Source organism: Pan troglodytes, chromosome 5 (assembly GCF_028858775.2).
Source record: "Pan troglodytes isolate AG18354 chromosome 5, NHGRI_mPanTro3-v2.0_pri, whole genome shotgun sequence".
Taxonomy (NCBI): Eukaryota; Metazoa; Chordata; class Mammalia; order Primates; family Hominidae; genus Pan; species Pan troglodytes.
In genome coordinates this window covers 133,598,728-133,857,500 of record NC_072403.2, presented here as the reverse complement: position 1 = coordinate 133,857,500, position 258,773 = coordinate 133,598,728, and the positions used below count along the sequence as shown (strand labels likewise).

The window sequence follows — 258,773 nt, the reverse complement described above, 5'->3', positions numbered from 1 at the left end:
ACTGTGGCCAGAGCCCCTCTTCAGGCCTGACCCTGACCCATCACTCCTCACTGGGCAAGGCCTCCTTGCAGTAGCTCCAACAACTCCTGCCAGGAGCTCAGAGACAGAACTCTGATCTCCCTGAGCCTGAGCCTCTAGCAGGAGGGGTAGCCATAGTCTCCACGGACCAGCAGACTTATTCTGTCCTCTTGCTAGTTCTGAGGAATCTGGGCAGCTCAAGCAAGTGGGTTTTCCCCCAGCGAAGCACACCTCCTCCACCAAGGGACAGTCAAAGTGCTTTGTTAAATGGGTCCTGCTCCCTGTGCCACCCAACTGGGTGAGACACTCCGAAAGGGGTTGTCAGACACCCTATTCAGGAGCATACCTACTGGCACCAGGTCAGTGCCCCTCAGGGTCAGAGATCCCAGAGGAAGGAGTAGGCACCAATCTTTGCTGTTCTCCAGCCTCTTTGAGTGACATCTCCAGATGCTGGAGTGAACCAGATGAATAAGGCCTGAAGTGAACCCACAGCAATCCGCTGCAGCCGTATAGAAGAGGGACCTGATAACTGAAAGAAAAACAAACAGAAAGCAACAAAAATAGCATCAACAACAACAACAACAAGCCTCCATAAAAACCCCATCCAAGGCTCAGCAGCCTCAAAGATCAAAACTAGACAAACTCATGAAGAAGAGAAAGAATCAATGAAAAAAAACATTGAAAACCCAAAAGGCCAGAGTGCCTCTTTTCCTCCAAATGTCTGCAACGCCTTTCCTGCAAGCGTGCAGAACTGGAGAGGATGAGATGGGCGAATTGACAGAAGTAGGCTTCAGAAGGTGGATAATAACAAACTCCGCTGAGTTAAAGGAGCATATTCTAACCCAATGAAAAGAAGCGAAGAATCTTGATAAAAGGTTATAGGAGCTGCTAACTAGAATAGCCATTTTAAAGAGGAACATAAATGACCTCATGGAATTGAAAAACACAGCACAAGAACATCATGAAGCATACACAAGTATCAATAGCCGAATTGACCAAGGAGAAGAAAGGGTATCAGAGTTTGAAGAGCATCCTGCTGAAATAAAGCATACAGACAAAATTAGAGAAAAAAAGAACAAAAAGGAATGAAAAAAACCTCCAAGAAATATGGGGCTATGTAAAAAGACTGAACCTATGATTGATTGGAGTACTGGAAAGAGACAGGAGAATGAAACCAAGTTGGAAAACACACTTCAGGATATTATTCAGGAGAACTTCCCCAACCTAGCAAGACAGGCCAACATTCAAATTTAGGAAATACAGAGAACACTGCTAAGATACTCCAAGAGAAGATCAACCCCAAGACACATAATCATCAGATTCTCCAAGGTCAAAATAAAGGAAAAAATGTTAAGGGTAGCCAAAGAGAAAGGCCAAGTCACCTACAAAGGGAAGCCTATTGGACTAACAGCAGACCTCTCAGCAGAAACCCTAGAAGCCTGGGGGGGGGGGGGGGCGGTGGGGGGAGGCAATATTCGACATTCTTAAAGAAAAAGAATTTTCAACCTAGAATTTCATATCCAGCCAACTAAGCTTTATAAGCAAAGGAGAAATAAAATCCTTTCCAGACAAGCAAATGCTGAGGGATTTTGTCACCACGAGGCCTGCCTTGCAAGAGCTCCTAAAGGAAGCACTAAATGTGGAAAGGAAAAACCAGTACCAGCCACTGCAAAAACACACCAAAATATAAAGACCAGTGACACTATGAAGAACTTGTATCAACTAGTATGCAAAATAACCAGATAGCATCATGATGACAGTATGAAATTCAAACATAACTATGTTAACCTTCAGTGTAAATGGGCTAAATGCCCCCAATTAAAAGACACAGACTGGCAAATTGTATAAAGAGTCAAGACCCATTGTTGTGCTATATTCAGCAGACCCATCTCACATGCAAAGACGCACAAAAGCTCAAAATAAAGGGATAGAGGAAAATTTACCAAGAAAATGGAAAGAAAAAAAAAAAGCAGGGTTTGCAATCCTAGTCTCTGACAAAAGAGTCTTTAAACCAATAAAGATCAAACAAGACAAAGAAAGGCAATACATAATGGTAAAGAAGAGCTAACTATCCTAAATATATATGCACCCAAAACAGGAGGACCCAGATTCAAAAAACAAGTTCTTAGAGACCTACAAAGAAACTTAGACTCCCACACAATAATAGTGGGAGACTTTAACACCCCATTGTCAGTATTAGACAGATCATTGAGACAGAAAATTAACAAGAATATTCAGGACTTGAATTCAGCCCTGGATCAAATGGTCCTAAATAGACATCTACAGAACTCTTCATCCCAAATCAACAGAATATACATTTTTCTCAGTGCCACGTGGCATTTATTCTAAAATTGACCACATAATTGGAAGTAAAACACTCCTTAGCAAATGCGAAAGAGCTGAAATCGTAACAAACAATCTCTCAGAACACAGTGCAATCAAATTGGAACTCAGGATTAAGAAACTAACTCAAAACCACACAACTACATGGAAACTGAACAACCTGCTTCTGAATGACTTCTGAGTAAATAATGAAATTAAGAAGAAATCAAGAAGTTCTTTGAAACCAATGAGAGCAAAGAGACAACATACCAGAATCTCTGGGATGCAGCTAAAGCAGTGTTAAGAGGGAAATTTATGGCAGTAAATGGCCACATCAGAAAGCTAGAAAGTTCTAAAATCGACACCTTAACATCGCAATTAAAGGAGCTAGAGAAGCAAGAGCAAACAAATTCAAAAGCTCGCAGAAGACAAGAAATAACTAAGATCCAAGCAGAACTGAAAGAGAGAGACACAAAAAACCCTTCAAAAAATTAACAAATTCAGGAGCTGTTTTTTTCAGAAAAATTAACAAAATACATAGACTGCTAGCTAGACTAATAGAAAAGGAAATAGAGAAGAATTAAATAGACAAAATAAAAAATGATGAAAGGGATATCACCACTGACGCCACAAAATTGCAAACTACCATCAAGGAATACTATAAACACCTCTAGGCAAATAAACTAGAAAACCTGGAAAAAAATGGATAAATTTCTGGACACATACACCCTCCCAAGACTTAATCAGAAAGAAGTTGAATCCCTGAATAGATCAATAACAAGTTCTCATATTGAGGTAGTAATTGATAGCCTACCAACTATAAACAGCCCAGGACCAGATGGATTAACAGCCGAATTCTACCAGAGGTATCCAAAGGTACAAAGAGGAGCTGGTACCATTCCTTCTGAAACTACTCCAAACAATTGAAAAGGAGGGACTTCTCCCTCTCATTTTATAAGGCCAGCATCATCCTGATACCAAATCCTGGCAGAGACACAACCATAAAAGAAACTTCAGGCCAATATCTCTGATGAACATCCATGTGAAAATCCTCAATAAAATACTGGCAAACCTAATTCAGCAGCACATTCAAAAACTTATTCACCACAATCAAGTCAGTTTCATCCCTGGGATGCAAGGCTGGTTCAACATACACAATCAATAAATGTAATCCATCACATAAACAGAATCAATGACAAAAAACCATAATTATCTCTATAGATGCAGAAAAGACCTTTGATAAAATTCAACATCTCTTCATGTTAAAAACTCTCAATAAACTACATACTGATGGAACATATCTCAAAATAATAAGAGCTATTTATGAAAAACTCACAGCCAATATCATACTAAATGGGCAAAAGCTGGAAGAATTTCCTTTGAAAATCAGCACAAGACAAGGGTGCCCTCTCTCACAACTCATGTTCAACATATTATTGGAAGTTCTGGCCAGGGCAATCAGGCAAAAGAAAGAAATAAAAGGTATTCATATAGGAAGAGAAGAAATAAAATTGTTTCTGTTTGCAGACGACATGAGTCTATATTTAGAAAACCCCATTGTCTCAGCCCCCAAACTCCTTAAACTGATAAGCAACTTTAGCAAAATCTCAGGATACAAAATCAATGTGCAAAAATCACAAGCATTCTTATACACCAACAATAGACAAACAGAGAACCAAATCATGAATGAACTCCCATCCATAATTGCTGCAAAGAGAATGAAATACCTAGGAATACAACTTCCAAGGGACATGAAGAACCGCTTCAAGGAGAACTACAAACCACTGCTTAAGAAAATAAGAGAGGACACAAACAAATGAAAAAACATTCCAACCTCATGGATCGGAAGAATCAATGTCATGAAAATGGACATACTGCCCAAAGTAATTAATGGATTCAATGTTATTCCCCTCAAACCACCATTGACATTCTTTACAGAATTAGAAAAAAACTACTTTAAATTTCATATGGCACCAAAAAAGATCCCATATAGCCAAGACAATCCTAAGCAAAAAGAACAAAGCTGGAGGCAACATGCTACCTGACTTCAAACTATACTACAAGGATACAGTAACCAAAACAGCATAGTACTGGTACCAAAACAGACACACAGACCAATGGAACTGAACAGAGACCTCAGAAATAACACCACACATCTACAACCATCTGATCTTTGACAAACCTGACAAAAACAAGCAATGGGGAAACGATTCCTTAATTGATAAATGGTGCTGGGAAAACTGGCTAGCCATATGCAGAAAACTGAAACTGGATTCCTTCCTTACAGCTTATACAAAATTAACTCAAGATGGATTAAAGACTTATATGCAAAACCCAAAACCATAAAAACCGTAGAAGAAAAACTAGGCAATACCATTCAGGACATAGGCATGGGCAAATACTTCATGATGAAAACGCCAAAAGCAACAAAAGCTAAAATTGACAAATGGTATCTGATTAAACTAAACAGCTTCTGCACAGCAAAAGAAACTATCATCAGAGTGAACAGGCAGCCCACAGAAATGGGAAAAAAATTTTGCAATCTACCTTTCTGACAAAGGTCTAATATCCATAATCTACAAGAAACTTAAACAAATTTACAAGAAAAAAAACCATCAAAAAGCAGGCAAAGTATATGAACAGACACGTCTCAAAAGAAGACATTTATGTGACCAACAAACATGAAAAAAGCTCAACATCACTGATCATTAGAGAAGTGAAAATCAAAACCCAATGATATACCATCTCACACCAGTCAGAATGGTGATTATTAAAGAGTCAAGAAACAATAGATCCTGGTAAGGCTGTGGAGAAATAGAAACACTTTTACACTGTTGGTGGAAATGTAAATTAATTCAACTATCATGGAAGACAGTGTGGTTATTCCTCAAGGATCTAGAACCAGAAATACCATTTGATCCAGCAATCCCATTACTGGGTGAATACCCAAAGGAATATAAATCATACTACTATAAAGACACATGCACACATATGTTTATTGCAACACTGTTTATAAGAGCAAAGGCATGGAACCAACCCAAATGCCTATCAATGATAGATTGGATAATGAAAATGTGATACATATACACCGTGGAATACTATGCAGCCACAAAAATGAATGAGATCGTGTCCTTTGCAGGGACATGGATGAAGCTAGAAGCCATCATCCTCAGCAAACTAACACAGTAACAGAAAACCAAACACCATATGTTCTCACTCAAGTGAGAGTTGAACAATGAGAACACATGGACACAGGGAGGGGAACGACACATACTGGGGCCAGTCAGCGGGTAGGGGGCAAGGGAAAGGAGAGCCTTAGGACAAATAGCTAATGCGTGTGGGACTTAAAACCTAGATAACAGGTTGATAGGTGCAGCAAACCACGACACATGTATACCTATGTAACAAACCTGTATGTTCTGCACTTGTATCCCAGAACTTAAAGTAAAATTAAAAAAAAAAAAAAGAATACTAAAGAGGACGTCCTTGTGTCATGAATATATTGCTAAGATGGTTAAATGTAATTAAATGGTGGAAAAGTCTGGGAGCCTTGTTTTCAGAAAAGTACTCAGGATTATTTTTTTTTCTTAAAAAACCACAAATAAATTTATGTACTTTCTGTAAGCTGTTTTGCTATATTACTATAAACATCTTTCTAGTCAATGCACACACACCCCTGACACACAAAACTAACAGTATTTTAAATTGGTACTTATATGCCCTAGGTTGGGTGAAGCATAATTAATTTAGTTTAATAAATTTTAGAAAATTTATGTTTTTCAATTTTTTATATTTCCAATTTGTTAAATTATGAATTATACTGTAATTAATATGCTTAGAATGAAATATTTTCTTCAATTCATGATGATTTTAGGGCAAATTACTGGAGTTTGGGTTATGTACACTTTAATTAACAAGGCATTTAAACATATTTTTGCTAAACAAGATAATTATACTGTAACCAACAAAGTACATTAAACTTCAGTGAGAGAGAGACAGACAATGAAATCTTTCTATCTTTTCTTTATAATTTCTGTTCCCATTTTTTTTTTTTTTTTGAGACAGGGTCTCATTCATTGCAACCTTAAGCTTCTGGGCTCAAGCTTCCCAGACAGCCTCTGGCCTCAGCCTCCCAACTAGTTGGAACTACAGGTGTGTGCCAAGTGCCTGGCTCATTTTTGTTAACTTTTTTTTTGTAGAGATAGAGTCTTTTTATGTTGTCCAGGCTGGTCTCAAATTCTTGACTTCAAGGGATCCTCCCTCCCTATTCTCTTAAAGCTCTGGGATTACAGGCATAAGTCACTGCACCTGGCCATAATTTCGGTTTTTAATAGTATGCTTAAAGAGGTTTTTCTCACTACAATATGCATATTCACTGTGCTAGTTAATTTTAGGTGTCAACTTGACTGGATTACAGGGTAGAACAAAAAGGGTAGGGTAGGGTAGGGTAGAACAAAAAGCAGAGGAAAGACGAATTTGTTCTCTCTCTCTTCTGGAGCTGGGACACATTTTTTCTCCTGCCCTCAGACATTAAAAATCCAGGTTTTCCATCCTTTGGACTCTGGAACCTGCACCAGTGACACCACTCCACCACCACCCACTCCCTTCTCCTGACTCTCAGGCCCTGGGGCTGGGAGTTACAACATCAGTTTCCCTGGTTCTGAGGCTTTCAAACTTGGACAGCCATGCTACTGATTTCCCCGGTTCTTCAACTTGCACCTGATCTATCATGGGGCTTCTCAACCTCCATAATCACATGAACCAGTTCCTCTAATAAAAAATCTCTCATATATCATTATCTATTTACCTTATTCATTCTGTAACTCTGGAGAATCCTAACACAGTCACTTAAATTTTACTCTAATACTTATATGATATTATTTCTGAAAAATCACATTTAAGAACATTGTGTGTATATATATCTTCATGTGCTAAATTTTTTTGGCTCTCAGTGAGGATTTGTATATAGGTAACACTTTCTTGGTGAGTATATTATATTGTTGTTTATGTTTTTATTGCTATTACTAATAGATTATTTTTATTATAGTTTCTTAACTATTTCTGGCATTTAAGAAATCCATAGATCTTTTTGTATATTTTTCTTTTTCTCCATTGACTATTACAAAATGTTTTCATGGTTTTAACAGTTTCTTAGTTGATTTTCTTGGGATTCTCTTGGATTTCCTCATTGAAGAATCATGATTGCATTAGACACATAGGTCTAACCTGATGTATAAAATACCTGCTAGATGCTGTGCACCATTTTAAGTGACCAAAATACAGTAAATGCAGTCATTGTCCACAGCATAAGAACACTAAGTATCACTCAGCAGGAAACAATCAAATCCCATTTTCAAAGCAGCAAATTAATAGACATACACCCACATAGTATATGAGGCAATGGAGTTCAAAAGTACTGAGAGAAATAAGGTAAGCTATCACCGGCAGGCACAGGTCAGATGAGATAATTACGGTATGTTTATAAAAGAAGATCAAGTTTGGGTAAGAGTCATAGACTAACAAGAACATTAAGACCAGAGAGACTCTGGCAAGATGGCAGCAGCAAATTTGTAATCCTTCTGAATCCTTATATAAAAATAGAACAACTGAATACAAATTGAAAACCTGTGGATAACATGAACAGCAACACTAATTTACATGACAGCCCTACAGACCACAAAATACAAACTGCAGAGGATAAATTCTACAGCTAAAAGACCAGGATTTTATCAGCATCTATATAAAAAGAAACATAAAGAGGTAACAGAACATTCAATGAACATGAATTTAAGAAACTCCAAATAGCCAATAGTATTCATTTTAGAGGAAAACGAGCCAACTTGAGAACAGCAGCTTAAATAAGTATCTGAATACAAGAGCTCTACAGAGTTTTCTATTGCTGCTATAATTTATCACAAACTTAGTGGCTTAAAAAAACACAAATTTATTACCTCACAGTCCTGTAGGCAAGAAGTCCTATAAGCTTGGAAGCTTTCTCTGCTCCAGGGCCCACAAGGCTGAAATCAAGGTGTCAGCTGGGCTGAATTCCTTTCTAGAGGCTCTGAGGATGGATTTATTTATAATCTCATTCAGTTTGTCAACAGAATTTCATGTGGTTGTTAAAATGAGGTCCCCATTTCCTCATTGACTACTGGCCCATAATCATTCTCAGCTTCTAGAAGCTGCTGACATCCTTGACTTGTGTCTCTCTTCCTCCATCTTCAAAGACAGCAGTGTTAGGTCAAGTCCCTCTTATAATTCAAATATATCTGAATTTCTTTCTGTGGCATCTTTTGGCTCAACTTTGAGACATTTCCTTTTTTTTCAGGGCTTATGTGTTTAGATTTTGGCTTACTTTGATAATCCAGGACCATCTCCTGATTTTAAGGTCAGCTGATTAGTAACCTTAATGACACCTGTAAAGTTCCTTCACGAGAGTACTTAGATTAGTGTCTGATTGAATAACCAGGCAACAGAAATCTTGTGAGTAATCTTTAGAATTCTGCCCACCACAGAATAGTCAGTAATTTCTTAAAGGGTTGGACCAGTGGGGACCACATAAACTTTGAAAACCAACCGGCTAAATTTCTTTTACAGGAAAGCCCCACACTGAGGAGAAACTGCTGGGATGGAAGCAAAGTTGAGTAGAATATAAGCAAAATAGATGAATAAAAGATAAATTATAGATAAAACGAAGGATAAAGAGACAGTAAATATTAGAAAGCAAGTCACCATATGTTTGTGCATTTCACAAAAACAATAGAAGAGGGGCTGGGCGCAGTGGCTCACACCTGTAATCTCAACACTTTGGGAAGCCGAGGCGGGTGGATCATGAGGTCAGGAGATGGAGACCATCCTGGCTATCATGGTGAAACCCTGTCTCTACTAACAATACAAAAAATTAGCCTGGCATGGTGGCATGCGCCTGTAGTCCCAGCTACTCGGGAGGCTGAGGCAGGAGAATCCCTTGAACCCAGAAGGCAGAGGTTACAGTGAGCCAAGATCACCCTATTGCACTCCAGCCTGGGCGACATGGCAAGACTCCATCTCAAAAAAAAAAAAAAACAACCAAAAAACAATAGAAGAGTTATGTTAAATATGTATCTCCTAGCAAAATAATCAGCAACAGAAAGGTGTTGAGATTAAATAGCACACCGATTGCTAAAAGAAAAAAGATGATAAGAAGTAAAGTAATATCCCTACCGGCAAAGGAATTATGGCAGAAAGATATGGCCACAAAACAACCTGTACATAAGTTTAACTATACACATAAGGAATGGTTATAAGACATAAAAAAACATAAATTGGAATAACTAGAAATGAGGTAAAAGAGTTTAGAAATGAATTAGAAATAAAAAAAAGAAATGAATAAAAAATTAGAGAAAATGCAAAAGAAAACCATAACAGATAATGTTTTAAGAGAAATAGAAAGTGAAAGCAAATACTTTTTTAAACATTGGAAATAAATGAAGAGATAAAAAGGTATTTAAGACAATGATAAATTATGGAGATTGATAAAAAAAGATCCAACAAAAGGATAAAAGGGAAGTTGGGGAAGGAGAAACAAGGGAACAGAACAAATGCACAACAAAATGTAATCCCTGAAAAAAATATGACTACAAATTGAAAGATCCACATTGTTTCATACGTCTGAGATTATCTGAGAATACTGACCCAGAATAATCAATATCAATGCATATTCTAGTAAAGTATTGGACTTTAAAGGAAAGAAAAAAAATAGCTGATGGTTTATAAAGAAAAAATAGATTTTCATCAGACTTTTGACAGCAACACTTTATGCACTAAAGAAATAGAATAATATATTTAATGATAATGAAAGAAAGAAAATGTACCTTTGAATAAATATTTACCTGGAGAACTAAAATTAAATGAGAGTTTAATTTAAAAGGGAGAGTATTTTAATAGCTACATGTTCTGCCAATGTAAATATAGTACAACTATTCTAAATAACATAGAAGATGACTGGAGAAACAATATGGAAAACTGTGACCTATTCCAGTAATCATAAGGAGAATTGTTATTCTGAGAATGTTGTGTGTATAATGTGAAATAAAACTATCTGGTTTTATAAAGTATTTTAATTGTACCATCCTCTGTGTCTTTGAGAAACAAGGACACTTGTGAAAGAATGAAGAAATAGGCACACTTCAGATGAAGTTAAATAAAGACTCTGTCCTGAAGTTGAATTGTATCAGAATAAAGTAATGAGACATTTTTATATACATACGTTTAAAAATAACAGCCCCGTACACTGAAAAGGCCTAGAAAGAAAATCGCAAGTTCTTAGCATGAAGAGGGTGAATCTAGAATTATCAAAGAACACTAAGGTCATGTGAAAAAGATTTAGAAATTTCCATGGAATAAGTTGAGTTTCAAAAGGATAAAATAATAATTCATTATTTTAAAACCGGGGGAAATAAAAGGAAAACAATCAATTAATTATCTTGACTTACCTATATAAACAATATCACTGAGTGAACAAACAGTATATGAGGATGACTATCTCTACCAAATTCTTTCCATTAATACGTGAAAAAGAAATGACAGAATTTTAAAAGTACTGTTTTGCAGTCTCTTATAAATTAATAGATTTAGGCATTGAGCATCAACAGCCAATAACACCCAGAAAGAGAGAACACCAGACACTGATGAATAAACCCAAAACTAACCATAGTCTTGTCAAAATGATAAACATTCTGATCAAGCATCTGGATTCAGCCAACAATTTGCAAGGAACACAGAGGACAGAGGAACTATGCTGACTTCACTATGAAACATCAATCAATAAAATTCAGATTGTGGAAGACTTCCAATGTGAATTATTGGTATTTTTTAAGAGAAGTGGAAGACAAAATGGAATAGAGAAGGGAACTGGTAGATTAATAGCAACTTAGAAGACATTGCCTTAAAAAAAAAGGATAAGACCCAACTATTGTTCCTAGGGATGCCTACTTGGGTGATAAAACTATAAAGAAATGCAAGGAAATAATTGCTATAAAAATTAGAGTAGTGGCTACTTTGGAGAGACCAAAAGGGGCTTATGATTGAATGGTGCACATACAGAAGCTTCTCGGTGGCTGGCAAAGTTCTATTTATTGATCTGGATGGTGTTCACCAGGATGTTGATTTTACAACAATGCATTAAATTATACATTTATTTCATGAGGTTTTCTTTGTGCTTTATTTTATAATTTCAAAAAGAAAGCAAATGGTAGAGCATTGAAGGCATTTTCTTTCTGAGTGCAGATATACAAAGCTTGTATAACAGTGCTTTATGTTTTATGATACTTTGCAGTTTAATTATCACTTTAATTATCTCGAGATTTTCATACTAATCCAGTGACATTTAGAGATAAATTGTTATTGTCCTCTTTCAAATATGAGGAAACAAAAATTAAGGGTCTAGATCACAGAAGTGGTCTAGACCACTGTGTGGGCCTGAGGTTTAAACCCAAGCCTAGAAGCAATTCACCTCCACACCTGCATCTACATACAACCACATCACACACATAAATGTTCACACATACAAGTGGTATTAATATTTATAGGCAGAGAGAAGATTCAGCAACCATACCCACTCCACCACCCACCCCAGAGGTTGTATTGATAGTAAAAGCAATGGCATTTGTTTGTTTTTCTTCTACATTAAAGACATTACAAGTTAACCTGTATACATTGGTCACTGTTTCTAAAGGACATTTTCACAGGATCTCTCATGACACAAGTTATGTGCTTCATTGTTATGCATTTCATTGTACTTCCTCTAATCCTTGTTGCTCAGACTTTTACAAGTTAGCTTCATTTTAAATGGTCTGAGGTAAAGATACTTAATACTCATTTAGCCTCTGTTCTCAGCTGTATTTTATACATGAGGAAAGTGTGGCTATGACAGCTTAAGAAATTTGTCCTCACAGCAAAATATTTCAGAACTAGAATTTTAATCTGGAATTTTATGATGACAAATCCTCAGTTTTCATCCTGCTGACCCCTCTGGGGCCTTTAATACTTGACAAATAATAGAGAAGAAAATGTAGTGCCGAGAATGTGAGAATGCTATTACTATCTTTCTAGAGTATTGCATAAAGTTGACGGTCAAAAAATATAATTCCAGGAAGAAAGAAACATTCAAAGAATTAATGTGAGTAATTTTCCAGGAATTCCAAATGTAGGTCTTATATGAACCTTGACAACAAAAGTTGTTTAGTAGGTACAAGCTGTGGGAGGAAGCACAGAACTCTTGGGAGTCATGCAATAGTCCTTGAGTAGCTGATTTCAGCAGCTCACCTTACATGACATATCTCCAATGGCATTGCAAAACCAAGCAGTGAGGAACACCTGCACATGTAAGCTTCTATGATAAGATAAAATACCAGAAGAAGCAGGGCCACTGCAAAGGCTACTTTGTAATTAATAATAAATTAATAAATAAACATAAATAAGCAGACATAAGATCTAAGCAAAGATTTATTATCATATATATTGGAAACCACTTTTATAGACAGTTGTCAAATGAGTTACAAACCACAATCTCTTTAAGGTACCGTGTATGTTAAGGAAGTCTTTTTTTTCTTCTAGACAACAATCTCTGACACAATCCTTTCAAAGAAAATGTCTCATTTAAATCAAACACTACTTGGCTGATTTTTAATTTACAGAAAATTTGAACTTAGAAACTTAAATTATGTACCATCTTACATGTAACATCATTGATCCTCTAAAATTCTACATATAAACAAAGTAAAGCAAAGACATCAGGAATTTTACAAGACTACCTGGTATTATTGCTGGAGATGCAAATCTTGATATTCTCTCAGTAAAACTGTATTTACAGGAGGTAAGTGTTTTTCAACCACACTTTATTATTTGGCCCCAAATATCTTTCATACACCCCTTTGAGACTTGTCTTGGCAAACAAGGAGGTAAAACAAGTAGGCCAAATGGCACATCACGAAACTCTCAAAAGTAAAACATACTTGGAATTATAAAGGACAATGCTTATGATATTTGGTATTTCATCTTGACAGCAATAAATTTAGAAGGGAACCCTTATTTTCTATTATTGCCTGAGTTTTTAAGCCCCAAATTAAACATAATTTATCTTAGTTGAAAAATTGATGATAATCTTATATTTTAAAACTTATATGATTGTATATAAGTAGGCTTAAATACACATACCATCACACATAGAATCACAAATAATTATAAAAGAAAGTGAACTCATTCTTTCTGAAACAATTCCTATGTGCAGATTTTCTTTACTGTCTACATATATTTAAAATTATAAATCAAATCTTAATAGCACTAATTTACCACTGATACATAAAATCTTTACTAGAATTAAAATTATTACAAGCCCATTGACTCATTAAAAAGAAAAGCCAAATGGTTACAGGTAGAATTAACAATACCAAATTTGCTCTAAAAGAATAAAGGACACTGTGTCACATAATCTCCTTATTTCCTTTGATTATTGGTCTGTAATCTTGCTGAAAATTACAGAGAAACAATAAAAAATTAGTTTTGACATTCAAAGTCAGATTTGAGTGTGCCAGCAAAGAGCATATACTATGATTCAATAAATTTGAGAAGCATTATTTTTGAATAATGATTTTGAAAATTCCCATGAATCCAAAAAAGTAAAATGCTCTTTTTCTATTTTGAAATTCTGTTAAAATATAACTCCCTATATTTTCAATACATTGCTTGTGACAGTTAAAAAAAAAAAACAAACAGAATCTCAAAAACTATTTAAAGAAACCAATACAATAATACTGGTGTTATCTATAGTACTCCTAATGTTCTGAAGAAGTCTAGTAAAAACATTTGGGAATATTAGTTCTGCATTTTTAGTCCATAACTCGAGAAAAGAATGAGCTGGAAAAGCATAGTAAAAGTTGTGTCATATAGACTTAACAGGATGCCAGACAAGACTTAGACCAAGCCAATGTCATGTGAGACACAAGAAAAAATGTCTGCTTACACTCAGCCACTCACACTGAATACGGCATCTGACTGGATTACCAGAAGTGATGTTCCTTACCATGTTAACTAGGCTAGGAAGGCAGAGATCATTGATGGTAGGAAATTTCATTTCTAGAACTTGTCATAGTCTGAACCATTAAATTGTGAAATGACTGCTTATTTACATTTCTCATTTCTATTGAAATCTAAGAATGTCATCATAGGCAACAAACAAAAAAAAGGGTTATGTTTATTAATAATATTGGTTTTGCCAAGAGAACGTCCTAGCATTTTTTTTTGAGACAGAGTTTCACTCTTGTTGCCCAGGCTAGAGTGCAAGGGCATAATCTCGGCTCACTGCAACCTCCACCTTCCGGGTTCACACGATTCTCCTGCCTCAGCCTCCCAAGAAGCTGGGACTACAGGCATGTATCACCACGTCCGGCTAACTTTTTGTATTTTAGTAGGGATGGGGCTTCACCATGTTGGTCAGACTGGTCTTGAACTCCTGACCTCAGGTGATCTACCCACCTCAGCCTCCCAAAGTGCCGGGATTACAGACGTGAGCCACTGCACCCGGCCTCCTAGCTTTTATTAAAATAGCTGTGCATATTTCCATTCTGCCCCTAATGATACATGTTTAATGTGACTTAGAAAGAAAAGACTGGAAACTGCTGTGGACTTCAATGAACTATAACATAATCTGCAAACCTTAACTCAAAATAAGATCAAATGTGTGAAGAAATTTACCACTTATCAGAAAAGTTACTGATTTGGTAAAGTAGAAACCAAGTCTGTTTAGATAGACTAGCACTTCATTATGGCTACACATAGCCTCTCGTGACTCCCACCATCAAATGTTTGTTACAACATACTTTATAAAACATTGGACAATAGTGTAACAATGCAAAATCAGGATGTAGTATAACAAAGCTAGATACTAACTCTCTCCTTGCTTTCCTTTTTAAAAGTAAAAAAAATCCCCCATCCTATGTAAACGGAAGTTAAAATATGGTGCATATAGTAGAGTCCTTCTAAAAATTCTATATTTCCTTGGACATAGAGAGGTATGGAAGGCTTGTCATAATTCGCCTAACCATCCAAGCTCTGCTCTTCTAACATTTTGTGTGCCATATTTTACTTGGTGGAAAATAATGTCCTTCCTGTATTACTCTCCCAGCTGCTGAATGGTACACAAATTTATAAACTTAAAATATAACATTTGAAAAAGAAAAAAGATTAGTATAACATAGAATAAATGTCCGATTGAGGAATCAGTTTAAGTAGGACCATTTAAAGTTAATCCAGTTTAAGTAGTAAATAGGAATAGTAATAAGAAAAACAACCTTATTTTTGCATAATATTGACAATTTTTCATAGTGTCTCGATGAGAAAAAAATTGCCACTGGGTACTATTTTTAATACTTTGAAATAATATACAGAAAAGTTTAATTCAATTGACATTTGTACTCTTTCAGGAAAAGCAAACCAAAACCAAAACCAAAACCAAAACCCAGAAAACAACAAGCAGTTTTTGATAAATAGTACAGAAGTAATCTTAAAATATTCTTTGAAATCTATGAATTATTCTCCAAACATTTTTTTGGAAAAATTTCCTATGCCACTAACAGCATTATGAAAATTTAGTTTCTAAATTCTCATGACTAACAGGTAAGTGCTGAAAAATAGTTTAAATGTTTGTTCATGTTACCTGTTTTCTTAATAAAATTTAAAATATATAAATACAGAAAAATAAAGTAACAAATGGCAGGACTTCAATTTTTACAAATGCATATGTAATAAAAGATTGGATCAGAAAAAAATGCAGAGGGCTGATTGACAAATCAGTCAGTAAAGAGTTCAGGGTATCTGAACTTAATGTTTTGATGGCATTACTGATTCCTGAAAGCATATCAATGTCTCAGTCAGAAATGGAATCTTTGTCTGTGGAGCACAGATCTCAGCATTGAAATCACTGTGCTTTGTTCTTTACCATTTTTATTTTATTAAGTGAGATTCAAAACACTTTTATTTCATGAAATAAACCTAGCTTTATTTATTTTTAAAATTTTCAAACATAGAAATTTCTGCCTGCACTCTGGGTGGTATATTCAGACATACCTCATCTAGTGGCAGACATAACAGCAAAAACTAAAGTTCAGCAAAAACTAAAGTTTAGCATTAGCTCTCATAGGAAAAGCAATTTTCAGTAATTTGCCTATTATCCTGTTACATGTGTCATTTAACATATTCTAATCATTTTTGGAGCCTTCTTATAATTTATATAAGTAATACCTCTATATAGGCTACCCATTTTATTGAATTTTAGTAGATACGCTAGTATATGCCAAATAGAATAATTTTGGATTAACCCTAACCCCAAATTAACTGATCTTGAAAGATGCCCAGATATACTTCCACATATTTACACAACCCAACTCAAATGTAAACTGACAATGAAAGACCTTTCCAAATTATCTTCCATAAAGATTTAGAGAAAACTATTAAACCAGTTAATATGAGATGAAGGATATTAGTTTATGTTCACTGACACTTTTCTAAATGATTTTTTGCAACAATGGTAATTAGGCTAAATGTCACATATGCCTTGTTGACTCTTTTCAGAGTCAGAAGTAAACAGGAAATTTCAGATTTTGACATTTTCGTTCATTTTGGAATTGTCTGATAGTGACAGAGATCCAACACTAGAGGTAATCATCCTGTTTACACAGACTGTGCAAAATGAGTGTACCAGCTAATAACTCTCAGATATTTCACTTAATAAAACTTTTAAATGATTCTTCTTAGACTGATAGCATTGATACAACAGGAACATAGAGAGTAAAACAAGAAAATCTTTATTATGCTTTTTCATGAAAGAGGTAGTAGAAAATTAAATGTCCAGATTTCCTGGGTTTTTTGAGTGTCAATAAGGACAAAGCTTTTTAAGTCTGTACATGATGCTTTAAAGCTTATCCAATTTAAGTAGTAAATAGGAATAGTCCTAATAAAAACAACCTTCTTTTTGCATAATATTGGCAATTTTTCACAGTGTCTTGATGAACAAAAAATTGCCACTGGGTACTATTTTTAATACTTTGAAAAAATATACAGAAAAGTTTAATTCAATTGATATTTGTACTCTTTCAGGAAAAGCAAAAACAATAAAAAAAAAACAGAAAATAATAAGCAGTTTTTGATAAACAGTACAAAAGTAATCTTAAAATATTCCTTGAAATCTATGAATTATTCTCCAAACATTTTTTGGAACAATTTATGCCACTAACAGCAATATGAGGATTTAGCTTCTAAATTCTCATGACCAATAGATAAGTGCTGAAAAATAATTTAACTTTTTGTTCATGTTACCTGTTTTCTTAATAAAGTTACATGCTATCAATAAATAGTTAAAATCCTTTCAAAAGACATCATTGCTTTTTTATATTGGATATTGCTTTTGGTGTTAATCAGTCCTAACATTATGAAATGTAGCCATTGAGAAAACAATAGGTGAATAATAGTTATTTAAATCAAGTTTGTATTTTTTTTTTTTACTATGGTGAAAACCTCTGAAAACATTTTGGATATCTTAATTTTTATCAAAACTGATTCATCTGTTTTATTCATTTCAAAAATATTATTATGCTGTTGAAAGAAGAGTTTGTTAATGACAAATAGTCATGATTCCAATTTACGTTTTGAAAAAGAAGCATGAAGTTGGAGGACCTGTGCAATTTCAAATTTTAATACAAAGTTACAGTAATCAATGCAGTATGACATCAGTATAATAATAGATATGTAGATCAATAAAACTGGATGAAGAACCCAGTAAAAAACCCACACATTTACAGTAAATTGATTTTTAACAAAGATGCCTAGGCAATTCAAGAGGAAAACAATAATCTTTACCACAAGTGGTGTTAGAACAAATGGATTGCTATATGCAAAACAAAAACCAAACCAAACCAAAACAAAAAATCTCAGATGATTACTTTACATCATATACAAATTTAAATAAACATGGATCTGAGACATAAGTAGAAAAATTAAAACTATCCACATTTTAGAAGAAGACATCTGATAAACAATGTGTGTCCTTAGGCAAGAATTTCTTAGACATGATTCTGAAAGCCTGATTCACAAAATAAAAATTGGCGAATTTGACTTCATCGAAATTGAAAACTGATGGTATTCGAAAGATCCCATTTCAAAAATGGAAAGACAAACCACAAAGTGAGAAATATATTTGCAAATCATACATATAATAAACACTTGTATCCAGAATATAGTTGTCATCTATTGCTGAATTACTCTTAATACTTAGCATCTCAAAACAACAAGCCATACAGTTTTGAGGGGCAGGAATCTGGAAGTGGCTTAGCTGAGTGGTGCTGGCTCAGGGTGTCTCAAGACAAGCTGTTGGCCAAAGCCACAGTCATCTGGAGCTAGACAATTCCGTGCTCACTCATACGGTTGTTGGCAGGCCTCGGTTCCTTGTTGGCTGTTGGAAAAATACCTCAGTTCCTTGTCCCAGGGGCCCTTTACAGGCCATCTGATTGTCCTCAAGACACGGCAGCTGGATTCTCCAGAATGAATGATGCAAAGGGGTTTGGCAGGGGAGAGAAAGAAGCTGAGATGGAAAACACAGTCTCTTATAACCTAACCTTGGAAGTGATATACCACCATTTCTGCCATATGTTGTCTGGTTCTGTTGGTCAGACCAATCCTGGAGCAATGAGGAAGGCACTACTCAAGGGTGTGAATGCTAGAAGGTGAGGTCATCTGGCTATTGAACAGAATACATAAAGAACTTTTGAAGCTCAGTAATAAGGTGACAAATAACTCAACAAGAAAATGGGAAAAATATTTCAATAGGCATTTCACTAAAGAAGATATATGTATGGCTAAAAATAATAATAAAAACACCAAATGAAGACATGCTCAACATCATCAGTCATTAGGATAATGCAAATTAAAATTACAATGAGATATCATTATATACCCACTAGAATGACTAGAATCAAAAAGACTGACCATACCAAGTGTTGGCAAATATTTCGAGAAACTGGAACCTTTATACATTATTGGTGGGGATGTAAAATGGCACGACCATTTTGAAGAACAGTTTGGGAGGTTTTAAAAGTTAAGTATCCCTTTACCATATGACTCAGCAATTCTAATCTTAGGTATTTATCCAAGAGAAACAAAATCATATATTTAGATATCCACAAAAAGATTTGTACGTAAATGTTTATAAAATCATCACTTACAATAGCCAAAAACTGGAAACGACCCAAATGCCCACCAATAGGTGACTGGAAAAACAAAGTTTGGTGTCAATACAATAGAATGATACTCAGCAATAAAATAGAATGATCCATGCAACAAAATGAATGCATCTCAAAATAATACAAAATGAAAGAAGTCATTTCTATAAGTTTTATATTGCTACCATAATAATTCCTACAAACTTAATGACATAAAACAATACAAATGTATTATCTTATCATTTTGGAGGCCATAAGCCTGACATGGGTCTCACTAAGCTAAATTGACAGGGCCGTGTCTCTTTCTGGAGGCTCTAGAGGGTAATCTATTTCTCTGACTGTTCCCTTCTAGAGGTCCCCTCCATTTCTTGACTCATGGCTCCCTTCCTCTAACTTCAAAGCCATCAATGGCAGACTGAGTCTTTCTTGCATTGCATCTCTCTGACTCTTCTTCCATTATTGTATCTCTCTGACCCAGCTGAGAAAGGTTCTGTGCTTTTAAGGGCTGAATTGATTACATTGGGCCCATCCAGATAGTCCTGGATAATCTCCGCATTTGTACGCAATTTACGTTGGTGAAGTCCCCTTTCCAATGTGATATAACATTCACAAGTGCAGGGGATTTTATTTTGCAAACCACACTTTTTATATGAAATTTCTAGGAAAAGCAAAAATAAGTAGATGAAAATTATATCAGTGTTTGCTGGGACTGGGGGTGGGAGCAGATTTCACTAAAAATGGACATTAAAGATCTTTTTAGAATGACAGAAATTATCTAAAATGGAATCTATCACATTTGCACAATTCTAAATTTTACTAAAAATCATCAAGTTGCATATTTTCAATGGGCGAATTTTATATGTAAAATATAGTTCAATAAAACCATTAAATATTTTTAAGTGAATAGAAAAAAGCAAAGAAAAATAATTTGTTGAAGTAGTTAATACTATTAAAATAAGCCTTGAAAACACGGACCTCTTATTTGGGATTTTGACTCCTGGTGAGTTTCTGTTTTCTTCCAATCAATTAAGTTAGTGTTTTGGCTTTCATCGTGAGCACATTATGTTTACATTCAATATATCATCTGCTGATCTTAAACACATTCCTATTACATCACTTGATAGAAGTGCGTAAGTGTGAGACTTCTGAACTCAAATAAGGCCTCCCAAAAAGCTTTTCTTTTAATACTTCCATTGGATAAATTATAAACACATAGATAGAAATGCTAGAATCAAATCTCAAATGCTTCATCCTACTATATGTGTAAAACTATGATTCATTATTATTAAGAATCACAACAAAGCCCATTCACCAATTAATTTTTTTCACATAAATATGTGGTGAAACATTTATTTACAGTTTCCTTTGCCTGGCAAGTGGTAAACCAGAATACTGAAAATTTGTGTCTTTTCTGAGTACATAGACTTAGTGACAAAAAACCAAGCACTTCATACACATTTGCTCCAGAAGTACTCAGAAGGGTCATGTTACCCTACTGAAGAATAAAGGTACACACTCTGCATCTTTATTAGTGATGAATCATTAATTTATTCTGATTAGCCTTAAAGTTATGAACGAGTCAGCTAGCTGAACTGTGTGAAATGGTGGGTGGAACAGCAAGAAGTTTGATGCTGACTTATTTAACTATAGATGTTAATGCCTTGCTATGTATATTCCCATGATGAAATTCATTCTGCTTTTGCTTTGTGCCTTGAGGGCTCCTGTAATTAAAGGTGTAATGTCTACAGATTGCTTTGAAATGAAGAGTTATCCAAAGAGAAGATATTACCATATTACAGAGCCATCTGCTTAAAGCTTGCCAAAACAATATGGACAAGAGTGAGGGCCCTAATAGTGCATGCCAACATGATCTCATCTTGAAGTATGAGAACATAAGAATCAGCACATACTTCTAAATACTTCCTTCAAATAAATAAAGAGAGCCTAATTGTTTAGCTAATTTATTTTATTTTATTTCTTCACTATAATTTTTCCTACTCTATTTTTACTACTGTGGACTTTTCAAAATCCCTTAAAATTGATGGCCATATATTAGCATGTAATTTAAAAAGCTTCAGTTTCTTTTCCCATGTATTGATGATTTTAACAAAAGAATCAGGAGTTAAATAGATATATCCCTGGGAAATGCAATTTTAGAGACATTTATTAATGCCTATATTTCATTAATTATTTAAAAGTAGGGTTTTGAGGCAGCAACAATTTTTCTATTATATCTGTAACCATAAAAGATTAAAAAGATGCATTCATTTTTTTTCAATCTTTATTTTAAGTTCCAGAGGATATATTCATTTTTAGTTAAGTGGAAGTAATGCTTGAACCATGAATAAAGACACAGATTCATTTGAGTAGGCTTTGTTGGTCTGATTCATTAATAGTTTTTTAAACGTTAACATTCTTACCAAGCAATTTTTATTTCTTAAAAAAATCCTGAGTTTAATAACAGGTTAGAGTAGTTTCTGTTACCAAAATGACTTCGAAATTCCACATAATTAGAATCAGATAAAATGTATGTTCTGCAACCAATTTCAAGGGTGCTATTTAAAAAAAACCATGACAACACCAGGATTTAATTTCTGACCTATTTCTCAGATCTTTTTATTTAATCCACAATCCAGCATTTAAAAAAAAAGAATCCCACAAGGAAGCAATGGACTTCAGGTAAATAATTTTTTTTCTTCAGAAGTGACTGGGATCAAGAGAGACTAAGAGATCCTTTGTTTCTTGTCAGGAAACCTGGATTTCCATTCAATTACCACAGAAACATATTGTGCAATCTAGAAATATTCTATGTCCTTAGCATAAATGAATGGAATTGACTATATAAACTTTTATGAAAGTAAGTTCTAAAACCCTATTCTAGAACTCAAAAGGTTAATACCGAGTCTAAAAACAAATGGGTTGAAAAGTCACCTTTGAAGTTTAGAAGCTGGATCTCAAATTCTAGGCCTGTTCATGAAACCACAGGTTTACTGGAGCAGATAAAATAAGGAAAACCTTGTAAAAATTTCTCAGAAGTTAAACCCACCAGAAATGTGCATAGTTTTTGCATTTTCCACATCTAAGCTTCTGGTCAATTAGAAAGACTATGGTCAAAAGGTGCACACTGCTTAGATGCTGGCATTGATTTAATTAAAGGGAAAATGGAAGAAATGAATTCTAAGAATGGGGCAAATCTTAATGTCTTAATTTGTTTTGTGCTGTGAGTCTGGGCAATTTATAAAGAACAGAGATTTATTTCTTACCATCCTGGAGTAATACACAGCAATTTAGGCTTTTTCTAGCCTGCTCCTCTAAATTCTTCCATACTCTACCCCTTACCAAGTTCCAGAGTGGCTTCCATTTTTAGGTATTTGTTATAACAATGGTACTACTCCTTCATACCAATTTTCTATCATAGTCCATTTTGTGCTGCTATAGCAGGATACCTGAGACTGGGTAATTTATAAAGAACAGGGATTTATTTCTTACAGTTCTGGAGGCTGAGAAGTCCAACATTAAGGTGCTGGTATCTGGTGACGGCTTTTCTGTTGCATCATCCTATGGCAGAAGGTGGAAGGGTAAGAAAGCATGAGAAGGCAAGACAGAGTTGAAATCACCTTTATCAGGAACCTGTTCCCATGATAATTAACCCATTCCTGTGATAACAGCATTAATCCAGGGCAGAGCCCTCACGATCTAATTACCTCCTAGAGATCCCAACTCTCAATACTGTTGCATTGAGAATTAAATTTCCAATACCTGAACTTTGGGGGACACATTCAAACCACAGCAGTTAAGTAACTCTCATTTTCCCCTTATTCCCATACCTATATTCAAGCTACATGAAAATTTTTTTTCCAATTAGAAGTACATAGTTGTAGCTACTTCAGTTTAGTAAATGTCACTGAATAGCATTTCATGAGACAAATTCAGTAGATAAACCTAAAGGTCCTTGCTGACATTTTTCTCATGTCAGTCTTAATAGTTTCTTAATCTCACTTTAATTATCTTAGTTTAAAAGCCAGATTCTAAATGGGTTACATAGAATGACCAGTGGACAAAAACTAAAGGAGTCATTTTAGGCTGGAGGCTTTTTTTTTTTTTTTGAAACAGTCTTGCTCTGTCGCCCAGGCTGGAGTGCAGTGGCACAATCTCGGCTCACTGCAACCTCCGCCTCCTGGGTTCAAGCGATTCTCTTGTCTCAGCCTCCCGAATACCTGGGATTACAGGCACGCACCACCGCGCCCAGCTAACTTTTGTAATTTTAGTAGAGATGGAGTTTTGCCATGTTGGCTGGAGGGTTTTAAATGAGCATTTGTTCCTATTAGAGGTTGCCTTGGTAGTCATTGCCAGATCTGGTGCCTTGTACAGTGCCTGGTACATGGGAGAGAATTATTAAATGTTGGATTAATGAACAGACATACCTCAACCAGGCTTTATTGGGTTAGCCTATCTCAAGAGAGGGGTCACTTGTGTGTAAGACGAAAAGGGGTTATGGGAAGAGTTTATTTTACCTGTTATCGTATCTCTCTCGCCAAACTTCGTACCAGCTCTCATGAATATGTTGCTTTCTGTACCTTCCCTGACCACATATTTCCAGAAATGCCACATCATAAATATTACACAGGAAATAAAGCATCTAAAATTATAAACCCTCTGACCAGAATGTCTTTCATCTGACCCACAACTTGTGCTAAATAATCAATCCCCAAACCCCATGGAATTTTAAAATGTGGGGTTTCTGGTGCTGAATATTTTGTGATTTGTCTTCTCTTGAGGCTTAAAATTTTCTATGTGCTGGTACAAGTAAATATAGAGGTAAAAAATAAATAGGCTTTTATTGGACAAGCGACTTTGAGTGCAGACTATAACGTGTTTGAGGAGAGATTTATAATAAAATTTAGTTGGTCCAACAAAGCCTAAATGTTTATGTAGCTCATTCAAACTTGTCTGTGTCCTCAAATTGACACTGTTTTACTTCATGCCATATCAGATAAAGTTTAATGTGTTTATCTGTAGGAGAAAGAGCTTCTTGTCAAACATGAAAATAAGAGAGAAACAGGTGGAGTTTCCTCACTGAAATTAGTCAGCAACACGCCATGTCCATTACGAACCCTCACATTCAATAAAGTGGAGAATGCCAGGATACTGCAGCAAATGGAGTTTTGCTGAAGATCAAAGCAATGTAAGCTGCTATAACACACTTTATGTTCTGCCTTTTCATTTCCTGTAGGTGGTGAGCTCCTGAATTGTGGTAATTACCAGTCCTTGATTGAAGGCAATTCATTTCCTTCCTGACACTGAAAATATCAAAAAGCAAGCTGCCTCTCGATGGCCCTAACTTTATAGCTCATTTGTAATTATTCTAATCAGTTGTAAGGAGCAGGTAAGAATGAGAATATGTTTTGTTTAAGACAGTCTGAAGTTCCTTGCTGGAGCTTATTTCTAAATACCCTCGGTAGTTTGTTTTATATTCATAAACTAATTTGATCACTTCAAATTCTTACCGATTTTTAATTAGTCTGTTAATAAAAAAAACCTTATCCAATTATATTCTTACAAAAAATTGTATCTTATAATTCTATGATCTAATTAAATTGCAAAGTTAAAATTGTGCACACTTTTTAGGTTGAAAAGTTTAAAAAGAACAAAAAGCAGGTATAAAAATACACTTTAGTTTTCATTTTCAGATAGAGTAATTATATATATCATATATAAAATTTATATATAAAATTTTTATATATCATATATAAAATTTATATATATGAAAGAATATATATTTTTCATATATTTATATATAAAAGAAATCATATATATATATATATAATTTTTACCTTAGCTATCTCCAAAGATAAAATTCTTAAGATTGATAGGGAGCTGAGAAGAAATTTTAAATAGTGGATATAACTTGTAATCATTTAAGATTTAATTAAGTCACATTTCCAGCAGATGTTCTAATAAATACGATAGTAGTAATTAGTATTATTATTAGGATAGTGCCTGAAATAAAAGGTGTAAACATTACATAAAGCTTGGATAGAGAGCTGTAGGCTCAGAATAAAAAAACTTCAGACTGGAAACATACCTGAAAGAATCTTAGTCAATTCCTGAGTTTTACAGTTAAAATTCAGTTTAGAAAAATAAACCGTCTCAAGTTAAATTGTCACTTAGTGGCTTAGTTGAGGCAATAATTTGTGTCTTCTACTTCTAATTCATTTACTCTGGTTTTTTTTTTTTTTTAGATATACTAACTGACAAACATTACTATATGTATTCAACTATTCCTATAATTATTAATTTAAATAGTCTGAAGTTAAACTTTTACATACAGAATAATACTTGAACATATTTTATACAGTGCTATACATTTTGTAGATCACATTGAATTTTTTATTGCTTACTCTATATTTATTTCTTTTGTACCCGCATAATTATGGCAGTAGAAGAAAGTTAAAAAGAAAGAGCAAATACACACAATTTTCACTATCATGTATGATTTTTGGTTTTTACTTCTAGAATTTATCCATGCTTACATATTTTCTGAAGTTGTAATGATGAGGAAATGCAATCTTTGTTCTGTTTTATTTAAGTAACATTATATTATGACATTGTCATGTTCATAATTACTACTTTAGCAACTAATATTTCATTGACTTAATTTGATAATTATCCAGTCATTTCCCTCTTGTGAGTGATTAGGTCATTTCTAGTATTACTATAAAAAATACTGTTGTGAATTTCTTTGTGTACATTGCTTTTCTATATTGTTTGTCTTCTGATTTTTTTGTGTGCAGATAAATCATATTATGCTTATGTGCATAAATTATGTCACATAGGCTCGTGTGATTAAACAGCACAGTCCCTCGTTTACCTGAAGTGGAACGTGAAAACAGCAGAGAAGCTACAGGCAGAACTTGCCTTATGCGCAGAAGGGTACCCAGAAGTCTGCAAAGATAATTTATAGGAAAACTCCCCAAATCACCCCCAGTAGTCTTTCCTAAAATTTCCAACAATGCAATTTCTCAGTACTTTTTTAAGAGGTAGGTATTTAATAAAGTTAAGGCATTTCTAGACTAAACAAAGGTAAAGCATTAGCTAACACATACGCAGGGTCTAGTTTATATGATTAATTCCCATTACCAATCATAAATTCTTAGGCAGCATAGACTCAGTTCTTCAAATAAGTATTAAAAAGAACAATATTGAGAGCATGACACTATGATGTCTCTTGAGTGAAAGAAAATAAGAGAATTGAACTTCAATCTCTCATACATTATAAACATGTTTCCTACACAAAACACATACCAGTCAATGAAAAGGTCATGGTTTTTCACAAGTTCTTTAGGACTCGGGCCCAGAATTCACAAGACTGTTGTGATTTAGTCACTCATTATTGTTCAGCATTTATTTTCCTGGCATATACAGCTATACAGCTACCATGTATTGCAAAGCTACAATGTCTCAGCCACTTTTTTTCATGATCTCATTTCATCCTTATAATAACTCTATATAGTATCCATTATTTCTCTCATTTTACATATGTGGACATCAAGGCTGAGAATGTTGAAGTATTTTGCATAAAATCACAAGTTCTGAGCTATGAAGTGGCATAGCCAAAATTCACCTTTCTCTGAATGATTATTCTGTAAGTACTCCTTAGTGAGCAGGGATTTCTACCATAATATGTCAACAGCTTTTTGGGGCTATCTGAATTCTCTTGTGATTTTTCTATTCATAAAACTTGAAAAACCTCTTAGTTAATTCTTTTTCCCAGAATGTCAGTCGTGCTGGACATTTACTCTGCTGTTAAACATGTAACTAGAGAAATACAAGTGGGAACCACATTTGTGACCCAAAATGAACTTTTCAAAATTTTTTTGAAATCTTATATTTTGCACTCAATCTTCATGACTAAAGTGTACTAAAGTCACAACAGATATTCCAAATCAGCAGTTGTGTTGCCAATGGAATGTCAACAATATTAATTCAGATTTAACAACCACTCGGATTCATCTCTTTAGATTCAAGTCCCATAAAAACACAGAATGAAGTCTCATGACTTTTATTAAAATGTCTCTAAATATAAGCCCTAAAAAGCAATTAACTCTGATATGGTGTTTGGATCTGAAAAATTTTGGAGAAGAAAAAGAATGTAAGAATGTACCTGCACCATAAGCATAGCAACTTCAGATTTAACTAATTTTTTTGTTAAATTTTGTTCAGTAACTAAGCTGATCTCTCAGAAAATCATTTAAAATTACTCACAAGACTGTAATTATGTAGTGTTGGAATGATCTTGGTACAGAATCGAAAAAAAATCCTTTCTTTAACTGCTTCAAAAACTTCACCCAAAAAAAGGATTGAATTCTAAGTTTTTAAAGTTTAAGAATTCTACCACAAATTTAACTTCAAGGAGAAAATACTTTAAGTTATAATTAATGTATTATTGGTAAATGTTTAGGATAAAAAGTCTCATACTAGAAATCCACACACACACAAAAAAAAAAACAGTTTTGAATCCATAATAGGTAGAAAGATAGTGTGTGATATGGTTCGGCTCCTTGTCCCCACCCAAATCTCATTTTGAATTGTACTCCCATAATTCCCAAGTGTTGTAGGAGGAACCCAGTGGAAGATAATTTGAATCATGGGGCGGTTTCCCTCATACTGTTCTCATGGTAGTGAATAAGTCTCATGAGATCTGATGGTTTTGTCAGGGGTTTCTCTTTTTGCATATTCCTCATTTTCTCTTGCTACCGCCATATAAGAAGTACCTTTCACCTGCCACCATGATTCTGAGTTATCCCCAGCCACGTCAAACTGTAAGTCCAATTAAACCTCTTTTTCTTCCCAATCTCGGGTATGTCTTTATCAGCAGCATGAAAATGGACTAATACAGTAAATTGGTATCAGTAGAGTGGGGTATTGCTGAAAAGATACCCAAACATGTGGAAGTGACTTTGGAACTGAGTAACAGGCAGAGGCTGGAACAGTGTGGAGGGCTCAGAAGAAGACAGGAAAATGTGGGAAAGTTTGGAACTTCCCTGTGACTTGTTGAATGGCTTTGACCTAAAGCCTGATAGTGATATGAATAATAAGGTCCTGGCTGAGGTGGTCTCAGTTGAAGATGAGGAATTTATTGGGAACTGGAGCAAAGGTGACTCTTACTATGTTTTAGCCAAGAGATGGGCAGCATTTTGCCCCTGTCCTAGAGATTTGTGGAACTTTGAACTTGAGAGAGATAATTTAGGGTATCTGGCAGAATAAATTTCTAAGCAACAAACCATTAAAGATGTGACTTGGGGCCAGTCACGGTGACTCATGCCTGTAATCCCAGCACTTTGGGAGGCTGAGGTGGGTGGATCACTTGAGTCAGGAGTTCAGGACCAGCCTGGCCAACATGGTGAAACCCATCTCTACTAAAAATACAAAAATTAGCTGGGCATGGTGGTATATGCCTGTAGTCCCACCTACTCAGGAGGCTGAGGCAGAAGAATTGCTTGTACCAGGAGGTGGAGGTTACAATGAGCTGAGATCACACAACTGCACTCTAGCCTGGATGACAAAGACTTTGTCTGAAAAAAAAAAAAAAAGTGACTTGGGTGCTGTTAAAAGCATTCCATTTTAAAAGGGAAACAAAGCATAAAAGTTCAGAAAATTTGCAGCTTGATGATGCAGTAGAAAAGAAAAACCCATTTTTTGAGGAGAAATTCAAGTTGGCTGCAGAAATTTGCATAAGTAACAAGGAGCCCAATGTTAATCCCCAAGACAATGGGAAAAATGTCTCCAGAGCATGTCATAGGACTTCATGGCAGCCCCTCCCTTCACAGACCCAGAAGGCTAGGAGGAAAAAATGGTTTTGTGGGCCAGTCCTAGGGTCCCCATGCTGTGTGTGCAGCCTAGGGACTTGGTGCCCTGCATCCCAGCTGCTCCAGCCACTGCTAAAAGGGGCCAAGATACAGCTTGGCTTATGGCTTCAGAGGGTGCAAGCCCCAAATCGTGGCAGCTTCCACGTGGTGTTGAGCTGGCAGGTGCACAGAAGTCAAGAATTGAGGTTTGGGAACCTCCACCTAGATTTCAGAAGATGTATGGAAATGCCTGGATGCCCAGGCAAAAGTTTTCTGCAGGGCAGGGCCCTCATGGAGAACCTCTGCTAGGGCAGTGTGGTAGGGAAATGTGGGTTTGGAGCCCCCACACAGAGCTCCTACTAAGGCACTGCCTAGTGGAGCTGTGAGAAGATGGCCATCGTCCTCCAGACCCCAGAATGGTATATTTACCAACGGCTTGCACCATGCACCTGGGAAAGCTACAGACACTCAACACCAGCCTGTGAAAGCAGCCAGGAGGGAGGTATGCCCTGCAAAGACACAGGGGTGGAGTTGCCCAAGACTTTGGGAACCTATCTTTTGCATCGGTGTGACCTGGATGTGAGACATGGAATCAAAGGAGATCATTTTGGAGCTTTAAATTTTGACTGCCCCACTGGATTTCAGACTTGCATAGTCCCTGTAACCACTTTGTTTTGTCCAATTTTTCCCATTTGGAATGGCTGTATTTACCCAATACCTGTATTCTCATTGTGTCTAGGAAGTAACTAGCTTGCTTTTGATTTTACAGGCTCATAGGCAGAAGGGACTTGATTTATCTCAGATGAGACTTTGGACTGTGGAGTTTTGGGCTAATGCTGAAATGAGTTAAGACTTTGGGAGACTGTTGGGAATGCATAATTGGTTTTGAAATGAGAGGACATGAGATTTGGAGGGGTCATGGGTGGAATGATATGGTTTTGCTCTGTGTACTCACCCAAATCTCAACTTGAATTATACTCCCATAATTCCCATGCATTGTGGGAGTGACTCAATGGGAGATAATTTGAATTATGGGGGTAGTTTCGCTCATATTGTTCTCATGGTACTGAATAAGTCTCACAAGATCTGATGGTTTTATCGAGGGTTTCTGCTTTTGCATCTTCCTCACTTTCTCTTGCCACCACCATGTACGAAGTGCCTTTTGGCCAGGCACGGTGGCTCACGCCTGTAATCCCAGCACTTAGGGAGGCTGAGGCAGATGGATCACGAGGTCAGGAGATCGAGACCATCCTGGCTAACATGGTGAAACCCCATCTCTACTAAAATCACAAAAAAATTAGACGGGCGTGGTGGCGGGCGCCTGTAGTCCCAGCTACTCAGGAGGCCGAGGCAGGAGAATGGTGTGAACCCGGGAGGCGAAGCTTGCAGTGACCCGAAATCGTGCCACTGCACTCCAGCCTGGGTGACAGAGCAAGACTCTGTAAAAACAAAAACAAAAACAAAAACAAAAACAAAAACAAAAAGAAGTGCCTTTCACCTCCCTCCATGATTCTGAGGCCTCCCCAGCCATATGAAACTGTAAGTCCAATTTAACCTCTTTTTCTTCCCAGTGTTGGTTATTGTCTTTATCGGCAGCATGAAAATGGACTAATACAGTGGCCATAAATAGATATTGAACTTTTAACTGTGAAGATGAAATTTTGCTACATATTCAGCCTAACTTTACATAGTTAGCTAAGCTCTATATCATTACACAATTACGAATATAGTTATATGACGAGTTAAGTCCTATGAAAAGGAAAGAACATGATTCTATGTAGGTGCACACAGTTCTCAAAATTTGCTTGTAAAGGGTAAAACATATTTTCTGATAGAAAATATTTTAAATTAGAGCCTCTCCCCACCTGAAACCTATTGAATGTGTAATTAAGTTGAATTGTGCTTATTATGCTTGAGACAGAACTCTGAGTTCAGGAAGGAAGGAGGCAGAGAACAAATATTTACTTCTTTCTGGCTACAGGGTTGGCTGTGAATAAAATTTGGCATAGGCAATATACATGGGAATTTTTTTACTTCTTTATATTTATTCCTCTCTCACTTCAATATTGCTGTTATTTGGGTATACTATGCTCATTTCCTAATTTAAACTATGCTTATTAGCACACTTCCCAGCACCAGCCTACCCCTCAAACTACTCTGTGCCTCAAAATTATCTCCTCCATTTTTGTTCCTACTACAGTGCCTTGCACATAGAAGGCACACAATAATTATTCATTAAAAGAATGAATGAAATAAGAAACATAGAAAGTGTTAGAGAAGGCACCAACCTAACAGAAAGAAAAGATGTGGCTTTAACTATCCTTTGCCTGTTTACTTCCTCTACATTTACATTCTCAGCTATTCAAGTTTTATACTGTTGTTGTTCTGTACAATGATTTCTTAAAGGCAAAAGCTTGAGCTCCAACAAGGTTAGGGGGCATCAGTGCAGATGTTTTATGGACATTTTTAGAATTGGTGTTGATAGAAGTCTCATTTTAAAATGATGTAAAAACTGAGGCTGTATAGCCTGATTCATAATGCTTAAAAGACCATTACGAATCATTATGAAACAAAGCAAACACATAGTTGTCATATAATATAGCAGTTCTAGGCTTGCTTCATGTGTTTCAAACAGTGATGGTTCCTTAAGAAGTCACATCTCTGTGCTATCTAACACATAAACAGGCACGATAAAACAGTACAGCTACTGTGCTGTAATGTAGTTCATGGCCAACACTGCTCAGTGCTGAGTGTGGCACCCGTGGTAATTCGTGAGCGAGGTGCCTCCTTAGGCCTTTCCTGTGTTGCATACCTATCTCATTGCTAAACTGCATCTGGTTAGAAAGCCCATCCACATGCTCTTGTATGGTCAAAAAGGAGAGACTTCTTCTATACAGAACTCACTCAATGCCCGGCATGGGCACATGGCAGGCTGACAGCCAAAATGTGCCCACTAAGCCCCTAACAAATGAATCATGAATCTGGGTGACTGGAGAGACAAATGTTTACCATGGAATGGTAACAAAAAAGTCTGGGCTTTTTGCCATTTAGGAAAAAAAAAAAAAAAAAGAAGTATGTGAACCTTCTTATCCTTTCCCAGATAGAGCTCTGAGAAGGTGTAGTACAATCAACTCAGTCTTTGGAGGGGCATATTGACAACAAAATGATACTTCGTATAATTTCACAATTTTATGTGTGTGTGTGTGTGTGTGTGTGTGTGGTGATTTTCTCTCTTGTGGTGACTGATTTGCTTTACCATAAAATGAAGTAGGATGATACTATTATAATTTATCCTTTCCTATCACATCGTGTTTTAGTTTAAGATTATAGAGCAAATAGACTGTGTTATTACTCATTGAACACCAAGAATAAAGAAAGAATAATATAAGATTTTTGAGCATGGTTCTTTTCTCTGCTCAGTATCAATTCTAGCTCTGCCACTATCTGGCTGTGGGATGTTTGGCAAGTTACTTTACATCTTCTTCTATAATGTGGTCATTGAGACTAGACAATATGTGTATATGTATTAAGTGCCTGGAACAGATTAATAATAAATGCCAGTTGAAAATTATTTATTTGCGGAGGATGATGGTGGATAGGAGGCAGGACTAGCTTGCAGTTCCTGTCCAGATGGACAGAGCAGCGTGTGGAGACTCACATAGTGAACTTTTGCTCCAAGAACTATCACAGGAACATAGCAGGAAAGCTGAGAGAATCCACAGACCCTTTGAAGGAACGGAATCACTGCTGCAGGCTCTCCAAGATGCCAAAAAAACTGTGAGTTGAGTTGCTTTCTCAGGAGGGAGGCTGGTAGTCTGGGACATGTTGTCTGCCTGTCACCAGCTGCCTGGAAATAGACTCAGTGCTGCTGAGGGGATATGGTGGGAGTGAGACCAGCCTTTAGGACTGCAGGCTGTGTGGGAGCAGGGTGAGGCCTGTGACTGCCGGCTTTCCCCTATTTCCCTGGTGACCTATATGATGCAGCAGAGGCAGCTATAATCCCCCTGGGAATATAATTTCATTAGACCGAGAACCACACCCCCATCCCATACAGTAGCCACAACAAGCCCCACACAAGGAGAGGCTGGGCTCAGACACACCTATCCCTGCCCCAACCTGGTAGTCTTTCTGTATTCACCATGGTAGCTGAAGACAATAGTCATAATGTTTTGGGGGCTCTATGGCCCTGCCCACCTTCTGAGAAACCCAAATACTTAACCAGGTATCCCTAGGGCAAATTTGCATATTCCCTATAGGACCACAACTGATGCGCTCTTGAAAGCATCACCTCCTGGCTAGAGGTGCACTTCCAACCAACACAAAACCAGTGCACTAAACAAAAACACAACCAAAAGCCCTCATAGAGTCCATTTCACTCCCCTGCTACCTCCACCAGGACAGGTGCTGGTATCCATAGCTGCAAGACCTAAAGACGGACCATATCACAGTACTCTTTGCAGACACTCTTTAGTATCAGCCTGGAGCCCAGTAGCTCTGCTGGGTGGCTAGACACAGAGGAGCAAAAACAATCACTACAGTTTGGTCTCAGGGAGCCTCATTCTTAGGGGAAGGGGGAGAACACCACATCAAGGGAACACCCTTGAGATGAAAGAATCTGAAAAGCAGCCCCGGAGTCTCAGATTTTCCCTCTGACATAGTCTACCCAAATGAGGGGGACCAGAAAAACAATTCTGATAATATGATAAAACAAACTTCTTTAGGACTCCCAAAAGATCATACCAGCTACCAGCAATGGATCCAAACCCAAACAAAATCTCTGAATTGCCAGAAAAAGAATTCAGAAGGCTGATTATTAAGCTAATCAAGGAGTCACCAGAGAAAGGTGAAGTCCAACTTAGATAAATCAAAAACATGATACAGGATATGAAAGGAAAACTCTTCAGTGAAATAGAAAGAATAGATAAAGAACAATCACAGCTTCTGGAAATCAAGGACACACTTAGAGAAATTCAAAATGCACTAGAAAGTCTCAGCAGAAGAATCAAACAAGCAGAAGAAAGAAGTTCAGAGCATCAAGACAAGGCTTTCAAATTAACCCAATTTATTAAAAAAGAAAAAAAGAAAAAATAATTTTTAAAAATGAACAAAGCCTCCAAGAAGTTGGGCACCATCTTAAACATCCAAACCTAAGAATAATTGGTATTCCCAAGGAAGAAGAGAATTCTAAAAGTTTGGAAAACATATTTGGGAGAATATTCTAGACATTCAAATGCAAGAAGCTCAAAGAACACCTGGAAAATTCATTGCAAAAACATCATTGCCTAGGCAAATAGTCATCAGGTTATCTGAAGTCTAGATGAAAGAAAGAATCTTTAGAGCTGTGAGGCAAAAGCATCAGGTGACCTGTAAAGAAAAACCTATCAGATTAACAACAGATTTCTCAGCAGAAACCCTACAAGCTAGAAGGGATTGGGGTCCTATTTTTTAACCTCCTTAAACAAAACAATTATTAGTCAAGAATTTTGTATCCAGCAAAACTAAACTTCATAAATGAAGGAAAGATACAATCTTTTCCAGACAAACAAATGGTGTGAGAATTCGCCACTACCAAGCCAGCACTACAAGAACTGCTAAAAGGAGCTCTAAATCTTGAAACAAATCCTCAAAATACACCAAAATAGAACCTCCTTAAAGCGTAAATCTTATAGGATCTATAAAACAATAACACAAAGAAAAACCAACAACAAGGTATTCAGACAACAAATAGCAAAATGAATGAAATAATACCTCATATCTCAATACTAACATTGAATATAAATGGCCTAAATGCTCCATTTAAAAGATACAGAATGGCAGAATGGATACACATTCACCAACCAAGTTTCTGCTGTCTTCAGGAGACTCACCTAACACATAAGGACTCATATAAATTAAGGTAAAGGGGTAGAAAAAGATATTTTATGCAAATGGACACCAAAAGTGAGCAGAAGTAGCTATTCTTATATCACACAAAACAAACTTTAAATCAACAGCAGTTTAAAAAGACAAAAACGGACATTATATAATGATAAAAGAACTAGTCCAACAGGAAAATACCACAATTCTAAATATATATGCACCTAACACTGGAGCTCCCAAATTTATAAAACAATTACTTCTAGACCTAAGAAATGAGACAGACAGCAACACAATAATCGTGGGGAATTTTAATACTCCACTGACAGCACTAGACAGGTCATCAAGACAGAAAGTCAAGAAAGAAACAATGGACTTAAGCTATACCCCAGAACAAATGAACTTAACAGATATTTATAGAACATTCTACCCAAAAACTGCAGAATATACATTCTATTCATCAGCACATGGAACATTCTCCAAGATAGACCACATGATAGGCCACAAAACAAGTCTCAGTAAATTTAAGAAAATCGAAATTATATCAAGTACTCTCTCAGAACACAAAGGAATAAAATTGGAAATCACTTCCAAAGGGAACCCTCAAAACCATGCAAATATATGGAAATTAAATAACCTGCCCCTGAATGCTCATTGGGCAAACAGTGAAATCAAGATGGAAATTAAAAAATTCTTCGAACTGAATGATAATTGTGATACAACCTACCAAAATGTCTGGGATACAGCAATAGCAGTATCCCAGAAAGTCCATAGCACTAAATGCCTATATCAAAAAGCCTGAAAGAGCACAAATAGACAATCTAAGGTCACATCTCACAGAACTGGAGAAAAAAGAACAATCCAAACCCAAACCCAAACCCAGCAGAACAAAAGAAATAACCAAAATCAGAGCAGAACTAAATGATATTCAAACAAAAAAGTACAGAAGAAAAATGAAACAAAAAGCTGGTTTTTTGAAAAGGTAAATAAAATAGATCATTTGCAAGATTAACCAAGTAAAGAAGTAAGAAGATCCAAGTAAGCCCAATTAAAAATGAAATGGGAGATATTACAACTGATACCACAGAAATACAAAAGATTATTCAAGGCTGCTATGAACACCTTTATCCACATAAACTAGAAAACCTAGAGAGATGGATACATTCTTGGAAATATACAACCTTTCTAGATTAAACCAGGAAGATATAGAATCTCTGAACAGACCAATAACAAGCAGCAAGATTGAAATAAAATTTTTAAAAATTGCCAACAAAAAAAGTCCAGTACCAGATGGCTTCACAGCTGAATTCTATCACACATTCAAAGAAGAATTGATACCAATCTTATTGACACTATTACAAAAGATAGAGGAAAAGAGAATCTCCCTAAATCATTCTGTGAAGCCAGTATCACCCTAATAGCAAACCTAGGGAAGGACATAACAAAAATAAAGTCACAGACCAGTATCCCTGATGAACATAGATGCAAAAGTCCTCAACAAAATCATAGAGAACCGAATCCAACAGCATATCAAAAAGATAATCCACCATGATCAAGTGGGTTTCATACCAGGGATGCAGGGATGGTTTAACATATGTAAGTCAATAAATGTGATACACCACTTAAACAGAATTAAAAACAAAAATCACATGATCATCTCAATAGACACTGAAAAAATTCAGCATCCCTTTATGATTAAAACCCTCAGCAAAATCAGCATAGAAGAGACATACCTTAAGGTAATAAAAGCTGTCTACAACAAATCCATAGCCAACATTATACTGAATGGGGAAAAGTTGAAAGCATTCCCCCTAAGAAGTAGAACAAGACAAGGATGCCCACTTTTACCACTTCTATTCAACATAGTATGGGAAGTCCTAGCCAGAGCAATCAGATGAGAGAAAGAAATAAATGGCATCCAAATCAGCAAAGAGGAAGTCAAACTGTCATTGTTTGTTGATTGTAAAATTGTATACCCAGAAAACCCTAAAGACTCATCCAAAAGCTCCTAGAACTGGTAAATGAAAAAGTTTCAGGATACAAAATTAATGTACACAAATTAGTCGCTCTGTTCTACACCAACAGCAAACAAGTTGAGGATTAAATCAAGAACTCAACCCCTTTCACAATAACTGAATTAAAAAAAAAAAAAACACTTAGGAATATACCTAACCAAGGAGGTGAAAGACTTCTACAAGGAAAACTACAAAACACTGCTGAAAGAAATAGAAGACACAAACAAATAGAAACACATCCCAAGCTCATGGATGGGTAGGATCAATATTGTGAAAGTGACCATACTGCCAAAAGTAATCTACAAATTCAATGTAATTCCCATCAAAATACCATCAACATTCTTCACAGAACTAGAAAAAAAATCTTAAAATTCATATGGAACCAAAAAAGAGCCCACATAGCCAAAGCAAGACTAAGCAAAAAGAACAAGTCTGGAGGCATCATATTACCTGACTTCAAACAATATTATAAGGCCATAGTCACCAAAATAGCATGGTAAAGGTATAAAAATAAGCACATAGTACAATGAAATAGAATAAAGAACCCAGAAATAAAGCCAAACACTTATAGCCAACTTGTCTTTGACAAAGCAAACAAACCATAAAGTGGAGAAAGGACAATCTATTCAACAAATGGTGCTGGGATAATTGGGGAGCTACATGTAGAAGAATGAAACTTGTTCCTCATCTCTCACCTTACACAAAAATCAACTCAAGATGAATCAAAGGCTTAAATCTAAGATCTTAAACCTAAAGATTCTAGAAGACAATGTCAGAAAAACTATTCTAGATATTGGCTTTGGCAGAGACTTCATGACCAAGACTTCATGACGAAGAACACAAAAGCAAACACAACAAAAACAAAGATAAATAGATGGGACTTAATTAAATTAAAAAGCTTCTGCACAATAAGAGAAATAATCAGCAGAGTTAACAGACTACCCACAGAGTGGGAGAAAATCTTCACAATGTATACATTCAACAAAGGACTAATATCCAGAATCTACAAAGAACTCAAATCAGGAAGAGAAAAAACAAACAGTCCTATCAAAAAGTGGGCTAAGGACATGAATAGACAATTCTCAAAAGAAGATATACAAATGGCCAACAAGTATGGGGAAAAATGCTCAACATCACTAACTATAAGGAAAATGAAAATTAAAACCACAATGTGGTACCACCTCACTCCTGCAAGAATGGCCATAATCAAAAAGTAATAGATGTTGTTGTGGACATGATGAAAAGGTAACACTTTTACACTGTTGGTGGGAATGTCAACTAGTACAACCACTATGGAAAACAGTGTGGAGGATCCTCAAAGAACTAAAAGTAGATGTACTGTTTGATCCAGCATTCCCACTACTAGCTATCTACCCAGAGGAAAATAAGTCATTATACATAAAAGATACTTGCACATGCATATTTATAGCAGCAGAGTTTGCAATTGCAAAAATATATAACCAGCCCAAATGCCCATCAAATCGACCAGTGGATAAAGGAAATGTGGTATATACACCATGAAGTACTACTCATTCATAAAAAGGAATGAAATAATGGCATTCACAGAAAACTGGATGGAATTGGAGACTCATTCTAAGTGAAGTAACTCAGGAATAGAAAACCAACATCTTATGAAGAACGTGAATGAAGAACATTGTATGTTCTTACTCAGATGTGGGAGCTAAACTATGAGGAGGCATAAACTATAAAGGCATAAGAATGATACATCGGGAAAAAAAGTGAGGGGTGGCAATGGATAAAAGACTACACACTGAGTACAATGTACACTGCTCAGGTGATGGGTTCACCAAAATCTCAGAAATCACCACTAAAGAACTTATTCATATAACCAATTACCACCTGTTCCCCAAAAACATATTGAAGTAAAGAAATGAAAATTTGAAGAAAAAGAAAATAATTTATTTGCTTATATTGTTTCTAAAATTAATATTAGGATAAAATTTATCAGTAGCATTATAGCTAGAGACCAAAATATCTACCAATAACATGTGGCTTGCTAGACTAGATTTTTTTTTAATCTAAAGAAAGCTATTTGGGAAATAATATTTTCAAATTAATTATTGTCAACCTTTTCTTGACTTAAGATTTTATTTATACTCTGTTTTATCTGCCCCTCTCACTGTACCTAGTAATAAAATAATATAACTTATTTTAGAAAATGTAAGTGGCAAATGAGAGCTCCAAAACAATGAAAATCTAATATAGTAATGTATTCTATTCTAGAGGAAAAATAATAAAAAAGAAGCTTACAGAATATTTATGAATAGCTTAATATTGGTGTATATGCATATGTACAAACAGTATAGAATATAAATATTAAGCTATTCATATACATTCATATGCCTATACATATATACATGTATACATATATATGTATCAGCTGTCCATAGATACCTATGTGTGTGTAGGTATATTTGTGTATATAGATGTGTGTGTGAATTTTTACATATATGAACCCAGTTTTTGAGAAATAGAATGTATGAGGCAGTTGTACTCATCTTTCCTTTTGGCCAGAAGAATGCTTTTTCTTCAACTGTGGTTTCCTTCTCTTTGGCTTTTTGGCACTCTGACCAACTGTGTGACAATCCTGTGTTGAGTATGCAGACTTTGATGGTTCTCTAATATCTTTATTCAAATAGTCAAGGAGAAGCTGAGAATAACAAACTATTTTTAATTATGCTGGAAACACACCACGAAGTTTCCTACTGTGTAGTGGAGTGGAAGTGATTTATTACATGAGAAAATGAATCATTGGTCAATGGAAAGTTGACAGCTAATAAAAATTTTGCAGTTGGGGCTCATCACTTCATGACGAAGATATTTGAAAACAGTAGGAAAATTGAGGTGATTTGAACTACTTATTACATAAAGTTCTGACACTTTTTTTTATAAGGCTACTAAAAAATATGATTTTCCAACTTCAAGACTGAGTGATGAAGAAAAGACTGAGTGATGAAATTTTAGAAACTTACTTCCCAAGAGACTTATTTTGGATGCTCTAAAAATATCAGTAAGACTTATTTTAAAATTTCCTTGTAAGGTCCCTTTTCCTTAGAAATTTGCTTTGCAATCCAAACCCCAAGTTCAACTACAGTGTAAGTTGGAAAAGAGAGGTAGAAAAGGAAGGATGGAACTTTGCTCTATCAAAAATACCGTTTTGTAACCTGTGTGTTCTAATAACTATTTGATACTTTAGAGAAATTTGTTCTTATTTATACAATTAATTATGCTTTGAGGGAGGACATCAGCAAGATGCCAAAATAGAAGACTCCATTACCTCCTTCCCCAGTGGAGACACTGATTCAATAACAATACACAGACAAATTATCTTTGTTAGAAATCCAGAGAGCAGTTAAGAGGTTCATGCATCCCAAGTGAGTGTGAAATCAACTGCATTGAAACCGGTAGGGAAGTTTGTGACACTCACTTGTCAGAGCAAGAGAACCTGACAAAATCTCTCTAATGGGAAATGCATATGCACAAGTTTAGAGAAGATATATTCACAGAAAAGGTTTGAGAAGCCCACAGAATCTCCAATTGGGCTAATTAGTGAATGTCTTTCTCAGTATAAAGCTAGTTTATAAAGACTGGGAGAGGTAACTGTTTTTTCAAATGCATGGATCCCAACACAAAGTAACAAGGCACAGAAAGAAATAGTTAAAGTTGGTCAAACCAAAGGAACAAAATAAATCTCCAGAAACCAACACTAAAGAAACAGAGGTATGTGAATTATCTGACAAGGAATTTAAAATAAGCATCATAAAACTGCTCATTGAAATCAAGGAAAATGTAAGAATAAAATGCAAATATTAATAAAGAGATAGAAAATATGCAAAAGAACCAAATAGAAATTTTGTAGCTGAAGAATATAATTGAATTTTACAGTTCACTAAATGGGTTCAATATCATCTATGATCAAACAGAAGAAAGAATCAGTGAACTCAAATACAGGTCATTTGAAAGTATTCAGTTAGAGAGGAATTAAAAAAAAAAAGGATGAAGAGAGAAGAAGCCTAATGAATTCATTAGAAAGAAGAAGCCTAATGAGTTAATTTGGTCCACCAAGTGGACCAAAATACACATTATGACAGTCCCAGAAATAGAAGAGGAAGAAAAAGAAAGAAAGGGGAAAAAAGCTTATTTAAAGAACTAATGACCAAAATCTTTCCACTATTTTGAAGGAAATGAACATCCAGATTCAAGAAGCCAAATGAATTCCAGATAAGATAAACCCAAGGAAGAAAACACTGAGACACATTATAATCAAATTGTCAAAATCCAAAAAAGAATTTTGAAGGCATCAAGAGAAAAGTGAATTGTCACATACAAGAGAGTCTACACAGAGAGAGAAGACTATCAGCTGATGTCTTAGCCGAAAATTTGCAGAAGGAAGCGGGTTAATATATTGAAAAATCTAAAAGAAAAAAAAAAACTTGCCAACCAAAAACACAATATCTAGCAAAACTATCCTTCAAAAATGAAGGTGAAATAAAGACTTTTCCAGACAAAGGAAAGCTAAAGAGTTTTATCACCACTAGATTTGACTTATAAGAAATGCTGAAGGGAATCTTTCAAGTTAAAGTGAAAGGACACTGAACAGCAACATGAAAGCATACAAAAGTAGAAGACTTGCTGGTAAAGGTAACCATATAGATAAGTACAGAATATTGTAATACTATAATGGCAGTACATAAATCAATGCCAATTCTTGGATGGATGTTAAAAGACAAAAGTATTAAAATAACTATATAATGTGTTAATGAATACACAAAATAAAAAGATGTAATTTGTGGCATCAACATAAATTCTGTGTGGGACAACAAAAGCGTAGAGCTTTTTCTACATAGTTGAAGTTAAGTCATCATTAGTTCAAAATATACTGTTATATATATTAGATGTTTTATGTAAGCCCTATGGCAAACAGAAATAAAACACCTATAGAAGATATACAAAAAAAAAAAAAAAAAAATGAGAAAGAAATCAAAGCATGTCATTACCAAAAAAAAAAAAAAAAAAAAATCAATGAAACACAAAAGAAGACAGAGAGGAAAAGACGTGCAAAAAATTATGAGAGAAGACAATTTGCAAGATAATAATGGTAATACCTCCCCTATCAGTAGTTACTTTAAATGTAAAGAGATTGAACTCTCAAATCAAGAGAAACAGAGTGTCTATAATGAGATACCATTTCATACCAGTTAGAATGGCTATTATCAAGAAGTCCAAAAATAATACATGCTGGCAAGTTTGCAGAGAAAATGGAACACTCATAAACTGCTGGTAGAAATGTAAATTAATTCAGCCATTGTGGAAAGCAGTTTCACAATTTCTCAAAGAACTCAAAGCAAAATTACCATTCAACCCAGCAATGCCATTATTGGGTATATACACAAAGGAATATAAATTATTCTACCACAAAGACATATGCATGTGTATATTTATTGCAGCCCTATTCATAATAGAAAAGACACAGAATCAACCTAAATGCCCATCAATGGTAGACTGGGTAAAGAATGTGGTACATATATACCATGGAATACTACACAGCCATAAAAAAGGACAAAAGCATGCCCTTTGTGGCAATATAGATAAAGCTGGAGACCATTATCCTAAGCAAACTAACACAAGAACAGAAAACCAAATATGCATGTATTCAGATATAACTGAGACCTAAACATTGAGTACATATGGATACAAAGAAGGGAACAACAGACACCAGAATCTACCTGAAGGTGCAGGGGGGCAGGTGACTGAGGATTTAAAAACTATGTATCAGATACAATGCCTATTATTTGGGGTGTTGAAATAATCTGTACACCAAACTCCCATGACATGCAATTTACCTACATAATGAACCTGCACATGTACCCCTGAACCTACAATAAAAGTTAAACAAAAACTAGAAAGAGTATCTAAATGGATACAAAACAGGATCCAACTATATGCTATCTTCAAGGGACACACTTTAGACCTAAAGCTTATAGGCTGAAAGTGAAAGGATGGAGAAACACAGTCCAGGCAAATAATAATAAAAGAAAGCCAGGGATATTTACACTTGTATCAGACAAAGTGGACTTTAAGTCAAAAACTATCACAAGAACCAAAGAAAATCATTATAAAATAATTAAAAAGGTCAACTAATCAGGAAAATAAAACAACTATAAATATATGCACCCAACATCAGAACATCTAAGTACATAAACTATTGACAGAACAGAATGAAGGAACAGACAGTGATGCAATAATATCAGAAGATTTCAACACTCACTTTCAATAATAAATAGAATAACTAGACAAAAAATTAACAAGGAAACAGAGGACTTGACCAACACTGTATACCAAATAGACCTGAAAAACATAAACAGAACATAATCTCAACAAGAGCAGAATACACATTCTGCTCAAGCACACAGATGATTTTCTCTGGGATAGAACATGTGTTAAGTAACACATAAGTTCCTAATGGATATAAGAAGACTTTTCCAACCACAATGGAATCAAACTGAAATCAATAACAGGAGAAATTTTGGAAAATTCAGAAATATATGGAAAATAAAAATAAAAAACATACTTACAAAAACAAATGGGTCAAAGAAGAAATTAAAAGGGAAATTCAAAAATATCTTGAGACAAAGAAAAATGAAAATACAAAACACTACAACTTAAGGGTAGCAACAAAAGTAGTATTAAGAGAGAAAATTGTAGTGGTAAATGTCTAGATTTAATAAGAAGATCGATCTTAAGTAAACAACCTAATTTTACACCTCAAGAAGATAGAAAAAATAAAACTAAGCCAAAAGTTAGCAGAAGGAAACGAATGATAAAGATCAGAGCAGAGATAAATGAAATAAAGAATAGGAATAAAAAATAAAAAAGATCAACAAAATTGACAAACCCTTAGCTGGACTAAGAATAAAAGGGAGAAGACTCAAATAAATAAAATAAAAAACTGAAAGAGGAGACATTATAACTGATGCCACAGAAATAAAAATTGTTATAAGAGACTACTATAACCATTATATGCCAAAAATTTGGATAAACTAGAAGAAATGGATAAACTCTCAAAAATATACAACCTATGAAGACTGAGTCATGAAGAAACAGAAAATCTAAACAAATCTATAACTAGTAAGGGGACTAACAACATAATCAAAAACCTCTTGACAAAGAAAAACCCAGGACTAGATGGCTTCATTGAAGAATTCTACCAAACATTTGAAGAAAAATTAATGCCAATTATTCTCAATCTCTTCCAGAACTTTAAAGAGGTGGAACACTTCCAAATTCATTTATGAGACCAGCATTATCCTAATAACAAAGCCAAACACTACAAGAAATTGAATTGTAGGCCAATATTCCTGATGAATATAGATGCAAAAATCTTCAACAAAAGTCTTATAGACCAAACTCAACAGCACATTAAAAAGATCATACACCATGACCAAGTGGCTATTATCCCTAAAACACTAGGATGGCTCAGAATATGAAAATTAATCAATATGATATACCACAGTAACAGAACAAGGATAAAAATTACACAGTCATCTCAATCAACGCAGAAAAAGCATTTGACAAAATTCAACACATTTTCATGATAAAATCACTCAGCAAACCAAGACTAGAAGGATTTTACCTCAACAGATAAAGGCCATATGTGAAAAATCCACAGCTAACATTATACTCAGTAGTGAAAAACTACCATCTTTTCTAAGATCAGGAACAAGGCAAGGATGCCCACTCTCACCACTTCTATGCAATAACAAAAAACAATCTGAAAAGGAAATTAACAAAATAATACCACTTTCAATAATCCTACTTTCAATAATCCCAAAAATAAAATTCTTAGGAATAAATTTAACCAAGAAAGTGAAAGCCTTGTATGTTGAAAACTACAAAACATTGAATAAAGAAATTAAAGAAGACACAAATAAGTGGAAAGACATCTGTGTTCATGGATTGGAAGACTTAATATTGTTAAAATTCTCATACTACCCAAAGCAAGATACAGATTTAATGTAATCCCTATCAAAATCCTAAAAGTATTTCTTGCAGAAATTAAAAAAAAATATCCTAAAAGTCATATGGAACCACTTAGGACGCAGAATAGCCAAAACAATTTTAAGAAGGAATATCGAAGCTGGAGGCCTCATACTTCCTTTCTTCAAAACACACTACAAAGCTATAGTAATTAAAATAATATGGTATTGACATAAAGACAAACATATAGACCAATAGAATTGAATAGGGCGCTTAAAAATTAACCCAAACATATACAAATGATCTTTGACAAGCGTGCCCAGATCACAAAATGGGGAAAGGTGCAAAAAAAAAAAAAAAAAAAAAAAAAAAAGGTGCAAAAAAATGGTGCCAAAAAAAAAAGTAGATGGCCACATTCAAAAGAATGAAATTGGACCCTTGTTTTACACCATACACAAAAATCAACATAAAATGGATGAAAGACTTAGACATAATACCTGAAAACTATAAAATTTTCTAGAAAAGAACATAAGAGAAAAGCTTTATAATATTGGTCTTGGCAATGATTTCCTATATATGACACCAAAAGCACAAACCACAGAAGCAAAAATAGACAAATGAGACAACATCAAAGTAAAAAGTTTCTGCACAGCAAAGGAAACAATCAATAGATTGGAATGGCAACTAATGAAATGGGAGAAAATCTTGGAATAACCAGATATCTGTAAAGGGGTTAATATCTAAAACTATTAAGAACTCCTACTAGTCAATAATATCAACAACAACAAACCATTTTTTTTTAATGAGCAAAAGACTTGAATAGACATTTCTCCAAGGAAGACATACAAATGGCCAACAAGTATATGTAAAGATGCTGAACAAAAGATATTCTCTTAATCATCAGGGAAGTACAAATCAAAATAACAATGAGACATCACCTCACATTTGTTAGCATAGCAATTATGTTAGAAACAAACAAATAAATAATAATAATAAAAAAACACCAAAAACCCAAACCTGAAAAATAACAAGTAACAAGTATTGGTGAGAAAATTGGAACCCTTGTCATTGACAGTGGGAACGTAAAATGGTGCAGTTGCTGTGGGAAACAGTGTGAAGTTTCCTCAAAAAATTAAAAAATAGAATTACTATGGGATCTAGCAATCCAACTTCTTCGTATTTATCTGAAAGAACTGGAAACAAGATCTCAAAAAGGTATTTGCACTGCCATGTTCATTGCAGCATTATTATTATAGCTAAGAGGTGAAAGCAACCTAAGTGTCCAGCAATGGATGAATTAAGAAAATGTGGTATTCAACCAAAAAAAGCTCAGGATCAGACAGATTCACAGCTGAATTATATTAAAGGTACAAAGAGGAGCTGGTACCATTCCTTCTGAAACTATTCCAATCAATAGAAAAAGAGGAACACCACCTAACTCATTTTATGAGGCCAGCATCATCCTGATACCAAAACCTTGGCAGAGACACACACAAAGAAGAAAATTTCAGGCCATATGCCTGATGAACATTGATGCAAAAATCCTCAATAAAATACTGGCAAACTGAATCCAGCAGGACATCAAAAAGCTTATCCGCCACAATCAAGTTGGCTCCATCTCTGGGACGCAAGGCTGGTTTAATATACGCAAATCAATTAACATAACCCATCACATAAACAGAACCAATGACAAACACCACATGATTATATCAATAGATGCAGAAAAGGCCTTCAACAAAATTCAACAGCCCTTCATGCTAAAAACTCTCAATAAACTAGGTATTGATGGAACATATCTCAAAATAATAAGAGCTATTTATGACAAACCCACAGCCAATATCATACTGAATGGGCAAAAGCTGGAAGCATTCCCTTTGAAAACTGGCACAAGACAAGGATGCCCTCTCTCTCCACTCCTATTCAACATAGTATTGGAAGTTCTGGCCAGGGCAATCAGGCAAGAGAAAGAAATAAAGAGGATTCAAATAGGAAGAGAGGAAGTCAAGTTGTCTGTTTGCAGATGACATAATTGTATATTTAGAAACCCCCATCATCTCAGCCCAAAATCTCCTTAAGCTGATAAGCAACTTCAGCACAGTCTCAGCATACAAAATGAAGGTGCAAAAATCACAAGCATTCTGGCCGAGCGCGGTGGCTCACGTCTGTAATCCCAGCACTTTGGGAGGTCGAGGTGGGCGGATCATGAGGTCAGGAGATAGAGACCATCCTGGCAACCACGGTGAAACTCTGTCTCTACTAAAAATGCAAAAAAAAATTAGCTGGGCGTGGTGGCGGGCACCTGTAGTCCCAGCTACTAGGAAGGCTGAGGCAGGAGAATGGCCTGAACCCGGAAGGCGGAGCTTGCAGTGAGCTGAGATCGCGCCACTGCACTCCAGCCTGGGCGACAGAGCGAGACTCCGTCTCAAAAAAAGAAAAAAAAAAAATCACAAGCATTTCTACACACCAATAATAGACAAACAGAGCGCCAAATCATAAGTGAACTCCCATCACAATTGCTACAAAGAGAATAAAATACCGAGAAATACAACTTACAAGGTCTGTGAAGGACCTCTTCAAGGAGAACTACAAACCACTTCTCAAGGAAATAAGAGAGGGCACAAATAGAAAAACATTCCATGCTCATGGATGGGCAGAATCAATATCATGAAAATGGCCATACTGCCCAAAGTAATTTATAGATTCAATGTTATTCCCATCAAGCTACCATTGACTTTCTTCACAGAATTAGGAAAAACTACTTTAAATTTCATATGGAACCAAAAAAGAGCCTGTATAGCCAAGACAATCTGAAGCAAAAAGAACAAAGCTGGAGGCATCACTACTGTATATAGTATATCACTACTGATATAGTATATATACTACAAGGCAACAGTAACCAAAACAGCATGGTACTGGTACCAAAACAGATATATAGACCAGTGGAACAGAATAGAGGCCTCAGAAATAATGCCACACATCTACAACCATCTGATCTTTGACAAACCTGACAAAAACAAGCAATGGGGAAATGATTCCCTATTTCATAAATGGTGGTGGGAAAACTGGCTATCGATATGCAGAAAACCGAAAATGGACCCTTTCTTTACACCTTATAGAAAAAATAACTCAAGATGGATTAAAGACTTAAACATAAGACCTAAAACCATAAAAACCCTAGAAGAAAACCTAGGTAATACCATTCAGGACATGGGCATGGGCAAAGACTTCATGACTAAAACACAAAACGCAATGGCAATAAAGGCTGAAGTTGACAAATGGGATCTAATTAAACTAAAGAGCTTCTGCACAGCAAAAGAAACTATCATTACAGTGAACAGGCAACCTACAGAATGAGAGAAAAATTTTGGAATCTATGCATCTGACAAAGGTCTAATATCCAGAATCTACACGGAACTTAAACAAATTTACAAGAAAAAAACAAACCACTCTATCAAAAAGTGGGCAAAGGATATGAACAGACACTTCTCAAAAGAAGACATTTATGTGGCCAACAAACATGAAAACAAGCTCATCATCACTGGTTATTAGAGAAATGCAAATCAAAACCACAATGAGATACAATCTCATGCCAGTTAGAATGGCAATCATTCAAAAGTCAGGAAACAACAGATGCTGGAGAGGATGTGCCGAAATAGGAATGCTTTTACACTGTTGGTGGGAGTGTAAATTAGTTCGACCATTGTGGAAGACAGTGTGGCAATTCCTCAAGGATCTTGAACTAGAAATACCATTTGACCCAGCAATCCCATTACTGGGTATATGCCCAAAGGATTATAAATCATTCTACTATAAAGACTCATGCACATATAAGTTTATTGTGGCACTGTTCACTATAGCAAAGACTTGGAACCAACCAAATGCCTATCAATGATAGATTAGATAAAGAAAATATGGCACATATACACCATGGAATACTATGCAGCCACAAAAAAGGGTGAGTTCATGTCCTTTGCAGGGACATGGATGAAGCTGAAAACCATCATTCTCAGCAAACTAACACAGGAATGGAAAACCTAACACCGCATGCTCTCCCTCATAAGTGGGAGTTGAACAATGAGAACAAATGGACACAGGGAGGAGAAAATCACACAACACACCAGGGCCTGTCGGGGGGTGGGGGGCTAGGGGAGGGATAGCATTAGGGAGAAATGCCTAATGTAGATGATGGGTTGATGGGTGCAGCAAACTATGAAGGCACGTGTATACCTACGTAACAAACCTGCACGTTCTGCACCTGTATCCCAGAACTTAAAGTATAATAATAATAATAATAATAATAATAATAATAAAAAGCTTTCAAATGGAAAAGAAAGAGTGTATAGCCTATTTGTGACCATGTGTATAGCCTATTTGTGACCATGTGTATCGTTGATTAAGACTGTATATATGTTTCAGGCACCACATGGAAATAGCTGAGGCTGGAAATTTCACAGGAAATTCTCAGATTAAGGGCTTTGTAAGCCATGCTAATGTGGACTTAATTCTGATTGTTATGGTAAGGGACTGTAGCATTTTAAGCAAGAATTTGAAGACTTCTTTCCACTCAGACTTCAAAGCTTGCAGTTTTAAGACTTTTTCCTCCTCCCAGCTGGGCATTAATAGCCTATCTCCCAGCCCGGCATTAATAGCCTATCTCCCAGCCCTTAAATTCGATATCTGTATCCATAGCTCCTGTGGTTTACATGGTCTCAGCTGCCCCCACAGCCTGATCTGGTTTGAGTTCTCTTTTTTTGTATTTGCCAACTTAGAATTTTCCTTTCACTTGAAACCAGTTTATATATTTTTTAAATTTTATTACATATTATCCTGAACTTTTAGCTATCTGTAGTGGCAGAGCAGAGCCTTTTTAAAAATAGCTTGATTGCCATATTATCATAAAGTTCAATAAAATACAGATATTACTCCGACATCTGTTGTCTTATTCTAAAAAATTAAAAATGGAATTATGTGATATTTAATTTCTTCAATAGACCATAGTACAATGTGACTAATAATACTGTATAGTATTTAAACAACATCATCCTTTCCCCAATATTAAAGGGTTCAGAGAACTACAGAAGAAAGTGAGGGAACTCCTTGCTTAATAAATGAGCAAGGAGAAATCTTTACAGTGTTGTTCAAATACTGCAAAATAAGAGAATAAATCCGTACAAAGGAGAGAGAATCTAGAAAACAGTAGATCCACTCAAGAGGGAAGCAAATGGAATTCTCAGTATAATGGCCAAGGGAAAGACCATGATGATGGCTTTGAGAGAAACTAGTCCAGATTACAGCAGATCAAAAACACTCTAGAGGACTATGTACATGTATGATATATCAATTTAAAGACAAAGAAGTTAGCGTGCAAGAAAGGCTTCAGAAGAAATCTAGCCACAAGAAAGAACTGATAAAACACTTGATGTTTAAACATTTAAAAAGGAGATACAGATAACTTGTGAGAGTTTAAAAATGAATTCATGATAAATATATAGAAAACTAAATGAACAGAAAAAAACGAGAAAAATTTATAATTCTAGGAAAATAAAACGCTATATAAATGGTGAAGAATAATCATTTTATCCTATATAGCTCATCGGTAAATAGCATTACACATATATATGCTATTTTTAATAATGTGAATACTTATCACCTATTTAACCAAAATTACAATATAATTATATTGAGAGGCTAGGGAAACAAAAAATGAATGAGAAAGAGGTGGAGTGACGAAAGTTAAATGTTAATTTTTCATAGTAGAAAGTCAATATGTATTGCTTAAAATTAAAAAACCAAAACTAACACTAAGCATATTATTTAAAGGAACAGAGGTAAGTAATAAAGGAAATAGCTAAAAGAGAATAAAGTAGTTGCTTCCAGGAAAGAAAACTGGGGTTGGGAGAGGTAGGCACTTTACTGCTATTCCATAAAAATAATACAAACCTATTGAACTATTTGCCCATTTTACTTTGATGTAGAAAAAAGAAAAATAAATTGTAGTAAAAATAACAGGGCACTCATAATATTGAAAAAAATGAATTTGATTAATAGGTATTTTCCATCCTAATTTGATAAAATATTTGTGGACAGCAGTGTCAAGCTTTGGTCCACTTGAAAAAATAAAATAAAATAAATTAATTAATTAAATAAGATGGAACTTCCTAAAAAAGAAAATAAAGATAAGTGTTTCTTTATCTTCTACTAGAGCAGTGGTTTGTTTGGATTTTTTTCTTTTTTTAAGAAACACAGCTTTACTGGCCGAGGACTGCTTTCCTGTGGAAGGAAAAGTTATGCTAAGCTGAGTGCTAAAGTCAAAGAGCTGCAGAGCCACTCCTGCTGTTTTCAATTAGCATGCCAGTCCCAATGGCATGTCCGGCAGACGGTGTTTTATTAAGGGTGGGTCATCTCCTCCTCCAAGCCACGTGAACAGCCTGCGGTTCTACATGCTTCCCTTGACCTTCCAGTCCCTCTGGAGTTGTGTGACCGCTGGAAGCTGAAGCCACAGCTGTCTGCCACTTGACTCCCAAAGCGCAGTGTGATCTGCAATCTTCCCTTGGGACAGAAAAGGAAAGCAAGTTGATGGAAAGAAATGTCTCCTTCTGAAATAAAATAGTTTCTTTTCCTTGAGCATGTTTGAGAACTTAAATGAAGGTAACGAGCATACAGAGATGTGGAAGGTTGGTCATGTAATAATGCTCAGCAGGAATCAGGTGGGAAGTTCTGGTCCTCTAAGCTAAGGGACTGGTTCTGGGCTAAAGGAGAGTGGCTCTTTACGAATTAGGATGGCAATCATACTGAAAAGCTCGGCATATATGACTCTGGAGAAGAGTGAGCTGACCTGGAATTTAGCCTAAAGAAGAGAAGGTTGAGGGTGATTTAAAGAGGAACTCTGGAGCAGGAAATGTCATTATATTAGGAATGAGGACCAGATGTTCTCAATCTTGTCAGAGCACAAAGTCGAGACAAAGAATGACTTTATAGAATAAGGCAGAACTCCATCACCGTTGTTAAACACTGGAATGGGGTGTTCATGGAGACTGTGGAATTCTCCATAAAAATAATTCCTTTGTCTCATATGAGCATTTGTGTGTAGGTTTGCCTTAAGCATTAAAGATTAATGAAACAATCTCTAGGGGGTCCCTTCGTGAGTGTTATTTGTATCACAACAGTCTTTCAGATAAATAAGAAAAAAGGGCCTTTGGAAGTTCTACTGAGAGTAATCCCTGGATCCCACAGCTATAGGGGCCTGAATGAACAGTACAAACAAATTTTCTTGTTTTTTCCTTCTATTCTCTTTCCAGTTTCCTGTACTGTTTATAAACATATTGATTACACTGATCAGAGTAATAGAGGGACAACAATCCCTCAATTGCACCCTTTCACCAATGGCTTTGTTCATTATTGTGTTGGAGATAGAAAAGTTTATTACTTAAGACAAATATATCTTAATGTCTTAGTCCTTCTTTGCAATGAAATGAAGTTTTGTTTCAAAACTTTTAAGATGCTCAGTGAGATGACAGGAGTAATTTACAGGTTTGAATAAAAACATTCCTTTTATTTTTCTTAAATGGTATGACAGGAACATATAAATATATGGTTAATTCTTCCATTTGATCTAGCACTTACTTGATATGAAATTTTACTTTAAGTCTTGCAAAATATCCATTCACCTTTAAGGTAGAACTATCCACATAACCCACAAGACTTGGATATGTCATCTCACAGAAATTTTAACAAACAAACCAATAACGTATTGGTGACTGTAATTCACTGTAATCTGTAGTTAGAATAAGTAGTTTTCAATTTATATTTCCTATGCTTCAAATCAAAGCTAACATTTTAATTAGTAAAATGACCATAAAAAAGTGGCTGATGGCTAATTACTACTGATTACTACACTGTTAGCTGATTAATGAGTTCAGTTAGTAAGATAGCTATGAATTTTGATTAAACTCATCTGTGTATCTTTCAATGAACTAAATTACAATTCTGTTTATTAACCTGCTGTAATTTTTGTGAAGTTTTTATATTATTTAACAAAGAAATGGTATTCAAAGGAAAAACTACAAATATATAAACTAAATTGATATATATAAATAATATAGAGCTATCTTTGCATAATGACTAAAGTTAATACGATGACATTTTTCTTGCACTCATCAACACAGAATCACTGCACTTACTTATCAAATAATTTTTTAAGAAATAAATAAGCAAAATTTCTAGGAATGAAAGGGTCTTGAAATCTATACTTTATCCATCCCTCTGCTTCTAGTCAAGGTTGAATTTAAAGCTGTCTCATAAGATGGCTGGCTCTTAAATCAGCTAGCAAGCAGGAAAAGGAATGAGAAGTTATAGGAAGGAGTGTGAACAGCCAATATCACCATATTTGTGTCACAGTACCACCAGGGTTAAAGAATCTTAGGTGCCAATAACTTGTTACTCAGAGTATCAGAAACTGTGCTGCCCCCAAAGTACATAAGCAGTCCCAGAAGCCAGAACAAGTGACAGCACCTTGAGAGTTCCTTTAAGGAATACAAAAGTAAGTGTTTGCTGTAGAAGGGGTTCAAATATTTTATGTATATTAATTGATAATTTTATACCCCTAAATCTAAAAGAAATATATAGTGTTCTATTTTTATTAGGCTGCTAATAATCCATACTTGGGATTGTTATTTTGGCACCAGGTAGTTATGTCTACCTTCAAACTTTATCAACCTAAAGAGTAATGAGACCAAACTTTCTGTAACTCAATTACTACAGTAACCCAGAATTATCTCTATTCTATTGGAATTAATATTTGTACTATAAACTGTCTTTTTGTGCATCCCACTGTAGAAGATATGGTGTAACAGAGTACTATGTCATAGGGGAAAAAACTTTACTACAAAAAACCTTGGTAGTTTGATGACAAATTAGGTGTTGTGAGAAGAACAGATGTAAGGGAAGAAAGATGGAGGAAAAAGTATAACTGCAAAGTTCCTGGCTTGAGAGGCAGTAGACACAGTGCCCCAGCTGCTGCTCAACATTAGAATGGAAAGGCAGTCTGAGGGAGAAGAAATGAGTTTTGTTTAAAACTGTTGTATTTTAGTTACTTACATAGCTTCTTCAAAAAAAAAAAAAGTTCTAGGAAGTATAAAATTAGGATTGAACCACAAGCGAGAGGAGAACACCTAGGTCAAAAATGTAGTGTGTGGAAAGCATTGGATTGGAGTAGAAGCTTTCTGAGGCAATGCACACTGGGAGGTTGGACAAACAGTCATAAGCAGATTGTTGGAAAAACAAGAGGTGAAAGAAATCAAAAAGATAAGGAAGCATAGCAATGTAGAAGCTTTATTTCTGTAACATTCTCTGTATTTTTATATTTATGTGATTCTCCATAAAACCTTTCTTTAAAATTATTTTGTAAAGGAAGATTGCACAAAATTATATGCTGTTTGATAATATAATACTACAAGTTTATAAGGACATATAAAATCTTAAGAGGTTATTATGCCCTCTTTATGAAAATATCATAGAAAAAGAGTTCAAGGAAGAGGTGGTCTAAACTATTAAGAAATATCTGTTTGTAATTAACCCAAATGAAATCAGAACTATTTCATAGTAGATGAACTCAAAAAGTAGCTACATGATTTTTTATATTTTTTCCATAAGAAATATAGCTAAAAATAGAGACAGAATTACTCATAAATTTGTATCAAATATGTGATTTTTATTAAAAGTTTCCACTGACTTGGCTTTAATTCAAGAAGAAAACAATTCTATGGCAAACTTAATTCTCTAAATATAATATTTAGGCCTGGGTTATTTGCTTTTTTGTTTTGTTTTGTTTTCCTCTTTTAAACCTTTCCTATTCGGTTTCTAAGTTTCCCAGACAGGTACAACTTTGCAATCCTTTAAATATATTTACATAATTTCATTTGTTTGACAACTTTCAATCGTTCGTCAGTATTTGAAATATGCTTTAGCTGCTTTAAAATAAATGGAAACAGAAAAAATTTGTTTATAAAAAAGGAAATAGGATAAAACTTTTCTTGAGTATAATTTAATAATATTGACCATGTTCTCAGTGGCTTTTAAACCATTTGACAGTTCAAAGGTGAATTTTTGGCTGAACAGACTCAGTTATATTCTGATGGGAACCATGTGCTGCTTGGTAGTTTCTAAGACTGTTTACCCTAAAATCAGTTAAAGTTGGATCTTTGTGGGGTTCTGTTTTTCTTGGGACTAAAATACAAATTCATGTTTACATTTTTGTTTTTGTTTTTGAGACAGATGCTCACTCTGTCACCCAGGTTAGAGTGCAGTGGTGCTATCTCCTCTCACTGTAGCCTTGAATTCCTGGGCTCAAGGATCCTTTCACCTCGACTCAGGAGTAGCTGGGACTACAGGCACACACCGCCAAACCCAGCTATTTTATTATTATTATTACTTTTTGGACAGAGAAGTTCTCACTAGGTCACCCAGTCTTGGTCTTGAACTCCTGGGCTCAAGCAATCCTCCTGTTTTGGATTCCCAAGGTGCTGGGATTACAGGCGTGAGCTACTGCACTTGGCCCTATTTGACTGTTTTGAAGATTTTCCTGGGCATGTTTTGTGGTATTAAAATACTATTATGTACAGAATTAACAAAAAAGCTTCCTATAGTCTATCATATTTCACAAATCCCCAAACAGTTTTAAAACACTTAAAGTTAGCATTGAATTTTTCACATGATTCATGTGTAATTCTATTAGTGGCCTCATTTGGTAACACCTCCATAATGGTGGGCACAGAATTTGTCTCCATGTTTAAGGGACAATTTTGGAAGTTGGAGTCAATTTCATTATCTGGGGGCTGATTAATGCTAATTGTGGAGACAAACAGTGAGACAACACATTTGGGAACTTTCAAGATTTTTCCTAATTACCCAAAAGTCGACCAAAAAAAGATATAGAGATTTAATGCCTGAAACTAAAAGTAACCAGAGGACACTACTTTGTATAACAAAGTGCCCCTGCTCTCACCTATTGACTCTGTAACAGTCCTCCCTATTGGGAGGTGAGGGGATGGCTCTTCAGCATTCTTTTTTCTTTTTTTTTTTTTTTTTGAGACGGAGTCTCGCTCTGTCACCCGGGCTGGAGTGCAGGGGTGCGATCTCAGACTGCAAGCCCTGCCTCCCAGGTTCACGCCATTCTCCTGCCTCAGCCTCCCGAGTAGCTGGGACTACAGGCGCCCGCCACCAGGCCCGGCTAATTTCTTTTTGTATTTTTAGTAGAGACGGGGTTTCACCGTGTTAGTCAGGATGGTCTCGATCTGCTGACCTGGTGATCCGCCCAGCCTTGGCCTCCCAAAGTGCTGGGATTACAGGCGTGAGCCACCGCACCCGGCCGACTCTTTAGCATTTTTAATGTTGCCTTCTATGTGGAGGAATCCCACCAGTGTGATGCTCTTAGCCTCTCTCTACTCTTTCATTTGCTTCTCTTCAAAAAGACACAATATTCAATCTGATGGGTAAATCTGAAAAAAACTAGATACATATAAACTAGTTTCTTTCTATCCCCATTTCTTTTTGGGAGAAGGCATCTGGTAGTCCAGTACTTTTTGTACCTGGGTAGGTAAGTTTATCTAGTTCTGAGGATCAGTATTTGGAAGTTCACTTGCCCGCACATTTAAACCATATTCTATTTTATTAGCTTCATTGGGAATTATTTTGTTTTCCATCTGACTTACTCTTTTGTCCTACTTCTCAGTTAGTTCATAAGTCAAACAGAATAGAGAGGTGTTGAGAACTGAGCCCCTTAAACATCAACACTCCTCTCCTGGCTAACAGTCTCTTATTCACGTTTTCATACAACAAATATTGATGAAGCCTTTGCTACATATTGGATGCTGCACTTGGTGCTGTAGGTGGTGAGAAGGTGAATTCAGTCCCAGCTCTAACTTAACCCTGGCTTAGGTCTATCTTCTGAGAGTGAATTATAGGGTCAGCCCTAAACCCAGACAAAGCCACTATGTTGGCTGTGAAACTGGAGGAATTAAGTGAGGAAAGGAAGGGAGCATGGGCTTTAATTTTGCCTTGCACAGCTCCTACTCCAATAATTGACAAAAGATAAATTTATTAAATGTAAACAGGTCAGACTAACAGAAAATTTTTTGTTCATGATTTATGAAAGTTTATTTGAAATTTAAGGTCTTTGTGAACTAAAATTATATTATTTTTACACTTTTGAATGATGCCTACAGAATCGTACTTTTGTTCCCAAATGTTGAATATTGCCTAAATAAATGTTTTGAACAAATCCATTTGACTATTTTTGCTTTAATTGTGATTTGGGTTGTCTACGAACTCCTTCTTGTTCCATCTTGTTTCCTTTATCCCAGTGATAGAAAGTAGAAACAAGTTTTCTACTTGTTTCTTAGTCTACTCACTATGTAATTAATAACTGACTAGATTATGAATCCATATCTCCTTTATGACTCTGTCTCCTAAATGTGTTGTTTCTGCCTCTTCACTGGGCTTTCTGAAACAGCCTTACAAAATTTAGGGGAAAAAAATAAAGGGAAAATGGATGGATCTTGGGACTCTCTTAACAGTAGGCCTAGAATAGTACAGAAATAACATCTTTGCAGAATGTGTTGTTAAACAGCTGGGAAAAAGGGATGGAGGCTTTCCCAAAACCCAAACAATGTTTCTTCCACCTGGAACCCATACCTGAGAGACCAACCTGTTCCAAATTCCCCTTTCATTCCAATCTACTGCCAGGCCAAGGTCTACCCAAACCTGTCTGTCACCCGTAATGAGCTGGATAATGTCAGTGGACTGGGATGAATTTCTGTTTTCTCAAAGATACTCTGTTCCAAGAAATATAAGGTCTTTTTCTTAACTATGTGAACAGTAAATGTACGTATTGTTTATGGAGCATGCCAAAATAGTTTAAAAATGATACTATGGAAAATTATTAACGAAGCACTTTGCAACTTTTCAAGATAGAATTTAAATGCAGTTTCAAGCACTCTCATTTAAATCATTTTTTATCTGTTTCTGATGGTGACTGATTTTGACTCTGCTAGGAAAATCTCAGGATGGAAATTTCCTGAGCTGACAGTAGGTCATGCTGAATTAGAGACATCACTCATGTTGGGGGAGGGGGTAGCAGTTAAAGAATGTAACTGAATTTATTTCTCATTAGTTATATATTCATAAAAGCATTGAAGAGTAATTTTCTAATTTTCCAGTTTTAAAAATAATGGATCAGTTTTTCCATTCAGCTTCTCCTAATATGATGGGAGCAAAGAGATACTCAAAGGAAGCTTCAACTCACGTCATGTTTCAGAACTTTTATTCTTAAGAATGTTGTCTTTTTCTTTTCTTTTCTTTTCTTCCCCAAGTCCCTATTATTTTTTCCATGACATATGATTGGGATATCAAAAGCAGATATACTGTACTCTATAAATGGACCTCTAACATTTAAACCTAATTGAGAGGCACACAGAATTTCACTGGAAATTGTGACTCAGGCAGGCTGAAATACACAGCCCGTCTGTGCCTACCCTGCATCTCCCAGTGTATTCCTATTTAAGAAAATTAGACTATTCCTTTGCTACTAGATATTTTTATTCACTACTCACTCTAGTGGGCACCCTAAAAACTGAAATTTTAATATGGGGATAACAATTAATTTAATCCAGTGTTTGAGAGCAGGCCAGGAATTGAAGGCAAATGGAACTTTGTTTCTTTTTAATAACTTTCATTTCTCTCTTAGCTTTTAAAAAGAGAAGTTCTCTCTTGTGCTCCTTTCCTGACATCATCTTTAACTTTGTTTGCTCTTATCCTTTCTTTTGAAAATTTCCCTCAATTCAATGTAACTGTATTAATCAGCTCTAGCTACTATGATACTACATAACAAACTACTCAAAAGTTCAGTGCACTGGAACCACAAGTGTTTATTTCCTGTCCTACAGGTCTGTGGTTTGTTTGGGATGGTTCTGCTGTAGGCTGAGTTGACTGTGCTGCATCCCAGGCTTCAGGTTAACTACGAGTGGGCTTTGTATGTCTCCACATACCCCTAGAACCAGGAGCTATCCAAGTCATGTTCTCTTCACAGTGGCTCACAGAAGGCCAAGGAGGCAAGCAAACACCTAGGATGTCTCTTAAGATCTTGACTCAGAATTCTATATTCATTGGCCAAAAACTTCATGTGGCCAAACCGAACATCAGGGGAATAGAGAAATCTCCACTCATAGTCATGCACTGCCAGACGCATGGCAGGAAGGAGAATTGAGAAAAATTACTGAACCTATAGTGACCAATGGGAGGTAAAATATTACATTGTTTCTGGACTCCACCTCAGGCTGCACATTAAATGTGATGTGACTTGCCACTGGTGTTATATTATACAATAAGTTCCATTAAAAATCAATGTTGCATTTAAGACAATGTTGTATGTTAGAAAATGATTTGTACACATTTTATCAACCTCATGTAATAATGCCAATTACAAATGAACACACAGGATTTCATAGCCATTTATACAGATAGGCAAGCATTCTCAGAAACATTTGTCTGTCTCTTGTGTTTATCAAACATAATTATACTTCCCAAACCCCAGTACATCCTTGGTTATTGCAGTGATTTTCCTTTATTTTCTCTACCTCTGATTCCATGGTTTAGGTTAAAGCACGGAATAAGGAAAGTTATACAAAAAGTTAACTAAAAAAATAAGAAATTAGAAAAGGAAAATGTAACAAAATGTGAGTGCTAGGTAAATGGGATGAAACAGCTCTGGTAATACTCATTGTGAGTCTATGCAGATCAAATAGACTAGAATCTGAGGTCTCTATTCAGTGCCAAGTGAGCCTTAAAAAACATTACAAGGAAATGAATGAATGAATCACAATGAATTCCTACTATCATCCTAAACCTGGAATTTAACATATGTCACCAAAACTGGTAATGATAAAGTCTCACTAACTAGTCAGGAGCCAACTCTAGTGACTGAAACAGTAATCTGATATGTATTATGTGCCTGGAAAATAAGTAAACACTCATAAATGTTTACCATTATTATTCCTTTTATTATTGTATATGAGCTACTGTGCTACATGTTACAGATAAAGTGGTGGGCAAAACACATATGGGTGCACTTCTGCAAATTGTCCAGTGGCTAAACTCAAAATTTGGTCTTAAGACTATCAGGTGGACCTATACACAATGAATTTTGTTTAAGAGTAGTTTTTGTGAAAATTACTTGATGCTTTTAGTTCACTGCATACTCGATTTGAATTAACAACAGAGTATGGCTATAATGGAAAATTGTTTTTACTGATAGGTTAATTGAGATGTAGTTCCCAAATAGGTTAATTAACAGAGATATATTTCCCAAAAAAAGGAAGGCAATCACTCCACTTTGCTCTTGATAAGTCAGTAAACATATGAAGAACTATATTGTTTATGTTACCAAGTATTAACATTTTCAGAAAATTAATGAAAAATTGAACTATGCACAGAAGAGGGTACCCAAAAGGGTAATTTATCTGGAAATGTTTGTGTAAGGAAAAAATGAAAGGACAAGTGACTTTTATCTTAAATAAGAGAAATAATTTTTATATAACTGTTTCTTAATAAGTGTTTAAAAGGTTACTGTGGTCAATATATTATTTTGTTATCATAGAGGTCAAAACTTGGTGTAAAGACAGAACTGATTGCCTTTAGCATAGGTGTAACTACAATTGTTGTATTTAAACAAGAAAATAGATACCTATATAACTTGGTATTTTTTTTCCTGGAAATATTCAGGAAATGCTTGATGGTATGAATAATTATTTAAAAATTTATTATTTCAGGCTACAGTTCTATGTTACTAGTTTTCCAAAGGAACATGCATATATCCTGACCCACTAATTTATTCATTTGTTTAGTTTTTAATTCAACAAATATTCTTTGAAAATTTACTAAATTTTGTGCAATGATCTTGTCACCAGGAATATAGCAATAAAGAAGAAAAACAAAATCATTGTCCTCATGAGCCCTACATTCAGGTAAGTAAAAAACTTGTAAATAAATCTTCTCATATTATTATAAATTCTATTAAGAACATGTATTTAAAATTGTTTCAAGAATGTCAAAAACACATGTTTTGTGTGTGCCCACTCCCCTTCCCAACTCTATCACTTTCAATCTCTTTTCATTTTCATGCTCAGATCTAAATGTTTAAGTCATGATATGGTGTGGCAGAGGAAGGACTGTAATATGCACTAGACAGATCTGGTTTCATCCTTGGCATGGCTATTTACTAGCTATGTGAGCTACTTACTTGGCCACTTTGACCCTCACTTTCCTTATTTATAAAATGCAGGGAAATGGTGATAGCATTTGTACAACGATAAAATGAGATGACATGTGAGATAGTTACCTTTTTTGATAGTTCTTTATTGGCAGCTCCCACCATCACCACTCTTCTCCACAGATCTATGTATTCTCTTCCTCTGCCTTACTTGAGGCCAGGAGGCTGAACTTCAAGGAATGCATCTCTTGGTTTCCCTTGTTGATTTGTTTCCAGTTCAGTTCAGCGATTGGAAGCACTGGCAGGAGACTGGAGAATACAAAAAAGAGAGGTAAGAGTACTTCTTCCCTGATGTTTCCATGTGTTGGCAGGTATATTTAGCACTAGCTGCATCCCTCCAAGACCAATGCTTCAACCAAGTGACCCATATTTTTAATAATCCTAGCTCCCTCTGTGTTTGAGTAACTTCATTTCCTCCCCGACCTTTTTGTCCTGGGAGTAATATGTTTTCTTACTGATGTTAGTCCATGGATGGCTCACTATCCCTTCACCCCCCAGTAGTCCTTCATTAAAGTCTCTGCATTTGAACCATCTGGGGAGAATCGTTTCCTGTAGGGATTCTGAATAATACAGTATTTACTACCAGGAATAGCCACATAAAGTAGCTCCTCAATAGGGTATTCAGAAGCTGGTTTGTTAAGTGTTGGATGAAGGCATTATCTTCCTGAAGGAAGATAGGAGATAGGTAATGGCTTGCTGTGGCATCATCATTACTCAGATTATTGCCAGTGTTGGCATAGGATGGAGGATCCAATAATGGTAATTATAAAAAGTATGGGCTGGCTAGCTACTTATGACTATGCAGGGAGCTAACCAAAAAAAAAAAAAAAAAAAAAAGAAAAGAAAAATGCACAGCAACTTAAATTTCAAACACAAAGCACTAGTGGAAAACTAGACAGCTCCTATAATGAACCTTAAAAGAATCCCTTATATCTAGTAACTACAGGGCAGACCTGCCTGAAGACTGGGCCCCAATGTATAATTGCGTAGGTAGCAGAATTGCTGCATTTTATAAATGCACATCATTACCAAAGCACTTATGATAAGGTTAGGGCATTGGTTGAAAAGTTACACTGTGAGACTGGGGATGAGGATATTTGGATAGGATAGACCCATTTGAACGTGTAAACTTTGATTTTCCAAATCACTTGAAGATTATTTTGCAAAAAGGAGCCTTTCTTTCCCGGTGTTAGAAAAATAAACTTTCTGTGCAGAAAGACCTTTCAATGACCTAATCTGCACTTTTGACTTACAAAGGGATGCCAGTTCTTCTGAAAAGCCACCCCCCACTATCTCTCATTGCCTCTGTACCCATAACTAGAGCTATATCTCAGCAGCCCTCAGGTATAGAATTAATAACCCTATTTCAAAAAGAGACAGTATATATCATAAGACTTAAAAGATCTTTTAAAACTGGATCATCAGGAACCTTATAACCTGTGTAGGGATGGTTTCTAAGAGTGTTATATTGAGGAAGACAAAATATAAGGGTGAATTGAGGCAATTCATCAATAGATAATAGATGCACTTCCCAGTATTTTGAATTAGTGTGCCAGCCAAGGCAACTTTAAGCACCTCTAGTAGTTTCCTTTGTTGGCTTCTGAAGCCTGGATTCAATGAAAAACAACATTTCATGATATTAATCTGCCAGAACCTTCTTGCTCTAATTTGAAGAAAAAAAAACAAAAAACAAGACTTTGAGAATTAAGGTCTTGAGGCAGATTTATTATATGCAATATACACTCCTTCCTTCTCTGTCCATCAAGAGATGCCAGAGAACACTGTACCTTTTTCTGTGAAGGCATTAAAAAATTAGTACTCTTTCCATCAAGGCAAGTAAGAAAATTCACCATGAAGAGAATAGCATCTTCAGAAAGTTTTGAAGTGGCTCTTTGGCAAACTGAAAATAAAAGTGGGGGATGCGGCCATTGTATTAGGATCTCTCATTTCTTGGAATCTCTCATTTCAATGAGAATAATGGAATCCTGGGGTAGGAAAGGCCATGTGGTAGTGCTTAACCTTCAGAGAAAAGGTGGTTGCAATTACCATAATCGGCCACAGAGATGGGGTGGCAATCAGTGTTTTGACCTGCAGGAATCTGTGGCGGTGGCTAATGACAATGTTCCCTGTAATAAAGTGGACGGGCAGTTGATGAGGTATTACTTGATCTATATAATTGGAAAAAGTGTATGTCTTTTAAACAGAAATCTGGCTTGAGTTGCCAAAGGGCGGGGGGGTATTCACGACCTCTTATAGCCTCTCATTCAGTTTCTAGACCTGGGAAGTTTTTGAGGACACTGCAAATCAGCCCCAAGGAAGAAGGTTAGATGGTCCTTGGAGAATGGCTGTGAATTATCAACAATTTTATCTGATTTTAGCTGTTATACTAAAAGTGATATCTAGACTGGTGAAAATTAACATAGCTCCTGCTTAATAGAATAGCAACTATTCACCTGGCAAACATTTTTTTTTCTCATCCCTGGGGATACTATATGAAGCCTCCGGGACATACAGGGCATATACATAGAATTTTGGAGCAAAGGAACAATTCATCCATTTGAGAAGCAGCTGTCAGGGGCATCACTTCCACTGTAAAAAGTTGCTAAAATCTAGTGTTTGGGGTTTTGAATGCATAAATGTCTAGCTAGAAACCACATCTCAACCTCCCTTGTAGCTAGGTATCCCCTTCCCACAGGTTGCATAGATATGCAGCAACCCAGCTTCTACCATACAGAAGAGGATCATATCCTAGGGGTAGCAAATGCTATAAACCTGAGTTTCTGAATAATCACCTGCAGCAGAGCTGCCCCATCAGCCCACACTGGCCAGACATTTCATAAGAGAGAGAGAGAGAAACTTACATATTATTTAGCCCACTGTATTTTGAGGTCTTTCTATTTCACCAGCTAAGCTTTTGCCTTATCTAATATTCTTTGAATGTTGCTGTTGCCTTCATTTCCTTCTTCCTCCTGCTGTTACTAGAATGAATTCTCCACTGACCTTTCAACTTAACCAATAAACAATAATAAACTTAAAGAATAGCAGATGTCATTTTTTACCTATTAATTTGGGAAATAATATTTAATAACATTCACTATGAGAGATGATGCATAAAATAGAATTCTCACAGTTGGTAGAATGACAAATTGATACAAACTCTTTGGAGGATAATTTGGCATAATCAATCAAAATTTTGAAAGTATGTAGTCTTTGATTCAGCAATGCCATCTAAGAAGCTGTTGTATATGTACACCAAGTTATGTTTATAAGAACATTGATTACAGCATTGATTGAAGGAGCAAAAATGCTGGTAACAGCTTAAAGTTATCAATGGGACGAATATTAAACTGAACTAGTGTCTCTATTCTGAAATCCCATACCACTATCAAGTGAATGATATAGGTCTACACATCTTGATATAGAATAAACATAGAAAAATCTCCACAGTGCTGCATGAAAAAAGCAAGGTACAAATTATTTGCAAATAAAAACACATAAATATATTTACTACACAGATAAGCATACACACACACACTCACACACACACACAGATATAGAGAGATTAAATGATAGACAACATACAAATTCTAGAAGGAACATCTATCCCCTTAATGGACTTTGGGGAAATTTCATTTTTAGCTGTTTATGTGTAAAACGGTCTTGAATTTTATATAATAACTTAATAATTAGAAACAACAAAAAGAAACTATTAGGCTTAAAGAACTTAAAGGGGTTGGAGGAATTCCAGGTTCTGCTTTGGGGAAAGTTATTCTAAATCTAGTAATTCCTTTCCCTTTTTAAAGAGCAAACTTATGCCCCCAGAAATCTTTCACACCTGTTAGGATAAACATTATCATTGTTGGCTAACTTGCCCATGAATTTCCAGAGGTAACTAATTTTTTTTCTCAAAGTAAGGTGTTAATTCATCTTTAAAAAATCCAAGATTTAAAAATCTGAGAGGAAATCTTATAAATACATAATTCATAATTGATGTGGTAAGTCATTCTGGATAAATGTCTCGTTTATTTTTAGTTCAATTAACATCAGGGATAGAATGAAAAACCATCCACAAGCTTACTGAGGTTCACAATAAGTATTCTAAAAGTCACTTAGTAACAGTGGCAATTTACAAGCTCACTAACAACCCCAAACTATTCCCTGGATAAACTTTGTCAAGTAAACCTAATTTTATTCCTAAAGGCACTATTTCCATCCAAAGAATTACATTACATTTCTACATTTGCTTCTCTTTGATTATTTCTTTAGTCTTAATGCTTGAGGAAAGTAAGAATGTCACGGAATACTTCTTTTCTTCCTGTTTTACGTAAAAGATTACAACTCAACCTGGAGTACTTCATCTCAACAGACTCATCAAGAGAATGGTTATGAAATGTTTTTAAATGGGTACCTGTCAGATATTTTCCCTCCTCCTACGGTTCACAAGATGAATCCTTATCTAGTGTTACATTTAAGAACAATGCTTACACATCTTACGAGTCAATGTTGCCCTTGTTTCAGAGAGTGATTAAGACTTTTCTTTTTGCACACTTCTACTGTTCTCAGCTTGGATGTGGGGCATTTTCCAGGGAGTGCCCTTTGCTTTGAAGTTGTCTTTCCAATCCTGTTTCCTGTTTCTTCTGGGAGGATTGAGAAGTCCTGCTTTTCCAGTTTGATTTATTCAAAGAAGAAAAATATTTCCTTTGAATTTATTACAGCTTTTTGGTTTTTGTCACTTAGTACTGGCATGAACTTTTTTGTTTGGGTTTTGGTTTTGGTTTTCTTGCACAGAAGCAATTGCATTAAGATAGTGGTTTTCAAATTGTGGTCCCTGACCAGCAGCATCTGTATAACTTGGGAACTTATGAAAGCACAAATTCTCAGCTTCATCTCAGATTTACTGAATCTAAAACTCCACCCAGCATCCAGACTGGACTCAGCAATCTTCATTTAAACAAGCTTTCCAGCTGATTCTGGTGCATGCCTAAGTGTGAAACCCCACCACCACCACCCCTACCACCACATGAAATAATATGAAAGGGGCTTAGCATTTTAACATATTGCAAGTATACCTGAGCAATTTACACTTGGAAAATGGGACATTATGTTGGGCTGGATTCTGGACACAGTATGGGGTCATCAGAAAAGGTGTTCTGAATTTGAGTGCTATTGGCCACTGGCATGGAGGGGTAGACATGGGGACTGAAGTGTCCATTTCTTTATTCTTTTGTTTAAGTACTCCTTTAGCAGGAAGTACCTGAACCTTGGTACTTCGAGTATGTTCTGAGGACCAGAATCATCAGCTTTTCAGAAATTCGTCCAAGAATGTGCATTTTAAGTAGTTCACCTGATGATTCATACTTACATAAAAATGAGAAGAGTCATTGACCCAGTGAGTACCTGGTGGCCTTCAGTTCAATGTCAAGGTGCCTCTTCTTGCACTTGGTTTTGATTCATGCTCTTCTGATACTTGAACTGCTTTACTGGATTTCTGGCATGTTGCACTTATTTTCTTTTCTTACCTAAGTTAAATAAATGTGGAATTGTTGGGTCAAAGACTATGTGTCTTTTAAACATTGATAGACACTACATAATTGTTCTCTACAGAATGGACCCCTTTATCTTTTCATTAACAATTTGTAAGGGTTCCAGTTTTTTCCAACCTGCCATACTGCATAATTTTAAAATATTTAATTTTTTCCAAAACTAAAGGTGAAGAGTCTTATTTTTGTTCTAATTTTTATTATATGTTGGAAATGTTGCTTCTTTTCTGATGTTTCTGTTTAACTTTATGCCATCATTGATTATCTATTATGTGCCATCAACTTGCAAATTATTTTAAATATATAATAGGTAACACAATAATCCTGCAAGGTATGCTTTATAGTTTATAATTTAGACCTAAGGATATTCAGGCTCAGAGCAATTAAATCATTGGTCCACTAAGATACACATACGTTACACATAAATTAAAATGTTATGCAAAAATTAAAAATCAAGTTCAATTCAAACATGCATGTATTTTCTATGAAATTGTGCTATCTCCCTTTTCAGAAAAATCTCCCTGTTCATAAGAAAAGTGAGGAATACCAAACTTGGATTCAAGAAACTATAAGCAAGACTGAAGAGCTGAAACTAACTCTCATGGGTAAAAAATGTCAAAAAAAATTATGAGCTAAATGCTAGTGTGTCATGTAATAAATAAAAAAGAAAATGTTACATTCAGATTATGTTTTCCCATTATCATAACTGGTTGAATGTGAAATAAAAAGAATCAATGAGTTCACAGTTTCACTTGTGCAATATTAAAATATTTTTATATAACTAACTTTAAAACTTATTTTCTTCAATAAAGTAACTTTGCTGCTTTGGTGAAATAATACTACTATTAACAATTATGATATTTATTAATTTACTACTATGTGACAGCCACAATTGATGGTCCTTTAGGTATATTAACTAATTTAATCCTCTTATCAGCCCTATGAGGCAGATATTATTGTTAGAGTAGGTAGATAGGCAGATATAAAGGGGGCAGGATGGGGCCCCAAAAACTATCAGGAAATTTTCAGGCATTTGGTAACAGAGAGGGATTAAATCCAGAATATAATCCCTTGACGTAACCCTCCCAGCTATTTTTTTTTTCTTTTTTTGAGACGGAGTCTTGCTCTGTCACCCAGGCTGGAGTGCAGTGGCACAATCTCGGCTCACTGCAACCTCCCCATCCCGGGTTCAAGTGGTTTTCCTATTTACTCAGGAGGCCAAGGCAGGAGAATTCTTTAAGCCCGGGGGTTTGAGGCAGCAGTGAACTATGATCACACCAGTGCACTCCAGCCTGGGAAACAGAGTGAGATGCCATCTCTAAAAAAATAAATTATTTAAAAGGAATGAAATAATAAAATAATTTAAAAAACAGATGCGCCTACATATACACTTAAAAATCTAGAAAGGCCAGAGCAATTAAGCAAGAGAAAGAAATAAAAGGCATACAGGCTGGGTGCAGTGGCTCACACTTTTAATCCCAGCACTTTGGGACGCTGAAACACTTGAGGTCAGGACCATCCTGGCCAACATGGTGAAAACCCTGTCTCTAACAAAAAAATACAAAAATTAGCCAGGTATGTGGTGGCGGGTGCCTGTAGTCTCAGCAGATAGGGAGGCAGAGGTGGGAGAATCACTTGAACCCAGGAGGCAGAGGTTGCACTGAGATCCCACCACTGAAGTCCAGCCTGGATGACAGAGCAAGACCCTGCCTCAAAAAAAAAAAAAAAAAAAAAAGAAAGAAAGAAAGACAGGGAAGCCAAAATGGAAAGGAAGAAGCAAATTAGCTGTATTCACAGATGACATGATCTTATATTTAGAAAAACCTAAACACTCCACCAAAAAAATTGTTAAAACTGATAAATAAATTCAGTAAAGTTGCAGGACACAAAATCAACATACAAAAAATAGTAAATTTATATGCATCAACAGTGAACAATCTGAAAAAGAAATCAAGAAAGCAATTCCATTTATAACAACTACAAAAAATTAAAATACCTAGGAATCAATCTAACAAAAGAAGTAAAACATCTATAAAGGAAAACTACAAAACTCTGATGAAAGAAATAGAAGATGAAACACATGAAAAATGGAAAGATACTCCATGCTCATGGATTGGAAGAGTTAATATTGTTAAAATGGCAATACTACCCAAAGCAATTTACAGATTCAATACAATCCTTATCAAAATACCAATGATATTCTTCACAGAAACAGAAAATAATCCTAAAATTTCTATAGAGCCACAAAAGACCCTGAATAGCTAAAGCAATCTTCATCAAAAAGAACAAAGCTGGAGGCATCATACCAACTTACTTCAAAATATTACAAAGCTATAGTCACCAAAACATTATGGTACTGGCATAGAAACAGACACATGGACCAGTGGAATGAAATACAGAAAGCAGATTCATGCATATACAACCAACTCATTGTTGATAAAGACTCTGAAAACTTCCAATCAGAAAAGGACAGTTTTTTTAAATAAAGGATGCTAGGAAAACTGGGTAACTATATGCAGAAGCATACAACTAGACTCCTACCTTTCACCATACACAAACATCAAATCAAAATGTATTAAAGACTTGAATCTAAGACCTGAAACTATAAAATTACAAGAAGAAAACATTGGGAAACACTCCAGTACATTGATCTGGGCAAAGATTTCTTGTGTAAAATTTCAAAATCATAGGCAACTAAAGCAAAAATAGACAAATAGGATTATGTCCAAATAAAAAGCTCCTTCATAGCAAAGGAAACAAGAAAGTGAACAGATAACCCACAGAAAATATTTGCAAACTATCCATCTGACAAGGGATTAGTAATTAGAGTATATGAGGAGCTCAAACAACTCAATAGTAAAAGAAATAAATAATACAATTTAAAAATGGGCAAAAGATCTGAACAGACATTTCTCAAAGGAAGACATATAAATGGTTAACAAATATATATAAAAAAAGTTCAACATCACTAATAATCAGAGAAATGCAAACCAAAATCACAATGTGGTATAATCTCACCCCAGTTAAAATGGCTTATATCAAAACGACAAACAATAACTGCTGCTAGTGAAGATGCAGAGAAAGGTGGACCTCCATACACTGTTGGTGGGAATGTAAGTTAGTACAGCCACTATGAAGAACAGTATGGAGGTTCCTCAAAAAGCTAAAAAGAGAACTTGCATTTGATCCAGCAATTTCACTACCGGATGTATATCCAAAAGAAAAGAAGTCAATATGTCAAAAAATATCTGCACTCTCATGTCTGTTGTAGCACTATTCACAACAGCCAAAATGTGAAATCAACCTAAGTATCTATCAATGAATAGATGGATAAAGAAAGTGTGGCATATATATATATACAATGGAATATTATTCAGCCATAAAAAAGAATGAAATCTTGTCATTTGCAGCAAAAAGGATGAAACAGGAGGCCATTTTCTTACGTGAATAATCCAAGGACAGACAGACAAACATTGCACGTTCTCACTCATATATGGGAGCTAAAAAATAATGGATCTCATTAAGATTGGTGGGCGGAGGGATATAGGGGGGAAAAAGAATATAAATGTATTTATTTCCACTGAACTGTACACTTAAAAATAGTAAGGATGGCAAAGTTTATATGTATATTTTACTTCAATAAAAAAATTTTTAAAAAACGTCTTGAAACAAACCCACCTTATATAATTTTCTCACATGTTTACAAAGTGGGGCAATATTTTTAACAGAAATACCTAATAAAATTTCTTGATATATAAGTATTGCTGATTTGCCTTTCTAAACTATAAATTGCTTGAGAAAAAGGACCTGTACAATCTATCTTTGAAAAAATACCTCCTGAGGGCATAAATTAGTTAATATATGTCAGGAAATTGATATAGGCAAATATTGAAATATTTTAAAAGGTTTCTCTGGCTGAAGAGTTTTGTTTTTATTTCAACTGCAAACTATTGGCAAATGCAGTTATTTTTACCTAAGATTGGGTATATGATTCTTCAGTGATAGGCACATGAAAATTTTTTTAATGATGCAAGCAACATTTAACAGTGTCTTAAAAATGACTGTGGATTTGGGCTTTGATGGCTCCTTGTTTTATTATTTTTCTAAGCTAGATTTCTTACCATTAAATATGTGCATTGAACCCAAGTGTCATGAATGGGCATGCCATCTTAGGAAAGCAAATAAATTTCATAAGCTGAACATTTTAAATGTTTTCTTAATTTCATTATTGAGTGCTTTGAGATCAAGTATAAGAAGCAAGTTATAAAAGTCGTGCCAATCATAATTCTTTGGTGGTGAGTCATCTTCTCATCTATTTCATCAATCATTCTTCTTTGTTGTGTTTTGAGGTTAGCTTCTTATCCTTGCAAATTCAAATCCACTTATTGCCCTGATAATAAATTGTATTAATGATGATACCACCTCTGCCATGTAACTTTGGGCAAAAGACTCAATCTCTTTCCATGTCATTGTTTGCCACCCATATGAGTGCAATTTTAATATTTTAATTAAATCTGAAACTGTTGATCTAGTCACAGGGTTTTAGTCAATGTAACAACATAGAAAGAGGCCAGCAGATAATTTTCTTTAAATTAGAGTCATTTATCTTGCAAAAAATGTATTGTCACTCACCAAAAGGAAATATTTACAACTGGCTCAACTATTTTCATTATCAACCCAAAGGTATAAAAAGTACTTACCCATAGGGAATTTAAAGTACTAAAATTTGATCACAAACCCTGCTCTCTGGTGTTAAGAAAGTAAATAGGAAGGAGTGACATCAGCAAGATGGCCAGCTGGAATTACTTGGTGCTTGTCCCTCCAAAAAAAAAAGCACCAAAACAATAAATAAACTACTATATTCCAAGTGGATTGACTGAAGAAGTAAGCTGGAGAGCACCCAGGTAGTGGTGAAATTCTTATGCAGCACAGAAACTCAACACAGCATCATAGAGAGGTGAGCAAATCACCTACATCTGCTACATTGTCTTCCCCACCAGAATTGGTTCAGACCCAGAAGGAACTTCTTATGAGGAAAAAGATAGCTGGAAACCTGTAGCAGTCCCCATTACCACCACAAACACCTGCAGTCCTTGCTGCAGAATACTCCTACAAGCCCCACATCCAGTTTTGAGAGTCGCCTGAAGAACACACAACTACATTGCAAAGTAGGAGCCTACATTGTTTACTACTCCCCTGTGTCCTAGGCTGCTACAGCACAGCACCACCCTGACTCCAGACCCACTACTAGAGTGCTTCCTGCCCTGGGGCTCAGTAGCCACTGCCTGTCTCCATCCTTTATGCTCTGCCATTATTCTACCATATTCACATGAGTGGCTACATTACCATGACCCTGGCTCCCTAGACTGTAGGCCCAGCAAAGCAGCTGAGACCCCAGTGTTTGAAATCATGCAGCATTCAATTACCCTGAGAATAAGCCAAACTTCACAGAGAGGAAGCTAACACAGAGCCAGCTGGCCTGCTGCACTTGTGCATGCCTGCATCTGGCTCTATAGCCAGTACAGCAGTGGTCCTACCACCTGGAGAGCCTGCCACACAGCCAGCCAGACCACTGTACCTGTACCAGCACATGCTTAACCCAATAGCCAGTATGCAGGTGGCCCTGCCCCCCTATACAGCCACTGCACCATCCTGCTGGTCTGCTATGCCCATGTGCACATGGCCTTACAGACAGGATAGTGGTAGCCTTGCTTCCTGGACAGCATGTAGCACAGCTGGCCAGCCTTCCACTCCCACATGCACCTAGTCTGATAGCCAGCCCAGTGACACCATCCCCAGAAAAACTGCACCACTGCTGTCACAAACTTCACAGCCTAGGCCACCGAAGCAATGGGAAACATCAATGATGAAAATTACAACTGAAGAAACTGCACAAACACCTTGCTTCTGAGTCCACTGAGAACCAAAGCCAATATACTACACCCAACTGACACCCTAGGACCCATCTACAGAAAAATGTCTCTCCCTATGAAACACTGCTTTATAAAATTGAAAAAGGTGACTGTTTCATTACATGTGCAGATACCAATGTAAGGACACAGGAAACATGAAAAAGCAAGAAGAAATATGACACCCGCAAAGGGGCACAGTAATTCTCCAGTAACAGACCCAAAAGGAAAGGAAATGTATGAAGTGCCAGAAAAGAAATTCAAAATGATGATCTTAAGGAAATTCAGTGAGCTATAAGAGAACACAGACAAATAATCTAACATAATTAGGAAAACAATTGATGATCTAGATTAGAAATTTAACAAAGAAATAGATATCATAAAAGAGAGCCAAACTGAAATCTTGGAGCTAAGTAGTTCAATGGATAAATTTAAAAATACAATTGAGAACTTCAACAACAAACTATATCAAGCAAAAGAAAGATTTCCTGAACTTGAAGACAGATCTTTTGAAATGATCCAATCAGAAGGGGTAAAAAGAAATAAGAATAAAAAAGGGAAAAAAGAAATAAGAAGTAAAAATAATAAAAAGAATAAAAAAGAGAATATGGGATATCATTAAGCAAGCAAATATTCACATTATTGAAATGTTAGAGAGAGAAGAGATGGAGAACTTCACAGAAGAACTATTTAATAAAATAATAGCTGAAAACTTTCCAAGTCTTGGAAGAAATATACACATCCAGATTCAGGAAGCTCAAAGCTTCCCCATTCAACCCCAAAATGTCTTTTTGTGTGTGTGGCACATTACACCTAAACTGTCAAAACAGAATTTTTAAATGATCAAGAGAAAAACTTCAATTTACATATAAAGAAATTCCAATAGGCCAAATAGACCTAGCAGTAATTTACAGAACACTCTATTTTACAGCTACAGAATCACATTCTTCTCAACTGCACTTGGGACATTTTCCAGAATAGATCATGTTAGGATACAAAACAAGTCTTAACAAATCTAAGAGAGAGAGAGCATATAAAGTATATATTCTAACCATAATGGTATAAAATTAGAAATAAAAAACAAATAAAAAATTTACAAATACATGGAAATTAAACAACATGCTCCCAAATAACCATTGGGTCAATGAAGAAATTAAAAGGTAAATTTATTGAGTCAAATGAGAATAGAAACATCATACCAAAACCTAAGGGACACAACAAAAAACAGTTGTGAGAGGGAAGTGAATAGCAATATCCTCCTATATCACAAAAGAAGAAAGATTTCTAATAAACAATCTGACAAGGAAAGTGAAAAACAAGAAGAAACTAAATCCAAGATTGATATAAGGAGAAAATAAAATAATAAGGCCCAGAGAAGAAATAAATAAAATAGAGATTGCAAAAACAATTCAAAAGATCAATGAGTGAAAAGCTGCTTTCTTGGAAAGAAAAACAAATCTAACAAACCATTATCTATAAAAATTTTAAAAAATGAAAAAAGACTCAAAATCAGAAATGAAAAAGGAGACATAAAACTGACACAACAGAAATACAAAAAATAGGACTATTATAGACAACTATATAGCAACAGATTTGTTAACCTAGAAAAAAATAAATTATAAAGAAATAGAAAATCTGAACAAATTATGAGTGAGGAAGTTGAATCAGTAATAATAATCTTCCATTGGAGAAAAGCCTAGGACCTGATGGCTTTACAGATGAATTTGAAGAAGAACTATTGCCAATTTTTCTCAATCTGTTTCAGAAAATTAAAGAGGCAGGAACACTTCCAAATTCACTTTATAAATACAGCATTACTCTAATACAAAAACCAGATCAGGATACACACAAATAATAAAATTGCATACCAATACCCCTGATGAACATAGATGCAAAAATTCACAATGAAATACTAGCAAACCAAATTCAACAGCACAATAAGATTATTCACAGTTCTCAAAAGAAGACATTTATGAAGCCAACAGACACATGAAAAAATGCTCATCACTGGCCGTCAGAGAAATGCAAATCAAAACCACAATGAGAATTCTAACACCAGTTACAATGGCAATCATTAAAAAGTCAGGAAACAACAGGTGCTGGAGAGGATGTGGAGAAATAGGAACACTTTTACACTATTGGTGGGACTGTAAACTAGTTCAACCACTGTGGAAGACAGTGTGGTGATTCCTCAAGGATCTAGAACTAGAGACACCTTTTGACCCAGCCATCCCATTACTGGGTATATACCCAAAGGATTATAAATCATGCTGCTATGAAGACACATGCACACGTATGTTTATTGCGGCACTATTCACAATAGCAAAGACTTGGAACCAACCCAAATGTCCATCAATGATAGACTGGATTAAGAAATTGTGGCACATATACACCATGGAATATTATGCAGCCATAAAAAAGGATTAGTTCATTTCCTTTGTAGGGACGTGGATGAAGCTGGAAACTATCATTCTGAGCAAACTATCACAAGGACAGAAAACCAAACACCATATGTTCTCATTCATAGGTGGGAATTGAACAATGAGAACACTTGGACACAGGAAGGGGAACATCACACACCGGGCCTGTCATGGGGTGGGGGGAGGGGGGAAGGATAGCATTAGGAGATATACCTAATGTAAATGACGAATTAATGGGTGCAGCACACCAACATGGCACATGTATACATATGTAACAAACCTGCACATTGTGCACATGTACCCTAGAACTTAAAGTATAATACTGAAAAAAGTCTATTCACTACGATTAAGTGTGATTAATCCAAGGCATGCAAGGATGGTTCAACATAATGCAAATCAATAAATGTGATATAATTCATTAACAGAAAGAAAGCTTAAAACCATATTTTTATTTCAATAGATGCATAAAAAGCATTTATTAAAATTCAAAAATCCTTCACGATACAAACGCTCAACAAATTAAATATAGAAGGTTTGTACCTCAACACTGTAAAGGCTACAAATAACAAATCCACAGGTAACATATGAGTAGGCAAAGGCTAAAAAGTTCTTCCTCTAAAATCAGAAAGAAAACAAGGGTCCTCCCTTGTACCACTTCTGTTCAACATAGTACTAGAAGTCCTAGCCAGAGCAATTAAGCAAGAGGAAAAAATAAAAGGCATCCAAATAGAAAAGGAGAAAGTCAAGGTGTTGTTGTCTGCAGATGACATGATACTACATACAGAAAACCTTAAAGACTATACCAAATAACTATTAAAACTAATAAACAGATTCAATAAAGTTCCAGGATATATAATCAACACAAAATTACAAATATTTCTGTATGTTAATAGTAAACTATCTGAAAAAGAAATTAAAAATCTATAATAGCTACAAAAAAGATACCTAGGAATAAACTTAACCAGGAGATAAAAAATCTGTCACCTGAAAACTACAAAACGCTGATGAAAGAAATTGAAGAGGACACACACACAAATGGAAAGATAAACTGTTTATGAATTGAAAAAAAAATTGTTAAAATGCTTATGCTACCCAAAGTGATCTATAGATTGAATGTATCCCTGTCAAAATACCTATGACATTCTTCACAGAAATAGAAAATCTTCTAAAATCCATATGGAAATCCAAAAGACCCCCAATAGCCAAAGCAATCTTGAGCAAAAGGAATAAATCTGGAGGCATCTCACTATCTTATTTCAAAATATTTTACAAAGCTGTGGTAACCAAAACAGCATGGTAGTGGCATAAAAATAGATGCATAGGCCAAAGGAACAGAATAGAAAACCATAAATTCATGCAGCTACAGCCAACTGATTTTTTACAAAGGTACAAAAACACAAATTGGAGAAAAGATAGTTGTTTCAATAAACAGTGCTAGGAAAATTGGATATAACATGCAGAAAAATAAGACTAGACCTCTACCTCTCACCATATACAAAAGTTAACTCGAAATGGATTAAAGACTTAAATGTAAAACCCAAAACTATTAAACTATTACACGATAACAAAGGGGAAACACTTCACAACATTGAGCTGAGAAAGAATTTTTAAAATAAGGCCTGAAAGCGACAAGCAACAAAAGCAAATTAGACAAGTGGGACTACATCAAGCTAAAAAGAGTTTGCATAGCAACAGAAACAATCAGCAGGGTAAGGAGACAACCTACAGTGTGGGAGAAAATATTTACAAGCTATGCACCTGACAAAGAATTAATATACAGAATATGTAAGGAACTCAAACATCTCAACATCAAGAAAACAATTAGATTGAAAATGGGCAAAAGACCCAAATAGACATTTCTCAAAACATGATATATAAATGGCTTAGAGGTATAGGAAAAAATGCTCAACATCACTAATCATCAAGGAAATGCAAACCAATATCACAATGATATACCACCTTATTCCAGTTAGAATGGCTATTATGAAAAAGACAAAAGAAAATAAGTATTGGTGGGACTGTAGAGAAAAGGGAAGACTTAGATACTGTTGGTGGTAAGGTATATTAGTACATCCATATGGAAAACTCTATGGAGGTTCTTCAAAAATTAACAATAGTACTATCATATGATCTAGTAATCCCAATACTGGGTGTATGTCCAAAAAAGTAAAATCAGTATGTCAAACAGATATCTGTACTCCCATGTTTATTATAGCACATTCACAATAGCCAAGACATAGAATCAACCTAAGTGGTCATTAGTGGATGAATACATAAAGAAAATATTGCACACACACACACACACACACACACACACACACACACAGAGAGAGAGGAATACTGTTCAGCCATAAAAAGAATAAATTCTGTCATTTGCAACAACATAGATGAAACTGGAGGACATCCATGTTGAGTGAAATAAGGCAGATAAAGGAAAATGCCACATGATCTCACTCATGTGGAATTTAGAAAAAATTTATCTCTAAAGAGTAGTTATCAGAGACTGAGCAGATAGGAAAGGAGAAAATGGAGAGAGGTTGGTCAATGGGTACAAGGTTACAATTAGGAAGAATAGGTTCTGGTGTTCTATTGCACAGTAGGGTAACTATGGTCAACAATAAGGTATTGTATATTACAAAATAGCTAGAATAGAGGCTTTTGAATGTTCTCACCACAAATAAATAAAAAGTGTGTAAGGTAATAGATAAATGTGCTAACTACCCTGATTTGATTATTAGATAACATATACAGGTATCAAAGTTTCAGATTGTACCCCATAAATATGTACAATTACAATGTGTCAATTTAGAAATTAAAAAAAATTAAAGAAAGCAAATGAGGAAATAGAAATATATGTTCAATTCCTTTTGTGCCCAGAGGCTTTGTTAAAGGTTCTTCAAAAAATGTTCACTTCTTCTAGCTTCAATTGCTCCAGAGGATTTCTCTAACATCCATCCCATTTGGCAGAACCAAAATTAGACTTTTTGTTTTGGACACAATGCCTGCTCTCCTTTATATTCATAGACTTAAAAGTTTCAGAGTTTATCCTTCCTAAAACTACTGAGTCTAGGACATGAATTTTGATTTCCTTTGTCCCATGCCTGCAGTTAAGGGCCAACCTTATAGTCTTTGGTATGTGGCTTCAATGATACTGAGATGCGCACCCACACATGCACACACACACACACACACATACACACACACACACACCTAATTTAAACTCGGGAAAATCTATAATAACAATGACAAATGGCAGTAATGTTCTCTAATTTCCTCTCACCTCACCATCCCCTATTTCACTACTGGGGAAACCACGCAGTAAGTGGATCCAAAGTGTTGATTCTATTTAAACCAAGTACATTTCTTTCTATGATCACAAGGTGAGAGACCAGAAGGTGAAAATCAAAAAGCTAATTGAAAGAGGATACTGAGTCAAGCCAGAAGAGGTTGTTATTGTCTAAAATGGATCATCAAGCAAAAGGCAGACTGCAAATACTAACAGCTATAAAGGCAGACTAGTTAAGGAGCCATCTTACCTTTCTCTCTTTCTATTCTTATCCCTTCCTATCCAAACTCTGCACCTCAGCCTGAGTGAGCTATTTAAAATACAAATCTAAATAACTAGTTCTTATCTTTAAAACTCTTTAAAAATGCCTTATTCTTGGTCCTAGAATAAAGTCCAAAATCATTAGATTATTTGACCCATTAATTGGTCTTACCACCCTCATTCTCTTGTCTTCAAGTCCTAAGGAAAACTTCAGATGACATCACAACCCTGCTAAAATATCTTCAGTGGTTTCCTATCACTTGTAGAATTTGAATTTCAACTTCCATGCTTTACCTCAGCTCATATTTATTCCCTGTTATTTCCTTTTATATTCTTTACTCTGACGACTCACATTCTTCTGCTTCCTTGTTCTTTTTTTTTAATAGTCTCAATCATCCCAGCCTCTGCATGTCTAATTCCTTTCCAGTAGAACTTAAATCCCATCTCCTCCATGTCTCTTTTGTCTCTTAATTCCTCTTATCAAGAAATAATCTCTTCACCATCTGCGTTATTATAATATTTTACCATGGCACATTACCACTTGCTTCTTTGGGTTGTAGATAGGAATGTCCCTGTCTCATTTCACCTTCTTTCCTGAGCACTCCTTTAGATGCAAACAAGGAGCTGCATCTGGTTTATGACTTGTTTCAAAGCACCTAGCACAGTATCAGGATTCTTAGCTGGCACTTGCTCAACAAATATTTATGCAATAAATGACTGTCTACAACCATCAGAAATAAATCACTTCAAGAATCTACAAAACCAAACTACTACTGACTTCTTTTGTCTACTGTTGGCTAAGTGGAAAGTGCCAAACAGTCCTAGAATAAACGAATTACGTTTTTAGAGATGAAGAAGCACAAAGCAAAGAAAACAAGAGGGAGATGATCACATCATGGCCTGATTGTTTTGCCCAGAAGGCTTCAAGGTCTTTAATTAAATGGTTTAACCATGGGAGGCAAAGGATGGAATGTGTTCCTAATTAATGCTTTAAACTCATTATGATTCCAAGCCAGAAAATATAATAACTACATAAGAATTTGAAAATTATTTCCACCAAGATCATGGCAGGTTTTTTGGGTTTTGGTTTGTTTTTGATAAATCTCAATCACTGAGCTTCAAAGAAGTCTGTGCCATTAGCTGAGCTGATACCATAAACCAAATGGGCAGGAGTTGAAGATGGCGGTTTGATTTAGACATAGTTAGATGAACTATAGCACCACACTAAAATCTCTTCTTTTCCCTATCTTAATATTTCATAAAAATGTTGCACAGTGCAGTAGGGATATTTTCAGTGATTAGGTTCTAAATACATTTATAGGGGACGATTGCTTAAGTCAAAATTAACTATGAAAGTTCATAAAACTTTTATGATTAGAATAAACATGGTTTGAATATAATTCTATTTCTCAAGAAGTTCAGCAAATTATTTTTCCCTGGAGTAGGGATAGATTATTGGTTTTTATTGGTTGAGCATCAGAGGAAGTAATTTGCTTATGGCTAAAGGGCTTTGCTTTGTGAAAACCATTTTCTTTTTTTCCCTCAATTCATAAAGTTGAATTTATAAGGTTAAATATACATTAAATGAATTATGACTATGCTATATTTAATTCACTTGATCCCAATTCACATGCTGTTAGTAATTTCAGTACTCTTCCACATAATGATACTCAACAAATATTTTTTGAGTGGATATTGTATGAAAACACTAGTTTGAACTCTACAGGGAACATAAAGATAATCAGTGTATTATGCCTGAGCTAAGGTTTTTACAACTTTTAGGAGAGCTGTGGTAGCTTTGTTTCAAGGTAGTCCTCAATGAGTCTTACCTGCTGGTATTCCCAACTGTGTATAGTCCCTTTCTATACTGAATCAGGGCTGACCAATAGAACATTGTAGAAATTATGATATGTGACATTCTAGGCTAATTCAAAAAGCCATCTCAGCTTCTGCATTGGTCTGTTAGATCACTCACTCTAGGGGAAGCCAGCTGCCTATCAAGAACCATGAAATATCTGAGATTTTATCTTCCTCGCAAACATACAAGTTACCTTGCCACAGTTTTGTGGATGGTAACAGAAGAAACAAGACCCCTGAGTCAAAGTCAAAGGACAGCTGATTACTCAAAACAGTGAAAGTAACCAAAGTTTAAGCATGTTCAGTTATTTCAGCCCCAATTTCCACAGACCAATGCAAAGTGGAACAAGGGATGCTTATACATGTACTGGGTTGTATTAAAGAAGATACACACCCAAATTTAGGGAACTCAATTTTTTATAATCGGCTGTAAACTTGTCTGACCTTTAGCGTAAGGAGATAGTATCTCTATTAAAAAGGATAAAAATGAAAAATCTTGCCCTTTGCTCTAGAGGGGGACTATCTTCATTAATCAAGGCAGTTTGCTATGCAAACATCTTTGAAAAGAGAATTCAGAACAAGGGAAATTTTAAGTTCCCCTGCTCACAAGATGTGAGAGATGTGTGGAGAGTCATCTCCTAACACTATAAATCCATGAGATGCTAAAGCATCCCTGGAGAAGGATCTATGTGGTAATGAACTGAGGCCTGCTTCCAGCAACCAGCATCAGCCACCAGCCAGGTGACCACATCACTTTGAAAGTGAATCCTCCAGCCCCGGTAACCTTCAGATGGTCGCTTTCTTAGCTGAAATCTAACTGCAATCTTATGAAGGACCTCTAGCTGGAGACAGCCAAGAAGCTATTCTCAAACTGCTAATCCACAAAGAGTATGAGGGATAATAATGTCGTTGTTTTCTACCACTAAGTTATTAGGTGATTTGTTACACAATAATGAACAACCCATACAAATTTTGTACTTGGAAGCGGGGTGCTATTGCAGCCAAAGTTTCAAAATATGTTAGTGGCTTTGGGGATGACGTAGTAGAAAGAAGCTTGGGAGGCCTATGGAGAGTGTTATCTAAAGCACTGGAAGCCTTGAAGAGATTTTTAGGAAAACTCTCAAAGCCTCATCAAGATCTTTGAGGAGGCTGCTGGGAGGTCTTTAAAAGCGGTGAAGGAATGGTATTGGATCCTGGAAACAAGGCATCTTTGTTACATAGTGGCAGAAACTTAGCAACACTGTTGCCTGCACTAACATGGAAAGTGGAAAATGTACCTAATGAATCCAATGATCTAGCTAGAGTTTTTCAAGTCCAGTGTTGAATATCCCATCTGGCTTCTTTGTGTTACTTGCAGTAAAATGAGATAGACAGCCCTCTTGAGGATTCTTGAATACAATGTTTTAGAGGCAACATACATCCAGTACATACTTTGCAATTCATGCCTATTGCATTTTCGGAAGGTAAATCACATTTTTAAATATAAAACTGAGTTATCTATTTAAACATTATGATCAAACACCATCTTTTAAGAAAAACCAAGCTAGTAATAGAGAAAGGGAAAGTAAGTTTCAGCTGGCTTTTATTAAGTGGCTTTGAAGGTAAATGTCAAAGAATAATATGATTGGGAATAATATTTTCAGTATTAGCTTCCTGGAGGGTCAAATTACCCTATCCCATAGAGCTAAAGGTCATTTACTATGAGCCAAAGTAAAATGAGGGAAGTTACCAGGAAAATGGGTGTTGAGGAGTCACTAGGATACAAGAGAAATATGAGGTATTAAAATAGAACCCTATTCTTAGAGAAACAGTATTAAAACATCTTTTCATGGGCAAGTACTTTTCTACCTTAAATAATTATTCTGTCTTTGAAAAATTCTAAACAACAAGAAAACACTTGGTCCAAAGATTCAATAAGCTTTTAAGTTGCCAACTTTAATTTGGCAGGGATACTAAGCTGGTCTGTGAAAGCTGAACACATTGGACAGATTCAAATGATGAATTATTTAGAGGCCCATGCAAAAAAGTTTCTGAACCCTTTCTTAATCACCTCCTACTATAGTCAACAATTATTAACCTTTCAAAATCTGTTAAACATGCTTTCCTTTAAAATTTATAATTTCATTTCTAACAAATAAAATCAAAACAGTCATAGGGTGACTCCAGTTCAGGACATAAAAATTATATTTCGAATATTTTACTTAATGAACACTTCTAAAAATTTCCCTCCCCCCCAAAAAAAAAAACTACAATAGCAGTTCTCTTCTTTCTTTTGATTTTGTAAGAATATTTGTCTTTGGAAAGATAATGTCAACTTCTAGCAGAAACTCATCAAAATGATAACACTGGGGGAAAGGTTTTATTTCTTTCTTAGAAATTGAGTTTCTCACTCCACTCAAAAGAGAGCAGAATATTCTTTTCACTGTACATTTATTGAAAGTGAGTAGTCAGGTGTTCCTGGACACATCAGAAGCACTGCCTCTATTTCCTAAGAAAATGTGGTTTGAAATTCAGTCTGGTGTTCTCAACCCAAATACAAGTACCTCCCTCTTTGAATTCTAGATGCCAGAGGCACTAATATGGAATGAAGACAAGCATATCCCCAGAATCTGCCTGAAATGTGCCATAACAGAATGTGCACACAGTTTGGGGGGCTAAGAAAACTGAGTCTTGACCAAGTTTTGCCCACAACTTCCTGTGCAGTCACTTGATACCTTTAAGCCTAAGCTTCCTCATCAATGAAGTAATATCCAGGCATACCTTGGAGATATTGTGGGTTCATTCCAGAATACTGCATAAGAGCAAATACAGCAATAAGTCAAGTTACACAAATGTTTTGTTTTCCCAGTGCACATAAAACTTTTGTTTATACTATACTGTAGTCTATTAAGTATGCAATAGCATTATGTCTAAAAGTAATATATGTACCTTAATTAAAAAATACTTTATTGCTAAAAATTCCTAACAATCATCTGAGCCTTCAGTGAATTGTAATATTTTTGCTGGTGGAGGATCTTGCCTTGATGTTGATGACTGCTGATTGATCAGAGTAGTGGTTATGAAAGGCTGATGTAGCAGTGGCAATTTCTTAAAACAAGACACAATGAATTTGCTGCATTGATTGACTCTTCCTTTCATGAAAGGTTTTTCTGTAGGATGCTGTTTGACAGAATTTTATCAACAGCAGAACTTCTTTCAAAATTGGAGTCAATCCTTTCAAACCCCATCATTGCTTCATCAACTAATTTTAAACAGTATTCGAAATCCTTGGTTGTCATTTCAACAATGTTAACAGCATATTTATCAGGGGTAGTTTCCATCTCAGGAAATAATATTCTTTATCCATAAGAAACAACAACTCATCGATTAAAATGTTTTTATGAGATTGCAGCAATTCAGTTACATATTCAGGCTTCACTTCTAATTCTACTTCTCTTGCTATTTCTACTACATTTGCAGTTACTTCCTCCACTGAAGTCTGGAGCTCTTCAAAGTCATCCATGAAGGTTGGAATCAAATTCTTCCAAACTTGTTAATGTTGACATTATAACCTCCTCCAATGAATCATGAATTTTCTTAATGGCACCTAGAATGGTAAATCCTTTCCAGAGGTTTTAAATTTACTTTGCCCAGATCCATCAGATGAATTACTATCTATGGCAGCTATGGCCTTTAAAAATGCATTTCTTAAATAATAAGACTTGAAAGTCAAAATTACTCCTTGTTCCATGGGTTGCAGAATTAATGTGTGTTAGCAGGCTTGAAAGCAACATTAATCATGTACATCTGCATCAGAGCTATTGGGTGACCAGGTACACTGTCAATGAGCAGTAGTATTTTTAAAGAAATCTTTCTTTCTGAGAGTTCTTTCCTTAAAGCTCATGCATCAACCTCTCCTAGCTTCAGAGATTTTCCTTTCTCACCTACATCAGCCTTTATAGAATTGAAAAGAGTTAGGACCTTGGTCTAGATCGGCTTTGGCTTAGGAGAATGTTGTGGCTGCTTTGGTCTTCTATCCAGACCACTCAAATTTTCTCCGTATCAGCAGTAAGGCTGTTTTGCTTTAACATTGATGTATTCACTGAAGTAGCACTTTAAATTTCCTTCAATAAATTTTTTCTTGCATTGACAACTCGATTAACTGGTACAAGAGGCCTAGCTTTTAGCCTATCTCAACTTTCAAACATATCCTCCTCGCTAAGCTTAATCATTTATAGGTTTTGATTTAAAGCAGGATATGTGCAACTCTTCCTTTCTCTTGAATACTTAAAGGCCATTCTAGGCTTATTAATTGGACTAATTTCAATATTTTTGTGTCTCAAGGAATAGGGAGGCCTGAAGAGAGAGAGAGAGAGAGAGATGGGGAACAGCTGGCTAATGGAGAGCGGTCAGAACACATACACCATTTATCGATTATGCTTGTTATCTTCTATGGGCACAGTTCCTGATGCCCCAAAACAATTCCAATAGTAATATCAAAGATACATCACAGATATAAAAGTAATGAAACAGTTGGAAATATTGTGAAAATTACCAAAATATAACAGAGACATGAAATGAGCACATGCTGTTGGAAAAATGGTGCTGATAAACTTGCTTCACACAGGGTTGTCACAATATTAATTTGTAAAAAAAAAATTGCAATTATCTGTGAAATGCAATAAAACAAGGTATGCCTATGGTTGTATTATGAAGTAAGTTTCCTTCCAACTCAACTAGTCTGTGATTCTGAAAGTCCCTACTTTTCAGATGACTATAACCTGATATAAAATAATGAAGTCCAGCTTTACTGAGCAGCATCATCTGTAGGCATTTTTTTTCTCATGATATATTTTTCCCTGAGGTTAATGCTCAACTATCATGAAAGCTAAACCCCTTTGCAAATCAGTCACCATAATTTAATGACAATGTCTGAGACCTGTGAAAACTCTAAGACCTTACTATTGTTGGTCATGTTTATGTTACTTTACATGTGATGAATTATTTAACAACTTTGTCACTAAAATATAAGCTTATATAACTTTTTATAGAGGTAATCTTCATGAAAGGTGATTTCTGTCACTGGACGTATGCTCTTTTACCAAATACCCTCCTTTGATTAATTGCTTCAATCACAAGTCATGATTGAGTTGTCATGACAAACAGTATCTGTTCCACATTCAGGAAAACATTGATTTGAATAAAAAATATGATTTGTATTTATATCAGATGGTTTTCTTCTCCAAAGAAAGAGCAAAGAACAAGTGAGACATGAGGTTGGCTTCTGGCTTTTTACTAAACCCATACACATTCACTCAGTAGATGATGTCACAGCACAGCTTGTTCACAGTAAATTTTTACGATACTCTAGAATAAAATGAGGTTTTAGTTTCCAACTTGGAAGTGCATACAGCATATTATGGGGGGGGCAAAATTACTGTATATGAATATGAGAGGATTTTGATATTGAAGAAGATTTTCTATTCTTAAAAAGACAAATTTCTTATCAAAATACCAGGTTAGGAATCTTTTCTAAAAGTCAGAACACTGCAGATATTTGTGTTGGTTTATTGGCTATTTAAATAAGTGTGTGTGTGTGTGTGTGTGTGTGCGCGCGCGTGCACTTGTGTTTCTCCAAAAGAAAACAAAGTGAGCAAATTTTCTGAAGTGGCATATTTGAATGGTTGTTCACCATACTACTTTTAAGTCTTCTGTTTTTTATTCCTAACTTACAGAAGAATCATACTTTTAAAAACCCTCCCAAGTAAATAAAATTACTACGAAATCTAAAACATCTGAACAGGAGCCAAACATGTAGGTAAATTCATCTTAAATCATTTGATTCACAGGTGTTCCTTCTCTGACAAGATGAGACAAGTCAAACAGCATCCAGCAGCATTCCTCTGTTTTCCCTTTTGTTGTTTGCCAGTTAATTTCTATTCACTGGAAATGCCAATTTTCCACATGCTATTCAATGTGGTGTGCTTGTTTGAAAAGAAGCAAAGAAAAAGCACTAAAGATGCTAAGGACTTAACTCATTCCTCCCTTCTCTCCTCTCCTCCTCCCTAACAAGTTCCCTTTCTTCCAGGCTTAGTGAGAAACAAAAGCAGACTCATTCAACCTCAAAACTTGAACACGTGCCAGGTGAAATATTTTAGTGAGGCTTATCCTCAACTTGGTCATACTGTATAGGTGGGCCTAGTTAAGTGGTTTTTGTTGGCTACTCTGCTTTGCAGTCACACCCTCTGTGTCAAAGTGGAGCTCAGCAAAGTATATATATAATTACATATATATATATCTGTATTTTATATATACACATACATATATCATTTTAGAAATTGAGGAAACATTTCAGTAAAAATTTTATCTACAATGAACTAATTTGATCTTTACTATATATAGTATATACACACAGCAGCTTATATATATCCTTATTATTTTTCCCTAATTAAGTAAGCTGGAAAAAAAAGTGCTGGTTCACTTGCTCTAGGACAGGTTTGAAAGTCAGATAGAAAACAGGAGTATAAAATAAAACTTTCAGCTTGAATTATTTTACCTGTATCAACAAGTCTCTCGGCCTCTGGAAGAACATGGCAAAGTTATGCAAATAGCAGAATCTAAGCAATTCTTAACGTAAGGTTCATCTCCAGAGTCACTTACACAGCAGAGGATTCCTTGCTCAGAGTTGGCACCAATTAGGAGCAGTTATCAGTATACAATGCATAAATACACCTTAGCATGTTTGCTAATAAAAAGAGCCTAAAGAAAACTGTGGAATGCAAACTTTCTTGTAGATTGTGGGTGATTCGCAGCAAAGGAAATCCAAATATTTTGGGATATAAACATGTTCCACATGTTCCTTGTGTGTTACGTTAATGGGGATGACTAAGGATTGGTTATTACTATTATATACTTGGTAATATTTTAGGAGTAGATATCAGCTTCAAGATCAGCTAGTTCAATCCTTTCATTTTACAGATGAAAAAATCTGAGGCCAGTAAGTGATTCATCAAATATCACTTGGATAGTTAACAGCAAGAGGGAGATTTTAATGTGGTTTTCCTGACAGCCAATTCAACTCACCAAACTCCTGGTTCTACTTTTCATATGGAAGAAATGTTTCCTACTGATGCAAGAGGTGTAATGATATACCATAGTCCCTACCTTTAAAGAAAGAATAATAAAGAAATAAGACAAATTTTATGAAAGCAAATGAAGATATAAATTTCCATGGGGTTCAAAGGATGGAGAGGAGAATTTTTCCACATTTTCTCACTACTCTAAATCGTAATGATTCTTTTTTCACAACTATGATAGAGGAGACACCTGAAAAGGACCTCAGAAAAAAATCCATCAACTTCATCAGGTGTTGGGAGAAAAGCTGAGTGTTGGGAAAAGCTGAGGCAGGGCTTGCATGTCTGACATAATGTAAAAGAGTCTTGGAACATGTCCGGGGTCCAGGGTCTAAAACCCCTTGTGGCCTTTGGAACACCAAGCTCTGTGCTAAAGGGTGGAAGGCTACCCTGACGCACCATAATCTAAGCCCGGGGCATAAAACCCCTCATGGCTTGGATTGAATCCAGGGCTCCTGGCCTCTGGAATGTTTCTAGACTTGCTGGCTCCTTGCTCCTTCCTCCCCCAGGATCGATTGTATCTCGAGTTAAAAGAACCTGCTCTCCATTATCTCAAGGAGCGAGCAGATGCTAAACCATCACAGCTGTAAATCATGTGCTTAATGCAACCCTCCCTTTCACCCCCACATTCTCACCACCTGTTTCTTTGTTTGATCACCAATAAATAGTCTAGGCTTCCAGAGCTCGGGGCCTTTGCAGCCTCCATACTTAGCGATGGCCTCCTGGACCCACTTTCTCTCTCAAACTGTCTTTTCTCATTCCTTTGACTCTGCTGGACTTCGTCATCCCCACGACCCGGTGTTGAGTCTGATCACCCAACATCATCAGGTAGCTATCCAAATTAAGGGTGACAAACTCATGCCTTAGGATGTAGGACTCTTCAGAGCATGAGGTTTACTCATTGAAGAAAGAAAGGTAAAACTGATGTTACTATGAAACAGTACTCTATTTTAATGAAATGCCTATTTTGTTAAAAACTCTAAATGATAACAATGTAAAGCAATATCTCTACTTTCAAACCACCAAAATTAATAGGAAAACATATTGTATAATGTAGCCCCTTGTTGATTCTGTACTCTATTATTATATTGGTCACTTTTGGATAAAATCTTGTGACTTGTGCCCTTAAAAATGTTTTACATACTTGAATATATAAACTTCATTAGATTTTTGTAGATTAATGTTTCCAAATTGTCACAGCATATTTAAATTAATAATTTAAAAAATTAAGTTCACATTTAATCAACTTTTTCTTACCCCTGTAAATTTAGAATTAGCAACAAATTTTATAAGCAAATTCTTAACTCTGTAATTCAAGTAATCAACAGAGATGGTGAATGAAAATCACGAATATCATTAGTGAATCCCACATTATTTCATATTGATAGTTCATCTTTAGACAGAACATTTGATTTAATCATTTATCCAAGCAAAAGGACTATGATTAAGAGCACTTTTTCTAACTGACTTTAAGAGCATGTCTTATCACTATATATTGAATATTCTTGGAAGTGTAGCCCTCCAAGCACTAGAAAGTACACAAAATGATTGAGAAAAAAACATTAATGCTACCATTAATAAATTTTTCATCTAATGAAGAGATACAATTAATGTAATATCAATGTGAGTCATCTAATGAAGAGATATAATTAATGTAATATCACTGTGAGTCATATGCGAAAGTTAACCCAAACACTGTTAGAAATGAGATTGTACCTGAGAGACTAATCAGTCCTGTCCAGATGCAGCGCAACATTAAGGAACAATCAAAGCAAAAAGAAGCCAGCTTCAAAGGGAAGGGAAAGTCTATATTAATGCAAATGAAAAATGAACTTTAATTTTGTGAATCTTTATATTCATGTTTATTAATTGGTTGCTAGAGGTACAGCCTAGACAATAGTGTACATTAAATAATACTCAACACAGGGATTATCTTTTTGAGTTTAATATTCATTTTCATAAATTGTCAAGGCACTGTGATGAACTCAAACTCCTAAGAATAAACAACTTCTCATGAAGGGGGCTTAAATACATCTATCACATTTAAGATGAGAACAAGCAGATTACCCCAGAGACAATGAGAACATTGAGATGAGAACAAGCAGATTACCCCAGAGAGAATGCAGCAGTCAAAGACAAAGTGTGGAATAGGGAGAGGCAACATTGTGCAAAACACATTAGAGGAATGCATAAGTACTACAAAAACTTCTAAGAAAAGAAATATCAAAGATGCCATCCTCAAAGACTGCATGTGGAAGAAATACCTCGGCAAGAACTAAGAATCTCATAAGAAATGCCTGAAATAAAATGTGAACATCTCTGCATGGACTAATCAATACAGAATAATGTACCATTCGAGAGGATGCATATGAGACTGATACTGTTTTTGCTGTTCTGATACTGGATAAAAATTCTCACCTATTCTTTAGAAAAGGAACAGGCATTGAAATTCTGATGCCTTCAATGCATAATTAAGTTTGTTGCAAATAACGTTATAAAATCCTGTTTATGTTTCTCATTATAGAATTTGGTTGAATATTTCTCAGCACATCTCTTTAATCATTTTATTGTTATTGTTATAATATGAATACCTGAATTGGTAGATGATAATGTGTTTTAGAGATTCAGAGTCACATCCAAAATTATTTGAATAAGCGATTTACAAAAAAACTAAATATGGATAAGTACCATAAAAATGTACAATTCTCGTCAGATTCAAATAATGTAAATTAACATGAGATGTCGATTTTCACCTTACAAAATGGCAAATATGTTTTAAAATAAGAGCAAATTTGTTAAGATTATATGAATTGCTGATGAATATGTAAATGTGCACAACCATTCTGGATATTTTAAATCAAAATAATATATTTAAGGAATATAAAGTATTGTATTATTATTTCTTATTGCAATATACTATGTAGCCTGATTTATGTTGGGAGAAATATTTAAATGATTGTATATTCACTCATTTCTCCTTTCCACAAATATTTACTAAGCACCTATTACAGACTTCACGCTAGATGTGCAATGAATGAAATATGTCCTCATGCATATAATTTATATTTGAAATTAAATCTGATGAATATTGAAAGATGTTTTGTTGTATGAAGCTGTAAGAACATATTATAAACCTTATCGTGTGAACTTATATATATATATAGCATATTTATGTATATGAGTAAAAAACAGTCTGAAAAAATATGTTTAGAATTTAATGCTGATAATGTATTTCTAGTGAAACTAAGGGCATTTGAATTTGTTTTTCTTTATGTTTATTAGTATTACCTAATTTTCTGCAATAAATATGTATTTAAAAAATAAACTGTATTTTCTGGTAAGACAAGAAGCCATCCTTTATAGAGGCCTTTAAGGCTTACTCTTATCTGAGTTGGCTATAAAACATAACGTCAGAGATTTATTTTGTTGAATCATATTCCTAGAATCTTCATTTAAAAATCTTCATTTTCAGTGGAAAATGAATTATTTGTACCTGTTGAGTTAGCTACACAGAATAATAATTTGAAAATATAATACTATTTAGGTTTATTTTCTTTTTACCATTACATAATACTTTCTAATGAAGTTATTTGATTCTAATAATCTTGTAATGTGTTCAGGTCACAGGTAATTATCTATATTTTACAAGTGAGAAAAACTAAGACTTTGGAAAATTTGAGTCTTTTGCTCACAGGCCCAAAGGAAGTAAGTAGTGAGGCAGGAATTGGAATTCAGATCTTCCGAAAGTACACTTTCTACCTATGTATGGTGTGTACAAAGGTTTTTAAAACATGGAAAGCCTGCTGTCAAAATTAAAACATAATGAAATTCCATTTGGTTTATGATGTGTCCTTTTCCATTTGGTTTATAATGTGTCCATGGCCAAATGATAATAAGTCCTTTTCCCAACTGCTTATGGTAGAAATAAAGCATCTCTTTAAGAGATCATCAGTTGAGCTTCTTAATAAAATGAAAAATGTTTAAAAAGTGGGAATGGGAGTATTTCCATTACTTGTGAAATGCTTAAGTTTTGAGAATTTGACATATGTGCCTCATGAAAAATTTTTCCACTCCCAGGGGAAGGCCCTGGTTGGTTTATGAGTGGGCATGTGACCTAAAAAGTTTCAATTAGGGTGAATCTCAGAACTCTCGTTTCAAATGCCAGGATAGAAGCTTCCCTCTCCTCCTCCAGACCTTGTGGTGTGCACGTGGGAGTCCAGGGACTAGAATACTCATTTTCAAAGCCTGACATTGGACCCGGGAGACAGGGAAAAACCATCCTCAGGAAGTCACAGTGAGTTCCTTGATTTAGTTATACAACCAGTATGTTTCCTTTTTTTTTAAGCCATTTACCATACGATAATCTGACCCTTATAACGAACAGTATTCCAAATGACATTATCCTTATAACCTTCTGTAAAGTTCTTAGCCTGATCCAAGCTTTGTGATCTGATTCCTTCCTGCTTCTCTTGCTTTGTGACTCGTCATCTTCCCATACTCACCTTTTTCTCCAGATATGAGGTACTGTGATGATGTGAACATTGTGCTGTTTCAGATCTTCACATATAGACTTTTGTATGCGTTTGTCCCTCTTCTAGGAATGTCTTTGTTCCCTTTCTTGGTCTAATTCTATTTATCCTTCAAAACCTTTCTTCTATGTGATGCCCCAAAAAAGATTTTCTGCAACATCTCCTACCTGACATAACTGTCCCTCCTACGTATGTCCATGGCTTATCTTTCCCGTAGTATTTATGCCATTGTTTCACAATTTCTTCTCAACCAGACTAGAAACTCTTCAAAAGCATAATTCATGTATTATTTGTCTTTGCATTTTTAAAAATCACCAGTACCTAAACTAATAGTTGGTATTCAAATATTGACAGAATTAATAAATGTGTCAGGTAAAATCACCACCTAAAAAAAAGAATAATAACAACTAATTCTGGCATAAGACAATGTTATTCTTATTTTTGTTTGGTTTCATTTTGTTTGTTTTAGGTTTTTATGTAGGAGGCAGCAAACCTAATGGATTTTAATTACTAGGAATGTGTTTCTACAGTTTGGTAGAGTTTATTAACTTAACCCATTAGTAGATGGGTAACCAGATAGAAAATGTAATTACTGATGAGTTGCCTTCTCTGTATAACCTGTCATTAGCCACCAGAGAGAAATAAGCAAGAAAGATTGATTGGATCAGTGAAAATCCGCCATCACAACTTGAAAATTCTCAAAGCACATGATTTACACAATAAAGTCATGCTTATTTTGACTGAGGATATAAATGAAAAAAGGGGACATTTAAAGGATTATTGTGGAAATTTTATATTACTTGAGAAAAATTTTACTTGAACCTTTTTCAAAAAGAGATTGCCTTTGCTAAATGGGGTTGTATTATTAGATATATGGGAAGCAAAGCAGTTTAAGACATCGTGTCTTTCTCCAGAGTGTTGCCCTAGATCCCAGTTTTTCCATGACTGGGACATTTAGCATGCTTCATGGATAATGTCAGCCATAGTTCAGCATCATTTCAGAAATAGTTGGATGTGTTCTCTTAGATGACCCAGTGATATCTTTTTCATAAAAGATACACAATGGAGGAAAATTCTTAGTGACCTCTTTTTTAACAGTGAAGCTTGCCAAGTTTGCTTCTCCTTATTCTAAAGTTGGTTTTGGCATATTTGTTATCAGACATCTAAGTGTCATTCAGAGACCTTCCTCACAGGAAACAGATGGCCCACTCACATCAGAATAACTTAAGAAGGGTTTGTTTACAAAGGGACTAATGACTGAGATGTGAATGCAGTTTAAGAAACAGCTAGATCATGCAGAGACTCTGCGCTAGTATCAATAGAGCTCTCACTCTCCTCTCCCATCCCATGTCCAGAGGGGTGAGAAGAGGAACTCGCTAGGAAAAAGGTGAGAACAGAAGGCCACCTGGAGAGGAGCAGGAATTTCCCACTGAGGGCACAGCCAGCCCTAGGAATAAGTCCCTGATGTCACTCTCTTCCCTACTTCCTGTCTCCTACTAGGGTCCTCCTTGACCGAAGTCAGAAAGAATGGGAGGCTTTTTGTTGTACTACAAGACAGTCAGCCCTTTCTGCTCAAAGTTTCTGCCTGGATGGAAAGCCTGTGCCTGCAACTAGAGAAGAAACAAAGTCTCATCAACTATCATATCACTATGGGATAATATCAATTCAATCATATTACCTCCTGAAGCCTAAAAAGTTAACTCTTCTAATTCTTCTTTTTTTTTTTTCAGTCAAGGTCTCGCTCAATTCCTGCTTATCACACAGTCAGGAGTGCAGTGGTATGATCACGGCTTACTGCAACCCTGATCCTGATCCCCAGGGCTCAAAAGATCCCACTGCCTCAGTCTCCTGAGAAGCTAGGACTACAGATGCATGCCACTATGTCCAGCTAAGTTTTTATTATTATTTTCTGTAGATATGTGATCTTGCTATGTTGCACAGATTGATCTTGGACACTTGGCCTTAAGCTATCCTCCCACCTTGGCCTCCCAAAGTGCTGAGATTACAGGCGTGAACCAGCAGGCCTTGCCTGCTATACAAGGGAAAGGGAAGTAAAAAATAATGGAGTATCATAAAATATAACTTCTAAATTCTCCCTCTGTAGCTGGCCACCAGCATAAATTGATAATCATAACTGCCTGCTTCCACCATCCAATTCCAAGCTCTCTTATAGCATCTGGAAGTACTTCTGCTGGATGAGAGGTTTTTACCTAGTGGGATGACTTGAATATTCATTCTTCCTTTTGTGAATAGTCTTTGTACTCTCAGTCCAGTCTGTAATGGGCTCCAACTTTTATTATAGGCCTACGGGTGAAGTGGGTCTGAAACAAGAGTCAATATTTGCTTGTGAGACAAGGAAAGTTTATGGGAATTTGAGAGTCATAGTTCTTAGCTTCATCTATATCTACCAAAATTTCATCACCCATTGAGGCAGAGTTTCATTGCTTCTTGACAATTACCTTTTACTTAGCATAAGAGACCTGGCAGGTCAAGTTTATAATTAGTGCTAAAACTTTGTAACCTTTACAATCATACCCTGAGCTTGGTTGTCAGCTGCATCTGTCCTGTGACTATAGGAGAGAAGTGCCTACCCCAAGTTATTCAGAAAACCTTCTGGCTCTATACTTTCTTAATTACATGTTTATAGTTATAACTCTTTTTCCCTATGTATATTTTGTAGAACTGTAAGAAGAAATTAAGTGACTCAATAATCTTAATTGTTAGAACAGCTAAGTGCCACAACCACTTGATCTCTGCTAGGACATTATCCCATGTGCAACCACCAGAGATAACTTGAGTATTTATGATGCTCTCATATGCCATATACCTTATCTGACTCCTCCCACCCCCAGCAAAAAAAATTCTCTGTACTCCTCAAAGATATGATGTACCAATCCTAGGATCTCCTTTCAAGAGATCTGTTTCCTGGGGCTATTTCTAGTACCAATTAATGTATCAGCCAAAGTCCCAGCAGAATAGAAATAATTAGATGAGTATTTATTTAAAAAGTAACAGATTATGAATGTTTGAGTGGAAAGGAAGTAAATCACCACAGATAGGTCCGGAGTGGTGGCCAGCAGCAGTGAACTGTTACCACTCTTAATCCGAAAGTGTTGAGGAAACGGAGAAGTGAACAGAACCTCAAATGAAACAGTACAAAGCCACAGGGCATGGGGCAGGGGGGGCGGGTGTCTGTGGATGTGACCAATGCAGGTCCATTTTTGAGGCCAAGGACAGATGAAGAAGGAAGGAGAGTAGCTCAAGGGGTCACACAGACATAAATGACACGATGGTATTTTTTTGCTTCCTCTCTGCAAAACCACTTTCCTATTGCCCAGGCTGGAAAGCAGTGGTGCCATCTTGGCCCACTGCAACCTCCACCTCCCAGGTTCAAGAAATTCTCATGCCTCAGCCTCCCTCCTAAATAGCTGGGACTACAGGCATGCACCACCATGCCTGACTAAGTCTTGTATTTTTAGTAGAGGTAGGGTTTTGCCATATTGGCCAGGCTGGTCTCAGAGAACTCCTGACCTCAAGAGATTGGACGATCTCAGCCTACCAAAGTGCTGGGATTACAGGTGTAAACCACCACACCCAGCCCCATCCTTCTTCCAAATGATGCAATATTATCTTTTCTTGAACTACCTGGTTTAATTAATCCATAGACTCTAGTTTTTAATTTATGTGTACACTGCTGTGACAGTAGTAAAATGTACCTTTATTTTTATGTTCTTAACATGCACTCTGCTATTACACATCCATTCTCATACCTTTTATGTATGCACAAATATATACATTCACTTTCCCCCCCAAATATGAATGTAACCAGTGACCATGTCTTTTGTGTCATTAGACCATGCCATAGGCATGTACAAATATTAATGACTTCTTGAGTTTAAAAGGTGAGAATTGATAACTATACTTGGAATTAAGTACAATCTTAAGAATGGTATCTTTCTATTTCCTCTCCCTTCCAGCATGAGAATTCTTTCTTTGAAAACATTCAGTTTTCAATTTATTTCATCATCCGGGGGAGGTGCTGGCTTTGAAAATGCAATTCAAAGTATGGCTTTCAAAAAGTCGCAAGCGATATCTTTAGTCTTGTAAGGAGTCCATGAGGTTTTTTTTTATATCTCATGTCAGTAATGATTCCTGATTTTCTTAACAGGGATTAGAGTTGTTTTTATAAAAATCTCTTTTAATTACCTCAACCTTTTATTTGAAACAGAGAGTGGGTTTATCTGAATGATTCTCCAAAGAGATATCATAACAGAGCATAACCAATTTAGTTGAAAATTGAGGAATACATGTTGACCATCTTGTCCAGTTTCAGAAAATTTAAGCTCTGAGCATTTTTCGTGTAAGAACAATAAACTACAAGTAATTACCCTAAAAGACCATTTTGAAACATCCTTTTTTATCTATAAAATGTTACTGATTATGGCATGGGGAATAAATTCATAGTAACACTGTTCTAAATCCATTCTCATTTATAACAACTTAAAACTCAGATGGCAATGATATTATCATAGTTTCCAGATTCAAATTACCGTAGGCATTTCCACCATTGTTTACTTGTTTTTCAAGGATCTCACATTGCTCCATAGACAGACCATGATTGTTTGGGACATCAAATATCTATATCATTTCACAATGTGAAAAATAAAATAATACATTCTTGAAATTGAGACAATTCAACTAAAGTTATATTTAATGTCTATGAGAAAGAAATAGAAACTGAGATGGTTGATTCTCTACTGTAGCGATCTAGGCGCCCCACAATTCTATTTTACACTTTAAGGGGATACCGTATTGATCATTTTGCTAGGAGACTAGATTCAGTCCTGTTTATTGGCTTGGCAGTTATAGCAGACTTGCCCTTTGTGTACTAATTAGGTTATGTGGAGAATGATTTTAAAAATGCTGGTTCCAAATCTACACGTGTATATGGAGTGACAAGTTTCTGCCACTCTCTAGAGGCCAAGATAAAAATCAAGGAATATGTAAAAACAAGTTTATTCCTCTTTCCAGTTTTGAGAAACAGAGAGCAGATGGGCAGAATGAGTTTATTTTCCCTAGCTAAAAGTGAAGAAAAATCTTATCGCTAGCATGTCATAACCTAAATAATCTATGGGGAATCCACTAATACCTTAAGAACCAAATATTTCTGGCCCAGAAAGGGCCAAAGACATCATTAACATAAGTTTCCACACATAAAAAAAATGATTTGCAAACTCTCCATGTAAAAGCGTGGCTTAAGATAATTCTAAATAGTAAGAACATATCTGATGTTAAAATAGCATTGGATGTGGGTTGGAATTTACTAACTATAAAGGCCATTTTAATGATGAATCTGGACAGGAAATGGTCATTTAAAATGTAATCATATGCTTCTAATTATGATGTAATAGCACACTCAATGCTGAAACACAACATGACCAACGAAACAAGATTGAGCAATAAAGGAATAGAAAAAGAATTAATACCAGACAGGACAGTTTCAAATCTCTTTGAAGACTTTTCAGTGAAAACATCTTTTAACCTTTTTTTGTACTCTTAACCTGGAGGACACTGGTAGAAATTCAATGCAAGAATGTGGCAGAAATGGTTCCAGAAGAGTTGGGAAAGAGCAGGATATGAGGCAATGGCTTTGCCTGCCATGCTGGCCCAAAGGTAGGTCCAGAAAAGAGGCCTTACATTCCAAAGATCCTCCCGTGACTCCGAGTGTCACACTTTTTCCACTGTACTATGTGTGTCCAGTAAGTGTTGCCTAAGAAAATATTGGCTAAAAGGCCAGTTTGGATGAAAAATGGGTTTGTCTGAAGCTAGAGTTCACAGTTTTTACCACGTCACTCTCCTGTTCAAAAAATCCTTCAGTGGCCTTCCTTTCAAATGTGATGTGTTAACAAAGTACATCATTATCTTGGCCTCCCATTGAGCCTCTCTCAGCCTTGCCAGTTTCATCTCTCATTGCTTCCCTACAGGAAGGTTCTGCCTCATTCAAATCAGTCCATTGCTCAACCTTGGTGCTCTTCCACCACTGTACATATTTGATCTGGCTGTTCCTCCCATCTGGAACACCCCCTTCTGTCCTCCATTTATTTCCATCCTACCCAATATTTAATGCAAGGGTCAGAAACTCACCTCTTTTGTAGGTGTTTCCTAAGAGCTCAGTCAGTCCCTGATTCTCCTTTCCTTCCCTGGACACCTAGAGTACACACTCTCAAGATCACTTATTGGGCTTTTATCAGATTCTACTTAGAGCTGCAAACTCCCTTTCCTGGAAAGCTGCTACCATGTTGCAAAACCCCAGATCATAGCACAGTGTCTCCATCAGGAGGGATTAAATATATAAACTCCCATACAATGTCATGTGCACTTTTGCACTCTATAGTTTACACAGAGCTTTCGCATATCCCACAGCTTAAATAAACAAGCTTTCATGCCCTCAATCTATAGAGTACACAGAGAGTTTTTACATTTGCTATCTTGTTTTGCAATATCCTTGGAGAAAGGCCTGACAGATATTATAACCTCCATTTTACAGATAAGAAAGCTGAACCAGGGAATCATGAGTGATTTGCCCAAGTCACACACCAACTAAGGGGCAGTATGAAGGTGTACAGGCTTCTTTTCTGATTCTCTAATGATCACTTGGCTTAATCATTTTTTCTGTGCCTAATCACTTTAATTTTGTAGTTTTAAACACTGTGATTTGGAGTTTTCTCAATAAAGTATTAAAAAGAGAAAAAAATGGCTTGATACTATAAGATCAGAGATACACAAAGCTAATAAACAGAATAAAGGTGTATGATCAGTATTTTAAATGACTTGGGCAACTGAGGCAAAAGAGAAAAGAGCGTGAGAGCTCTTAATGTTAATCAAATCATGAAGACTTAAGTCTCCTATAAAGAAAAATGAGATGAAAGTCTACAATGTTTTTAAATTATGTATGTCCAGAGCTTTTTTCTAGAATTTTAAGTCATACATTGAAAGATGAAAAGAAATACTATACTATACCAAATCCATTACAAAGAAAGAAAAAAATATGTTCTCAAGGTAAGGATTCCATTAACTAATCTGTTCTAGTGTTGAATTGCTAGCATTTCTTAAATGCAAACTCTGAGTCAGGCACAGTCCTGAGTACTTTACATGGATTATGCACTCTCTCTCACAATGGTGCTCAAAAGTGTTATTATCCCAACTTTTCAGAGGAAGAAAGGCAAAGAACGGGTGTTGATACAGGTGTCATTTTCAACATATGCCACCTAACTCCTGAGCTCAAGCTAAACTCTGTATAATCACCCTTGTCATCGGGAAAATCTGAATCCAATTATTCCAGTTCATTTTAAGTCAAAGTAAGTATATTTGGACTTTATACTGTTTCTTAATAATTATCCATATGTTTTTTACCAAAACTACTAAAACCCCTTGAGGTCTTGCTATAACTGCATACAACACCAATTACTTCATATTTCCCCAGAGGATTTGAATGTCATGTTTGGGACAAAATAGTCTCCAGGACAAGCTCCTTTGTGCTTTGCAGTGTATGCACATCTGTTTGCTTCTGCACATGGAAGAAATGAACGCATGTGACTCTGTTAGGGTTGCCAAATATCTCTGACTATGAAAGGCGACATTTGCTTTAGGAAGATACTTAGTTCTCAGTGGTCTCTAGCATTGTTGAATATAATTGCACACGTTAACATTTTTCAAGGAATGCAACTCAGTATTTTTGCTCTTAAAGTGGTTGTTATTGTTGGGGATGATCCATTCTCAAACATTTTTGTGTTTGACACATTCCTTACACTATTGGCTATACAAAGTAACAGCTAACAGATGGTTATTGAACCCAGACAGACATGGATGTGAATCTCAATCTTTCCTTTACTAACTTTGTGGTTAGGGGCTTTCACTGGACTTATCTGAACTTCGGTTTCCTTATCTGTAAAACATAAAACTAATTAATAGAATTTGGGTGAGGATAAAATAAAGTAGTAAGTGGAAAATCTAGGGAATATGGCTAACAAATGCTCCATAAGTATTAGCTTGACAATATAACTACACAGAACACATATATAGAAAATGGATTTTGCTAGACAGACAAATATAAATATATCAATATAGTTGACTGAGAATATAAGATTATGGATGTTTCCTTTTTCATTCTAGTTTTCTATATCTTCCAGAATTTTCATTAATAAGTAAAATAGAATTTGGCTAAGGAATGATATCATCTTACTGGCAGTAGCAAGAAATCTCAGCATACAGAGGTTGACATTGTTATCCACCTCAGTTCATTTGCAAGAAATCAGACATAGTCTCTTGAGGTTTTATATTAAATTCATTACAGCAACCACTTTTTTTCATTTGATTAGTTCTGTGAACACATTTCCAATGATCGAGCAGTTCACAATCCCAGAAAACTCATTTTTAAGTGTAAAGATGTGGATTCTTCAGGGAAAAAAAAAAAAGAGTAGCCAAGAGGATTTAAACGGGGCTCTCACTTATCACACAGTATGAACTTAAGAGGTTAAGCTGGCACACTGAGAACGCTGAACTTGGAAAATCTGCCTCTAGCATAGTCCAAGGAAACTCTGAGGCTGTAATTTTCAACAGGCAGTCCACATCCTTTGGTAAACAGTGGTTTAGGATGAAGAAGACAATTTCACCTGGCAATACCCATTTCAGGACTTGTCAGTCTAGCTAGCAGAGCTTGCTTTCCTTGAAATTGGTAACCTCCTTTTAGGAGAATATGACTCTTCAGCAGGAAATCCACCTGTAACAACTATTATAGCAGCCTGTGAATACCGCTATTCCTGGAATGAATTTCATTGTAATATAATGAAAATGACCTTTACATAGATGGATCTTTTTTGAATGGAGGTACCTAGTGTGAGGGAATAAGCTGGAGAAAATGAACATAAGTATAGTTTCCAGCCAGGGAATGCTTCAGGAAAAAAATATGAAATGGATACTCTGAACCATGTTTATGCATGTCCTTGTGTAATTAACCCAGAGCAATTTATTGATCTTAAAAACTCTTCAGTAATGGAATCATTGATTCTGGTATAATCCAGGTTTATGTGGGTTAAGTCAGTCCTTCCCCCAAACCTCAGAGAGCTGACAATTAAAGTTATAGATGTGTAAAACTGAGACACAAAGAGATGTGGATTAACAACTTTGCCAAACTCATAGTGAATCCACAAAAAGTGCATGCTACATTGCTCTAAATTGAGTGGCACACTATGAGTCACTTGCTTTTTCTACACTTTTCCCTTTGTCCCTTCAATTCCAAATCTGCCACTTAAAATCTTTGCAACACAGCAGAGAGCAGGGAACTATGCTTTGGGGTTTATGCTTTCAAAGGCAATTCCGGTTAGCAAAAGATGCAACTCAAGGCAGGTCTCCTTCTGCTGTCTCTCATACTTCCCTCTGTACTCAGTGACTTGTGGTTACTAGTGGATTCTTGCCAGGCATAGCTCCCGTGATGGTCATCTCCCAGTAGAGCCCTATAAAATCTTCAGCTTGACCCTGAGTCTCTTTGAGACTGGAATGCTCAGTGTGATTATCACTATGGGTCAGTTTATTACATTTATTATATTCTCAATTCATTGAACATCACAATGTTGTACACACTGTAGATACAATAGTGAATACTACAGATGGGATTTCTGTGACAAGAACATGCAATGGGGTAAGGAGAGGCACTTCCCCTGGAGCTCCTCCAGCCAACCACTGTGTTCAGAGCTCCCCATAATAGCATTGGGAATTTGACCTATGTAATAACACAGGGCCTGATGTTCTCTTCAGTGCCTTTCATGGGTGGAAGCAGATTACAGTGTGCTGGACTCCACTTTCCCTTTGGGCGAGCTCTCTTGACTGTTATTGATGCCAGGATGCTCAAGCCTTGGAGTATTTGATTGTAGAGTCATTCATTCTCTCTTAGGCAGGTACAAATTCAGTTCACCAGAGGAGATGGTAATTCTTTATCTGCCTCATGTATACATGATACATACAGGAAATAAATGCTGATGTATCTTTGGTTTTCCTTTAGTTTCCCATATGGTCATGTAAAAGGAACTTAAGTAATCCTAGAATGCATTAAAAAAGATCTTCCAAAAATGATGAGCACTTAGCCTGTGTTTCAACTTTCTCCACAAGTTCTGCCCATTGCAACGAAAAATTTAAAAATTGGGAAAAGGGTAATTTACTAATTTTCTTCTCTGTTGTCTAAGATTTCACACTTTGAGTAGAGAGAAGCAAACAAAGTATAGAGGGAATGTTATCTATCTCTCTTTAATTATATTTCAATCAGTTTTCTATAGATTCTATGACTTAAACATGGATTACTTGGGTCAAAGTAATGTTATTGTCAATTGTCTCCATATAAACTAAATTAACACATTATAATTATGTTGTCATGTTTATTGTCTTCTAAACATTTTATAATTCATAGAAGTAATTTGCATATCTAGAAGCAAGCCCATAAATCCAAATATATCATATATTAAAATAATTATCCACAGAGTACCAGTATAGTTTCCTTCATCTTATACTATAAATCACTGCTTATTATCACTCGTTGAATTTGTTTGCAGTATATAAGTCTTGTTTTATATACAAAGCTTATTTAGGAGGAACTAGATAGATAGGTGGATAGAACTATTGGCACATACATAAGGCTGCAATTCTGCAGGACGTTTTTATGCATCGCTTTCTAAAGTAATAATTCTAAGACATCCAGACTAAGTATGGAACCCTGCATTAGGCTGACATCAAAAAGCAATAAAATAAAACTTTCCAAAGCTTCTAGCTTTGGAATGCTAAATGTGGTCAATTTAAAATGATTTCCTGTTTCCAAAAAGGTCTTTTGTTGATTTTTTTCCCCCCCGCAACAAGAAAATCCTCTCTCTGGAAATATCAGATGTCCTCATGGTTATTTGATATTACTGCCCAGGAGAATCTGAGGGGAAAAAGAACAGAAAGAAAGTGAAAAAGGGCCAACAGAGTACAGGAAACCCTTCTTGGAATTTCAAAGGCAGTAAAATGTGGAATAACTTAGCTATGCTAAGACATTTTATATAGAAAGCCTGAAGAACTGAGTAAAGAAACATTTGTATAAAGAAACACATAGATATTATATATGTAGCTTCATATTACATAAATTAAACTAAAAAAACCATTAAAATCTTTTAAAAGAGACATTAAGAAAATATTTAGTACAAATAAATGGATGAATAATTTGAATGACAGGGAACTATAGCGTAGCCACTCAAATGTTCCTAAAATGGTACAGCTATTACTGTTGCTGCTTTTCTGCATTTGTTTACACTTAAGGTAGTTAATTGTTATTTGTTAATACGTATCATCTTTTACACAAAAAATTAACATATGATTTTAGAGAATGAAATCTTTTATGACATTGCCAATTTGTGTTGTCTCTTATCAAGCCATTCTTCACTGCTGTTACAAAGGAATAGGTGAGGAAACTTCCAAGACAAGTTTCTACATATTCCTGACAACCTAATCACCCAAAATGGAACAGAGAAAATTGTGGTGCTTTGTTTTTGAACAACAATAATTGTTATAATTAGCACACCAGATAGCAATCTTGCTGGAAATGAAAAATATATTAGAACTCTTGTTCTTTTCAAACTAATAATTAATTATAAAAATAGTGGCTTGTGATTTGGGAAAAACTAAATATAGATAAATCTTGAAATGATACATTAATACTTTTTGGATATCTTATATTCCATGCAAGACTAAAACATGAGTTGAGATGCTAAGAAAAATTACTTATACCAAAACCAACATATATGTTAATAAAAAGCACTTTTTAAAGCTTTAAAAAGCACCTATGTGGCACATAGTAGTTGCTCATTATGGGTTTTGGGGTTTTAGTAGACTGAGTTTCAACTCCATCTAAAGACTACTCAATGCTTTGCTAACAGCTTACACATAATTCATACATTTACTTGCAATTTTTGAACATATTTGCTTTCTTTAAGAGGAATGTTTTTTGGGAAAGAAATGCGAGAAAGAATAGTGAGGGTTTCCTTGCCGTACTATACATTAAAATAGATTATACTAAATCTTAATAATTTTTAAAGTTTATTACTGGTATTAGGATAGAGGCAAATTAATGTAATACACTAGAAGATCCAGAAACATATAAGTATATAAAGGACTCTAATATATGATAGAGGTGCCATTTTAAATGACTGAGGAAGAAAAGATTATTTAGTAAATGAGCTGGCTGATGGCTTGGAAAAAAAAGTTAGATCCCTACCTCATGCCACATGGCAGAGTAAGTTCCAAATGTACTGAAAATTAATAATAGAAAATTGAAACACTGAACTACTAGAAGAAATATAATGACAATATAATCTTGAGGTGGCAGATAGTACTTTATATTATAATTTAAGTAATATATTTATGAAAATTGGCCATATTTTCTAAAACTGACACAAATGCAGTGAGAAGGGTGGCATTGTTTTACATTTTTGCAAGTCTCCTTAATGTCTGGCTTAATAGAAAACATCTGGAATCTCATATTTGCCTTGGCAATCATCTGTGGTGATATCATATGTCTGTAGCTGGACAACTCCACTGTAAACTTGTAAAAGAGTAGAAGTGAAAAAGGCAGATACATCATAGTATTATTATGTAAATAGTTTTGACCTTTCAGCCCTCTGGAATGGATCTCTGGGTCACATGTGGACGGTGAATCACACTTTGAGACTATGAAATATAAACCTTTAAATTGATTGTATTTCTAAAGTATCAATTTTATTTGCATAGTTATGGAAAAGATTCATCTGAATTACCTGTAGTTTCCTATAAGTGATCAGTTTCCTACCCCTATTGAGTAGCAAAATAGCTTAGTATACTCTTAAATTGGATTATCCCCCAAAAGGTCTAAAATCAGCCCATATCCCACTGAAAGGATACCCTATCATCTCTTCTGTCCATTTCTCAGTCTATCCTCCTAACCTACACCACCTTCAATTATCAGCCTCCACATTAAACGTTTTGATATGCAAAGGTCATAAGGAGATGGGCAAATTTCTAGGTGGTAATACAACCAGAAAGAAGGAGATTGGAACTATTTGCAGTGTAGTTAATGTAGTTACTTCTTTATATTTCCACACTTAAGTCCTTGCAAAATTTCCTCCTTTACAACTTCCCTCTTTCATTTGAAAAATCACATTTTCCTAAAGAAGTCCTTTTTCATGTTTCTTATTTCAGTCCTTTTTCCCCTTTTCAGGAAATCTTATTACTTTCCTCAGCAGGTAGAAGTTTCCCTTTTTGGTCTGTTCCATGCCTACCAACTCAAATGGCACCTCTGACTTAGTTCAAATGTTTATAAGGATCTCATTTGTTCAGGAAGATGGGATGTATTCTAATTACATGATTATAAGTAAATATGAGTTTCAGTTCAGGTTCAGTACATACTCCAAAGGAAAATTTGCTTTTTTTCACACTAGATCATCTGGTAGTTAATCTTCATCAAAGTGGTCACTAAGATTAGAAAACGAAATCTCGTATTCAAAGCAAATGCATATATATATGTCTCATGACAGATATATATACATATGCACATGTGAAATGAAAGGCTATGGTTATTTAGCTTTATTTTGTCCTGTCCTTTTTAGGACAATAGACTCCACCATTATTCTTCTAAGAGGCTCTTTTTTTTTAATCTTATGCCCCACTGAGTGTGGTGTCATTATAAAAGACATCATACTAAGTATAAATTGCTTAGCCTTAGTTTCCCTTCCTGCAAAGTAGTATTTCCAATCAAATTCCTTATGATTTCTCCTTCCTAAGGTATATGTTTGAGAGCAGAGGTAGAGATGGAGAGAGCTCCAGTTTATATATAACACATGCACAAAAATGTATACCCACAATGTGAACATGAATAAGAATGAGTAGCCCAGACATTTGAAAATTTACAAACATTTTGCAGTTTCATTTTATGGTTTAAATTGAGGTATGGAGAACAAATCAGTAAGTATTTGTATGACTAATAATCTTAAAACATTACTTATTCTAAATCTGACTTTGGGACTATAGAAGTGAGTTATTTCATATTTTCAGTATAAAATTAGAGTCACGAGGGGCTCAAGTGTGATTCTAGAGATAGAAAGTGAACTATGACCACGAGGAGCAGGCTTTACTGAGATGTACATAAATACCTAATCTTCCCCCTACTCCTTCCTCTCCTCTTCTATCTCTCCTTCTCTCCACAACATGGACAGGAGGAAGATTAAGTAGCTCAGACATTTAAAAATTATCCTCTTTTTCCTCCTCCTCTTTTCCCTTCTCCTCTTCTTTCTCCTCCTTCTTCTAATGAATGAAAATAGAAATGGCAGCCATGTGAAATTTTTGGTCTAAATAGGATTGCAAACTCTGAACCATGGATTAAACCTGGCCCTTTGCCTCTTTCTGTACATCCGTGAGCTAAGAATGGTTTTTAACTTTTTTTTTTTTTTTTTTTTTGAGACAGTCTTCTCTGTTACCCAGGCTGGAGTGCAGTGGCGCAATCTCAGTTCACTGCAACCTCCACCTCCCAGGTTCAAGTGATTCTCCTGCCTCAGCCTCCCAAGCAGCTGGAACTACAGGCACCCGCCACCATGCCCAGCTAATTTTTGTATTTTTAGTAGAGACAGGGTTTCACCATATTGGCCAGGCCAGTCTCGAACTCCTGATCTTGTGATCCGCCTGCCTCAGCCTCCCAAAGTGCTGGTATTACAGGCATGAGCCAACGCGCCCGGCCGGTTTTTTAACATTTTTAAGTGGTTGAAAGTAACTCAAAAAGATAATATCTGGTGACACTTGAAAATGATATGAAATTCAAATTTCATTATCTACAGATAAAATAATATTGGAACACAGCCACACTCATTTGTTCATGTACTACATTTGCTCAATGTACTACAGATCACAGTGATGCAATTGTAACTCAACAGTATTTCAATATGTCATGCAAATTGCTCCACCACAACATAATTTTTATAAATTATCAATGGGTATTTATTATGTCAAAAGAAGAAAAGAAGAGAAAATGGAGGTTTGAAAGTTGTACCTTTGAGGCACAATGGAATGTAGGTTATTTTATTATTGAATTCAATTGTGAAGGGTTGTATTTATTATGCAATGACACTACAGCTGTGATAAAATGCAATATACATCAGTGTCACCAAAAACCATGCATGCACTACAGTATCCTTCCAAATCACAAAAAAGGCAATAACAAAAAAATTTAACATGGACTATTTTGTCACAGCAGAATTTCTTCACAAAAATAAAAAATGAAAATCAGACTGACCAAAGTTTATGTCCACATTGCTCATTTGTTAGTCAAGGAAATTCATTTACAAATTGTGAATTAATTAAATCACATTTGATTGCAGCTATAGTTAATATCTGCCTAGAGAAAACTCTAGGCAGATATTATTAGCCTGAAGATTATTAGCCTTTTAATGAGAATAACAGTTCAAAGAGTTGAGGACATTGGGAGCAATGTCAATAGTCAATTAAAAAACAAAGGAAATTGTGTTTAGTGGTTAGTTTTGGCTCTTGGTAAGTTAACAGGGGTTACCAATACTACTGAGTTGTTTTTCACTTGAGGAATTAATGCCAAGTTTGAGATGACTGAAGAATTAGTGTGTATGAACAGTTCATGTGGGATAATTACAGGAGAGAATATTTTCCAAAAAAATTGAGAAAGCAACAATTCAGTAAAATCTGAAGTGGTATCTGCTAAGATGTGTTATAACTAATGATGGAAAAAAAAGTGTAGAGCAGAAAATGGCTTATTTGGACAAATTTACTAAGCTTTTGACATTGTCTTGAACAAGAATAATTGCCCTGAATCAGTATTATTTAATACTAAACAGCTTTGGAAATTTGCTGTTACTGCAGACTTGATTACTTAATTAATTCAATCTAAAATTACAGGGAATTTAGAGTTTATATGTGAACGATACTGCAATAAAGTCATTTTGGCAAGTAATATTTTCTCAAATGACAATTTTGAACCACATGTTGGCAAAAGTTAAAGCAACAGTCAAGATTTTCATCCTCATATGAATATTTAGTGCATATGTTCTTTGAACTCAAACTGCAGTTTCAGCAGAACTCTTTAGACCTTGATGCAAATGAAAAGGAAATTTCATATTTCAAAATATATTTCACTAAGACATTGAGAAGCTTTCACCTAACCTTCAATTAGTCACCTAACCTTCAATTAGAGCTTATTCATCCAAAATGTAGTGACACGCTAAAAGCCAAATATCAAAAGACTCTAATAGGAGTGTGTTAATGTATTTCAAGTTTTAATTATGATTAAAATCATATGCTGGTGGATTGATAACAGTATTTGGCAGTGCCATCTGTGCTAAAAGATGTTTTGGAAGACGAAATACATAAAATTTCTTTACGGATAGCATTAACAGATGATATTTGTAACTGATTTTGATAAGAGAAAACACTAGGAATTTCAGTTAAGCAAATGTTACCTGCAACCCCCAAAAGGGGGAACTCCATTCTTCTCATTATTAGACTTGTATTAAAATTATTTCAACTCATTTCGGTACAAAGTAAAAAAGTAAAAAAATATATATACATATTATTTTGCAGTACTCAAAATAACTTGAATGCTGTAGTACTCAATTATAATTGTTATTATATTTAAATTTCATCAATTAAAAATATGTGGAAATTTGTTTTCTCTCTGATTATGTAACATCTATGTAATTTCCATGATTTTGCCTCTTTGCCTGAAAAGCTTAAAAAATTCATTATCTGGACTATTTTTTTTTTTTTTTTTTTTGAGACAGAGTCTTGCTCTGTTGCCCAGGCTGGAGTGCAGTGGCACGATCTCTGCTCACTGCAAGCTCTGGCTCCTGGGTTCACACCATTCTCCTGCCTCAGCCTCCGAGTAGCTGGGACTACAGGCACCCACCACCACGCCCGGCTAATTTTTTATATTTTTAGTAGAGATGGAGTTTCACCATTTTAGCCAGGATGGTCTCAATCTCCTGACCTACTGCGCCCGCCTTGGCCTCCCAAAGTGCTGGGATTACAGGCATGAGCCACTGCTCCTGGCCCCATTATCTGGACTCTCACAAAAAGAGTTTGCGGATCTTTGATCCAAATAAAACAAATCTGAATTCTGGTTCCACTTGTGGAATGCCAAGGAAACTGACAGCAGAAAGAAAGTGCTGGAGGCCAGAGATCAGTGAAATTGAAATTGAGGTGATGATTATCCTGAGACTTACAGTGAAAGACACTGGCTGCAAGGGTCTATCTGAGATGTTCTTCTCTCAAAAGACGGCATCAGGTTCTGAATAAAATTAGCCATCCTAGACATCCAACAGTGGAGCCAGGATAACCAGGCTGTCATGCTCCAGTATACTGAGCACAATCATTTTTCCTTCCAATGACTTTATTTCCATAGTTATATGTTTGTAGGGAAACTGTATGTTTGCCATAAACAGGTGTTTATCTTTTTGACATAGAGAACACAGAAATTTTGGATAATTTCATTGTTAAGAGGTGGCATTGGCCAATGTTGGTATCATTAAAACAGATTGTAGATGCCTAATAAATTGCATGCGAATTTACTTTTTCTGAAACTAAGGTCAACTCTTTATGTCTTATTAGCTTTCAATGTTTTCAGAAAGAAAGAAGAGTTAGAGAAAATTAGAACAGGGATATTAAAATGGTTTTTCACTTGATTTTCCAACATCTTAGAAAAAAGACCTAGGCTTTGTGCAGACCAGTGTAAAAACATTATGCCTTGTCTGGACATAATTAAGCCAGGAAAATGAACACTTTCCACTTAGTATTTATTTGTAAATTCATAATCAAAAAGGTAATAGTTATCATTCCTAACTTCTTCAAAGATACAGGGGATGAAAAAAGACTTTTATAATAACCTCTTTAGAATAGATTTTTATATGAAGGAAGTGCAGAATCACCAGTGTTTTTTTGTCAGCATACCTCTCGGAGTTACACTGGGATTAAGTCTCCTCTAATCACCAATTGTTAGCTGACAAGGTGGACTTTGAACTAGTGCGTTCAAACATGGGGTTCTCTCGTGTTTGAAAAAAGAAAAAGACCATGTCAAAGATAGTCTTTATCACTTGTCTGGCAATCAATCACATACCTTCCATGGAAAGCTGTTTTACATACAAAGTATTTGTTTTAAATACTTTATAGAAATAAAAGATGTGTACTGAGGATAACTTTTAAAAAGTAGCTCACATTTTTGAAAAGCATAATTTCTTCATTACATTTTTTTCATTATTGATATGGTTTGGCTCTGCGTCCCCAGCCAAATATCACTTTGAATCGTAATCATCCACCAGTGTCATGGGAGGGACCCAGTGGGAGGAAATTGAGTCATGGGGGTGAGTTTTTCCCATGCTGTTCTCATGATAGTGAATAAGTCTCATGAGATCTGATGGTTTTATAAAGGGTAGTTCCTCTGCACATGTCCTCTTGCCTGCCGCCATGTAAGGTGTCACTTTGCTCCTCCTTATCTTCTGCCATGATTGTGAGGCCTCCCCAGCCATGTGGAACTGAGTCCACTAAACCTCTTTCCTTTATAAATTACCCAGCCTAGGTATGTCTTTATAAGCAGCATGAGAACAGACTAATACAGTAAATTGGTACCAGTAGAGTAGAGTGCTGCTGTACAAATACCTGAAAATGTGGAAGTGACTTTGGAACTGGGTAACAGGCAGAGGATGGAACAGTTTGGAGGGCTCAGAAGAAGAGAGAATGTGGGAAACTTTGGGACATCCTAGAGACTGGTTGAATGGTTTTAACCAAAATGTTGCTCGGGATACGGACAATGAAGTCTAGGTTGAGGTAGTCTGAGGTGGAGATGAGGAACTTGTTGATAACTGCAGCAAAGGTTACTCTTGTTATGCTATAGCAAAGAGACTGGTGGCATTTTGCCCCTGCCCTAGAGATTTGTGGAAATTTGAGCTTGAGAAAGATGGTTTAGAGTATCTGATGGAAGAAGTGTCTAAGTGGCAAAGTGTTCAAGAGGTAGCACAGCGTAAAAGTCTGAAAAATTTGCAGCCTGATAATGCAATAGAAAAGAAAAACCCATTTTCTGGGGAGAAATTCAAGCCTGCTGCAGAAATTTACATAAGTAATGAGAAGCCAATGTTAATCCAAGACAATGGGGAAAATGTCTCCAGGGCATGTCACAGACCTTCAAGGAAGCCCCTCCTATCTCAGGCCCAGAGACCTAGGAGGAAAAAATAGTTTCATGGGCCAGGCCCAGTGGCCCCTGCTGTGTGCAGCCTAGGAACGTGGCACCCTGTGTCCTGGCTGCTTCAGCCATTGATAAAAGGGGCCAAGATACAGCTCAGCCTGTGGCTTCAGAGGGTGTAAATCCCAAGCCTTGGCAGCTTCCACGTGGTGTTGAGGCTGCGGGTGCATAGAAGTCAAGAATTGAAGTTCGGGAACCTCCACTTAGATTTCAGAGGATGTATAGAAACGCCTTGATGTCCAGGCAGAGGTGTGCTGCAGGGGGCAGAGCCCTCATGGAGAACCTCTACTAGGGCAGTGTGGAAGGGAAATGTGGGGTGCTAGCACCTACACAGAGTCCCCACTGGAGCACTGCCTAGTGGAGCTGTGAGAAAAGGGCCACCATTCTCTAGACCCCAGAATGGTAGATCTACTGACAGCTTGCACTGTGCACCTGGAAAAGCCTCAGACACTAAATGCCAGCCCATGAAAGCAGTCAGGAGGAGTGCTGTACCCTGCAAAGCCACAGGTTTGGAGCTGCCCAAGATCATGGGAACCCACCTCTTGCATCAGTGTGACCTGGATGTAAGACATGGAGTCAAAGGAGATCATTTTGGAGCTTTAAGATTTGACTGTCCTGCTGGATTTTGGACTAGCATAGGGCCTGTAGCCCCTCTGTTTTGGCCAATTTTTCCTATTGGAATGGGTGTATTTACCCAATGTCTATACCCCCATTGTATCTAGGAAGTAACTAACTTGCTTTTGATTTTACAGGTTCATAGGCAGAAGGGACTTGCCTTGTCTCAGATGAGACTTTGGTCTTGGACTTTTGGGTTAATGTTGCAAGGAGTTAAAGCTTTATGGCTTGTTGGAAGGAATAATTGGTTTTGAAATGTGAGGACATGAGATTTGGGATGGGCCAGGGGCAGAAATATATGGTTGGCTGTGTCCTCACCCAAATCTCACCTTGAATTGTCATAATCCCCACGTGTCATGGGAGGGAACCAGTGTGAGGTAGTTGAATCACGGGGGTGGGTTTTTCCCATGCTGTTCTCATGATAGCAAATAAGTCTCATGAGATCTGATGGTTTCATAATGGAGAATTCCCCTGCACATGCCTTCTTGCCTGCTGCCATGTAAGACATCCCTTTGTTCTTCCTTTGTCTTCCGCCATGATTGTGAGGCTTCCCCAGCCATGCTGAACTGTGAGTCCATTAAACCTCCTTCCTTTATATATTACACAGTCTTGGGTATGTCCTTATTTGCAGCATGAGAACGGACTAGTACAATTATTCTCCAAATTAAGTTTTCCTTTCTGTTATAAGGGTAACATGATAAAATCACAGAATAGCCACAGAAAGAAAGATTTTCTGAAAATAAGAAATATACACCAAATTCCATTTGGTGATTAAATATTTTACTATGCTTTATAAATACCTAAAGATATTTAGCTTATCCAGTTACTATTCCTTTTAAGGAAAGCTTTTGGAATTTGGAATTTAATTGCCATTTATACTAAACAGTAAAAAGAAGGTTGTGCAATTTACATAGGTTTAACTTCTAATATGAAATTATCACTCTGAATTTTTAAGTCAAATCGAGAATGGAAGCAGCCTCCCTAAGCAGCATAAAAGACAGGCTGTAAAAGAAGTGCATGGAGAGGAGAGAGAATAATAGGCTATAGACAGAGAGATTCCTTTACTAGGGTGTATCATGGAGTCAGGAAGGAGAGGGGTGCAAAATCGAGGGATGTAATCTGACTCCCTGTTTGGTAAAGTCTGGATTTTATCAAAACTAGAATTGGTAAAGGCTTCTCCATTTATTTCCAGCTATGTCCAATCAGTTACTAATTATTGGTGATTCTACTTAAAAAATTTCAATTGGAGATACTGAATAAATATATAAATGTATTAATTAATACATGGATGAATGAATGAACAAATGGGTGAATGAATAAATAAGGGACAACAGTGAAAGATCCTTTGACTTATTATTTCTCAGGTGATAGTGAGATGCTGCGTCCTGATTTCTGGGCAATCTGTCCAATCACAACAGAGCACCAGGCAGTGGATAGGGCACAGCAATTGAGATGCAGTGCTAGGGAAAGAAAGATGGTTTGAGTCAGACTTGGTATTTTAAATAAGTCAGGTATCCAGGAAAATCAGAACAGAAGGGAAAGTTAAAAATCCCACACTAGTTAATAGGGCTTAATCCAGGCATACAAAACATCATGTCTTCTTGGTAACATGACTTCATTTTAAGTGCCACTCCGTGGTGAGCTGAGCTTCCTGGTCTACTTCCTAGCCTACCATGATCTTCTGGGTCTGCCTGTATGTGGCCACTAGGGGATAGAGTGGCAGGCAGGAAGACGGAGAAGAAAAAAGGCAGGGAACACAAGGCAGAAACCAACCAAAGTAATCTAACTTCAGCAACTCTTCAAACTTTTACAGTATTTTGGTTTATGTTCACCACTATGCCTTTTGTAATTCTTGTATTTTATAATTTGTTAAGCTACTATGGGACTTACGTTGATATAGAAAATTCTTTTTTCTTCTTCTTTTCCTTTCTTTTTTGACACACACCTAATTTGTTGCTTATTTGATCACACCAAAACTGCCAAGTGTCTGCATGTGGAGACGTGTGATGAGTTAGGTTATATGTAACAATTGGGCAGTGTCATTCATTGTGAATTCATGGGAACATGATAGACATTTTCCTAAAATTTAACTGTCAGGTTCATCAGATGGGTGAATTGAATTCAGCTTCATATATTTACCAAGTTATGATATGTTGATTTATTATTTTTTTCCATGAATGGTCTAGACCAGGTTTACTTGAGAGGCAATGAAGGAGGCAGTAGTAAAGTAAGTATTTAGTGTGAGTTACTTCAAAACTGTGTCTATTATATACCGTTAACTTGAAGAGAAAACTATCTTAGCAAGCACCCTTTTTTAAAAAAAAAAATTAACTTTGAGTAGCAATTTTACTAAATTAAAAGTGATTTTCCCATATTTTATCATCTTCAGTTAATACAAAATAGTGGAATATTTTATAATCCTAATAATTTGCACATTAAAACTTTATTACTTTTATTAAAAGTTTATTACTACTATAAGTATTCCAATGGCAACTGTTTATTCAATTCCTGCTTTTTTGTCCCTATAATGGATCAATTATTTTTGTTAACTAATCCACTGATTTGATTCCCTCATTAAAATAATCAAAAATTTCAGTTTAATTGAAGACATTTAGTGCTTTATATTTAGTATCATGTAGTAATTATCTTTGCCTTTCAGGCCATCAACATTTTTTTTCCAGAATTGACTAGAATAAAAATATTTTAAATGCTATGCTTTTGACTCTTCTTTTTAGCCACTTTCATGAAATGCAAAGTTGATAGAATTTTTAAAGAAGCTCTTTGACCAACTACTGCTGGAAGCAAAGATGCCAAAATGCCATCTTTTTTTTTTTTTTGAGGTGGAGTCTCGCTCTGTCACCCAGGCTGGAGTGCAGTGGCACAGTCTCCACTCACTGCAAGCTCTGCCTCCCGGGTTCATGCCATTCTCCTGCCTCAGTCTCCCGCGTAGCTGGGACTACAGGCACCCGCGACCATGCCCAGCTAATTTTTTGTATTCTTTTTAGTAGAGATGGGGTTTCACCGTGTTAGCCAGGATGGTCTCGATCTCCTGACCTTGTGATCCACCCGCCTCGGCCTCCCAAAGTGTTGGGATTACAAGCATGAGCCACCACGCCCTGCCCATCTTTTTTAAAAAGCTCTCGAAATACCTTCTACTTAGGTATGTATACCTGAAAATAAGAAGAAATAGAGAATCTTCTGAAACCTTCATATGAGTTTGAAACTCAGATGTAGCCCAAAATGTGCAGGTGATTATAAAATTTAAGCCCTTTTTAAAGTGTTTTTGTTTTAGCCTTTACAGTATTAATTAAGAAATCTGTTCAACGTCTGGGCAAGGCTTAAATATCTTTCATATTTCTATCAGCTGGAAATAAGAGAAAGAAATACATTTCATATGACACATTTTTCTACAAGATAAGAACGCAGAAATATTTTCTCTAACAGTATCTATTTTACAGAAAGAATATCAAGAGAAAGCAAGTTTTTTTTTTTTTTTTTTGCAATGGGGGAGATGTGGGGAGATACCTAGATGACAGGCATGATAACGTTCCTTCTGGTTTATTTCACAATTCTATCCTTTGCTAAAGCAATGTTTGCCTTGATTTGGGGTTTCTCATCTTGTCTTCCTCTTCCTGGCTTGGCTTTAGCTTTTAAACTAAAAATAAAGATAAATGAAGGCAGAGAAGAATTTTTACTAGCAAGTGTTGCACAAGAAATAACTATAGTCTCATAAAGTTTTATCTTTTTTGACTTCTTGCAATTTGAAATGTAGTTAAAACATAAGGCAAGAGTTCACATCACGTCCCTGAAGCAAATACAGTACTTTTCTACTTACCTTCTTTGATAGAACTTATGTATTTTTAAACTTTAGTACACTAAGATTATAAAAATCTTAAACTGCCAATGTCTGCTTAGGATTCCCTTTACAAGTTTTGCAGAGGGACACAGACTGCACACAGGAAACTTGGTACCACTTACTAATGCCACCAAATTAGATAATGTGTAACAGAATGTCCAACTTTTGAACAAACACCATTTCAACAAATACCAGATTTGAAGATAACCCCACTGAAATCTGAAATAAAATATTTCAAATCAGATAGAAGATTGTACATATAGTCTTGAGCTTAAAAAATCTGTAACATTTTAGTTTCAGATGCACTTTATAAGCTAAGATTTAAACATACTTTGGGCACTTAAGATCAAATTTTGGAATAATAGTATGGTAAGTTTCAATTTTTCCAAGTCAACTTGGACATTGCAAATACCAACTGAACTATCTATCATAAATATGTTCTGTTTCCTTGAAATGCATTAGGTTTTTAAAAAATGACACTACTCACAGTGGGAGAAAAAAATTTATAATCAATTTATGTGGGTAATATTAAGACAATAATATTAGAAATATTTTGCTATGCCGAGCTAATGTTTAGTAACTTTCTGCAAAGTCTGGGAAGTGTCTACTTTATACAAATCTAGGTAAATATAAAAATGTTGAAATAAAAAAGTCTTGTATATTTTTTATACTCTCTCCCTTGTATACTAGGGAGAAGTTGAACGGTCTATTAAACTTGTTAAGTCCTGTAAAATTTGAAATTTCTTGGCTAAAACACAACATGCCACTTGAGGTCATTCTTTCCAACTGAGCACTGACTCAGGGCTCAGAGCATGGTGCTTAAATGTCAATGGAGACAAGCCCTCTGACTGTGATCCTTATTGTCGTGATACAGTCTCATGTTCTGGATACTCCCATTCTTATAAAAAGCAACTCATGCTTATTTATTATGTAGGGGAGAAAACATAATTTATTTTCTTTCCTTTTTAGGTTCTTTGTTGAGAGAGTTTCCTGAAAACAAACATTGGATTAAAAAAAGAGACAAATGGAAGTTTATTAATGCATGCTGTACCCATCATGCAGGAGAGGCCTCAGTTCAAAAGTATTTCTCTCTCAAGGCAGTGACTTATGGGACTTGCTTAAATAGTATTTCAACAAAGAACCATCAATCCGATATAGTAGAAAGACAAAGGAGAGAGCAGTTTCAGTCTTTCAAAAGGTAGGAAAATGTAGGAAGATAGTAAAATGTGTCTGCAATTTTTTCTGGTGCCTCCTGAAAACTTCTCTGGTGACTTCTCTGGGCTGATAAGCAAGTTCTGTCTTAAGGAAGGATTGATGGCCTGCTATCAGGCAAGCAGAGCCTGAGACAGAGTGTTCCCCTGTGTTTTCAGTGTTTGTAATTCAACAGTGCTCACTATTTTGGAGAGAAATATTTTGGTTTCCTTCAATCAAAATCTGAGAGTTCCTAATGTACAAATACTGTGCCTAATTCACTCTTTTATCTTCCCAAGGATCTCCATATAGCAGGGGGCTAATTTAGTGTTTGTTGAATTGAATTTATTTAAGGTAGGCTTTCTTCTCTCCTTACAATTTCACATCATGACTTTTACTGTTTTATTTGTTGTGTGTCTGCATTAGACCACCACTTACTGATTTTTGCACTACTTAATGGAAGCAGGACAGTAAAATTGCCTATTTGACTCTGAGCCTGAATCAGATAAATAGTAACATTTTGGAAAGTTCCAGGAAAGGGTAGGAAGCAGAAGAAATGTGCTGTCAGGGATTTTTCTGTCTACTAGGGGATTGGTGCAGCAGAAAAGAGCACAGGTATAGAAGTAAGATGGGCTTATTTTCAAACTTCTGCCATTTCCTAGGAGGAGTTTGTCATCTTAACAAGGCTTACCCTTAGGAATGTTGGGAAGATGAAATAAAATGTTACACATAAAGCATCCAGGATAATGCCAAACGCACAAATGGTAGCTATTAAAATTTGAACCAGAAAGATTATGGTATTACAAAATAAGAGATTTCTTTTTAGGTCACATTGCTTGCTTAGAAATGACTCACCCTGTCAAAATAGGTTTCAATTGTCCCCTTTCACTTCAGTGACATGTGAAGAAAGCTGATCCCATCCAGAGAACTCAACCACCATGGAGAAGACAGCTGAGTACTCCACCATTACACAGAGCAACTCCCTGACACTCTTAGGGTTGGTAAGCTATGCCAGAGCCTACATTGCTGATTAACATGATGTTAGAAGCAAGTAGCATCCCTTAGAAATCAATCAGTAAAGATAAAATCTTGAGAAATTCCTCTGATAAAAGACAAAGAGGTATACATTGGCTTGTAAAATAGAATTCAACTGTAAAAGTAGCATACAAAAAAAATGATACAGATTAACAAATTTTTTAAAAGGCAGATAAAAATTCACAAGTCAAGTGCAAATGAAGGAAATCTCAAAATACAATTAAATGTGAAAGACATCACCCTTCCAGGAGGTGAAACTTAATGATTACTACCCTAAATCTTTAAATATGGACTGTTCTTAATGATTTGCTTCCAAAGAATCGAATATGAAGGAAGATTAAAAAAAGGGGGGAGAGGAAGGGGAAGAAATTTTATAGTGGAGAAAACTATCCAACACTATCTTGCCCAGGTATGAAGGACAACATCACCAGTAATAAGTCATGTCTCCAGTCTAACCATGAGAAGAATGTCAGACAAACCTTCCTCTCTACTGAATAACTGATCACTGTTCCTTAAAACTTTCAAGACCACACACACACACACACACACACACACATATGTAGAGAGAGAGAGAGAGAGAGATCCCAGAAAATGAAAGAAAAAGAACCTTGAAAAAAGATTAGACGAATTGCTCACTAGAGTAACCAGTTTAGAGAAGAACATAAATGAACTGATGGAGCTGAAAAACACAGCATGAGAACTTCGTGAAGCATACACAAGTATCAACAGCTGAATTGATTAAGCAGAAGAAAGGATATCAGAGACTGAAGATCAACTCAAAGAAATACAGTGAGAAGACAAGGTTATAGAAAAAAGAGTGAAAAGAAACAATGACTCTGAGAAATATGGGACTATGTGAAAAGACAAAATCTATGTTTGATTGGTGTACCTGAAAGTAATGGAGAGAATGGAGCCAAGTTGGAAAATACTCTTCAGGATAATATCCAGGAGAACTTCCCCAACCTAGCAAGGCAAGCCAACATTCAAATTCAGAAAATACGGAGAACACTACAAAGATACTCCTTGAGAAGAGCAACCTGAAGACACATAATCATCAGATTTACCAAGGTTGAAATGAAGAAAAAAATGTTAAGGGCAGCCAGAGAGAAAGGTCGAGTTACCCACAAAGGGAAGCCCATCAGACTAATAGCAGATCTCTCAGCAGAAACCCTACAAGCCAGAAGAGAGAGGGGGCCAATATTCAACATTCTTAAAGAAAAAATTTTTGGACCAGTCACAGTGGCTCATGCCTGTAATCCCAGCACTTTGGGAGGCTGAGGTGGGCAGATCATGAGGTCAGGAGTTCGAGACCAGCCTAACCAACATGGTGAAACCCTGTCTCTACTAAAAATACAAAAATTAGCCGGGCATGGTGGCGCACACCTGTAATCCCAGTTACTCAGGAGGCTGAGGCAGAAGAATTGCTTGAACTCAGGAGGTGGATTTTGTGGTTAGCTGAGATCATGCCACTGCACTCCAGCCTGGGCCACAGAGTGAGACTCCATCTCAAGAAAGAAAGAAAAAAAAAAAAGAATTTTCAAACCAGAATTTCATATCCAGCCAAACTAAGCTTCAAAAGAGAAGGAGAAATAAAATCCTTTAGAGTAAGGGAAATGCTGAGAGATTTTGTCACCACCAGGCCTGCCCTACATGAGCTCCTGAAGGAAGCACTAAACATGGAAAGGAACAACCGGTACCAGCCACTGCAAAAACATACCAACTTGTAAAGACCATCAATACTATGAAGAAACTGCAACAACTAATGGGCAAAATAACCAGCTAGCATCTTAATGGCAGAATCAAATTCACATACAACAATATGAACCTTAAATGTAAATGGGCTAAATGCCCCAATTAAAAGACACAGACTGGCAAATTGGACAAAGAGTCAAGACCCATTGGTGTGCTGTATTCAGGACACCTATCTGACATGCAAAGACACACATAGGCTCAAAATAAAGGGATGGAGAAATATTTACCATGCAAATGGAAAGCAAAAAAAGCATGGATTGCAATCCTAGTCTCTGATAAAACAGACTTTAATTCAACAAAGCTAAAAAGAAACAAAGAAGGTCATTACATAATGGTAAAGGGATCAATGCAACAAGAAGAGCTATCCTAAGTATATATGCACCCAATACAGGAGCACCCAGATTTCTAAAGCAAGTTCTTAGAGACCTACAAAGAGACTTAGACTCCCACATAATAATAGTAGGAGACTTTAACACCCTACTATCAGTATTAGACAGATCAATGAGACAGAAAATTAACAAGGATATCCAGGACTTGAACTCAGCTCTGGACCAAGCTGACTTAATAGACATCTACAGAACTCTCCACTCCAAATCAACAGAATATACATTCTTCTCAGCACCACATAATATTTATTCTAAAATCGACAACATAATTGACAATAAAACACTCCTCAGAAAATGCAAAAGAACGGAAATCATGACAAACAGTCTTTCAGACCACAGTGCAATCAAATTAGATCTCAGGATTAAAAAACTCACTCAAAACTGCACAACTACATGGAAACTAAACCACCTGCTCCTCAATAACTACTGGATAAATAATGAAATGAAGGCAGAAATAAAGATGTTCTTTGAAACCAATGAGAACAAAGACACAATGTGCCAGAATCTCTGGGACACATTTAAAGCAGTGTGTAGAGAGAAATGTATAGCACTAAATGCCCACAAGAGAAGGCAGGAAAGATCTAAAATCGACACCCTAACATCACAATAAAAAGAACTAGAGAAGAAAGCACAAACAAAATCAAAAGCTAGCAGAAGACAAGAAATACCTAAGATCAGAGCAGAACTGAAGGAGATAGAGACATGAAAGACCCTTCAAAAAATCAATGAATCCAGGAGCTGGTTTTTTGAAAAGATCAACAAAATAGATAGACCACTAGCCAGACCAATAAAGAAAACAAGAGACAATAATCAAATAGATGCAATTAAAAATGATAAAGGGGATATCACCACCAATCCCACAGAAATACAAACTATCATCAGAGAATACTATAAACACCTCTATGCAAATAAGCTAGAAAATCTAGAAAAAAATGGATAAATTACTGGACTCATATACCCTCCCAAAACTAAACCAGGAAGAAGAAGAATCCCTGAGAAGGCCAAAAACAAGTTCTGAAATAGAGGCAGCAATTAATAGCTACCAACCAAATATAGTCCAGGACCAGACAGAGTCACAGCCGAATTCTACTGGAGATACAAAGAGGAGATGGTACCATTCTTTCTAAAACTATTCCAAACCACAGAAAAAGAAGGACTCCTCCCTAACTCATTTTATGAGGCCAGCATCATCCTGATACCAAAACCTGGCAGAGACACAACAAAAAAGGAAAATTTCAGGCCAATATCCCTGATGAAATCGATGTGAAAATCCTCAGTAAAATACTGGCAAAGATAATCCAGCAACACAGCAAAAAGCTTATCCACCACAATCAAGTCAGCTTCATCTCTGGGATGCAAGGCTGGTTCAACATATGCAAATCAATAAACGTAATCCATCAGATAAGCAGAACCAATGACAAAAACCACACGATTATCTCAATAGATGCAGAAAAGGCCTTTGATAAAATTCAACTGCCCTTCATGCTAAAAACTCTCAACAAACTAGGCAGTGATGGAATGTATCTCAAAATAATAAGAGCTATTTATGACAAACCCACAGCCAGTATCATACCGAATGGGCAAAAACTGGATTCCCTTTGAAAACTGACACAAGGATGCCCCTTCTCACCACTCCTATTCAACATAGTGTTGGAAGTTCTGGCAAGGGCAATCAGGCAAGATAAAGAAATAAAGAATATTCAGTTAGGAAAAGAGGAAGTCAAATTGTCTCTGTTTGCAGATGACATGATTGTATATTTAGAAAACCCCAGGGTCTCAGCCCATAATCTTCACAAGCAGATAAGCAACTTGCAGCAAAGTCTCAGGATACAAAATCAATGTGCAAACAATCACAAGCATTGCTATACACCAAAAATAGACAAACAGAGAGCCAAATCATGAGTGAACTCCCATTCACAATTGGTACGAAGAGAATAAAATACCTAGGAATACAACTTACAAGGGATATGAAGGACCTATCCAAGGAGAACTACAAACCACTGCTCACGGAAAGAAGAGAGGACACAAACAAATGGAAAAACATTCCATGTTGATGGATAGGAAGAATCAGTATCATGGAAATGGCCATACTGCCCAAAGTAATTTATAGATTCAATGCTATCCCCATCAAGCTACCATTGACATTCTTCACAGAATTGGAAAAAACTACTTTACATTTTATATGGAACCAAAAAAGAGCCTGCATAGTCAAGACAATCCTAAGCAAAAAACAAAGCTGCAGTCATCACACTACCTGACTTCAAACTATACTACAATGCTACAGTAACCAAAACAGCATGGTATTGGTACCAAACAGATATATAGATCAATGGAACAGAATAGAGGCCTCAGAAACAATGTCACACATCTACCAACATCTGATTTTTGACAAACCTGACCAAAACAAGCAACAGGGAAAGGATTCTGTATTTAATAAATGGTGTTGGGAAAACTGGCTAGCCATATGCAGAAAGCTGAAACTGGATCCTTTCCTTACATCTTATACAAAAAATTAACTCAAGATGGATTAAAGATGGATTAAAGACTTAAATGTAGACCAAAATCCATAAAAACCCTAGAAGAAAAATTAGGCAATACCATTCAGGACATAGGCATGGGCAAAGACTTCATTACTAAAACACCAAAAGCAATGGCAACAGAAGCCAAAATTGACAAAAGTATAATTTTAAAAATTAAAAAAAAAGAATTTTAAAGTTAATAATGATTATGCTTTAATGAAATAGACACAAGATCACAATAATGAAAAACACATAAAAGATGATTCAAATTTAGTTTAAAATATACACGAACTAAAATTCAGGAGGAAATTATCAAAATGTTAACATTTTTATCTCTGTGTGATGTGATTATGGATGACTTTTATGTCCTTTTTTCTATTTAGTTTCTTCCCCCACAGTAAGAATATTACTTAAATAAACAGAAAGCCAAAAAAAAAAAACAAAAAAAAACACACACACACAATAAAAATGAGCTTAAAAGATGTGGTACTGAAAGATTTTTCTTTGAACAGTTGCACAAGCAAAGACAGTGCTTAGTAGTAAAGCCTCTAAGGAAAAAGTGGACATCTCAGCACAGATGGCAGGATAAAAATGTAATATGGGGAGCACAAAAAAATATGCAGACTGAATCAAAACAGAGACAATTCCCTTAGGTAGGTGGGCTTTTAAAAATTGGGCACAGAAACCATTTATCCATACCGGATCTTGCCCAGAAGCATTGAAAGAAAAACAATGGAAGACAATGGTGGAGGTTTGGGAAGAAGAGAATGAGAAGCCAATGCCCTGCTGCCTGCTACCCTTTATCCACACCTGCCTCTCTCCTCTGCCCCAGGGCCCCCAGCAGCAGGCTCTGCAGATGCATTAGGTCCAGGCAACACAATTTGAAAAATCAACAAAATCATCTTAGGTTAGATCTACTATCAATCACTCTCTAGTAAAGATGAGCTGGAAATTATCAGAATCCACAGTATAATCTTTGTAATTTACTACATAAGAAAATTTAAGAAAACTTATGCTATTCTCATGACACTAAAGCTTGGTTTATTAATTCTCCACAATTTTATTTGTCCTGTCTGTTAAAACCTTATTTAAAAAATATTATTCAGGGCCAGGTGCGGTGGCGCATGCCTGTAATCCCAGCACTTTGGGAGGCCAAGGCGGGCGGATCGCCTGAAGTCAGGAGTTTGAGACCAGCCTGGCCAACATGGTAAAACCCTGTCTCTACTAAAAATACAAAAATTAGCCAGGGGTGGTGTCATGCACTTGTAATCCCAACTACTCAGGAGGCTGAGGCAGGAGAATCACTTAAACCTGGGAGACGGAGGTTGCAGTGAGCCAAGATCGTGCCATTGCACTCCAGGCTGGGCGACAGGAGCAAGACTTCATCTCAAAAAAAAAAAAAAAAAAAATTCAGCTGGCTGTGGTGGGGTGGCTCATACCTGTATTCCCAACACTTTGAGAGGCCAAGGCAGAAGGATTGCTTGAGTCCAGGAGCTCAAGAACAGCCTGGGCAACATAGAGAGACCCCACCTCTACAAAAAATTAAAAAATTAGCCAGACATGGTGCTGTGCACCTGTGGTCCCTGCTACTCAGGAGACTGAGGTGGGAGGGAGGATTGTTGGAGTACAGGAATTTGAGGCTGCAGTGGGCTATAACCACACCACTGCATTCTAGCCTGGGCAACAGTGAGACCCTGTCTCAAAAAAATAAATTTAAAAATTCATATATATATTATTCTAGCATTTATAGCTACTTGTTACTTATTATTATTATTAGCATTTATAGGTACTTGGCCTAGAAGGATGCTTTCTGATCGATAGAGTTACCCAGAGTAAGAAAAACAGAAAGTATACATGTGAGTGAATCTGACAAAAGCTGTAGGACTGAGATGTCGAGTCAGTTTTGGCTTAAGCACACTTGGCTGTACTTGACATGAAAGGAAAAAGAGTTCTTCCTGTGTCTGGCCACAGTGAGCCTGGACAAGGTTGTATAATGATGGCAGCAATAAGAGCAGCAGCATGAACCCAGTCACATTGTATCAAAGCTGAGCTTAATCTAGCAACTGCAGCTGCAGTGAGCAGAGGCTTGGAGAGAACTCAAGCACTTGGTTAGATCTTACTTACTGAATCTATTAAAACTTTACAGAGATTTCAACAGCTGGCCTTTCCTCATTATGGTACCAATGGTTGCAGTAGAAATAAATGTGGACATCTCTCTCAATTGTATGGGAAACAATAGCGCAGAAGCATATTCTAGAACTGTGCTGCCCAATGTGTAACCATTAGCCACACCCTGCGATTAAGCTCTCAAATTTTGGCTAGTTTGAATTGAAGTGTAAAGTAAACATCAGATTACAAAGACTTAGTATAGGAAAAAAATGTAAAATATCTCAATAATTTTCATATTGATTACATGTTGAAATGACTTTTTTGATATTTTAAGCTAAATAAAATATATTGGAACAATACAGTCAGGATGGATAAAGTTGACCCGAAGAAACCAAAGGGCAAGATGTCTGCCTATGCCTTCTTTGTGCAGATGGGCAGAGAAGAACATAAAAAGAAAAATCTAGAGTTCCCTATTAATTTTACAGAATTTTCCAAGAATTGCTCTGAGAGGTGGAAGACAATGTCTGGGAAAGAGAAGTCTAAATTTGACGAAATGGCAAAGGCAGATAAAGTACACTATGATTGGGAGATGAAGAATTAAGAACCAGCTAAGGGAGGCAAGAAGAAGAACCCTAACGCCCCCAAAAGGCCACCATCTGGATTCTTCCTTTTCTATTCAGAATTCTGCCACAAGATCAAATCCACAAACCCTGACATCTCTATTGGAGACGTGTCAAAAAGCTGGGTGAGATGTGGAATAACTTAAATGACAGTGAAAAGCAGCCTTACATCACTAAGGTGGCATAGCTGAAGAAGTATGAGAAGGATGTTGCTGACTGTAAGTCTAAAGGAAAGTTTGATGGCCCAAAGGGTTCCACTAAAGTTGCCTGGAAAAAGGTGGAAGAGGACAACAAAGAAAATGAGGAGGAAGGAAAATAAGGAGGAGGAAGAGGAGTAAAAAATTTAAAAAACTGTTTGTCTCCTTGTGAATACCTTAGAGCAACAGTCTCCAACCTTTTTGGAACCAGGGACCAGTTTTGTGGGACAGTTTTTCCATGGATGGGTCGGGAGATGGTCTTTGGGATGATTCATGCACAGTACATTTATTGTGCACTTTATTTCTATTATTATTACATTGTAATATATAATGAAATAATTATATGACTCACCATAATGTAGAATCAGTGGGAGCCCAGAGCTTGTTTTCCTCCAACTAGACAGTCTTTCTGGGGGTGATGGGAGGCAGTGACAGATCATCAGCCATTAGTTAGATTCTCATAAGAAGCAGGTAAACTAGATCCCTCGTATGCACAGTTCACAACGGGGTTTGCTCTCCTATGAGAGCTGCTGCTGATCTGACAGGAGGCGGAGCTCAGATGGTAATGTGAGCCATGGGGAGTGGTTGTAAATACAGATGAAGCTTTGCTCACTTGCCACTCACCTCCTGCTGTGTGGCCTGGTTCCTAACAGGCCACTGACTGGTATCTATCTATGGCCCAGGGGTTGGGGACACCTGCCTTGAAGTAGGGGAGAGCTGTAATTGACACATCTCTTATTTGAGAAGTGTCTGTTGCCCTCATTAGTTTTAATTACAGAGTTTGATTATGATCATATTGTTGTTTCTCAAACTAGAAACTCTTTACATGAAGTGGTCAAGTGGGTCTAGAGCACCCTGAAACTATATCAAAGTTGTACATATTTCCAAATATTTTTAAAATGAAAAGGCAACTTCATGCTCTCCTCACTCTGTGTGCTTTGCTGTTAGTGTGATAAGGCATTTAAAGGTGCTTCTGGCATTTTTTTTTTTTTTTAATTTGTAAGGTAGTGTTAACTACATGGTTATTAGCTAGAAATCCTGAGTTATCAATTGCATATATCCATAGTTTGTAAAACGAACAAAACAACCAAGACAAACTCTTGATGCTCTTTGCTTGATGTTGAGGCTGTGGTAGAAGATGCCTCTGGGAGTGGCCATAGCTCAGGCTGTGCACTGTGAGGCTGGGCCTGTTGACTATGCACTGGGCATCCATTTAGCTTCAGGTTGTCTTGTTTCTGTATCTAACCACATAGCATTCTGCTACCATTCCTAGCTGTGAACAAAAGGTGGTCAGCTGGCTTGAAAAGTATTTACTTTTTGTTTTTGCTTTTTTTTCAGTTAAGTGTGGTAGTTTTTAAGCCATTTGTTTTTAAAGAAACTGTAGAACATTTCATTGTCAACAAAGCGAAGAGCCACTGCATCAATGAAATTTCAAGAACCTTCTGTACTTAAACATGATCTCCAACATTCTGGTTTTTTTTGTATGTTTAGAATGCTGAAATATTTTTAAAATTAAATAAACAGCATTACATTTTAATAATACATTACTAAAACTATTTTCAACATTTCTCTTACCTTTTTTTAAATGTGGATACTAGAAAATTTTAAATTACACATGTGGCTTATATTTAAGAAACTGGCATTAAGTTTCTACTGGACAGCACTGCTACAGAGCAAACAGAACTGGGACTGCTGTTGTTAGGCCCTCAGGTCTTATTTGGGATTTTTGCGGAGGGAGGATTTCTTGTTTTACGAATGGAGAGAACACAGCCCCATCCTTTTGAGTTCTTGACATTTCAACTGGGGTTTATGTTTCTTTGTGAAAGCAGGAAATACCAGTTACATTCCATAATAAATGATGGAGATGTGGACTAACCCAAAAATGAACACAGAGTGAGCCTTTTATTGGCTTGTGCAATGGTTAGAAACTGCATTGAGTCTTTTGATCAAACCAATTCTGTTTTCTTGCCCATATGAAAAGGAGAAAATTATTTCAACAGATTTCAAAAAAGGAATGTGGATATTGACCATCAAAATGAGCCTAGGAATGCACCATATCATTGACAGCTAGTCTGAACTTTTACCTAGGGATATGTCCTCTTTTATTTAGGTCTAAACTTCTATGCAGAATACTTTTCTCTGAAATTGAAGATTAATCTTCTGAAGCCTATGAATTCTAACACAGCATTAAATTATATATTTCTTCAAGAGTGTCTTCATTCATCATTTACATATATTTTGAGAGTCTGAGTAACATGACAGTAGATTCTAAGATGGAGTTTACATTATACAGTCCCATACTTCAAGGGCCTTAGCATTTTCATTTGTTTATTCAACAGATATTTATTGAGCACTTACTATGTGCCAGGCAGTCTACCAGGCATTACGGGTGCAATAGGAATCAAAAATAGAATAAGATCACTGATCTACAAATTACAGCCTACTGTGGGAGGTAGACATTTATCAAATAATCACATGTGAGAGATCTCAGAAGCAGGGAGCAGGGAGAATTCGAAGCTCAAGTGGAAGGATGAATTGTAGACAGGAGGAAGTACAGCTCCTCCAAATGTAACAGGAGAAGTGATTCCCCAAACCCAGTTGGCTGCAAAACAAGTCAATGTGTTTGATATAAAGTGTGTGAGAAGAGAGCAAAACTAGCTGGAATGCTTAGTATATTATTTTATAACTCATCATCTAGGCATGGCTAGTTACTCAAGGTAAGGTTTAATTTAAGATAATGTCCAGGATTTAGAAATAGACTCATCTGTTAGTAAATTGCAGCTTTGGGGTGGCAGGACACATCAATAACAGTAGAAGGAGATACTTGGCAGTAGAGACAGGCTTGTCATCACCATCTGGGAAATCTATAATGTACAAAGACTGGGCTTCTGTACTGGCAGAAACCCTTCAGCAGGTCTAAGCAGCAAGGCAGGATAACATTGCAAAAACTCAAAACATAGGTCAAGATAGAATTCTAGTATCTTGAATTGAGCATACAGAATGTGAGGACATGGGGAGTTGGAGGAGAGAGATAATGACACTCAAGATCAAAACTCAGGTTTAGGAGTATTCTTATCAGAAATATTCAGGAAAAAAACCTTTATTTGGAGAACACTGTGGCAGTCCTGTGGCCAGGACTGGCCATAACCTGGGGTAGATTAGCAAGTGTAATCAGTGCTGCAATACCATGAGCAGGATTAGCCTGTTAGGGAGCAAGGCTTACTCCCAAGTTCCCCAGGGATGTGGAACTTTAAATAGGTTTTGAAGGAGACTCGTGATTTAGAAAGTTCGAGGTTGGTAAGAATGGTCAATGCCATGTGTAATAAATGCATTGTCACTTAAATTCTTATAACATTTGTAATATCTCATATATAAATATATTTGTAATATAAAACATACAATATAGGGTTTATATTTTTAATATACAAATCAAGATTGTAAAATATATAGTTTATATTTTCTAAATATGTATTTTCTAAACCATATATATACACATACATAGCTTAATAAGTATTCAAATTTGGAGTAAAAATTATGCATAAAGGCATTTTAATAATTTTAAAATTATTCATTATTATTAGGGTAATTTTTGATAACACAGCTATCACTAGTTTAATGATACATCTTCCTTAGCTATGATTTTACACACAAAAGACTTCTTCAGTAAAGTGAAGTTCTTTAGGTAACTGGGGATGCTGTGAGGCACCCAAGAGTGGAGATTCATCCTGTTGCCCCCATCCCATTTTCAACTCTCCCACTGCTCTCCACCCACCACGCATTAGCAAAGTACACTGGACCTTTGTCATAAGCCTCTTCACAGGGGTATGAAAGCCAGAGGGAGAGAGAAAGAGGATGAGAGGGAGAAGGGTATATTAACCATGTCGCCTGCTTCTGTAAGCTTGATGCTTTATCTATCCTACATGCATATGCCAGATACATCAAATTCTGGACAACCTGATAATATGCCTGAGTCATCTTGCCTTAGCCTCCTGCCTCCTTTGTCCCCGCTCTTGTCAAAGGGGTTTCTCCTCCCCAGTGGCACACTATTCAAATACAAATGAACCAATTCAGAGTCTATACCCTCAACCACCTCCCTTATCTCACACTCCAAGCCACTATACACCTGCTGAAATTCACCCCAGGGCTAGATGCCAGACAACTAGGGACAAACCCCATACCCCAGAACTTGCTGGAATTTTCAAGCTCTCCCTTTCTAAGCCTGAGTGCCCTGCCTTGCCCATTTTCCCCATAGAAACTATGGTGAAGGCTCGTGGGCACCAGTTTTCCCCTCTCCCTCTGCTTTGGGACCAACCCTGGCGCTTCCCTATGTGGCCTCTGTGGCATGACCTGTACTCCTTCTCTTGGGATCTGAGAGTATAATAAACTACCTTTTCAATGGCGGTTATCTCCTGGTCTGTTGGTTTTACTATGCCTTAATAGTAATAAAGCCAAAAGGAGATAGGAAGAGGGACAAGGGGCATAGTTAATGACTGATTCTAGTTACTTTAGTTGATAATCTGCATGTTATCTGCTGTTGCACCTGAGCAGGGCAAGACGGTTGTCTCCCCTCAAAGTCACAAAACAACAGATCCAAGAAGTTCAGAGGACACCAACCAGGATGAGCATAAAAATATTTATACTTTGATATATCACATTCAAGATGCAGGAAAACAAAGACATAAAGCTAAATCCTGAAATAGAAGGGAGTGAAGGACTAAGGAAAATTCTCAGGCATCTCTGTGGGTGGCACCTTTGAGATAGAAAAAACAGGTGAGAAAACCTTCCGTGCTGAATTCAGCCCTACATTCTTTCTTATTTCTCTATAACCTTCTCCACAGAATCTGCCAGTACCCAGATCCAGGCTTTATTTGAGAACTGGATTCCTACATCAATGTTTTCCTTAAATCTGATGAATTCATTTTTTCATTTTCTTCTTCTTATACAGCTTGAGTACTGCTCCATAACACTTTTTAAAATATTACTAGCTGGACACAGTGGTTCACGCCTATAATCACAAAACTTTGGAAGGCTGAGGTGGGAGGACCACTTGAGCTCAGGAGTTCAAGACCAGCCTGGACAACATAGGGAGACTCCATCTCTCCAAAAAAAAAATTAAAATTAAAAATTAGCTATTCATGATGGTGTGTTCCTGTAGTCCCAGCTACTCAGGAGGCTGAGGTGGGAGGATCATTTGAAGACAGGAGTTCAAGGCTGCAGTGCTATGATTGGGCCACTGCACTCCAGCCTGGGTGACAGTGAGAACCTATCTCAAAAATAATAATAATAAAAATAAAAATAATATCACTTCTAGGTTTTGTTTTTTCCTCTGTCACTGATTTTTTACTCCTTTGGGTACTAAAACATTTTTAAATAATAAGGTAATGTGGTTTTCTTGCAGAAGACTAAGAAAGTTGAAACAAAGTCATCTATGATCCTATAGTCCAAAGTTATCCACTGTTAGAAAGTGATGTTTTCCAGTGTATTTCTCTGTCTAGACATGACCATACCTCTTCTGTCTCGAAGTGTAACACATGCTATTTTACACCTCTGAAATACCCTTTCCTCCCATTTTATGTGCTTTCAGCAACAGTAGCTGAGCATGGTGATATGAACTAAAAAGAGCTATCACCTTGGCACATAATACAGGACACCCCTATGGCCTGGCAGGTATATATAACAGCGAGAATACCTCAGCGATGGCACACACCCACTGTCCATCAATCTGCAGGCTCAGGTCTTAACATCAACATTGTGTGCCAGGGAACAGCAATGGCAGAAGGAGTCTAATAGGGCAGATAGTTTCCTTTCTGTTTAGTGTTGGAATCAAGACAAGTGTCACCCTTCCTAGGGTTCTTGGATTTTTCTTCTTCTTCTTTTTTTTTTGTTTTTGTTTTTGTTTTTCCTTCTTCTTTTTTTTGCCTAGCAGGGAAAGCGAAGTTGGGTCTTAAAGAAAGATATCATTTTATTTTGTTTTGTTTTGTTTTCTAAAAAGAGGTACAGGGGAGTAAATGATTGATTGGTGGAGGTAGGGTGGAGATGACTATATTATAACCATATTTGTGTCCTTAACTTTGAAACAAGTCATGCCGGTTCCTAGTCTGTGCATGCTCTTGTATCTGTAGGATGCATTTTTAAAAGCCAAATGACTATCCCATCAAAACCTAAGCCAAGTGCGATGTTGCCTAGTTTTGCCTTTAAAAACAAAACAGATTTTTCACTACTTTCCAATGCAAGCACTAGCTTAATAAACTAGCAAAAATTGGGAGACTTCCTTTCTTTCTTCAAATGCTTCTTAACTTCATTTATTCATCTGGGCTAAATTTTTTGTGACTTTTAGAATTACAAAAGAAAACACATAACCCTTCATTAAACAGACTCACCAAATAACACTTCAATCAAGAACAAAGCCAGCATTATGGTAAACAAGCTATGATATATAATATGCCTAATTAACTTCAGTAGATGCAATTATAAAAGATCTCTAACTCTGGTTGATAAATGAAATGGACAGTTTTCTATAAAGAGGCTACAAAAAAATAAATAAAATTAAAAAAATTTTAATAACTGTCATCGTGGAAGGAAAAACCACAAGATATTAGAACTCTTTAATAGAGCCTCTTGTTTTCTAGTGAATTTTCACAACTATATTGCCTTTTTTGTAAGCTGTGATAGTATAACTTATTTTACCCCGAGGCTATCACAGTAAAAAGGATACTTTTTTTCTCATGAAAAAGTACAACACAGCTAAGATTTTCATGGTGTACCTAGTTGTACATTTAAAAAAAAAAATAATGTTCTTAATTATCTACAATTCTAGGAAGAAAAGCAACTACTGTGATTACTCAGGGAACAGAAAATCCTCTCCGTGTTCCTTCTAAACAACATTGCATAAGATATAAAGAAGAAAACATCTATTTTATTTTGAAATAAGTATCAAAAGAGCTTGCCTGGTGGGATTATAAAAGAGTTCAGTTGGGCTGAGAGTTGCTTAAGCTGGAAGTGCCACACTGCTAGGGAGGGAACAGAAAGAACAGCAGTCCTTTCAGAGGATTACAGGGCAGTGCTGTGAGCCTGAGAGGCTGCATTCAGCTACTGGCTGAAACAAAGGCAGAGCCAGAGCCACACTCTTAAGTGGAGGGAGAGTGAATAAAGAAAATGCCTGGCATTCAAAAGCTGCCTCTCAACTGGGATTCAGGATTGTCCTTTTCGGTTTCCAGGCATCAAGAAATCTACAAATGTTTGGAAAATATGTATACTTTTGAGGTGAGCTGAATATGGCTGGGACTTCTGCTTGTCTGGTCTTCAATCTCCAATCTCCTCAATTAGAAGAGGAAAAATAAAACAAACAGAATGAAAAAGATTGCCAAGAGGAAAGTTTCCACTTAAAAAATAAAAAAAAAATATATATATATGGATTGTAATAGAGGTCAAAACTGAGCTTGAACCTCCAAAGTATTGGGATAAGGCTGTGCACTGTGGCTGATGCCTGTAATCCCAGCACTTAGGGAGGCCAAGGCAGGAGGATATCTTGAGACCAGGAGATCGAGACCAGCCTAGGCAATAAGTGAGACCTCATCTCTACAGAAAATTTAAAAATTATCAAGGTGTGGCTGCACTGGCCTGTAGTCCCAGATACTGAGGAGGCTAAGGCAGGACAATCTTTTGAGCCCAGGAAGTTAAGGCTACAGTGAGCTGTGATTGCACCACTACACTCCAGCCTGGGTGACAGAGTGAGATTTTGTCTCCAAAAAAAAAAAGAAAGAAAGAAAAAGAAAGAAACAAAGAAAGAAAAGAAACAATGATAGGTGTGCTCCTGATTTTGTTCAGTGTTGCCCAATAACAATCCCTTGTTGAAGTCTTGCCCATGTCTACCTCTGCCATAAGACTTTCCCAGGCATCTCAGCTCAAAGTGATCTAGATTCATAGCACTTATTGCTAGTATTGCACATATGGCACCAAATACTTATGGCCTTGAATTTTCATTGGGATATGTTGGATTCGAATTGACTTTGAAATATTCTAAAGGAGAATTACAGCAGAAAATTGTGAGCTTAAGTCTGTCACTCAGGAAGGGTGCAGTCTAGAGATATAGAGATATAAAGGTGAAAATCTTCAGAAAATAGGTGGTAACTGAAACCAGAAGAAAGAACAGGTGTACCTAAATAAAGGTCTGTAAAATGAGGAAAGAAAGTTCGAAAAGAATTCTTAAGAACATCATTACTTAAGAAGTACATAGTAGAAAAATTAGTGAAAGATAATTGTAAGACGTCAGAACGAATGGTTAAGATGGAAGAAAGAATGGTTGCTTTATGCGGGCTTTTAGTTTCTCCAAAGAGCGAGGTATTGTATTGGTGATTTTGCATTTTCCAGAACACCTATCATAATTTTATGCATGTAGTATGCCCTCAATATTTATTGAACAAGACGTGAGGAATAAATATATATAAATATTGTTCTTAGTTCTCTTTTGATTGTTCTTTTCTTAGCATCAGCAACACCAGTACCACTCCTATTCCAGCGTGTTTATCTCACCTTTCAGAAGATACTGAGTAACAGCAGGGGGCCTGTTAATGGAGGACTCTGACCTCTAGGGGGAGCTCAAGGAGAGGAATACCGAGTGAGGGTCCAGACACAGTCCTCAATGGGTCACTGTAGTAGCAGATCGAGCTTTTGGTGAATTAGGAAGGGCTAAGAAGGCCCTGCTTCCACATAGCTCAATCTTTAGTTCTTTTGAAATCATACCTCTCTTTAAATGTCACATGACAGTAAGCGGATCTAGGCTTAAGTCCCACGTGGAAAAACTTTCCTAACATGGACAACCTAAACAAAATGCCAGATAGGATCTATGGGTTAAAGTAATGGCCAAAAAACTATATATAGCCACTGAAATGTTCGGCCCAAGGTGTGTGTGTATGTTCAATAATTTGAATAACTTTGGAACAGGCATAAATGTACCACTCTGCCACAGCCCTAACACTTCTTTCATCTAATACCTGCCCCACTTCACAAATTTGTTTCTTACCTTGTTGGTCTCTATAGGAATTTGAATTTGCAAATATTGTTTAAATTTATAAAAGTATATTTTTCCAGGTTACATTCTCCAAACTTTCATGGTTAAGATGTAAGTGTTCAATGTCTCCTAAATTCCTGCATTCCTCACCAGAAAAACAACAAATTGAATTCCTTTCTCTGAAGACTTGTTTGATTCCACATAGGGGAGCTTGGCAGAACAGGCAGATGATTGTGTCCACAGGCCACAGAAATTGCTGCAGTCTGTCCTAACTCTTTTGCTTTGGGGTTCTTTAACTTCCCTTATTGTATCTACCTCAGCAGAGTTGAAATTATGGGAGTATCCCTTTTGAAGAGAATAAATCTGAATCCTTCTTTTGGTTGTGAATCACTATTGTCACCAAAAATGCAATAGAAAAGACAAATAAGAGCTGAAAACAAAGTATCCAGGACTACGTGTGGGTCCAACCTTGTTTTTCTTACACTTGAAAAGAAAATAAAGTATACTGAAGTGAAAGCCCTTCTCCATAGTTCTATGATCAGATCCAAGGCAGGAGACTTCACATCTCGCACAAATGAGTGTTCCAAAGCAGGAGGGATTAGACAACCACCACGAAGTCGGCGCACTGCCACTGGGCTGGATTTCCCAGGGTAGGAAAAAAATCTCTTCTGCTATCCTAAAAGCACAAATATTTCAAGTCTCACCATGGGTAGCCAAGAAAATAGAGTAGAAAAGAGTCTTCCAAACCGTAAACCACCTATTTGTTTGAGGCATATTTTACAAGCTCAAGGAATCCACTGTTTATCTTATCAATACAATCAGAAAAACAATTCATGAAATGTCTACCATATGTTGGGCTCTGCACCTGCACAGAGGTATAAGACAAGGACTCTGCCTTCAAAAGCAGATAGTCTAACATTGCTGGCAAATGTGGGTGGATTTCCTGTCTCCAGCCGGATCTACAGCAGTGTTTTGTTTTGAAATCCATTTACTTGAGAGCATTATGAACCAATTCATTGGTCGTAAGCTCTATAGTAAGAATAACATATAATATTAGTTCCCAGGTATGAGACATTCCAGGCATATTTTATAAGGGTGATTTTCAGTGTCCCATGGCAAAGATTTTAAATGGATTTGATCAAAAGTCAAAAGGAGCCTTTTCACATGCTCTTGCTGAGGAACTTGGCATTGCGACTGTACCTAATTGAAAGGCTTTGTTGGCTGAAGTGTGCTGGCTTCACGCCCAATCACAGGACCCCTTGGAACAATTAGTAAGGCCATTAGTTTGCGTGCCTAATCCCAAGTGACCTTGTATGAGTCTCCCTCTGTCTTGGGATTTGCAGGTCCCATGGTTCAGTCCCATGGGAGAGTGAGATGTTAATCCTGCTTTTTTCTCTCTCATCCTTACAGATTGCCACAGGCCACTGACTGTCCTATAAATGGAGATTGAGTCTTTTTTTTTTTTTAACTACTTGACAGTAAAGCTTGCATCAGAACATGTTAAAACTACAGGTGTTATTAACTTTGAACATCAATCTCACTATAATTTTTACTTTTGGCCTTGATAATAACACCTTCTCCCTTTTTATTTACTTTTTATTTTATTTTAATTTTTTGAGGCAGGATCTCATTATATTGCCCAGGCTGGAGTTCAGTAGCTCAAATACAGCTCACTGCAGCCTTGACCTCCCAGGCTCAACTGATCCTTGTGCGTCAGCCTCCCATGTAGCTGGAACTGCAGGTGCATGCCACCATGCACAGCTAATCTTTTTATTGTTTTGTAGAGACAGTCTCACTCTGTTGCCCAGGCTAGTCTCAGACTCTTGGGCTAAGTGATCCTTCTGCCTCGGCCTCCCACAGTGCTGGGATTATCATAGTGTTGGGATTACAGGCATGAGCCATTATACCCGGTCTCCCTCCCTTTTTAAAAGAAGCTTTATTAAGACATGCCTCAACTATAGTTGGTCTAAATGCTATAAATTAATTTTAATTTTTCATTAATTATTTCTTCTTATTAAAGTCTTATTACACATTGGATTTGTACTTTTAGTGGCTACAGAGTGACTAACCAAGTGAAGTAACTAATTGTCTTAAATACGCCTAGTGTATTACTTAATCCCTCAGAAAGTAACTTTATATTTTTGTCTTTAATAAAGCAAAAGCAGGCTGTGCACAGTGCTCACATGTGTAATCCCAGCACTTTTGGAGTCCAAGGTGGGTGGATGGCTTGAGCCTCAGGAGTCTGAGACCTGCCTGAGGAACATGGCAAAATTGCATCTCTACTAAAAATACATACATTTACATTAGCTGAGCATGGTGACACACATCTGTAATCCCAGCTACAAGGGAGACTGAGGCACCAGCATCACTTGAACCCTGGAGGTTGCAGTGAGCTGAGATCATGCCACTGCACTCTAGCTTGGGTGACAGAGGGAGACTCCATCTCAAAAAATACATAAATAAATAAAAAATTAAAAAGCAAAAGTGAAACAGAGAAACAAACAAAAAGACCCAATACAGAAGCCTTTAAAAGCAATTTTAAAAAGTTTTCTATAAGTAAAAGTAAATCCTGGGCCAATATAAATTATCTAAACCTCATTCCTCTATTGTTACGGACTGGCTTTGACAATGCCCTCTGGCCAAATTATTTCCGGTTCTATAGAAAATAGTTTTAGAAAATTAACTTAGAAGAAGCAGAGGAAACAGTTCTCCAAATAAATGTGTATGATTGTATAAGATAATTAGCAGACGCATTGTAGTAAAATTGTAGGTTCAAAGTGACGGGAGCTGACTTTAAAACAGGGTTCTCAAGGATCTCTTTGATGAGAAAATTCTCTCTCCCTGAAGCCTGATGGGGGCTAGAGAAGTTAGACTCACTATTTTCCTTCTGGAAACTGAATGGAGCCATGTGATAGTGACCACTGGCATAGAGATTCACTGCCATAAATTTCAGATATGGATATGAACTGTCATGAATTAGACCTGTTTAAAACTTGTGAGGAAGGGGTCCCAATTTAAGATCAACTGGGAAGCATGGGTTTGAGAAGAAAAAAGTGAAAATTATGTCATGATTTTTCAAGTAGAATTAAAATTACTGGTTTCCATGAACACGTCTTTCTTAAAAATATATTTAAACATTTATTTAACCTGAAACAAATGCAGAAATGGCAGGTACTTTATTTTCCTGCAACAAATAACCACAGTTTTCCCTGCAATATTCAAAACTCATTATTTGTGCAATAGCTGGTAGACTTACTTCACTTAGAACCCCCTTCACTCCCCAATCTGCTAATAGAACCCGACTTGTTCCCCACTCTTTGCCCCACCTTCCCCCACCTGTAAAGGGCTAAGTTTGAACCAAATATGGGTCACGAAGACCTATACATCATTAGAGAGACTTCATATTACTAGCTCCAAAAGCCTAGCTTTGTAGCCAAGTTTCTGTGGTCTACATGCATCAATCTTTGCTATTTGTAATACAAATTAAGTATTGTTCTTATTTTAGTGCCAAATTTTAAAAGATGTCTCAGTTTGGTAGAAAAAAATCAAATAAAATCAGTAAAGAAAATCTAGTTTCTTTATTGAAATGGACATAGGAGAAACTAATTAAATGCTTATTGAATGTTAAAAAACAAAAAAGCTAAATAATACCATAAATGTTTTCTCCTTTTGGGTAATATAATCAGGAGTAGTAAAATAAGAAAGACTCTATAGAAGAATAACATTTGCTGATATTTGTGGTATATTATATCATGAGATGCTTGCAGATATGGTGAAAACTAGGACATTGTTCAAATAGCCAATTAATTTAATATGTAAAAGGATTTTCTGCTTTTAGTGTAATATTTTGGGCTTCTTCTTTTTTAAAAATTTCATAAACTACCTTTCCAAGAGTTGGAACATTACATCAGAAAAAAATACATAAATTAAACTCTGGTGTATTACTTATTAACAAATAGCCTAATAGTGAAAATTTTCCTTATAAAGATTGCATGTTGAGTTTTTCATAGAAAGTCTAATATGTCTTTAGTCACAGATGTGTATTCCCTATGGACAAAAAGCAGGCAACATGTTTCTGAGCACCTTTTATCGGTTCTGACACATCATTACTCCTGCTTCTTCAGAAGTACCAGAGGATGTGAATGAATGCGCCCTACCTCACTATAATTAGTGGCCTTATCTAATAAAGGTACTAGGTTTCTCTATCTGGGCTCACAGCATATTTGTTGAAGGGAAGGGTGGGGTACTGTCATCAAGTTGGTTTACAGATCACGGCCACCCTGTACTATTTTAGAGATTTCAATTCACTGATATTCAAGGTGACAAAAATGAAAACCATTGGTTTGGATTTTTAGTAACAACACATGAAAAGTGCTGTTAAATACATAATAAACTATAAGAACCTCTGAAATAGTCAATTGTTTTTATGAGGCTATGAAAAGTAAACCAGAAAAAAAAAAATAGCAAATACACTCAGTTTTTGCGAAGTCTAAATACATAAACTTTTAAAAAATATTTTCTTTTCTTTTGAGACAGGGTCTTGCCCTGTCACCTAGGTTGGACCGCAGTGGCACAATTATGGCTCACCACAGCCTTGAACCTCCAGGGTCAAGTAATACTCCCACAACAGCCTCCCAAGTAGCTGAGGCTACAGGCATGCACCATATGCCTGGAAAGTCTTTAAAAAAATTTATTGCAGAGACAGGGATCTCGCTATGCTGCCCAGGCTGGTCTTGAACTGCTGGCTTCAAGCAATCCTCCTGCTTCATCCTCTGAACGTGCTTGGATTACAGGCATGAACCACCACGACCAGCCACATAAACCTTTCGATAACCTACCTGAGGTAGGTCTATTTTCTTGTACCACACTCATAGAACTTTTAGTTTGGGACTTCCTGTTTCTGCATCATGGTTATTATTGTCACTCTTCCTCATGAAATTTCTTCCTAACTCTTTTACTCTTGTCACTGCTTTCAACTTTTCTGACTCATCTCAAATCCCATCCACAGACAGTGAACTAATGTTCCTAAAGCCCTCAGACTTGAACTTCTGGATGCTTGCTCTTACTCCAATGACAGCAACACGGTATTCAACAGATCCCCCTGCACCCACCCCAGCTTCTTCTCTGTAGAAGATTAGAAGATTTTATAGGAATACAGTAGTCACTAGCCACATGCGATTATGGAGCCCTAATCTGCATTATGATGTGTATACTATCTATTGTACATATGAGCAATATATGTGACTACTCTATATTGAGAATGTGGCTTAATTATATTGTATATATTGAGTATATTACTATGTGCTGTAAGTTGTAGGATGACTATAGTTAACAATAATATATTATGTAATTTCAAATAGCTAGAAGGAGGATATTGAATGCTCCCAACACAAAGAAATGAGGAAGGTTTTAGATGGATATACAAATTATCCTGACCTGATTACTATACAGTGCATGTATTAAAACATCACTATGTATCCCAGAAATATGTACAATTATTAAATGTCAATTTTTAAAAAAGAATTTTTTGGAGTGATACAGCTGTTCTGTATCCTTCTTTTATGGTTGATTACATGATTCTATACATATGTTAAATTTATAGAACTGTATACCAGGATGGGCATGCTGGCTCATGCCTGTAATCCCAGCACTTTGGGAGGCTGAGGTGGGAGGATTGTTTGAGCTCAGTTCAAGGCCAGCCTCAGCAACATGGTGAAACCCTATCTTTACAAAAAATATAAAAATTTGCTAGGTGTAGTGGCACATGCCTGTAGTACCAGCCACTTGTGAGGCTGAGGTGGGAGGAGTACTGAGCCTAGGGAGGTCAAGGCTTCAGTGAGCCTTGATCACACCACTGCACTCCAGCCTGGGCGACGACACAGTGAGACCCTGTCTCAAAAAAAAAAAAAGAACAACGACAAAAAATCTTACTGTTTCAACTTAATGAAAAATTATTTTATTAATCAGGTTGATTAAAAAAAAAAAACTTTAAGCCAGGCACGTTGGCTTACACCTGTAATCCCAGCACTTTGAGAGGCTGAGGCAGGCAGATCACAAAGTCAGGAGTTCGAGACCAGCCTGACCAAGATGGTGAAACCCCATCTCTACTAAAAATACAAAAATAAGCCGGGCGTGGTGGCATGTGCCTGTAATCCCAGCTACTCAAGAGGCTGAGGCAGGAGAATCGCTTAAATCCAGGAGATGGAGGTTGCAGTGAACCGAGATCACACCACTGCACTCCAGCCTGGGTGACAGAGTGAGACTGTCTCTAAATAAATAAATAAATAAATAAAACTTCAAAAAGAAAAGTAATGATGTGATGTATATACACCTGTACTAGATTTTGATTAGTATTCAAAAAGTAACATATCTCAATGATTTTAATATTAATTTTTAAATATTAATTACATGTTGAAATGAAAATATTTTCAATATATTGGCTATATTAATTATATTAATAAAGCTATTTTTACTTGTTTATTTTCATTTTTTAAAATGTGGCTACTAGGAAGTTTAAAATTAGCTATGTGACTCACATCATATTTCTATTGGACAGCACCAGATTCGAATATGAATCCTTGGAGACTACATCCCTATAGTTTCAAATAATCCTTCCTGATTCTGAATCCTTTTGATATTTGCGGCTCATGTTTTCACTTGGACTTTTCGTCTCTACACAGTCGGCTACTTCTCATGTCCACATTGTAAGCTTTAGAGGCCTTCTTAAACTTATATTTTTGTATTCAATAAGCATGTATTGAACGACTATTTGGTTCCAGGGAGTCTGTCAGAAACTGTAGGTAAATTGGAGGCTGGATTATATTCTGGAAACTGCAGGTGCCTCCCTGTGACTAGAGATAAAGATGCAAGAAGGAAGGTGATAAGATACAATGCAGCCAAGGCAGAGGAACCCCATCAGGAAATGGCTTGTGTGAAACTATGGAGTTCAGCTTTTATCCTGAAGGCAGTAGGTTGTCATTGAGAAGCTTTAGATGAGAGAGTGACATACTCAGGTTTACTTTTTTAGAAAAATCAGATTACAACACAGCAACAAAAGAATTAAATAGCTGTCACAACAATAAAAACATTAAAAGCTTGAATGTAAGCAGTGGCAATAAGGATATCTAAATTTGGATTTAAAGGATGTACAGAGTATAAAAGATATAGAACATGTTAACTCTTTAGATATGGAAAGTAAGAGAATGGAATAGGTCAAGGATAAGAACCTGCCTGAAAATTCTGGTTTGGAAAATTCAGAATGTGCAGATTGGGGAAACATACATTTCAAGTGTGATACATTAAATCTGGGCTTCTGAGAGGGCACACAAATGGAACTACAGGTAGTCAAAGGATATAAAAGTAGGATAAGCAGAATGAAACTCTGAATCAGAGGTATAAATGGTATCAAAACTTAGGAGTTCAGAAAAATCAACTTGGGATAGAATGAAAACTGACAACACAAACTCTGGAGAACTTTTTTTGTGAAATACTAAAAATAAAATACTTAAGGTTCTATATCTAAATACATTTGTACAAGAAAAAATCCAGAAGGCTATATGTTAAAATGTTAGCAGTAGTTGCTTCTGAGGGTGGGGTTATTAATAAAGTTTCTTTTATTTTTTGGCTTGGTATTATCTTCTAAATTATCTATAAGATACATGTATTAGTTATGATACTTTCCATGTTTGAAGCCACGTGTCTTCAAACAATACAGAATGCATACAGCAGAAAGGTAACATTTTCCTTCAACTTCCTCCAATCCCACAACCATGTCAGAATCAGTGTTCCAAGTTTAGCTTGTACCCTCCGTGCACTTTTCCACTGTATTGGCAGATACACAAAAGACAGATGAAGAAACATTTTTGTTCTTTACGTGTTGTGTTTTGGTTTTGCTTTATCCTAAATAGATCTGAGCACTCTCCTCTTCTTTATCTACATTCTCCAAATAGATGATTGCTTATGGTCCCATGATGCCAAATCTATCTATACGGATGGTGACACCTAAATTTAGATGTTAAAGCCATGAATTTTACTGAGAGCTCTAGATTTATTCATACTTTTTACTTATTTGGTGTTTATACTTGGCTATGTACTAAGCACCTTAAATTAAATACATTCAAAACAGAATATTTGATGCCTGTTCTGTCTTGTGGCCACAAACCCCAAAAACCATTCTTTCTCACCTCGGTAAGGGGTATTTATTTTTGTCCACCAATGCCAAGGCCAAAATTCAAGAAGTTGTTAATTTCTCAACTTCACAACTAATGCATCAGCACAAACTGTTGTCTCCACTACTCAAATATATTCTGTATCCACCCACTTTCTCCCATATGCACTGCCATCACCCTAGTTCAAACCAGGTTCACTTGTCTGGATTACCTACAGTGGACAGTCTACATCTCTTCCACTAATTTCCCTTTAGAATCCATATTCCATGCATATAAGTGACTTGTAAAAATGTACATCTGTCATCTTACTCTTTGATTAAAAATATTCTATGGTTTCTCATTACTTTTAGAATAAAACCTAGACTCCCTACCACAGCTTGGAAATACTTCCATGGCCTATGCCTCCATCTCCATCATTCTGGGCACATTGGCTCTCCCTCTGTTCTGAAAACACAGCAACTCATTGTGGCCAACAGACCTTTGCATTGCTACTCCATCTATCTGAAAAGCTCTTCCTCCAAATATAAGTCAGTGTGGCTCCTTCTCAAATTCAAGTCTAAGCTCCAATGTTACCTTCTCAGGGAGTTCTTCCCTGGCTCTAAAGTTCCTGCTTTGACCCGTTATTATACATGATTTTATTCACCTGAAGTTTTGTCACAAATCATTACTATCAGAAAATGGTCATTCATTTACTTGGGCCCAGAACCAGGCTTTAACCTACACTACAATTTATTAAAGGCAAAGAAAATGAAGTATTTTTTTCTTAGTCTATTAACTAACGTGGTCTTACTCATGAGCCTGTCCCCAACCATACCAGCTAGTAGCAAGGAAAAGTGAAAAAGAAATTCTATGTAGTATATTTCACTTTAAAACTTAATTCAATCCAAGGGTTTAAATCGTCTCTAGATTTGTTTGAAATAATTATTTCATCTTTTACATGTATCTTCTGAACTCCTTGCTTTCCTCAAGTTGGAAAAGGGGAAGTATTTATGTGTCATCATAGCAATATGGAAAGGGAATTTCCTGGTCTCATGCTGGTTCTTGGGTAACTCAAGTATGTTTAATGAATGATTATTATAATCCCAGAATTGTTCTAAGTTGATTACATGCATTGCTTAATTTAATCATCACAACAACTCTGTCAGGTAAATACAGACAGTTCCTGTCCTACAATAATTTATCTTAAAGCTTCTTGACTTTATGATGGTGTGAATGCAATACACATTCAGTAGAAATCCTACTTTGAGTACCCATAAAGCCATTCTGTTTTTCACTTTCACTACAGTATTCAATAACTTACATGGGATATTCAACACATTATAAAATAGGCTTTGTGTAAGATGAGTTTGCCCAACCATAGGCTAATGTCAGTGTTCTGAGCACATTTAATTAAGGAAGTCTGGGCTAAGCTATAATGTTCAGTGGGTTAGATATATTAAATGCACTTTTTTTTTTTTTGAGACGGAGTCTCTCTGTTGCCCAGGCTGGAGTACAGTGGTGCCATCTTGGCTCACTGCAACCTCTGCCTTCAGGGTTCAAGTGATTCTCCCGCCTCAGCCTCCTGAGTAGCTGGGATTACAGGCATGCATCACCATGCCCAGCTAATTTTTGTATTTTCAGTAGAGATGGGGTTTCACCATGTTGGCCAAGCTAGTCTAGAACTCCTGACCTCAGGTGATCACCAACCTCGGCCTCCCAAAGTGCTGGGATTACAGGTGTAAGCCACCGTGTGCGGCCTATTAAATGCACTTTTAGCTTATGATATTTTCAATTTACAATGGGCTTATTGGGCCATAATCCCATTATAAGTCTAAGAGCATTCGCACCTTTATTAAGATTTACAGTTGGAGAAACTGAGGCAGAGAGAGGCAATATGACTTATGCAAAATTACTACAGAGACAAGAATTGTATCCAGGCAGACTGCTCCATAACCCATGTCTTTAACCACCATCCTGTGCTGCCTTGTTTGTGTACTTGGCTGGGATCCAGTGAGCTGTGGTTGGCTCAGTCCCACCCTTGGGCTTTCTGTTAGTGTCTGCTGCTGACATCTATATCTGATGAGCTTGTGGTTGAGTGTGCTTGGCTTGGCCAGGGACTGGGCTGTCAACTCAGCATTCACATTACACAGTACCTAAGGGAGTTTCAGGAGGAAAAACAGAACTCTGACTCAGTGTGTGTATGCCAATCCACCTACTTACCTGATGTGGGCCATTTCATTTTGTGTGGCCACTCCGTTCATGGGCTCCTCCCAGAGACCTAATGGGCGGCTGGGCCAAAACCTTTGTTGCCTTAATTTTCCTTAAAGGGCACATCCTTCATCAAAACCCCATGTCTGACTGTTTTCCTTCTCATGATATCTTATGTTTTCTTTCTCTTTTTCTGCCCATAAGCCAGTGAAAGAAGGGAGTGTTCTGTCTGCCTGCTTTGTGACATAGACTTTCACTATGTCTGTGTCTTCCTTCTTCCTGAAGCATTTGTCAACACCTCCTTTCCATGCGCAACCCCAATAAAATCACTGTGATGAAACATGGTTTATGGGGGAGAGGGATACAAACACAGTAATTTAACATTTGTCAAATATTATCCATACCTCTCTTGTACGTCTTCCCCAGTAGAGCATAGACTTAATACAGCAAAGACTTTGACTGACCTTGTCTATAGACCAATTTGCTGACTTCTAAATCTTAGCTGTTCACTTTTTGAAAACATATAGTCTATCCATCGTGGATATGACCCTAAGAAAAGCATATGCAATGCTTAGAATAGTAAAATACCTTATAAAGCACTTCATCCATCAGATGTCTATCCTACTGCCAGGCCAGGCAAAGCAGTAATTGTATTTGCATGTATCAGCAAAGAGCAGGGGTAATAGATGAAACTACTTGAAGTAATTAACTTACTTATAACTTTATTTTTTTGACAAAAACAGGCTCGAAAAACTGAAGTCATAAAGAGCAAGAAAGAATGAGGCATGTAGAAAAGATTGCCATAGAATCACTCTGTCTACTTAAATACTGAAAGGGCAAAGTCAGCATGACTACATATACACACACATGTGCGCCCACAGTCAATTACAGAAAAGAACTCTACTTACAGAGAAAATGGAATGAATTAGTGAGTAACCTTGAGGTATACAATTATTTAAAAGAAGACAATTCAAAGTATGCTATCTAGTTATAACTTGCCCACTGTATTAATATCCTTAAGCTGCTGTAAAAAAAAAAAAAAATTCACTGCAGCCTTGGTGGCTAAAAACTACAGAAAAGTATTCTGTCACAGTCCTGGAAGCCAGACGACCAAAATCAGATGTGGGCAAGGCAACCTTCTGTATAGAGGTTCTGAGGAAGAACTTGTTCCTTGCATTTTCTAGATTCTGGTGGCTGCTAGCATTCATTGGCATTCCATGGCTTGTGCCTGCATCCCTGCAATCTCTGCTGCTGTCTTTACATACTCTTCCCTATGTGTCAAATCTCCCTCTGCCTCTCTTTCTCTCTCTCTTTTTTTTTTTTTTTAGATAGAGTCTCACTCTTGCCCAGGCTAGAGTGCAGTGGCATGATCTCGGCTCACCACAACCTCTGCCTCCTGGGTTCAAAAGATTCTCTTGCCTCAGCCTCCAGAGTAGGTGGGATTACAGTGAAGCACCACCATGCCCAGCTAATTTTTGTATTTTTAGCAGAGAGGAGGTTTCACCATGTTGGCCAGGCTGGTCTTGAACTCCTAACCTCAGGTGATCTACCTGCCTCAGCCTCCCAAAGTGCTAGTATTACAGGCATGAGCCACCATGCCCGGCCATGCCTCTGTCTTACAAGGAAAATTTGATGGCATTTACAGCTCACACAGATAATCCAGGATAATCTCTCCAGCCAAGGAAGGAGAGGACACAGATAGAGTGAAGAGAACTATCTAGTTCCCTCGCAATATATTGACCAGGCTCAAATGAATTGGCCTTTAGAATTTTCTCTTATTTCCAGAGTCAAGGAAATCCCTGGCCTTCAATGTTTCAGCTCTCTCATAAATGTACTTACTCCTATCCCTTCCCTAAATTTCTCGAATTAAGTTCACTTTTCATCATTTTTGTATTTATTTGCAATTCAACTCTTGGTGATTTGGGCCACTATAAGTTAATATTTAACAAAAACATGCAACAATATAAGTGTCTGCCATTTGAATTCAAAGGAGCCAAAAATACACATCCAAAGAGGGTGAAATCTGATTATCTCATTTTCATCTGTCCACCAATGGTGTCCTACTTCCAGTCTATATCTCACTATACCCCTCAAGTAAATTGATGGTGGGTGAAAGGAAAAATAACTGTGTATACATGTGTGATTTTGCTATTGCAGATTCTGGAGAAAGTTTGGAATTGCTTTTGAAAAAGTAAAAATCACAAAACTCTTCAAATGAACACATGGTTTAATAATAAAGTTGAATTAATTATGTTGGCCTATTTGGATACTTTTTATCTTTAATTTACATTAATTATGATACTGGTTTGATGATGGGATAAAGAAGGTCCCCAAATCCCCAAACAAGTCATTTGGCTTGCATCATAGTTCCACAAGCCTCAAGAATAAATCCTCCATCTACATCAGTGCTCCAACCTTCACAATATGTGGCTTCCATCTTGCAAATGATGCCCAGCCCTTACCTTCCCACAACTGGGAAAGGAAAAGGGAGCAAGGGAAGGATATCCTTTTAAGAGAAAAACCTAGAAGCACATACTCTTTTTGTTCTAGAAGCCAGAACCAAGTCATATCAACACAACCAACCAGCTGCAAAAAAAGCTACACATGTACTCTTTATTTTGGATGGCTTTGTAAAAGGTAAGATTTCATTACCATGGATAAGAAGAAAATCATCTTTCCCACAATCCATTCTTTTGCTTACCTAAGTGTCATATAAGGAATATATTAAAGCCTCTCTAAGTCCCATTCAGCACCTGGCAACCTATGAAATGAAAGAAAATATGTTCCCCACCACCCTGCCCCCTCTACCAATACACACACACTAAGTTTACAATGGTGGATTAAGACCAGGAGAACTGTAATAATATCTGTTTTAAATAGGAAAAAATGAGAAATGTCAGTCATCTGTCCACAGGGATTATCAAGGGCTGTTGGATATGAACTGCAAAGATTCCTTCCCTTAGAGTAAGTTTCTTATAGAGCCTGTCTGACTGTCACTGATTCTTACCTCTGTGAGAAGCTCTCCAGCACGCTGTTCTCTGTGAGGAGCTCTCCAGTACTCTGTTTTCCATGACCTCATGGCTTTGGCCTCTGGGAAGTACCTTTCAAGTCTATCTTTCATTCTCTCTGGACATGTTGAAAGTAGTATGTATGTTTGATGGCTGCCCAACTTTGCAATCTGGCTTACAGAATTGTCTGATTTAGGATTTGAATAAATAGAAGTCTTTGTAAGCATAACATGTGGATTCTTTGACAACATAAAGTCTTCAAAAGCTTAATAGGTTTCCATGTTTTCGTTCTTACTCAGTTCTATTTGGGAGTAACCATAGCCAAAGTTTTGGACATAATTTTAAAACCTGAAATCACGCCTTCTTTTTATTTACTATTTTCTCTCTTGTACACACCTCACTGCCCACCCCGGTCCCCACCCTCCTACTCACCACCCTCAACTTTCTTCACATAACAGATGCTACCTAGAGGCTGTTTAAAATACTTGCCTTGAATGAAGATGCACTTCCCTTAATTTAACCGTTGCCACTTGGCTGTTTTCCAATTTTTTAGAAAAATATAGAGGCTTGGGGGCTATAGCCTTATTGCCTGCTTATTAACACCGATTCAGTGCTACTCTGTATCATCGCTTCAGTTTAAGGTGCAGAAGCAGTTGTTTCGATCATGAGGCCCCAAACCATGGAGGAAATCTTACCCCTTCAGGAGGGTGACGGTCCTGAAGAGTAGTCAGGAAGGCATTGTGAAGGAGTTGATACATTAATGAGTGAGCAACAGTTAGATGAAGATAAGAGGGAAGGATGATTCAGAGAAAACAGCAGGAACAAGGGCATGAAGGTAAGAGAAATAAAGTGCGAAAAGAAGCATTGGCAACAAACTGGGATGGGGAGGAGGACTGAAATGTAGAGGTGTCTAGTTAGTAGGAAATGTATATACTTGGTCAAGTAGAGCGATTTTATGGTTTGAATCAGATGGTAGCAAAATGGATTTTTGAAGGTCCACTTTGATAGTGGTGTGAGGCATGGGCTTCAGTAACAAACATTTTGAGACAGGGAGACGAGCTAGAAGGTTACTACAGTAATCCAGGCAAGAAGCGATGAGAAAAGTATGTTGGGTCCAACTTTCCCACTGGCCTTCAGAAGGTTCTCTGGAAAAAAATCAGCTTGCAAAAGGCAGATTAATAGGAGAAAAGGCATACAATTTATTTAACATATACACAGGGGAGCCTTTAGAATGAAGACCCAACTTTCCAAATGTGGTACATGAGCGTATATACCATCTTGAGGTTACAGAAAGAATGGAGCTTGGACCCTGCCTGGTAAAACAGGTTGTGGAAAGGGGGAAGAGAAATTCTATTAAGGAACAATAAATAATTACTAGGGAAAAAGATTGGACGGAGATCAGAAATTAACTTGTGAAAATAGTTCTCTTTGGAATTTAAATGTTCCTTGAAGACAGTCATTATCTTGAAAAAGGGTCTGTTCAGGTGTAGTTATATTTTTTTGGTCTTCTTTCCTATAATGGATAATAAGATAATGTGGGGAGCGGAACAAGAAGAAATGTTCTCCTTGATGGGTCCTGTCTTTATGTAGATGGGGGAAAAGTCTCTTCCAACGCCTGTTGATCTCTAAGGGCTTTTAATTTAAAACACTCATTACCCTCAGGAAGCCATATTCTAGGAGGAGAACTTTTGATTTTCTTCGGGTGATATCAGGATCAAGAAATATTTTAAAAATAACATCTGCATGATTTGGTAGTAGTTCAGCAGTGAATGATATAAGAGAAAGGGTTGTAGAGAAGGTCACAGGAGAAGGAGCAGGGAAGGGAGACTGATTGAGGAGGTTGAGATGAAAGAGACTGAATTTCAGGCATAGATATTCAAAGGAGATAAATATGTTTTTTTCCCAGGAGAAGTCTATACTGGAAAAATCCATTGTGGAAGTCTTTAATAGGCCGTAGATAATACCCTGAAATAAAATGACATCTTTCAGATAAAGTATGTGAAAGAAAAAAAACCAAACAAACAAACAAACAAAAAAAACAAGATCATCAAAAGTTTAGAAGACATTAAAAAAAGAAGCCCCTCATGAAACCAAGGGAAGTCAGAGAAGTAGGAGGAGAATGGAGTGGTGTAAGAGAATTACTTGGAGGGGAAGGGAAAGAGCCCATATTGCAATAGGTCAAACAGTGAATTTTACAATAGATTTGAACACCTATACAAAGTTTAGGTCGATCCCAATATTATAGGTTTCAAAGAAAAGGGAAGTGAATGTCCTAGGAGAAGGTAGGAATATGAGAGAGTGAGAGAGACAAAAACTTAGAAGTTACTCCCAGAAGGCCTTGCTGTGGGTTTGGTGGGCATTTGTATCTCTGGAGTTTCTCCCTGGAGAATGGAGAACCTGAGGCTGCTACTTTCCCTCCCTCCCTCGCATCTGCCTTTACCTCCTGCTCTTACAGGTGGTGTTCCCTGAGTTTCCATTCAATATACAAGTCCAAAATACTTAGTAGGGACAACCTGGAAATAGTTATTTTTGAGAATCAAAATATGAATCAATAGAATGCTAAAAATTTGTGTTAAAATTTTAAAAAGCCCTTCATTGAGAGTTGATCAGATAAGCAGCATGTTTGAACCAGCATTCCTAATAACCATTCCATAACTGTGATGTTTAAACCATTTTCTCACACTGGGTTGTTCTAAGCTTGGTCGAGTATAAGCTAGTAGTAATATAAATTTAAAGACAGATATAATAGGGAAAAGAGAGAGAGAGAGACTGAAAGAGGAGAGAATGGGAATGTTATGAAAATAAAAATTAATATTTGAGCTAAATTTGTAGCATCAGAAATATTCACCTGGGAAAGAAAGACTCTGAGTAGCTCTCTACAATTGCTTGTGTGGGCAAAAGTTTTAGAGATCGTGCCAAGGCTTTTTGAAATCCATACCTAAATTTGGTCTTCTTCTTTACTCTCCTCTTAAAATTGCTTCATAAACAGCCTTTTAAAATGTATGGCCCAGTGCGGTGGCTCACACATATAATCCCAGCACTTTGAGAGGTTGAGGTGGGAGAATCGATTGCTTGAGGACAGAAGTTTGAAACCAGCCTGGGAAATATATGGAGACCCTGTCTTTACAAAAAAAAAAAAAAAATTATAATTATCTAGGTGCAGTGGTGAACTACTGTAGCTACTCAAGAGACTGAGGCAGGAGGATCCCTTGAGCCCAGGAGTTAGAGACTGCAGTGAACCACGTTCACGCCACTGCACTCCAGCCTGGACAAATGAGTGACACCCTGTATCAAAAAAAAAAAAAAAAAGAGGAAGAGCAAATCAAAAGTATTTAGTAGATTATTGCACACAAGCTGTTTGTAAGAATGAATACAAAGACACCACAGAATTTCATTTCTCATTAGAAACACCTGTAGCTATACCTCACTTGCAGATTCTGACTAATTAAGGCTAGAGTGGTGAGCTATTATCATAGTTACCTAAAGAAACCATAGTATCTATATTTTAAAGCAAAACCTACACTCTTAAATTTAGTACTTTTTCTGATTATCTGTAGTCCATTTACATTTCTCCCCTTGGGAAAATTTCTCAAGATACTATAAATAAATGCAGTACTTACATAATTTTGCATAGAGTGAAATATGTCACTGTTCCCTTTTATCAGGCTCTTTGCTTTAATCTTTTATCCTGATCATTAGTATAACATCAGTTCAAACTTCAGGTCAATATAGAGAAATCTAGTTTCATTGTTTTCTCATTTTGTCTCTGTTCTCTTTGCCAAGAGATAACTTCTGTTCTATGTAAAGGCAGGAAAAGCACGTAGCCACATTGATATTGTTTGGCTGTGTCCCCACCCAAATCTCATCTTGAATTGTAGTTTCCATAATCCCCACGTGTCTTGGGAGGGACGTGATGGGAGGTAATTGAATCATGGGGGCAGTTACCCTCATGCTGTTCTCATGATAGTGAGTGAGTTCTCATGAGATCTGATGGTTTTATAAGGGGATTTTCCCCTTTTGCTCGGCACTTCTTGCTGCGGCCATGTGAAGAAGGATGTGTTTGCTTCCCCTTCCACCGTGATTCCAAGTTTCCTGAGATCTCCCCAGCCATGAAGAAGTGTGAGTCAATTAAACCTCTTTCTTTCATAAATTACCCAATGTCAGGTATGTTGTTATTAGCAGCATGAAAATGGACCTAATACGCACATATATAAGTAGCCTTACGCACACACATGCAGATGCACACACAAAATCCTCCTCCCCATTCCTCTTTCCACATACAAACACAAACACCAGACACCTACAGAAGGAAGCAAAAGCTTGAGACAAGTAAACTTCTGTGACAGATTTTCCAAACTGGACCCAAAATAGCCCCTCCGCACAAAAAAGACCAATTTGATGCAAAAAAAAAAAAAAAAACCCTAGCATCTGGTTATTGTCAGTTCTGTAATTGCATAAAAGAAGACTGTTTTTATACTTTGATTTATTTTTCTTTCACCAAATACACTGGATTTTTTTCCCCATTGTGTGTATTGTGTCTAGAAAACACATATTTGGTCCTCTTTGTCTAGATAGTCTTAGCAGAACTATATCAAAGCAGTTTCATCAGTTTGTACCTCTCACTGACCATCCCCCAACACAAATATAATAAGCAACATTCACTTGTTAAAGTGACAAGAGTCTCAGATTCTGAAAAAGTGCAGTTCTAAAATAGTCTTTCATATTGCCATATGCAAATTAAAGCCATAATGACTTTATCTAGCTTTAGCATATATTCTCACATAGAGCTTTGATATCAGAAAAACAACCAACAACTCCAGAAAGGAATGAAATCCTCAGCAATGCCCAGAATTTCTCCCCAGTGGTCCACACTGCCAGGTTTTCCAGCTTCTTGAGTGTGAAGGCCTCACTGAGAGCCTCCTTTGCACACCAGCCCAGCACAGCTGCTTTTATTTCCCTAATAATGAAAATAGCAGAAACACATCTGTTTTCATGCTTCACTGTTGACAGCTCACCAAAAAATATGCATCCAATAGTTTTTATCCAAATAGACAGACATGATAGGTCCAAAACACAGAGAGGTTATATGATGTTTTGGTTTTAAGTTTGTGCAAGAAATTCAATTTTTATATTTTATGTCATGCCTGAAACAAATCCCTCTCAACTTCTGAAAATCTTCTTAGAGAGGTTCCAAAGTGTTTCCTGGAGTGTCACCACAGTGTATTGAAGCTCATACTTTATATAAAGTATATTTTAAGGTAGTTATTTGCCAAAAATTATTTATGCAAACTATTTTAATTTTCAAAGCAGGGAAGGGTAAAGTAGTACAAGTGCATGTATAATGCTCACATGATGTAACAGAGAGAGGTAAGCAAAGAAGTGTTTGCTTCTTTCTTGTTACTCAATATATCTATATTCAATTTTTCAGCTTTAAAAAAAATGTTATTTCTCTTTGATAAGAACCTGTATCTGAAAAATGTTCAGCTTAATAGATGAATATTTTTCATGGTCTTGAAACAACCAAAACATTAATTGTGATTTTTAACACTCATTAAATAGAGAGAAAGAGAGAGAAAGAGAGAGCACAGAGGTATACAGCATGTGAAACTTTCGACTGCTCAAAGAAGACATTTTCAAACATATCTTTTCAGGACTGTCAATAGGAACCGTAAGTGAGTTTCAGGTAAGTAGCTGTGATCAAATGGGAAAGTTTGGGGAGGAGAACAAAGAAATTAGCTTTCATCTTAGAGTTTGTTTCAACCACATCAAAGAGATAGTTAAAAATAAGTAGCCCCATACTACTTAATAATATTATTATCATTAATATTTTAAACTATAGTTAAAATAAATAGCCCCATACTACTTAATAATGCTGTTATCATTAATATTTTAAACTGTTAAAGTAAAAATAATAATGTAAAGACACATCTAACTTTTCTACCTATGATAATAAATCTTCTGAGTAATCTCTTTTTTTTCCATTATTGATTTTAGGTTCGCTCATCTAATTATAGCAGTTAACTGACTGACAAAGTGAAGAAGGATTGTGGTTTTCTGTTTCAGATGGAAAAACTAAAAACATAAAAGAATCTCACAATTATCCACATATGCCCCAAAAGTTCATACTACAGAAGAATCTATATATACTTAAACAGACTATTGAGAAAAGTCAAGTTGTTTTTCTATATGAACCCGATAATGCATTTTCAAGACACTGGATAAATTTAAAGTAAGGGTCTTACACATTTACTACTGAAGGGCCAGTTAATACAAAAAGATCTAATGCCCTTATTGCAGACTTATTCAACCAAATTTCCAGCTAATGCTTTTTAAAGAATAATTTCACAAGAAGTTTTATTTTAGGCACATGCCTTTGGTCTCTACTCCTTTTTGTCAAGTCAGCCATAGCCTATGATCAATGTGAGTTCTCCAGCCCACTTAAACATGCACCCATTTGAACACGTTGAGACCCACCTTCAGATAGGATGCCTATATTCTTTGGACAGGCACTTATTAGGTAATGAAACAATGATAAGTAATAACTGTCCTTTTATAATTGCTTACTTAAAAGAAAAAAGCTCAATCACCTAGCCAGGTAAAACTCTTGTCAAGTATTCACACAATGTACTGTAACATGAACCAAATGCCTAAATGATACATTTCTGCCCTCCAGATACTTAAAACCTAAGTGGTACACACACACACACATGCACACACACACAGACACACACACACACACATACACATCTATAGTCACCCTATATGGTTAAAATGGAAAGAAGTACTATAAAAAGAAAGAAACAGTGTAAGAACCAAGTTCCTAGTTGTAAAGTAGGTATGCGAGAGACCAGTATTTTAATTTTTTTTCTCAATCTTAGAAAAATGGGCATTTTCCAGGAAAGGGAAAGACTAGAAATAAAAGTAGAAGAAAAAGGCTTAAACAATATTCTCCTTTAACTTTCTGGTGAGTTTTCCTGTTTGCTTCTTCCTCCCCATTTTGTCTTCAAGCATTCCCTGCTGTGCAGAAAGCTGTTTTCGGCAACTTCTCTCTGTAGTCTTGCTCACACCAAGTAAGAGTCCAAAATTGTGTTCTGCTAAACATTATTTTTGTGATGATTCATCATTTACAGAGAAAAAAGGGTGTGTCAGCAGGGAATCTGGACTAAGAAACAAAGGACCTGGATTCTAATCCTAATTCCTCCATTAATTAGGAATTCATTTTGGCCAAGTCCACTAAACTACATCATGACTCATTTTAGCTCATTGATAAAATGAGGATAATAACGTTTGCATTGTCTTACAAAAAATGTTGAAAATGGAAACTATTTTGAACATTACATGTGTTCTATATTATTATTGTTAGTAAACCTGCCAAAAATTAATTCTAAGTTTACAACTAAAAGCCACAAATGAATTTTTTATTTACTCGGGCATATGGAATCTTTAAGCACAAGTAAAAGATCTCTAAGTGGCCCTAGGAAATAAGAAGTGTTAAAACAAATCAGCTCTGCCAAATACTGGGAGTTCTGAGAACTTCACTGAGTCCCCAGCCATGCTGGTCGTCTTCCAGTTTCCACTCAGAGCTTTTTATCTAATCAATGAATTTACTGATTTAAATACAGGTTTAGGAACAAAGTCCTAAGTAGTTATTTTATGGTTCTTGCTTTGCTTTGCAACCGTATCCCAGCATATTTCCCCTCTCTCATTGTGCTCCAGTTATAATGGGCTACTGTTGATTCCAATTCCTTGTCCTGGTGTCAGGACTTTTCCCTTTCAACTGTTCACTCCAACCTCAGATTTTTGAATGACCAGCTCCTTCTCATGCCACAGATCTCTGCTCAAATGCAACCTTCACAAAAATCCTTCTGTGACCACACTATCTCCAAGTGGAGTAATATTGCTCCCATCACCCCCTACCACATCATCCTCAGAGTACTTACCACTTCTATTATTATCTCATTTTTTTATTTGTCTGTTGTAGGCTCAAGTGAAAATAGAATCATCCTTGATTCCTCTCTTTCCACCCTGTGCTCAGCCTATCAGCCAGTCACCTCTGTCTCCAAAATTATTCCATAAACGTTCATTGATTTCCATCTCTAATGTTATTATGCCATCCCATCACCAACATTGCTAACTAGGCTACTGCAGTATCCCTCTGACAGGAGCACCTGCGTCCACATGCATCCTCGCATATCTGATTTTTTCATTGTATTCATTAAAACCTTTTCCCGAAACTTGTCAGGTTTAGTCTGTACCTACTTAAAACCCTCCAGTAGTTTCCCAACACTTAGAAAAAGAGTAAAACTTTTCCCATGGCCTACAAGGGCTGCCTACTAACCTCACCATCTACCCCCTCTCCTCACTCTGCCCAACCATACATCTGTCAGCTGTTTTCCTGTTTCCCTCAGGACATTCACTTGTCACCTATGCTTGAGCACATTTCCCTCTGGCCTTTACATGGCAGGCTTGGTCTCATCATTCAAGTCTCATCTCAAATGTCACCTGCTTAGCCATTCCTTTCTTGAACTATCCTCTATCCCTTTGATTTCCCATCACATTACTGTTTGTTATTTTCTCCATAGCATTTTTACATTACATTAGCATTATATAGCATTTTTACATTACAACTGATTGTTGTTTTCTCCATAGCACTTATCACTATTTGGAAGTGTTATATTCTTTTACTTTGGTCACTTATAATTTCCATCTCTCCCACTAATACATTGGATCTTTGAGAGTACCGACACACTGTCTTATTCATTGTGATGTATCTAGAATTTAGAGAAGCATCTTTAAAATAATAGAGGCTTAATAAAAATATTAACTAAGTGAATTAATAGCAGTTCATTGCCTGCTTTCCTTATAAAAATGTAATTTTCACGAAGGAAGGACCTCATTTTGTCTTTGTGTCTTGGTGTAACATATACTGCTATTTCCCATCACCCAGCCCAATGCTTAATGAGTACTCATTAGTTATTTTAAGAATATTTGCTGAATGCAAGATAAATAAATGACTGAGTCTGAAGAAGATAATAGGTTTAAGTATTTCTAGACTATAAATCAATATTTATTTGTAATGGATAATGTGGTTACAGAAGTTAGAAGCTCTTTCTAATATTTTTGGGTAGTCTACTGAAAGGGCAGATAGCCAAGAATTTACCTTGAAAGATATCATTGGGTCAGTAAGCATGAGTTCTTATTCCAGACAAAAATGATCTTACCTTAGCTAGTAAGATCATTGCCTACTGATGACTCACAACTGAGTCTTTTTCTAGGCATTGTGAACTACCCAAGGGAGCTGACTCACCCAAAGTGATATTGCTCACTTCCAGTGATTGTTAGATACTGACTGAACAATAAAGGCATAAATTCCCTTACCTCAATTCGAATTGTCTGGGAACTTCTGTAGAAACTGCATCATATATTGGGTATCCGTCTTGCTTCCCTCTTTCTTTTAAAAGTATTGCTCTTGTCTATCAAAACCTATGCCCTGGGAGCCATGTCCCCTTTAAGGGTCAAGGCAGTCATTCCCACATCTGTTGGTAGTGTAGCCTACTGATGGCTCTCAGCTGAGTCCTACTCAAGACTGTGCCTTCTTCCAAGGAAAGCCTTCATCCAATAACTACCTAAGGCAGGAGTGCAAAGACCCAGTCCTCCTGCCTCAATTTGGAGCATCTCTGAAATGCAATCTCACTTTGAGAGCTTTCTGTGGTATTGGCTGAAGCCTCATGACAACTGCATTCAATTTAACTACTCTCTGTGGTTAAACTGCTTCTCTCACTCTTCAAAGTGCTGTTACAAAGAGCACTCACTAGTAAACCATCTGCAGGTAAATTTTCTTCTCAGAATCTCTTTTCAAAAAAACACGATGTCTGTCATTATTAACTAAGGTTGAATTTTAAAATATAGTATAGCTTTAAGTTATCATGATTATCATTGCTTTTTGTATGGGAATACCACAAGTTAAATGTTGATGTCATGCAGGAATAAGGAAAGAAATGGAAGGACCTTACTAAGGAGTTGATCCTCTTTCACTTTATGGGAGAAATAATATAGTGCGATATAGCTATAGACTATGGTTAGATAAACAGAAGATACATAAAACAATAGACAATAAAACAGATAACATAGGTACTAAATTTATATCATATGCAGTACCACATCACTTAGTGCTTCATATCAAGGGTGTGGTGTTCTCAAATGAAAGAGAATCTGAAAATAAGCAAGAAGGTCTGTAAGAAGACACATACAATGTCATGAAATCAAGTATTCAAATCATAAACTATATTTGCAGAGAAACCTACCAGGATTCAAAGCCTTTTCCTTATTTGAACATTAATTCTAATAGCCTTGATTTTCTGGTGTGGGGCTAGCTATGCATCACAAGCTATAAATTACTTGTATGTACATAGACATGGTATTGTTAAAATAATAGGAAATGAATGAGACAGAAATATTGAGGGAAGAGACAGAGCCATAAAAATTGTGGGAAAAATTAGTAGTCAGTAAGATGGGCTCTAAGAATGGAAAGTCTGTTTTCAGGTCTGACTCTTCTACCTTCTTGTTTATGCAAATTATTTCACCTGGTCTCCTTATTTAAAAAAACTGGGTAACTGTGATAGGCAGAATCATGAACCTCAAAGATGTCCATGTCCTAATATGTTTATTGTAAAGATCTCATTAGATAATGCTTGCAAAATAATACAGTTTCTAGTACATAGAATGTTCATTATAGTAGCATAGTATAGTCGTGTAAGGGCATTCAGTAGAGGAACAAACCACATTGCTCACCTTAGTGAAGCCCAGAGTCACAGTATTTGGCATTTATAGCCATGATCTTAGTTATCAAAAAAAAAAAAAAAAAAGTTAAAGTTCGCACATTGTTCTTTTAAGATGGCAAAGAAGTGTGAAAAATTTTTTCTCTAAAACTTAATTTCAAAAAAGTGTTAAAACTAGATTTTATTTGCCTGTAACATGGTTTTAGAAAGAGCACATAATTTCTCCAGAAATCAGATAGATTTTTGAAATAAAGCTCTATATGGGAAAACAAGTTATGCCATTCTCCAATGTCTGACACAACATTTACAGAAGAGAATCTCATCTGTCCTTCTTGAAGTATGTTTCTTACATTTTATACACTCAATAATGACATGATAAAGGTCTCATACAGTAGATAACTATTATCATTTAGCACTTATACAATTACATAAAGAAAATAAGTGACTTATTATAAACCTGTAGATTTACCTGTAGAAATATAAATATGCCCTTAACATAGAAATTTAGGTAAGAGTGTCTGTGGTGGAAAATGGATTGAAAATAAACAAAAAATAAACAAAGAAGTAACCAATGAGATTCTAAGATTATAATATCCAATTTAGCATTTTGGGCTGAGTGAGAAAGAAAGTAAATCGTGGAGATCATTTTAACCTGTGATTTCAAAACACTGCTGGAGGATAAGTACTCAGTTTTTATTAATTTTTTACAAGTCTGTAGATAAATAAGATAAATGAGGACAATGTAGTCGTTTTTTAAATCTAAATTTATTTCATTTAAAAGACTGGTATTATTCTGAGATTACACTGTTCTACTTTTGAGTATTCAAAATCCTTCCTTAATAAAATGAGGAGGATAACAGTGGTAGAAGTTTGCATTTTTAAATGCTCTTATTTGGCACAATTTACAAAGGTTATCCATTCTATGTCAATTGCTTTTAATTTTACTAATCCATTAGTATCACAAGTCTGGGAGCTGCTGATTTAGCCTCACCTCCATTTTGCAGACAAAGAAATTGAGGCCCAGAGAAGTAAATATCTTCTTTAAGACCTCATCAGTGGCAGCACCCAGCCTAGGACCTTGCCATGGGTCATTTATCAATGGTCATTAATATAACATTTTGGAAGAATATAAGTAGCTTTATTTCCCATCCAGAATGTTGAACTAACTTTTTTCTAAAATAGATTATTAAAGAAGTTCCAATGTTTATTGGCTTACCAAAACTGTATAATGCATATCTGAACTTATTTAAATTTAAGCACAGAATCTATTGCAAAAATATTGCCTTTCTACTTGTGTTACTTAAGTGTTGAGTCACCTTTTCAGAAATAACCAAATCCATCAGGCCATAATAAATGATAGAAGCTAAGTGACAACACATCTGCTAGGCAGGACAAACATTCACATCTCAGGAGGACAAACATTCACATCCCAGGAGGGCAAGTGCTTGGAATTCTCAGCTGGATTTTAAGTGGTTCAGAAATGTTAGCAGAAGGTAGAAATTCCTTCTAGTATCTTTTGGCAGCCTATTGGAAGGGCGAGTAGCCAAGAATTTACTTTGAAAGATGTAATTGAGTCAGCCCCTATGGGTGATTCTTGTTAAGAGAGCTAATGGTAAAGATAAGCAGCATTTGTTTGGAGGTTGTGTAAATATCCCTGCTCTGAGATAAACAATTTGCATATCTGGAGAGAAGACAAAAGTCAGCCTCTCCGGGGTACCTGACACTGGCTTTTCCAGGCCTTCAGAAATAACAGAGTTATTTTCTTAGCTGCTGGGAGGAATTATTTTAGGTAGATAGATTCTTAAATAAAACAAAAGGATGTAATTTGAAACCCTAGGCATCCTATACCTATGTTATTTCACTCTTTTCTAAAAATGAACATTTTTATAATTGTGTACATAATGTCTTTGAACCCTGAGCATCTGCCTGAAACAGCTGTTTGTGATTAAAATTAAACCAAAGCTTTCTACCAGTGAATAATTCACAGCAGATAAAAAGAAAAAAATCATGGGTGCTTTAGGGACTATGCAACTTTTAACTTTCTTCTCACTCAGATTATGTGCAAGAGACACTTGCTCATTTTATTTCCAGAAAGGGAAGGAGTTTAGTGTCAAAAGTTGGAAATTTTCTGAGACACAAGAAGTCTTTTCAGATATAGTGCTAAGACTTAAACCAGTTCACTAATTAAAAAAAATATTTTTTCAGTTATTGAACAACAAAAATATTAATGTGTGGTTGACTTCTTTGAAGAAGCATTTACTTATGCTAATCTCATTTGGGGAAATTATAGAAGCATTTATTATGCTAATCTCATTTTGGGAATTTATAATTCCTATGATTAATAGAAAGAAATCTACATGGCTAATTTTAAATTTATACTTTGTTTGATGGCTGGTTTTATGTGTCATCTTGGCTAGGCTAGAGTAGCCAGTTATTCAAACACTACTATAGGTGTTGCTGTGAAGGTATTTTCTTGATATGGTTAGCATCTGCAGTCAACTTGAAACCATGATTGCAAAATTGTAACTACGCAGTGAAAAAAGATCTGAACTAACCCACTGCATCTTGCTTCTAACCTCCAAACTGTCCTTGTTCATTCCTGGGTGTAAGGTGAACTAACTTTGTTAGGAACTTAGTTTATAGTTTAAAACAAAAACAGTAACAGCCCTTTCCCAAAACAAATTTCCTTCTTGCCTGGGGACTAGACTGCTTTTGTAGGACTAATAAATTAGCCACAAGATTAGAAATTATGGTTTAGGAGTCATGCAGCTGGAGGCTACAAGATTCTGACCCTCTCTAAACTGCTCCTAAGATCAGTGCTTGAGGTACAATGCAGACTCTGCACTTGACGGATCAGCTGACACCACCCAAATCAATACATTGGCTCATCTGATCTTGTGGCTCCCACCAAGAAACTCACTCAGCACAAGAAAACAGCTTTGACTCCCTATGATTTCATCTCTGACCTGACCAATCAGCACTCCCAGACACACTCCCATCCACCAAATTTTCCCATCCCAGACTCACTCCCATCCACCAAATTATCCCAGACTCACTCCCATCCACCAAATTATCTTTACAAACTCATGGAATGCTCGGGGAGACTGATTTGAGTAATAATAAAACTCCAGTCTCCTGCACAGCCGGCTCCGCATGAATTACTCTTTCTCTATCGCAATTCCCCTGTCTTGATAAATTTGGCTCTGTCTAGGCAGCGGGCAAGGTGAACGCACTGGGCAGTTACAAGCTAAGTAAAGAAGACTCTTCTCCATAAAGTAGGTGGGCCTGTCCCATCTGTTGAAAAGTCTGAAAAATAAACACTAAGGTTTCCCTGAAAAAGAAGAAATTCTACCTAAAGCATGCAGCATCAACTTCTTACCAACAGTTTCCAGCCTGCAGGTCTGCCCTATAGATTTCAAACATGCTATCCTCCCAAAAACCATGAGCCAATTTACTTAAAAAAATCTATTTTATCATCTATCTATCTGTGTTTTTTACTCATTCAGTTTCTTTGGAGAATTCTGACTCATATATCTTCTAAATAATAACTTTTTTTCTATGAATAATTTCAAAATGTTTGTGAAATGGTTATCAATTTTCATCATAAATCATCAATTGCTGTAAATTAAAACCCTCTTAGTTGCTTGTCCCATCAACATATTTTTTATTTCTATTCAACTTCTCATTGATTACCTCATATTCAGATATATTTTTAAATGATTAGTTATACTAAGAAGTCAAAGATAAAAAACTGAAGCAATCCTTTTATATTTGCTTTCCAAAGAAGAGATTATTCCTACTTAGGGACTATTCCTACTTAGTAGAGGGGAAAAGGCAAGCATGTATTAAGCTCTTAAAACTATTACTAATCAATAATAAAAATATTCAAAGAATTTTCCTTCGCCTAATCCTCAGCTAGCCATTTAAAAAATGAAGAAAGGGAAGAGGGAAAAATATGTGGAGAGAGGGAGAAAACGAGAGAGAGAGAGAGAGAGAGACAGAGAGACAGATTCAGAGTATGTGTATGTGTGAAAATAACAATAGTTTCCTAAAACAGCAACAGAATACTATCTAATATGCGGACTTGGGGAAAAAATGTGGACATTTTACCAGCTATTGGAGTTATTTCATCATTGAGAATTTGACCTAGGAAAAAAGGTTAATCATGGCACATGCTCATCTAGTTTGGATTGCTAAATATAAAAACTGTGGTCCTTGCACCTCAGTGAGTTCACAGAGAGAAACACTATGACACCAAATCACAGTAGCAAGATCACTATTTATTTACATTTGTCTTTAACTTCATACATCTCTTCTGCTACTTTTATGCCTGAAGGATTATGCAAAAAAAGAAATAAATGACAAATCTTATGACAGCAAATAGCTTAAATATTAGAATAACATTTGATCCTTACTTATTGTGCATAACACAATATTGCAAAACTTAGTAACTGTTAGAAACAAATGCTTGTTCCTCAGTGCCAAAAAGAAGAACTAGTGCTCAGACAAAAAATTTTCTCAGCAAGACAATTTTACTTCTATAGAAGGATGTGACTCATGGATGGAGCAATAGCGAGAGCACAGCTGAACAAGGGAGAGGAAGGGGTTCTTATTCCTGATACAGGTAGCCCCTACTGCTGTGTCATTCCCCTGCTGGCTAGGGTTGGACCACACAGTCTAAGCTAATTCTGATTGGCTGTTTTAAAGAGAGCAGTGGTATAAGCCAGAATGGCAGGGTGAGCAGTTTGATGGGAAAAATCATTACCGAATAGGTAACTAAAGGTGTCTTAGGTCAGAGCAGGTGACCAGGGATGACTCAGGTCAAAGCAGGTGACCAGGATAAGTCAGAATGGAGCAGGTGACCAGGGGAATGATGTGAACTACTGATTAAAACTGGTGGAAAAGGTTGTTTACTGAAACTATAAGGAAGTTAAACTTTAAAATGGAGGACAAAGAACTGAACATACTGACATACTGATTATTTGAAGAGAAATCTAGAACTCACTGTATCCAACATAACTTTAAAACTATACATTATTATCTTACAGTTTTTCAGGAAGATGAGAGCAGCTGAATTAGGTATTTCTAGCTCAAGACCTTCCTTGCATGAGTTGCAGTCAAGGTGTCAGCCTGGGCTACAGTTATCTGAAAGCTTGACTGGGGCTGGAAGATCCTCTTCCAAGATGGCTATCTCACGTAAATGTTGACAAGAAGCCTTAGTTCCTCATTACATGAACCTCTCCCTATGGCTTCTCCAATGTCCTCCTAACATGGGAAGTGGTCTCCTCCTGAACATGTGATTCAAGAGGCAAGGAAGAAGTTCCAATGTCTTTTATGATCTAGCCTCAGAAGTCTCTGTCATTTTCACAGTGTCCAATTCATTATCCAATTTAGCCCTATCTACTATGGAAGGATAATACTAAGGCCATGAATATCAGAAGGGAAGCATGCTTGTGATCTATCTCAGAGGCTGGCTACCACAATCATTAAATAAGATGGACAAAAAGCACATTAAAATATTAATAGAGCTCAAAGTGAGTATGTCAATTTTGAAATAATAAACAGCATAATCAGAATAAGAGAATTTATCATGGGATTTTTTTTTAAGGAGGTGAGAAGTTTTCAGTTGAGTTTAGAAAAAAATGAGAGACTGAAATTTTGATAGAGAATAATTAAGAGGAGTGGACATTTCAGATAAATATACATGTCTATCTTCGTAGGCTACTGAAGGGTAAGGACTATGTCTGAGAGAGTCTGATCACTTAGCATTTAAATCAGAGTTACAGACTTTTATTTGTAGGTGATTTTAAAGCAACATTATAACAGTGAGTAAAACGTATCCAAAGGACCCTTTTACTATAAAGGTAGGGATCTGAAACATTACTGTGAAAAATTGAAAAATGTCCAAATTTTTTTTAGAATAGGTGCTGTATTAGTCTGTTTTCATGCTGCTGAAGACACACCTGAGACTGGGAAGAAAAAGAGGTTTAATTGCACTTACAGTTCCACATGGCTGGGGAGGCCTCAGAATCATGACGGGAGGTGAAAGGCAGGGCAAGAGAAAATGAGGAAGATGCAAAAGTGGAAACCCCTGATAAAATCATCAGATCTCGTGAGGCTTATTCACTACCATGAGAACAGTATGGGGGAAACCACCCCCATGATTCAAATTATCTCCTACCTGGTCCCTCCCACAACACATGGAAATTATAGGAATACAATTCAAGATGAGATTTGGGTGGGGACACAGAGCCAAACCATGTCAGGTGCTTTCTTACATATGTAAATAATCATAAGCAACTGTAATAACGAACATAAATGTAATAAAATGTGCTTAGTAAAATGCATAGTTTTTTACAGATATAAAGATGTTTGTTAATATCATAAACTCATATACAGACACCAAATATATTCTTTAAAAGTTTCTCTGTACCTTAGCTTCTCAACATGTCAAATTAACTAAAAATTTGTGAATCAGCTTATTGAGTAAAAAATCAGATTACTAACAGACTGCCAACACAAACAATTTAAATTGTCGAACTTGCCTGATGCTGATTAAATCATGCTGAGCAACCCCACAATTATAATTTGGCACTCTATTTGCTGTTCAGTAAACATAAATATTCTGTCCTGTTGATAGTTTTATTTTTTCATTATAAGTTAGTCACTGGACTTTCTTTATAAACCCACTTGTAGTAAGTTTATTGTATGTCATTTCATAAGAATTGATTCATTATCTTAAAGTATAATGACAAAAAAAGTGTAATGATCTCAAAAACTGGAGGACCAATTTCTAGAATATAATGACCACTTTAAAGCTTCCTCCTTTGCCAAAATTCCATCTGAGTGACCATTGACCTCTCAAGACCTAATGGTAACAAGTCCTAATTATTTTCTCTTTATACTTTGACTAAAATGAATACTATATCTAGTAAGGATCAAAGTTGGCAGAAGGAAGAAAACAAAAACTTCTATTAGAGAGGTAAGACAAGAAAACCTTTCCTCTTCCACTGAAAAAACTTGATATTATATTTTCTTTAAGGATCAATGAAGTTTTACCTAAATTTTTATATTTTGCATGGCATATCAGGAAGAATAAGATGAAGAATTATGACACATGGATTCAGGTTCTTGCTCTGAGACTATTTATGTGGCATTAGAATATTGCCCCAGTTTTTTACATCTCAGATTCTTCTACTTTAAGAACTGGTGCTTTGGTTAGATTATCTCTAAAATTTCTTTTGCTAAAAAACTCCTTGATGTTTCTTCAGATGACTAACCAAATTCTTCAAGAAAATAAGATAGTGTTAAATTAGTCCAGTAAAAACAAAGGAAGACAAAATACAGCATTATTTCCATGAGAAAAAAATAAAAATTTTAGCTATTATTGCAAATTTAATTAGTATGCATTAAAGCATTCCATAAGTATTATCAAGCCTCCTAATTTATGCCATCCATACAGAGATTACAGAAAAGAACAGAATTAAATTGAGGCCAGAATCCCAGTAGCTAAAATGTAGGCCAACAGTCTAAAATGTTGCCAGATTGTCCAGACACACTACAGGGAAATAAGCCAGTTATCTTTAGTTTTTAAAGTACACCTTGCCCATCTCTGCTAATGGATTCAAAACTCTAGGGTAGCTCCTGGACATCTGTACAGACTAAAAGGCTCCTGCAAAGTCTGGGTCACCTTAATCCTTTAAAAAGTCACTATGTGCTTCTTTCTTATCTGAAAAATCTTAGTTATGCTTTCAAGATGGTTTTCTGGTAGATTTTATAAGATAATACCTCCTCTCACCCTCCCCTGCCTATTTCATGAGCCTATGTATGTGATAAACAGCAAGCATTTTGAAATCATCTGAGGTCTTTATAAACAAACTTGCTGGCCTCAGACCTCAGATAACAATGTGTGTTTTTCATGTGTGAACAATCACTAAATGACTTTTGAAAACTGGGAAATGTGCAGAAAAAAATTTTCCTCAGTTTTAAAATACACTTCATTTAGGAAAAATAATTGTTTGTGTAATTCCTTTGATGTTTAGTAATTAAAATTACATTTTCCTTTCACAAATAGTTTTATCCTCTTGAAATAGTGCTTAAATTGCTGTGTTTTATGGAAAACATATGATGCTTGATTTTTCCTTGAAGGAAAAAACCTGGAAAAAAAACTCCAGAAAACAAATATACCATAGAAGAAAAAGCATCAAGCTCAGGTTTGGGTTCCCAGGTTTTCACACTCACTTGCATGAAAAAGTCTGGATCTTTTGTTCCCTCGGCTCTAAAATGAACAATTAGAATCTAATTTCCCTTCAGGCTTAAAAAACTAGGAATATATGTTTTTTCATCATGTATGTTATGAACAGAATTATGTGCCCCCCCCCAAAATTTACATGTTGAAGCTCTAACCCCCAGCACCCCAGAATGTGGCTGTATTTGGACACAGGGCCTTTAAGATGTGACTAAGTAAAATGAGGCCATTAGTGTGGGCTCCAATCCAACCTGACTGGTGTCCTTGGAGAAACAAAGAGACGTCAGGGATGTGAACACAGAGAAAAAAACGTTTGAAGACACAGCAAGAGGGCATCTGCAAGAAAAGAGAGGCCTCTGAAGATACCAAGGCTGCTGACATCTTGATCTTGGACTTCGTCTTAGTTTGGGTGCCATAACAGAATACCAAAGACTGGGTGGCTTAAACAACAAACATTTCTTTCTTTCTTTTTTTTTTTCTTACTCTGTTGCCAGGCTGGAGTGCAATGGTGTGATCTCAGCTCACTGCAACCTCTGCCTCCTGGGTTCCAGCAATTCTCCTGCCTCAGTATTCGGAGTAGCTAGGACTACAAGCACGCGGCACCACGCCCGGCTAATTTTTGTATTTTTAGTACAGACAGGGTTTCACCACGTTGGCCATGATGGTCTCGATCTCTTGACCTCGTGATCCATCTGCCTCAGCCTCCCAAAGTGCTGGGATTAGCACAGTCAGGTTCTTGGTGAGGGCTCCCTCTTCCCAGTTATGCCCTCACATGACCATCCTTGGTGTTTGCACAGCGGGAGACATCACGTGTCTCCTCCTCACCTTATAAATGCACTAATCCCATCATGAGGGCCCTACTCTACTGACCTAAGATAACCCTAAACACCTCCCAAAGGGGCACCTCCAAATACATTAGGGGTTACATTTCAACATATGAATTTTGGGGAAACACATTCAGTCCCTAGCAGATTCTAGCCTCCAGAATGGTGAGAAAATAAGTTTCTGCTGTTTAGGCCACTCAGTCTTGTTATGGCAGCCCTAGTACAGTAATACGATGTACAGCAGTATTAATCATTAGTTTCCTTTTGTTGTTTTCAAACAAAAGAGAAGGCTAACTTTCAAGTTTAGATATACAACTCAAAATTAGAAAAAATGTTCATGTATGAGCTAAAATTTATACTTACGAAACAAAAATATTATACCTCACTATTCACATCCTGTTCTGCTGTTTTAACCTTTAAACAAATATGAAAACTCCAGGTTGTCACATACAACTAGGGTTGGTAAATGTTTTTCATAAAGGACCAGACAAGAGTATCCATTATCTTAAATGTTTTGAACCAGAAGTGTTTTGGATTTTGAATTTTTTTGGATTTTTGGAATATTTGCAATCTATACTGGTTCAGCATTCCTAATCTAAAAATCTGAAATTCAAAATGGTCCAATGAGCATTTCCTTTGAGCATCATGTCAGCACTTAAAAAGTTTTGAATTTTGGAGTACTTCAGATTTTGGATTTTCAAATTAGGGATACTCAACCTGTAATAAATATTTTGGCTTTATAGGCCATATGATCTCTTGTAAATACTCGATTTTGCTGTTGCAGCAATGCATGAACAAATGAGTATGACTATGTTCTAATAAAACTTTATTTTAGACACTAACATTTGAATTTCATATATTTTCACGTTATAAAATATTTTTTGAATTTTTTTCAAATATCAAAAAATGTAAACATCACTCTTAGCATGCCAGTTATAGCCCATGGACCATAGTTTGCTAACCCAGAATAGTATAATAAAATGAAACAATCCACTTTCTGTTTCTTCCTTGTTACATCACAGTTATTAATGTGTATTTTATTTGTTTATTTTTTTAATTTTTTTGAGACAGGGTTTTTTCTGTTGCCCAGGCTGGAGTGCAGTGGCATAATCACAGCTTATTGCAGGCTCAACCTCCGGGACTCAGGCAATCCTCCCACCTCAGCCTCCTGAGTAGCTGGGACCACAGGCATGCCCACCATGCCCAGCTAATTTTTTTATTTTTTGGAGAGATGGTGTTCTCCCTGTGTTGCCTAGGCTGGTCTCAAGCAATCCTCCTGCCTCAGCCTCCCAAAGTACTGGGATTACAGGGGTAGGCTACTGCCTAAATCTAAAAATACATAGTACCACAGGGGTTTGAGACAGGAACTAGGCAGAAGCAAGCGCAAACCATTTCTTACTGTCAAGAATTTACTCTAGAAATTAAACCCTGTAGCAAAGTCTGCATGTTTCAGGGCCACTGAATAGTTGGGAGTTCTCTGAATTAATGTGCATGTAGAATATAGCATTTATTAAAAGATAAGTAATAAAATATGCTAATTGTAAGTTTATATACATTATTAAAACTCATCACTAACCACAACAACTATTTAGAATTTAAGCCAGAGTTCCACCAACTACAGCCCACAAGCTAAATCCAGTCTGCTGCCCATGGCTACTATCTATCCCTTTACAGAAAAACTTGCTAACTTTTAACTTAACAAAAGATTTTTTTCAGGCGAGGGTATTTTAACACTGATATTGTACAGAATTGCTGGTGTTGGGGAATAATAAAGAACACGACCATAGATAATATGCACACTTATTGCCTGTACCTAGGGTAAACTGTTCCCACTTCCCTGTCCTTGGTATGTCAATGGGGTGTAATAATATTTTGACAGTAGAAACCTAGGGCTCAGACTCTGTAAATATTTGGAATTGTACAACCCCTCATACAACATATTGATTGGGCCTTAGATTCTACTTGACTGTTCCTACATAACTATTTGAATATATAACTATAAATAGTAGTAGAAGAGCCTTCTAGGATAAAAGAATTTAGAAGGCATCATGCCTTCTCTTTGAGGTTCAAAATGACTAAAACAAATGTATACTATTTCTGCTTTATCTACCATTGATCAGGCAGTGCCTTAAATGCAGAAACATTTGCATTCTATACATATTTATAGTGATACTAGGGAAGCTCCAACCAAGGAGAGGTATAAGTAAAAGATAATGTCGGTTCTGGCCAATTTAGGTGTATGTATTCCCAACCCAACTCAGCCATCTTGGAATCATGGATGGCCTTGGTGGGAAATGGCTATGTGAGTGAATCTAAAGGCCCACACCACTAGATTTGTAAACCTTGGAGCCGAAGAGTGTGTGTGTGTGTGTGTGTGTGTGTGTGTGTGTGCTCATGCGCATGCATGCATGCCATAGCCTGGCACATTTTGCATCTGGAAGTTAATGTAAATCTTTACTGGCAGCCAGTAGCAAAGATGAATAACGTAAGCTCAACACCATCAGTAAAGGGAATCTTTCTTACTAATAGGTTACTTTAATGGCTATGTATGTTTTGTTAATGATACTGTCAATAGAAGACATATATCATTCAACTTCTATTTTTTACTTTTGATTATATTCTTGTCTAATAATTGGCTTGCTTTTAAAATTTGCTACAATAGGCAATAGGCCTAAAGAGTCAGCCTTTTTAGTTTTTTTGCTTTGTTTACCTTGTAGGTTTCTTTCTGACATTGCTTTAGTCTGACTGAAATGTTATAATCATTGAGCTGTGTCAATATCTTTTGGTAAAAATAGTTTTTTTTTTTAAATTTTAGATTCAAGATATTAGTTTCATAGATCTTCTTGGATGGGATTTTTCAGTGATCACTGAACACTGCCAGGTGATAGAGAATGATTGGTTAAAATAAACTAAGTTGTGGGGCTTCTGCCTTTTCAAAAACAGAGGGATGCTTTCCAATAAAAGCAGAGTTCAAGTAGAGAAATCTCAATTTTTAAAAAACTGAGAATTTTTTAATCTACTACTAGTAATAATAGCTAACATCCATGCAACGTGTTAATAGGGTTTGTTTTTAAACCTCACAACAACCCATGTGAGTATTATTATCCCCATTTTACAACTGAGGACATTAATGTTTAGAAAGGTAAAGTGACAATAATGTGTGGCCACACATCATTAACAGAGGATTCCTTTAAATGTCAGTTTCCTCTAGGATAAGTAAACTACTTTTCTAGCACCATGAGTCAGGAGTGCACCTTGGAAAAGCTATGCTTCAAAAATGTACACAAAGATAGCAAAGAGATAACTGCAGAACGGAAAAAAAGGGTATTGGAGAGACTTCAGGAATCTTTTGGACTGAAAGGAAGTAGAGGCCACTTCGAGAGGGACTGGAATAGAAGAAATAGGGGAGCTGGCTAGAACCAGGGTGACATGTTACTCTGCCACTCTCTCTGGGGATTTTCATTTGTGTTTGACTATGTGAGTCTAGCTCATCTTCTCCTTGGTCTGCAGCCTGGCTGCTTTTTCAGCTTCTCCTTGTTCACTGCCCACCCATACTTGCCCCTGCAGGGACTTGTATTTAAAGTGCCTATGGGGACTTTGGAGACTGGCCCTGACTTTAAATGCCCACAGAAAAAAAAATGAGGTAGAAGAGGGAGGAAAGCCAGGAAAAGAAATTGTGGAAGGAAAGTTTAGGCAATTGGAAAAAAAAAATAAGACCAGGTAACAAAACGGAAAGCAAGGAAAAGGTCTTCAACAGTGACAAATACTTTCAGAGAGAGCATTTCTCACTCAAAATCAAGAGAAAACAAATGAATTTTTTTGATAAAGCATAATTGAACCTAGAACTATATGTTGTTTTTTTGCTTTTCATCTCTGTAACAAAACTTTAAATTCTGCTTGAATTTATTGATACTGGAAGATTCTTTCACAATCTTTTCTCCTTTCTTTTCTCTCCTCTTTTAGTAGCTCTTGCCCAATGCAGTTGGAAAAGTAGAGCCAGGTGTCTCCTTTATCAAGAATAAATGTTTCCAAGTAAACTTGTAAATTAGAATGTAAGCTCTATTTAGCACAGAGTTTTATTTTATGCTCTATCATCTTTATTGGTTTTACCTTTCCAATTTTGAGGCTAAAAAGTACAACCCGAACAGCTCCTTATTTTTGTAATAAAAATGTGCTGCATTCCTGTCCATACAACAAAGAACTAAATGCCACATTAATCTAAGGGAGATCTTCTGCCATATAGTATCTTGAAATGTGCTGCTATATATTTTAGTTCTTCTCTGTCTCAGGTAGGGAATCTTCAGTTTGCTCCTGCTGTTGTTTTCATGTTGCTTTTTTGTTTTGTTTTTCACACTAAGGTTTTATTTAAAAAACAAATACAAAACTTTGTTCATGATACGTATCCTTTTTTAACCTTTTAAAAATGCTCTTAAACCTTTTTTAACCTTAAAAAAAAATGCTTCAGATTATCAGCATTCCATAAGCACAAATAAAGACGTGAGTGGTGTGATGAAAATAGGCCTTAGGTTATGTTATAAGAAACTGGATTAAAAAAACAGAAAAGAAAGCTGAACTCAAGCCTTCAACAGCTCTGATTTAATTTCCTGTGGAGTAAATCCATTCTCAGACACCTGTGGATAAGTTTGTTATTTAGCACTTCACTGAGTCCCTATTTGAACTTCACAAAGAAACAAACTTCGGGTCACAGGGTCCCAGGGCTTTGTGGACCATCCCCTGACACACCGCTCTGACCCTTTAATACATGGTCTTTGCATTTCACCCTTGATCACTGGCTAGGAATTAACCACGCACAGAGAATTGCTTTTGTTAATTTGGGTCATACCCTACAATCCTGGTAAAAACTAAAGAAGGATTACTGGAGAGGGACGATGAAAAAGAAAATGAATTAGCAATTTGGTTTTTAATTCTGTGTTTCTATATGAGGTATATATTTTGTCTCTCAAATATCACAATTTTTTTTTCAGAATTTCTGCCTTTCTAGCCATTATTAAAGGTTATTTTTTTTTCTTTTAAAAACAGTGATATATATTCATGCTAGTTAAAAAAAAAAAAATTCTCAAAGTAACTACAGCGGGAATGTAGTAAGGTCACCAGAAGAAATGTCCTGGGTACATTGGCCCAATCTCTTACTGCTGGATGATGCATGTGAAGAAACCAGAGAGGTAAGACTCTTCCAGAGCCATGTAGTTAGCTGATAGCCATGCCGAGACTTGAACTGAAATCCCTGGACTCATGGTGAACTTTTTCACGACAACTTGCAACCTCTGGGTAGAGTGAATGATGCATCCTTGTCTGTCTGGGACTTCCCAGTGATTTTTATAATGCACCTCAAACTTTAACAGTTAGGGATATCATTGATGAAAACGTGGAGATGATTTTACAGTCAGTGCTCCCTGTCAGGAATATTCTAAACTGCTGATGGCTGGTTGACAGCCAAATTCTGGAATGCGCCTTGGGTTGTCATGACAGATCTGCTGAGTGACCTCCAAGAGCTGCACAACAGAAGATTATCATATTGACTAAATGTGCTTTCCTAAGTTCAGAAGCTTTTATTTTCTCTCTTGTGAAGTAGATTCTCACTTCAAAATAGTCCTTTATTTAGAAAAAGTTACTGTAGAATAGTAATAGAGAATGAGTCACTATAAGATTTTACTTTGTAGAGCATCTTCCAGATTACATTTTTACATATTATGACAGTGCCTAAAATATTTATTCTAAATGTTTTCTTTCTGACTACTTTAAAAAAAGCACATAATAGGTATACTTTCTAATGATAGGCTAGTTTAACATTGCAGTAAAAATTCTGGTCAATTTAGTAAACCTTGAAATTTGCAAAATGTCAATCATTTTTCTAAATTTTTCAAAGTATGCAGGAAAGTTCCTAATCTCAAAAGTTTACTTTTTCTGCTCAATTATGCTGAGAAAAGAAATTGTCTATAAATTTAGATGTAATACAATTTCATTTCACTTTAGTTCTTAATATTAAGCTTTGTGATACCTAAGGGAAGATATCAAATAATTTTAAACATGTGAATGAATTTAAATGTCTCTTGAGCTTATTATGAGAATAACTACCACCCAAAAGATAAAATTATTTCAATTCGTTAACAAAACGGTGGCATATAATTCCAAAAGTATTATTAGCAACATATATTTATAAAGTTTTATCAATATTACAATCTATTACATTTCACTGAGGGAAAACTTTGGTGAAAATTTAATTTTGTATCAATACATTTATAGCCCAATTTACAACGAGTTATTTGGTTATATTAAATAAACCAGTCAAAATTATTTCAGGGTGAATAAGCTGAAGTACTATGACTTTTAAAATATTCAGTAATGGTATTTTTCTTCTCAACTCTGAGTTCTCTGTAATCCAGGATATAGTTAGTAAAATTCTTCTTAATAGTCTTTAGATCACGTTAAATTGCCAAAGTGTAGAAAAATACCTGTTTCTGAAAATCTGTGCTTTTGATGTTTTTTATTTGAGAGAATAATATTTCTTCACAGGAAGCTAGGGTTACATCAGAAGCAGGAGACTTGTCAGAGACCTTTTACCCACCGAACTTTCCCTTTGCTTTGACTCTTATTACTATTAAAAATGCATTGTGCTGGTGACAGGATTTACAGATTCAAGCAAAAGGGAAGAGCATATTTTTCCTTAGTAAGTTGTGGTACTACGAGTGGCTGATTCTTGGCCAGGGCACCTATGCAAGCCCATATCTTGAAAGCGGCTGTGTCCAGTAGTAGGGCAGGGGCTAATGGGGCCAGAAAACACACTTGACTCCCAGCCTTAGCAGGCACCTCCTGATATCCTGAGTCAGTAGATGCAGTTTAAAAGACCAACATGAGCAAAGGAAAAAGGAGAGGCCCTAGAGAAATGGCCAAAGAGTAACAATTGCACTCTTTTAGTGTTGCAGTCAGCTCCCATGTATTCACTTTTCTCCTCTACAACTTTCTCTTTGCTGTAACTCTCTTACTGAGACAACCAGGTCAGACGGGGTCCCCAGAAAAACTCCCAGTGTCGGTGGGCATGCGCACCATTTGTGGAGCAGGGAGGAGCCTGGCCCCTCCTCTTCCTGTGTGGAACCTGGGATTCAAGCTGTGAGTGGGAAGTGCTCTAGCAGGGAACTCTGGCCTTGCCAGAGTCCTGTTTCCCCCTTTTTTTCCTTTTCATGCAATAAAACCCTGTCTTACTCACCATTCAAATGTCTGTGAGCCTGAATTTTCATGGCCATGGGACAAAGAACCCTGTCTTTAGCTGAACTAAGGAAAAGTACAACATTATTAACTTCCTTTCTTAGCAGGTAACTAATTAAGGTATTCATTGATATCAATGTATAGTGTTCAATTAATATCTCATGTTATCTATTTTGTGATGCAAAATTCACTTACATTTCACTTTCTGGATTCCCTCCATCAAACATACATGCACGCACACACATACCCAAGTAAAAAGGAGAGTATTTAGGATTGGAAGACTGCTCTCTGCTCTACAAATTACACTATGTAAGGAGTGACACTTGTTCTTGGTGTCTGGCCTACATAGGAAGCCTTTCCTCTCTATTGCCATACAACCCATGCCTGATTCATCTGGTTCTTTCCTTCTCTTTAATGAAATAATAGTAAAAGTTGTGTGTTCATGTAGTAATACAAAATCATTTCCTTGAGGTTAAAGTTTTCACAGATTTTACATTATAAATGTGTTTTATGTTTTTAAAAATAAAGGTCAGCCTAGAGTTTCTTGTTTTTGTAGGCATTAACATATTTTGAAAGCTAGAAAATAACAAAAATATGATTTTTTGTTGTCTTTTTTTTTTTTAAACAAGGTCTCACTTTGTCCACTCTGTTGCCCAGGCTGGAGTGCAGTGGTATGATCATGGTTCACTGCAGCCTCAACCTCCATGTCTCAAGTGATCCTCCCACCTCAGCCTTCCAAGCAGCTCTGACTACAGGTTCCTGCCGTCATGTCTGGCTAATCTTTTGTTTTAATTTTCCTTTAATATAAATGGGACATGAATTTTCATAACAGTTTTTCAGTCAAATACAATGCATCCCTAGAATAGCAACAAAAAAGATTTTAAAAGCAATTATCTTTTAAAAATATAAATACCTCTGTAAACTAAGTCTAGCGTAACAGTTATCAAATGTTTTGGTTTCAGAACTCTTTTACATTCAAAAATTATTGAGAATGCCCAAGAGCTTTTGTTTATATGGTTTATTTTTACTGTTATTTACTATATTAGAAATTAAAACAGATTTTTAAAATATTCATTAATACATTAAAAACAATAAAATCACATGGGTGATTTTACAGACATGATTTTCAGTTACTATAAACAGCAATTTTATCACAAATAACTGTTTTTCAAAAAATAGTGAAAAAAGTTTCATTTACATTTTTTATTGTGAAACATTTTGTAAAGTCTGGCTTCATGTATGATAATGGACCCTCATATTGGTTTCTGCATTGTTATCTATTGCATTGCAATGTTTTAGATGAAGTAAATAAAGAAAATCTAGCTTCACACAGATATGTAGTTGGAATGGGGAAGAGCAGTCTTTTTGGATGATTGTAAATATTCTTCTTTGATACTACACTAAAATTCAACAACCTATAGGTTCTCAAAGATTAGTTGCAATGTGGGATCTGAAACCTTGTCAGTGAACTTTTGACATTCTGTTATAATCTATTGGTCTATATTTCACTTTGAATGAATCCTTTGCCTATGCATGGTTTTGTAACATTGTTCACTAGTCTTATGGAAAATATTGAGTCACTGAGTAATGCAGATCTAAATGCTGACTTATTTCATGATACAATGTCAAAAAAATTCATTAATATCACCACTGATCACATAGAAAAAATCTTTTAGTATCAGGAAGCTCCTAGTGTTGGTTAGAAGCTTTCCAAAATTCTAATTTTTGTTTAAAAGCTTGAATTTTGTCATTGGTAGCAAGTGCTGTCAGATGTTTTCCTTAATGTAAAGGCTCACTTTGTTCACTTTTGAAAAAGTTTCTGCAAACACACAAGTCCCAATCACCATAGTTTCTCTGCTGCCCCTTTTCAAGGAAAAACGGTGTTTCATGAAAAAAAAAAAAAAAAAAAAAAAGGAGCTAGTTCAGCTTGTAAATCAAACAACTGCATAAGTGCTTTTCCTCAAGACAACCATTATTCTCAGTTAAGCAGCCGAGGTGCTTTATGCATACTCCTAATTCTTCACATAGGATATTAAAAGGGGTGTACTCAAGGGTTGAGATTTAATAAAATCTGTAATTTTTATTGCTTCATCAAGAATATATTTAAATGAAACTGGCCATTTTCTTCACTCTGTGTGCGTGTGGCAATAAAAAATGCAATGGGTGCTAGGAGTTTAGAGCCACTGCCTTGATTTGTACTAAAAAGCCAATTGTTTTTTGGTGTAAATATTGACCAAGTAAAAAAGCAAATAATGTTTTAGTATTATTAGGAGAATAGTTTTGACCTTAAAAGTCTGTTGAGAACTCCCAGGAATTATCCAGTTTACACTTTGAGAACGACTACTCTAGTGTGATGACTTTGTAAATCAGGATACAAAAAAATGGCATTCCTTGGACCAAACATAGCCTGTGGATCTGTTCTGCTTGGCCTCTTCAACATATTGTTATATCTTTAGACAGGCAATGCATTCCCCAGTTTACAACAAGTTCTCACCACTTTCTTCCTTTTGGCTCAGCTCCTAATTCACTCATTGATGTTAATTGGCCTTGATAGAGATTTGAGTCTATGACCATTGCTAATTCAATGAGACAAGTAAAATCTGAAGCATACATTTTGGAAAGCATTTGTAGATACAATGATTTTTCATTTTAAAATCTAAGAAATTCGCTGGAAAACCAGTAAAAGTAGTAAGAGTTAGTAAACACTCCCAGTTATGATATCACCTTTTAAAATAAATGCATACAGCCACAATATCAATTAGAAAATATAAAATACCTGAATTTAAATCTAATAGATAATATATAAGACCTATCCATATATATTAAGAAAATTATAAAATAGTAATGGAAAACAGAGTAGTCTAATTGATTAATAATAATTACAGTAATAAAAACTATTATTTACTAGCACTTACTAAATATCAGGTAATGTACCTCAGCCTTTCCTTATATTATCTAATTTCATCCGCATTTTATAGCAATCCTTTGAGTCAATACTGTTACTATTCCCATTTCATAGATGAGGAAACTAATGTGCAGATAAATTAAATGATTTACCCCAAATCAAATAGAGACATTATGCCATGTTTCTAAATGGGAAAACTCAGTTTCATAAATAAGCTGATACTCCTCAACTCACTCCATAATTCATGGAGTTTTAAATAAAATCTTACTTTGATTTTTTAAATTAAAACTTGACAAACTAATTCTAAAGTTCACATGGAAAGACAAATCTTTAATACTAAAAGTATTTTTAAAAAGAACAAAAGAAGACTTCAAGATTCTATAAAGTTAAAGTAATTAAAACATTGTTGATTTGGTGCAGACATAAAGAAATAGACAAATGTAATAGAATAGGGTATGGAAATTCACCTATATATGTATGTTCTTAATGTATGAAAACTGGTGTATCTCAAATCAGTAAGGGAAAGATAAGGGCAATGTAATGGATGGTTTGTGACAATGGTTTATTCATTTAGAGAACTGTTAAATTAGACCCCCTCCATATCAAATAACATACAAATAAACACTGAAAAAAAAAGTTAACTGTAAAAAAGTTAAGCTATGAGACATGAATAAAATATAGGAGAATATTTTTATAACTTGAGATATTGTAAGCCTTTCTAAGCTATATATTAAAATTCCAGAAAGTAGAAGAAATAAATGAATACATCTGTCCTTGTGTTAAAAAATACATTTTTTAAAACTTTTATAAGATAAGACATTACTCAAATGTAAAAACTCAAGTGATGCTTGGGAGAAAACATCTATAACTCATCTAACAAAAAACGTTAATATCAAACTATGTAAGGAGCCCCTAAAAATATACTAAAAATTGTGAAGTGATCAGATTTTTAATAGACAAAAATGGCCTGGCACAGTGGCTCACGCCTGTAATCCCAGCACTTTGGGAGGCCGAGGCAGGCAGATCACCTGAGGTGGGGAGTTCGAGACCAGCCTGACCAACATGGAGAAACCCAATCTCTCCTAAAAATACAAAATTAGCCAGGCATGGTGGCACATGCCTGTAATCCCAGCTACTAGGGAGGCTGAGGCAGGAGAATCGCTTGAACCTGGGAGGCGGAGGTTGCAGTGAGCTGAGATCATGCAATTGCACTCCAGCCTGGGCAACAAGAGCAAAACTCTGTCTCAAAAAAAAAAGAAAAAAAAAAGGACAAAAATATTAAAAATACAATTCCAAAAGAAATATAAATGCTAAATAGACATTTGAAATTAGATTCACTCTCACTAATTATTAGGAAAATAAAAGGCTTAATGACATAGTATTTCCTATCGAAATAGCACAAATTCAAAGATTGCTGATGTTAAGCAATGCTTAGAATTCATTGAAAAGAGCATTCTCATACCCTCAAGTACAGTCTAAATTAATGAAACCTCTTTGGAAAGAAAATTGTAAGTACCTGCTTGTATTTTAAATGTACATCTCCTTTGTTGGAACAATTTCATTTCTGGTGATCTACTTTTAATGGATGCTGGCACATGTGCTCAAAGCTATAGGTACAAAGATGATTACTGTTTCATTAGCTGTGCTAGCAAAACCAAGCATGCAAACAAATAAAAAGAGCTAAGAACTTAAATGGTCATTAATGGGTAAGTGGTTATTGAAACACACCTGTTACTGATAAAAGTGAGCTACTGAAGTGAAAATAGCTACATGAATATTGTTAAGTGAAAAAAGAATGTTGTAGCTTCAGTAGGTTTAGTAAAATACCAGTTACCTAAGAAAGAAGAAAGATGTATGCACATCTATTTGCAGGTAAATAATTAGAAAGACATGAGAAAGATGGTCAGTTGGCAATGCTACTTCTGGGGGAAAGGAGGCCTCCATGATAGCTCCCATTTTGCTTGCTATCATTCTTCAAAATTTGAATTTCTTCAACTCTCAGAATATACTAAGGCTATATGTGTGTATATATTATTATATATTATATGTTATATATACAGATATATATACATATATGTTATATTTAAAATATATACTTCCATATATATTTGAAAATGACTGTTTTCAAACTTACATTGAATGTCTGTGTTCATTCTACAGGCGCAGAGTGAGGCAGTGAGGAAATAAAAATAGAGTCCGCACTTTCAAGTGTTTCCTGATCTGCTGGGGAAAATGGTCATATTAACACATGGAGTCATGGCACAGTGTGTGCTAAGGATCATGGTAAAGGTGTACACAGTGATTTGCTAACAAGAGGGATAGAAGGTGTGGCTCAGGGAATGACACAGCTGTCTGAAAGAGTCAAAATGTACCACAGAGAAGGTGACAGAGATCTGGATCTCAAAGAAATGAGAGGTTGCCTAGGGAGCAATGACAAGGAGGGCATTCCTGGCAGAGGAAATGGCATGTGCAAAGAGACATCAAGAGGATGAAGCATTAGAAATATAACTAAATTATGGTTATAGCTTGGGTGCCTATTAATAGATCTGCTCAATATTAGGCAAAAACAATAACAAAAAGAAATCGAAGTCAGTGTTAGGTCTAATAACTTTTCTTCATCAAATCAGAAGTGGCTACATGTATTCAAGTGTTATATCAAGAAGGAAGAAAGGGACCCAACGTAAACCAGGCTTTCTGGTGTGCAGATTACATATATCTTTTTTTAAACTTGATCTTTACCAAAAAATTTAAGAATATGATATACTGATTAAACCCTTTTTTTTTTTTTAGACAGGATCTCACTGTCACCCAGGCTGGAATGCATGGCATGAACACAGCTCACTGTAGCCTCAACCTCCTGGGCTCAAGGGATCCTCCTACCTTGGGTGCTCAGTAGCTTGGAGTAGCTTGGACCACAGGCACAAACCACCAAGCCCAGGTTAATGTTTATTTTTTAGTTTTTTTTGTAGAGATAGGATTTTGCCATGTTGCCCAGGCTCACCTCAAATTTCTGGACTCAAGCAATCCTCCTGCCTTAACCTCTAAAAGTGTTGGGATTACAGGTGTGGGCCACCACACCCATTTTATAAAGAAACTGAGATTTAGGGGCAGGCCTATATTCATTGTATAGAAAAAGAAACTGAGGTTTAGAGGCAGGCCACTACTGAGACCCTGCTCTCTGACTTCCATCAAAGCTCCTGTTCTTAGTGTAATTGCCTGATGGGTTCATTCTGCCTGCTGCACAGACAAAACCAATTTATTGAGACCTTAGTACTACAGTAAAGAAAGAGTTTAATTAATGCTAAGCTAGCCATGCTAATAGATGAATTATTACTCAAATCAACCTCCCCAAAGACTCAGAGGTTAGGGTTTTTCAAGTATAGCTTGATGGGCAGGGGTCTAGAAAATGGGTGCTGCTGATTGGTTGGGGATGCAATCACAGGGGTGTGGCAAATGGTCCTTGTGTGCTGAATCCACTGCTGTGTTGGGGGATGGGGGCCACAGGACAAGATGGGTTGAGTAGTAAGTCATGAGTCTGGATGGGATGAGTCAGTTGTCAGAACACAAAAATCTGAAAAACATCTCAAAAACACAATTCTAAGTTCTGCAATTGTGATGTTATCTACAGGAGCAATGGGGAATTCACAAATTTTGTGACTTCTGGCCACATGACTCCTGAGCACTAAGGGATTATAGAAACTACATCTATATGTTAGCAGCATTTGGTGCCCCCCACCCACCTTATTCCTAATCTTGTGGCCTTTTATTAGTCTTACAAAGGTGGTTTCAGCTCAGGAAAAAGGAGGGGATTCATTTTAGGGAGGGATCATCCTTGCTTCCAAGTTAAACTATAAACTAAATTCCTCTCATGGTTAGCTTGGCCTATGCCCAGGAATGAGCAAAGACAGCCAGCCTGTGAGGCTATCCATGGAAACAAGATAAAATCACCTACTGGGTGTACTAGCCCCCAGTATTTCAACATAGGTTCTTTTCTATTTTCCCTAAGTGTCAGCTGGTCTGAGAAATAAAGGGAAAGAGAACAAAAGAGAGAAATTTTAAAGCTGGGTGTCTGGGGTAAACATCACATGTTGGCAGGATCTGTGATGCCCCCTGACCCGCAAAACCAGCAAGTTTTTATTACGGATTTCAAAAGGGGAGGGGTGTATGAATAGGGTGTGGGTCACAGAGATCACATGCTTCAAGGGCAATAAAATATCACAAGGCAAATGGACAGGGAAAGGTCACAAGGCCAGGGTGAAATTAGAATTACCGATGAGGTTCCCTGTCCCACTGTGCACGTATTGTCACTGATAAACATCTTAACAGGAAACAGGGTTCAAGAGCAGAGAACCAGTCTGACTAGAATTTCACCAGGCTGGAATTTCCCAATCCTAACAAGCCTGGGGGCGCTGCAGGAGACCATGGTGTATTTCATCCCTTATCTAGAACTGCATAAGACAGACACTCCCAGAGCGGCCATTTTAGAGGCTTCCACCTGGGAGTGCATTCTTTTCCCAGGGTTTTTCCTTGCTGAGAAAAATAATTCAGCGATATTTCTCTTATTCGCTTTTGCAAGAAGAGAAATATGACTCTGTTCCGCCCAGCCCTGAAGGCAGTCAGACTTTATGGTTATCTCTCTTGTTCCCTGAAAACTGCTGTTATCCTATTCTTTTCCTAGGTGCCCAGATTTCATATCGTTCAAACACACATGCTCTACAAACAATTTGTGCAGATAACGCAATCATCACAGGATCCTGAGGCGACATACATCCTCAGCTTACGAAGATGGCAGGATTAAGAGAATAAAGTAAAGACAAGCATAGGAAATTATAAGAGTATTGATTGGGGAAGTGATAAATGTCCATGAAATCTTCCCAATTTATGTTCTTCTGCCATGGCTTCAGCCAGTCCCTCCATTCAGTGTCCCTGACTTCCCGCAACAATCACCCATGTTAGATTTCTCTCACTGTCATAATCTTTGCAAAGGTGGTTTCATTACCACTACACTAGATTGCACAGGGCATGGACAGCACCTAACACTGAGTGTGCTACATGACAAGCACAATTAAATGTTAGACATCACCACTGTCCTAATTAGGGCTCTCTACAGAAATAAAAGCAGTAGGACACATAAAGATATCTAGAAAGAGACTTATTATGAGGTTTTGGTTCATGTAATTATGAGGGTTGAGAAGTACCATTATCTGTCCTCTGCATTCTAGAGACCCAGGGAAGCCAGTGGTGTAGTTCCAGTCCAAATCTGAGCACCTGCAGTAGTTCCAGTCCAGATCTGAGCACCTGTGCCAGGGGAGCTAATGGTGTAGATTTCAGACCATGTCTGAAGGCCTGAGAACTGGTTAGGTGAGCCAGTGATGTTAAGTCCCAGTCCTGAAGCACCAAGAACAAAGAGTGCTGATGTCCAAGACAGGAAATAATGGATGTCCCAGCTCAAGCAGAGAACAAATTCACCCTTCCTCTGCCTTTTTGTTCTATTCAGGCCCTCAAAGGATTAACTAACACCCATGCACATTGGTGAAGGTGATCTTCTTTACTCAGTCTACTGATTCCAATGATAATCTCTTCTGGAAACACCCTCACAGACACACCCAGAAATAACCTTTACCAACTATCTGGGCATCCCTTAGCCCAGCTCAGTTGACACATAAAATTAATCATCACAACCACAACCATCATCATAAATCATTACTATCATTGTCATCACCATCATCACCTTCCTCAATCATCATTGTCATAATTGAGCTCCTCTAAAGGGTAAACATTATTTCTACTTTATTCATAGGATAACTGAAATCCGAAGAGGAAAAATATACGTTCTTGGGATTTTGACAGTTTTTCTAACTACCAATCTCTTTTCACCATAGAGTGTTGCCTCTCACAGAATTGTTTCTGCAATTTGATGACTTCATTTCTAAGTTTTTATTCATTGTTCATTCCTCAAAAACGAGAATAAGGGGAATGCAAAATAAAGTGGTGGTTAAAAGCTGATAATTGTGAACCAGGACTTGTGGCCTCAGTTCTGTCCACGTATATGGGTTTTCACATAGCATATTGTTATCCAGTATCCATTAGTCACAGAAATTTTATTTGCATGAAAAACTAAGTGGAGGCATTCTCTTTTTCAGTATAAAGTCTTCCATTTTTAGACGTTTATCTTTTTCTAATCTTACAAACCTATTTTTCAGAAAAGTATCATGCCCTTTATAAATGAGTTTCAAATCCTGAATTGTAATTTATCATAAAAAAAGATACATATATTCCTGCCCATAGAAAGACTATAATTCTCTAATTATCAGGTTTCTACTTGGATGCTATGTGTACGTTTTAATTATACTCTCAGTCACTTGTACTTGATCTTGACTACATTGGATTCTGAATATCTACTGTGAGGTTTAACAGTATACTATGGCCACAGTGCATATACTTGAATATTTCACCCCTGTTTAGTTTTGTCATAGCCATACACATAGTCTGATTTTCAAAAGTCTGTAATATTCACATTCTTATGAAAGAATGGATCACGACTTTTTCTTTCTGACGAACAATAAACCACATGTTTCATTACACACAGCTGCAGCTTATTTTCAGTGTGTATAGCAAGCAATTCACATGCTTTCAAATAACTTTCACTTTAAAAAAAATTTAGCACTAATAAATATCTACAGGTAAAGTATGCTTTTAAACTACAATAATTTTAGAAAAATATATATATAATATAAGAGAGATCTTTAACGATAGTATCATTTTTCAGCAAAAAGTATACGAAAAAAATAGGTGTACTCTTTTTTGCTCATCTCATGGACAAGCAGAGTTTAATCTATTCATGGTCACATAGAATAATAAATGTAAGCTCCATGAGAGTAAGGATTCTGTCTGTCACCCTGCAAAGTGCATAACACACACTAAATAAATGTATGTTGAATGAATAACTGACTGGCTGAATCAATGCAATTGGCCTTGGTATACGAAAGTACCATTCATTTCAGCAAGTAAAAATCTCACTTCATTTATAACAAAAAACATTTATAACACAGTTGGAAAGTATTGTTGTCCCTTGAGTTGTTAGTAATGAGGAACACAGAATTTCGTTTTTGGTAAAATGTGGTGTATGCATGGTTATTTCAAGGGCTTTTGGATTTTTATACAATGTATGCAATGTAAATAAAATTTTTAAAAATTCTTTCTCTTGCCTACTGTTTTAGTATACTTTGATTGTTTTATTCATAGTCTCCTTGTAAGAAAAATAGAAATACCACAGAACACATGTCAATATCTATAGAATTGCATCTGTTTTGATTAAAGACAGTTATGATTTCTTTAAATCAGTTGCTGACCTCAGACTGACTGGGCACAGCAGCTGAGGACTGTGGCTGAGCGCTCACCACCTAGAATGCAGTGAGTCAGCCTTCTGGGTTTTCATTCCGAGCAAAGTTACTGACTCATGGAGTGACCTTAACCAATCCTCTTGTGACTCAGTTTCTCCAAGGAAAATAGCTCTCACATAATGGAGGGGGTTAGTATTATGAGCATCAGCTGATGGGAATAGGGATTTTAAAACCTTAGAAGGAAAGTCATAATTTATTTTAAAATTTTCATTTCTCTTTATTCACAAATTAATAATTGTCATGTCATATTTGTATTAATTTATATTTTCTTCCCTAATGGAATTTACCAGCTGGTAGAGGACAAATGATATGTGAAGAGGCAAATAAAAGAACTACAGTTTGTTGTGTGAACAAAGAATCAAAGAAGGAGCTATGATAAAGACGAAGGGAAAAGGGCCCGGATTACATCACGCCTGTAATCCCAGCACTTTAGGAGGCCGAGGCAGGTGGATCACCTGAGGTCAGGGGTTCGAGATCAGCCTGGGCAACATGGTGAAACCCCATCAATACTGAAAATACAAAAATTAGCCAGGTGTCATGGCGTACCCCTGTAATCCCAGCTACTCAGGAGGCTGAGGCATGATAATTACTTGAACCCAGGAGGCAGAGGTTGCAGTGAGCCGAAGTTGTGCCACTCCACTCCAGCCTGGGCAACAGAGTGATACTCTGTCTCAAAAAAAATAAAATAAAGGACGGGGACCTCTTTGAATGGATGAACAGGGATTGTTCCCCTAAGAAGTGACAATTCAGCAAGCCCAAAGAAGGAGAAAGTGGCCTCCCATCAAGAGGAAACTGAATGAACAAAGTTTCTGAAGTATAAAAAATTATGATGTGTCCCAGGCACTGAGGTAGGGCCAATAGGGCCAAAGTATAATGACAGATAGATAGTCCCTTGGTCATGCTGGGGCCCTGTAGGCCTAGGGAAGTTACTGGAATTTCATTTTAAATGCAGTAAGATGTTTTCATAAATGTTGACGATACAATTTCTCATTTACTAACATTTTTATTTCTTTTTTTGAAGTCCTTCAGTTGTCATTCTCATTTCATGGCAAATCAGTCTAGGCAAGGCCCCTCTCCATTTAATTTATTCCTTTTCTTCTCAACCCTTACTCCCACTTACCACTCATTCTTAACCTGTCAGTCATCTTGTCTCATGTACTTGATTTAAACATGTGAGTATGTAGCATTGCCTTTTATGCTCATGTGGTTTTGCACAAATTGTACTAAAATCTTATTTTATCTTTTCACTCAACACTGTGCATTCAGCCTACCCATGTGGTCATTTATACACCTGGTTCAGTGCCTCTAATCCTGTATGTAAATCCATAAAATGCATCCATTTCATGTATCAACACTCTTAGCTAGTGAAGGACTCCAAGGAGGACCTCCGTTTCCTAATACAAAAAAATACCATGATGAACTCCCTCCTGCACAGCTACTTGTGGACTTGAGTGAGAAATTATTTAAAAAGTATATTCAGGGATTGCATTGCTGAATCTTAAAACATATAGATACTTATCTATCTGCTTAACTTACCTATGTTGCCTTTTAGATTGGTTCTATTAATTTACACTCTCATCAACAAAACTCAAAAAAGTATTCATCTCCCTATATCTGCACCAATATTTTGTTTTATGAACCTTTATAATTTTGGTATTTTCATGTCTAAACAGTGGTATCTGATACTTTAATTTTGTTTTCTCATTACCAGTGAGTTTGAGTTTCTCCATATATTTGTAGGTCATTTAGGCTTTTCCCTTGCACCAGTCATTCCCAAACCCGGAGCCATAAACCAGTAGTGGTCCACGGCCTGTTAGGAACCAGGCTGCACAACAGGAGGTGAACCTGCATATGTGAGGATCTAGGTTGTGTGCTCCTTATGAAAATCTAACTAATGCCTGATGATCTGAGGTGGAATAGTTTCATATCAAAACTATCCCCTCATCCCCATCCATGGAAAAATATTGTCTTCCACAAAACCAGTTCCTGGTGCTAAAAAGGTTGGAGACCACTGCCTTACATGTATTTTTCCTATTGGCTTTCTTCTCTTCCATTCATGTTTTGTAGAATAGATAATGATCCCTTATTGCTATTTAATAATTCCAATTATCTTGTCTGTCTATTGATATTTTTGTTGTTTTTGGATAGACAGCCTTAATTTTAGTATAGCAAGTCTATCAGTTTTTTACTTTTGGATGTTAGCTACTAGAGACTTAAGGAACTTTTTTCTACTCCTAGGATATAAGGAGCATAAAAAGAGTATTTAAATCCATCAAACTTATTCAGAGCATAAGAAGAGTATTTAAATCCATCAAACTTACTCATCTCACAGAAAAAAAAAAGAAAAAAGAAATAAAGAAAACTCAGAAAAACTCTAATATTTAAATTGTCAAATAAAAAAGAATTTAATTGGCTTAACCATTGACTTAGTTACTGCACAAATGTGCTAATTCAAGTGAGGCTTGAATTAATTCAAGGATGGTTTTGATAAAATGTAGATATATGCATATACATATAATGTATTCATATATATGTACATAATCAGGCCTATAAGATGTGAAGGGATTTGAATTAAAAACCCAAAGGTGGGTTACTACCATTTTATTCATGATAACGGAAATCCAGCTCTTCAAGGTTTATTCTTCCAGGCAAAATTGTTTAGACAAATGCCTCAGGGGAGGAGATGTATCAATAGTAAAAGTGACAGTCAAATGAATCTGTCGTTTTCATTTGGTTAATGATAGGCATCCCAACTTGACTGCTAAGAATATTTTTAAAGCATAGAGAAGAAGGAAGACTAAAAGTAGAGGATAAAGAAGGCCCCTTCCTCTGTTCCTCTGACCCATCACTCTCCCAGGCTTTGCCTCTAGGTGGCCAGCATCCTCATACAGATGTTAAGTGTCACCATCTCGGCCACAAGATTTGTATCCCCAAGAATGGTGTTGCATTCCTGTGGAAGGAAGCTCCAGCTTTTGCTATTTCAGATGCTAAAATTATTTCTTTTTTATTATCATCAGAATTAAAATATCTAAAACTAATTGCTATTTCATACTATCTTTTTGTTTTTTTAACATTACTTGCCCAATATCTTTGTTTGAAAAAAAAAAATCTAACTCTTGGTTTCCTTGCTGTGGTGATTGCCCAAGAGTCCTTCAACCGGGATTCAGTCTTAAATATTCTCCGATCCCCGTGGAAAAGTCTGATTTAATTAAATACTTAGATGTCAACACTGTGGTATATATGCAACTACTGCCATTCCTTCTGGGCCACTGCTCTCCTCATTTTGCAGTGTCATGGGATTCCATGAAGCAATAATTATTTTCTTTATGTGAAAATTACAAGTGGGAAAAGAGAAAAAATTGGCACATACAGAGGGAGAACAAAAGAAGAAAAATATGCAAAGACTATAGAAGAGAACTAGGACGCGTTGCTACTGTTACTCTTTACTAGAAGACATTTTATAAAGTAGCATGTCCTGCTTCTATTTGATGTTCTTGGTGAAGGAAGGTTGGCTAAAGGTAACTTGACCTTTGTTACTTTTGTTAGGTTTCCCTAATTTCTTCACTTGTAAAACAAACAATCTATTATTCACACAATTATAGCAGGTATACTCAGAATAAACAAAACAACTAACTAAAAGAAAACTCTATTAAAAAAATGTTCTGCAATTCAGGGTTTCATTTTTACCATTATCACTACTATTAACAATTTCAGTATTTTTTTAATAGAACACAGATAAATCAAGTGTTAATTTTTTTGTGGACTTTATCAACTAGTTGCTATTTTTCCCCTCAACTCCAGATTACTGTATCCTGGAGTTGAGGGATACAGTATTCAATCAGTTATTGAAGTTAAATGCTATACTTTTGAAATGACTAAACTGCAAGCTATCTTAAATATTGGTGTGCTAAATTTTATTCTGCTGGTTTTCTTATTTTTCTTCATTATTGTGTTTCGTTATCATGGGGAAAATGGAATATAGACCACCTTTCTGTTTTCAGAGAAAATGTTACCTATAGTGGAGTTCATGTCAACATCCAGCTTATCCCATTTTCTCTAGGGTCTTGATTCGTGCAAAGTCAATGCATCAGCAGTGGCTTGAGCTTTAAGGTTGCTGGATTACTCTCAGCATACTCTAAATGACAGTGAGGGATTTATTCTTCCCACCTCTTCAAATATTTAAAATGTTACCACACTTGTAGAGATATCTTTGGGTATTTTCCTTAGGCTTCAAGTCTTTCAATACTTTTTCTCATCACCTAGGTATCATTTGTTTGTTTTCACTTTGTACACTGTGAAAGAAAATCAGTGCAAAAATGGAAGATACGGCCGGAGCTTTTTGAAGATACTGCTGGAGCTTTGTGAGATTCTTCACAGCTACTCTTTTCTTCTTCATATTCCTCCAATATTATTCCTAAGAAGGCATAGGTACCCATATCCCTGAGTGAGTTTAGTCCTGTTCAACCACCAATGACCCTGAGTTGTATCCCTATATCTACTGATTGTGATTGATGGTGGAGAGTAACTTGATAATCACAAAAACAATGTCCACTAGATACATTAGCAATCCCAAGTAACACAGTCCTATAATCTTTCACTTATATTTAGCTTCTCCCCAGTGTAGAGGATGCAAACTTGAATTAAGAACCACAGAATTTTATACTCAGGTAAGACTTAGGGCGTTCTTGGCATCCCACACATCACAGATACTCCCAAGATAGTTGTTGATTGAATGACCCACTGAAAATATCCCAAAATAGTAATATCAGTAAGAATGGTAATACTTGTCTCTGTGACAAGACTTTGGTAAATTTAACTTTCTTAAATGTCCTCTTCAAACTATGTCATGGAAGCAAATATGTATTCAGCCTAATTCTAGAGTCAGAAATTAACTCTGTTTTTAATCTCTTTAACAACAGAAAGCAATGCTATTTACAACAAAATTCTACTGTAATTATCCATAAATGCATAAACATATTGGTAAAAGATTATTTTTTGTTGAGATTTATTCATGTGAACTCATTTTGAATTCATGAGCCTTCTTTTCATTTTTAATGTTTCTAATTTATGGTTTATGCATACAGCTCTCCCTCCTTTTGAGAACTTTGTTTTATAGTATCTGTTCATTTATCATACCTATTTCACCATAAATTTTCACAAACTGAATCGTTACCAAGAATGTTGATAAAATTTAATCTATGATTTATTTTATTATCTCAAAATGAAATTCAGCTAGGTCTGGTGACCTAAGTCATATAAGGCAGTCACTGCTTTCCTTTCTCTAAAACACAGTAACATAGAGCTTCTTTCATCAGGATCTAGGGTCAGCCTGCCTGGGATTACATTGCTAGCTAAGTGATCTTGAGACATTTAACTTCTTTATGCCTCAGTGTCCTCTCCGGAAAATTTAAGGATAAAATAAATATAAAACCAATAACATTATTACCTTGAAATGTCATAGAATTAAATGTAATAATATATGTAAAACATTCAAAGTAGCCCACATTTGGTGATTAAGCAAGGCAGGACCTGGCCTGAGACACTCAGACAGAAAATTCCTACGCTAGAGATCCTAGGTTACTAAAACCTTGGTGGGCCTGCAACACTGTTCGTCTTCCTTGCCCAGTTCTGCTTCTTCCTCCTTCCTTTTTCAAGTGTTGATCCTTAACAAAAAGTTTGAAACCCAAACACCATCTCAGCATCTGAAGATATCAAACATTCCCATAGAATAACAGTGTGTAACATCAGCTCATCAGAAAGTTCCCAGAGGTTTCCTATAGATGTTTCCCTTTATATTCTTCACTGATGCAGTTCATGCTTGAAATGAGTTTGATTTTTATAATCTCCCAATATAATTTTAAGTCAAATTAACATTTTTAGTCTAAGTTTATTAAATTATATTATCTTCTATTTCAAAGTTTTGCTTATATGAATCTTCAGTTATTTAAGAAACAATATCAGATTTCCCATTTATAAACTAATATATGTAGGTAAATAACTTGGAAATTTTTTTAAGAGTACAGAAAAAAATTAAAATAACCAATATCATCATCACAACATCAGAATCAATCTATAGGTCTTATTTTAAGTCATTGTTCTCATTTTACATAATGGGAACACAGTCCTGTGGTATGCATTCATGTAAAATAATTTATCGATATGTATTTATGATTAATAATAATTGCAAACATATACCAAGTGTTTATGTGCCAGGTACCATTCTAAGCTCTTTTTTTAACACTATTTTTTTTTTTTTAATTTTTTGAGATAGGGTCTCACACTGTCGCCAGGCTGGGTCTCAAACTCTTAAGTTCAAGCAATCCTCCCATTTCGGCCTTCCAAAGTGCTGAGATTATAGGTGTGAGCCATTGTGCCTGGCCTTAAGTTCTTTTTGTGTCTGTCCCATTTTGTATACATAATCATCTTATGAGATAATAACTATTATTACCCCATTTTAGAGATGAGCAAAATGATGTCCTGAAAACTTAAGCAATTTGCCCACAGTCACACAGTATGAGAGTGGCAAAGCTGGGATTCAAACCCAGACATGTGGCTTAAAGTTCATCTTAAGCCTAAAAACTACTGTCTTTTTATTTCTTAAAACATCTAATATTTAACATTCTCAGTGGGAATCTTCTAAAATCTAGGACCTCATAAGCATCTTTACTCTTACGTTATCTGTCATATCTAAAACTCTGTTTGGGGGCACCATGGGTTACGGAGAGGCATAAGACACAGCATCTGTCTTAAAAGTAACCTAATGGGCAAGAAAGATGAGGACAACTGACCTGAATATATGAGAGTAAAATGAGTGCTATCAGGGGCATAGAACAAACTGCAGTTTGAGCAAAAAGAAAAAAAAAAAACAGAATTTCACAGAGGGGGATGAAACCTGGGGAATTGTTGGGAGAGAAAATGAGCTTTCAAGAATGGATGATGGAGAAACCTATTAACATACTATAGATTTGCTTTACTTTATTGAACTAAATTGTTCCTGAATAGCTGCATGAAATTTGAATTTGATAAACTAAGTCACACTTAAAGTACTGGGATACTAACTAAATGAAATCATTTAACCTTAAACAAAGCTAAGAATTCCTTTGTATAGTATAAAATCACACCTTCATGTTTTTTAAATCTACTTAGGAATTCTGTCTTTCCTTATGTTGGAATTTTAAACCAATGGAACCTGTCTTTTCATGCTTTATATGTAGTATTCTTTGGAATTCATGGTTCTGCTTCTACTTTTTGTTTTGTTTTTCTTGTTTGTTTGTCACAGTTGGTTGTATTTCTCGTTTCCTTTTCTAAGTCTGTAAATACTGTGTAACAACAAAATATACAAAAAAGGAAATAATCCCAAAATGATTTCAAAATCAAACGTACTTTTCTGTAATTTGATTTATAGGTAATGCCAAAGAAAGAACCAGGAAACACTTTTAATGAACTCTTAATTACTAACAGACAAAAATGTATTAGCTAAGTTTGGGCATGGAATTCAGGCAGCTGATTATGTCAGAAATGCAATTGCATGCTTCCATAGGTGAATATGCTCTCTCTTTCCAGACTGGCCCACCCAGTGCCTTCTGGGTCCACATTCGTACTGTTCATATTTCCATGTACTTATGCAGTATTGCCTGAAAGTATTACAAGAAGAAGAATTATCTGGCTAAAAATGCCTACCAGTTTTCCATCTTTAAATTCTCATACTTTAAGAAATATTATTGACATCGTATCTTCACAAGTATTATTTTACTTTGTAAAACCTTGTATTTGCCTTTTGCATCAGTTTCAAAGGTGAAAGGTGACTCTGGTCCTGAAGACTAGTGTCAGGAGAGTATAGTCCTCACTATCTAGAAAATACCAACCAACTTTGAGTCTGCATCACTCTAAATTGCCTGTGGATAGGCCTGGGACCATCCACAAAGGAAAACTATAGCAATAATCTGATGTCCATGGGTGATCTAGATTTGCTGAAAGAGGCTGGGCTTGAAATTGGCTGATGCTAAGTACTGTAGGTTGTTCATATGCCACCTGATTGGCCAAGGTTATAGGGAGACAGAAAAAATACCACAGAGCAGCAATGTCTACAGAAACACTGGCAGTGGTAGGGGAGGGGACAGCAGTCAGGTTCAATTCATTCACAAACTTAGGAAGTAAAAATCAGGGTAACTGTGGTAGCCACTTGCAGAATATATGCCATGTTCATCTTTCTCTATGATGTGGTAACCAATTACATGTTCTCTATGGGGCAGACTCAGACGTTGTAGAGCCTTAAAGTTTCGAATATTTGGGAAACCACATATTATTTAAGGAAAACATTTTTTTAAAAAATTACTAATATGAAATCGCTAGGGTTCTTCCTGAGTGTTAGAAGGAACTCATGCCAAGTAAGGGGTCCTGATACTCAAGTTTCAGTAGCTTCATGGAAAATTTACTTCTGCTATCAAAGGAGTATGAATATGCTTGAGGAAATCCTAAATCCTATTATTCTATTTGGTTTATTCAACAGGATGAATGGCTTCCAGGAAATATAGCAACATTTTTAAAAGGAAGCTGGGGAAAAAAGGGAGTATCTGATGGGAGTCAGAAGGAAGTTTTTATGGGACTTCTTCACAGTGGTATGTGGGAATAAGCTCATACAAATTCACAAGAGCCAGTTAAATTTTCAGGAATTTTGTGTCTCTGATGATGTCATGTGGGTAGCTTGAAATCTGCCATGATGGGAATATTTACAAAGTGGAAGTTGGCAAATGCTACGTCAGTACACCACTGGGTTTATGAGAACTCAAAATCCATGAAGTTATTAAGTGGAAATTATGACAGAATTTAGGGAAGTCAAACTGTACCTCGAGTCTGTTGTACCAATAGGAATCTCATTCCAGGGAAGGCCTTTCCAGAAACTTGAAGAAAGAAAGGCAAAAGCAGAAGCACACAGATTGGACACTTTCCCCAACCCAGGGCCCATCATCAGTTGGGGCGATGGTCCTTATGGATAAACATCCAGCCTTTTTATACCACGGTACCTTAACCTTCAGTTCTTCACATTTATGACCACATTTTGGGCCTTCCCATCACCTACTTGCTTTCCATCTCTGAGATCCATATTTCAAACATCCAAGACTCTAAACACAACTTCAATTATTCAATATTTCAACAAATACTTATTTTACATACACTATATGCCAAGCAGTGTCATAGATACTAGGAGTAATGTGATGAACAATAAATATGCTATAATGGAAAAGACAATGAACAAGTAAACTTACAAAATAATTCCTGGTAATAAGTTCTAGAAGAGAAATGTAGAAAGGTGATGTGACAGGTAATAATTGTGTTTGGGAAAGAAGGCTACTTTACCTAGGTTGGTTTGAGCAAAGCCTCTCTGAGAGTTCATATTATTATTAAGATATCCTTATATCCTATTAAGATATAAGGAGAACCATACAAACAGAAGAGGAAGGCTATCTAGGCAGAGTGGACAACATGTGCAGAGGCCTTGAATTGGAAGAATCTTGTTTCCAGAACAAAAATGAATTGGAAGAATCTTGAATTGGAAGAATCTTGACTTGTTTCCAGAACAAAAATGGAAAAAGACTAGTGTAAAGTAGAGAAGCAGAGAAAGAATATAAGGCAATTGTACAAAGTGAGGATAGAGAACCAAGAAGAGCCTTGTAAGGTATGGCTGTTGTTTCTTGGATTTTATTGTAAATACAATGAAAAGGTTTTGTAAGATGTTAAACAGGAGAACAACATAATCTGTTTATGTATCTATTTATTTTTGAGACAGAGTCTCGCTCTGTCACCCAGGCCAGAGTGCAGTAGTGCCATCACGGCTCACTGCAGCCTGGACCTCCCAGGCTCAACCAATTTTTCCACCTCAGCTGCCCAAGTAGCTGGGACTACAGGCATGTGCCACTATGCCTGGCTAATATTTTTGTATTTTTTGTACAAATGAAGTTTGTACAAAATTCCTTGGGCTCAAGCAAGCCTCCCAAAGTGTTGGAATTACAGGCATGAGCCTCTGTTCTTGGCCTGTTTTTTATTTTTAAATTATTAATCCATCTGCTATGTGATAGTAGCATTAAAGAGTGATACAAGTAGAATCAGGAAACCAATGAGAAGGACTTTATAAGTGTCCAGGAAGATAAGAAGATGTCTGGAACCATGGTGCAGGTGATGAAGATGGGCAGAGATAAGTGGATAGATGAGAGATATTTTAGAAGTATAACTAAGAAGAGTTGCTTTTTTTTTTTTTTTCTTTTTTTAAGACAAGGTCTCACTCTGTCACCCAGGCTAGAGTGCAGTGGCACGATCTCAACCCATCACAGCCTCTGCCTCCCAGGTTTCCTGCCTCAGCCACCCAGTAGCTGGGATTACAGGTGCGTGCCACCATGCCCAGGTAATTTTTGTATTTTTTAGTAGAGACAGGGTTTTGCCATATTGGCCAGGCTGGTTTTGAACTCCTGACCTCAAGTGATCCACTTGCCTAGGCCTCCCAAAGTGTTGGAATTACAGGTGTGAGCCACTGCGCTAGGCCAACAGTTGTTTTTGAATTGAGGATTGAATATAAAACACAGGATTAAAAAATGGTTCTTCAGGCCGGATGCCATAGCTCATGCTTGTAATCCCAGTGCACTGGGAGGCTAAGGCAGGAGAATCACTTGAGGCCAGGGGTTTGACACCAGCCTGGGAAACACAGGGAGGACCTTTTCTCTGCAAAAAATAAAAATAAAAAATTTAGCTGGGCATGGTGGTATGCGCCTGTAGTCCCCAGTACTTGAGAGGCTGAAGTAAGAGGACTGCTTCAGCCTAGGAGGTCGAGGCTACAGCGTGCTGTGATCACATCACTGCGCTCCAGCCTGGGCAACAGGGCAAAACCCTGCCTCAAACAAACAAAACCAAATAAACAAAAGAATGTATATAAAGAAAGCAGGTAGAAATCAAAGTGTCCATAAGCTTTTATGCCATTAGGTCTGAAGTAGATACTGAATTGGTCCTAGAGCCAAAGGTAGTTCACAATACTTCCCGCAAAATCCCACTTCAAGACAACCCATCCAAGAGATAGTCTAATTTGGCCATCTGACTGCTACCCACACATCTACAAGGGGAAATTTTACTCTTTGTGCTTACTGGGCTCCAGGAGTGGGGACAGCATGTGATGGGTCTCCTGATTTGTCTCTAGAACACACGCTAATAAGCATACATAAACTTCCATATGACAGCATGGAAGCAGGAAGAGAGCAGAATGCATCTTGCCTAATAAAATAAACTCTATCTAAGGCTCTGTCTGCTCATGATCAGATAAAACAATTCCCATTTCATAGGAAAGAGTGAGCAAGTGAGAAGGGAGGCTACAAGTGTCATTCTCATGGCCATCTCCTAATGGAAACATGGAAGTGATTGTCTCTACACATAGAGATTTTGGATTTCTTTAGTTCCTTAATCGTATATTATTTGACTATATTATGATAAACATGTACTTTTACAAAAACGGTAACGTGCATGTGTCTCTTGTATCTTGTCTTTTAAAACTTTTTCACGTATTCCTTTTGCTTAGAATGTCTGTTATGCCCCTATCACACCTAGTTGCTATAAAACACAAATATTTATCATTCAAAGCCTATTTGAACTATCAGCTACTCTTAAAATTATCCCCATCTCTCCCCTGAACAATAATTACTGTACTGACCATATACTTTAATTACCCGTTTTCTTGTTTCTCTTCCACCTAAAAGAGACTGTCAGCTTCCTGGGTTCCCTAAGACCACAAATAATGCCAGTACATAGTAGCTGCTAAATATATATATATATACATATACATATATATACACACACACACACATATATATACACAAACACATATACACGTGTGTGTGTGTGTGTGTGTCTGTGTGTATCTGACATGGAGTCTTGCTCTGTTGCCCAGGCTGGAGTGCAGTGGTGCGATCTCAGCTCACTGCAACCTCCACCTCCTGGGTTCAAGCGATTCTCCTACCTCAGGTTCCTGAGTAGCTGGGATTACAGGCGCACGCCACCACACCTGGCTAATTTTTATATTTTTAGTAGAGATGGGATTTCACCATGTTGGCCAGGCTGGTCTCAAACTCCTGACCTCAGGTGATCCACCTGCCTCGGCCTCCCAAAGTGCTGGGATTACAGGCATGAGCTACTGCTGCCAGCAATATATTTTTATTGAATTGAATTCAATATTATTTCTAGCTGGCTGTCACTGGATTGGTGGGCAATGATACTGGCTACACTGTGGATTTAGGATTCTCATCCTAATCCCACAGAATTTTGGCCTGGGTTGCAATGATTAATATCGCGTATTAATGGCTTTCCTCTCATTTTAACTTGAAGAAAGGTGGCATCCTAAACATTTCTGAGAACTAGCAGATGGCTATTGGCTCAGAACTTAACACCTGATGAAACTTTGCCACTACTTTTTCTTCATAGTCTTTGTCTATTAAACAAAGCTTCTTTCAAGACAGAACTCTCTGCTCTGAAAGTTCAGGGGCAATTGGCATTGCCCTCTTTTAATTAGAGCACTGCAGTACATTTTTTTCTACACTAAAAAAAAAAAAAAAAAAAATCACCCACAAGGCTGAGAGTTTAAAAACACCTTTTAAATATATCAGTAAAATTTTATTTGTCCACTAAAATAAGAAAATGAAAAAACAGAAAGAAACACTTGCTGTAAAGCAGCTGCAGGTTGGTTTCCATTTCTGGTAAGAGAACATGTTTTTGAGGAGCAGTATGCCCTGTGATTAGGAGCCCAGACACTGAGCCAACTTGTTCAGTAGGAAGTCTGGCTCCCCCAGCTTCTCTTTGCTGACGCTAAGCAAGACATTTGATCCCTCTGAGCCTCAGTTTCCTAGTTTATAAGAAAAACCTATCTCATAGCATTATGGTGGGATTAAATATTAAGTATTTTAAAGAGTAATTGGAAATAGTAAAGTTAGGTAAGGGATCAGTAGAAAGTTATCACTATCTAAGCACTAACTATTATTAATATTCTTACCTAGAAAATGTGATTGATATAAAAACGTGGTTTTAAAGAATAGGTTTAAAAATCACAATTAAATATGTCCATAAGACCCATTTTGAACTCCTTGTTTTTTCTCTGATTAAAATGAAAAGAGATTTAACAAAATTTAATAACAAAATGTGCTTGTATGCAAATGGTTCTTGTCTCTGCTCTTCTTGGGGAATTTGCTGTGTCGTTAATATCTCGCTTTGTTTTCAATCATTTGCTGAAAGTTTCCTGCTGTTAGATTCAGGACATAAGAACTACCTTAAAAGTCTTAAGTATCAATGAATAGTCATACCTATGTGTTCAAATGAGATTGTTCGGCCATTTAAAATTTAGTAAGGGAAAAAGTGCAGCTAATATGTCCTTAGGGATTATTTTCAACTAGTCATAAATAATCACTCTGTCTAAATTACTTACCATACACTTACACTGTCCCTAAGTTCTCTCCCTTTCCCTTCTATATCATGACTCCATGGGGCCTTGTGCATCACAGAACATACGGAAGAAGACTGAAAAGTGGTCTTTGCTTTTTCACCTCCCAGTTATATCTTGAAATCCCCCCAACCAGGTTTGTGTTGTCATTATACAACCAAACTGCTCTTGTCTTGTCAAAGTCCCAGCAACCTCCACCTCACAACACCCAGTCACCAGTTCATTGTCTGCACCTTGCTTAATCTGTCTGAGTCATCCACAGTATCAGACACCGCTGTCTCTCCTTCGTGAAGCACCTTTCATCTCTTGGCTTTCAGGACACCACATTGTTCTGGTTTTCTCCCTTTTTCAATGGCTTCCCCTTCTGAGTCTTCTTTTCTGGTTCCTCTAACTCTGAGAAACTACATGTCAGTGATCTTCCAGGGTATAGTCCTTGGCCTTCTGTCTCTTCTGGCTTTACTCTCTCCCTAAGCAATTTCATCTCTTCTAATGGGTATAAATGTCAGCAATATGCCAGTGATTTCCAAATCTGTTTTTTTAAGCTGTAATAGTTTTAAAACAAGTCCATAAATGTTTTGACACACCTCTTACCAAAGGTGGAGTCTGATTCCCCTCCCTTTGAATAGGGGCCAGGCTTAGTAATTGACTTACTTCTAATAAGTAGAAAGAAGCAAAAGTGACGCTGTGGGACTCCTGAGGCTAGATTGGGAAAGGTAATACAGCTTCACCCTGGTTCTGTCTCTCTTGGGATGTGCACCCTTGGAACACAACCATGTATGAGGAAACCAGGCAGCCACATGGACAGGCCATGTGTGGGAGTGCTGGCCCAGCCCCAGCAGATGGCTGATGGCCATCCCCAACCACCAGACAAGTGAGTAAGACAGGCTGCAGATCATTCCAGCTTCCAGCCTTCAAGTTGCCCCAGCTGATGCCAAATGAAGCAGAAACACGTCCCCATTAAGCCCTACTCAAATTATAGGTTTGCAAGAAAAATAAATGTTGCTGTCGTTTTAAGCCACTAAGCTTCATTGGAGCGGGAGTGTTATGTGGCAGTAGGTAACCAGAGCACTATCTGGAAACTTCCTCTGTACTCCAGAACCTGCTCACTCACATCCCCATTTCAATCTATTATAGGAAATCCAACTTTATATGGCAAAAAAAGAACTCATAATTTCCCCCACAAAACTAACTCCTCCCCGTCTTCCCTAGCTTAGTCCAAGACACCACTTCATTGCTCAGGCAAAAACCTGGAAAATCATCCCTGAATAAAGCCTTTTCCTCACACTACACATCCAATCTATCAGCAAATATTGCAGTAACTACCATCAAAATATACCCCTAAGATGGCCATTTCTAAGTACCTCCCCATCACCTCTTGTAATCATCATCACCATCATCTCTTGTAATGTCTAAACTGGTACGATAGCCTTCTAAAGTGCTTACCACGTTCACCATGCTACAGTCTATTCACCGGTCAAGCATCCCCCGTGCACATGTGAATGGCTTCCACAACACTTAGGGTAATGTACAGGCCTTACTGTGGCTGACAAAGTCCCAGATGAACGGGCCTTTGCCTTCTCCTCCAATTTTATCTCCTACCACTTGCTCACTTGATTCTCTCACATTAGGTTTTTGCATTTTCAAGAGCAGATTTTGCTCATTCCTGTCCCTGACTGGCTGGGTTTTGTCTGTCTGGAAGACTCTTTCCCTCAAATATTACTCAACTGGGACACTCAGGTCTCTGCTCACACATCACTTTCTCAGAGGCCTTCCTCTATATGTTAAGTTCTCCATCAGCCCCTATTACTCTCTATCCCTTTGTTATTTTTTATCCTTAAAGCACTTTATAGTATCTGAAATCATATTTATTTGCTTACTGCTTGCTCTCTTCCAGATGAGATGTTAGGTTCCTTCCCACAGGGACTTTCCCTGTCCTTTATGTTTCAGTAGTCCACAGTTGCCAGAGGAGCACACCACAGCTGTCAGCAGTCTAGATGTATCTGATAAATGGACTTTATTCAATAAAGGAATTGTTCAATCAATTAATACCTACTGCTTCATTGAATTAGTTTGGGTTAAAAATCTGTGAAGCATTTTCTTGATACTCAAGCTATTTCCATGGATGAGAAGTTGTCCTCCTTATAATGAGGCCTTCTTGAATAAATTGGCATGACTCTGGACTATTTTGAGATATTATGACTGTAATGTTAAATGAAAGCCTTGGATATAATAACAATAGGAACATTAAAATATGTAATGCAGTGCCAATACCATACTTTATTTTAGCCTAGGGGTTATTTATAAATTCATATGTAAAGTTTTATTGCCTGATCACACATAGTTTTCTGGTTTATTTTGTATTTTTTGTTTGTTTTGTGGTTTAGATATTGTCAAGAACTGTGAAAGGTCTGAGATTTTACCCTACTTGCAAGCTAGAAATTAGGTTGCCATAGATGTAGATGTGCTGGCGAAAGAAATGAGACCTGAGTGAGAGAAAAGACAGTTTATTGCTCACAGCAGTAGCAGTAGTCAAGATATCAGCATTTTATTTCACTAATTTCTTTACTCCTAATTCCCAGAGAGTGACAAAGCAAAGGCTGTAACACATGCACATGCAGTGGATTGTATTACAGAAGAGAAATCTCAAGTTTAGGAAACCTCAGTCCTTTATAATGGACTGCAAGCAAATCTGCTTAATCTTGTCTCAGAGAGAGACATTATCTTTATTAAACTGCACAAAAAACAAAACTGCCCTTTTCTCCAAAGGCAGACATTATCTGTCTTCTAAAGCTGTTTGCTTTAGCAACACCTTTGAAAGGATAGTCTGGAAAAAAAGCTGTCAGTGCCACTGCTTATAAAAACATGCAAAAATGCAAAAGACTCAAGAAAAATTGTCTCTTATTATGGACTGAAAAATGTCCTCTCAAAATTCTTGTTAAAGCCTTAACCCCTGATGTGGAGGTATTTGAAGACTGCAGCTCTTGGGAGGTAATTAGATTTTAATGGGGTTATGAGGATGGGCCCCTCATAATGGGATTAGTGCCCTATAAAGAGAGAGTGAACCTCTCTCACTCTCTTCCCATCTATGTACAAAGAAGAGGTTATGTGAGCACCCTACAAGATGGCAGTTGCCTAAAAGCTAAGAGAAAAAGCCTCAGAATGAAACCTACCCTACTGTATTAACCTTGGACTTTCCAGACCTCAGAACTGGGAAATAAATCTCTACTGTTTAAACTACTCAGTCTGCGGTATTTTGTTACGGCAGCCCAAGCTGACTAAAACATCTCCCAACTGACATTCCCCTTGCATTGCCTTTTATTTTTTCTAAAGAAAGATTTTTTGGCCAGGCGCAGCAGCTCACACCTGTAATCCCAGAATTTTGGGAAGCCGAGGCAGGAGGATCACTTGAGCCCAAGAGTTTGAGACCAGTCTGTCCAACATAGTGAGACCCTGTCTTGTCTCTACCAAAAAAAAAATAAAACTTAGCCAAGCATGTTGACATGCTCCTGTGGTCTCAGCTACTTGGATGCTGAGGTGGAAAGATAACTGGAGCCCAGGAGGTCAAGACTGCAGTGAGCAATGATTCTACCACCACACTCCAGCCTGGACAACAAAGTGAGACCCTGTCTCAAAAATAAAAATAAAAATAAAGAAAGGTGTTTAAAAATATATAGCTAGCTAATAAAAATATTTTGGCAGAGAACTGTCAGAATAAAAAGTGCTATTACTGCAGAAAATTAAAGCAAGACATCAAATGAAGTGATATCTCACTTTTAATTGATCGGATACTTTGTATTTTATTTATTTATTTTTAAACAAATTTATTCTTGTTAAATATCAAGAAATCTGCAAATCATATAAATCTGGTACAATGACTTATTGATGCATTAGAGACACAATCCTGTTGTTTTTCTGCTCTGCCTACCTTAGTGTTTTGGTAACATATGGTTAAAAGCAATGATCCAGCCACAGATTTTGGTGTTGGGCAACAGAACTGAATCAGGAGTTAAAACACTGACGCCACTATTTGGTGTTAATGTCAATTTCGCCAAGCCATTTTATCTCTTTGAGCCTCCAGGTGCTGCGCTGTAAAATGACAGTAATGGTAATATTCACGAGTTATCATGAGAACCACAAAGGTGAATGTGAGTGTTGGCAAACAATGGATTTGAATATTGAGCAGAATTGATTTCTTCACAGCATATTTATCATCTAAATTGTAAAGGAACACACAATTTAAAAATATTGCAAGGTGATGATTGTTATGTGACCAAGGAGAAACCACACATCTACAGAGTGCATAGCTGTCACTTATATATTCTCAGTTTTCAGGTTTGTGCACTGAAGTCACATTAAAGTATTTGCTACTCCAGAGAAGTGCCTTTAAATGTGAACTTCTAGGACTCTACACACACTGCCTCTCCTACTGACAATGACTTATCCCTTCAATCTACACCTGGTAATCATTCTTCAAAGCCAGGTTAAGTATTGTCTCTGGAATCTCTTTCCCAGGCTTCTTGGGCCAACTGGGCTTTTCCATTGTAGTTATTATTATAGTGTATCATCTTAACTTGCAGTTGAATCTATTTATCCTACTGAGTAGTGAACACTTTGATGATTAGGGATCTTATTTGATTTACCTTAGAATTCTCAATATGTAGAATTATCTAGCACTTGCTGGTGTTTAAATTACACTTGCTGAAAGAAAGGGTAGAGTTTGGGGATAGGAAGATGGGGAAGAAAGAAGGAAGGGGAATTCTTCAAAATTTAAAGCCCTTTTTGAGATATATTTATTATGCCATTATGAAGAAGAGCATGGACTCTGAAGCTAGAGGACTGAGTTGACTTCCAGCTCCATTCCCTATTAGTTGTAAACTCTGAACATATTCCTTATCTTTACTATGCCTCATATTCTTCATCTATAAAATAAATATATTACCAGCCATTTCATAGTTTTTGTGAGGATTAAATGAATCAATATATATACAAACAACCTAGAATTTTGCGTACACTGCAGTGACCACTCAGTAAGCATTAGCCATTGTTATTAATATTGATGCACTTCCCTCTAATACCACTACCAAATAATATGTGATGACTAATCATAACTTCAGAGATTAATGATGTGTCAGTTGACATCTTTGAGGTATTTCTTGTTAAAGGTCATTTTGATCAGGTGGTCAGCCAGTTCTCATTAAGGGATGTTTGTAAAGAATATGACCATACATTTTGGGAAAGCTGTCCTTTGTTTGTAATTTAATTGTGCCCATCATTGCAGAGGATTCTCCACATTTATTTTTATTTTTGCTATGTGTTATAATACTTTTCTTGGAAAATATAACCTGCTGAGGTTGAGAAAACTAAAACTCCTTATCCTTCACTGAGCTTTCCTGGAAATCACTGTAATTTTGGAACTAATGCAAAATTCTTGGTCAGATGTTTGTTTTGACCCAATCCCTCTGATAGGAAACAAGTAAGATTTAGTGAAATTTCCAGGACTTTATCAAATCCAAAAGAATGCAGTTTATATTGTCCAGTACATCCTCCTTTCTTTACAGATGCAGAAGGCCTGTGCAGAGGCACAAAGTCTAAGACCACTTTGCCTTTTGACGAAGGCCACTTCTGGAATATAGGTTTTTCATTTCCGAGGTGCTCTCAAGCTCATAGTATGAAATGAAAATGGTCAGTTATTGATGCTACATTTTATACTGCCACTTTATTATTAAACATTTTCTCTTTCTGCTTCAGGTAAAATATTTTGTACACTAAATAAAAAGTTAAATTTTCAATATTATATAAGATGAAAACATGGTAGGAAATTTAAAAAATAGACATCACACTGAATGATTGATTTTATGATTTTGATTCTTGTCTAGTTTTTCCTAGGCATGGATAATTGAAAAAATACATATATTTATTAACTAGATTGTTTTAGATCATAGACTAATGCTTTGTAATACTTAAGTACTGTTTTAAGCAATCATGCTACTTACTAACACCTGCAGCCTTGATTTCATATCAGGAACCTGTATCATTTTATTTTAAATAGACCCCAATGTTCATCTTCTAATTGGTCTGGCATTGACCTGTGATGGTGCCATAAGTCTGTCATCCCCTGATGGATATCCCAGGCTGTTCCCATTCCACGTGGGGGCCCTACGGGGAAGGTAAAACGTGCTCCGTGACACTGTGACATTGTCTGGAGAAGGATGTTAATTCTTTACGATCATTCCCACGGAGAAATCTGACCCCTGTTCATCACAAACAGGAACTTTTTTTTTTTTTTTTTTTTTTTAACCGGAAGGTAGAGTGAGAGAGGAAACATTGTTGATTTCTGGGAGAAGTGGTATTGGAAATCCAGTTTTTTGGCTCTTGGAACAATTATGGGAAGCCCCACAGAGCATGTCCTTTTTACTAGAATAATAGAAAGCACTTCCACCCCTGTGTGGAAACAGCAGTTCAAAGACAGGACAGAGTCCCTAAGCTCTGGCAGCTTTTAAATAGTGTGTGTGTGTGTGTGTGTGTGTGTGTGTTTCCTTTTCCCTCACTGGTAAACTGAAAGAGGACTCTCCTTGTAGGCAAACTGTGCAATATGGATTTCATTTATAAACCACCATGCTAGTTGCCTTTAGAAATTTAAAAAACTAGACTATCTGGTCCCATTTGTGTATTCAATAAATATGCAGTAACCACTTTCTCCACAATGCAGACATAATATTATAAGAAATAAGACAATTTTGCCTGCCTTCAAGAAATGTATAGTCTAGACAAACACATGAATTGAAAAGCACATCGTTCTGGAGAGCAGATAGGAAATATGTAATCAAATTGCAATGAATGAGCAATCTGTCTTCTGGTATTTATGTAAGAGGAATTCTCACTAAGCTCTCCAGGGTCCATACACCAAGATGTTCAGCTCAGCCCTTTTGAAGTCAGCAATAAGTTGCAGGCAATATAGGTCTCAGTGTGGAAGCACACTGTGGGATGCTTTGCCACAGTTAGAAGCAAAGAACTAGATGTAACAAAATAACACAGATATACCTTTAAAACACATAGCGCTGAGCAAGCTTAAAAGGAAGAAACAAAATAATCTATAACAATACCATACATATAAATTAAAATACATTCACACAAAGCAATGATGCCCATTTAGCAAACAAATTAAAGGATACATGGAAACACATTAAAATGACAGCCTATGATGTGGAGGGACGTGGGAGTACAGACTGTTGAAAAAATGAATTAGATAGATAGATAGATAGATAGATAGATAGATAGATAGATAGATAGATAAAATGTGTGTGGGGTCTTTGTAGACCACTGATGATTATGTGACACAAACTAATTGTGAATAACTCAATCGTCAACCAAAGTCCTAAAATGGATAAGAAGAGCAAAAACTAATTATGGTGCAAAGCAGTAAGTGTGCCTAGAATGCAAAGTTATTGCAGTCAGAGTTCATAAAATCAGCCATGGGGGATTCAGCAAAATGTCCTAGGGGAGGTAACATCAGAAAGAGTCTTAGACACTTAATCTAATAGCTGTAGCTATTTCTCCCACCACGTCCTTGCTGATCCTTGCCTTTGAATAAATTCAACTTTATTCCTAGTAAATTAATCCCTACTAATTTAAGAAGCCCTTTCTTTCAATAATATTGATGATGACTCATTTTATTCTTTACAAATTAAATGGGAAGGGTACTATTGCAAACTGGGAACCAAAAGTTCAAAGAGTAGCTATCTTTATCTTTTTATCTGGATTTATTGTATTGAGATAGAGCACACACTATTCTTAGAGACCAATCTCCTTGATTGTGGCAGCCTCTGTCTCACTCAGGGGTTCTGAGGTACAAACCTGTGCTGCATGCTGATCATCCTATTATGATTTGGTGCCCTAGGGCCAGTACATAGGCTCTTGCACTGTTTTGTTTTTGTTTGTTTGCTTGTAAGATACGACCTTTCATTTCCCTTCCAACAATCAGGTCCCTGGCTTACTCCACCGTGGTCTAGTCAAGTGAGACCCACCACTTGACTCCTTTGTATCTCTGGGATTGTGTACTACCTGGTTCTGCCCAGAGTTTTTAGGAAATAGAATCATGTCCTGTGCCTAGCCAAGCAGCAAAGCTTCCTACCTGATGCCAACAGTTTATCATGAAAAGATTAACCTATTCTGCCTTGCTAAACCTCTCTTTTCCCCTCTCGCCTTTCAACATTGGTCAATGGACAATTTCTTTCTCCCTAGTCTCCTTGTGCCTACTCTGTCTGCTGGTCTGGCCTTTTCCCTGTACTGTAAGGCCAGGATGCCCCCAGAATGTAACTGATGCAGGCTTGTGGGAGAGGCTAAGTGCAAGTGATTATGCTAGGAGCTCTGAAGCCAGGCTCCCTAGGTTCAAATTCAGATGTTCAACTAACTCATTGCAGAGGAATAAGTGAATTATTTAATTTGCATGCCTATGGGATGGGAAGAGGAATATAATATATTGGGGTCCAAGTTTTGTATAAGCATTAAAATAATTAAAATGTGCAAAGTCCTTATACCAATATCTGGTATGAAATAAGTGCTCTGGAAATGTTATCCATTCTGTTATTACCTACAAGTTTTATCCTCCCTGAGATGCCTATCTCATTGTTAACAGCTTCAGTTCTGGGCCTGGGAACCAACAGGAAAAAAAAAATTGATGACATCTCTTTTGTTTTAACTAAAAAGAATTGTTTTGGGCAGAATGAAATGTAGTATAGTGGGAAGAGCCCAGTATATGATTCCAAATGACCTAGGTCAAAGTCACAGCTGTCCCTTCCTCGCTGTGTGATGCTGAGGAAGTTTATCTGTCTTGGCCCGTTTCCCTGTTTATGGAATGGAAATAATAATGACCCCTACCTCCCAGGATAGTTGTGTGGATTCAGCAAGGTAAAGGTTGCGAAAGCCCTTTCATAAATGGTATTATTCTAGCATCTGTTACTGTTGCCATTGTTATCTTTCACTTGTTTTATACCTCTAGAAACTATGTCATAATGTTTCCTGCAGAGTCAATGAAAGATAACCCCAGTTCAATATTCTAGGAACAAACTTGATCTATTATGATGGATAAGTTTCACAATTTGAATTAGCTGGCCCAATTCATTATGAGAAAAAAAAATCAGTGTGAAAAGCTAAATACATCACTAATACATTATCTTTTAAATGTAAAAAACAGGCACCACATAGCCCACAAACACAAATTTCATTTTCTCTTTCCATTTCTCACTTTCAGGTTTTTCTTCATCAGTTAGCAGAATCAAGAGGACAGAGCAATTCAGAAAAACCAAGACGTTCTTGGAATATGTGTTGACTATATCCTTTAATGATTATAATCATCTTGGGGAGCAGGAGACATAGTATTATATCTTTTTGTAGATAAGAAACAGGAGAGTAGGGAATTTTCATCAAGATTATCTGGCTAAGTAAGGCCGGGCGCGTTGGCTCACGCCTGTAATCCCAGCACTTTGGGAGGCCGAGGTGGGCAGATCACAAGGTCAGGAGTTCAAGACCAACCTGACCAACATGGTAAAACCCCGTCTCTACTAAAAATACAAAAATTAGCCGGGTGTGGTGGCGTGCACCTGTAATCCCAGCTACTTGGGAGGCTGGGGCAGGAGAATCGCTTGAACCCGGGAGCCGGAAGCTGCAGTGAGCCGAGATCATGCCATTACACTCCAGCCTGGGTGACAGAACAAGACTTTGTCTCCAAAAAAAAAAAAAAGATTATTGGGCTAATTAGTGTTGAATTGAAGGTTAGAATATAGGTGGCGGGACTCTTACCCCATACTAAGAAGCAGCTCAAGATTTTTTTCTTCATAAAAATTGAGAAGAATGTATATGTATTATCCCAGATCTTTGCAATGCAATAAATAGAACACAGTCAGTGAATGTGTTTGTGTTATTTGCAGGGGAGGGGATAAAATTTTAGAGGAAGGAAAATTTTATGTAAATACCTGACCAACCTGACCAGATACAGTCTTCATCCCCCCTGTAATGGAATATATTGCAATGCATTCAAGCATTTTTCCAAGTTCACTAAAATACCTTCCCCAGCTAGATCTATACCTGGAATGAATACCTTTGTCCTCTCATGCCCTGATTCATTTTTCTCAGATGAACCTCTGAAACTTAATCAATACGGGGTAGCAGAAACGAGAATCATGACAGTTCTTTAATATGAGTCATCCATGAATGAGCCATAGTATAATGCGAACAGCCCAGAATCTGATTCTAAATGACCTAGGTTAAAGACATAAGCACTGTGTTCATTCATCTGTTTAATGCCCTTTTAGTATGAGTTTCATGTATTTCCTGAGATGCTCCCATTAGAGTCTAATGAGAGAGAGGCTTTCAAGCAGCAGGATTGTTTAGAACAGTCAGGAAAAGCAGCCTGAATAAAATAAGACTATGTAAGAACCCCAAGTGTAGATGGCAACTTTCAAGAGGCCATAATAGCTGAAAGGAAAGAGTATAGTTATTATTACAGCCCTTTTTATTTCCTAACACAACCCACTAGAGATGTACTCCCTTTACCTTCCTCCTGCCATTAACTCCTCAAAGTCTAAGTGGATTATTTCCTGGGGGGAAAAAGATACTTTAACAATTGCAGATTTTATTTCTAAATAAATTATTTTTAATATCAAAATGTTACTAACTTGTCTTTATCAAACCTAACTATTTTTATGTATGTGGCAAACTTTAATTTCCAAATGCTAAATAATATCTATAAGTTCTGTGCCTGCTCTCATTCTTTTTTATAGAAATGAAATTTAAAAATTGCACATGTAGATAAATATTCTTTTGTCAGTCTATGAAGTATTGAGTCATCAAAGACCCATAACTGTATTACAGATTCAATTATCAAACTATGTTTCTCTTACCAATTTACTGAATAATGTATTGATCCAACACATTCTTGTTCAAAGTTTTGTCTAACCTTTATGTTAGTTTCCCTTTTATACATAGAGTTTTTAAACAACCAAACTATTAAAGGTTGATTAGCTCTGTACCTAAATATTCATACACAAGAGCAATGGCAAATGATAGTTTCTTACGTTAAAAAAAACAACAACTCATCAAGGACTCTAGAGCCAGGCCATTAGGATTCAAAGTCAGACTCTGACACTTACTAGCTATGTCACTTTGGTTAAGCTTCCGAAACTGCACCTCAATTTCCATAATTATAAACTGAGGGTAATAATAATACTATCTTATTATTATACAGAACAAATAAGCCAATATTTGGAAACCATTTTGAAAAATTCTTGACACATTCCAAGTCTTATAAGTCCTAAATAACATACATATAAATAAATTATATACACATGTATGAATATATATAACTCATTTTTATGTATGTATGCAAATATATGAATAAAGAAGACATCAAGTTTCTCAAAATGTCCCTCTGAAGTTCAAACATTCATAAACCTACAGATTTATAATTCTTAGTCTCTTTTGAAATCTGATCCTTCAAAAACTAATTACGTAATACATTGAAAATTCCTGTTTGTTCGTATTTATTGTTAAACATTGAAATTTCAATTTAATTTTTACTACTAAAATATAAAAGGAGTGTAAATATTATCCTTAAGAAAACTTGTATTAGACAAAACCTATATCAAAGAAGACAACCTTTAGCTAAGTTTTTAAAAAATTAGTGAAGTAACCATTGTCAATGTGGCCTAATGTACAAAATATTGAAATGAGTTCCTGCAAGTTTCATATCTTTTTTATGGTACCTGTTGATCCAATGTGAAGCTAATTTCAGGTTTTCTCTCACCTTCTAAATCTATTCAGTCATTGACACTTATTGACCTTGCATCTGAAAGGTTTGAACCTATCACTTGTCCTCTAGTTCTTCTGACACTGTCGTAGTTGAGATTCTGCTCATTTCTCACATGAACTATTTCTATAACATATTCCCTCTAATCCATGCTCCATATGTTCACAATTCACCTTTTTGATACGCTGATCATGTTATTTAAAAAATTTCAATGTCTGTAAAGTACAAAATTTGAAAGCGGCTGCATAGTGAACAAAGTCACCCAAAAGCCAGCTCTAACTTACCTTTTCCTCATCGTTTTATGCCACTTTCTTCTCCTTCACGTCCCTCTCCAACCCATTAGTAGATGAAACTTGTGACCATTCCTTGAATGAGCTATGCAGCTTTTAATACCTCCATAGCTTTCATTCATGTTATTTCTTCTGTTTTTGATGCCCTCAATTTCTGATGTCTTCTTACTCTCAGTTTAGAAGATTCTCGGTTGAACTAAGCCTTTAGAGATAACTGTTTCTCTAAAGACTTCCCTTAAATCCCTTCTCAATTCCCATACCACTTTTCACATGGATTTATTATAAAAATTTATACTGTATAATTGATCGTTTATATAGATGTGTGTGTGTGTATATATATATATATATATATATATATACAATCTTATATATATAATCTTCCCCCACTCCTTGTAAGTTTGCAGAGCCAGGCATATCATAAAAATATTGTAACCCTAGGGCTCATACTGGCCTGGGTTGTGGTAGAAGTTTAGTCAGCATGTATGTGTGTGTGCTTGTGTGTCTCTGTGTGTTTTAATAAAGAAAATGCCACTTTTAGCTCTGAAGCTAACTGGCTGAATCTCTCTAGATGAGTCTATTAGTTTCTCTTTATTCTTTAAAATGATTATGTAGGAGATTATGTAGATTATGTAGGAGGCCCCTTTCTGACTCTAGAATTTTATAGTTTTATAAAAGTAAAATAAAAAATAATTGTAAACATATTTATAATAAAAATACTCTCTCAGGTTTAAAAGTGCAAATGTCCTTAAATACAGATAATCAAGTATTAACATCTTTCTAGCCACTTACCTAACCAAGCTAACACTAAGTGGAGATCTCTCCTTCATTATACTTAAAAATTTTTTTGAAACCCTTTCATGAACTTATTAATAAATGTGCTAAAAGGAAGGAAAAGAAGGACTATCCTGGAAAGAGGAGAGACTGAGAGCATGGAGATCAACTCTAGTACCACTTTAAATTTTCATTTGTAGGATGATTGGAGTTTTATTAGGGTACAAGTTGCACTGTGAAGGGGCCTTCTAGGGATATTAGGCTTTAAAATTTTACAGAAGGCAAACATTAATTAAACGGGGTATCAGGAAAACTGATTACTAAAACACCTAGGCTTTGCAACTTTCTTCTTTCTAAAGAGGCTACAGATAAAAAAAAATGCATAACTTTTTTGTTTGTCTTAAACTAAAGATAGAAAATAAATTGTAAGGAGTTATAAATGTCCCTGATAAGACTCAGTGAAGTTTCCATTAGATTTTCCAAGATAGGATTGTTAAGATAAGATTCATAATAACAACAACAAAAAGATTTTTGCCAAACCACAATGACATTTTAGATGCAGAACTTTTTTAAAATCTTATTTTGTAATCAGATCCAAAAAATTGTAAATGATAGTTCAATTCGACACAGTATTGTTAGCTATTATTGTTATCCTCAACCAAATATAACATAGCCTAATGCTGTGAAACAAAGCTAAGTTTAAGGGCATTTCTTTATATTCTTTTCTTATCTTCAAAGCATTACACTAATTACACTGAAGAATACGAAAAAACTGGAGACAAGGTCTTTGACTGTCCAAGGAAGACAAGAGTAACACACAGACAACAAATAGACAGCATAAGCAAGGCCAAAATAACATACCTCCATAACATACTCCATAAGTGCCAGGGAATACAAAGCTGAGAGCTGATCTCATAGAAGAGAATTTGGTTTGGAAGGCATCTAGGAGCCGCTAGCAAGGTCTTAGAGGAAGGAAACCTCGGGTCATGCAGCTGAGGAATGAGGGCCTTCCAGGCAGAACAGCAACCTTAGCAAAACATATCCCAAAGTAGTGTTGGACCAGATGTGTGCAGAAGCTGGGAGTAGCTTGATTCAAGTGAAGAGACTCTGAGATGTGACTTGGAAAGAGAGAACTGGCAGAGATTCACTTGGAAACATCCTTGGATAATATTAACATTTAGCCCTAGCAGGGAAGGAGAGCCAGAGTTGATACTAAACTTCTTATTTCTGCACTCCCATAATCGGAAATGTATTATGAGTTCCCTAGGGGATATTACTGCAAATTTCCATTCAGTTTAGTCTTCAAAGTTCTCTAGGAGTCTGAATATTTATTCTTGCATTTCAGACCCTTCATGATATGGTTCCAACTTACTGTTCCAGTCCAATGCCCTACTTCTCTCCCATATAAAATTCCTACACAGCCATATTGAAATTGGGTATAGGTGAGGACATTTATTTGGTTTTATTTTGGGTAGGGGGAGGTTCAGGGGTTTTGGGCCGGGAGATTTGCACAAAGGAGAATGATTTTAAGTATTTCCGTCATTGCTACCTATTTTCAATTCTCCCTCAAATAAATATCTTCCTCACTCCTATCATTTTGTATCCACTCCATCCTTCACAGTCCAGCTGGAGTTCTGCAGTTTTCATGAAGCCTTCCCAATATCCCAACTACCCATGGTAGTTTCTCCTCTGCACACTTTTATGCTGTGCATATTGCTTGTACCACCCATTTAGTACTGAATTGCTGACTTTCATATCATTATCTTTATGTATACAGTTTACGTGTATAGTTGTATGTATACTCATAAATAGATAATAAACAACTAGAGGAGAGAGATTTCTTTTATATTTTTCATTTCCTACAATGACTTGTAGATATTAAGTGTCCAATGAAAATTAATATATTGACTTTTTAGAAAATAGGAAAATGGGACTCTGTCTTTTAGTGTTAAGCTCCTAATATATTTTTATTCCACATAAATAAGTTGAATGAATAAATGATAACAATGAAGTGAAAGAAGCACAGTCTCTGTAATCAGACAGACCTAGGTTCAAATACAGCCCTTCCCACTACAAGTTTCGTGACGATCTTGGGGATATTCTCAACCTCTCTAAGCTGTATTTTCCTCCACTGCCAATGAGGTAATAAATACGTAAATTGCAATACTGTTGCAAGATAGCACACAGAAATCGTAAGTATACAGTGAATGTTCTCTATTATTAAAGTTTTTCATTCAAATTTTCCCCATTAACATTGCATGTTTATCCTTCAATGGAAAAATTTGCCCTCTGACCCAAGTAGATACCTTGTTCATTTTGGCCATTTAAAATATTTCTACATTACTGAGAATAAATACCTTATTGTTTCTCTAGAAAATGATGTCTCCCCATTCTTCCTTCAAGATGTCCCTGTTCTTTTAAGATTCATAAGACTAACCACTCACTATCCACTTACTTAGATACTGTTTCCTACTGCTAAAATAAATTAAAATGGAGATCAGGCCTGAAGAATTACTGCACAGACAAAGCCAGTAAGGCCTCATATGTAATTCAAACCTTGGATGATTTTTAAGCATAGGCATACTTAACTTGAGCTATTAATATTTCTTATAAATGCCTACATTAAAGGAAAAATGAACTTAAGCTCAACCAATCAGAAACAGCCAAAAAACTTATAAGTGTATAACTAGGGACTTTCCAATAGGGTAGACCAAATAAGGCAACTGTGTAACTGTAATCACTGTAATCAATCTTTGTTCTGTTTTTTTCTTTTTACTTCTGTGTTTGTTCTATAAAATCCTCCCTCTTGCATTTCCTCAGTGGAGCTCCAGAACCACTTCTGGTTTGGAACTGCCCAATTTATGAATCAATGTTTGCTCAAATAAACTGTTTATATTTGTATGTGTTTCTCGGTTTCTTTTTAACACTATTTATATGCAGGCCATTTTCCCTTATTTCCTTAAAACCTGAACACCTGGCCGCTTTTCTTCCTCCCCACTACCATTACTATTACCATTTTGGAAACCCAACATCTGAGCATACCAGGTCTGTTTCTGACCCAGATGAGTGAATGGTATATACATTAGACTTTGGCACATACTATATCCAAAACACTGATCCCAAACAACTTACTCTGACCATGCCACCACTTCTTAAAATTCCAGTTGAACTATTTTAGATCTCCCGTTGCAACAGTCATCTAGTTCCACTTGCATTCCAAACTATTGACTCCACCAACTGCCCCCTTGTGCCCTCCTCACTTTTTCCCTAACCCAACACAGATTTCAGACTTCATCCCTGAGATTACTCATTTGCATACACCCTTAATTCTCTTACCCTTCTAGCCTTGTATTGTACCCTTTTGCAATACCCCAATTCAAACTAAATCTTATTCATCACCTACCAGAGCAGTTGAATACGGCTAAAGAATAATATACAATCATGCTGAAGTTTCACTTTAATTGCCCTTCTTTCTCATTCTTGCTTGTTCACCTAATGGTATTCATTTCTATTCCAGCATTCTAATTCAGGCCTGGCATTACCTTGTTTCTGCTCACCTGTGTCTCTAATGTTCTGTCTTCCTTCAATTCATTTTGCATGCCGGCTTCCATTAAATTGTTTTAATTTAACAGAAGTTAATCGAATAGTGAATGATTCTCTGCTTGGGCAGTCCCCAGAACCAGAATAGTTCAGGGTGACTCCAGGGTTGCCACGTGTTGTAGAACATTTATGAACAGAAAAAGGAAAGTGACCTGTGATGTACTGAAACAGCTAGATTTGTTACAGCTGTTTCTGTATTTGCCCTATTTGGGTGTTTGCCTTATTTGAACCTGGTTTGAAGAGCTGGTGGCCTGTAATTGGCTGAGACTTGGCTACTACTGTTTATCTTTCTGTTTCAACTTTTTATTTTAGGTTCAAGGGTATGTGTGCAGGTTTGTTACATGAGTAAATTGTGTGTTTCTGGGGTTTCGTGTACAATTGATTTTATCACCTAGGTTGTGAGCATAGTATCCAATAGGTAATTTTTCAACCCTCACTTTCCCTCCTCCCTCCCTCCTCAAGTAGGCCCTGGGGTCTATTGTTCCCACCTTTGTGTCCATGTGTACTCAATGTTTAGTTCCCACTTGTAAGTGAGAACATTCAGTATTTGGTCTTCTGTTCCTGTATTAATTCACTTAAGATATTGGCCTCTGTCTCTACCCATGTTGCTGCAAAGGACATGATTTTGGTTTTTTTTAAATGGTTGCATAGTACTCTAGTGTGCATGTATGACATTTTCTTTATCCAGTCCAACATTGATGGATATCTAGATTGATTTTATGTCTTTGCTATTATGAATAGTGCTGTGATGAACATACAAGTTCGTGTGTTTTTTTGATAAAATGATTTATATTCCTTTGGGTATATAGCCAGTAATGGGATTGCTGCGTGGTATGATAGTTCTGTTTTAGGTTCTTTCAGAACTCTACAAACTGCTTTTTAAAACAACTTTATCACTTTCTCATCATCACTGAAAATGTCTTTATATCTACCAACTTTTACAATTTTCAAAGTGATTTTTCTTGCATTTTTAAATTCACTTGAACAGGTAACTTGCCAACACAAAAATCTTTAAAACATTCTTGCAGCCTAAAAGTATTTCACATGAAAGTCAAAACCTTATATAATATCTTGTCAATCAACACTTTAAATTTTAGTTTAGATGTCATCTGCTGTAGATCAACAGTGATATCTCTCCGGAGCTTCTGAAGTGTATTATGTATACACACTCACATAACTGTCACATATTACATTACATTGTATATATACTTTCCTCTGCTACTAAATTATAATTTCCTAGATGGCAGGAACCATATTTGATGTATAGTTGTATCTCTCAGAGCAGCTAACAGAATAATATAACTATACCAGTGATCAGTGTATATCTGTGCTATGATTTTCTTCCTTACATTTTTATTATCAAATTTAAAATATTTGCATTAGAATGTATGACTTAAAAGTATTGTTAAAAATATTTGTTTGGGGTTATCTTCCAACTTGGTGGTTTAGATTATGGCGACTCTAACATCTAGTCTTAGGGGACTGTCTATCACAGGATCAAGGGGGCAAGCTCTGGAGCAAAACTCCCTAGGTTCAAAATATCTACTCCTCCAATTCCTGACTTCGTACCTTGGGCAAGACAGTGAACATCTTTTTTGTGTCATTTTTTCATTATTATTAACAAGGAGAGAATAATTAGCAACCACTTCATGATTTGCACCTTAGGCTCTTACTCTAGGTGCAAATGTTGGAGCTCAGTGTTATTGCCTGGAAGGTACTAGATAAGCACAAATGATTAACCAGCTCTTCACCCTCACTTTAAGGCTGACAGTTTTAAGAGTACACAATTACATACTCACAGTAGCCATAGTTCAAATTAAGCTCCTTAAAATTAAATTTATCCCCTTGAGAGTGCTCAACTATAAGCACAACTATAAGCAGATAAGATGAAATAATTATTTTTATTATATTTTAAGATCTGGGATACATGTGCAGAAAGTGCATGTTTGTTACATAGGTAAATACGTGCTGTGGAGGTTTGCTGCACCCATCAACTCATCATCTACATTAGGTATTTCTCCTAATGCTATCCCTCCCCTAGCCCCCCATCCCCTGACAGGCCCCAGTGTGTGATGTTCCCCTTCCTGTGTCCATGTGTTCTCATTGTTCAACTCCCACTTAAGAGTAAGAACATGTGGTGTTTGGTTTTCTGTTGGTGTTGGTTTTCTGTTTCTGTGTTGGTTTGCTGAGAATGATTTAATGGTTAATCTGATTTAAGGTTAATTAATATTGCTATGTGTGAATTTGATCCTGTCATTATGATATTAGCTGGTTATTTTGCCCATTAGTAGATGTGGTATCTTCATAGCATCAATAGTCTCTACAATTTGGTATGTTTTTGCAGTGGCTGGTACTGGTTTTTCCTTTCCATATTTAGTGCTTCCTTCAGGAGCTATTGTAAGGCAGGCCTGGTGGTGACGAAAATCTCTCAGCATTTGCTTGTCTTCTAAAGGCTTTTATTTCTCCTTCACTTATGAAGCTTAGTTTGGCTGGATATAAAATTTTGGGTTGAAAATTCTTTTCTTAAAAATGTTGAAGATTGGCCTTCACTCTCTTCTGGCTTGTGGGGTTTCTGCAGAGAGATCCACTGTTAGTCTGATGAGCTTCCCTTTGTAGGTAACTCGACCTTTCTCTCTGGCTGCTCTTAACATTTTTTCCTTCATTTCAACCTTGGTGAATCTGATGATATGTGTCTTGGGATTGCTTTTCTTGAGGAGTATCTTTGTATGTTCTCTGTATTTCCTGAATTTGAATGTTGGCCTGCCTTGTTAGGTTGGGGAAGTTCTCCTGGATAATATCCTGAAGAGTGTTTTCCAACTTGGTTCCATTCTCCCTGTCACTTTCAGGTACACCAATCAAATGTAGGTTTCATCTTTTCACATAGTCCCATATTTCTTGGAGGCTTTGTTCATTCCTTTTCATTCTTTTTTTTTTCTCATCTTGTCTTCACGCTTTATTTCATTAACTTCATCTTCAATCTCTGATATTCTTTCTTCCACCTGATCAATTCAGATATTGATACTTGTGTATGCTTCATGAAGTTCTCGTGCTGTGATTTTCAGCTCCATCAGGTCATTTATGTTCTTCTCTAAACTGGTTATTCTAGTTAACAATTCCTCTGACCCTTTCCCAAGGTTCTTGGCTTCCTTGCATTGGATTAGAACATGCTCCTTTAGCTTGGCAGAGTTTGTTATTACCCACCATCTGAAGTCTACTTCTGTCAATTCATCAAACTCATTCTCCATCCAGTTTTGTTCCCTTGCTGGTGAGAAGTTGTGATCCTTTGGAGGAGAAGAGGCATCTTGGTTTTTGAAATTTTCAGGCTTTTTGCGCTGGTTTTTCCTCATCTTTGTGGATTTATCTACCTTTGGTCTTTGATGTTGTTAACCTTCAGATGGGGTTTCTGTGTGGACAACCTTTTTGTTGATGTTGATGCTACTCCTTTCTGTTTGTTAGTTTTCCTTCTAACAGTCAGGCCCCTCTGTTGCAGGTCTGCTAGAGTTTGCTGGAGATCCACTCCAGACAGTTTGCCTGGGTATCACCAGCGGACGCTGCAGAACAGCAAAGATTGCTGCCTGTTCCTTCCTCTGGAAGCTTCATCTTAGAGGGGCACCCGCCAGATGCTAGCTGGAGCTCTTTTGTATGAGGTGTCTGTCAACCCCTACTGGGAGGTATCTCTCAGTCAGGAGGCATGGGGGTCAGGGACCCACTTGAGGAGGCAGTCTGTCCCTTAACAGAGCTCCAGCACTGTGCTGGGAGATCTGCTGCTCTCTTCAGAGCCTGTACGCAGGAATGTTTAAGTCTGCTGAAGCTGCCTCCATAGCCGCCCCTTCCCCCAGGTGCTCTGTCCCAGGGGGGGATGGGAGTTTTATCTATAAGCCCCTGACTGGGGTTGCTGCTTTTCTTTCAGGGATGCCCTTCCCAGAAAGGAGGAACTAGAGAGGCAGTCTGGCTACAGCGGCTTTGCTGAGCTGTAATGGGCCCTGCCCAGTTCAAACTTCCCAGCAGCTTTGTTTAGGCTGTGAGGGGAAAACCGCCTACTCAAGCCTCGGTAATGTCTGACGCCCCTCCCTCCACCAAGCTGGAGCTCTCACGTGGACTTCAGACTGCTGTGCTGGCAAGGAGAATTTCAAGCCAGTGGATCTTAACTTGCTGGGTTCCATGGGGGTGGGATCTGCTGAGCATTGGCTTCCTGGTTTCACCCCCTTTCCAGGGGAGTGAACTGTCTGTCTTGCTGGCATTCCAGGTGCCACTGGGGTATGAAAAAAAAAAAAGCTCCTGAAGTTAGTTCAGTGTCTGCCCAAATGGCCACCCAGTTTTGTGCTTGAAACCCAGGGCCCTGGTGGCATAGGCACCAAAGGGAGTCTCCTAGTCTGCAAGTTACAAAGACCGTGGGAAAAGCGTAGTATCTGGGCTGGGATGCACCATTCCTCACGGCACAGTCCCTCCAGGGTTCCCTTGGCTAGGGGAGGGAGTTCCCCAACCCCTTGCACTTCCCGGGTGAGGCGACGCCCCAATCTGCTTCAGCTTGCCCTCCGTAGGCTGCACCGGCTGTCTAACCAGTCCCAGTGAGATGAGCCGGGTACCTCAGCTGGAAATGCAGACATCACCCACTTTCTATGTTCATCTCGCTGGGAGCTGCAGACTGGAGCTGTTCCTTTTTGGCCATCTTGCCAGCCACTGAGATAATATTTTTAATGTTAGCATTTCTTAATGGTGATTTAGAAACTTGACACAAAGATTCAACTTCTTCCCCAGGAAACAGATTAATGGATAAGTCTCTAAGGATTAAAAGCAATTAACACCAAAAAACAAATGGATGGAAAATGATCATCCTAATCCATCAGGTATTTAAATAGCTTCAGAAGCTTTTGTCAAGATTCCCAAGGCAAAGACCAGTCCTTCAGTGTTTACCATCAGTAAACCATATATCCATTTTTTTAACCGTTAAAAGAATTTAAAATTTTTTTGTTTTAATAGTAATAAATTATTCAATAAAACTCACATGACTAGATGCTTTACAATAATTGCTCCCAGTTTAGATTTTTAGGTTGCCTTTATGGAATTAATACCAATAAGCTACATGGACGTGTTCCTTTCACAGAGCTGCTGTTTGGAAAACTGAGAAAATTCACATTGTTTTTCCTTCTGATTCTAGAGTAATACTAAAGTATCTGCTTTTGTTAATGTGTCCCTCAGCCAACCAGAAGGGAGAATATTTCAGCCTCCTACGCTGAGGTTATATAGCCTCTAAGTGAGGGGCATGGTTAGACTGACCTCAAACTAAACAAAACTATAACAGGTTTTAAGAGAAAAAGGAAGTGGAATATGCTGTGTACCATTTCAGTCTAGAAACAAAAATAAGGAAGTGGGATGGCCCAGAAAAGAAATTCCCAAACATTTTTTGGCAATGCAACACCTTTTTGTTATTTGATTATATGATAAGTTTTTTCCTGTCTCTACCAGCTCCTTTCTCATGTCCTAGGGGGAAAAAATGTATAGTAAAATATATAATAAATTTGACATTTAGATTCAACCAAAACTATTTTGGTCTGAAAAACTGTATGAATTTTGAATAGTAATTGAAAATGCCTTTGGATGTTGTAAAGCCAAGACCAGAAATTAATATTCAATAATCAGAGATTTATGGTGGAAATATTTTTGAGCTGGTGTTTACTTCACTGAAAAGAAAGTGAAATTGTATCTCCCTGTCTTTCTACCTGTTCTTCCCTTCCTTCCTTCCCAATTCTTAATGTAAATACCAATTCCTTCTTCAAATAAAAAGCCAGGCCACAGTCATGTGAGAATCTCTCAGTGGCCCATCCTTTGAGTAAGTGCTGGTTAAGGTTAAGGCCATAGCACTTTTAGGGTCTGTATTAGTCCATTCTCACACTGCTATAAAGAAATACTTAAAACTGGGTAATGTATAAAGAAAGGAGGTTTAATTGGCTCACAGTTCCATTGGCTGTACAAGAAGCATGGCTGGGGAGGCCTCAGGAAACTTTCAATCATGGCAGAAGGTGAAGGGGAAGCAAGCATGTCTTACATGGCCGGAGCAGGAGAAAGAGAGAGAAGGGGGAGGTGCCACACACTTCTAAACAGCCAGATCTCATAAGAACTCACTCATCATGATGAGAACAGCAAGGAAGAAATCTGCACCCATGATCCCATCACCTCCCACCAGACCCCTTCTCCAACATTGGGGATTATAATTCGACATGAAATTTGGGTGGGGACACAAATCCAAACCATATCAGGCTGATGGGGTCAGTAAAGCACTTCGTAAGTATACACAGTGGCTCAGCATCTATGATGCCCTTTAAATAATAGAAATACATATATGGTACATCCATATTCCTATATAAAGATTAAGCCATATCATCCACAATTGCAAAAACAGTGTAGATCTATTCTGAAGTGTACTGATGTCTTTTTGTGTCTACAAATATCATTATTAACAAAATTTTTATATTTGTATATAAGGTCATTTATGCCCTAGAAGATTTCATACCCACTATGCTTAGAAAGAAAGAAATATACATAAGGAGAGAAATAGCAACACAAAGTGAGGTAGGATACTGACTCCTAACAGCGTGTGATGCAGGAATTAAAGCGAGCACTAATAGCTGGGTTGTAATATTTACAAATGATAGGTTCCTGTACGTGTGTGTGTCTGTGTGTGTGTATAAAATATATATATTATATGTATGAATAAAATGTATGTATAATATATATAGTGTATTTTACGTCCATTCCAATTAGCAAGCTTTTATTAAGTGGCTAAGTTGAATGTTGCATGTACTTCGGAGGCACCAAAAGAAGGAGGCCTGGTGGAGCTCTGGCTCCTGGTTAATCTCTCCCAGCACCTTCTGGATTCATATTAAAGGAACACACAATCAAAGTATAAAAACAGTGTGTTTTGCTGTGCTATCATTGCTGTTCATTTTCAGGCAGGTCTCGGACCTAAACCACTTGTTTAGAAACTCTGTAGTTTGTATCCCTGGGCCCAAGATGCACGAAGACGAAGAAGACATGATCTTCCTTCAAGGAATTTGTTTTGAATTTTCCTGTCAACACATACATGGGGATTTAGTTCGTTGCTCATAGGGAAAACATCATGTCAGGGGATAGTCTCTAAAAATTGTATACAATTTCTGTAATGAGAACACATCACTGAGACAAATAATAATAATAACTCAGCACAATGGGTCTCTTGAACACATGCACATGGTCTCAGGAGCTCAGTTGTACATAAACTGTATGAAGACGTTAAGCCTCACCTTTATCATGCCTTGGTTCTCAGAACCAAAGTGATCTTGATTTCAAGGTCACTTTCTATTCATTCAGCAACATTGCACTTTAGAATAATTTATTATTAGATGAGAGTGTCTCAATTTCTTGCTCTCAATAGGTACTGAAGTTGTTAGAATCATCCATTATTTGCCATTTAAGCTTCCTCATATAAATCCACACAGCAAAATGCAGTTTGTTTATTTCTTGTAATCGATTGTCTGTGTCATCTCCAGAAATGAACAATTAATATTACTGAGGTCTCAGGCTCAGGTTTGTGTATTCTTAACTGTGTGCATGTATCATATTCTTTAGTAAATATGCTTTCAAAAATATCATGGCTAGTCTGTCAAGAGTCTACTCCAAAAGATCACTGAGCATCACTCTGATGCTCCTTAAGACCCACTTTATCCTAGACCAGCCCAGGCAGAGCTGCCACTCATTACCCCTGTTCACTCCATCCCTAGAAAACTCATTTAACTTGCAAATTCAAAATAAATACTTGCAAACTAGATAGATACTATTATTGGCTTCAAAAAAGATGATTACATTTTTATCAATCCAAAATCTTTTGTACACCTGCTTAGTCTTCTGCCTTAAAATCTCTTTAAAAAACAAATGGGCCTAATTCTTCCCTCAGATCTAACTAAAGCCAGCACAGCACAAATTCCAGTTGCCATTGGAAAGGATTTAAATGGAGATGGCCCTTTACTCAGTCTTTCTTTGTGGATTATACCACAGAAATCTTCCAGGGCCAAATTTAAAACACATTTGTTTTAGACTCTGCCAAGTTGGGTATTATTTTGCAATTTTAGTGCTTTTTTTTTTTTATTTCTCTGTAGAAGTGTTTTTCTGTCTTCACCCTTTTATTTCTTTCTGTCTCTAATATCTATTTTCAGCAAAGACAGTGAAAAAGGATAGGAAATTCAAAGTGGTTCTGCTTTTGTTTCAAAATATTACAGCTATTTCTATAAAAACCATTCAAAAGCTTCCAACATTATTACCCATCTTACCCCATTGTTATGGGCACAATAATATTGTTTATAGAATTATTAAAAGTATCCTAAGAAGTGAAACATGTAATAGTTGGTGGTTGGAAGTATGTATCCCTATCTGTAGCAATTTTAATAACTTTGCACTTGCTAACCTGGCACTACCCAAAATCTGTCATAAAGACAACATAGCCCTCCTTTGAAGTTACATCATTTCTTCTCAAAGGATTAATAGCACTTTCATAGTTTTTGTTTTATTGGATTCTTTATCTTATGAGATCAGCAAATGTAAATTGCTCTTAAATGTAAAGGTTACTCCTGGCCCGCTGAATATCGAAGCATAGTCAAGTGATTTGTGCTCCCAAACACATTTACCAGAAGTGGAGGATGCCCATGTGCTAGCAGCCTGAAAGTCCAAACTCTCTATCAGCGTGGTAAAATTTGTTTCACATCAAACCTCAATTTTCAGTCCTGGGCTAATTGAAGTCTATCAGATAGCACATTAGATGACTAATGGCCCATTCCTAAAATGAAGGCCTACCCAACAGTTTCATTTATAAAGCTCCTTTAGGAATTCACTCAAAGGACACCTGATAGCTCTCATTAAGCTATGCTTAAAATTCTCTGAGGAACACCATTTCCTACCTGTACTTTAAATTAAAACCTTTAGGAACTCTATGATAGTAACCTCACACTGGGTGCCAACAGTGGTCCAGCACCATGCTGAGAACTTCACAGGCACTGTTTCACTGGATCACCTCAACTGCTGTGAGGTTGATATTATTTTCCCTGTATCATGGGTTTAGAAGCCTTATAGAAAGCTTCAGTAACTTATTTTCATATATTTCATCATGTTCACAAAGAGTTCATAAACTCTTCCTGGGAGTTTCCTCACTTACATCATGGGAACAATAATACTTACCTCATAAAACTTAAAATCTTGTTCTCATCAATCAGGAAGCAATCCAAAGATTGACAAAGAGTAAACTAGAAGTAAATGTGAAGAAATATTTTTTTCCAATGGGTTTATGGAAATTTATTTCAGTATGTCAGCCTCCAAATTCAGCTACGGATTTTAAAAAGGATGTGTGGTCCAAACTGCTCTTTAAGAACTAGCCTAAAAATCACCTTCCAGATCAACTTATAATAGCATTTAATGTACATCAGAGTCCCACTTAAAATCTATTATCTCTTTTTTTTTTTTTTTTTTTGAGAGGAGTCTCACTCTGTCACCCAGGCTGGAGTGCAGTGGTGCGATCTCGGCTCACTGCAAGCTCTGCCTCCTGGGTTCATGCCATTCTCCTGCCTCAGCCTCCCGAGTAGCTGGGACTACAGACGCCTGCCACCAGGCCCGGCTAATTTTTTGTATTTTTAGTAGAAACGGGGTTTCACCATGTTAGGCAGGATGGTCTCGATCTCCTGACCTCGTGATCCACCCGCCTCGGCCTCCCAAAGTGCTGGGATTATAGGCGTGAACCACCGCACCCGGCCTATCTCTTTTTGGTTTGAACTTGCACAGCTCATAGCAAAAGTACCACATTTTAAAGGCTTATGCTGGAGCAACCAAAAGCACAAGAAGGAGAACAAAATTCTGCAAGAAATTACTGCCTGAAAAAAAATGAACATCATGAGCAACGGGCTCTATACCTATCCTCATCATGGTCTCATTTGTAACCAAAGGCAAGTCACTCCAACCTACGTGGGTCTCAGTTTTATGAGAAAGTGATTGACTAGAGAATGCTACTCAAAGTTTTTTCAATTTCTCTAAGTAATTTTTCTTAGGTGACTGAAAGGAGACAGTAGCCAGGCCATCATAGAGGGGCATCAGTCAGCATGAGGGGTGAATCTTTTCAGTGTAGAAGTAAAGCACATGTCCCGGAAGACAAGTCCACATGAGTTTAAAGACTTGGCATAGCACCTCTAAATGATGGGGAGGAATGCATTTTAGTTTTTTCACTTCTATTTATACACATAAGTAGTAACATCTTTAAGAGTAACACTTCAGAATTCTTATGAAGAATATATAAAGGACTATTTGTGATTTTGAAGACAATATTTGAAGAAAATGTACATTGTTGTCAGATTGTCTTAAATCAATGTTTAACTATCTTTGGCAAAGGGAAAATTGTGAATAACATGGTATGCAGCTGTGTATGGAAAAACTAAAAATGGAACTGTAATTGGGTCTTAAATTGGAAACACATCTGAGTTTTGTTAACAATTTGAGAGTGATATTAACTTGTTTTATTCACTCCTTAATTGTGTATATATGTGTCAGAGAATTCAGCAGGGAGATGGAGAAAGAAAAGAAGAGAAGGACAGAGAGAAACAGGAAAGTAGGAAGGGGAATTAAAAACGGGAAGGAGAGAGAAAATATATGACAACTAAACATAGATATCATAGTTCTTACGTGGACCTCTTTCTGTTTACAGTTAGGCTCTTTCCTAGAAAGGGAATAATCACTGGAGTCCTTTCAAATTCAACTAAAAAGGCAACACCTTAAGAGAAACCTATGACTTCTTAGCTATATAAATAATCTAATAGTGCACCAGTCCTACCACTGCTTTCAATAATGGGCACACAAATACAAAATCAATGAAAAGCCTTACAAAGTCCTATGAGATAAACGACTATGAAAACTATACCCAACTATACAATCTAAGCACATAGAACAGATTTATTCTTATTACCTGAGTTCAGTAATGATTACTGAGTGGCCGTAAATGTTTCCATTTAGATACATCCAAATGCAAACAGGCCACCTTCCCATGCCGATCCACAGGGATCTTCATAACTAGAGCTTGAACATAAGTCAATTTCATGGTATTAATCTAAGTAATAGAACACATTCTCTAGGATAAGTTTATTTCATGCCAAAAAAAATCCAAGTATTGGTACTCATGTGTGCCCTTTAAGTCACATACATTCAGAAAGGAAGAAATTAAGGAATGCATTGACCTTTGTCACAATTTTGGATATTATCACATTGGTCCCTAAATGGCTTCCCAAGTCCTAAGGATTCAAGTTGACTCTTTTTTATTTCATTTATAAATTACTCAATTAGTTTGCATAATAACGCAGGAGCTTGTAAATGAGATCAGTTCTTTAAACCTACCCAAATGATTCTGTTTCAGTAGATGTGGGTTTGTACTCTGGAATATACAGTTTTAATGAGTGGGTACTCTAAAACCTAGATTTCATAGACTGTACCCTTAGAAACACTGAATGCTTCATTTCTCAGTTTCCTTCCAACTATAAAACGTTTGGGCCTTGCAGAACGAAAAGTAGTAAAGGGAGGATAGAGTATAGGTGAGTAAAGCTACAGAGGCAAACACATTATAAAAATAAGTGAAAGACTCATTCATTCATCAATACATACTGCCAAAATGCCAAGCACGGTACACATATTGGGTGAAAAAGAGATAAATGAGGGCTCCCACTTTGCTGGAGATGACAGCTTATAAGCAAATAATTTTGAGAGCAATTTAAGTGTGATAATGGAAACATGTTTTCATGGAAGAGGAGAGCGGAAAAGTCATCAACTCTGTCAGAGAGAAAAAAAATGTTGAATCTAGATTAAAAGGGATCTAGATTAAGAGGAGGAAATAAAGACAGGAATCAAAGCAACTCATACCACAGCAAGAGAGAGAAGAAAAGGAAAGTAGGAAGAAAGGCCATAAACTAGGTAGACCCCCATGAGAAAGTGACGAACACTAAATTTTGTGCTAGGTCTATCAATTCAATATACCTAAAAGGCTTAAATCTTTTTGCCTTTTTCATTCAATTTCTACCTATCAAAATTTATATGATATTTAGTTCTTTGGAAAATTGAATCTATATCTCATTTTGTTAAAGAAGCTAGATTACTATTGTGTCTAGGTAATTAAATAATAATACTATTATCATTTTCTTTCTGTAGTTACCAGCTTCCAAATATTGAGGTTTACTATTCAATTGGAATTATTTTGAATCTGATAACTATTTTCATTTGTTGTTTTCTCCTTGGATGCTCCAAAACAGAACCTTTTAGACAGTTTTTAAACACTTGACAATCACTTCACCAAATTCCATTCTCTTACCCTGCAAACTAATAGCAAAGCTGGACTCTGATATGTAGTTGAGGGGTTGGGGGGCATGGTGTGATGTGTGTGGTATATGTGTACATTTGAAGACACTTTGATTGTTACATCTGTGCGTAGAAACAGTTTAACGTTCTAAAGTTGTAAATTACATAACTAAAAATGCTGTTCCATAGGCCAATGGAATAGAACAGAGAACTCGGAAATAAGACTGCACACCTACAACCATCTAGTCTTTGACAAATTTGATAAAAACAAGGGATAGGGAAAGGATTCCCTATTTAATAAATGGTGTTGGGAGAACAGGCTAGCCATATGCAGAAAATTAAAACTAGATTCCTTCTTTACACCTTATACAAAAATTAACTCAACATTTTGGGAGGCCAAGGCGGGCGGATCACCTGAGCTCAGGAGTTCGAGACCAGCCTGGCCAACATGGTGAATCTCTGTCTCTACTAAAACTACAAAAATTAGCCAGGTGTGGTGGTGAGTGCCTGTAATTCCTCCCACTTGAGAGGCTGAGGCAGGAGAACCGCTTGAACCCAGGAGGCAGAGGATGCAGTGAGCCAAGATGCACCACTGCACTCCAGCCTGGGCAACAGAGCAAGATTCTGTCTCAAAAAAAAATTAAAAAATTAAGTCAAGATGGATTTAAGACTTAAACATAAAACCTGAAACTATAAAAACCCTGGAAGAAAATCTAGCCAATACCATTCAGGACATAGGTATGGATAAAGATTTCATGATGAAAATGGCAAAAGCAATTGCAACAAAAGCAAAAATTGACAAATGGGATCTAAACTAAAGAGCTTCTGCACAGCAAAAGAAACTATCATCAGAGTGAACAGACAACCTACAGAATAGGAGAAAAATTTTGCAATCTATCCGTCTGACAAAGGACTAATATCCAGAACCTACAAGAAACTTAAATTTACAAGAAAAAAACAACCCCACTAAAAGTGGGCAAAGGACAGGAACAGGCACTTTCAAAAAAGACATACATGCGGCCAACAAACATATGAAAAAAAGTTCAACATCACTGATCATTAGAGAAATGCAAATCAAAACCACAATGAGATACCATCTCATACCAGTCAGAATGGCCATTATTAAAAAGTCAAGAAACAACAGAAGTTGGCAAGGTTGTGGAGAAAAAGGAACACTTTTACACTGTTGATAGAAATGTAAATTGGTTCAACCATTGAGTAAAATAATGTGGCAATTCCTCAAAGATCTAGAAGCAGAAATACCATTTTGCCCAGTAATCCCATTACTGGGTATATACCCAAACGAATATAAGTCATTCTATTATAAAGATACACATACACATATGTTCACTGCAGCACTATTCATAATAGATAAGACATGGTACCAACTCAAATGCCCATCAATGATAGACTGGATGAAGAAAATGTGGCACATATACACCATGGAGTACTATGCATCCGTAAAAGGAACAAGATTATATCTTTCTTTTGCAGGGACACAGATGGAGCTAAAAGCTATTATCCTCAGCACAGTAACGGAGGAACAGAAAACCAAAGACCACATGAACTCACTTATAAGTGGGAGCTGAATGATGAGAACATATGGATGCATTGAGGGGAACAACACACACTGGGGCCTGTTGGGGGAGCAAGGGGAGGAAGAGCATCAGGGAGAATAGCTAATGGATGCTGGGCTTAATACCTAGGTGATGGGTTGATATGTGCAGTAAACCACCATAGCACATGTTTACCTATGTAACAAACTAGCACATTCTGCACATGTATCCTGGAACTTAAAATAAAAGTTGAAAATAAATACAAAATAAAAATGCTGTTCATTTGCTAAAGTTTTTGCTTTTGGCACTATTGTTGTTTTTACACTGTTTTCAAAAAAAAAAAAAACACACAACACTTCAGTTCTAGTAACCAAATTTGGAAAAAGCATCTTATAAGAAAAGCAAGAAAATAAATCTTTCTTTTTTAATTTTTTATTTGTAACATAGTTTTCATTTAATTTCTTTACATATAATTCATGTACATGTATATATAGTTCATATATATGTATTTTATATAAATGAATAACTGTGATAATATGCATGCTTATTTTTAAATGAGCAATTTTTTTTTTTGTCTTTTGGATTCCCTGCTCCATTTTCCTCTTCCTTATTATACTAAAACATTCCATTATCTCCCTTCATGATAACCTGTATCAAAGCCTAGTGTCTTTCTCCGTAGCCGCAGAATATTTTATAGACATATACCTACACTCATAGACAAACACACACATACATCTGATTTTTAAAATTGTTTATCACATTGTGGCAGACAGACTTTAATGTGACCCCCATAATTCTCACCTTTTGATATTCTCACCCTTGTATAATTCCCTCACCTTGAACAGGAGGGGGATCAACTTGTTTCTAATAAATCAAGTATAGGAAAGGTGATTGAGTATACATGATTACATGTATGTGATTATGTCACATAAGATTGTAGCGCCTGTCTTAAGGAATGGCTTTCTCCCTCTTACTGCTTTGAGGATGCCAGTGGTCACGTTAGGAAAGCCCACACGGCCCGGAACTGGGGGCAGTCTGCAGCTGACAGCCTGCGAGAAACACACACTCTCAGTCCAACAATCTACAAGAACTGAGTGCTGCCAGCAGTCATGTGAATTGGGAAGGGGATCCTTCCCCAGACAAGCCACAGCTAACACCCTGATTACACAGTCTTGTGAGACCCTGAAGAGAGGTTCCAGTTAAGCCATGGCCTAACTTCTGACTCACAGAAACTGTGAAATAATAAAACTGTGATGTTTTAAGCTGCTAAATTTGTGATAAAATTGTTATTATGCAGCAATAGACAACTAATGTACATATAAAGTGAGATTATATCAAAAACAGTAAAAGGTGGCCAGGCGCGGTGACTCACGCCTGTAATCCCAGCACTTTGGGAGGCCGAGGCAGGTGGATCACAAAGTCAGGAGATCAAGACCATCCTGGCTAACATGGTGAAACCCCATCTCTACTAAAAATACAAAAAATTAGCTGGGTGTGGTGGCAGGTGCCTGTGGTCCCAGCTACTCAGGAGGCTGAGGCAGGAGAATGGTGTGAACCCGGGAGGCAGAGCTTGCAGTGAGCCGAGATCGCGCCACTGCACTCCAGCCTGGGTGACGGAGCAAGAATCTGTCTCAAAAAAAAAAAAAAAAAGAAAAGCAGTGAAAGGTAATTCTGCCTCAGTTTTGCCTGAGGCATGATGACTTGCTCATATAGACAGAATATACAAAGTAGAGGATTGAAAAGCAAATTTTAGACCATCTTCCAAGCAGAATACAAAAGGGTGGAGATTGAAGAGCCCAGAGTTGAAGACTGAAGATTTCACTGGAGAGAGCTACCAATTAGCTGAGAATGCCAACTGCTGCTCCCATGGGAGACTGGATGAAAGGGCTTATCTCTTGCCTCAAGCCTAGCGAGTGGGATTTCAGAGAAACCAGTGGCAGAGCTTGATATGTGAGCCCAGTGCTGATAGGGACAAAAGGTGAGAGAACTGCTGAAGGAGATTGGGTCAGCAGAATAGAGAGCTATGATTGGAAATATACTGTGGTCTGTCAACAGAGGGCCAGGGGTGTATCTTTCCCATGAACAAGACATGAACTATAGAAGAGAGGGTTGGTATGGCGCCGCTGTAGATCCTGCCAAGAGGGCTTTTGGGAGTGGTGAAGAGGCTTCAGCAGAGGGACGCTGAAGTGTACACCCAGATGCCCAGGGGACTAGGAAGAAATTGAATAATAGCAGACAAAGAGTTGTACCAGCTCAAGTCAAGTGAACTGCAAGGAGACGTACTCAGTAATAGGAAGTTCTCTAAAGAACCCACAAACCATTCATCAGAAATAGAGTCAGCTTTAAACATTTGCCAAGCCTGGAAAATACCAAGTCAGGACAACTTAGTCACACAAGATCTTTCCTAATCCTTTACAAAGCTCTCCTCCTCTCCTACCAGTCTTTGATGCTCGAGGAGTTAGAAACCAAACCTAATCAGTCATGGCCAAAAGGGCGGAAACATAGCCAGGCAGATAGCCTTTTCTTCAGCACCAGACCAGAGCTAGGGAGACTAAAAGCTTTAACTTTGAATGAAGTCTTTAATTATCACATCGACTGGACACATTAGTTACTAAACTGGATCTTTTGTAAGCTCAAATGACTGAAAGACATTTTATTTTCTAACAGTGAGCAGAAATTGTGAGTTTGCCCTAGATTTTGCCAAGTGGCAGGAGAACTTCTAGAGCTCTACTAAATCCACAAGAGCAGTTGTGGGTAGAAAATGCTGTTTATAATTGCAACCTATAAATTCTGCATTTTCAACGTTATTCTGCTCCCTTTTCACTCAACTAAAACTTCACGGAAGTTCTCACAAGTCATTTCACATAAGTCCAATCCATTTATTCATAATGGTTCATGTGCATGATAAATCAATTTGACCTGTTGATAGGCACACTCTTTTCCTCCATCCAGTTTTATTTGCTACTTTACTCCTATGAAGAAAATTTTTATATTAAACATGCAGCAATTAATACTCATGTATATATATTTTTAAATACTGATGCTTTTTATTTCTATGAGGTATTTCTAGTGATAAAATTTGTTGGTTGAATGATATCTATACATACATATATCCATAAAGGCAGAAACACTTCACATTTCTTCCAGTAGTGAACAAGTGATTTTTCACCATGTCTCAACAAGCAGTGTAGGTTAAAGACATTTTCCGTTTTTGCCAGTCTAATGGGTAGAGAATGATAATCACTAATATAACGATTTCTATTTAATTGAAGAGTAACAAATTTGAAAATTTCATTTTATATAACACCAACTCCTAGATTAAGAGTGTTTTTAAAAAGGTATGCTAAAATGTTTACCTAGATTTAATAAATCTTAGAATAAAAGAAGTTTAATTGACTTACCAGGGTCACACAGCTCCTTACTGGCAAACTAAAATAACATTGCAACTGTGGTCTTTTGTCTTTCAAGGCAATTATCCTTGAATTACAAAGCCATTCTTTAGCAGGAAAATATTTGATTAATTAAAAAAAGAGGTATAATTAATAATTACAAGTGTTCCAAGAAGGTAAATAAAGAGCACAACGAGCTGAAATGAACAGAACATAGAAAGAGTAAATATTTGGAAGGAGTTAAAAAAAAACTTATTTGAGGGATAATAAGTCAACGAGTATGATGTGAAGTTTCTCTAATGGAAATGGCAAAGGTAAGATCGTGAAGATAAGTTTAAAATAGATCTTACTTTCAATGCCAGGTTAAGATATTTGTACTTTATGTTATAAATGAATATGAAGCATTTTGAATAGGAACATAGAAAAATTAGCAGTGCTGTAGAATAAGTGATATGGAATATGTATATAGAACAGTTTTTAAATTACATATTTAAATAATGTATTCTTTCTTCATAAAGAGTTTTTTTTTAGTTTCTGATATTTAAGTGTCATCATGCAAACATACATACACAATACATATGCTCTACATCTTTCAAAATAATTACATCTTTCAAAATAATTATTTGACTACATTATTTTTCCATAAAGGTGCTGGATATTTTACCTCTTAAAAGGCTAATCAAGCTGTTTTTGTAATTATATTTTTCTTCTAACATTGTTTCCAAGATATGATACAGAACAGAACATAGATAATTCTATATTACCTAGATTCAAAACCTTCTTAAAATAGTGAAAGAAAAGTAAAAGAAACAAGAAGTCAGACATGAAAACTAAAGACTGAGGAGTCTATAAGATTGTGTTAGGAAGCCTGGAGTGAGCCTGCTGTAGAATGAGACATCTGAGTATATTTGAATGATGAAATACAAATAAAAATGAGCTCTGCTTCAATGGAGTGTACTCAACATAAGGAATTTTTATCCCTTAGAGATACTTGTGAAACTAATCTCAGAAAGTGATTAGAATTCATGCATGAGAAATTCATAATTTAATTGCAAATTCATACTTAATATGTGCCAAAGATTTTGGTGTATGCTAGATAATCGAGCTTATGAAACATGATCTCTTATTCAATTTTCTGCTGCTATAACAGAACACCACGTATTGAGTAATTTATTTAAAAATGAGATGTATTGGCTCATGGTTCTGGAGGCCAAGAAGTCCAAGATCAAGGGGCCACTCCTGATGAGGTCAAAACATTGTGGAAGGTCTCACATAGAGAACACACACTCAAGAAAGAAAATTGGGCTGAATTCATTTTTTACCAGGAGCCTACTCCCAAGATAATGGCATTAGTCCATTCATGAGGGCTCTATCCTCGTGACCTAATCACCTTTTAAAGGTCCCATCTCTTAACACTGTAATGATAGCAATTACATTTCAACAAGAGTTTTGGAGGAGACATTTAAACCAAGGTACATGGTCTTCACTTATAGATGTCTTAAAATTTATAAGATAAATAGATGTTTAAGTACATTACTTATTATTAGCAGCACTTACTGTTAAAACATCACCTTCGTCACTGTCAAAGATAAAATATTGAATAGATGAGAGTCTCAAAATGTTCGTTTTTTGTCCATTTTATTAGACTGAGCAATGTCAATGTCAAGTTTTTCCCATTATGACATTTTAAAAATGCAATTTATGTTTTCAGAAAGGGAATGCTTTTTTCTTCCTTCTGTAAGCTTGAATGATAGTTATTATCTGTACTACTTAATGCTGATTACCTGATGCCTTTCATTCAGTCATTTAACAAATATTTGGAGCATTTATTATGGCCCAGGCACTACGCTGAGCACCTTTTTATATTTCTGGTTATATTTTTATGACTATAAATTGATAGCAATATCCAACCCTTAACTAAAATTTAAACTCTGCCTGATGAAAGAAAAAATATATATGTATTACGCACTTGTACTATGATTTATTGTATCTAACACCTGCATATATGTGCTTTTTAAGTGTAGTATAACATCTGGAATCAAGCTGCTATGGTTCAAATTCTGGGTCCACAACTCACTAGCTATGTGATTTTGAGCAAGTTATTTGACCTGAGCCTAATTTTGTAATCTGCCAAATTAGAATAATAAAGTATATCTCTTATAGGTTTATAATGACTGATGATACATCGCATAGTGTTTAGTGCATAATTGGTGTTTAATAAATGTCAGTTATATAGGTAGTAAAGTAGGAAGATGTTTTAAAAGTTTAACCTTACATGGACCCTTAAATTCAGAATATAATAGAAATGAAGGTATCCTTGATAAACCCAGTGATCAACAGAAATGTTAGGAAAAAATGGGCAGGACGTGGGGCCTTTTTGGAACTTATTTTCTTATTTGTAAAGATTTATAAAGTACATGATATTTTTTCTTAAATCTATTCAAATATTATTTTTATAAAGTTTTTCACTGAAGCAGAGTACCCACAGAGTACTGCGGCCTCTACTCATGAAACATAGCATCAATCTGACATACAGAGTATGAAAGTTATATGACGATAAACTCTTAACTGTTTAGGTGCCTGTTTCCTTTGAGCACCCACTGCCCATCTCATTAAGGTGATGGGACATGGTTAAATAAAACTTATGAAAGAATGAGATACACCAAAAATAAGATATCATTTATTACTGAAGGCAAAATATTGAATTACCGTAAAACTGATAGGTAATGCTCTCACAAACAATGAGATCTTATTCATTTAAGACACACTTGTTAACGCAATGCTTTCATCATAGCGATTTAGGAAAAAGTAACTGCTAAACATTTTCCCAAATGCTTTAAGAAAATAAAAACAAACTCTTTGGAGGGCAGATGTTGTCTGGCTGGTGCCTGTTCTTCTCTCTTTTCCCTTCATCTCTAGCCATAAATCACATAGCACACAATCTTTAACTTTACAAGTGTTTAACATTTGACTATGAAGAAAAAATGAAAATTTTTAAACCTCTATAGTCTGTAGGAGTCTTTTTCCTAATAAAATGCATTTGAGTCATTTGTGCAAAATACATCTCAGTGTCCTCGCAAATAGTAAAGGACAATAATAGTGTTATCTGGATCTCATTTCAACTGCTCTTCCCAGCTTAATTGCAACAAATTCCATCATCCTTTCCAATTTGATTGTCTCTATCAAATATTTTTGAATCTGAATCTGTGCCTTGGAGGGAAACCTTGCGTCTTGCCCTCAATACAATTATCAGCAGCCATCCATGAAGCACAGCATGTATTGTACAAATATTTGGACTGATCATCTATTGTGCCAGGAACTTTAAAAATGATCTTGCTTCACACATGATTTGCCCTCTAAAAACATCGACAGACACTATTAACTTGACAAGAGACGAAAAGAAAAAAGAAATAATTAGATGCGGATGGGTAAAAGGGAGTGGTGCTCAGTGCTTAAAGGCAATTTTGGACCATCACTATTTACAGGAAAATAGAAAGGGTCAGAAGCAATGGAAATCTCATAATTCAATATTCAAACAAATAAAGAAACAAGACAGAAAAGCGCTGTGATGATTCCTCTCCTCTGGACATTTTTGGTTCCCTTCCTTCAAAGCTTATTGAGAGTAAAAGAAGTAATTTCAGTGAGAATAAATGAAATGAAGCATGTTAGTTTAACTTTTCCATTGGCAACCCATGGAAAAGACACAAATTAGCAGTGGGATCTTGAGTGAGCTACTTTACCTCCTTCACTTTAGTTTTCTTATCTGCAGGATGAGTGTATTGACTAGAGGGCAGTCATCATCTATGCCAGCTCTAATTTCTATGATTTGTATATGCATGGCTGATCTGGCTGTCATGAGAATTTAGTCATCCAAACAACAGATTAAATTAGCTATAGCAATTTCTAAATCTTTAAGGCTATTATGTTGACTTTTTTCTTAAACTGATTTGGCTTTTCTATTAGTTGAAGAGAATGTACATGTAAAAAAGTGGAAACTGGTGCAGCTTCAGAGACCTGGGTAAAAAAAAATTCCCAAAAGGACCAATCAATATAAATGATATGAATACATGATGAAGGAGTGGTGTTCAGTGTTTGAAATACAACTTTGAAGACATCAGTGTTTACATGAAAGAGAATTTATCATAAGCAAAAGGGGATACATGATTATAAAAATCAACTTTTTCTTTTTATCAAAACAAATTTCAAATAGCGTCAACCAAAACTATATATCTGAGAGTGAAAGGGAAGAAACTAGGGGAATTAATCAGAAAATTAGAACATAGTATAACTTCAAAAATATGAATGAATATTAGGTTTATCTACTATTAGGATGATATAGGTTTGGGAGGCTGAGGGTAGAGAATCCCTTGAGGCCAGGAGTTCAAGACCAGTCTGAGTAAGTTGGCGAGATATGGTCTTTACACACTGCACTCCAGCCTGGGTGACAGAGCGAGACTCCGTCTCAAAAAAAAAAAAAAAAAAAAAAAAATTGCCAGGTGTGGTAACATACGCCTATAGTCTCAGCTACACGAGATGCCGAGGCAGGAGGATTCCTTGAGCCCAGGAATTGGAGGAAGCAGTGAGCTATGATAGCCCCACTGCATTCTAGTCTGGGCAACAAGGCAAGACCCTGTCTCAATTAAAAAGAAAGAAGAAAAGAAAGAAAAGAAGGAAAGAAAAGAAAGAGAAAGAAAGAAAAAAAGAAAGAAAGAAAGAGAAAGAAAAAAAGAAACAAAGAAAAGAAAAGAGAAAGAAGAAAGGTTTTTGTTCTCGGCCTGAGCATGTCCCTGTGCAAAAACAGAATTCTTGAGGTTATCATAGATGCTTCTTCATTCTTAATGCTTCCCCACTCTCACGACTCACCAGTAATCAATAAGAAATACATTTTTCAGCCAGGCGCGGTGGCTCACGCCTGTAATCCCAGCACTTTGGGAGGCCGAGGCGGGTGGATCACGAGGTTAGGAGATCAAGACCGTCCTGGCTAACACGGTGAAACCCCGTCTCTACTAAAAATACAAAAAATTAGCCAGGCGTGGTGGTGGGCGCCTGTAGTCTCAGCTACTCGGGAGCTGAGGCAGGAGAATGGCGTGAACCCGGGAGGCGGAGCTTGCAGTGAGCTGAGATTGCGCCACTGCTCTCCAGCCTGGGAGACAGAGCGAGACTCCCTCTCAAAAAAAAAAAAAAAAAATACATTTTTCATTTCTAATACCCACTGCTACCACTCCTCCCTCTCCTCCAATGAAGGCTTCTTTGAGGAAGCTCCATTTCCTCAGCCTCAGACTGCTTATCTTCTACTCCATAAGGAAATATTTACATACCTTCAATCCCAAAACCCCACCTAGGAAAACTGAACAAGTGGAAATGGTTGACTTAAAGTCATGCTTATTGATTTTTTTACAATTCAAACATAGAATGGGGTTGTAGATGAGACAAGTATCAAAATTTGGTTTGGTTAGGTTGAACTGTGGTTTATCCACCAACAAATAAGACACAGGCCCTGACCAAGGAGCTCACGGTCTATGATATTTATGGAGACAAACTATAAATATATAAAAAGTTTTAAAAGTAGTCATTCAAGTGTAATAAATCGATACTTAATAACTACACACACACACAGACACAGTTATTTATCTCATTGCTTGTGTTATTTATTAAGAACTACTGCCATCATCTAACAAGCTGGAAAAAAATAGCTTTCACAAATATGACACAAAAATTGCATATTACATAAAAAGTTCAAACAAATCAAGGGAAACCATTCCTCTCTGTCAGCTTATAATTACACTACGAATTTATGATGCTCTATCCTTTTTGGTATTATATTTCTAGTGCTAACATCCCTCAATTTTTCCATATATTCCCACACATTAAGCTCTCTTCTTTTTGTATGGCCTATTATCACTGCAAGATTCCATATTAGGCAGGACTTCCAATCTACACCAACATAAAGATATCATTTCATAATGTCAATATTAAATTAAGTGGACAATGTGTCAACTTTTGCTTATAATGCCTACAAAGGCTTGATTTTTGCTTACTGGAAACATGCTTTTCAATAATAAAATATATGTTTATATAAATGATATATATTTACTAAAATATTCTTTCAGTTTTTATGAGAAAAGGAGGAAGAAAGACTTCAGAGAGAAGAAAGGCTACAGAGAGAAGAAAAACTAATTAGAAAAGGATCTAAAGTCAAAGTGAAGAAGAAAATAGTCACCTGTGTATATTCCACATAGCTATTTTTAGCTCCTTGAAAAAAAATTCCTTATAGTTTCTGACACTATATTTTATAACTGTAATCTTCCCAGGATAAAAGCTTATCTCCTCTAAGTCTAATAAGCTTATTCTAGGGCATCCTCCTAACATTTTAGTCATCAATTAAGAATTAAATGTAGCTTGAGTAGGTAAGAAATATGGTTTTCCTATCTTATAACAGAAGAAATGATATGATTTTATCTCATAATACCTGTCTCATAATGAGCAGTAACTTAGACAGACAGCCATAGTGACAGCTGAAATAATGTTTTTGGATTCTTTATCATCTCTTCTATGGAATGGTAAATAAATGTGCCGAAAAGAAAAAAGTTGTTGGGCATTGTTAACAGTTTTAATTTTATATCTATCTCTCTATATCTTTTTATCTGTCCTACAAAGTATTTTATCAAATATGTTGTTCCTTTCCCAAATGAATATATGCTGCCATATTTATCAGTTTATTATCTTTCTAAACTTCTTGATTTTGAAGTGGTTCTCCCATCAAAGAATCTTAGAAGTCATCCAATTTGATATTTTATCCAGTATAATAATCCTATTATTAAATTTTTACCCTGATTTCTTTCTTTTTCTTTCTCTTCTCTTCTCTTTTCTTTCTTTCTTTTTTTTTTTTTTTTTTTTTTTTTTTTTTTTTTGAGGCAGAGTATCCCTCTGTTGCCCAGGCTGGAGTGCAGTGGCACGATCTTGGCTCAGTGCAGCCTCTGCCTTCTGGGTTCAAGCAATTTTCCTGCAGCAGCTTCCTGAGTAGCTGGGATTACTGGCACCCACCAACACGCCCATCTAATTTTTGTATCTTTAGTAGAGACGGGGTTTCACCATGTTGGCTGGGCTGGTCTTGAACTCCTGACCTCAAGTGATCTGCCCACCTCAGCCTCCCAAAGTGCTGGCATTACAGGTGTGAGCCACTGTGCCCAGCCCCATTCTTATGTTTTATTATGCAGATGGGGCCTCTACATAGCTGGTATCATGTTGCCTGCTTCTTTTTTTTTTTTTTTTTTTTTTGTGACAGTCTCACTATGTTGCTCAAGCTAGAGTGCAGTGGCATGATCTTGACTCACTGCAACCTCTGCCTCCTGGGTTCAAGCGATTCTCCTGCCTCAGTCTCCCAAGTAGCTGGGACTACAGGCACATGCCACCACGCCTGGCTAATTTTTTGTATTTTTTAATAGAGACGGGGTTTCACCATGTTACCAAGTATGGTCTCGATCTCCTGACCTCGTGATCAGCCTGCCTCGACCTCCCAAAGGGCTGGGATTACAGGCATGAGCCACTGCACCCGGCCACCTGTTTCTTTACTGTACATGTGGTTGACAAATAATAAGAAAGATGGAGCTTCCATGTAGAACATACCTGGCCCCTAGGTAGCTTTTCTCTATTGGCACAGCTGACAGCATTCACCTGTGCAATCTTCTGGCTTGCCTTTCTATGTCTCCAGCTTGATTTTACAGGCTGCTCTTTGTTAGAAAAGAAATGATTTGGGGGCTGCTTTTTGTTAAGACAGGAAACCTTGCCAAGGACTCTCTTACCCTCACTAACTGCCTAAATAATTTCTTTTTAGCTCTTGTATCCTTCCTTCCCTCAGGAATATCCATTTATTAAACTTCAATTACTACTTTTTAAACTTTTATATATTTATAGTTTGTCTCCATAAATATCATAGACTGTGAACTCCTTAGTCAGGGCCAGGGTCTTGTTTGTTGTTAAACCACAATTAAATCTAGCCAAATCAAATTTTGATACTTGTCTCATCTACAACCCCATTCTACGATTGAATTGTAAAAAAAAAAAAAAAATCAATAAACGTGACTTGAAGTCAACCATGTTTATACCCAGCAAAAATTACATTGAAAAATGAGAGGGAAGGCCGGGCTCAGTGGCTCACGCCTGTAATCCCAGCACTTTGGGAGGCTGAGGCAGGCAGATCACCTGAGGTCGGGAGTTTGAGACCGGCCTGACCAACATGGAGAAACCCTGTCTCTATTAAAATTATAACATTAGCTGGGCATGATGGCGCATGCCCGTAATCCCAGCTACTCAGGAGGCTGAGGCAGGAGAATTGCTTGAACCTGGGAGGCGGAGGTTGCAGTGAGCCGAGATCTCGCCATTGCACTCCACCTGGGCAACAAGAGCGAAACTCCATCTCAAAAAAAAAAAAAAGAAAGAAAAATGAGGGGGAAAGGAAAACACATTGTGTAAATGAAACCTTAAAGAATTCATTAAAAAAAAAAAAAAAGCTGTATACCAAAGATAAAATTTTCAACCTGAAGTCAAATAACAGAAGAAAAATATTTGGATATACTGGGATGAATGAAGAGCATCAGGAATGGTAAATACTCACGTAACTATTAATGATTATCTTTTTTGTCTTATAGTTTATTTTTTAAAATTAAATGTTTAAAGAAAAAAATATTAACAGTGCATTATAGAATGTATTATCCATGTTGATGTTAAATGTTTGACAATAGAATAAAGGATGAGGGGAATGATCAAAATTTATGAATACATAGAGAATGAACTTTAAGCAGACTATAATAGTGAAAGATACATATAATTTCTAAACCAACTGCTAAATTAAAATGCAAAAAGAAAGAAATAGCTAAAAAGTAAACAGAGAGATTAAAATGAAATAGTAAAAATAATAGATTAACCAAAAAGAAGGTAGAAAAGAAGACACGAGAGGGGGCGGCCGCAGTCTCAGTTTCAGCGGACTTAATCTTTCCTACCTGTTAGCTCTGAAGAGTCTGGCTGGTCCAGATGTGAGGGATTTCCCCAGCACAGTGCACTAGCTCCACTAAGGGACACTCAGACCGCTTCCTTAAGAGAGTCCCTGATTCTGTGCCTCTGGACTGGGTGAGACTTCCCAAGAGGGGTCAGCAGACACCTCATACAGGAGAGTTCCAGCTGGCATCAGGTTGGTGCCCCTCTGAGATGAAGCTTCCACAGGAAGGAGAAGGCAACAATCTTTGCTGTTCTGTGGCCTCCACTGGCAATTTCCAGGCAAACAGGGTCTGGAGTGGACCCCCAGCAAACTGCAAGAGCCTTCCAGAAAAGGGGCCTGACTGAAAAAAGAAAAACAGACAAACAGAAGGCAACAAGAACAACACCACCAACAAAAAAGACCCCATAAAAATTCCATCCAAAGGAATACAGCCTCAAAGATCAAAGGTAGATAAACCCATGAAGATTAGGAAAAAATCAATGCAAAAACACTGAAAATTCCAGCATCCAGAATGCCTCTTCTCCTCCAAATGATCACAACACTTCTCCAGCAAGGGTACAGAATGGGACTGAAGTTGAGATGGATGAACTGACAGAAGTAGGCTTCAGAAAGTGGGTAATAACAAACTTCATTGAGGTAAAGGATTATGTTCTAACCCAATGCAAAGAAGCTAAGAAGTATGATTTTTTAAAAAATTACAGGAGTTGTTAACTAGAATAACCAGTTTAGAGAGCAAAATAAATGATCTGATGGAGCTGAAAAACACAGCACAAGAACTTCATGATGTAAGCACAAGTATCAGTAGCCAAATCGACCAAGTGGAAGAGAGAATATCAGAGCTTGAAGACTGTCTTGCTGAAATAAGGCAGGTAGAAGAGATTAGAGAAAAAACAATGAAAATGAATGAACAAAACCTCCGAGAACTATGGGATTATGTAAAAAGACCAAACCTACAATGGATTGCAGTACCTGAAAAAGACGGGTAGAATGGAACCAAGTTGGAAAACACACTTCAGGTTATCATCCAGGAGAACTTCCCCAACCTAGCAAGACAGGCCAACATTCGAATTGAAGAAATACAGAGAACCCCACTAAGGTACTCTACAAGAAGATCAACCCCAAGACACATAATCATCAGATTCTCCAAGGTCAAAATGAAAGAAAAAATGTTAAGGGCAGCCAGAGAGAAACAAAGGGAAGCTCATCAGACTAACAGCAAGTGTCTCAGTGGAAACCCTACAAGCCAGAAGAAATTGGGGGCCAATATACAACATTCTTAAAGAAAAGAATTTCTAATGCAGAATTTCATATCTGGCTAAACTAAGCTTCATAAACAAAGGAGAAATAAAATCCTTTTCAGACAAGCAAATGCTGAGGGATTTTGTCACCATCAGGCCTGCCTTGCAAGAGCTCTTGAAGGAAGCACTAAACATGAAAAGGAAAAACCATTACCAGCCATTACAAAAACACACTGAAGTACACAGACCAACAACACTATGAAGTAACTACATTAACAATTCTGCAAAATTAACCAGCCAGCATCATAATAACAGGATCAAATTCACACATAACAATATTAACCTTAAATGTAAATGGGCTAAATGCCCCAATTAAAAGACACAGAATGGCAAGCTGGATAAAAAGACAAGACCCATCAGCGTGCTGTATTCAAGACACACATCACACATGCAAAGACACACATAGGCTCAAAATAAAGGGATGGAGGAAAATTTACCAAGCAAATGGAAAACAGAAAGAAGCAGGGGTTGCAGTCTTAGTTTCTGACAAAATAGACTTTAAACCAACAAAGATCAAAAAAGACAAAGAAGGGCATTACATAATGGTAAAGGGTTCAATATAACAATAAGAGCTAATTATTCTAAATATATATGCACACAATACAGGAGCACCCAGATTCATAAAACAAGTTCTTAAAGACCTACAAAGAGACTCAGACCCCCACACAATAATAGTGGGAGACTTTAATACCCCACTAGGCAATACCATTCAGGACACAGACATGGGCAAAGGTTGTATGATGAATTTGCCTAAAGCAATTGCAATAAAAGCAAAAATTGACAAATGGGATCTAATTAAACCTCAGAGCTTCTGCACAGCAAAAGAAACTATCATCAGAGTGAACAGACAACCTACAGAATGGGAGAAAAATTTTGCAGTCTATCCACTTGACAGAGCTCTAATATCCAGAATCTACAAGGAACTTAAGCAAATTTACAAGAAAAAACAACCCCATTACTAAGTGGGCAAAGGACAGGAACAGACACTTCTCAAAAAAAAAACATACATGCAGCCAACAAACATGAAAAAAAGCTCAACATCTGATTATTAGAGAAATGCAAATCAAAACCACAATGAGATACATCTCACACCTGTCAGAATGGTGATTATTAAAAAGTCAAAAAAAAAACAGATGCTGATGAGGTAGTGGAGAAATAGGAATGCTTTTACAGGGTTGGTGAAAATGTAAATTAGTTCAATCATTGTGGAAGACAGTGTGGTGACTCCTCAAAGATTCAGAACCAGAAATACCATTTGACCCAGCAATCCCATTACTGGGTATATACCCAAAGGAAAATAAATCATTCTATTATAAAGATACATGCACACGTATGTACATTGCAGCACTATTCACAATAGCAAAGACATGGAATCAACACAAATGCCCATCATTGATAGACTGGATAAAGAAAATGTGCTACATGTACAGCATGAAATGCTATGCAGTCATAAAAAGGAACAAGATTATGTCTTTGCAGGGACATGGATAAAGCTGGAAGCCATTATCCTCAGTGAACTAATGCAGGAACAGAAAACCAACACTGCAGGTTCACACATATAAGTGGTAGCTGAACAATGAGAACACATGGACACAGGGAGGGAAACAACACACACTGGAGCCTGTCGGGGAGGGCAGAGTGGGGTGAGAACATTAGGGAAGAGAGCTAATGCATGCTGAGCTTAATACCTGGGTGAAGGGTTGATAGGGGCAGCAAGCCACCATGGCACATGTTTACCTATGTAACAAACCTGCACATCCTGCACATGTACCCTGGAACTTAAAAAGTAAAATAATAATAATTTAAAAAAACAAAAAAAAAGTCATATTGAAGGTACCAAACAATGTCCTAAGGAAACACAAAGGCATAAAAAGAAATAAAAAAAGGAATGAAAGAGTTAAACTAAATTTTATTTACATACATTTTTTTTAGTTACAAAATGGAAAGGAATCTATAAAAGTCCCAAAACCAATAAGTTAACTTAGCAAAGTGGCAAAATACAAATTAATATAAAAATTAGCTGATTGTATTTCTATATACTAGCAACAATTGGAAAAATTAAATTAAAAAATTATTTGCAATAAATATATACATAATTATTTATAACATATCCTTAAGTTAAAAAATTAACAAAAGATAGGCAAGAATTTTACAATAAAGATACAATACACGCTGAAATAAATTTAAGTGAACCTAAATGGAGACATACCATGTTAATGGATTAGAAGGCTCAAAATTGCTAAGATGTCAATTGTCCACAAATTGATCTATGGGTTGAATACAATCTACATAAAATCACAATGAATCTTTTTTTGTAGAAAATGACAAGTTAATATGGAAATGCAAAAGAGCTACAATAGCAAAAAAAAATTGAAAAAGAAGAGTAAAGGTAAAGGATTTACATTATCTGACTTCAAGCCAAATTATAAAGCTACAGTAATCAAGATAATCTAGAATTGGCATAAGGATAGAAGAATAGATCAGTAGAACAGAATAGGGTCCAGACATAGACCCACACATATATGGTCAATTGATCTTTGATATAAATATGCCATAGTAATTCAAAAGTGAAGGGAAAGTAATTTCAATCAATAATGTAGAACAACTGGATAAATCTGTGAAGAAAAAAATCCACCTTGTGTCTGAACATTGAAACTGCCATATTGGGATATGAACAATGATCCGAGATGCTCTTGGCTACAAAGAGCAGTAGGGAAGTTGAGCTGCTGAACTCACTACTACCTCCCTGCTACCACGTTTTGGTGTTATTTCCTTGCATTCACAGGACACTAAAAACTACCACCACCAACAACAAAAAAATCAATGAATATCTGCTATATGTTATATAATAAATATTGTGGTATATATTTGTAGAAAAAAGTGAATTTTTAAATGTGTCACAGGAAAGGGACTGATCATATTAAGTATTTGGAGAAAGAGAATACAAACAGCATATTAGAGCAAACCAGAGTGTAAATGATGGGCTTCTAATATTTGGTGGTTTAATAAATTTTAAAGCTGCTCATAGGTTATAATCAAGGGTCTGACTTTAAAACCTTTCAAGCCAAATTCATCCCTCATTAAAGGAAAAAGTTTGAAATGTTTGCTATCAAATATTGACTTAATTGCTGTCAATAACAGAAATATTGATATTTAAATTCTCATAAACTTGGGCTGAAAGCATTATCAAAGTTATGTCTGAACAAGTTGTAATAATAACATAGACTAGTTTTTAAGACTGAGAAAATAAAGTAGAGATGTTCTCTTCATAATTAATATCAGAAGTTCTTGTCACTAGAAATCTTTCTAACACTTATAAAGAAGAGTGACAATCAAACTTGATAGGCAGTAGAGTTCCTGCAATAGTTTGGCCTAAGTTAGGCACTCAATAATTATGTGTTGATGAATAAATGTTCAAGTAAATGAACTTAATAAAAGTACACTAAGCAAAGATTCAGAAGTCTCAGTTCTACTGAAAATCCACATCTTCTCTTGGAGATTTTATTTCTTCATGAATAAAATAAGAATTATTATACTTGTGTATCTCTCAAGCTGCTATAAAAATCAGAAGAAAATATTAGATGAGAAAGCAATTTAGAACTAAGATGAAATATAAATAAATCCTTTTGAAGCTAATAGAAAAAAAGCCGTATTTCTGACCACTCACAAAGAGCCAAGAGTAACTTCACTTAGTTGAAATATCAAGAAGTCCAGATGAAATTGATGCTTGTAGAATTGAATGAATACACCTCTGGAATGTAAGCTTCACACTGATCCTTACTATAAACTGGACAAAGAGGTGACAACAGCTCCTTTATTTCTTAGATTTATTACACTAACATAAACAGGACTGTTTCCTACATCTGGGAAAGAAGAGATTCTGCAAGAAATACATTTTGACCAAATGGTGGAATGATCCTTGGTGTTTTTATCCAAACAAACAAAAAACCCAAAGCATTTGTGAAAGGAAACCAAAGAAAATAGCTCCTCTATTATCTTTATTTTAGGTCAAGCTATTTAGAAACAAGTTCCTGCATTTTGGCTCAGCCCTAATGGTCTCACTCACTGAGCTTACCAGAAGAGGAAATGCTAAGGTTTGCATTCTAAATATCCACATTTGCTTTTCCTTTATATGACCAATGAATGATCCTGACCTAGACCACAATTGTATAGTAAAAGGGATGGACATGAGCCTGGTTAATAAAATAGGTTGATATCAGTATAGGGACTAATACAAGTACATTTATTTTAACTTTTCCAAATATTAGAGATTCTTAAGGGAAAACTTTCAATATCTGTTATTTTATATTAATATTTTTTTCTGGAACAAACAGAATGGGAGTATTAATAAGCTGTCTACAGAGAAGGATCCCCAAGTACAAAGAACTCAGATTTTTTTCTGTAGAGTTATATGTATCCTTTCATTTGGCAGAAGAAATTAAACCCAAGGCCTGACTCACCAATTCCTGTATTAACCAGGATTACGATAAAATTCTGTTTCCTTTGAGATCCCCACAAATTCAGCACTGATCACATTTGTAGTCATGCTATCCCTGCAGCTCTCCTCACTGTACTATATGTAATCAGAACAGCACCTGACAGGCATATGCACAATAATGGTAATTATTATTGAATGAGTAAATGAGTTAAAAAAATTAATCTTAAATATTCTAAAATCTTTTTTTCTCCCAGGTTGCATTTAGACTGGGGTAAATCTAATTTTTCTTTGTTACTTTTGTGGATTCTCTTTCTCATACTACTTGTCTTCATGTGTCTTGCATCTTGGATTTGGAAGCATGCTTAACACAGGAGGTTCTTTGTCATTCTTGTTTCTGTCTTTGCATTTCTCTTCATTTATGTCTATAAGTTGTTTTAAAATTATTCTTCCAAAGCTCAAAAAGCTTTCATTGTATTTATAAATATATCTTAGATTACTTTCTTTTTTTCTAATTTACTACTGCTAATACATAAGAAACCAAATGATTTTCATATATGGGTATTGTATCCAATCACAGCATTGAAATTTATTTACATTTTAAAAGTTTCATGATTAAAATCTTAGGTTTATTCATGTAAACTATCATATTTCAATAGTTTATTCTTTCTTTTCTAATTTTTATTCTTCCCATTTTTATAATTATTATATTGCTGTATCTCTCCAGTACAGTATAATGTTGAACAGTCAACAAGATTTGTCTTCCTAACTTTAATGGAAATGTTGCAATATCATACGTACTGCTTATTGTTCCATTATTGATAAAGACCCTTAATCAGGTTTAGGATTTTACTTTATGTTCTTAGGTTGCTGGCTTATTTTTTTAATGACTGATTTCTGAATTTCATTAAATGTGTCTACATCTGTCCGGATAATATTCTTTTTTAATTTAATCGGTGTTCCAATACATTGCATTGGTAGTTTTTTTTTAATTTTTGAAAACATATTTCCTCATGAAATATTATTACTGTTATTGTTGTTTAATATATAACTGAAATAATTCAAAAATTATTTCTTTAGGATTTTACATCTATATTCATAACTGAGTGGGTCTACAATTTTAATTTCCTGGATTCCCTTTTACAAGTTTTGATATCAAATCTAAAACAGTGTTAGTGAAAAAATTAGAAAGCTTTCCCTTTTCTCCTCTATTCTCTGAAACTTGCCCTGGCTAGAGTGCAGTAACACAATCAAGGCTCACTACAGCCTGGACCTCCCAAGCTCAAGTGATCCTCCCACCTCAGTCTCCCAAGTAGCTGAGACCACAGGCATGCACCATCATGCCTGGCTAATTTTTCTATTTTTTGTAGAGACAAGATTTCACCATGTTGCCCAGGCTGGGAGTCTCTCTATTCTTTATACGTCCTTGAGTTATTGAGGTATAGTTAATTTGTTACCAAGTTTTCTCTTTATATACTTTTTTCATTTCTGATATTTTGATCATATAAAATTGAGATGAGAAATTTGTTTTATCACAGCTTTGGTCATATTTATCTCCATCATTCCCTAATCAATTAGCATGGATTTCTCTTTGTAGAATAACTACTTGCAGATTATCAATAAAGGTTTCCAATAGTCTCGGGAATATTGCATGCCTATAAATTCCATGTTTAATGAATACCACTTTTCACCTTCCCATAAGAATTCTTGTAAGTAGTCTTACTATGTTACCTCAAACTCCTGGGCTCAAGTGGTCTGCCTCTGCTGGCCTCCACCTCCTACAGTGCTGGGATTACAGGTGTGAACCACTGAGCCCAGCATATTCTTTGTTAAATCTTTTTGTTAAATATAGTGAACCCCAAGTTTCTCTTCAAAGAATCAGTATGTCAGTATGTTCAGCTATCATATTCTTCGATTCTCCATTTTAAAGTTTAACTCCCTGGTTCTCTTTGGCTCCTCGCTTCTAGTTTCAGTAAACAACTTTCCCACCAGTCCTAATCAGTAGTTCACATCTGTTCCCCTGGTCACCTGCTCCTTCCTGACTCATCCCAGTCACCTGCTTTGCAAAACCTGAGTCACCCTTGGTCACCTGCTCTGACCTAAGTCACCTTTAGTTACCTGTCCCTAACCATCCTTCCCGCCAAACCACTCACCCTGCCACTCTGGCTCATACCCCTGCCCTCTTTAAAATAGCCAATCAGAATTAACTTAGACTGTGCAGTCCAACCCTAGCTAATAGGGGAACGACATAGCAATAGGGGCTACCTGCATCAGGAATAAGAACTCCTGCCCCTCCCCTGTCCAGGTGTATTCTTGCCATTGTTTCATCTGCAAGGGGCACCCCTTCTGCAGAAAGGTAAAAATTGCCTTGCTGAGACAATTAAATTTATGTTTGAGCTCTCCTTCTCCCTCTCCCTCTCCCTCTTTACATGGTCTCCCTCTGATGCCGAGCCGAGGATGGACTGTACTGCCCTCTCCTTCTTTGCACTGTCTCCCTCTGATGCCCAGCCGAGGCTGGACTGTACTGCCGCCATCTCGGCTCACTGCAACCTCCCTGCCTGATTCTCCTGCCTCAGCCTGCCAAGTGCCTGGGATTGCAGGCATGCGCCGCCACGCCTGACTGGTTTTTGTATTTTATGGTGGAGACGGGGTTTCGCCGTGTTGGCTGGGCTGGTCTCCAGCTCCCGACCACGAGTGATCTGCCAGCCTCGGCCTCCCGAGGTGCCGGGATTGCAGACGGAGTCTCGCTCACTCAATGCTCATCGTTGCCCAGGCTGGAGTGCAGTGGCGTGATCTCGGCTCGCTGCAACCTCCACCTCCCAGCCGCCTGCCTTGGCCTCCCAAAGTGCCGAGATTGCAGCCTCTGCCCGGCCGTCATCCCATCTGGGAAGTGAGGAGTGTCTCTGCCCGGCTGCCCATCGTCTGGGATGTGGGGAGCGCCTCTGCCCCACCGCTCCGTCTGGGATGTGAGGAGACCCTCTGCCGGGCTGCGACCCCATCTGGGAACTGAGGAGTGTCTCTGCCCCGCCGCCACCCCATCTGGGAGGTGACGAGCGTCTCTGACCGGCTGCCCCATCTGAGAAGTGAGGAGCCCCTCCGCCCGGCAGCCGCCCCGTCTGGGAAGTGAGGAGCGTCTCCACCCGGCAGCCTCCCCGTCCGGGAGGTGGGGGGCAGCCCCTGCCCGGCCAGCCACCCCATCCGGGAGGTGGGGGGCTCCTCTGCCCGGCAGCCCTGTCTGGGAAGTGGGGAGCCCCTCTGCCCAGCCGCCACCCCATCTGGGAGGTGTACCCAACAGCTCATGAGAACGGGCCATGATGACGATGGCAGTTTTGTTGAGTGGAAAGGGGGGACATGTGGGGAAGGGAAGGAGAGATCAGATTGTTGATGTGTCTATGTAGAAAGAGGTAGACATAGGAGACTCCATTTTGTTCTATACTAAGAAAAATTCTTCTGCCTTGGGATGCGGTTAATCTATAACCTTACCCCCAACCCCGTGCTCTCTGAAACATGTGCTGTGTTCACTAAGGGTTAAATGGATTAAGGGTGGTGCAAGATGTGCTTTGTTAAACAGATGCTTGAAGGCAGCATGCTCGTTAAGAGTCATCACCACTCCCTAATCTCAAGTACCCAGGGACACAAACACTGCAGAAGGCGGCAGGGCCCTCTGCCTAGGAAAACCAGAGACCTTTGTTCACATGTTTATCTGCTGACCTTCCCTCCACTATTGTTCTACGACCCTGCCAAATCCCCCTCTCCGAGAAACACCCAAGAATGATCAATAAATACTAAAAAAATTTAAAAAAAAAAATTTATGTTTGAGTGCTATTTCTTTATGGCACCGAGGAACAAGCATTTTCCATTTCTAACATTTTGAAACCAACTACCAGCATCACACTGTAACAGCGAAACACTGTAACAACACACATTAAATATTAAAATGTCTCGACATTAAAGACAAAGCAAGATAACCACTATTACTATTAATGGTAACCATTATATTCCTTCATAACTTCAATCAAAAAAATCAAAATATCTGAAATATATTTGAGGAAAACTGAATATCTCTTCTGTGAGATATAAAAGACATACATAAATGAAAAAATATTTTCTGTCTGTTGAAAGAAAAGCTTAATGTAGTTTAACATGTTTGTATAACATAGTAATATATAAACTAATATATATTATATATTAATATATTTATATGTAGCATTAATTTACATATTAATATATTCATTTCACCACTGAATTGATCTAAATATAAAAATAATCCCAATAAAAATGCTAATTTTTTTTTTTTTTTTTTTTGAGATGGAGTTTCATTCTGTTGCCCAGGCTGGAGTGCAATGGCGTGATCTCGGCTCACTGCAACCTCCGCCTCCATGGTTCAAGCGATTCTCCTGCCTCAACCTCTTGAGTAGCTGGGATTACAGGCATGTGCCACCACGCCCAACTAATTTTTGTATTTTTAGGAGAAACACAGTTTTACCATGTTAGTCGGGCTGGTCTCGAACTCCTGATCTTGTGATTTGCCCGCCTCAGCCTCCCAAAGTGCTGGGATTACAGGTTTGAGTCACCGTGCCTAGCCAAAATGCTAATTTTCTTTTTTATAAACATGATCAAATATTTCTAAATGGACCTTCCTCTATTTGTTATTAGAAATCATTTATTTATTCATTTAATCATTAATATTGAGGCTCTACTATATGTCAAACACTGTGCTAGGCAGAGGAATCACCAGTGAAGACTATACTGTGTAGGTTTATTTATTTATTTATTATTTTTCTTTTGAGATGGAGTCTCACACTGTCACTCAGGCTGGAGTGCAGTGGAGTGCAGGCTGGAGCTTAGCTCACTCAAACAATCCTCCCACCTCAGCCTCCTGAGTAACTTGGACTACTGTGCGCCACCATGCCCAGCTAATTTTTTTTTTTTTTTTTTTGTATTTTGGTAGAGATGAGGTTTCACCAATATTGCCCAGGCTGGTCTCGAACTCCTGGATTGAAGCAGTTCACTCACTTTGGCCTCCCAAAGTGCTGGGATTACAGGAGTGAGCCTCCATGCCTGGCTCAATATGTATATTTAGATCTAATTTTTATGAAACATACAATCATACACAAATAGGAGATACACCAAATTGTTAGAAATAATTATCTCAGGGTCCTAGGAATTTTGGTAACACTTTTCTCAGTTTTGTTTATCTTTATTTTTGTTATCCTGATAAAAATTACCTGTGTAATTTTTGTTAACAAAGAAAATAATCACTTTTTTGTATACGGATGAGATAAATTATTTTAGAAATGCTAGAGATAAGAAAGATATAAAAAATCAATTTGCATCTACATATTTGCATTGTCCATGAGGTTTAAGGCAAAATATTTCTATCTTAATTTCTGCTACAAATATATTCTTGAAGAAGAGAACACAAATGCTCATGCTTAATAAGCATAATACAAAATGTAGCTCCACCATCTGTTCATTTGCACTATATTATTTTAATAATTTTTTCTGACTTGTCAATCAATATATTAAGAAACTGAATGTGTATTTGTGTGCGTGTATGTGTGTGTGTGTGTGTGTGTGTGTGTGTATAAAATGGACCAAATATAGGTTTTATTTCTTAGACTTGTAATACATATATATTAAATTGTGAAAAACTCTACTAGTTTGTTTTAAAATGTAATTAATAGCTCTCTGCCACAATAATGTATTGTTCTATCTTAGGTTTACTTTCTGATGCTTAATTCCATAAAGGCTTTAATTCTATCACCAATAAATTTAATATAGGCCAAGTATTTGTATTGTTCTCTTTTACCAGATAAGAAAATAAAAGCTGAAAATTTCATTCCACTTTCCCAAGACTACAAAACCAGTAAGTGTTAGAGATGAGATTTGGACTAAAGAATTCTGATTTCAGAATTAATTTCCTTAACCACCTCCTACTTTTATGTTCCTGCACCATAATAGATATGTAATATGTTAACTGCTAACCGGTTATGCTTGTCCCATTACACAAAGGGGAAAGCTATTTCCCACATGGTCTACAGTCATATTCCGGATGACCCAGAGACTAAAAATAAATATTTTACATAATTCAAGTTAGAAAAAAAGGGAAGAAAGAAAAACATAAAGTGAGAAGGTCAATCAAATTAATACTAGAAAGGTTATTGGTTAAAGGGGAAAGAATGTCATTTGGAGAAACAATGACTCATGATGTGGATGGGAAATTGACTTGGAAACAAATCACAGTTCTGAAATGATAATTCTTTGATATTATTATGAAGTTTTCTGTACTTAAATTCTATATTTTCTATGTAAAATACTTGTATTTATAAATCAAAACTTATTTTGTGAGTTAAAGCCATTCTATTGAAAATTAAAAATTATTGGCTGTCCAACAGTAAAAGAGAACTTAATAGTGAACTCTAAGCTCTTCAACTATAATTTCTATTTCTCTTTCCTATTTTGATTCAATTGTGATGCCACTCTTCTTATTAAGTTTTTGTTGTTCTTGTTATTTTGCTTAATTTAATGAAGTCCTTCCCTCTAATTATATGTCTATATTTTATGCAGGTTTTTAAAAATTAATTTTTAAATCACATAGTAGGTCAAGTATTAGATGCAATTTCCATTTGAATTTAGTTGAATATAATCTGGGAAATTTTCACTAGTTGGTTTATTATTTAGACAGTTTTGATGAATAAAATACAAACTAACTTTATTCTGAAATAAAATCAATGAAAATGTTTTAGTGGCTCATTAAATAATTACGACTTAAAAAAAGAAATAGTGCATCAAACAGCATTTGGAGGCAATAGAAATTAAAAGAAATTTACTAAGAGAAAATGATTCAACATGTTCTGCTATTTGTATTTCCCTTCATCTAATTTGCATAATATTCCATTCTCTGTAGTCAGTCAGTAGTCAAGACTCACTGTTAGGTAATAATTGAAGAAGCAACCATGATTTAGTGTTTATGCAGACCTTTTTAGCATTAAATCTTGAGCAAACAGACTTGATGTGCAATGGAAAAGTTCCCAACTAAGATTTTCGTAATGCATTTTGTTTTTCAAATTCCTGCCCTGCTTTCAAACAGGTTACACAGAGGCACATGATTTTTCTGTGTTGTGTTTTTTACTTCTTAACTTTTGAAATATGTAAAAGTTCCAGTTTTAAATGATTATCAAGGCTTTCGTCTTTTTCAGAAGTCAGATTTCTTCTTTCTTTGTATGTGTGTGAATGGGAGCCTGCCTCCTTAATAATCTACAAGAATTTTTAATTATGGAAGATTGAATTTTAGTTATTGGTAGGAAGCTAGAAGGTATAAAATATAGAACTCCATATCCTTAATTATAATTTATTAATCATTTGGGTTATTTTACATATAACATGGATAAATGCTTTTCTTCTCAGAAATCAAGATTTTATTTTATCGATATTTATTCAGTTTTATGATCCATGTCTACAAATCCTACAGATATCAGCTATTAATTCTAACATTTTGAAGGGCTTTTGTTTTTTGTGGGGTTTGTTTGGAAGCAGGCAAGCAATTATAAAGATGGAAACCCTAGTCACAAAAAACTTGAAAACATACTTTTTTTTTTTCTTACCATCCATCTGGCTCAGAATTTGAAAGAGCTTTTAAAAGATGTTTTCCTGCCCATGAGTTGATGTTAGAGTCTGATAATAATACTCTAGTTTCCTTATGAAGGCTTAATTTTTTTTCCTATGAACCCTCTTAGAAGAAACTGTATTCTTTTTGGTCACATTTGTGAAAAAGGGAAACATGCATAGGGTCACCAAGTCCTCAAAATATCTTTCCATTGTATATGAAAGCAGAAGATGGTTTCTTAGTTCCTTGAAGGATGACACAGAAATGTTTGGTTTTCAGTGAGAGGTAAACTGTGTCTAGCTGTTATCAGTGAAGGATATTAAATAAGAAATATTGTATACCTGTGCTAGTTACTAACGGACATAAGGTTTGTATGAGGTAGCCACTTGCCCTACAAAATACCTAGTAATTGTATTTCACCATGTGTTTCCAGATGCCAAGCAACTGTTGCTTATTTTATTATAGATTTACTCCCTGCCAGTTTATTGTGTTTCAAACAATAGATGATGCAGACCATGGGAACTTCAGTTAAAATGTATTCCCTAAATGTGTCCGGATGTTACAGATAGATTTTTGGTGGGAAACAAGGTAGATAAAGCAGTATCATTGACCATGACAAATAATATTTAAAGGTACAAGTATGAGGAAGTTTATGCTAAATTAAGATGTTTGGTTAGGGTAGGAAATGCCATCTATTTGAACATGGAAAGAAAAAATAATTTCTTCTGTCTGGAGAGTTAATAGACAAAATGCTCAGGTTTGCCAGGTGTTTGTCAGAGTTAAATTGGTTTTTCATCAAGCTTTCATCCTTCTATTCTAATCATGTTCATTAATTTTGTTTCATTCTAAGGAATAAGACTTTTTTTTAATGTCCACATCCTTTTTATATTACAGAGGTGGTAGTTAAATGTATTTTTCCACCAGACTATTTTTCAAGGGAGCACCAAAGTAAATTTTATTCTGGTCTTATCAAATCATAAAAAACAGGAGGATCTTTTTAAAGGAGGGCTGTCATTTTATAATTTATTAAGAGTAGAAGCATATCATATAGTTCTTTAATTTCTTTATTGTGACAGAAAGAACACTGGTCAGGTGTATGTGGCTAATGTTAATACAAGAAATTAAAATTCTTACTTACCTCTGAGAAAAAGTAAATGATTTTATGTCAGATTAAATTAAGGTTCCTGCATTAAAGGTGATTAAAATAAATAGTTCAGAATTTATCTATATAAGTAAAACTTTGAGGAGATAACATTTAGCTTTAAGAGTGTCTAGTGCTGTTTAAAATGACCTCTCCTTATTTTTTATATTGCTTGTTACCTCAAATTTTTATGTAATATAAAACCATACTCACTTTTCATTAGTTACTTTATATCAGTATACTCTTCATACTCAAAATAAATGCAAGCCAGCTGAGCTAATTCACACGGTCATTTCACTGAATGTCAGGAAAACAGCTACCTAATCTGCTGGGATTTGGTTCATATCCAAAGGAAGGTAACAACTTCCCTAGCCTGACCGAATCTGTCACACCACAATCAATTTCTTTAGGCATTGAGAAACATCGCATGTCTCTTCAGCTTACCAAGGGCTAGATATTGTAGGTCATATTTGAGCCAGATAACATTTCTCATGTGACCCAATGTATTCATTTAAGTATGTCTAACTAGAGTGCATTTCAATTATATAGTCAGTTTAAACACGTGGCCCACCTTTAAAAGTTACTATAACTTTAATTGAAAAAAGCTTTTAGTGGCTATTTCGTTCAAAATTTTTAAATAATTTTTTTAAAAGAAAAAGGCTTAAAATACTAAAATCTGCATTTTAAATGTTAGAATATTAGGATATGGGGATGCATGGATGAGTGGATGGATAAATAAAGGGATGGAGTCAATTGTGTATTTACAAAACAAATCTTACCTTTTGCAGTGATTCATTTGTTTTCCTCAATAGTTTGACTAATTTAAACTTCTTTACTATATGGGAATGAGGCAAAGCAGAAGATTTTAAGCTGAAGAATTAAAATTCACTGTTCTATTAAAGAACTTCAAAAAAAGATACAACATCTCTGATAATTATAATGTAATCAATACAATTGTGGCTTACTTGTCTTAAAAGTCAAGTTTTATTTGAATTTCCAGGAACCTAGATATAAATAAGCCCGTGAGAAATACAAGATACATATCTGAGGAGGAAGCACCTGCTTTTATTTGATATCCAACTTTTATTTATAAAGTGAAAAAGAGGAGGTGATATGAACTATTGGAAAGTTCTTATGATGGGCTAGGGAGTTTATTAATACAATTTTATTTGATCTACCTTAAAAATTTACGTGATGGAATTATCACCTCTATTTTATAGTTTTGGAAATCTTAAATAGCTATGACTATAGCTATTACAAAGCTATTACAAATAAATAGCTATTACAAAGAAATAAGGAGCTTTTTCATGCCATGCAGAATTCTTTTTGTTAGTTTTTTTTTTTTTTTTTTGCAGATTAAGCTTTGTTTTTTTGTTACTGTTATTGTCAAGTTAATATAAGCTTTCCCAATATGATTGGTTGAATCAATGGCTTCTGAAAATTTAGGTTTTATAGATCTGTGGAAATAATTCAAGCATGTAATCAAAAAATATTTTAGAAACTGACAATATTGCCAATTTTTTACTGGCAAAGTTAAGCCATTTTAAAAATTGTAATCTACTATCACAATTCTATTTTAAAATGTAAAAGACTAAAACCTCAGAATGATAGACAGACTGTAAACTAATAAATGTAGCTTTAAGAAAATCAATTGGATTGTCCGATGCAGTCTGATTTCAAACCGGAGTGGTAAAAACCTGTCCTGGTCCTCAAATTGGCATCAGGAAAAACACTGGTTTAGACTATCTCTTAGGAAAAAAATTGTAACATCTGACATTCTAATCACTTCATTTTATAAGGAGAAAAAGACCAGGTTATTCTACATCTCCAAAACTGATTTTAATAACCTTGACCTTGAGCTGCTTAAAAGTAGTTTTTCAACATTCAAGAAGAAAATAAAAGCTCTTCCTGGACTGAGTGAGGGACTAGAGAGAGTCAAAGAAAATGTAGTGTACATGTCAACCAGTGTTGCAAAGAGCAGAGGCCTGGAAGAAGCACAGGCTGTATACAGATGACACTGAATGAGGAGATCATGGCAGAGACACATACACTGGTGCCCAACAGCCAAGCTCAGGTGCAATAGCCACTCCTTGGACAGAGGCTAACCTAGACCAATAGATGGCACAAAGACCAGAGTCTTCTCTCAATGCCAGCATTATATATACATGACCATAGATATTAGATAACCCCAGGAGAA

At 36.4% G+C, this 258,773-nt stretch overlaps 1 long non-coding RNA gene and 1 pseudogene across 4 annotated transcripts; one reads left to right on the top strand and one right to left on the bottom strand.

Moving 5' to 3' along the window:
- Positions 1–18,051: 18,051 nt before the first annotated feature.
- LOC104006967 (uncharacterized) lies at positions 18,052–213,426 on the bottom strand. Of its 4 annotated transcripts, XR_008548641.2 has the most exons (5): positions 114,347–114,439; positions 94,752–94,862; positions 66,990–67,146; positions 61,697–61,876; positions 45,707–51,855 (listed from the first exon to the last, which is right to left on the bottom strand). It is a non-coding gene; the product is annotated as an uncharacterized LOC104006967 (long non-coding RNA). The 4 variants fall into 4 exon arrangements; XR_001718698.3 differs by lacking the exons at positions 45,707–51,855; positions 94,752–94,862; positions 114,347–114,439 and adding exons at positions 18,052–23,147; positions 213,067–213,426; XR_680977.5 differs by lacking the exons at positions 94,752–94,862; positions 114,347–114,439 and adding an exon at positions 213,067–213,426.
- On the top strand, positions 121,061–126,468 carry LOC129144316 (high mobility group protein B3-like; annotated as a pseudogene).
- Positions 213,427–258,773: the final 45,347 nt, after the last annotated feature.